This window comes from Melitaea cinxia, chromosome 3, assembly GCF_905220565.1.
Source record: "Melitaea cinxia chromosome 3, ilMelCinx1.1, whole genome shotgun sequence".
NCBI classification, from domain to species: Eukaryota; Metazoa; Arthropoda; class Insecta; order Lepidoptera; family Nymphalidae; genus Melitaea; species Melitaea cinxia.
The window spans coordinates 7,009,089-7,281,505 of record NC_059396.1 but is presented as its reverse complement, the minus strand read 5'-3'; the positions used below and the strand labels follow the sequence as shown (position 1 = coordinate 7,281,505).

Sequence of the window (272,417 nt, the reverse complement as noted above, 5' to 3'; positions counted from 1 at the left end):
TAAAATCGGTCGAGCCGTTTCGGAGGATTATTGTAACTAACATATGTGACACAAGAATTTTATATATAAGATATATAAGATTTCAATTAATTGACAAATTTTTCAATGGTAAAATGTATCTATAATAATTATGTTTGGTAGCAAGAGAAAAAAAACGACTTCAATTTACATCGGCAAGTAATATAACACAGATAGTCGAAAAATATAATCAATTACTTGATAACTAAAAAGTAGGTACTTGTCATATCTCGATCAAATATATATAGCACCGCGTGACAAACACCAGCTTTCGATTAAAAAGGAAATATCAAAATCTGTACCTTGAATAGGATTAAACACATACAGACATAAAAAATATAGTCGTTTGTATGTGTTTTTAAGGTAATATTTTTTTCATAAATTTAAATATACTCATTGAGTCATCGTAGTGGCGATTATTTTAAAATTTTTGGCATTAATAAATTTATTATAATTTATAAGAGGATAAAGATACAATCCGTCGATTTCTAAAAGGCAGATAGCCACATACTAATGGGTAAAGTACTTCCTGTACTAATTATTCATTATATTTATAACACTAGCTATGTTAAAAATATTAGCAATTTTTTTTTGCTTAAAACTAAATAAAAATGAAACCTAAGTCATTATAATTATGTACGACTTGTACATTTTTTTTTTTGTAACAAATGTTATAGTGTGTCGTACCCACGTGACGGATTTACTAGTAGGCTGAGTTGCTGGAGCCTAGAGTGGCAAATTTTGCCTAAATTTTTTTTTGAATCATTATGATACACATCCAGAGAATGAATAGACATGCCCACAACCTTTGAGTAATTAAAAAAGGACAGCCAAAATAATCGGAACTAGCACTTAGCCGTTTTTCGGGTGACTGTGACCACAACCATTTTGAGGGCTGGATGCGCCTCTTACTGTATCCCTACTAGGGAATAGTGTTTCAAGTTTCAGAGGCCACTGGAGGGGGGGGGGCAAAAATAGGATATTCTACTGGCAGTAAATTTGTTAATCGGCCACTGCGTACCACGTATATATGAACTTTTTATATTAGAACCAATATCAAACATCATTTTGATATATATATATATATATATATATATATATATATATTTGATAAATGTCAGAAATTTATATTTTATTAATTACAATTTATATTCTGCTACGTATATTCATTACGTTTATTACTTTTGGTTACTCTATCCTAAGATAAAAAATAGTGGATATTTCATTCACTGGTGACCCCGTGGCCAAACTCCAAGACAAAGATGCCTAGCTAGTAGAATCATACCTAGAGAGTGAGTCTTCTCTTCGGATAGTAAAGACTAGTAGTAGTAGAGTAGTAGAAGATACCTGGTAGTTTTTCTAATGTAAAATGCCACGTCACTACACTGACACCCAGGCCATTCGTCCTAACACCAAGATACTGGTGACAACGACGTGATTTTTGAACCCCGTTTTATAAAATGGGAACTTTTAAGGTTATTTTATAACAATAAGACCACAACAATACATTCCATTTCAACTAAAACAGAAAAAAAATGTTTAAAAAAATGTTTAAAAAAAATTGTTAAAAAGTCTTAAATGGCAAGGACAAGTAACAAGAACTTATCTTAAATACCTATTCAGGTTATTTATATGACTGAACATTGGTAAAAAATTGTTTTGAATGGCTAAATATTAAAAATTACACACAAGGTATGTTTACTCCCTAGAGTTATGGCTATTTACCTACCCGTGAATGGTCGTTGTCCATAAATACTTAACAACGTTGTGAATAATTGTAAATTTAAAAGAGAAAAATATTACCGAAAATTTTAGAAATATATCGTAAAAACTTCATGCCTTTACGTTATATAATTAAATAACGTTTTTCATTTTGCCAATCTCTAAAAAATCGACTGTAAACAAACGCAAGCCGTGGTCAAAAGTTTGATAGTGTATAACAAAATAATAACAATAATAATGAAATAATAACGAAAGAACTCGTAAAATAAAGTGTTGACAAATATTATTTATATTCACAATTAATAGAAGTAAAAAGGACTCCTTTCTTTTAATGGATTACAAAAAATTTCAAATAGAACCATAATTTCATAGGTTATGAGCGAGCTTTTTTTTCCACCACATTAATTGTAATGTAAATGGTGTGGCAATAATCTATACTTTTAATAAAAAGTGTAACATAACCAATTCAATGCATAGAAAATCTCTTATTATTATTTTATTGAGGAATATTAATTCGAACGAAGTTCCTTGCGGCAGGCTTGACATTTGGCTGGGCGACCGAACTGAGAAAAATGTGAGACTAAAACCGTAAGAAAAATATATAACGGAAGTGACGTAATATCAGTCACACGACTATATAATATGACGTTTGTAAAACTAAAATATTACTAGTAAACTTTTTTTTAAATTATTTGTGTACTTTTATACTGTTGACAAAAATAAATAGACACCTGTTTTTTTATTTCACTTAATAGTTTGAATTATTATTATTATTTTTTTTGATATTTATTTTACGGTATTTGTTATTTTTTAAAATACTAAATTTCCTAAATACTTTTACGTACTTAATAAAAACCAATCAACAAAATTTAAAAAAATCAAGAACTAGAAAATATATATAAAATTCAACATTTTTTTTTTTCAAATTGTGTTGCTTCTATACTATCCGAAGAAACTTCGTTCCTACCTGGTGTCCCTAGACACCACTAAATTTTTTTTTAGAATGAGGACGATTCTACTGTGGCTTTAAACTAAGAAAATCATTCAAAAATACTTAAATATATTAATTAGATGCTATATGCTTAAGTAAAAAATATTAATATATAAATAAAAAGGATACCATCTGATATCATCAATGATATTACAGGCAAAAAGAAACTAACACCAAATGCGAGTTAACGTAATTAACCTTCAAATGATGAAATTGAAAATATTTCTGAAAATTATTTTGTTAATATACCACCGAAATAAGATCTACAATTACCATTATATTCGGTAATCACGTTATTAGAGCAGAACCTTAAAATGTGTTTCTTGACCATTTCCACAGACATCGTCTTTCATATGGAACAATTTAAATGTAATATGTAGAAATTGCTTTTTAATCTCTACAAGATTGCTTTGCTCACTTATTTATAAGATATGTGTGTGGTTTTTGGGAGAAGGGCTAAAGAACGCTGAAGGTACTTATATTTTGTCACCTATCAAAACCTTTTGACTATGTCACAAAAATAAAAGGATGATTTAATATTTTATAAAAGATACATAGACATAGATTAATAAGGTACACAGTCAAAGAACTCAATTATCACAATCACTAATATGTCGTAGTTAACGAAGCGGAGTTGTTTAAAGTTTGACTCTACAGTTGATAACTCTTAGTCCTTTCATATTTCTGACTTTATAATTAATGATCTTTAAAATTGTGAACATTTTAGGTTAATTACAAAATTATGAAAAAAAAAAAATCAATATAAAATCAAAAGTAAAAATACGTAAAGCAGTTGAATAAAGCATATTTTGATTTTAAGATTAAATTTGTACTTTAATTTTTAGACATTGTTTAATTGATTTCTGTTTGTTTCTATAAATTATAGTATATAAATACTTTACTTCCTCTGAAAAAAATTCTAATTATAATTCATTTTTGATTATAAATATAAATCTAACGCCGACACGGTATGTCGGAGGCGCGGGTTCGAACCCCGCTGGAGCGGTCAATTTTTGATATTATATTCAAAAATGTTTAGAATTCCTAATGTGGGTAACACAAAAATAAAAAAATCTTAGATATTAAAAATAGCACGGTGTCGTCTCCTGTCAAAGATTTTCATTGTAATATGAAACTTTGAATAGTTACGGGTTTCTGTAAAGAGCTCACTATAGACGGCGCCACGGTTCGCTTAAACCGAAATTAAAAATTATCATATCGAAAATTTCGCTCGAGCGGGTGCATCGTTCCATAGCTTAATTGGCTAGAGCGCCGACACGGTATGTCGGAGGCGCGGGTTCGAACCCCGCTGGAGCGGTCAATTTTTGATATGATATTCAAAAATGTTTAGAATTCCTAATGTGGGTAACACAAAAATAAAAAAATCTTAGATAATAAATCTAATATATAATAGTTAAATAAAACTTTTGGTACAATGACCACCAAGAAAGTTAAAAATAAAATTAAAGAACTCACGCGACGTTTCCGACACAGCTTCGAAAAAGGAAAGTAAAAGTCAACGACCTTTATGAATAATTTCATATCAGCGTGAATCGTCGAGAGCGAAAGCAAAGTTATCGAATTTCTTAACCACCCTCCCTTTCACATTCAATACTACGTATGGATTTTATTCTCTAAAATAAACTCCTCATTATAACATAATTGTTAAACAAATTTTTTCTTGTGTAACTAACTGTTGGATATTTATCGCGGCATTAACTTTTATTTATCTGTGTCCACATTCTTAATTTCACGCTATTTAAATTGTTAAAATGTATTAATTTAGGATTATTTTAAAAAACAACAACGGCAAAACACCGACGGTCGCGGGTTTGAATCCCGCTTAGAGAAGATATTTGTGTTATACAAATATTTATTTCCGGTCTGGTTATTAGTCCTTGTGGGCCTCCCCACCATGTTTCGGAGAGCATATATATAGATAGCGTTACTCATAGTGTGGAATATATCCGCCAACCCGCATCGGAGCATCGTGGTGGATTAAGCTCTGATGCCTATTCCCCTATATGGGCATAGAAGCCTGTGCGCAGCAGTGGGATATGACAGGCTAAAGCGTAGGGTTAACAAGCAATGAAGCAAATATACTAACACAAAGACTAAAACAACGAAACATAATTATTATGAGAAATTGATAAACGTGATTTTTCATATAAAACAACAATAAAGTCGGTCAGTAAATTTGAAGGTTTTGCCCAACCAATTGTTTTATTTATACGTTTTCACTCACATTTTGACACAATCAACAGCTATTGTCACTTCTTTACTGAAGCGATATTATGTAAATCCTGTTCTGTCCTTCGATCATCAAATGAAATATGCACTGTATATGAAATTGGGTCCTATATTGGAAGAGCATTGTTATTAGTTTCGAGAAGCATTAGTTTTAGCTTAAGCTGCTCTATGTATGTGTCAATACATAATACACCGATTGTATCTCTGATAAAATACTCTTTTGAAATAGCCGCGTCTGTGCATGACGAAGCCGGTAAAATTCTTCACACTTCTAATAAATGGTACGGACACATTTCTCACAATGTATATCTTTGATCACAAAATAAAGTATCAAAATAAATTCAGTACTGGAAATCCAAACAAATTCCGGATTTGAGCTCTCGGCCACATTATATGGATCCCCATGTTTTAGTAGTTAATATAATAAATTCTGAATCATTATGCTTTTATTATTATTATTATTATTAATAATATACACACATTTCACGGTAATAGACACACTGAATTTAACCAACTTCCAAAAAAGGAGGAGGTTTTCAATTCGACTATATTTTCTTTGTAGGTTGCCTCAGAAGTTTTTACTGGGTGGAACGATTTCGATGTTTTTTTTTTAAATCGAATGGTCGTTCTTGTCATGTGGTTTCATTTAAATTTAATTGAGATCTGACAAGTACTTTTTGAGATATCACTAATATCGGGTATTCACTTGACTACTTTTCGTACGTGTCACTGAAGTCGGTTTTTTTTTTCGTTTGCAAGCAATCACAATTATCTAATTTTGCATAGATTTTACATACTTTGAAAAAAAACATGGTAACCGTACCAATAAATCATTGGCTAGAAGACAATCTCTTGAGAGACTCTATTAACGAAACTCATTATAGGTAAGGAAAGGTATATTGGTGATAAAAATGAAACATACGAATTATAAAAGTATTCAACGACAATCTAACAAATCACTTTCGTTTTATTACTTTACTTATTATTTGTATTATGTGTCTGTTAGAAAATACAGCATCGCTAATGAAGAAGCAGTGTGCAACTTACCCTATCTTTATAGATACTACCGTGTTTTTATGCCCTTGTCTATGCTTTGACAGTGTCTTTGGTCTCTAGTTGTCTATGAATTGTCACTGCTAGGCGGGAATCGCGCTGTTTCGTCATTGCGTGTGTTACTCCCTACCGGTAAAGTTCGAATTTAAGAATTTGTTAAGTATAAGTTGTGGGTAAAATATTTTAATAAAAAATGGACTATAACGCTGAGAACTCTCCGCACAAGGAGGAAAATACAAGAAATAGTGTTCAGAATACAAATGATGACGAAGCGAATTCATCTTCATCTAGTTCATCTCCTCAATCTGATAGTGAAAGACCATCATTTAAGAGACGAGGTGTAAAGGAAGACCCTCGAATAGAAGCCCTTATGAATCAGGTAAGCTTTTTATCAAACATATATATGCAGAGTCTCGGTAGTTCGCAAGTTAACAACGACGTTACTAATAATGCAATTATTAGTGATAATTTTCTTACTATACCAGAGAAAACACCTCAATTATTAGATTTAGGTGAAATAGGTATCAATATTGATGGAACTAAATTAATAAAACCAGCTCTCGCGGAGAGGGTAGATAAAATAAAATCATTACAACATTTTGGCTTACCCACATGGCAAAATGTTAGATATGCTAAGACCTTACAGTCCTATTTAGCTACTCCAGGTTTTATTGATCTTAAAATTAATGACGAGCTATGTCATTTAAGTAAATCAAAAGATTATTTAGCTGGTACTGAATCTATCATGGCAGCTTTGTCAAATGCTATTTTTGAGAGTAACGAGTTACTGAGAACGGGCTTACAAGCAGTGGTTGATTGGGCTGCGAAATCCCCAGAGGAATTAAATGTGACCACACTAGTAGAAAAACTTAGTTCTTCTATAGGAAAAGGCAGTTGTTTTAATAAAAACTCTGAAGACATATTACAGATTTTATGCCTTCATTCAAAATTTCGGTGGTCCTACACAGTGGATGAGATCACTTTCTTTGAAAGAAAATAAATCTCACAATTTTGCTGCAAAAAGAAAGGGAGCAGATCCCAGTGCCTTTCCTTCCACTAGTGCAGAACCTAAAAGATCGAGATTAGATGTTTCTCGGAGAAACTACAATCACAATAATAATCAGACTAATGATTCTCACTCTCGTTTTCAAAATTCTCAAACTAGGCCCAGCGGTAAAGGTAAAGGCACGGGTAAAAGATCTTCCTTTCGTGCCTTCGACAGACAAAAACAATGACTTACAAGGACAATTCAGGGGGGGGCAATTGAAGGACTTCAGAGGTCGATGGGAGAAGCTCGGAGCAACTCCCTTTCTACTGAAAGCTATATCAGGATCTCGGATACCCTTCATTCGAAAACCCACGTTAGTATACCCCTCAACGAGAGTAGCTCGGAGCTACGCAACAAAAGTGTCAAGATTAATGACCGAACAAATAGAGGAATTAAAACAAATTGGAGTATTAGAAAAACCTGCTACTTTGACCCCCGGTTTCTTCTCTCGGATGTTTTTGGTAAAAAAGAGCGATGGTGGCGTCAGATCAATATTCGACTTAAGAGAATTGAACAAGTTTGTAGGAACGAAACATTTTCACCTCATAAACCATACCAAGGTACCAGACTTCTTACAACCCGGAGATTGGCTGGTAAAAGTCGACATATCGCAGGCATATTTCCACCTGCCAATAGCACAGTCACACCGACCTTTCCTGCGAATGTTTTACAAGCAAGAAATGCTTCAAATGACCTCACTTCCGTTTGGCCTATCATCGGCTCCAAGGCTCTTTGCCTCTATAACTTGCTGGGTCGCGGAGATCCTACGCAAGAAAGGAATGCGGGTCCTAGTGTATCTAGACGATTTTCTGCTAGCACACCAGGACTGTTCCAAACTAGCAACACAGGTCTCGGAGGCTGTGAAGCTTTTGGAGTTTTTGGGGTGGCAAGTGAACCTCAAAAAATCGGTCTTGACACCAGTGAGATCACTCGAGTTTCTAGGCATACAGTGGAGTTCAGACAAGAACCTAATGAGTCTACCAATCAAGAAACAAAATTCAATTCTAAAATCACTAGAAAAAATTTTGATTCACGGAGTCTGTCGCCTCCGCCAACTTCAATGCCTTCTCGGACAATTAAATTTTGCGTGTTATGTCATCCCACGAGGTCGGCTTCGCTGCCGCCGATTACAGATTTTGCTCAGACAGTTCCCGAAAAATCTCTTGAGGATGACGGTCCCTCGGGGGGCATTACTGGACATACAGTGGTGGCACGGTGCCCTATCACTGACAACACCAATACATGCTGCAAAGGTGTCCCACTTTCTCACTACAGACGCCTCCGACATAGGATGGGGTGCAGTTTTAGACCAAGAGGTCATTTCCGGAGTCTGGACACCCCACCAAGAATTATGGCACTGCAACAAGAAAGAAATGTTTGCAGTACTGTCAGTAATGAGGAGAAACGCCGAGAGTCTCAGAGACTCCCATGTTCTCTTACAAACAGACAACAAGACTGTAATGGCATACATCCGCAAGGAGGGCGGGACACAGTCCATAGGTCTGTTATCATTGACATTCCACCTTCTAATGATCATAGACAGATGGAACATAACGCTATCAGCTCAGTATCTCCCCGGCAGGTACAATACTATAGCAGATCGGTTATCTCGGAGACGACCCATCCCGGAATGGCACTTAAAACCACTGGCTACCACGGAGGTATTCAAACGCTGGGGTGTACCGAACATAGACCTCTTTGCAACGAAAAGGTCTGCTGTCGTACCAATTTATGTCACGTTAGATCCACGGGACAAGTCAGCTCTCTTCGTAGACGCCTTCTCGAGGGAATGGAACTATCCACTGGCTTGGATATTTCCTCCTCCAAACTTAATACCGAGAGTTCTCACCCACCTCAACAAATCGAGGGGCACCTTCCTCTTAGTAGCTCAGCTCCAGACTGGGAACAGCCGTTTTGGAGAGCGGATCTCCAAGCACGAGCATTGGACAAACCAATGAAAGTGAACCGGTTACAGAAGGTATTAGTGGACCTCACGACCGGGCTCTCACCCCCACAAGTGGACAAGCTGACACTGAAGGTTTGGAGAATTGGGGGTGGGGCGACAAGCTAAGATCTTGGTCTCAAGCAGAAAGGGACCTGCTTAAGTCAAGCTGGCGCAAATCTACCTTAGAAACTTATAAGCCAGCATTAAAGAGATGGATTACTTGGTGCAGAATCAAAGGGATTAATTCAAGATCCCCTGGTCCAGAGCACGTGGCACAATTTTTAGCAGACACTTTTATAAAGGAAGGTCTAGCTTACAGTACAATGTTAGTCCAGAAATCTGCCATTGCTACCTTCTGTGGAATGGGTGATACAATCTCGTCAAATTTTTTAATTAGACAAGTACTAAAAGAAATACATAATTCTAAACCTCCAAGCTTTAAACCTGCAGTTTGGGACGTGAAAAAAGTCATAGATTGGTTAGAACAACATCCAGGAGGTAGTTCATTATTTGAAATTGCGAGGAAAACTGCTACAATTTTGCTTTTGGTCTCTGGTCGTAGGCTTCATGACCTTACACTCCTTAGAACAAAAGAACCCCATTTTCTCGACAACGGTCATGAAATTTGCCTATGGCCTGTATTCGGTGCTAAGACCGATACTGGTACCAGAAGGCAGTCTGGTTGGAGACTTCTCCCTAATGAAAATGAAAATATATGTCCTGTCAAATGGACAAGGCTCTTAATACAATCATTTAGAGACCGTCAAAATGATAAAACAGATGGCTATTTATTCATTACCATTAAAGGACCCCCAAGACCAGCAACTAGGACAATAATTGGTGGATGGATACGTTCAGTGTTAAAAGATGCTGGTATAGATGCTACACCTGGCTCTTGTAGAGCTGCAGTAGCATCACTTTCCTGGCTAGAAAACAGACCAATTGAAGAGATTTTATCAAGAGGTAATTGGGCATCTGTACAGACATGGAGAAACCACTATTGCCGAGAGATTAATACACAGGAACGCGACAATAGTAATACATTTTTGAGAGGTTTTGAACCTCTTTAAATGAATTTTATAATAACTAGAAATATATAAGAATAATTAGTAGATAACAGAATTCAGTGTTATTATGATTTAAATATTGATTGATTTAGAGTTATTAACATTAGAAGTTATTTCTTTAGAATTTAATTGAAGAGATTTCAATAAATTAATTTAATATTCCCCTTACTTATTACTTTGGTTTATTATTTAGAATAAAATCATAAAGGATTATAATTGAAATATTATACTAGTTTAACTAATGAGTCTTATTTAATTTACATTCCTTTCAACATTGCGTGTGTTCTTTATTTGTTCTTGTCACCAGCAGATATCAAACACGTCTTCATTAGCGATGCTGTGTTTTCTAACAGACACATAATATACACGTTTTACACAACAATAAAACGTTTATTATGTGCCGAAAGAAAACACAGCATCGCAGAAATTATCTTCCTGGTGAAGACAGCAATGACGAAACAGCGCGATTCCCGCCTAGCAGTGACAATTCATAGACAACTAGAGACCAAAGACACTGTCAAAGCATAGACAAGGGCATAAAAACACGGTAGTATCTATAAAGTTAGGGTAAGTTGCACACTGCTTCTTCATTAGCGATGCTGTGTTTTCTTTCGGCACATAATAAACGTTTTATTGTTGTGTAAAACGTGTATATTAACTATTTAGAAGACTTAACAAAAATATAATATTTTTTATAATAAATGACAAACGAACATACAAGTAATCTTAGGTAAGTTGGCGACACCGTCTGGTAGATTGGTGATAGTAGATAGGAAATTTGGTGATATTTTAGAAATTGTAAACATAGTCAGAAATTTAGGAACATTATTCAATACAACGATCACATCTATAATAGAGCTGTGCCTCGAGGTCAGTATCTTTGATACATGCGCAATTCTCGTGATATGGCGTCAAAAAATGTGAGCACTGGATCCACTTGACGCCATTTCTTTTACTAACATCAGTTGAGTATAACCACCCTTCCAATCATCTTCTATTTTACCTTTTTGTGCATTTTGAGCAGATTTACCCGAAGTTGAAGGCTGAGGCTGAAGGCTGTTTTGTACATTTTCATTTGTTGGTGTTAAGCATTTCGCGCTAGAATCTCTTTTTCTTGAGCTCTCTGGACGTTTTAATGCTTAAAATATCATTCACTGTGAGTTCCACTTTTGAAGTACAATTTTCAGATTCTGCATTCGTTGAAGTTGAAGCTAAAGAAGGAGGAGTATTGTCAGTTAAAAACGAAGGTCGTAATGCTTTTTTTGGAATAACATTTCTGTTTAAAGGACATACGCCTGTTTTTTTAAAGGCATTCTCAATGTTCTTTTTGGTAAAGGCGCTTATGAATGCTGAATTCATTATGGAATGGAAGTTGCTACGATTTGGAGTATCTCTAGGGTTATTGGTCATGTACTGATTCATGCTGTCACGCCAGTAACTTTTAAGTGGCTTAAATAGTCCTACGTCAAGTGACTGCAATAGATGCGTACAATGAGCTGGAAAAGTAAATAGATAAACTTGATTATCTTTCGCAACTTTAAGAACTTCTGCTCCAATATGTGCAGAATATGAGTCCATCAGCAGGACCACAGGACGTTCAAGCGGTATGGCAGTTATAAAAAAAATAAACCATTCCAAAAATAATTCAAAATTGATCTATCCCTTAGGAGATAGTTTAATTAATGTGTTGGGAAGAGCATCGTTTTTAAGTGTATCATTTCACCTAACAACTATAAAAATTATCATAGGAGGAATCCATGTTCCATCTGCACAAATGCATGCTAACATTGTTTGAGTTTGACCTCGTTCAGCGTAGGATCTTTTATAAACATATTTTTTACCAATGCCGGTAACAACTCTAGATGATTTCACCACATACATATGATAATCCAGTCTCATCGCAATTCCAAATTAAATTGGGTTTGTTTTTTATTTTAAGTTTAGTGAGAAGATCATCTAGTTTCAAAAACAAATCTTTAATCATCACTTCATTAGCCATAGAAGCTCTGTAGGCCGAAAGATTTTCTGGCACACGAAGGCACAAATTATACCTACTCTTGAAGCTATTCCACCACCATTTGCTTGCTACGCGATTTTCTGATGGCAAAAAGTTCTCCCGACCAGCCAATTCAGTAAGGTCATAAGCATATTTTCTAATTTGGTAAACAGTTATTCCATATCCCAATTCTTGCATTTCTGTAATATAATTGTAAAGCTTTAACCCTAAATCTGAAGATAGTGCATAAGGGCACCCCATTTTTCTTATAGAACCTCTTCGTTTCCCAGGTAACGCTTCAAAGTGCTCAATGGAACGTCTGTTTCCTTAGCAGCTTTATATATAGTCTTACCTTCATTCTTTACTAAATTAACAGCTTTTTGAAGTTGTCGCTGATTATACTTTCTGTACTTACTTTGTCTTTCCATTGCTAACCTACAGATATAAATAATATAGGTTACTTGGTGATATAAAAAATTTAATATAAGTAATTTGATAATAAAAAAAACCTTAATTAATTCCAAAATAAAATACACTCACAAATTCCTCAAAACAATATCTTTCAAGTAATATATTAAACATTGCAAGTTTATTTTAAGTACAAGAGCTAATTACGTCTAAAGATCACCTCTCAAAAAGGCATCGATTTTTTTTTTGCCAAAACACTAAAAAAACGGTCGCAAATTAAGGAATAAGAACTTACCTTGACTGAATCACGACTATACTATAACTTTATCTGAATGACTGTTAGTTCATTATTGGTTGTACAAAGTTTTAACACCAAAACTTCAATTATTATTATAAATAAATTTTAGCCAAATACGTAAACACAACCCGTAACCAGTAAACAATGGCACCACAGACGCGCAATTGTCAAAAAAGTTTGTTTACTAAAAGCTGCGACGACATAGCGGAGCGCGCGAAATGTATTTATCCCGCTCACACTTGTAACAACTCGCTAGCACTGTTTCGCGAACGTGCTTGCATAGGGAACAGTGTGGTATTCTGTTTAAAAAATATCACCAAATTACTTATATTACCAATATACCTCCTCTTACCCTATTACATTTTGTAAAACTGGTGCTACAAAACCTAGTAATAATCTTAAGCTGAAAATACATAACTGCCCTTGCAATAGAGATTTACTAAGCCCAAAGTTATGTTACTGTCCACGCCTGTTAAAAAGTGATAACATCAAATACCTTGGAATAATATTAGATTATAAGTTAACTTGGGAATTACAAATATCTAATCTTTCAAATAGAATAAGGAAATTAACATATGCGTTTAAGATCTTGAGAGACAATGTACACGAAAAACTATTGTATCAGTTCGTAAGGTGGAGCTTTTTTCTTTGTCTCAACGTACGCCACGTTTACGTAACAATATATTTGTCTATAAAATGTTTATTTCATTTATATTTTACAGAATACAATGCCTAGACGTAAAAGAGGAGGAGATCTTCCCAGTTCTGCAGCGGAAACAAAAAGAATATCGAAGAAATGAAACGGAAGAAGAGCACGAAGCACGTTTACAAAATCAATGAACCTGAAACTGAGAAGCAGAAAAGGCGAAGAAAAAAAAGAAAATAAAAGTCATAGACCAAGTAATGTAATGTAAAAGTATTGAAGAATCGAGAATTTTAAAAGATAATCTAACAAAGGAAGCATTCCACTACGATTGCAGTTTCCAATTAAATTAGCCTTTAGTTTTACAACTAACAAAGCGCAAGGGCAAACTTTAAAATATTGTAGCATCAACCTCAAAGAATTCTGCTTCTCTCACGGTCATATGTAGCTTGCTCAAGAGTAGGAAATTCGAAAAATTTGTATATATATAGCCCGGACAATAAAATGAAAAATGTTGTTTATAAACAAGTAGTGTAAATAATGGGAAAATGTTTTCAATATATTTTTTTTACTTTTACGTCATAGTTTATTTTTTTATTTCAACTACCACGTAATCTCATATCAACTACCGAGGGAAGCCGGGTATCATAGCTAGTATATTATAGTAAATACTTATATAAATAATATAGTAAACTTACGTATACTTACATATATAAATATAAGCGGGTGGAGGAATACTATTAATTATTATTATTATTATTATTTATAATCACTTAATGCAAATTACATATTATAGAATACTAGCTGACTCAGCAAACGTTGTCTTGCCGCTAAACGCTACTTATTTTGGTGGTAGAAGGGTGAAAATTTAGGGTTGTATGTATTTTTAATGTAGTATCATAAAAATAAAAATAAAATAACTAAAAATTTAAAAAAATTGGGGTGGACTACCCTTAACATTTAGAGGGATGAAAAAATAGATGTTGTTCGATTTTCAGACCTACCCGATATGCACACAAAATTTCATGAGAATCGGTCAAGCTGTTTCGGAAGTGTTTAACTACAAACACCGCGACACGAGAATTTTATATATTAGATTATGCTTGATCTTCCACGCTGTTTTACTGCCTACTGACAAATACCTGCAGGTAACAACGACCTTTGAAGAGTTAATAGAGTTCACGCGTACCTACCGTACCGTTTACGGCAAAAGCATGAGTAGAATTTATAAAATTATGCATTTTTTGCATGAGGATTATATCCATACGTCACCATTAGTTAAGAGCTGCTTGTTGTACCTATATACTGCGTCTGTCAATTTACTGTACGTGTTAATTTACTTAGCCAAAATACCTATTGCGTCAAAAAGATCAATATTTACATACACTAATATCATACAACACCGAAGAGCCAGATTCCTTTAAACACGATTTATGTACTTATCTAATAGATTAAATATTGAATAACACTTTTAAACATTGCTGGTATTTTTTGTCCTCAGTTACTTCAGCATTGACATTATAGTGTACATTCTTTAGATAAAACTACGATTTATCTATTAAATTACGTTTTAGTAAGTATGGGTATACTTGATAAACAGTCTTTAAAAGATATATTATATTTATAAGCATAACAGATAACGAATTTATTATTATACTAGCGGCCTGCGCCGGCTTCGCACGGATATAAAATATATGTCATTCACTGAAAAAATGATTAAAATCGATCCAGTAGTTTTGATTTATTCATTACTGCCCGTGGCCCGCACGCGTTAACTTTAGAGTAAAACAATTCTTCTTTTCCAAAACCATGAAAATTTCTTGTTATCTTTGGAATATCTAAATTACACTACATTTTTACTTATTTACTTTTTATACTATACTCATAGGCACGCTCCCGCCGCCCCGGCCGGCCGGAACCGGCGCAAACGCTACGTCCCGCAATTTTTAAATCTGTAATATCTTCGAAAATATTCATTTAAATTATATGCTGTAAAGGGCCTATAGATCTATATTAAATCAACAATGTATTTAGGGTTTTAATTAGATAAGGATTAATGCTGTATTGGTTAAAATCGCTTCGAAAATTAGCCATTATTTGTCGTAAAAAGTAAACGACAAAAAAATGTTATTGTGGGATATCCATAAGAGATAGACAGGTTTTCTGTAGACCTTTTCAATGTATACAATACTTAGTACATTATTTTGATAAATCTCGTAGGGTTCAGCCTGAGTTTGCAATGTAAGCGATAAAAATGTAATTATTTACGACATCACACTAGAAACCTCAAAAAGAACAGTATTTCTCCACTATTTAATGGATGTTTTTATACATATAAATCTTCCTCTTCGATCACTCTATCTATTTAAAAAAACCGCATCAAAATCCGGTGCGTAGTTTTAAAGATTTAAGCATACATAGGGACATAGGGATATAGGGACATAGGGATATAGGGACAGAGAAAGCGACTTTGTTTTATACTATGTAGTGACTAAGAGAGCGAATAGTGAGTCCATGACCGTAATATAGTTTTATTTAATAATCAACAAAAGCAATATTTTGCGGAGTAATTTTACTGTCACGTATTTAGCAATCACAACCCCACTATCGCATTCAGCTTGTAACACCCCACTGCTTGGTATAGGCCTCTTTCTCTATGTACGAGAAGGATTCTTAATCCACCAAGCTGCTCCACTGCGGGTTGGCAGATATGTTCCCTACAATGGCGTAGCAAGAGGGGGGCAAGGGCAATCATGCTCCGGGCGCTAGTCACAAAGAGACGCCAAATGGTCCACAAAACTAAAAATTGCTGTACATATTATATGGTTTTCAAATGGGGGGGGGGGGGGCGCTAAAAAGGTATTGTGCCCCGGGTGTGAGTTAAGCTCGCTACGCCATACTATATTCCTACTATGAGTGACGATCGCTATTAGGTATTTATAATAAAAACCAAGACCGACAGCTCAACGTACTCTCCGAGCCACGGTGAGGAGACCCAAAAAGACAGACATCCAAATCTGAAAAAAATATTTGTACAAAAAACAAATATCAAACCCGGGCGGGAATCGAACCCGCAAACCGTATGTGTTTTAGGCGACTTGCCATTACACCAGAGTGGTTGAGTGGTTAAGAACCCCATCATCCCGTCTTATATATCACCACGACCACCGGACTCAAAATTTTCTATAATTATTACAATTTTACCAGAGTTATAATAGTAAAAGTAGGTATAGAAGATGAACAGCCTGAATACCTTTACATTCAGAATTATTATAATATGGGAAAAAAAGAAATAAAGAATTTATTTTGTTATATTGCGAGTAAATGAGGATGGAGTAAATTTAGAAAGCTTCCAATGTGAGTTAGAGATATCATCGCATCAACACGCTTGCAAATCACTGTGAATATTGCAGATAGCATCGGAAAGCGCTAATCGATGGAAAGCTGCAAGTTTCAAATAGAAACGTAATTTGTATGTCTGAAATCACTGCTTTTAATGAAATTTAGTTTTTTGCATTAGAGTATTATTTTATTGAAATGTATAAGCTTTAAAAACTTACTTATAGCTTTAGTTATTTTATTTAATTACTAGCTGTGCTCGCGACTTCGTCCGCGTGGAATTTAACAAAAAAGTTATTGTCCAGTTCGCGGAGTTTTAAAATAAATAAATTTCTAAAATAAAAGTAGCCTAAGTTACTCCTTATTACATCAGATACCTGCCAGTGAAAGTCCCGTTAAAATTGGTCCAGCCGTTTCAGAGGTTAGCCGGAACAAACAGACAGACGGACAAAAATTGTAAAAAATGTTATTTTCGTATATGTAACGTATAAACATCCATGTGCATTTAGTAAAAAGCGGTTATTTTAATATTACAAACGGACACTCCAATTTTATTTATTTGTATATACCTACTATATCATACATGTAATGTAAGCATTATTTGATACTATACGACACTTGGTTTTTCTCCTACAGTACGTGATTGACTAGTACTAATACAAGTATTATATTCATTTCTTATTTGGGCAATTTTTTATTTCATTGTCAGTATGATTTTTATGCATGTCCTACCCAGTTCATAGGGTATTTCTTAAACATTTAATGTGTTTAGTTTAAACGTTTGATTTTGTCTTTGTAGTAGACTTTATTGGCTTTCGGAATTTATACAAATTATTAGTGTTACTCAATTTTTTAAATAAAATTGCTTTATTTATGATTACTAAATGGTTATTAAACCTATGTCCCACCACATACTGGCCATAATGTTTCACCTTATAGAATGTTTTTAAAAAAGCATGTGATGGAGTATTATATCTCCAAAGAAAGGAATATTTATCTTAAAATGATTTTAATAACACACGTTCGTTTATTTTAATATTAAACAAAATTAATTACAATTAATTTCTAGGGCACAAAATCTAACTTGGTGGAAATTCCTATTGAGTTACGTTATTTTCTTACCTCTCTTCAAAAACTACCAAATAATATCCTTTTCTTTTAAATGGAAATACTCTTAAACAGTCTGATTTGTCCGCAATATTGAAAGCAAAGCGTTAGATTACAAAAACTAACGGCTGGGCGAGAAGACGTGTTGCAGTGTAAAAATTTTGTTCCATTTAAAAACGTAGTTTTCTCGGGTGAATTGCATGATTTTATGTACTTGCTTGAAAGCAACTGATTTCTTATTGTGTTTATTCCTAAATTATCGCTAAACAAGTTTAATTGCAAGTTTAACATTGAATATTTAAGTAATAGTTTTGTATACTCACCCAAAACGTTACGTTCCATTGAGAAATTTTGTAACTCAGTGGAACGAATTGTAACTCAATGTAAGGGTAAAGGCGCGATACATGTACGTAAAATTAATATTTTTCACTAAGGTGTCATAAAGTATTATTACGACTTTTGTCCGCGTGTTTTATATAAAAATATTACTATATTACTTAATAATTTTGTTTTAGACAATAAAGTTTTACAAAAATTGCTTTGACACCAGCAGAACGTATGAAGAGGTATCGAGAACGACTAAAACTAAATCCAGAAAAATTGGAAAGTATTAAAAAGAAACACGCTGAATATGTAAAATCTAAAAGCAAAACAGTTAAAGATCTGACGGAGAAGGAAAAGGAAAAGCAACGAAAAATTTGGAGTAATCAGAAACGTAAGCAAAAACAAAAGAAAAAACAGCTTCCAGTTCAGGAAGAAAAAGGTACTAAGAAACCAAAAAATAGTAAACCAAAGTAAATTGATTAAGAATTATAAGACTGCTTTAAAAATAAACCAAAAATTGACAAAACTAGTAAATATCTATAAAAACTTTTAACAACATATCTTCCCTGGAAGTTGCTAATTCCGAGTCTGTAGTTATTGATATCTCTGATGATGCTGAAACTGACGGAAAAAACTGTCCCAAGTATTCACTAAACATTGAAAAGAAAGAAAAATCTTTTTCAAAAGTCTCCAAGAAATGTAATTCTGATTTTGAGGTGATTACATTTGCAGCTGATATTCATGTTGACAATTTAGACTGCTTACCAAAACCTAGAATTCCTGATGTACTGGCTTCTAACAAGGAAAATGTGGACATCAATCAAGCTGACTTACCAATTCCTGTGAATTCTGATATTATGAACATAGATACAAATTTGCAAAATGTTGACGACGTCATATATGCTCATGATAATAACTACCCGGCACACACCACACCAGAAGATTTAGATGGGATTGTAATAGACTTGATGCTGGATGAGGAGGAAAAAAAACTCATAAATGCTACTTACGACCTCCCCTATTTTGATCCAAACGACGATGCGACTACGACATCTAGCACGGACAATACTGCAGACCGTAAATTTCAACTATTGTTTGATAATTCTATAATCTCAAAGCCTTTTGAAACTGTCCATGTTGCAGACAAAACTTTTATCCAGATGAATGATAGAGGAAACTCCGAGACCAAGAAATAAGCGTGTTTCAACGGTAGCATGTTCCTCTGCTGAGCCTGTTCTAAAAAAAGTTAAAATTGAAATATTAAAGAATAGGATATTATTAACACCAAATAAAATGAAGATCGTCAAAAGTAAAACTGAACAAAATCTATTAAGTTCAAGAGCACTTAAAACGACGATTAAACGTACTGCGTCGTGCAACAAATGTAAAAATATTTATTTTTTTTATAATTGCATGACGAATTGTTCTAAATGTGAACTATTTTACTGTGGAAAGTGCACCACAAGTTCAAAATTAGAAGTTGATGATGTTTATGTCTGTGATACATGTGTGCAGAAGTGAGTAAAATATTTTTTATAATGCCTAGACGAGTTGGCACGAGTAGGTATGAGTAGGTATGGCCTAAAACCTAAGACTGATTAATTATAATTGTAATGATGCGAGGATTAGAGAATAAGTATTAGTTGATCTTAAAATAACTTTCTTATTTGAAGACTGATAGAATAAGTAGGTAACATCTTATCTAAGTCAACTGTCAGATTGTTTGTGCCATAGTAAATTAAAAGATTTTATTTGTTATTGTAAGTAACGGATTTTTTTTTAATATAATTTGATTACTTTTCAGAATTTAGTTAGACTAAGAACATTGATAAAAATGAGGCAAAACCTACGTTAATTTTGTTTGTTTAATTTTTTTCTACTCAATTTTCTTTATGAGAAGAATAAATTGTTTTTGTTAATTTTAAAGTTGACTTTTATTTTTATAACTCATAGTCATTTTGGTAGCCATAGTGAACATTGCCTTACAATTTTGTTACGTTCCACTGAGAAATTGTCCTCTACTTTAGTAACTAAATAATATTAATTTGTGTTATACCTACGTTTAGTACGACTTTTTTACGATTGTTATTTAATATTAGAAAATGTTGGTTTATAGATAATTATAATATTTGATATTGAGCTTTTTTAACTTAATAGCTATGCGAATTATAATAGTTAGGCCATATCAGTAATGTAACTCAAAGGAATTACTGATATCAATACTCAGCTATCTTTCTTTCTTTTCTTGGTTTTCTTTGATGATTATTGAAAAGTACTTTATTATTTCTAAAATAAAACCTTTCATTTAAGCATACTGAGTTATATTATAGGGTTTATAATATTTAACATTTCGTAACTCAATGGATTAATAACTCCCAATAAAGGAAAGGAAAATTCAGTTATTTCATAAAATATTGATTAATTTGTAGATTTTCTTGCCTTTTTACGTACTTTCCTTGTTAACACATCAAATTTAGTTATTTTATCATCACAAATACGAACTTTTTTTAAAATTAACCTTTTTGCAACATCGACAACAAAATAAAAAATTGCCCATTTATAGAATAAGAAAATTTTATCCACCAATCAAAAGGCTAAATATTTTAATATGTGACAATGCTATAACGATATACTTATTCAATTTTAATCATTGCTATATGAACCCACTTAAATAATTTTAGTTAAACTTTCATCATTAAAATTAATTAGTTACTTCTAGTAAACGTGCATAAATATAACACGTTCAGAGAGATTGTAGCGTTTCTAATAATTTTATAAGTTTTAACCGACTCAAGAAAGGAAGATGTTCTCAATTCGACTGTATTTTTTTAATGTGTGTTACCTCATAACTTTTTACTAGATGTACCGATTATTCTTTTTTTAACGAAATTTTGCGCTTTTTATATAGTTCCATTTAAATTTGATCAAGATCTGACGAATACTTTTTGAGTTATATCTACTAATTCGTTTTTACTGCACTATTTTTTCCTCTACCTACATTTATTATAATATAAAAACTAAATTATGCACAAATTAAGTTTTATATTACAAAATATATCATCATCATTACAGCCTATACAGTCCACTGCTGGACATAGGCCTCCACAAGTTTACGTCAAAAATAACGTGAACTCATGTGTTTTGCCCATAGTCACCACGCTGGGCAGGCGGGTTGGTGACCGACAAAATATATATATTATATAAAAGTATAATTAAATTGCCTGTGTTAAAGTCATCCGTCCGTTCAAATCTTTTACAAAAAGTAATGATATTATTTATTCTGATGTAACAATCCATCTCGGTCACTAAATGTTAGGAGTTTTTTTGGTTTCATGTTCATGGGCACTCATTACGATATAAACAATATTATACATTTATTCTAAAATGGTCTTTAACTCTTTTCGCTAGATTATAAGTTTAATTACTCATGGGTTTTTTTATAAAATAAATACGCTTCAGTCTGTAATATCCCACTGCTGGGCCTCTTTCCAAAATGTAGTAGAAGGATCCACCACGCTGCTCCAATGCGGTTTGACAATATATTCCCTACTATGAGTAACGAATGCTATCAGATATAAATGATAACAACCGGGACCGACGGCTTAACGTGCTCGTCGAGGCATGGTGGGGAGACCCACTTGATCATTACAGCTTACTTTATTTATTATTCTTTAGTCGAAATACTTTTTTTTATTTTATTTAAACCAGGTATTATCCCATAATGTCACAGATCAACAAGTCAGCATTAGCATTTGGTAATAATTTACTAAGTTACTTAATAATTTGAAATTCTAAGATTAGCGAATAAAAACAAAACATTTAGTCTTGTTTATTAGTGCAGACAACATTCTATTAATTAAGTTTTAACTGTTTTGATTTTTAACCGACTTCAAAAAAGGAGAAGGTTACTCAATTCGACCGTATATGTTTTTTTTAATGTATGTTTGAGGATAACTTCGTCGTTTATGAACCGATTTTGATAATCCTTTTTTTGTTGGAAAGTAGATATCCTAAGTGTGGTACCATGAGAAATAAACCAGGATCTGATGATGGGATCCTCGAGAAATCGAGAGAAACCCTCTAAAATCCGCATAAGTTTTTACTGGGTGTACCGATTTTGATGATTTTTAATTTAATCGAAAGCCGATGTTTATCATGTGGTCACATTTAAATTTCATCGAAACCTGATTACAACTTTTGGAGTAATCTTTGGTAATGCGTATTTACTTGACTATTTTTTCATCTACCTATGTTATATTACTTGTCGATGTAATTGAAGTCGGTTTTTTCGTTTGCCAGCAAACAAAATTTATATTGCCTAAGATGTGACCTCTATAAAAAACGTTATTTTTTAATATTATTTACTCAAATGATTAAGTTTGTCATCTATACCCTATACAAATAAATAAAAATGGAGTGTCTGTTTGTAATATTAAAATAACCGCTTTTTACTTAATACATAATATGTATTGGATACGAGATACATATACCAAAATAACATTTTTTACGACTTTCTGTCTGTCTGTTTTTTGTTTGTTCCGGCTAATCTCTGAAACGGCTGGACAGATTTTGACGAGACTTTCACTGGTAGATAGCTGATGTAATTAGGAGTAACTGAGACTACTTTTTTTTTTAATTTATTTATTTTATAATTCTGCGAGCCAGGGACGTAGCTACCGCCGTATCAGCCGTATCAATGATACGGGGCCCCCGGGCTACAGAGGCCCCTAGCGTCTGTAAGCAAAGATTAGTTAAATGTTATCCACGATGTCACTCTATCTCGTGCTTCCCGAGTAAAAACATGTTAAAAAACTGTCATACGTGCCTATAGAGTTTCCACTTCGGAAATGACAAAAGTTAAAAAAAGCAATCCCCCTTTTCTTTTGTGAGAAATCTTTACTTTTCATATATGGAGCCCCAACTAATTTTGATCCAAGGCACGCTACGCCACTGCTGCAAGCTAAACAATAACTTTTTTGTTAAAGTTTACGTCGACGAAGTCGCGGACACAGCTAGTAAACTATAAGCATGAATTACACTCATTATAGTTGTATCCGTGTTTATTGTAAATAAAATACCTGCACGGAATTATTAGAAGTTTTGAAATTGTTAAAAAGATGTAAAAAAATATGCAAATTAATACGAAAAAAATGAACTTCAAGAAAAAGAGAAAAACGAAAAAATTCAAAATTCAAAGAAAGAGAAATCCCACCAAAAACATTTTCATGTAAAATGTTGCCAAGACGAGATCATATGGCTCGCACTGTCAAAAAGTTATCAGATCTCATGAAGAGCCAAGCTTCTAACTCTACACGCCCTAAATCTACAAGCCCTAACTTCACAAACTCTACACCTTAGTCAAAACATGTGGCTTGGCTTGGGTGTATTTCTTGCACATCAGAGGTGCCTTTTTTCATAGATTACTCTCTATCTTTGCCTTTTTTCTATGTTGGTTTACTGTTTATAATAAGCGATATATCAGGGCGATACTTGGCTTTTAGGCGATTATATTCGACAATAGCTGCCTGTTGTGCTTTAATACTACTAAAGTCAATATTTATCTAATAACCGATTTTTATTTTTTATGTATTTTATTATTATTATTTATAACAAGGAAGTAACAAGGAGTCCCTATATCAATTTTCAGACCTCTAGCATCAAAATTTGCGGAAGTCTCATACAAACTTCCATCCCCTAGTTTAAGGGGTTGAGGGGGTAAAAGTTCCAAGTTTTAGAATTTTTTTGTTGTTTGTATACTAATACTAGCTAACATACTAAATTTCAGCTTTCTGAGACTTCAGGAAGTACTCTAAGAATTTTGATGATCATCAGTGAGTGACGAAAATCGGGGTTTTTTAGATATCAATAAAATCTAAAGTATAAGAGCTATGCAATTGAAACTTTATATGGTTAATAAGTCTACTATTGACATCATATCCCGAGAATGCTGTTTATCTAGTATAATCCGAACCCAAGTTATGAGGGTTCAAAAAAACGACGAAGCGCTTCGAGAAAAGATAGGTAGTGCTTTTCGTTTTTTTTTTTTTTTTTTGACTCGTCTTGGCGGGGCACTACCGTGCCACCAGATACCATACATGGAAAACGTACAAAATATAAAAAAACCTGTTAAATCAATCGAACTGACCAACAAAATTCGGCACACTATAAAATATCCGAAATCTATTGTCAGTTAATCATGCAATCATATCAATATCAAAACTATATACCACGCAGCCGTTTTTGGTAACTTTCTTATGAAATACTGACAAACCTATCCCTTTCATTTCAAACTTAAATATTTTAGGTTCAAATTCTTCAGTGTGGAAAGGTCTGCTTAATTATTTTATCATCTTACTTATTGTCTTAAATCTTTGACCAATTTTGGTATTCCAGTGTTATAGAATAGCTCGCGTGACCTGAGAATTCGTTTAAGATTTAAATTTATTCAAACAGCCCGATAACCTCGCTCTGCAATCGGTCAAGTTGCAATCCGTTGGCCATTTCGAACTAAATGCCTAAATAATACAACTAAATGTTGTTAAAATTGCGTACCTAATGAAAAAGTTTCAATTATTTGTTTGTTATGTTTATTATTTATATGGATATTAATATATTATTGTCCGTAATTTAAATAGATTACAAAAAAACCTTTTACGTTATGTAAGATTTTAGAACTAAATTTCGTATTAAATACATAAACAGCTACTGTAATGATTGTAATTTAAATATACACAAAATTTACTTTTGAAAGTTGATATCTAATAATTTTATAAATCATAAAATATTTATATTTCACAAGGTATACGATTATTTGTAAGGTTCAATAGCCGCATCATATGTGCAGATCGATAGATAAAACACCTTGAGAATAAAATGGAAACAAATAAAACAAATAGTTTTAACAAACAAAGGAATGTTGTATAGTTGCATGTATTTTTGTATGACTAGATAAATGATAAGCTGTTTATGACTTATGTTTAGATTTAGTTTTAAATTAAATGATTCTTAAAAAAAGGTGAAATAGACATATATAATTAATAAAGTAATTCCCTGACTAATGAATCATAAGGTTGGGCATTAAGGCTCGAAACGTTGACAGTTAAAAAAGAAACGTAAATGTAAAAAATATATAGATACCTGTGATTATTAAATTAATTTCATTTTGTAACTACCCAACCGCAAAATCATTAATTTCTTTTTAAATTTTCATTATTTTGTTAAGCTCAAAGCTTATTGTGTTGCTTCATATGACAATCAATAGCCTCAAAATGCTATGGATATGAATGAAGAATAAAGGTAACGGTGGCTGAGGTTGCATTCATAGCGGTCTTAACAAACATACAAACAGGCATTAAGTTAATGTTAAACTTGAAAAAATAAAGACAAAAAGTGTGAAAGAATATAATCACAGTTTTGAGCTTTTATACGCATTTCATAGAAGATTTTATTATTTTTATTTATTTTTCTTTATACTGGTAATAATATGTATATTTTATTCTTAGAAACTTTTATTAATATTCATTAAAACCGCAGTGAGTTGTAATCTCTACCGAAGTTGCGAGTAATTTTATGCAATGGAAAAAATAATTATACAATTTAGCTTGGCAAAAGTTGGTGGATTATTCACATACTATCGATTCTACCTTTTCGTATGCATGACAGGTATCTTTCTTTTGATTCAAACGCCTCTTTGTCAAGTACCAATAGTAATTTATGTGTCATGGGCGGCCTCGGGGTGTTTGAACTAAGAATTAATCGTTAATCGTAGGAAAACCTTTGTGAATTTGCTATGGTAATCATATTTTAACGGTAAGCCAACAATAATCGAGCCAGTTGATTTACAATTTCCAACATGTCACAATAATACTTGTTGCCGACCAGTAAAAATAAAATATTTAATAAAAAAGTAACTCGCATAGTGAGCAAGAATGCTTCAGACAGAAGAAGGTTAGAATATAATATTCCCCACCAAAAGCTTACACTAGTCGTTAAACCTACATAAATAAAAATAAAAAAAGTACAATAAAATACTACTTTTTACAAAACCTGTCACTTCGAAACCTTTTAAATTTCAATAGAACAAATACAGATAGCATAAAGTTTGAAAGACAAAATGAAAAAAAATTAGAGCTTGCTCGGTCAAATTAAGTCTGTATTTAAAAATGCAACATTTATTTCACAATGATTTCCCAAAATAAGTATTTTTAAACAAATAAAATGTAAGTACCATAAATTCAAATAGAGACGCAGTTTCGATATAAGTTATTTATTCCAGTCATAACTCTGCACCAATACGTCAGCGTCCGGATTCTCATAAGTATTTAAACCTAACTGTACTTGTAAGCTACCTACCTATTCTAGGTACCTACGGTAGATGTTAGCTTTCATTTACACCTTTTATAACAGCTTTTTAAATATTTTAGAATTAAATATTATTATTTATTTATTTACACTGCTTAAGTTTATGTATATATAGGGATTGTATGTATTATATAATTATACTAGCTGACCCGACAAACGTTGTTTTGCCAATGAACAATACTATAAGTGTGCGGGGATTTACTTAATAGAAAATAGGGGTTGATCGTAGAGAGGAGGAAAATTAAGAGTAATATATTTTTTTTTATTCTAAATCATGACAAAATAAAATCAAAATCTTGCCGGGATCTTGCAGGGATTGATCGCAGAGGGTTGAAAATTTAGGGTTGTATGTATTTTTTAATGTAGTATCATAAAAAAATAAAAAATTAATAATTTATCTAAAAATTAAAAAAAATTGGTGTGGGGGATGAAAAATATATGTTGTTCGATTCTCAGACTTACCCAATATGCACACAAAATTTCATGAGAAGCAGTCAAGCCGTTTCGGAGGAGTTTAATTACAAACACCGTGACACGAGAATTTTATATATTAGATATTATTATGTTACACAAGCCCGTTAAATTGCAAGCTCCTTTCTGGTGGGAAGTCTGAAAGAGATCACTATCTTGTGATAAGACCGCCCATTGCACGCTATGTAATTTATTTTTAATCTTTATATTTTATAATTGTTATATGTTACTGTATGCAATAAAGTTATTTATTATTTATTATTATTAATTAATGAAAAAGTAACTCTACAGAATATTTTTAAAATGTAGACCATTTGTTACAAATGAAATCATTAGACGTAAGTTTAAAAGTTTTAACATTAGTAAAAGTGAATCAAAAGCCTTATTATTTAACTCGAAATTCGAGTCAAAGTCTTACATAAACATTATGTATTTTAATTGCAACAATTTACATTTCTACTTTTACTATATTGTTATAAAAACTAAAAGGAAATATAAGAAATTATAATTTACTTTCTATTTCGTTCGAATGAAAGTGGAGGAAAAATGTACCAACAGGATGCTATAGTTATTACATCCTTATTTATGAGTTTTCGAAATATTATTAATCGATATTAGTGAATTGAAAATAACAAATAGGATATGTAGTCTTCACGAAGAAACACTACAATGCTGTAAAAACGTTAGGCTTAGAATATAATTAGTTAATATATAATATATCCCGCTGCTGGAAACCTTCTTATATTATCTGCCTAACAAGATTTATGAAGCTTTTGTTTAATTATTAGTTGAGAATTCGAGTCAGCCATGACAGTTTTGTTGATATATTGGCCATATACCACGGGTGCCATTGAGTGCTTAAAAAGGATTCTTTTTACGATATAATGAATAAATATTTTTAAAATAATAAATCATCTATTCTATGTATCATCATTTGTATTCAAATTCTTTGTATGTATATTTACCGAAAGGGTTTTGTTGAAAAAAAAACTGGTAAAGTGCGACTCGGAACCGAAATCAAATTATTCATACCTTTTAATACTACTTACAAATGTTAAAAATAAAGCTTCATTTTGGATTGTAGTCAAAAACAAGATAAAATCCTTAATGTACAGTAGAATTATTCAAGTTGGATTCAGGATATAATTTGTAACAGGTACACAAAGAAATATAGGTACTGTCCAAAGGATAGGGATTTGGTTATATTATTTAAAACCCATAGTTATGAATGTTTTTATTCGTCAATGTCACTACAACACTGTTCTATTCACGTGGTGACGTCAATCTTGTTTAATAGAATGGAAAAACTATTTTTTTTTGTTAAGTAAAACTAAATAGCATTTATAAAAAATCAAAGAACAAAGACAATTTTTAGTTTAAAATAGAAAACAATATAACAATGTTTATGTTTTGCTTACGACATGGGATGGTGTAAACAGTTAAAATGAGAAATGACGACATAAAGTTGCTTAACAAAGATTGTACCTACATAAGTAATTGCAACAGTACAAAACAAAGATTATTATTTCTTTCAGAGTGATTAAAACCACGCGAGTTTAAAGATCATATACCAACCCAGTCAATTAACATTCGTTTATATTTGAACTTAAATATATTATTTTATATTTAGTATATTTACTCAAAATTTTAGTTAATGTAAGGAATGTATATTTATAACATATATTGATGTTAATCATGTTAACCTCGTTTTGTTTCTTAAATAACTAGACTGCATTATAATAAGTTACAAATTAAAAACAAAATGTACATATTATCCTAAAAATGTGATGTATTTTGTTGAATACATCGTTGAATGCACCTATGTAATATTATAATTATGAATTAAAAATTTCACGTCGTTTCAATTGACACATAAATATGTTTTATTGTAACTCAAAGATTGATATCCTTCGGAAAAATTTACATTTTTTTTTTAAATTTTACGTGATATGACACACAATGAACACGCTGCCTGATTATATTTGCCAATTATTTAAACAATGTTCTATATGGAATACCCAATGATGCAAATTAAAGACTAACATATTTTATGTTCGTATTTAATCAACATAAAATTTATTCACTCAAAGGTTACTCTTTATATTTTATATTTTCTATTTATAATTCTACATATTATACTTTCGATTTGCTTTTTACTTCTTTTTAATATGACCCTTCTATTTTACATTTTTTTTTTCGTAACCATTCTCATACTTTTTTACTTTTCAGGAAATATTTAATTCAGATAAGTATTGTAAAGATTTATATAGCGCTATTTTTTGCATGTATTTTAATTTTCATGTAAGTATTCAATGATGTTATAATTAAATATATTTTATTTATTTAATATTTTATTGCTCATGCAGAATTAAAGACGATAATAATATTTTTTGTTACATTTTAGTGCCTGCAAATGTTATTAAGAACTAAGAAGCCATGTTATTAAAAAAAAACTGGTTTAATAATGACCCTTAATAAATGTGTAAATTAATACATGTTTAAATTTTCTAAAATTTAAAAAATTTATAATAATGAATCGCTGGATATTCGTCTTTTGCCACCATAAATTCGCCAAGCACTTTCGAACCGATTGGATTTGTTTGGAAAACGGCAAAGGATCTGAGAGCGTAGCTTATGTTGGCTTAGTAACTAGGAAGGTAGCTCATTATTTATCATAACCATGTCGCATACTAACTTCGCACAACCAGACATCAGCTTGAGAAGCGGGAGAAAATTTTATTTTTGCCTTTTTATGTAAAAATATTTGGACACTGAAAACATAAAATATGGTTCTTCTCATTGCGTAGCGTCAAATATACAAACTGTGTCTTCGGTAAACCTATTACGAGTATTTTTTTGACGGGAGGTGTTTAATGATGTATTTATGAGTTAGTTACATTTATGAGTTAGTTACATTTATAGTTATATTTTTGATACCATGGTGGGAATGCTGCAATAATTTTTATGACATAATGTTAGTGTGTAATTATATTTATAATTTTCTTTAATTTGTTTACGTAATCAGAATTGTATTTTTTGTATTTTGTACTGTACTTTGACTTATTTTATAGATTATATTTATATATAGATTATATTTTAGTAAGGGATTAAATAATTATTGATTATGATAATATAGATACTTTAATTTTGTTATCAACTTTCTGTAGGTAATTAGGTTTTAACATATTTTGCATTTAATATAAAGTATTTTGGTTATATCACAGTATTTTTAAAGAAATATATTGTCACTATTGAAATAATTATTTTTATCTACACAGTCCTTCATTTGTTCATTTATTAAAAAGATATCATTTCCAAATTACTTATTTATAAATTAAACTAGCTCTACCTTGCGCGCGTTGCTCTGCTTTTTTTGGTCGTACCAACTCAGAAACCTTTGTGGGCTAATGCAGTACACTTTGCTGAAGATCATGACATGATCAATGCATATTTATCGATTCTATAAAGGACATACAGACAAACAGTTATTTATTTGTAAACAAAGAGTGCGTGACACTTCATTTAAGTTATTAGTATAATTTGTAATTGTTCTTTGATGGATATTTGATCTGTGAATTGGTTGCTATGGAGCTTTTTTTTTCATATTAAATGATTGTGAGAATTATATTGTAATTGTAAATATTTAAATAATAGTTATTATTAAGAACTGGTGAAACAATAGCTTTAAATGTTATTTCTCTTTTCAGGTTAGTTTGTAAATAATTTGATATTAAATAATATTTTGTAAAATTAGTTTATATCTTATCTTATATTTAAAAATGAATCGTAAAATGTGTTCGTAAGCGTATAACTCAACAACGCCTGGACCAATTTTACCAATTCTTTTTTTAAATGTTCGTTGTAGTCCAAGGATGGTTTTAACAGTGAGAAAAATTCGAATAATTTCCGCGAAAACCCTTTAATTTATAATAATAAATATTAAAAACAGCCCTTTTCTTTTTCCCATACAAACGGTTTCTAACTAAAATGTAGAGTCAATTTGAACTTTATTGCTATTCAATAAAGTTTATGTTAAATAATATATAAGGGCGCATTTTACATAAGTTATTAACGATTAAATTGATCTTATACGTAGACCGCATTTTAATTTGATTTACATACATTAAAAACGGTATTAACTAGCTATATCACATTACCATTACGTTTTTAAACTATCGACTCCAAATTTGGTACGAATCTCCTATATGTGATGTAGAAATGATCGATGAGCGGATTTTAGGATAACTCATGCCCAATAAGGATTACGGGGGTGGGCGTTAACAATGAAAATTTTAAATGTATGTAACTCCGAAACTACTGAACCAATTTTTATCAAATTTTTTAAGCATTTGTAATTTGGTCCAACTTGGGAGTTAGGGTAGTTTTTATCTCAATTGGACCCGTTAGGTGGCGCTGCTGTCGGTATGTAAGCTATCAAATTTGGTAGCTGTTTTCCGGGCAGGACAACGTCTGCCGGGTCCGCTAGTTATAAAATAAAAATACCTCTCTTTTCAGAGTAACGCAATTATAGTTTTACTGTTCTGTTCTATATATATAATGATATAATGATATATAGACTATTGAACTCTTATAACAAAATGAGATACAAGTTTTGAAAAAAAAATCTTTCTTATCTTTCTTTTTCTTCTTTTGAATATGCTACTTTAAGCGACTCAGTAGACATAAAATATTGTAATGAAAAGGATTAAGTTTATTAAAATATGAGAAAGTTACAAGTTAGTTCACAATAAAATTAAGTCTCAAATAGTACTTTATAAACAATAATCGTATACCATTTCAATGTCAATACATTGCTTTACCGTTATGGCAAACGTAATGAGTGTCCCATCACTATTCCGTCAATAATACTATTGAATTCGTCATTGTCAGGAACCGTACCCTTGAGAGTACTATGCATTGATGAAACGTATTTGTTTACCTTAGAGTACACCGGCTCAGAGAAATTACTCTATAACATATTAATACTCAATCAAAAAGTAGATACTATTAAAACCTTCAAAGTATCTACATAAATATCAGCCATATAATCGACGGCTCTTAATAAAAAATCCCTAAGTCAAGGATCCGGAAATACGTACGAAATATATTAAATCGTAACCAAGTCGGGAGTCATAGTCACATAATTCGAGATAGAGTGGCAGCCACTTGTAATTACCTTTATGTCATATGATCGTTGACAGTTTCGATCCACAACTAAAAACATTCTCTACGCAGATCTACTTTATTTGTGTAGTGTAATAGGAAATTATAAACATGAAATCTTAAACTGCCAAACGACATGGAAATAAAAATAAGTTTCAATATAAACAGTGGCAAATATCGTATATACATACATATTTGTCATTTGCTGGGACCGAACTGGTGTTCGTTTGCGCATCAGTCAATTACTATGTGACCACTCCGCCAACACGTCCTCAATAAATATATACTTAATAAATATGTAAGCCATATATTGGCAGTGTTTTAATATTATTGATACTCCACATAATTGTGTGTTGCAGACAAACGAAAAAAAACCGACTTCAATTACATCGACAAGTAATACAACGTAGATCGACGAAAAAATAGTCAAGTAACTACGCGTTATCAAAGATTACTCAAAAATTAGTTATCAGATCTCGATAAAATTTAAATGTGACCACATGATGAACATCAGCTTTTCATTAAATTAAAAATTATCAAAATCGGTATACCCAGTAAAAAGTTTTGCGGATTTTCGAGAGTTTCCCTCGATTTCTCTGGGATCCCATCATCAGATCCTAGTTTCCTTATCATGGTATTAAACTAGAGATATCCCCTTTCTAACAAAAAAGAATTATCCAAATCGGTATATCTAGTAGAAAGTTATGCGGTATAATACAACGTAGGTCGACGAAAAAAGCGTCAAGTAAAAACGCATTATTAGATATAACTCAAAAAGTAGTTGTTAGATCTCAAATAAATTTAAATGGGACCAATTGACACACACCACTTTTTGATTAAATTTTTTTTTATCGAAATCGGTCCACCCGGTCAAAATTTCTGATGTAACATACATAAAAAAAAATACAGTCGATTTGAGAACCTCCTCCTTTTTTGGAAGTCGGTTAAAAATAACAAAAACAAATTGCGTTTTTATAGCCGAAAAGTCTTTTTAGCAAGATTTACCTTTTTATTGTAGTTTTAAGGAGCTGGTAATAAAAATTGAAATGTTTTTCCTCTTTAAATAAGTAAAAAATCAACAGTGCATGTGTGAATGTTCAACAGAGAAAATATATTCAATACAAAACAACGACAAAAAAAATCTAATGAAAATAATGAACTTGCCTCTTGACGTTCGCACTTCATCGAACTATACAAATATTTTCAAATCATTACCACGCAAAACATTATTAATGCTGTAATCTTATCCATTAATCACATGCACTGGACTCTTAACTCGCAATTTTGCAAATAACAGATAGAGTGTGTTGTTTTTATCAAATATAATGATTAATATAATATCTCTGATAACAAAAATATCATTAAGCACATAAGAAGAAGAAGAAATATACTTTATAGTGCATAAAAGTTAAAGTACATAGGTATCTTAAAGAAACAAATACTTACAAAATAATAATATGCACAAAGGCCGTCTTATCGCTAGGTAAGCGATATACATACTAAAGAATTAATTAATTAATGTATTAAAACTTAACACGTGATATTTTGTTTAAATATATACAAAAACCTCTGTATTTTTTACGTTCATTACTGTAGCACTAGGCTGTGAACGCAAATGGTTGAGAACAAATGTATTAAAAAATTGTAAAAATGAATAAAAAGTTTTAATGTTGTACGAAAATGAGTTATATGAATTAATTATGAGTATTATTTACTTATTATTATTTTATTATTATGACAAATAAAATTTAATGGTATATGTCAATTAGACTATGCACTTAAAATATAGTAACTGATTTAAAAGAATTAAGAAATTATTAGATAGGGTAAAATTATTAAATTAATTAGATGATTTATGATTATTTTATTTTCATTTATGATTATTTTATTACCATTTATCCTATACTTTTTTATCTTAATATTCGCACGTATTTTATAACATAATTGTGGACTTCAATGATTTCCTTGTCTATTATAATGAAAATGTCACATATAAAACACAATGGATGTATTTCTATTCCAATTAAAACATTACTGTCACGTGAGAATCAAGCTCAAAGCCTCAAACTAGTAGAAAGTAGATACAGAAATACCGGGGCAAATTAGCTTTACCTATCATAAACACCCGAGCTCACGATTTGTGTCATACATGTCCATAAATTACATATTATAATTAGTGTAAGTATACTAGTGATTTATTTTTAACACTTAAAGTGCACATTAAAATCGTACTTTTGCGTAATGTTCTGCCTTTAAAGAAATAAGATACATTACCATATTATATCTTATAATATTGTAATTATACATCACTACAAATACAAATAAATAAAATTGGAGTGTCTATCTGTATGTATGTCTGTCTGTTTGTCAATCGCTGAAATAGCTGGACCGGTTTCGATTGGACTTTCACTGGCAGATAGCTGATATAGTAAAGAATAACTTAGGCTACTTATATTTTAGAAATTTATATATTTTATAGCTCTGCGAACTGAACAATAACTTTTAGTTTAAAATATAATTTACGAAAAAATAAAATATAATAATAAGTAGTCATATACAACTATGTGTTGTGCTTACTATTCATAAATAATTTTATTCGTAGCTCTCTCAGGAATTACAACTTCCAAACAGTAAAACTTAACAATTAAAGCGGGTAAGATCATGTTCGTGAGAATGAATAACGTATACTTAATCAATTGAAATCTATAAAAACAAAACATATAAACATTTTAAGTGAAACCATAACATAGGTTTATATTGTCATTTCAAGGCTCTCTTAGTTATTAAATCTGAAAATTTTGCAATCTGCCTGCAATTGAGCATCACGGCTCGTCATATAATTTTCCGAATCATTATCTATGACGCGGTAAAAAACGCTGTATAATATATTATTACTGGCAATCCTACAAAAAGAAAATTAAGCTGTATGTTCTTAATGCAAAATAGCAGATTGTTAATAAATGCATGTGTGTTTATTTACATGTAACAAAAGTTCGTTATATTTTTTGCCAAAAGTTTTTATTCCGAATATTCGAAATCGATGCATTACTGCACGATACGTGAAGGGGCTTTTACTGCCAGATAAATGATATTGTAACGAGTAACATAAGCTTTTAGTTAAGAAAAATAAATAGGGTTACGCACAACTAATGAAAATCCTTGAAATAATTAACAATTTCCGATTTAATAAACAGTTTTTGTTATTTTGAGACATGCAAACAAAGTAGCGTTAACGATACGTTTATGTTAACACACTCGTATATTTTCGTTGAAACTAAGATGTTATTATGCCCATGAATAAACTTTTCCGCGAAATCTGTTTTCTGAAACTGCGCTACATTATGTGCCAAATTATATTGATGGTGATGAGGAATTTTTATTATAATTTTTAAGAATAACGTACATTCGACAGATAATTTTAACTAAACGTGTTAATTTTATTATATATTTTATAAATTTTATCATATTTTCTTATCTAGTCTTCAATTTTTTTTAATATTACTCAATTGATAACTTCCTAACGCAATAACTGTTATGTAATAAATTATTAATTATGTTACGTAAGAAATTAAATTAATAATATTTATAATTTTAGAAAGCATAACGAGATAGCTAAGAAATTGTATGAATATTCATTTAATTTTAAATCAAAATATTACAATTAAATAAAGAACTCACCTAATATATATTTATAATCTCAAATTTAAACTTGGATAAAAACAATCCGTTAAGTAGTTCTGTAAACGAGTGGATACGCGTGAAGTTACGTACTTATTTTTCGTGTATTTTTGCGTGCACTCACGGCGTCGACGCGTGAATCGAACTGTTTGGCTGCGATACTCGAGAACGGCCGGTGGAAGACGAAGCCCGGTGGGGACCAACGCCGCCGTGGTGATTGTGCGCTTGATAAGTCGTGGGATATAGAAACCACACATCTCACCATTCACGCAATCTATAGAAAACAGAAATGAACACTGAAAGACGTTCACTCGAAAGTTTTCGTTATTGTCTTGCGGATTACCAAGCAGTAAATACTCGCACATAAGTTTCATTTTACGTTTTATTACTATTTTCTAAACGGTCATCGTGATTGAAAATTAAATTAGTAATCATTGATTATTAAATTAATTTTTAACCGACTTCAAAAAAAGAGGAGCTTCTCAATTAGACTGTATTTGTGTGTGTTATCTTTGACTTTACTCACTACCTAGAACTTTGTACTAAAAAAAATGATTTTTTTTTTAATTGAAAGGTGGTGCTTGTCATTCAGTCGCATTTAAATTTAATCAAGATCTACCAAGTATTTTTTGACTTATCTCTAATAATGCGTATTTACTTGACTATTTGTTCGTCGATCTACGATGTAATAATGAATATGATTAAAGTTGGTTTTTTTTTTCGTTATCATCAATAACGTTAATGTTCCTTAAGGCCCACGGAAGGTTTTATTACTTTAAAAAAAATAATTTTTACTATTAACTTTTGACAGAACGAAGTCTGTAACAAAGTATCTTAAATAACTTTTATAACTAATTAATCATCTCATCTCATAAAAGTGCTATTTTGGTATATGTACCGTGTATACATGCATATGAATGTAGTTAAAAGTGGTCATTATAATATTACAAACAGACACTCCACATTTATTTATTTGTATAGATAGATAGATTCTTCATATATCTAGAGACGACCAATTTAACAATCAAAGAATAAGGAATAACAATAAGAATTGGAACGAATAACAATAATTTATGCGACTATATCAGACGGTTGTATCAACACTGCCTACATCATCAAACAAAACCATTCGAAGAAGTCATAGTTCTCGTTACACCCAGTGATGTGAAAACTTATCTTGTTTCATGGTTTGTATTCAGATTATGTTTATTAAGGTAAAACTTCTTTACGCACGCTTGACTTGAGGAGTAAGCTGGTGAAAGCGTGACGAGAGCGTTACGAAAAGTGTCATCGGACGATGCGAACGGAAATTGAGAGGGACATATATGTTAGTAAAGATAGAAAGAGAGAGTTACGTTTCGTATATTAAAAAAATAACTTCAGTCGTGTGGTCTAAAGCACAATCGTTTTTTTAAAAGTACCTATATCTAAAATTCTTCAATATGCTATAATATACATATAATAGGTACAATATCAGATAGAAAAATAACAGTGTACCTATGTAATTGCAATTACTTAATAAAAATGAAAAGGTTATTTCAGTAATTTTATAATAATTGATAACAAACTTTCTATAACTAAATTCTTAAGTTAATACTTAAGAATTTAGTTATGTTATATGTTATATGTTGTCTAGTTATATGTTGCATTAGCATTCGATGAGGAACACGACTATTTAAAATATCTATACATTAGACAACTATTAATAAATAAAAATTTCCTTGCGTAAATCTTTTTACCAATCCTCCGATAAAATCGGATTATTACAAAACGATCTAGGAATAAATAATTAACTATTATCAATCATATGGATTTATTAATTACAAAACATATCTCTTGTGTACCTAAAAAAGAAACATTTAAACAGGATCTAATTGTGTGTTCATACTCAAATAGTTTTTAAAAGAAACACCTGCAATCCAAGTAATTCCTGTAACATAACAATTAAAACTGAACCATTGAGCAAAATAATAGTCTATTTATTATCCACATCAAAATATTTAACAATCTCCACGTTAATTTATCTGCATTTTTAAAAAGCGCACATAATTTGAGCATCGTTTTTTATAGATGGAAAATGCATTTACGCACTAACCCCGCCACACGAGGGTGACGAGTTCCAGGAGCTGCTCCATCGCCTAAGTTCGTGCGACCGTGAGGTCCAGCCCTTCCTCGGGCCGGGCCGCACCTAGCAGCCTGGCAAAAACTGCAGGGCGCCCAGCGCTACCCTAAGGATATACGCTTCCGCGCGTTAGAGCGGGCGAGCGAATCCACCCATCCCGTCCTCCGCGTGGGGGAAGAATAACCCGCCCCCACATCTTCGCGCCGTCTTAGCGCCACACATACTGCCGCACCGCCGTGCCAACACACATGCGCTCACAAGTCCACTCTGAGAACCAGAGCAGTACCCGTAGCGCATCGTCTGGTTTTGGTCCGCGGGGGCCGGAGACCCCACCACCCGCAGGGGTTATACCGCGAGTGGCATCCCCTATCCGCCACCTGAGGACGCGCCCAATTCCAGCAACGTGCCCAAGTGCAACAACTCCTCATCTTAGGACCTAGGCCCCTTAGGGGTCTGGATTGGGCAGTACGCAACCAGACACAAAACTTGTCTGGTCGGAGGATCCTCCCTTTTCAATGGTGGATGAGGAACTCAACACCCTGTTCCTCACACACTCTCCCAAATTAATTGTAATGCACCTAAAACCGCTATCAAAATTCCTTTCTTAGGATACAGCAAAATAACACAGTACCTAAAATTACCTAATTATGTTATTAACGAATAAATAGCTAGGCCCCGCGGTTTCACCTGCGTTGATTTGAGGGAAAAAATAACCTTCCTCCTTCTTAAAGCATACCTAACCTTCCTTTTTAAATATTTTAAATGTTTTAGTTGTGGATGCCGGTGATATAATTTATGTGGAGTAATTGTGAGGTTTTCCTAAAAATATTTTTAAAATAATATATATGATAAAAAAATAAGCGCTTCACACTCAACGGCCCCTAGTAGGATTTTCTCCTGTGTTGGGGGTCCGGAAACACACAAAATACACAAGCACAACGCCCAGACCATGACAAACATCTATATGGCCGATACAAATGTCTGTTATGAGCTGAATCGAACCTGCGACCGCCCGTGCAACAGCCAGTGCTATGACCGCTGCGCCAACGCGTCGTCAAATAAATAAATCCACCGTAAAACCCAACAGACTAATTAACATATTATTTATTTTATTGCACCAGCATCCAGCAGGTAAAAATGAAAGGAATGTCAAATGTACATACATATACATATGACACATAATATTACAGTTTTGTTTTAAAAACCTTAGATACTAATTTTTAAAATGCTGCTTCCAATGACTAAGACGATTTGGGATAACTTACTCTCTACCTATGAATTATAATCGGTATTTTGAATAAAAGTGGTTAACATGTACAATAAAATGAAGATAAGTATAAAACTGATAGACAGTGAAGTGTTTTTTTTTTCTTTCCTTTTCTATGAGCTTGTCTTGTCTGATTAAGATGATGTCATGATACACAAAGTATTATATTATATTAGTTATTAAACTGGAGTCTTTCCGTTTAGGGCCATATAAAGATACATGGAAGCTAGGTTTTAGAACCGGGTAATACCGGTATCGAAATAGCCGGGATTTCCCGGTTCTATGGTAAGTCAAAAAGAACGGGGAAATCAAATTTCAGTCCCAGTTCTTTCATTACTTTCGGGAACTTTATTTTAACTATGCACTTCATATTAAGCGAACTAGATATGCAAACTGGGTATTCAAATGATGATATTAATAACTTATCCTGAAGAGATGGCAAGAAAGAATGAAGGTTATGGTAGAAATATGACGGTGGAACTATGACAACGAGCTCTTCAGAAATCTTCTTCTTATTCGTCTCTATGGGTAGATGTAAGGATACCTAAAGATCATAAACGACATTATTGCGTCATTGATAGAGTCTATGAGTTGAAGTTATATTGGAGGACACCTGCAAAAATACAAACAATATTCCACAAAGGACGAATCTGCGAAGGGGAAGCCAATGTCACAATGCCAAACACGTGAGCCTGTACCCTGAGCTTTTTAGCAACCAATTTGGCATTACTCTCCAAATGACCTCGCCATAGGACCTCATTCGTAATGTAAGTCTCAAGGATCATAATATTCATGGAGCTTCAAGCTTCAATGAAAGTGAGTTTGTAAACAATAAACGCTCAAACTTGTGTCTTCTATTCTACTTCCATCCAGAAGTCATATATGATATATGATACTTCTTAGAGATCATATTATGGTTTCTGCAGCAAAAGAGCTTTATGCCAGACCCGATGAAAGGCCTTTTACTATAAATATTAATGCCGAGTGACATAGCTGCTACGTTACCTTAAATAACGATTGCTCAAAGTTGTCAATCATCAATTAAACTCTATGGTTCGACATCAATGGTATTCGAAACTGAGAAAAGGTAGATTATCAAAGTCAATTCAGGAGCTTACGCTTTCAGTACCATAGCCGGTAAACCAAGTGACCATTTTTTTTACATCTAACTCAACATTCGTTCTTGTAAGTCTTAATATTGGCTAGTGGATAAGTCTGCATAGGCTTCAGCCTGCCATTGACTAAAATATTTTGCATTTGTGAAAAAAAGTAAACAAATAAATAATTTCACCAAATTTTAACGCAAAATATAATTATAATATATTGAACTCGCACAATTCTCTTATTTTAACCTTTTAAAAGTTTTGTATGTAAACATAACGAAAAATTCCTTTCATTTATTTTTTCCTCTAAATTTTCGGCACACGCAAACCGATCGACTGTTGTAGAATCTTACCACAGTTAAACCATAAAACAAACTGTCAGAGCCACGTGAAAGTTTAAGATAACCATCCAAGTTAGCTTTAAAATAAGCTAATAAATATCTTAGGTACCTACTTATCACACACACACACACAAGAAATATACATGAATACTATGAGAATCTATACATCTTAGTAAGTTATATACAGGCAATTAGACACTATTCGTCTCGGAATGCAAATTTGATTGAGAATAAAAAACTCAACTGTACCCTTGTTAAATGTCAATGTATAATTTCAATAAAATAAATTAATAAAAACATATTTTTATACTAATCATAAGTAGTTAGTTATTGGCGCAGTTTGTTGGGGCCATGCTTTCTGCTCCGCGGGTTGCGGGTTCGATTCTGGGTCTGGTCCGCCGGGTCTGGATGTAATATTTGCATTTTTTAATATATATTATCTATGTATACTTATCTAAAAAATAGCTATATCAGTCGGCTGTTACCTAAAACACTAGCATTTAATTGCTTACCGTAGAAACAGACGATCAAGTGTGTATGTTATAATTACGTGAAAATCAACCATACTTAAAGAAACGCTTGTTTTGATTATTAAGTTATCTTCTACTCAATCAGTCAGTCCGTCAGTTCAGCCTATTGCAATTCACTGCTCGACATAGGCCTCCCCAAGTTCACGCCAGACGTCCTGGTTTTCTGCAATACTCATCCAGGATACACAGGCAATCTTACGTATATCGTCGATCCAACGGCTCGGAGGACGTCCCACACTGCGTTTGCCAAGACGAGGTCTCCATCATAAATACATCGCCGTGAAAATAACGACATTAATATGGCTACAATACAGAGCTCCTCATTACTCTCTGGCTGGCTCTTCTCGGCAGAATCTAAATTCCGAGGTGAATTGCTGAATCGATATTTTTTGTGTGAGGCCTCCGAATCGCAGTGCCACCGGTGCTCAGTGTGACTGGTTTCTGCCATTTATCTTTGGCCAAGAACAGGAAGGTCAGTCCTTTTTTTCGTTTCGAAGTAGGCCCGAGGCTGCAGACTTTGCGGTTATGCATGGTATTAGCTTTTAACATACCTCGACCGCCACATTTCCGCGGGATGTACAGTCTCATAAGCGACGACTTAGGATGGTGCTCGTGATGGTGTGTCACAACTGTGCGAACTCTTCTGTTCAGGGCGTCAAGATCGTTATGAGTCTATCTGAGTACGCCAAACGTGTGAGGCATAACCTAGCAGATACAATCTCGTACCTTGTTGGCACTCGACAAATAACTCCGAAGAACTTCTGTCAGCTGTCCAAATAAAGAATCGTAAAATGCATGTTTCATGTCGACCTCCTTCGCCCCTATACATTTTGACATACCCAAATATCGGTAAGATTCAGCCTCGGAAAGGGTCTTGAAAAATGTTAATTCGAGACTAAGTTATGCCATTTGAGTCACCTGAACCCTATCTGTATGCACGACCGCACACTTATCCACTCCAAGCTACATCCTGACGGAAATACTGAACTCCGTGGTGATTTTTAGCAGTTCCTGCAGGCGTGCAGCGTTAGGTGCCAGCAATTTGAGGTCATCCATATAGTGAAGGTACCTGCTCTCCGAAACAGAAAGCCTGTCCCCAAACACTCCAGCAGAGTACTTAGAGGTTTCAATTATTAATATTATGCTAGATGCCACTCCAACCGTTTAATACGTAATAGATACATATAATATATTAAATATTTATATAAATTAGTCGTCGCCCAGAGGTTGAAATTCGACCATAATTAAAAATTTAAATTAAAGAAAACCAAAAAATAATGAAAATAAAGAACCTTTTTAAAAAATTATAATTTGACTACAGACTGAAAATCAACCAAAAAATTTTTTATTATTATTCGTTAAAAAAGTATAATATGCGTGTGTGTATGTGTGTGTGTGTGTGTGTGTGAAATGCATTGTAGTGTAATTTCGTAAAAAGGGGTAACAAGTTTTTGCTCCATGTATTAATATATAGATAAAATAATAAATTTACTATACGCTTCAGCCTGTAATATCCCACTACTAGGCATAGGCCTCTTTCCCCATATAAGAGAAGGGTCAGAGCTTAATCCACCACGCTGCTCCAATGCGGGTTGGCGGATATATTCCCTACTATGAGTAACGATCGCTATCAGTTGTAAATGATAACAACCGGGACCGACGGCTTAACGTGCTCTCCGAGGCACGGTGGGGAGACCCACAAGGACTGCACAAACACCCAGACCACGGCAAACACCTGTATGGCCAATACCAATGGCAAATTTACATATAGTTACATATAATTAAGCGGGTGGAGAATTACGCCCCAGCAGGGATAAGACAGCTGGGGGTTAGGCCAGTAGGCTGAGAAACCGGCAGACATTCCTAGCCGAGTCGATTAACACCGCCTTCTGCATCCTGGCTACGAGTGAAATTTCTCGGATCCCCAGTTGCCTCACATGGTGAACGAGGCTAACCGGGATCAAACCTTTGGCAGATATTACGATAAAAATGATTTCAGCGGACCTCACATTACACGAATCAACGATCTCGAGTGCCAGATCCAGATATTTACGTTTTTTTTTTCTGTTTCGGCTTTCATGGCAAGATGAGGGATGAGTTATCAACTAAAACGTGCCTTGTCCATAACCACGATATCAGCTTTGTTTGCCAGTATCGTCCTGTCTGTGGCGACAGGCACGTCTCAGTAGAGCCGGACTCCGACGCGTTCAATTACTGGCACCGGTGAGTACTGATAATATGGCATCTTCTGTTCCAGGAGACCCTTCACGAAAGCAAACTCTTGGTGGAGATTCTTGACCGCTTGATTTTGTCTGTGCAAGTACTCAGTGCTAGCAAGCGCGAAACAGTTCAAAATTACATGCCTGAGTGACTCACCGGGATGACGATATGCTCGACAGAGGTCAGAAGTATCACACCTTCAGAATGTCCTTTCGGTAGTTGTTCATCTTATTACTATTATTATAAACTTTTATCTATTGGATACCGTCGTCAGTTAAATAGCGTTATTCAAAACCGGTAAAACAGCCCCTAAAACTGTCAAATTGACATTTTGATCTTTTTGGATTTCATCACTATTCACTCGAGTATGACCTCAGAAGTCATAGTCAAAACTCAAAACCAAAATACAGTCATCTGTGGAGTGTGGACACAATTATATTAGTTATACCGGTAGCTGGGTTTTTGATAAATTTGTAAACTCTGCGATATCTTACCTCATTTTATTTTGCTAGTATTTTTCTCTAGTCGACATTAAAAAAAGTAATCATGTCTCATTTTAAACTGATTTCTTCAACTAAAGCTTCCGATGTTATACCTGTTAATAAATATGTTTCCGAGAAAACTGGATTAAAAGTAATAATAGCAGACGTCGAGGGTCCTTTGGTAAAAGGATTTTTTTCTCTTGGTACGTTCTTTACTGTCTTTTATTTCATTAATTAATCATTTTGTTATTTTTCATCTTGCTACAAATTGTAACTAACAAACAATATATTATTAGCAACCGAAGCTCATGATGATGACGGTCTGCCGCATACTTTGGAACATCTCATCTTCTTGGGTTCAGAGCGATACCCTTACAAGGGAATCCTCGACTTACTAGCTAACCGATGCATGGCACATGGCACCAATGCTTGGACCGACATTGACCACACTTGCTATACCATTCACACGGCGGGAAACGCTGGGATGTTGACTCTACTGCCTATCTACCTCGATCATATCCTTAGACCTACACTCACTGAACAGGGCTTCATTACTGAGGTCCATCACGTTGATGGAGAAGGTCAAGATGCAGGCGTTGTGTACTGTGAAATGCAAGGACGAGAAAACACAGCTGATTCTAGGTACATTGAATAACAATGAAAATAAAACATTTAAAATTTATATACCAGTTTAATGGGTTTTTGTTATATTTGTTTTTAGATGTGAATTAAGATTACAAAGAGCTATGTATCCCAATAGTGGATATTCATCTGAAACTGGAGGAATTATGGAGAATCTTAGAATATCTACCAACAACACTAAAGTAATTATAAATTTTTCATCAGTTCTAGAGGCTGTTTTTATCATTTGTAATCAATTAACATAATGTACTAGTAGTTTTGTAATATTAATGACAGGATTCACTGTCTATCATTAAGTTGTTTGTGTCCTATCTGTCTTCATTTTTATGTCTAAATAACACTACTCTTAACATATTGTATAAGTATCATGATATGATTACATTCTTATATGTATCTTTCTTCATTTTTAGGTTCGTGATTATCACAAGAAATTTTATAGAGCAGAAAATTTAACAATTATATTAACAGGTCAAATTGAAGCAAATGACGTGTTCAAAGCACTCGCTGTTGTAGAAGATGACATCATGGCAAAGGTTATTTCAATGATATTAATATTAAAAAATAGTATCCTTCAAGTAATATAAATTTTATGACTATTTTTAAGGTCACATGAACTACAATTAAAATACAATATAATAATTTAAATGTAGACTTGTAATTTTGGACATTGTTTTGTAGCATGAGAAATTCATATTAATTTTTGCTGTAGTTATTTATTTACTAATTCTAGGCAGTCACAAGGCTGACCATCTGTAATTGATAGTTAATAGTTTGTAGCAAAAGTATACATGATACCAAGAAGGCGCTCTTATTTACAAGCCTATGGGTGTAGTATTATTTCACAACAATATGTATAAGTATTCAGCACCTGAGTAACTGAGCTTAGCTCGGTATTTTTAGTAAATCGCGTATTTTGGAAATCATATTTAAATACGAATTACATATTTATAAAAAATGGATAGTATTTTTCGATTTTACCGACAATAAAAAAAAAATATGAACTGGTTATTTAAATAAAACACAAGTTTTCTATTTGAAAAAAAAAAATAGTCGACCTGGAGACATGGGGACTTTTGAACCGTGGTCTTTCTCAGTTGTTTCCAACCGGCTGATTTCCCACCTGAGCTATTACAACTTTATAGACAATTGCGAAATTTACCTTCGTATTCAAACGATATTGAAGCCATTTCATTGCCTAAAAACAGGGGTAAATTTTCTAAAAATGAATCATAGCTAAATAGATTTATCGTCCCCGAAACCTCCTATATACTAAATTTCATGAGAATGTTTGGATATATATACAAGAATTGCTCGTTTAAAGATAGTAGACACTTGTATACCTAAACAAATAAAATATGAACAACATCCACAGGTTTGCTTATACACATATAAGATATAATCTTGCAGGACTTGCAAACATGTTCATGCTTTGAATGCATTATAATTTTTTTTATAAACCATGTATATATTCATATTTATTAATCTTAATAAAATAAAATATAATAGTTATCACTGTCTCAATTTTGTTCTATTAGAGGGAAAAGGAGATTCAAGAAGAATGGGTTAGGCCATGGCAAACTATTCCTCCCCCACCAAACTACGGTGAATTGAGAGAACAGTGGCCTGCTGATACTGAAGATTGTGGACAGGTCTGTATTTATTAATCGTTTATAAATAAATTTAAAAAAATGGAACAAGTGATGTTTTCTGAATTTTCTGAATTATGCCAATTGGTATTACACCTGAAACATTTATTGGTTGACAAATAAATTTTTACATGCTGAGCTAGTTGCTTTTGAATTTTATTATTTATATATGTATGTTCCCTCGTGACAGGTGCTGTTTGGCTGGCGCGGGCCGCTGCTGACGAGCGAGACAGCGCTGCGCGAGCTGACGGGCTGCGCGCTGCTGCTGCGCTACCTGTGCGACACGGCCGCCGCGCCGCTGCAGCGCCGCCTCGTGGAGCGCGAGGACGCGCTGGCGGGAGACGTGAGTCCCTCTGTCTACACGACCTATAGCGCACGCTGGCGGGAGACGTGAGTCCCTCTGTCTACACCACCTATACCGCACGCTGGCGGGAGACGTGAGTCCCTCTGTCTACACCACCTATACCGCACGCTGGCGGGAGACGTGAGTCCCTCTGTCTACACCACCTATACCGCACGCTGGCGGGAGACGTGAGTCCCTCTGTCTACACCACCTATACCGCACGCTGGCGGGAGACGTGAGTCCCTCTGTCTACACCACCTATACCGCACGCTGGCGGGAGACGTGAGTCCCTCTGTCTACACCACCTATACCGCACGCTGGCGGGAGACGTGAGTCCCTCTGTCTACACCACCTATACCGCACGCTGGCGGGAGACGTGAGTCCCTCTGTCTACACCACCTATACCGCACGCTGGCGGGAGACGTGAGTCCCTCTGTCTACACCACCTATACCGCACGCTGGCGGGAGACGTGAGTCCCTCTGTCTACACCACCTATACCGCACGCTGGCGGGAGACGTGAGTCCCTCTGTCTACACCACCTATACCGCACGCTGGCGGGAGACGTGAGTCCCTCTGTCTACACGACCTATACCGCACGCTGGCGGGAGACGTGAGTCCCTCTGTCTACACCACCTATACCGCACGCTGGCGGGAGACGTGAGTCCCTCTGTCTACACCACCTATACCGCACGCTGGCGGGAGACGTGAGTCCCTCTGTCTACACCACCTATACCGCACGCTGGCGGGAGACGTGAGTCCCTCTGTCTACACCACCTATACCGCACGCTGGCGGGAGACGTGAGTCCCTCTGTCTACACCACCTATACCGCACGCTGGCGGGAGACGTGAGTCCCTCTGTCTACACCACCTATACCGCACGCTGGCGGGAGACGTGAGTCCCTCTGTCTACACCACCTATACCGCACGCTGGCGGGAGACGTGAGTCCCTCTGTCTACACCACCTATACCGCACGCTGGCGGGAGACGTGAGTCCCTCTGTCTACACCACCTATACCGCACGCTGGCGGGAGACGTGAGTCCCTCTGTCTACACCACCTATACCGCACGCTGGCGGGAGACGTGAGTCCCTCTGTCTACACCACCTATACCGCACGCTGGCGGGAGACGTGAGTCCCTCAGTCTACTCGACCTATACCGCACACTGGCGGGAGACGTGAGCCTCTCCGTGTACACGATTGTGCTATTAATAAAATAAAATTTTCAGATATCGTACAATCTAAATGAGAACATAGCACCAATGATCAAAATCGAGTTACAAAATGTACCAATTGATAAATTGGAAACTGCCCGAGATGAAGCTCGTGCGTGTTTGAAAAGTCTCGTCTCAGGAGAGGAAGCAATTGACATGGACCGTATGAAACGTCTGATAAAAAAGCAGTTGAGAGAAACTGTGGCCAGTCTTGAATCTGACCCACACCATGCCATTGCTTTCAGATGTATTGGCGATGCTCTGTATTCACAGAATGAACAAGATGTGAGTAGAACAAAGTAATTATTTTTTGTACTAACTATTCATTTTCATTTATCTAAAATCCAGTCAAAATTATCTGGACTCCTTATTATTTTAAGTTAGATTAATGTTACACAGTCAAGTAATATTTGTACCTTTTCATTCATTTTTAAAATAAAGTCAATTGTTCTTATTTCTCTATTAAAATCATCTTGTACCCATTCAAAGTTGATGTATTTTTTGCAGTTTGTATCTCGTATGAATCCTCAACAAACCCTCCAAGAATTACTTTCTGAAAATGGTGTCTTTTGGTTAGATCTTCTACAGAAATATTTCAACGATGACTTGGTTACAGTAATCGGCTCACCAAGCATCCAATTGCAGGCTAAGTTAGTAAAATTTTATTATTATAAGTACTTTATAGACTCGCATTACAAAGAAAAATATAATTGATACATGATTAAAGTGATATACGTTCAAACTAACTTTATCCATTTCGTTTCATCACGTTTGATTTTGAAGATAAGAATTGTCTTTTGACTATCAACATACCAAGATTAATCCCAAACACTAACGTAGTTTTTTCATTCATTCATTCATTCTTACAATATTTGTGTTTTTATTACGTGTAAGTATTCACACATTTGTAACTTATTTTCCTCTCGTACTCTCAAGAATGGCAGAAGAAGAAAACAAAAGAATACAAGCACAGAGGGCGCAATTGGGTGAAAGTGGATTAGCAGATAAAAAGAAACAACTCGAGGAAGCTGTGGAGTTCAATGAGGTTAGATTTTTATAATAATGACATAAAATTTACGACAGCTAGAAATATGTACATATGTAAAGTATGAATTGTGTCATCTTATAGCAAGGTACAGATAGCATAAGATATAATTGATTTTCGTATAGTTCTGACAAGCTTACCTTTTACTAACCTCTGTTTTAAAGAATTATTGTTCAATTAATATGGAAAAAAAAAATCTCACTGGCCTTAAAAAAATCACATGTAAACATGTTAAACTGAGCATATTTGCTCCCTTTTTTTTTAATTTTCACTGTCGAAAATAAAAAAAATCTGGTGTCACAATGTTTGATACAGAACTTCTTTGAAATAGCTTTTTATAGTTTTTTTTTTTGGTGCATCTTTGGTAAATATGATAATAGGTCATAGGTTATTTTTAATACTCATAGGTGGTAATGATGTCTCTATTTCTATATGGCAGAACAACTTTTGCCGAGTCAGCTAGTATTAATATAAAAGTGCCCGCTTTTAAGAATATTTGCCTTCATTCAATAGCCCATGAAAAATCAATAAATTGCCTCCAAAAATTTGAAAAATTATATAATAATAACAATTGTATATATATACACATGAGTTCTCGCATTTTGGCGCGAACTTGTGGAGGCTTATGTCCAACAGTGGACTGCAATAGGCTGGAATGATGATGATGATATATATATATATACTGAATTCCCAGCGCCCGCCGCCCCCCGGTACTCTGGCAGCAGTGCCAGTACCGCCGTGCGATTCGCTGCACTGCCACGCCATCTCCACTTGGAGCACCGACTCGGACTCCGGCTCGTGTCCACACTTCGACTTATCGCAACTGCCAATTTTCGCGCGCGTGCACAGCTTACACACCAACTTTGTCTACGTGAGTGCTCACCACAGGAATATACTACTTGAAAGCAGTTTTATTTAGCTGTGATCTTCTGTTAGGTTGAGGTACTTCCCCAGACTACTATTTCAGATTTTGAGCAGGATATTCTATATCAGGAGATCCTGATGTACCCTACCTTAATAAAACTACTACTATGACTAGCCCGTTGGCGCAGTTTGTAGTGACCCTGCTTTCTGCTTCAAGGGTTGTGGGTTCGATTCCCACCCCAAGTCTGGGTGTAATATAAATATTTATATATGTATTATTTATAAGTATGTTTATCGAAAAAAAAATTGTAATATTTAACTATAACAGTCGGCTGTTGCCCTATAACACAAGCATTAAGTTGCTTACTTTAGGAACAGACGACCGTGTGTGTATTGTGTAGATATTTATTTATTTACTTTTAAAAATGTATTTTTCAAATTTTACAGATTAATTTAATCCTTGATACATCAAAAGTGGACGAAACTACCCGCAAATGGCTACCCCTGCACTTGAACGGTCTCGCTGAGTGTCCAGTGAGACGCGGCGACGACCTCATATCTCACGAAGAAGTAATATCCGCCACAGAACAACTAACGGTCAGCTTCTCCAATGCCATAGGTTTTGGTAAATCGGGAAACTTCGCTGTTGGAAATTTTGGACATTTCGTTAATGTCGAAACGAGGGTAAGTAAAAGTTAAACATTCAATTAGTAGTTTAAATTATTTTTACTATAATCATCTACTATTTAAATATATTTATATAATTATTTTTATATTATCCTTATTTAATATAAATAATTGGGATTGATCGCAAATGAAAAAAACCGACTTCAATTACATCGACAAGTAATAAAACATAAGTAGACGAAAAAAATTAACAAACGCACTAGTCGTAACTACGATTTTTGAGGGTTTTCCTCCATGTCTCTGGGATTCCATCATCAGAACTTGGTTTCCTTATCATGGTACCACACTTGGGATATCTTCTTTCCAACAAAAAAAGAATTATCAAAATCGGTTCATAAAAGACGAGGCTATCCGCAAACATACAAAAAAAGAGATATACATATATACATATATATATATATATATATATATATATATACATACACGGTCGAATTAAGTAACCCCCTCTTTTTTTTGCAGTCGATTAATTATGAGTTGAAAACTGGAACTAACTAAAAATAATATTTCACCACTTTTAATTTAAATGAGACTAGTTGATGTACTCCAAGATTCAATCAGCATTAAAATTAATAGAAATTGGATATGTATTGAAATAATTATAAGACTTGTCTTGTTTCAGTGCGAACCATCTGATTACGAAGAAGTTGTTAATCTTTTATTCGAAGTTTTGTATACAGCTGAAATTACAAAGGAAAGACTTTTAGTTTTTATTCAAAGACTACTTAATGATGTGGCACAGGTATAAATATAGTCACAGAATTATTTTATCCTTTATATATATTTATTACCTCAATACTGTGTACTGTCTGCTATACTCCAATAATTTTAGGTGAGAAGAAATGGCCACAAAATGGTATACAGCATACTTCGTGACTCACTGTACTCCAAGGACAGCAATACTCATTGGAGTTCCGTACTCCGTCAGCAGAAGTTCCTCAAAGAACTAATGGAGCAGTTGAACGCGGGTGGAGATTCAGCCGAATCGGCGATAAAAGAGGCGAAACAGACATTCAGAAACCTAACTGAAAATGTTTGGTTACACCTCGCTACTGACTTTGAGCGGTACAAACTGAGCGTAGAACCTTGGAAGAAATTTGCGAGAGGCAAAGATACCGCTCCTGCCAAGTTAGTGTTTTCATATGTATAATTTCGGTATTAAGTACTGCTTAGTTTTATAACACAACCGTCTAGTGTCTAAATTTTTTTGACTTTGGGACACTAACTACCCAACAGTGTTGATTGTTTCTCATGCAATATGAGGGCCAAGGTGATTAGCCATAGGTGATTCTTAATCAAGGATTAAAAACCAATGCTGAGATAAAAATCATAAAGTACTTCTAAAACTTCTCTTTAATACAATGAAACTATTCTTATATATATCAGATTGTGAACCCTGAGAATTTTTTCAAATTTTTTTTAGTTTCAACTTATCCATATCATTGAGGTAGGGCCCAGCAGGATATCTCATGCTCAAAATCTGAAGCAGCCCGACAGAGGAAGTACAACAGATCACAGTTATATAATAGTGCTTTGAAGTAGTTTTGTGTTCCTGTGGTGAGTAAGGTGGCCAGAGCTCCTGGGAAAGGTAAGGAATAGGGTCGACGACGCGTTTGCGATACTTCTAGTCTTGCAAGCGTCTTTAGGCTATGGAAACTGCTTACCATCAGGTTGCCCGTACGCTTATTTGCCGACCTAGTCTTATTAAAAAAAAACACTATTGTGATTAATCAATAATGAAAATTAATCGTTCAGACCACATCTGTACTTGGATGCGGAGCTGATGAACAACAGCAGTGGGGGTATGGTTGTGGGAGTGGGAGGGTTGGAGTCTTCGTTCCTGGTGCAGATGAGCGCCGGCCCGGTGGGCTACACGGTCAGCGAGGCCGCGCCCCTTGCTGTCGCTCTCAACTACTTCACGCAACTTGAGGTGCTTACAATTTATATTACACTCTATCTGGTTTTTGGAGGACCAATATCAGATGGTGTTGAGGATACCAGTGGAGTAGCGTGGCGGATTATGTTCCGATTCTTCTCCTTCATGCATAGAGGCCTATACTTAGCAGTGGGTTGTAACAACTTGAATTAATCAATGAATATGCGATGGAGGCTAAAGGATATAAAGTATAAACCTTATTTATTTATTTTAGGTATACAATCCTATGCAATCGTTGAAGACTTTTTGTCTAAATATACTCATCTCGATATTGATTCCAAGTCCTGTCCAAATTACTTCTTTTTGTATTATTGTTGTAATCTCTGTTGGTAATTCTAATAAATAAATAAACGCCCAACATTCAACGGTACTCACTAAGATTTACTTCTGTTTCGGGGGTGGACTAAGCTCCAGTCCTTCTCCTACACGGAGAAGGAGGCCTATGCGCAACAATGTGATGTTACAGGCTGAATGCAGATAATAAATAACGAGACTCGTCCCGCCCCCAGGGCCCGATGTGGCGCCTGATCCGCGGCTGCGGCCTGTCGTACGGCTACGGCGTGGCGGCCAGCCCCAGCGAGGGCCGCGTCGTGTTCTCGCTCTACCGCGCCTCCAACGCCGTGGCGGCCTACTCGCGCGCCAAGGACATCGTGGTGACTACCCTCCCCACTGACCCTCGCTAGCCTCATATGTGCAGTACCTGGGTGACTGAGCTTAGCTCGGTATTTTTAGTAAATCGTGTTTTTTGGATATCATATTTAAATACGAATTACATATTGATAAAATATTAATATTTTCCGATTTCACCGCATAATAATAAAAATATGAACTGGCTATTTAAATAAAAAAATCATGAATGCAATTCGAAAAACAAAGGAAAAAAATCGATCTGGAGACATGGGGATTTGAACCGTGGTCTTCTCGGTCGATCCCGACCGGCCAATTTCCCACCTGAGCTATTACAACTTGATTGACAAGTGCGCTATTGACGTATTCTAACGATATTGTAACTATTTTTTCCTTGCCTAAAAACAGGGATAAAACGACATTCCTAGTTATATCAATTTATCGCTCCCGAAATCCTCTGCATACTAAATATCATGAAAATCATTGGAGCCGTTTCAGAGATTCATATTATATATATACTAGCTGACTCGGCAAACGTTGTCTTGCCGCTAAACGCTATTTAAAAATAAGGGTTGGTGGTAGAAGGGTGAAAATTTAGGGTTGTATGCATTTTTCAACACCAAATCATAATAAAATAAAAAATAAATAATTTATCTAAAAATTAAAAAAAATTGGGGTGGACTACCCTTAACATTTAGGGGGATGAAAAATAGATGTTCGATTCTCAGACCTACCCAATATGCACAGAAAATTTCATGAGAATCGGTCAAGCCGTTTCGGAGGAGTTTAACTACAAACACCGCGACACGAGAATTTTATATAAATATACAAGAATTGCTCGTTTAATAGTATTAGATTTATCAAGAAAAAGAAATTACCTATATCAGTCCACTATTACGCATAACAAACATTTAGTTACTTACCTTGGTAGTAGATAGATGATTGTATCTGTATGATAAAGGTATTTATTTATTTTATTTTTACTGCCATACTTGGGTAAAAGGCAGTAAAGTACAAATATCGACATATGAGAAAATTGAGTTCGAAGTTTTAGATTTGCTTGAACTAAATAAATGCCATTATAATATTAATACAGGCTTAGAACATGATGCTCCGGTATCCAAAAAAAAAGATACTTTATTCTTTTCCCCCATAGAATTCAACTATATTTATGAGGTATTTCTATTCGCATATACACTTGATAGTAATAGATTCTCATAGTAGGAAATATTCGCCAACCCGCAGTAGATCAGCGTGGTGGATAAAGGTCCGATCATTATCCTACGTGGACAAAGAGGCTTATGCCCAGCAGTGGGATATTACAGGCTGAATCGTATCGTCGAATCGTAAATCATGAATAAATTATATTTTAGGAAGAGTATTTAGCAGACGGCAAGTTCGATGAGGATTTATTCGCTTCGGCAAAGAGCACGGCTCTGTACGAAGTAGTGGCGAACGAGAAGTGCCCCGCTGACGTCGTGAGCCAGTCTCTCCTTAATTACATCAAACAAGCTGGGGACACTTATAACAGGTAATGTTATGCGTATATATAATTATCTAATTATAAAAATTGTGATTGTAATAAGCTAGCTTGAAATGAATACGGAAAACGTAAACCTGAAACGTACTCCTGTTCGAAAATAACGTGTGAAAGCTGCGGAATTCTTCTTCTAATCTTAAAACTTTAACCATGGGTATCTCCATAATATCTCCATAACCATTGGTTTCCGAAGGGTAGCAGTGTTACCTAGTGTAGCTCCCCCTCCACCTTCCGCCCCCCACCCCCCAAAACCCGCCAGTCGCAAACAATTATGATTGTTGTAGTGAAAAAAATTATTTTCCGTTTGTGACCTCTACACAATGTGCAAAGCGATCTTCAGTCCGTCCGCGCCGATAGCTAAGTCAGTGGTGTGCAGGGAGCTGGTGCGCGCCATCGCGGCGGTGTCGGCGGCGGCGGCGGCGGCGGCGGCGCGGCGCTGGCTGGCGGCGCTGTTCGGGCGCGGCGCGCGCCTGGCCGTCGCGTGCCACCCCGGCAAGGTGGCCGACGTGCAGGCCGCCTTCCGCAAGTACGTGCCTCGTCTTATTATATTACTAGCGTGGCAAATCTACGCTTACCGCGTTTCGGCTGTTTGGAATCATTTACGATTAGTACTTTATCGTTCCGACAAATCGATGGCTCCTAAGTATACTGAGTCAACTAACAACTTTTGATAATTTCATTTTTTAAGATATTAATAACATTTACTTCATTTCCTATCTACTTATGTAACAAAAAAATAAAGTTATTAAAAGTAGAGTTGACTCAGTATACTTAGGAGCCATCGAAATATTACTGAAAATTGTACCGAAAAAGTAAATAAGTAAAATGTCAGTAATAAGTACATTTTTAAAAGCGTAACCAATATGACCGTAACAAAATTTTAAAGCATATATGTCATGGTCAGCTATGTGATATCAGTCTAAATCCAACATGGCGGAACACAAAAGATGTGGAGTAATTTTACTTTTTTTTTTATAGTAGAAGATCCGAACCGATATTCACCGAGCTGATAATCGAATGAAACATACTTTATAATAAATTTAGTATATTAGATAATGTATTAAAAATGGGTTGCCTAAAAAATCCTAGACTGACTATCTTTATTTAATTAAAAATTGAAATTCAAAATTTATCTTTATTTAATTGAAAATTGCAACATCAAAATAATAAGAAAATTTCATGCGATTTGTTAGTATGAAACATATAGAATATGCAGACCCTTTTTAACCATGATCGTGGTCACTATCTACTGCTCCGACTTATCATGATAATTGCAAAAGCTTGTTTATTGAGTGAGGTTATAAGATCCACGTAGTAATAAACTAATAAAGAAAAAAATATGCGGCATTATGTACAAAAAAAATATTGTAATAACTTGAGTTAACTGTATTTTTTTTTTTCTTTTTTACAGAATTAACGTGGACATGGACGCATTCGATTCCATGGAAGCCTCTCATTTCAACAAATAAGCTATGGAAACTGTATTATTTTTGCATTTATTGTAAGTCTAACACTAGTATTTTTTTATCTCAATGTCAATGAAAAACAGTTATGTTATCATTATTATAAACTTTTATATAGAAACAACACTGCTTGGCTGTGCCTTATCATATTTACTTAAATTTAATAAATATAATAAAAATGAGAAATCTGTGCTATATGAATTTAAACATGTTGTAATAATATCCATAATTTTTATTTTCCCATGGTAATAAAATAAAACTAATATTATTATGATGATTTTATTTTAATCACCGTTAAAGCTTACAACTAGGTCTATACAAAAAATATAACTTAAATATAATCAGATATTTAGTGAACATCATTATAAATCTTCTCACAACCGCTGCAACATTCCAATATAAAATTCCAACCTTCCCACGGATAAATTCAACCCTTTAATATTACATCAATGAATGACCAACAGTTATATCCGTCAACAAAATATTAAGAATGTAGAGAAGGCTTCACTTATATTAAAATATTGTTTTAACCAACCTAACGAGCAATTCAGCTGTCTACTTGAGCTCTCCACTACATTCTGCATGATCTATTTTAAAATATCCATAGAATTAACAATAATGTATTGTTATGATAAAATTTTTGTTCTGTTTTGAACAACTATTAAAATGTTCTAATTTTTGCACCTTTATTTTTCTACATAGCAGATCTTTAGTAATCTGATTTAATAATACTGGCAAATTTTGTTTAACTGCCATCCGAAACGCTTTTCATTACTGAGGTAAAAATACTGGCCTAAAAAATAATTAACTCTTCAATATCAATAAAATAGGCCATTGACACCATTATCTAAACCACCCTCACATCACCACGAGTATAGGATAAAATACAGTTTATTTTTATAATTTAATTTTAATTAGGTATTAATTTTATTATTAATAAATTGTACATGCAAGGATATATTTACATTTTATATTATCAATAACATTAACACAAGTGATATCCCTACGCACATCAATATGGTATGCCTTTCACAATGCACATTAAAGCACCAACATAATCATAACCCAGAAATTAATGTGTAATTGTGTTATGCAAAGACGATCAAGATCAACCGACCATCAATGTTTTGATATTACGCCACGTTTATGTTAGGGTTTGATAACTACGCTAATAACTTTAGTAAATTAAACAATTTGGTAGAACTTTAAAATTACCTAACCTTAAAATATAATGTACTACAAACATCTAATAGACGATTACAGTTTCCTATAAATGACGATTAATTGCAATAATTAACTGTCGAAATTATTTTATAATAGAAGAGGCGGCCTCATTTACATTAAATAACATTTTTGACGACAATATATATTGCGTATACATATATATTTATATGTATACGCTTTTTTCTATTTCCGTCGTTTTCTATTATCGTCCAATGATCAAAATTCAACCATTATTAATTTAAATTATAAGTTTAAAATTCTGTTGTCAAAGACTATACTTCTATAATAATAAACAAAAGAGTATGTATGCGTGTGTTGTGTCAAATACATGGTAGTGTGTGTAATGTTTTTTATTGACGTAATGTACTTTTTATGCATAATTTAAAAAAAAATAGCATTCTGCACTCCTTCTCTATATAAACTATAAGTGTCCGCACAATTTTCGTAAAATGGGTACAAAGTTTTTGCTGCACGTATTAATGTATAGATTATTTCTCTTGTTCACATAAAATAAAATAACAAAAATGATGGCCCACATAAACAGGCAAATTGCTGAAAAATTTCGCTATCGAAAAAAAAACAACAATAACGTTAACATTTTGGTTTAGTGTGTGAAATATGCATAGATTGACAACTATACTTCACACAAGGAAGCTCTATTTGTTCAGCAATCATATGCATATTTTTTTTTTAGTTATAGCAATAGTTTTGAGCAATTTATACCCAAATTACAAACCTTCCTCGATCAGAGTTCGAGAGAATGAGATAGCACTACAGTCTGTTTCATTCGTTCAACGAGCGATAGAAGGAAATGGTGATATCATCGGCATACCGACTGAAGTTCTGAAAGAAACATAATTGTATTTGATTGTCGATTCGAATATTATATCGTAGTGATTGAACGAATGATTAAAAGAATCGCTATTATGCTGTCGTTAATTTCATTTATTTTCTTCGACTAATAATTAAATAATACTTTATATATTTAATTCCAATTGCTAATATTTTTCAAAATAGTTTTTCTCATAACTACCGACATTACGTAGCTTTCAAAAATTAAAATAAATGTCGATATAAATGAATCCTTCACTAGCTTATTGGTAGATTATATTTAAAAAAAGTGCGTGCGTACAAAGTACACATGTCAGAAGTGAAACTTCTTTGACAAACTAATTTTTAAGTCTCGTTTATATAAACAAATATAAAGCTAGATTTCCGTTCCAGCGCCATCGATAAAACGACGCCGTTTCATTCGTAAAAATTTTACCCTCGTGCGCCTAAAGAAGTTTCACTTTAAAAAAAAACATAGATTAACATTAAATAATGCAAATTAAAAATTACGCTTAAAATAACAAGTAATATTTCTTAATAATTAGCTTTTAAAATAAGAAATGAGATGTTTTCTACACAAGATGGAATGATAAAGCTGCGATTTTTACTAATTTGAGTAAAACCGTCTATCGTGTAATAATTGACAGAAAATCAGTAATATTATTACGGGTGAATTATTTGTTAATAAACATAAGCGTTTTCAATCATCTACTTTCGATCCAAATAAAACCTAACTTTGGTTTCTGACATTGCCTTACAATATGTACATTTTTTTATTGCTTATTTTCGCAAGCCAATTGCACTTTTTTAACATGATGCTAATTTCTTGTCTTATAATAATATATAAGAAATCAAAAAAGGCAATAAATAGATTAACAATGCATTGAATTTCTCACAAGTGCAAGACGAATTAAAATTACTCATACATTTAAATAATGTAGGCACGTTATCTTAATATTCATTACTTCAGGTCACGATTAACGAATAACTGTACACATTGAACTCTCGTCTTATATGTTATAGTCCGGCCGCTGAATACGAAGAATTTCGTACAGCGACCCCTCATCTTTTGTCTTTGTCGCTCGCGTATAAACATATTGCCGTTGCGCTCACACAGGTGCAGTGACCGCCGTATTCACAGATTGTCAACCTTTTGTTCATAGACATCACAAATTAAAAGTAAAAAAAAGGTTTTATTTGAATGCACTAAAAGGAAAAAATTAATTTTTAATTTGTACGATTTTATTTTTGTGTCACACACACACTAGGAAATTCTAAACATTTTTTAATATCATATCAAAAATCGACCGTTCCAGCGGGGATCGAACCTGCGTCTCCGACTGACCGTGTCGGCGCTCTAGCCAATTAAGCTATGGAACGATGTACCCCTTAGATCGAAATTTTTGATATGATGATTTTTATATTCGGTTTAAGCGAACCGTGGCTATAGACGTCACTATAGACGGCGCCATATTAAAAAATGTTTAGAATTAATTTTTACTTTAAAACTTTTATTACCTACTTATAAAGTCACTACATAAATTATATGATATAAAAAAATTGTCGCGAGATTTGAGTACTCGTATTACCTTAGTTCAAAAATTTTAATACTGTTGGGATGCGCTCGTCTAGTTTCTGTCGTCGACGAGATTCCGAGTCAAGTCGATGCATGTCTGAACGAGTAAAAGACATGTCAGGACAATTCAAGTCATGTGAGGAAACTGATTAGCCGCTTTAATAAGTTTTCTCTCTTTCATTTTGCAAACGAGTAAGAGACACAAAAACATTGCGAGATTCTTGTAAATAATTACGTAACTTGAAAATGTAAATTTTTGTTTATAAGGATATCATTTTGAAATTAGTCTTAAAAGAAAGGTCGACTCAAAACTATTTTACAAAAAGATTCAAGTCAATAGGGCTCTTAGTTTTTTTAGATATTTATGGAAATGTATTAAATCATTGGAATGAGTGTAACACCTATAATTAAGATAACGCTTAGCTATTAAGATCTTTTGTTTATGATTATAACTGTCTATTGTCAGTATACTATCTTGTTGATGCTAAATAAAAAAATATTAAATGCGAATGTGTGTTTAATGGTTTCTTTATATAAAAATTTTGAGAACCACTGGCAGTAGGCAAAAAGGTCATTGTACTAAGTTCTTTCTCTTCAGCGGCCGGACTATAGTAATTACTAACGTATAAAAGAAGACATTTAATAAAAACGAATGAATAATATTCTTTGATAATTATTAAACATTCCTTTCCAATTTGTACGACCCTGACGTACCATTTTTATAAAATGTTTGATATAACTTACTTTGTTCTACTAATATAAAGCCTCACTACGTTTTGAGAAGAGCGTGTGTTTTATCTCCGTGAGCTCTAAAATGTTAACGATTTAACCTGAACTGATTACAAAACGATAAAGAGAATAAAAATGAACTTACGCCATTTTTAACTCAACACAACACTAGTGTAGTGTAAAGATCTTTCAAAATGGTGAGTAAAACATTGATAAGTCGATTGAAACTGCATCAATTGTACTTCTATCGGAATTGTGGACATCATAGTAGTGGTCATATTTACAAAATTATACGGGAATAGTGATAAAGAGTATGCGTCTGATGTGTATTAATTATTTTACCTAATGGATGATTCCATGGGGTTTAAAAGTATTAAGTGGGTCACGAAGGAGCAGTGTGAAAATTACTGGGCCATGGCAGAACAATTTTTGGGAAACACTTTTATATAGCGTTAAGTTTAAAATAAGCTTTTGGGTTCATAGATTGAACAAAAAATATACGGTCATTTATTAGCTGTATTTAAAATTTTGTCGATAAGACAACTGTTCCACTGACCGCGTCACTGTTAATTACGTAGCAAAGCCGCAATTTTTTTCTGTATCTTTTCTTTAGTCCCAAAAGGGAATTACATATTTTTATTTTAACCGGTTCGGCGGCTGTCATAACCGTGACTAAAATAATCCCAAGACGCTCGACAGAGCAACACAGCAGCACCTCTCCTACAGTAGATGGCGGCGGTAGTCTCATTCCAAAAGGGTAGTTTAAGTTTCCCCGTATAGATGGCGGTCGGGAGCCATACGTGGCGCGAGTATAGTAAGGACGCGGAGCACGAAGAATTTCATACAATGACCCTTTTGCCTACTGCCAGTGGTTCTCAAAATTTTTATAAAGTACGAAGCTTTAAAAAATCGGTACTTTAGAATTTGGGAGGTCTTAGAACTCGTTTTTTGCACACTACACTAAATCTACGCTGTCTATCCGTGGATCGGTCTAGTCACAGAATAAAATATTTTTTTGTTTAATCATAGAAAAGAACTTATAAATATATATAGATACAATTTGAGGGCCATACTTTGTGTATGCAAAAAAAAATCTAAGATCTGTTGCTGTGTGAAAAAAGACACCAATAAACACACATTCGCATTTAATATAAGTAATGTTAACTTTTGAGTTAAATTAAAAATAAAAAACGATGAATCTTGTGACTTAAATTTGGTAAAAAAAATAAAAGTAAATATGGTTTTAAAAAGAAACATTTAATTCTTTATTCAGAAAAATCGGTTCCTGTTTCTGACGAACTGTCAGATGTTTCTCCAGTTACGTTAGTTTTGAAAGAATCAACAGTTCGATCTATTCGACTATTAAGCTTCAAATGTTTTAATACCCTTTTCAATGACGTCAAGCCCAAATTAGGTAAAGAATCGTCGGCATTCACAGCACGTAACACTTTTTTTGCTGATGGTAGCTCTCCTTTTTGGCAAAAACTATGCACAATTCGTCTTATGCAGTACTTGTTAAAATCGTCTAACTTATCTATTATTGATAACCGCTTCTTCGGTTTCGCCGCCGGCTTGACCGTGTCAGTTTCAGTATATTCTTTTAACACTCTGTATACAGCAGATTTTGATATACCTAAAATATTTGAAGTAACATCCTTCATTTCTTGTTTAGAAGTATATTTATCAGAAGTCGAAGTTTCCTTTACATACTTAAATACGTTAATTATCATCACTTTCTCATTCTCGCTAAAATGAGACATTTTACGTTTCATACGCGGAGACACAAACTTCTTGAGTGGACGAGAAGTAGACGGAGTTGGTTCCATTTTATTACTGTAATAACAGCAAACAAATTGAACAATCAAAAACCCAAACACCACTAACAACAATCTTAACCTCAAAAACGAAACTAAACGCGAGCGTATCCAAACACGGAATGTTGTTTCATTGTTAAGGTTAAAAAAAGCATTACTGTATCAAAACAAAACAAAGTCCACGTGCACAACCACAAGTCTTTATATGTATCACCAAAGGTGACAATCTGTGAATACGGCTGTCACTGCACCTGTGTGAGCGCAACGGCAATATGTTTACGCGAGCGACAAAGACAAAAGTTGAAGGGTCAATGTACGAAATTCTTCGTGGTCCGCGTCCGTAGTGGAGTCGCTTACATGATGGCGCTGGTGTCGACGGGCGGCGCGTGGCTGCGCAGCGCGTCGCGGATGTAGCCGGTGATGTGGCCCTCGGCGATGAGGTGGAAGAAGAACAGGTGCTCGAAGCTCTTGAGCGAGATGGAGCGCAGCGCCGGCAGCCGCAGCAGCAGCGACGCAAAGCGGCCCTCGTCCGAGCTGTGCGCGCGGCGGCAGTACTCGTCCAGGCAGGAGAACATCTGCGACGGACCAATCAAGTTAATAAGTCAATAAAGCCTGACGCTCACTACCCACCACAAGGATTTACTCCTGAATCGGAGATCCGAAAAAACAATAGACGAGCAAAAACGCCCAGACCACCGCAAATATCTGTATGGTCAATACAAATGTATGCTATTCCGCGAGCGTCAGCAAAACGGCCATAGGCTAATGCTGTGACCGTCCTGCTAAAACATTTGCGGTTTGATTATTGCACGAAATATTACAGCTTCTTCAAAATGAACAACTAACCAGATCTAACCGTATACAATTAAATGATTACTTACCTTTTCTCTTAGCACGTCAACATCTTGTCGATTCTTAAGCCCCTTTATATCTGTAAATTAAAAAAATTGTTTTAGTATAAAAATAGTATAAAATCATTTCAACTTTACAATAACATTATGTAGAAAATATTTCAAATATACAAATATAGGAGACGTCTGTAACACTCGGTTTACTTGAAAACAAATTATTCAATAGTTATGGTCTACGAACGCTTTGATTACATTTTAGGACTATAATTTGATACGAAAGCATCAAATATCAACGTAAATAGTTTTTTACATCCCACGTAGAATAATCCGTATAACACGCTTTTCACGTTTAGCAACCGTTTGTCTTCTGTCAATACTCAATATTTTTATACGTAAAATATGTTACTATAAGCTGTATTTTTTTTTTAACAAATAAGTACCGAAATTATTTCGTCCGTACACAAATGCTGTAGCACACATGCACACTAAGTTCGACTCAGCGACTACCTGCGCGTAGCAAGTGTTTTAGTGAGTGAATCAGACGATATTCTTTGTACATTGTTGTTGGCGGACATGTTTCCTGTAGTTAGCGTACTAAGCAGCCTTCGCAATCTACAGAAAAACAAATAATATCACATAATGAAATCGCCCAGACAATTTCAAGCTCAATATGAATTCACGTCTCTACGGTGTACAAAGTAAAAAACATTTTTACTAAATTGAAAATAATATTATATTATACATTGTTTATTATAAATAGATAAAATAATACATAATATGAGTAAATTACAAATTACGTCTAACTATATTATAAATAAATAAAAAAACAATATACCTATTATTAGATGTTTCGTTTTTTTTCTTTTTTTTTTTTTTTTGACGGTTCAGATTGACCACAAAAATCACCGATAAAGAAAAGAAATTGATTAGTTAGCAAATATTATATTTACAAAGAATTAAATAATAATTTAATATTATAATAATAATTAAATTTATAAGTTCTTGAGCATATATTTATACTATATCTAATATTGTTTTAGTGTTATGTATTATATAAATTATTTATATATAAAAATAATTTAATTTACTCTACTCTACAGTAAATTTTAGAGCAAGAACATAGGCGATAGGCCCTACCCGTAACACCACCCATCTCACTCTGTCAATATCGGATACGCGAGAGACATACTCAGTACACGTTTATTATAAAAAAAGCAGAATAGTGTTGTAGGTGATTATCTATAATATAAAAATGAGTCGCTGAATGTGTTGCTAAGCGCAAAACTCGAGAACGGTTGGACCGATTTCGCTAATTCTTTTTTTAAAATATTCCTTGAAGTACGAGAATGGTTCTTACGGAGAGAAAAATTCTAAAAAAAAAAAATTAAATTTCCTGAAAAAGTCTAAAAACAACACTTTTCTATACTCCCATACAAAAGATTTGTGATAATACTTAAAAGTCAATTTGAACTTTAATACCATACGATAAAGTTTGTGTTAGGCGATACGAAGTTCGCCGGGTCAGCTAGTATATAAATAAAGTAAGGTCGGTGATAAGGTTAACGAACAACATTGGTGTCACGCACCGGGGTTGAGCAGCACGATGGCCTTGAGCGCGACGTACTCGGCCTGGTCCATGCGCAGCGCGCGCATCTTCAGCGACAGCTCGGACAGCACGCGGTCGAAGATCTGCCCCACGCCCGCCTGCAGCGCGGAGTTGCGGTGCAGCGTCATGCCTGCGGGCCGGCGAGTGGGTCAGTCCTGGGCCGTATCGGTATCGGGACGTGCACGCCCCGGGTCTGGCCGCGCACGCTTCATTTTTTTTAACATATAGCGCTCGTACAAAATATGAGTAAGCTGTATACATCGGGCACCACATCGCGTATTTATAATCGTCACGAAACATAAATCTGACTTCCAGTCTCTCAGTGTTAACTGAAACTATAAATTTACCAGCTCTTAGTGGGAAAAGTAGAATAAAACCAGTAAGGTCCCGTTTTCCCATCTTAAAATGTCGTCAAAAAGCCATATTAAAAAATAAAAAAACAATAAGCAAACCTTTAAAGCCATTACAAAGGGCATGGCAGTAGGTAGATGATTCTGTTTTATTACAATTTTGAAATGAGTCTTAATCGTTCTTGGCAAAAGCAAGCAATTCCTACAGAAATATAACATCTCCCAAATTTTATTTGTGATATAATTACCAGGCATAAGGCACATGAGCTGCGGAGGCGCGGCGCTTCGCGTGCCGTCCACGTTCTCCCTCTCGTCCTCCAAGTACTAAAAAAACAAATAAAAAAATTAAATAATAAGAAAAAAGAAAGAAAAATTAAGTATTAAATAAGAAATATATATGAAGTGATGAAATAAATAAAAATATCTATTTAATCTTTCTTATTTATATTCTATTAGATTCGACGTCAAACACACGTAAAGTTTTCATTTTAAAAACTATTATGAATGCGAGTATTTCGACCAATTAGCCAACGTGTCAATCTAGATATCTTTATAAGTATTTTTTTCGTAACTTCAATTATTAAATATAATATTTGGCACCATTCATCACTAAGTTCCAAATTAACGTCGCGTGTGATGTTGCCAACTTTTTTTGCTTTTAATAGATTTATGTTCCATTAAAGATAGATTTAAATGCAATTTTATTTTCTGATATAAGAATATCCCATACACATTGTGAAAATTTATCTTTGCATATGTATGTATACTTTTATTGATAAATTATTTTATCATTAGGCATGAACATACTTTATAACTTTAACGTAAAATATCTATATAAAATTATGCTTTTAAAAACACATAAGCTGTTCAATTAAAGCTACCGCTGACTTGTAAAAGCAGAATTAAAAAAATAATAATAAAAACAAAATACATTACTAAATATATTAAAAATTGTGTGTGAAATTAAATATATTAATATATATCACACTCAACGAATATTTATTATTAATTAAAATAAATTTATTGCTAGACAAATTTTATTAGCGAAAGAGTTTGTCTTGTTTGTCTTTATTGAAGGCGCATTATTTTAATCTACTTTTTAAAATTCTCTCTTATGGCCACAAAATATAATGGCGTAGCCCCAAATAAAATACATTAAGAGTCAACGCCAGATATATCATCATCCAAGTTTATTAGTGTTTCCATAACAAGTTTAGATCAGTAACCATAAATGTGCATAAAATATTTAGTTGCTAGGTAAATGATTTAAGAGTAGGCGTGCCTCCATAGAGCGCCAGGCGATGGCGAAGAGCAGCAGCTCGTTCCACGAGGCCTTAATGAGCACCACCTGGTCCTCCAGCTCCAACTGGCTGAAGTGCGGGATGTCGCGCGCCCACACCACCAGCGCCGCGATCTGCTTGTTGCCTGTAATACACGACCGTTATATTCAACAATATGTACAGCTAAGTGTGGATAAACAAACGTGTACTATATATACATATAAAATTATTACCAAATTTTGTATTAATTTTTAATAAATGAACAAATTTCAGAATATTTTTCGAGACATTCAACTCTGGTTCATGTTTGTCTGCATAGTTGTTTATTCTTTTAACTAGTAAGATGTTTTTATCGTCATTACAAAAATAATTCTTCAATATACCGTTTAAAATCATAATAGATACCGTAATTGATCAAGTCGATGCCCATGGGGAATAAACTCGTAAAGTGCTATTACCACTGTTTGATTTTTATGTATCTTCGGCATCTATAAGTCGTTATACATCTTCTGATTTTTTTTTTTTATATTTTTGTTCTAAAAATCCATGAAGTTATAACAATTTATATTTTTATCCTCCGGAAATCATATCACAATTACTATAACCCATAATAATATCGTAGTCATATAATATGGAATGAAAACCTGTCTCAATAAGCTGGTAAGCCGTTATGCCATTTTCATTATTCACGTAAAAAAAATGGATAGCTAATTTCCGTAACACACGTTACCGCAGTGTTCGATAAGTGTTAGTCGATAAAAAGTACATTACGGCTTTATTATTAGCTTAATTTTTGATACGATTTAACGCAAACATGATTTCCATATTTCATTACGAATTTTAAGTTATGTATTCGTGTAATACTATTTTTTTTAGTGTCGTAATGCATACAAATAGTTTTCATTACATTACAACTTCACGGGAATAAAATGGTTATATGCCGTTACTTAGTATACATTTAATATAAAAATCAGTATTACACATTTTTGGCAATGGCTTTAAAAGTACACGCGATGTTTATTTTATTTTGATAGCTACATGTTACGTAAAAAATGCTGAAAATAATTATGTATAATACAATATTATAGGCCATTTAGGACAAGCGATATAACAGAAAAACTGTTTATTGCTTGGTCCTGTAAAATTTACTTTTCTCTATTACCACTTTATTCCCCGGGGGCGTCGAAGTATCAAAATCAGTATTTCGGATAATAGGTATATTGATCAAAGCGTTAGAAAGAATATAAAACTAAAAATATATAAACAAACAGATTTCTTGACATTTGAAAAACCAATAGTACTTACTAGATTTAAACTTCGTACTATTTATACTAGTAGATACCTTGCAGCTGTTTGCAATTATTTATTTACTGGATCTGTATAGTTATTATTGGGGCTATTTGTTACGAAATATTTGAAAGATTTACGTTATCACCTCTATTATGGACATAACAAGTTACCTCTTATACAATACTATCGTACAAAGAACAGGTTGTTTTTATTGTTAAAAGAAAAGAGGTAAGGAACGGTACAATGAGTTAAAAAAAGCAATGGCATGAAATTAACGTGTCATACGATACATTTGAAATAATAAAAATAAAATTACATGTCATAAATAAAAAGTGACTGTTGTACATCTTAATATATATAAATCTCGTGTCACAATGTTTGTCCTCAATGGACTCCTAAGCTACTTAACCGATTTTAGTCAAATTTGCACACCGTGTGCAGTTTGATCCAACTTAAAAGATAGGCTATATTTTATTTTGATATATTATGTTATTATTATATTTCAGAAAAAAATAAGGTGATACGAAGTTCGCCAGGTCAGCTAGTATACTATAAATACATATACTGCATACACCTACACCACATTTATATAAACTTTAACATACATACAAATACTACACATATATTGTACGGAGATGCTAGGCAAATTTATGACGTTTTTTTTTTATATCACTAGTTCGGCAAACAAGCGTACAGCTCACCTGATGGTAAGCGATTACCGTAGCTTATAGACAACACCAGAAGTATCGCAAGCGCGTTGGCGACCCAATCCCCAATCCCCCCAGGAGCTCTGGTCACCTTACCAACAGGAACACAATACTGCTTGAAAGCAGTATTATTTAGCTGTGATCTTCTGTAAGGTCGAGGTACTACCCCAGTCGGGCTGCTCCATATTTTGAGGAAGAAATTCCTGCTGTGCCCTACCTCAGTTAAGTTGAAGTATTTAGTGACGTACAATACGCCTTCAAATATTATTTGATACAGGTTGAGCTTGTTTTATTAGAAAGGGTGGGAAGAGAATTCCAGACTTATAATAGAATACAGCTGTAACAGAAAAGGAGTTTGAACAAAAGTGGGAGTAGTATGAGAAGGAGTTTCAAGTGTCAAGGTCGAAAATGATCTGAGGAAACGCTCATGAGTATCACAGAGAAACTCGAAGCGATTTTTGAGGTAAAAGGGAGTATCTGGATGGATAACTACACAATAAAGTGAAGAGAGGATGTATTTATTCGAAATCGGATAGGAAGCCACTTAGGTCGATTACGAACATCGGAGACGGTCATATTTGCAAAGACCAAATATAAATAAATAAATAAATAAATAAATAAATAAATAAATAAATAAATAAATAAATATTTACACAATACACACACGGTCGTCTGTTCCTAAAGTAAGCAACTTAATGCTTGTGTTATAGGTAACAGCCGATTGGTATATAGCTACATATATTTTTTTTTTTTTTTTTGATAAACATACTTATAAATAATACATATATAAACATATAAATAAATATTTATATTACACCCAGACTCGGGGTGGGAATCGAACCCACAACCCTCGGAGCAGAAAGCAGGGTCACTACAAACTGCGCCAACGGGCTAGTCAAAAAATATGAACCGTATGCAAAGATTCTAAAGGCACCTAAGCTAATTCAGCTGCTCCTCTTTAACATCTAGGAATGCAATATCAGCACAGTCGAGAATTGGTAGTAGGAAGGACTGTATTAACGCAATTTTAGTAGGCCTAAAAAGAAAGTATTGAAGCCGGCGGAGTAATATATATATATATATATATATATATACACCTATATATATACACCTATATTGCGATATAGTTGATATTGCGTGATAGTTGCGAATAATTTGCGACTTAACACACTTAGTTGAGGTATCCAAGAAAGGTGGCTGGGAAATAGGACAACAAGATTGTTTACTTTTTCGCTGTAATTAATTACAGTGTTATTAAAAAATAACGGGCCGTATAAGTGATCACTCGATTCGATATTTTGGGCTACAGATAATAATGACTAGATACTTAAAACAATTAACGTTAAGACCGTATGATTTACTCTAACTATGGATGTTGTTCAAGTCATTAGTTAACTTTTTTATGGAAGTCGGTAAGTCGATTAATTTTGCATGCGAGTAAATTTAGAGTATACATCTAAGTATACTTGAAATTTGAATTAAAACACTAAAATAAGCGTCTGTAGATAAACACATTTATTCAAATTGATATTACCTACCTACTAATTGCATTTAAACATCATAATAAATTTTAGCCGAATTGACGATGATTGAATAAATTTTAGATTGAAATACGCACACTAAAAACAAAGTAATAAAAACTTTTTAGACACATTAATTATACAAATTAAAAACCGAGAGAAGTTTCTGAAAAGCGGTTAAAAGTGTTTAAAACTCGTAAAAATTTTTTATTTTTATATTTCTAAGTATACTTAGTTATCATTCAATTTTGCATATACAATCATATCATATATTGTTTAAATTTACTAAACGCCTTATTACATTAAAATAAACAACAAAGGATGTACCACCGTGCGTATGCACACAATGCGTATTTAACACAAAAAATCTCATATCATATTTTCTCACAGAACTCGTTTGAATTATGGCTTTATTTGATTTTTTATGTTTGTCAAAATATAAACGTGTATTTACTACGATTTCAGAGAGATATGGTCAGACAATTAAATCATAACAATAAGATTTCGGTAAGTAAAATAGATTAAAGTAATTTTTTTTTTATTTTTTTAAAAATCAGTTAACTCTAATGTTGTTTATTACAAAGACACGTTTTTTTTTTTTTTTATTATGACTTCATGCATTCACTATGTATACAAACAGATTATGAACGATGACGGTAGAGCAATGTTTAACGTTTAACGTTTGCAACAAGATATCGGTATAAAACCGGTTATAATTATGAATATTATTTTACTTATATAAATGTTAATTAAATATATTCATATCGGTATTTCGTTATTGAATTTAAATCAAGACTTTCTTGTTTTATTTTTTTATACAAGTGAATTAATGCTAAACGTCGCATATCAACATTGTTGGAATATTTTTGGGGATACAAATTAAGCTTGTTTTGAAGGCTCACATGTTTTAACGTCGTCTTTTTTTTTTAATTTTTGTAATAAAGATTAAGTAAGATATTCTTGGTTTTTAACCTTTTATGCATAACGATACTTTTTCAATTATTACTTTATTACTTTTTATACTATTACTATGGACGTTTATGACTTATAGCTACTTTTTTTTTTATACAACTAGGTCCGCAAGCAAGCATACGGCACCAGCTGATGGTAAGCGATTACCGTAGCTAGCAACAACTCAAGCATCGCAGAGCGTTGGCGACCCCACGGTCGGAACCGATAGTACGGTGGGGGTAGCCTGAATGAGCCCCAGGAGCTCTGGTCATCTTACCACAGAAAAACAACACTGCTTGAAAGCAGTATTATTTAGCTGTTATCTTCTGTAAGATCGAGATGCTGCCCCAGTCGGTTTGCCCCGGATTTTAAGCAGGAAATTTTCTGCTGTGCCCTACCCCAGTTATATGTATTAACATATAAGTAGTAATTAGTAAGTAAATGTTGGTTACAATCATAGGAAATTATTTTAATGAGAGTCTAATGAAAGGTGTCTTGCACCTTGCTTTCTAATAAAAAAATAAAAATAAAAAACAAATTAGCGGGTTTTTATCGCGATCATGTCGCGTCGGTTGCAGCTAAAATCTTAAGACAATGTAAACCTTATTTTACGAACAATAATTTTTGTAACACGACATGACTCAACTTGAATTTGCTTCTTGTACTGCCAAACATTTTGTAGTTATACTTTTTTAATGATATTATACTAAATAATTGCTCATGACCTAACTTGATATGTCACCTACCTATGGTACGACACCTCCATATACGACAACTCAATTTATCGCAGCTAGAGATATGACATTTTTTTAAAAAAAAGGTCGTTAATTGCTACATTGCTTAAGTAATTTTCATTAAATTTACACCCCTATTAAGCTCCAGGACCACGTCTTACCTTTACTAATCAAGCAGTCAACATGATTGTCGATCTTCAGTGTTATGTAATAAATCTTTTGTACGATAAGTATAATACATGATTTTTGACAAAAGGTATATGGATGTTCATTTCAAATAAAAGGCTCATAAAAAATTTCATTTAAAAACAGAAAATGCCCCAAATTCATACGGCGTAGTACTAGGAGAGTAGGAGTACCTAGGAGGTGGTGATGTAATTGTAGCTTACCTATCTGACAGAGGCTGGAGACGGGCGCGCGGTACCGAGGAGGCACGTTGCTGTCAGGACCCACGCGAAGAAACTGAAACTCTTCGCTCGGATCGGCCACGAGGGACTCTATTTCTAGGAGTCTTTCGATCGATAGTTCCTGTAATATAAACCAAGTCGTGACTTTAATTTCTGTTTACATTTCTTTACATAAATAAGTAAAAAAAATAAAAGTAAAAATAAAATTTATTTTTTTATTTATTTATCTTAAACTTTGCCAGCAGGAGGTAAATTTGACCTTATCTTAGGATCTGATTCACCTTAACAAATAAACTACAACTTTTGGTCTATCAGATTGCTACTAGAAATATCTGAAAAATAAGGTGGAATTTGATTGTAACAAAAAAATGTATCAAAATGTTTTATATGTCGGTTACCGTTTAAGCCAGATTAAACTTCATCAGAATCATGTGAAATTGATTATAAAAATGCTATACCTATATCAAGCCACGGTTAGTATTTTTTTCACATCTTTAAATTACTTTTAAATGAGGATAAATAAAGGTTTCTTATAAATCAATGACCTTCGCAGTAAAAAAAAAAAAATTATAAACGCCAAGTTTATACTGTATTATAAATAAATTAATAAATACGCATTTAGTAGCGCAAAGTAATCTATCCTTTTATACTTTGAAGGACGTAGGACCTTGGCCGAGGCCACGGAATAAATTACACCTAAGGCCTTGTGACTAACGAACTAACAATGCCATACCTAACTATGATGTGGTGTTTATGTCTCCCACACCTACTTAGAGAAATTATCGTTTGTATCTTCAAAGACAAACATTTAGAAAATATAAATAACAAATACACCAATATTATATAAACTAAAAATGAGAATATTAAATAAATGAGATATAAAACCTATTTACAGGAACTCCTAATACTTTGTAGTAAAAATAAATAATTAATTATTTAAATTTACTGAAATATGCAAATATAAATGAAACTGAAAAATCGTTTAATTTTAAAAATTAACACTGAAATATAGTTTTTAAATGTATATGAAATATCAAGTACATAATTTTAGAATTGATTAACTACTGGTAAGTAAATTCAGCATTGAACCCCTTACGTGGTAATTGTTGTGGTATTTATTAAGTTTATCTCAATTCTAATTAGCCTTTAACCTTACAAAAACGATCAAAGATAAAAAAACGTCCAAAAACCGATTACTTTGACATTTTGACATTAACGGTAACATTCTTAGAAATAATTAATCTATACAAATAAATAAAATTGGAGTGTCTGTTTGTAATATTAAAATAACCCCTTTTTACTAAATTCATAATTATGTATGTATACACGGTACATATACCAAAATAATATTTTTTAGAATGTTTGTCAGTCTGTTTGTTCCGGCTAATCTCTGAAACGACTGGATCGATTTTGACGGGACTTTCACTGGCAGAAAGCTGATGTAATAAGGAGTAACTTAGGCTACTTTTATTTTAGATTTATTTTTGAACTGAACAATAACTATTTTATTAAATTTCACGGGAACGAAGTCGCGGGCACAGCTAGTTTTAAATAATGTATTACTGTTAAAATATTATGTCAAGACTCGAAATTAAGCTTGTATTATTTGATGAATAGGTCGTAATTTCGTAATATTAATATTTCAATATTCCCATCGTTATACCAATGTTATGTATTACTACAATAAGGCCTAAATTTCATAGGAACGAAAAGTTATCTAAGAATTACCCATTGAAGTTTTCACCGAAATAGATCATTCGACAGAATTTGCTATTATTTAATTCAAGATATGACAGTCAAAAAACATGCGAGGTATTTTTATAACAACTATTCATATTTTCCCACACACACTCGTAAAAACGTCAATAAAATATTTAACACATGTATGAAACGCTTTAATATCGACACGGTACATAATCGTGTGCCCGTTATTGATCCCTTCAACTTGACTGATCGTCTACTGAGTTTCAATAAAAAAGTTCTATAATTGGTTTTTTCGCTTACTTTATTTGTTCAATTACTTTGTTTGTTTTTACGCCTATCTACGTCGTCGATATTAATCATTACTGTTACGCTCCTTGCTAAATGCCCCAATGAGTCATAGCTTGATATTTTACGGCCACGGGTGTTATCAAAATCAAAAACAGCTTTATTCAAATAGGCTCCAAGAGCACTTTCGAATCGTCATTTTACAAATTAAAACTTTGAAAATCAATTATTATATTTGTACAGGTAAAGGTACCACCGATTCGGAATGTAGTTTTTGATATCAAGCAAACAAACGAAATGCTGTGTGGCTACGGCACTAAAGAATTTAGCCAACCCCTCTCTTCCCGTGGGTGTCGTAAGAGGCGACTAAGGGATAACAAGGTTCCACAACCATCTTGGAACTTAAGAAGCCGACCGATGGCGGGATAACCATCCAACTGCTGGCTTTGAAATACACAGGCCGAAGACGGGCAGCAGCGTCTTTGGTGCGACAAAGCCAGTACTGCGGTCACCAACCCGCCTGCCCAGCGTGATGACTATGGGCAAAACACACGAGTTCACGTTATTTTTGGCGTAAACTTGTGGAGGCCTATGTCCAGCAGTGGACTGCATAGGCTGTAATGTAAACAAACGAAATAACCATTCGTTTAATAATATTACCACAGCTGAAAGAACTATTTCACATAGTGTACATTTAGTTAGACGACGAAGCCCAATAAGCCGACATACATTAACGGCGACTAGAAACATGGCAACTAAAATTTAACTATTTTATTTTTCGCAATTTTAAATATTAAAATATAATTTACTTTACCTTTAAGCACATGTTGATTGTAAATATGTATATTTCAGTTTTTTTTTTTTTCATTTTAAATTGATTGATGTATATTCCATTTTTTTTCCATTTTGAAACGGAATATATATTAATTATTCTATTGTTTCGAGAACCCGATCGATAATAAATATATCCTTGATACCCTACACGCGTTCTATCAATGTAAATTTAGAACAGGGTAGGTAAATAATAATAAAGGTGATAGATAACCCTGCGGTGCGCGGTGATGACATAGAGCGGCAATTTATATGATTTATATCATCTCCATTCTAGGTGACACTGGCGAAATAATTTGTACTAGTTTGACACAGCTATAAACCGCACAATTAATAATTGAGATGATTTGAAGCAGCAATTCGCAAAACTTGTATGGAAGAACACTACGTTTTTACGCTAGAATAAATACGTCTAGACAATGTAAAAAAAACGCATATCTTAAATAATATTGTCGTATTTTATAATGTTACTTAGCAATTATAAATTAATGTTTTTCGTTGTAAAATTAAATAATAAAATTTAAATTAAAATAAAATCACAGATTAAAAAAAATGGGATCACAATAAATTATTCGATCTACCTATTAGTTTTATCTTACTTGATTATTTCTGAGTATTTCTCAAAAACATTCAAACATAATAAAACAGAAAAACTCTTAACGTCAATAAAAACATTCCTACTTGGAATATGCGACTTCATTATGCGAGGACGTAAAGATTTAATTTTTTCACTTTCTCGACGAATAAAAAACACGTTTGTGATGGAGAACAGAGGCTATTTAATTTTAATTATTCATTCGAATCTATTTAACGTAGACCCGGACATTTGTAAAACATAACTATTCTTAATGTACATATTGATAAAACTTCATGTAATGTCAAAAAATATTTTTACATTTAATCTAAATGTGGGAAATATTTTATATAGTATGATTATATAATAGTACACGTGATAGTAAAATCTGATAAATTCAGCAACAACACAGAAACACGGCTCCGGAAATGGCAGCTGTTCTAACAAAAGGTGTATTTGGTTATTTCGTGAATATACACGAAATATCATTTGATATGAGTTATAAATAACTAAAGTGCGAACGTGCGTAATAATCGGGTCAAGGAATTTTTTAAGCTGATCTTTATCGGGAAAAATATGTATTATCAGTTTAAAAACATTATATAACACGTTATACATATCTCATTTTTTTGTAAATATAAACAGATTTTTATATTTATATGGAAGTTGAAACATTGAAATCTCTGAAGAGAAATAGCCAACCTTTTTATTAAGCGTTTATTAAATAAAATATTCTTTGTAAGCTTATTTTCTATACAAAATATATTATATTCAGCCTTCGTGTACCGCAAGTCTACTTATAATAGGATATTTTTATACATATGAGTGTGTGTAGAAATAAATATTAAATAAAGTACGGATATGGCTCAAATATTTTTGTAAAATAAATACATGTCGCCGTCACCGTCAATTCAGGCTGTTGTAAAGAGCGAACTACTTTGATAGCCGAGTAATAAATCTGCGCGCGTCACTGCCCACGTTATTTTTAGTAGTCGTTGTAGTTAATTACCTGATACAATTTTATTGTCTGTTAAGCATTAGGCTAATATATATGTAAAAGGTATATCTTTATAAAGAAATCGTTCGTTTATAATAAGGATACGAACACGAGTCAGCCTGTAACATCCCATTGCTGGGGCCACTGGATAGGCCTTTCTCCATGTAAGAGAACATATTACAATTATTTTTCATATTGATGTACAAACGTGTAAAATAAGTTTTAATTTATGTATGTGTGTATTTTATTTATGTAAATGGACTATTTTAATTACAACAATAGTTTTAAGCAATATGAAATGACCAGCGACGAGTAAAAAGTTTATTTAATTTGATTGATGTATTTTTTTTTTATCTATCTTAACATTAATTCTTGTATGTATTAAGGTCGGCTGGTAGAAAAGGCTATAAAGCTTTAAGTCCGCCCTTTGCTTACAATATTTAAAATAGTTGTATAATGAGTAAATTACGTAATAAATGCGAAAATTTGTGAGGGTAACCTAACGGTAAGCGGTAACCGTAGCCTATACGCGTCTGCAATACCAGAAGCATCGCAAGCGCATTGCCGACCACTACCCCTGAACAGGAACACAACACTACTCAAAGCAGTATTATTTAGCTGTGATCTTATGTAAGGTTAAGGGACTTGTCCAGGCGGGCTGCTCCAGATTTTGTGCAAGATCCCTTACCTCAATAATGACGGAAGTTTGTTACTCTTTGGCGCTATACCTACCGAACTATTCGTTATTAATATCTAAGATTTTTATTTTTGTGTTACCCACATTAGGAATTCTAAACATTTTTGAATATCATATCAAAAATTGACCGCTCCAGCGGGGTTCGAACCCGCGTCTCCGACTTGCCGTGTCGGCGCTCTAGCCAATTAAGCTATGGAACGATGCACCCGCTCGAGCGAAATTTTCGATATGATAATTTTTTTTAATTTTCGGTTTAAGCTAACCGTGGCGCCGTCTATAGTGAGCTCTTTACAGAAACCCGTAACTATTCAAAGTTTCATATTACAATGAAAATCTTTGACAGGAGACGACACCGTGCTATTTTTAATATCTAAGATTTTTATTTTTGTGTTACCCACATTAGGAATTCTAAACATTTTTGAATATCATATCAAAAATTGACCGCTCCAGCGGGGTTCGAACCCGCGTCTCCGACTTGCCGTGTCGGCGCTCTAGCCAATTAACAGGTTCATTGCCGGAATTTAGCTTCATACAAAAAAAAAAAATCCGCGATGCCAGTGACTGTTTTTTTTTTAATGTGCACCTATATAAATAAAAAAAGTAAAAACAATGTTACAAAGCATATAATATACATATAAGTTATATATTATATACAAGTACCCACGCGGAGTCGTCGGCAGAGCGCAAACATTTTTCCACTGAGGCTTAGAAACGTAACGGCTAGACATCCCCGCGCGGAGTCGTTGCACTGTAAGGGATTTTCCGCCAACTCCGCGCGGGGATTCCGGCATTCAACCTGTTAAGCTATGGAACGATGCACCCGCTCGAGCGAAATTTTCGATATGATAATTTTTAATTTTCGGTTTAAGCTAACCGTGGCGCCGTCTATAGTGAGCTCTTTACAGAAACCCGTAACTATTCAAAGTTTCATATTACAATGAAAATCTTTGACAGGAGACGACACCGTGCTATTTTTAATATCTAAGATTTTTATTTTTGTGTTACCCACATTAGGAATTCTAAACATTTTTGAATATCATATCAAAAATTGACCGCTCCAGCGGGGTTCGAACCCGCGTCTCCGACTTGCCGTGTCGGCGCTCTAGCCAATTAAGCTATGGAACGATGCACCCGCTCGAGCGAAATTTTCGATATGATAATTTTTAATTTTCGGTTTAAGCTAACCGTGGCGCCGTCTATAGTGAGCTCTTTACAGAAACCCGTAACTATTCAAAGTTTCATATTACAATGAAAATCTTTGACAGGAGACGACACCGTGCTATTTTTAATATCTAAGATTTTTATTTTTGTGTTACCCACATTAGGAATTCTAAACATTTTTGAATATCATATCAAAAATTGACCGCTCCAGCGGGGTTCGAACCCGCGTCTCCGACTTGCCGTGTCGGCGCTCTAGCCAATTAAGAGGAAAGGGTACCGAAGAGACTTTTCAAAAATAGGTATTTGAATAAAATGTTTCTGTCGCGCTGCATGCCGCTACCGCGCCCCGCGCCATCTCCACTCCGTTTTTTCTATGTGTGACAGTCGTGTTGTTAGTGTGCGTGCGCCGGCTATTCAGCTATTAATTGTTGACGATATTTTAGTATTCGCATCTTTCGTTTGTGATTGACTACGAGTACATATAGCGCATAGTGCTATTTTTCTGAATTTGGCTTGTTTTATTGAATTTGTTCTGCATCGTATTGCTGTGACTCGGCTTACTATTATTGAATTTCGTAAACTACTTATTATTATGTTTTATTATTTTGACTTGGATACTCTTTGTGACTTGATACATGTCTATATTTTTGTGGGTAATTATCGAAATACTTAGGTACTTTATTTATGAATTAGGTATGTAATTACATGGTTGAGGTGTGTGTAAGAATGGGTAATGAAATACATACATAATTATAGTGTATACATGTAGTACATAGTATAAGTGTAAGTATAGTATATATATGTAATGTAGTACATACACAGTATAAAATGTTTATCTTAGTACCTATATAATTTGTAATGTCTCATGTTTGTCGCAGTTATTAATACATAGGTATAGGTTATATATATTAATTAACATATAATTGCGGCGATATAACAATGGTTAAAAATAATATTATAATTAAAAAAAAAAACAAGAAAAGCCGCCTGCGTGAAGAATAACTATTAGAAAGTCAATTGAAAAGGCTGGAACAAGATAAAAATTCAATAATTACACAAAGATAGCTAAATAAATCACACTAATTTCACACATTATGTACAGTACACTTACAAAAATCATGAAGGCGACTTTTTCAATTATTATTTTATTTATGTTTTTTTAGTTAGGCAAATTACGTAATCGATTGAATTTTTTTAAATAGTGGTTGATTAACATGACATAACATAACAATACACTTTATTGTACACCAACAGAAAATAATAATACGTATCAGATTGATTTTTAACCGACTTCCAAAAAAGGAGGAGGTTCTTAATTCGACTGTATTTTTCTTTCTTTTTTTTGTATATATGTTACTTCAGAACTTTTGACTGGGTGGACCGAGTTCGACTTGTACGCAAAGGAAAAAAAGCCGACTTCAATTACATCGACATGTAATACAACAAAGGTAGACGAAAATATAGTCAAGTAAATACGCGTTATTAAAGATTACTCAAAAATTTGTTATCAGATCTCGATGAAATTTAAATATGACTACACGATAAACATCAGCTTTCGATTAAATTAAAAATCATCAAAATCGGTACACCCAGTAAAAAGTTATGCGGTTATAATACAACGTAGGTCGACGAAAATAGTCAAGTAAAAACGTATTATTTATATTACTCGAAAAGTTGTTGTTAGATCTCAAATAAACTCAAGTGAGACCAAATGACACACACCACCTTTCGATTAAAAAAATTTTGTAGAAATCGGTCCACTCAGTCAAAAGTTCTGAAGTAACATACATAAAAAATACAGTTAAATTGAGAGCTTCCTCCCTTTTTGGAAGTCGGTTAAAAATAGAAACCGATTTTACACGTCTATAGAATTCCTAAGTCGACAAGCTTGAACAGTGAAAGATTTAGTATAAAAGAAAGAGGAGTGAGAGGGAAATTCAAGAAGTAAGCTTTCCTCAGAACGAAAACTGCGTTCATTGGAATCACTAAGAAACTTAAATCGTCGTTTTAGATAAGCAGGTACAACAGGATTAAAAAGAATAGAGTAAAGTAAGTTGAGAATATACGTATTCCCGAAGTAGGGAATTGGGTGCCACTCAGGGCGTAACTACTGCCGTATCAGCCGTATCAATGATACGGGGCCCCCTATTTACAGGGCCCCTAAGGTGTGTAAGCAAAAATTAGTAAAATGTTATCCACAATGTCACTTAATCTTGTGCTTCCTGGAAAAAAGAATAAAAAAACTGTCATACATACCTATAGAGTTTTAACTTCAGAAATGACTGAAGTCTGAAAAGCAGTCCCCTTTTATCCGAGTCAAGCGTGTGCCCAATTGTTGATAACATTCTGTATCGTTTATTTCGGGATTTAGTTAATCATTATGAACAATGAATTAATCTTTTTTATATAAGAATGGGGCACACAAGCAGACGAAGCCATCTGATTTATAACGGCTACCGTCCCCCATGGCCTTTAGAGAAAAGATGTAGACACTAGACGCTTTAAAACCCCCAAATTTTAGCAAGGTCATTCCACACTTTGAATGTACGCGGAAACATTGCGCACGAAGCTCGCACATTGGTTGCAAACCACTGGTGGATACAATTAGCACCACTAGACTTCTTGACATCGAAAGAATGCAGGACACGACAAACGACACTGCTCATAGTGCACATTACGCATCGCGTGTTCGCACCGTGGAATGCTCGGTGGTGCTTTTCCCTCATTGTCAAGAGTTGAATTCGACGCAAAAAGAGTGCAAAGAATTTCGCTTACTTTTTCGCATAATATGCCAGAGAGCCTTCAGGTTCGCGCAATGATGAAAGTGTAGACTAAAAAAAGTTACCTTCGACAGCTTTTGTAAGAAACAAAAGGCACGGGTTCCATTTGGAAAGCCCAATAGTCTCTCGCCAATTCTGTTGTGTTTGAACTTTGCCCTAGCGATTTACTACCTGTAAGACCTGGAGGCAGCGTTGAATCTCTTCTTCAGGTTATGCGCCTGTGAATCCCCCATATAGATGCGGAAGATTCATAGAATTTCGCTAATAGTATTGGCCTCACAGGCTGAAGCGAACGATCCCCCGCATCTATTGCTGCAGGTCAAGGCTAATAACTCTCCAGCTTTGAACTACAAGCTCTTTAAATTAGCTTAAAATCCGAAATTCAAAACATTCATTCCATTAAAGAACTCATGGAATTATTACTGATAAAATTCAATAGCCTTGCATCCAATTTTACGGAGGTATTAACTTGATGTTTTTCAAAACTAAAACTGATAAAAAATTACCTAAGGATTTCGATGGAACAGGAACAGCTACAGCAGACTACACTCACTATTGTCTATTCTAGGAGGAAGTTATAACTTATAATCAATAAATATTTATTTTAATTCAATGCAAGCATTTTTTGTGAGAAATCTTTACCCATCATTTGCCTGCCACTAATTTTGATACAGGGCCCCAAGGTTCTCGGGGTTCCAAGGAATGCTACGCCAGTGGTGCCACTTGAGTTTTATACGCAATTCAGAAATATGATTCTATTTTTTTTTTTTTTTTTTTTTAAATAAAGTTATGTCCACAGGCTTAAAGTGCCCATGCTTTTGTTATTCCGATTTTTAGTTTTATTACTGATCGTTTACTTGTTACACTACTGCAGCTTACACTAAGAGACCTAATTATTCTATCTTAGTATCCCTAATGCAGACGTGAGTCCACCGACCAAAATTATGCTAAACTTAATTGATATCTTACATGCAAAAAGACATAGAATTATATTGCGCCTTACTTTAATTATTGTTGTCACTATTATAATAATTATTATTATCTATGTTTATATATACACTTACTTGCTATCTATAATATATGTACACTTATTGTCTAGCTAACGTATATGTACACTTATGGCCTACTTGGCCTACTTACAATATACACTTAACCTATGTTATTATTAGTAATTTTTTTTTTTTTCTTACTCCTAAGTTTTTTCCTTATACAATTTATTCCTACAAGTAAGGTGTGCTACAATTTTAACATTTCGAGCACACCCTCAATGACGGCGGCATCCCTGTGGTGAATCGCCATCCTGAGGCTGTGCTCGAGGATGTCTTTTTCAGAAGTTTCCGCTGCCTTCGTCACAAAGCGACCAATTGCGTCGTCACGGTCGTCGGTGTAATAGACACAGGTGTTGGTATGCCTAGTCACCGCGACTACAGCGTGCGAGACGCTGTCGTGAATCTTGAAATATGATTCTATTTGCGAAGTCCAAATACGAATCGCATAGGTACATAGATTCGACCAAATTTAATAATCTGCTCCTCAGTAATCTCAAGAAAACAACTAAGCAATTTTTTACCGATGAAAAAAAAAAAAAAAACACAGGAGGTTCTAAAGTCACCACGTACCTATATTTATTTACCATGCATAGCTTTTTACAGAGTATTCCGAAATTGATAAAAAAATAATATATTGGAAAGAGTAAACCCCGACGTTGTTTTTCGCCTAGGAGGCGAGGAAGAAGCGCGGCTCGCAGCTTGCTTGGCATAGGCATGGGAAAGAGCAGTCCTATTTTTTTAAACTTTCTTATTGTATTACGGTAATAATAATCATAATATACTTTTTTTGAAATCCTTGTATTGAGCCCTTTAATTTGATACCAAAAACAAATAACACAGTTATTTACCATAATTATCATTGTTATTTGTTAGCGAAACCCTTCGTTAGCCCAGGTTTGCACAGTTTTACAATAAAAACCGCATATACAAATACGGTTTTATTGTAGTTATGAAAAGAGAAATTATTTAATTTTGTTAATACGAATTTTAGAAAATATCGACTAAAAATTACATCACTAGTGTATCGATATAATTGTCGACTATGAGGCATCACTTCGCTGGCGTATATACGTATTGCTTTGACCCTTCCCTCCCCCAGACCTATCCCCCAAAAAGCAAGAAAGGGACAACTGCAGCTCAGACCGTTTTAGGTATATAATTTTTGACCAAAACAGTGTTTCGTAGTCGACTGTTTTCTCCTCAAAACATGGCAATTTTTTTTTAATTTTTTTTTTAGAAAATAAAAGAAGACTTCGGCTATGCCCCTATGTTTTCATTTTTTTGAAAATATGCATGTATTTTTTTTAATGAGTGTCTGAAAATGTACAAAAAATTATGCAATATTTCGAGTTTTTGAAGTCTCCTAATTCCTATGATAATAAGAATATGAAAAAAATCAAAACATAGGGGCATGGTCATGGCAGCAAAGAGTTCTATGTCACAAAAATATTTGATCTAGTGTCATTATCCAGGGAGAAAACAGTCGACTACGTTTGTATGGAGAAAGACCCGGTACCCTTTCCTCTTAAGCTATGTCAAAAATGTTTAGAATTCCTAATGTGGGTAACACAAAAATAAAAATCTTAGATATTAAAAATAGCACGGTGTCGTCTCCTGTCAAAGATTTTCATTGTAATATGAAACTTTGAATAGTTACGGGTTTCTGTAAAGAGCTCACTATAGACGGCGCCACGGTTAGCTTAAACCGAAAATTAAAAATTATCATATCGAAAATTTCGCTCGAGCGGGTGCATCGTTCCATAGCTTAATTGGCTAGAGCGCCGACACGGCAAGTCGGAGACGCGGGTTCGAACCCCGCTGGAGCGGTCAATTTTTGATATGATATTCAAAAATATTCGTTATTACACTTGGTACGTAGATAGTCGAAGATTCAGAATAGTACATAGGCTCTTTATCCGAGATATGCTCGCGGAATCGTAAATCACGCGGGTGTTACCGCGAAGCGCAGCTAGTAATTAAATAAATAAAACGAAAAATAAAACAATTCCTGTAATTCATTAATTCATTCGTTCAGTTTATTAAAATGATAATATGTTTTTAATGATAATGTAAGTGTAGAACATCATACGAGTATGTGATCTTGTTTTTATAAATAGTGTTTTTTTTTTATTACTTGAAGTCACTTCAATATATAGTTATTTAACAGTACTCCGACCAGCATCGTCCTCATAAAATACTAGCTTTTGAGTCAGCCTTGTCGTTTCAATTAGTCTTTGTACGGGTCAACGCACATTGAGCAATATGATTGTTTTGCTAATTAGTAACCTCTTTAATTTAGCTGATTTATTACGAAATTGTTATTTTTCTTATGCAGATTTCTAATGAAATTGATATTTGTTTGCTACGATTGACGTCAAATGACGTCTGTACTTCTGCCTATATATACTCAAAATAATCTGAATAAATTTAGTGTTAGATCGACTTTCATTGGGTTTGGTTTCCCTCATAACCTTCCCTCACATGTCATCTCTCACTCAACCATAGACTGTACCATACAGTTTTTTGGTCCTTCGAGCATACAGTTTTGTGGTCCTTCGAGATTACTTTCTTCAAGACAACAGTCTTTCTTCGAGGATCATACAGACAGGACCATACAGTTTTTTGGTCCTTCGAGAATACAGCCTTGCTGCTGACAAGCTGCGCAGTCATTCTGAACCTGCAAGCTAGAAGACAACAGTCTTACTTCGAGGATACATACAGTCGTGTTGATCCTTCGAGAAAAAAAAAAAAACAAATATTTCTTCGAGAAATCACTCAAGAAAACAGTCAATCAAGACTATAAACTCTACGGATTTCCATCGACATTTGGAGAATCCACATACAGTGGCCACAACGCTCACGTGGAATTTGTGTGACTGCGAATCGGTTGACTGGCTTCCCAGAAGCGGGTTCCACCAGTTAAATTGAGAAGGCGCAAACAAGGTCGCACTATTCACTGAGGGATTGGCCTGGACCCCTGAAGACGGTCCTATCAATTTTACATCAACGTCAGCATTAAAAAATGATGAAAATGGAGGGATCACTTCAAAGTTCAAATGCCACTAAGATCTCAACGACGGATCGAGGTCAGGCAACAGAATTGATGTCACTGCAAAGAACAAACTTCCGAGCTTTTCATCGACAAATAAATCGCTTGAAAGTAGATGAAATCCAAGACAAATGGGAGCTGGAAGACGAGTTACGCAACATACAAACGCGCTGGAACGCAATAGACGCTTTGCACTTGCAAATAGATAATATCCTACAAGGATCGGATACCCAGTACGATAGTGAGTTTTACGCCTACGAAGATTCATACAAGTCAGTCAAAAGGGCGTTGAATCTTAAACTCACATCGACCATTCATCATGAAAAATCGACACCACAGATCGACTTGCCTACGTTTACAGGCAAATATACGCAATGGCCTACTTTTTATGACTTATACGTAGAAAGTATTCACAATAACAATTTGATTACAAAAACTCAGAAGATGCAACACCTAAAGAGCAAATTACGAGGAGATGCTGAACGAATCATCCAACATCTAACTATCTCAGCGGACAACTACGACACAGCGTGGGAATTGTTGACACACAGATATAACAATCCACAATTGTTATTTACTAAACAAATCGAAATCTTTATTAATCAGCCAGCCGCTCAAAAACAATCAGCCTACGAGATTAGACGTATTTACGACACGTCAATGGAATGTATCTACGCTATTAAAAACCTGGGTATCGATACAAGTACCTGGGACCCATTATTAGTTCATATTATTACAAAAAAGCTGGATACAGTCACCTATAACGACTACAAGGAAGCCCGGAAAATGCCACGAGAATTACCTTCACTCTCGGAGCTAATGGACTTCTTAGAGAGCAAATTCATCGCTTTAGAACCAAGCGGCATAAGAGATAGAGAAATGTTGTCATCATTCAAAAAATATAATCAACAAAAATCAGTTAATAACAAGACTTACAAGCCTCAATTTCAAAAGGAACATCGGTATGGAAAATTAATAAATAAAGAATATCAAAGCGTTGCGACATACATGTCTAATTGCCCGATTTGTGACAAGAAACATCCCTTATACAAATGCGAGAAGTTTATCAAATTAACACCGGGCGAACGTTATCGAATTATCGAAGATTTTAACCTTTGTCATAATTGCTTGTACACACATAACAAGAATTTATGTACGTCAATGAAAAAATGCAAACTATGTAAAAAGAGTCACAACACAATGTTACATGACGCCTATACTATAAACATTAATAAGCAGTCTACAAACTCGCTGACTGACATGTCTAGTGGGTCATCAACCCAACTGAATACTCCAACTCCGCAAAAATATCAAGTCTCGTTGCAACAAGATGCTAAGCAACATTGCGTCAATCACGTCGCTACGGATGAAGAAGAGATTTTACTGACTACCTTGTCTATCAGAGTTAAGGCCCTTGATGGCACATATATGACATTGAGATGTCTGCTCGACCAAGGCTCTCAGATTTCCCTAATATCGGAAAACGCCGCTCAGATGCTGGGCTTGCCGCGGCAACGGTACCATGCTTCGGTATCTGGTATTGGTAACGGATCGAAACATAGCAAAGGAGTCGTCAAGCTCGAGTGTCAGTCTATTTACCAAGACTACGAGTTTACGACGCAAGCATTAGTCATCAATCACGTCATTAACAATTTACCAAACATATCCTTCAAGAAAGAATCGTGGCCTCATATACAACACATACAACTAGCCGACCCGGAATACAACGTATCTAGGCCTATCGATCTATTACTAGACGCAAGCATATATTCAGAAATTATAATGAGCGGCCTGATCAAAGGTCCGAACATGGCTCCAATAGCCCAACAAACAAAGTTAGGCTGGATACTATCGGGTAGCGTGAAAACGTTTAAATGTCACGTGATTACTACAGACCTGTCAGCGATTTCTCAATATTGGGAGCTAGAAGAAGTCAATGATTCGTCTATCGAAATGACTCCAGACGAAGAGTATTGTGAACAATTCTATCAATCAACAACAAAACGTTTATCAAACGGACGATATGAAGTGGCCCTCCCCATGAAACCGGGATTTGAAAAGGACCTCGGTGAATCGAAAACAAAGGCAATTGCTCAGTTCTACAACTTAGAAAAGAAGATGAATAAAAACGATTGCTTCTCGGAAAGCTACAGAAATTTTATGCAAGAATACGAACAAAGTGGTCACATGTCTCCCGTTACAAAATGTAGTTCATTTGTACACTATCTTCCTCATCACGGTGTACAAAAAAACGACTCTACAACAACTAAACTACGAACGGTATTCAATGGATCATCAAAAACATCAAGTGGATTCAGCTTAAATGACTTGATGGAGCGTGGTCCGAATTTGCAAAAGGATTTACAGCATCTCATCTTAGTATGGCGACAACATAAGTATGTCGTTACTGCTGACTTAGAGAAAATGTTTCGTCAAATAATGGTTCGAGAAACCGATCAACATCTGCAACGTATTGTCTGGAGAAGCATACAAGAAGCCCCCTTAAGGGAGTACCAATTGACTACGGTCACGTATGGTACAAAGGCGGCCCCTTATCTCGCTATGCGTACTATAAAGCAGCTAGCTATGGATGACGCACACAAGTTTCCCCTGGCAGCTAAAGCGCTAATGACGTCATTATACATGGATGATCTGCTCGAAGGTTGTGATAATATCTCTCAAGCAAAACAGTTACAAAGAGAGATCATCGATATCCTGAAGGGAGCCGGCATGAATATTCGGAAGTGGTCCAGCAATGCAAAGGAACTGATTGAAGGGCTATCCGCTAATCAATTAGACACTCCGTTAGATTTTAAGGGCCTAGAAAACCGAAAAACCTTAGGCTTACGCTGGATTCCGTCGTCAGATATTTTCGTATTCAAAAATATATTCGAAGATGAAAACAGTGATGACGTCATAACTAAAAGACAACTCCTTTCGAACATTTCCAAGGTATATGATCCCATGGGATTTCTCAGCCCCCTTTCAGTTCGGGCAAAGCTTTTATTCCAACAAACTTGGTCTGAAGAAACCACGGATTGGGATACACAATTGTCGAATACCATAACGAATGAATGGATAAAGCTGAAACGTGACTATCAACAAATAGACCAGTTTAAAATTCCTAGATACATAGGCGATAAAAATCATTATACAATTCATGGATTTTGTGACGCATCCGAAAAAGCATATGCTTGCGCTATTTATGCCGTCACGATAAATTCTAAGGGCAAGTACACATCGACGCTTGTGACTGCTAAGACAAAATTAGCACCCTTGAAGAAAAAACTATCCTTGCCAAAACTTGAGCTATGTGGAGCACTGCTACTATCACGGCTTATAAAAAAAGTAATTCAAACCTTGCCTGATAATCTACAAGTATTTGCCTGGACCGACTCCATGGTGGTTCTTGGTTGGTTATATGGAGATGTCAATAGGTGGAAACAGTTCGTGGCTAACAGAGTTCGAACTATCCTCAATATAATTCCATCATCGTCATGGCATCATGTTAAATCTGAAGATAACCCTGCAGACTGCGCCTCGAGAGGACTGTCAACACAGCAGTTATTGGAGCATCATTTATGGTGGCACGGCCCGCAGTGGTTGTTAACATTTAATTCGAGTACAATGAAGGAAGAAAAATATCAACCACCACGCTTAGAAATAAAAGCATCCAGTGTGACCGCAGCCTTATCTTATAAAAATGCTTTAGTATTGCAATTATTAAATGAATGTAGCTCAATAGAGCGCTTAATCACTATAATCGGCTGGCTCACACGTTATACACAATGGTTGCGACGTAAACAAATACTTCAACAAAATTATCTTTCGTCATCAGAAAGAAAAAACGCGATGAACTTAATTATTAAGACAATACAAACAATTGAATTTGAGGAGGAAATTGAACGACTACAAAAACAACAAGGTTTAAGTAAATCTAGTAAACTGCTAAGTTTACTACCTTATCTAGACCCATGTGATGGGTTACTTAGAGTTGGGGGGAGATTAAACAATTCCTATCTTAGTCACTCAGCTAAGCACCCCGTAATACTACCCAGTCACGGCAAACTCACTGAACTTATTGTACGACACGCTCATTACACCACGCTTCACGGTGGACCAAGCCTGACTTTGTCTTATATACGAGAAAACTATTGGGTTATCAGTGGGCTTAGAACAGTAAAAAGAGAACTTCGAAAGTGTGTCAAATGTCGACGTTTCAAGGCAGAGAAGATAACGCAGATTATGGCTGATTTACCCGAGCCTCGAGTTACTCCTTCACGCGCATTCTATCATTGTGGCGTTGATTTCACTGGATCCTTCGATATCAAATCAAACAAAGGCCGTGGAATACGAACACAGAAGGCCTATGTTGCAGTCTTCGTTTGCCTCTCGACAAAGGCCGTTCACCTAGAGCTAGTGTCTGATATAAGCACACCAGGATTTTTGGCAGCATTCCGACGTTTTTGTGCCAGAAGATCCACCCCGAAACACATGTACAGCGATCAAGGAAGGAATTTTATTGGGGCATCCAAAGAACTGAAGAAGGAATATAACATTCTCGTTGCTATAAATACAGACGTGATGAATAAGATCAATGACTATGACATTCAATGGCATTTTAATGCACCAGCCTATCCCTCAGCCGGAGGGCTATGGGAAGCTGCCGTCAAGAGTTTTAAACACCACCTACGTCGTGTAATAGGTGAGCAAAAGTTAACTTATGAAGAATTCACAACGCTCTTGTACCAGATCGAGGCATGTCTTAACTCTAGACCTTTACTCGCCTTGACTGAAAATCCAGAAGATGAGTATCTAACACCTGGGCATTTCTTGGTTGGAGGATCCCTGATAGCAAGACCACAAACCGACTCTAACCACATGAACTTAAAAACAAGATGGCAGACTATTCAAGCAATGAATAAACAGTTCTGGAAAAGGTGGTCATCTGACTACTTACAACAGTTACAAGTTCGTACCAAGTGGAGAACACCCTCTAAAAACGTCGAGGTTAACGATATTGTCTTAATCAAAGACGAAAACCTGAGTCCCGGCAAATGGTCCATGGGTAGAGTGGTTAAAGTCCACCCTGGCAAAGATGGATACGTACGAGTTGTATCCGTCAAAACTAAGAATGGCGTTATACAAAGACCCGTTTTAAAACTGTCAGTTCTACCCGTAAGAGAAGAAGGTACCGGAACTCAAGCACAGAACCGTATCGATAACATTTCAACAACGACATGCGGCGACGACACAGGCGTCGACTCGCAACAGAGGCATCGAAGGGGTAGACAATTAAGAAGGCCTCTCGGAACATTCTTTACTATGATATTGATGCTAATTCTATTTCTATTTAAACCAACTGAATGTTCATACAACGTTACAGCTCTGAACAGTAATCAAAACATTTATTTCGATAAAATGTATGACGTACACATAATACGCGATGAATGGAAACTAATCGCTTACTACAATATGAGTACCTATTGGTCGGCATTACGTCATGTGAAAGATTATGTCGGTCATTTGGAAGAATCATACTTAAGACTCGATCTACTTCCAACACAATACAGGAGTATCATATATCAATTACAACACGAAATATCGGAAATCGAACATTATAACGCAATTTTCAAAAAACATATATATAAAAGACAAAAACGAGGACTGATTAACGGTGTAGGCTATGTAGCGAACTCACTATTTGGTGTCTTGGATGAGCGTTTCGCTAAAAAATATGAAAAGGATATAGAAAAAATTTCTGTAAATGAGAACCATCTACGATTCTTATTAAAAAATCAAACAAGTATCATAGAAGCGCAATATAACATTCTTCAGAGGAATGAAGTTATAATGAACAAGCAATTCGAAATAATACAGAAATGTCTAAAGAATCTTACCCTTATTACTAATCGAACTGAGAAGGTGACTAACAATGAATTACAAATTTTGTCATCTTCAGTCTCAGCTATGATTATTTTATCAAATCTACGACGCTTGCAAGAAAGCGTTATAAACACTTTAACAAGCCTCGCAAACGGTCATTTAGATGCACATTTGTTGCCGCCTGAACAATTGGAAGAACAATTAAATATCATATACCGACATATACCGAATGACCTGACTTTGCCTGCCGATAAAAACGATTTTAAAGAACTTTATAAGCTAATGAAGGTTAACGGCGACATTGGTTCTTCTTATTTGATAATCGAAATCAAGATCCCCTTGGTAATTAAGGAAAATTTTGAACTGGATAGAGTAATAACCCTTCCTCAGCAGCATTATAACGTAGAATTTATCGCACCATACATTGCATTCAATCTACAAAAGGACTTACTACTCATCTTGACAGAATCAGATGTAGAAAATTGTGTCCACATACAGACAAACAAATTATTATGCGCTCTCGATAAGCCGATATACGAATTACAAATAACCAGCGGAATGTGTAACTTGAGTATACACAATACAACAATATGTAAAACAAAGGAGGCACCATGTCGCGTGCGCTGGGTCAAGTTACATAACAATAACATGTGGCTTTATTCCTGCTGTGGGAAATGCACAGTGCGCATATTTTGCATTGACACTGGAGTTGTATTGACAACACTGACCGGGAATGGCCTTTTACAAATCGGTCAAGGTTGTACAATAAAAGGTGACACCTTCTCTATATTCACTCAAAATAGTTATATGAGCCAAGTTAAGGTCCAAGAAAACATACCGATCCCAGCCGATTATTCAATATTAAATTCCATAATAAATACTTCGGATTTCCAACTATTCACACCCGAGGATCATGAAGACTTGTGGCGCCGGATGAAGTCTCAGATCATTAACCTCAAGGAGCAGGAAAACGCATCACTCAGTATACACGATATACATCAGTACTCTGTCTTGTATATAATCTTAGGGTCTATCATTGTTGCGGGATGTCTCTACGGTACCATGCGATATCGCAGAAACAAAATTATACAGCGCAGTGCTGTGAAAGACGTCTCCACGACCGCAGTTCCAGTTGCAGCAGATAAGAACGAAGACCAGGAGGCCCCTGCTCCCCCGAGCGCGCGACCGCGATTCGTTCGACTGGACATACCAATTAAAGAGTAGTGCAGTGATGATTATTATATAAGTTATTTAAATCTAGGTACTTAAATTTTAATTGTATTGTTATTATTGTTATTGTAGATTTTAATATCAAAATTATCTTTCTTCTTTGAGTCGGCAGGATGTACGGGTCAACGCACATTGAGCAATATGATTGTTTTGCTAATTAGTAACCTCTTTAATTTAGCTGATTTATTACGAAATTGTTATTTTTCTTATGCAGATTTCTAATGAAATTGATATTTGTTTGCTACGATTGACGTCAAATGACGTCTGTACTTCTGCCTATATATACTCAAAATAATCTGAATAAATTTAGTGTTAGATCGACTTTCATTGGGTTTGGTTTCCCTCATAACCTTCCCTCACATGTCATCTCTCACTCAACCATATTTTGATATATCATATACAAGATCCACCCCGCCAATTATTTCGAACTATACACTGTTAGGACTGTAACTATCTGCTCTATCTAGTTAACGATTGACGCTTTGGATAAAAATATACAATATTTAAAAAAAAATGTCGTGTGCTGCAATGTAAATTTCCAGTTATTATCTATGGGTGTTTCATATGTATCAGGAGATAACTTTAAAAACTAGTTATGTAAGTACACTTTTCCACAATATGACCTTGTTAAAAATCTTATATTTAAATTATATTAGATAAATATAGGGAATTAAATTGACTCAGTAGACGTATTAAAAAATTTGAATGTCCTACGCGTATTTTTAAATAAAAAGTAAAAAAAAATTATAAATGTAGAAACAAACCTAACTCATTTAAACAAATAAGTTCTCAGATATTTTTCATGTTTAATAAAGCGAAGAAGATTTATTAAGGGTATTTTTAATAAGGTAAGGATAGAGTGAGAATATCATAAAGTAATTACTTGTACGGAGCTGCTCGGATGCGCGTCCTCGGCCCCCCTCGCCGCCCGCTGCCTTTCCTCCTGCACAGCCTCTCGCTTCATGCCGCACGCGAGGCATTTCTGATAGCGGCAGTACTGGCAGCGATTCCTCTGTCGCTTGTCGATGATACAATTCCTCTCTTCACGGCACGCGTACGTAAGGTCCTTCCGAACTGTACGTTTAAAGAAACCTTTGCATCCTTCGCAACTGTAAACGAAATGGAAACTAATGTACGAAACTGTTACGAAAATAATTGTGTTTGCTCGCAAACGAAAAAAAAACCGACTTCAATTACATCGACGAGTAATACAACGTAGATCGACGACAAAATAGTCAAGTAACTACGCGTTATCAAAGATTACTCAAAAAGTAGTTATCAGATCTCAATAAAATTTATATGTGACCACATGACAAACATCAGCTTTCGATTAAATTAAAAATTATTAAAATCGGTACACCCAGTAAAAAGTTATAGCGGATTTTCAAGAGTTTCCCTCGATTTCTCTGGGATCCCATCATCAGATCCTGGTTTCCTTATCATGGTATCAAACTACAGATATCCCCTTTCCAACAAAAAAAGAATTATCAAAATCGGTACATCCAGTAGAAAGTTATTGCGGATTTTCGAGAGTTTCTCTCGATTTCTCTGGGATCCCATCATCAGATCCTAGTTTCGTTATCATGGTACCAAACTAGGGATATCCTCTTTCCAACAAAAAAAGAATTATCAAAATCAGTACATCCAGTAGAAAGTTATGCGGTATAATACAACGTAGGTCGACGAAAAAAGCGTCAAGTAAAAACGCATTATTAGATATAACTCGAAAAGTAGTTGTTAGATCTCAAATAAATTTAAATGGGACCAATTGGCACACAAAACCTTTCGATTAAAACAAAATTTGTCGAAATCGGTCCACACGGGCAAAAGTTCTGATGTAACATACATAAAAAAAAAAAAAAAAAATACAGTCGAATTGAGAACCTCCTCCTTTTTTGGAAGTCGGTTAAAAAAGGAACAGTACGGGTAGTTTAGTTAATAAAATGTTATTGTCACATCTGTAGGTACACAATTTATTCCATTTCTATCAAGGCTGGATCGACAGGATACTAGCAAATATCTAAGGTTGTCTGAAAGAGATCCCTTCTTTAGCAATAAGGTCGCTTATTATCCATTTCTCTCGTAAACATTTTTTACACTGTACTTGTAACAATTTGTTATGCGCAATAAACAGTGATAGTTGTTGTTTGATTTCGTACCATATTACATCGTTTTCTTTCATATTTCATGTCTTTATATCCCTGTTTAAGCAGGCGACGCATCTGTGGCTCCCTAGGGCAGAAGCTGTTCATACATGCGACGATCACTTAACATTAGACGACCCACCTGCTCGTTTTTCATTTAAAAAAAAATGTAAAACATCTCAAAAACTCGACATAAATAATGCAATAAGTGGCAATAGATTTAGAAGTAAAATTTTTGTTCTTACGTGTCTTTAATACTGATTTTTTTTTTTGTTAGTTTTAGTTTTGCTTATATGTACATTAAAGGTCTTACCTATCTTAAAGATAATGTTTAAAAACAATTGCCTTAAAAGAGTCACACGTGTCTATTACATAGTTTTTGATTTTACAATGTAAAATTCCTGAATTTTTTTTTTTTCTAATATATCTGACTGTTCTCGTGCTGAAGCAGAAAAGAACACAGCTTACTTGGCCTGGGTCGACGCTCGTAACCGCAAGACAACAGACGTGGGTCAGAGGAAGAAAGCCTATAACAGAGCCGCTAAGTCCTGCAAGAAGGCTCTGCGGAAGGCTCGATTTGACCACATTGGCAGAATTGGGACTAGACTTGCGTCATACCCACCTGGTTGTAAAGCCTTTTGGTCCCTGGCCAAATCGGTCGAATCGAACTTCTGTCGCCCCTCACTACCTCCACTGATAAAACCCGATGGATCACTAGCCCACACCGCTGAGGAGAAGGCAAACTTGTTTGCAAATCTCTTTGCGGAATCCTCGCGTCTTGACTTAGGCAGCGCCACACCTCCAACTTCTTCGATTCGATGCGAGACGTCTATGACTGAAGTCCGAATCCGTCAAAAAGAGGTCCTTAAAACCTTGCGCAATCTGGACGTAAATAAAGCTAGTGGTCCTGACGGAATACCTGCCATAGTACTCAAAACTTGTGCGCCTGAGTTGTCTCCAATCCTGACACGTCTGTTTCGTCTCTCTCTAGCGACAGGACAAGTGCCGAAAGCCTGGAAGCAAGCTAACGTGCAGCCTGTGCCCAAAAAGGGCAGTCGAGCTGACCCTGTCAATTACAGACCTATTTCCATAACGTCCATACTCTGTAAGAGTATGGAACGTATACTGAATAACCGGCTCCTGGCACACCTTGAGAGGAACGATCTCCTTAGCGACCGACAGTTTGGTTTTCGCCGTAATCGGTCCATGGGTGATCTTCTGGCGTATGCCACTCATATTTGGAGTGAGGCTATCGAGAAACACGGGGAAGCCATTGCGGTCTCGCTCGATATTTCGAAAGTATTTGACAGGGTCTGGCATGACGGCCTTATCAGCAAACTTCCTCCATACGGCCTACCCGCTTCTCTCTGTGTTTGGATATCTGACTTCCTGAGGGATCGATCGATCCGCGTAGTTATAGACGGTTGTGATTCCGATCGTTTGGCCATCAATGCCGGGGTTCCTCAGGGGTCTGTACTCTCGGCAACGCTATTCTTGCTGCACATCAACGACCTGCTCAAACCCGGAATCTTTGGGTATGCAGATGACAGCACCGTTGTCGAGCGTTACGTGTCCAACGCACGAGCGAGTGGGTCTGAGATCCAATCGCTGAGGGAAGCTATGATTCAGCGTCTGAACTTGTCCCTTAAAGCTGTCTCCGATTGGGGTGACGCAAACCTGGTCAAGTTCAACGCCTCTAAGACCGAGGCGTGTCTTTTTTCGGCAAAGCGGAGTCCTTTCCATCTGACTCCCTCTTTCCGAGGTGTACCCGTGCCCATAACCGGCCGCCTAGAGCTTCTTGGCGTTACTTTGTCATCCACCCTCAATTTCGGCTCTTACATAGAGACAAAGGCTCAAACAGCTGCCAGAAAACTGGGCGTCCTCTCGAAGGTGAGACAGTACTTCACTCCGGAACAGCTTCTAAATTTATATCAAGCGCAAGTTCGATCATGCATGGAGTACTGCTCTCATCTTTGGGATGGCTCAGCCAAGTACCAGCTGGAGCTTCTCGAGTCGATCGAGAGACGAGCCAGGAGGCTCATCGGTGATGATGCACTGGTCGCTGCAAAGCTGCAAAGCTTGCATCATCGACGGAGGGTCGCCGGCCTGTTGGTATTTTATCGGATACACTTCGGAGAGTGTGCGCAGGAACTCCATAACCTGATTCCCCCTACCCCCTTCCATCATCGTACAACCAGACGCTCTGCGTTACGCCACCCTTATATGGTTGACATTCCCCTTATACGCACTAAGCGATTCGCTAGTACATTCTTGATCCGTACAGCCAAAGAATGGAACTCTCTACCAGCGTCTGTGTTTCCAGAAAATTATAACCTGGGGATCTTTAAGTCGCGAGTGAATAGGTTACTTCTAGGTAAGCGTGCTCCATCTTAGACCGCATTTTCACTTATCATCAGGTGAAATAGTGGTCAAACGCAAGCCTATCATTGTATAAAAAAAAAAAAAAAAAATCTCCGATGGAAAGTCCTCTTGACGTTGAGTATAATCGACATTGTGACATGATTACTAATTCTAACACTGAATAACCTTTTGGCTATGACATTGTGGATATTTCTATTTTATATAAACGTTTATTTACATACATTTTTTTAAAATTAGTTTTAAATAAAATGTATTTCTTTATGAGAAATAAATAAATATCAAATTTCTTAAATCCGAATTTGATCGAGACATCTAAATGAATACCTAAACTCTTATTTGTTTTATTCCTAATATTTAAACTGTGATCTGGCACGTAATATTATAAGATTCACAAACAAATTAAAGTATTCTATTACCAATGCATGTACGATATTCATTTTCAATACCTACATCGATTCAATTAAAATTCTATATCATTTATATCATAGTAACAACTTATATACATAAAGTAAAATAAAATAAAAAAAAACACGAAGAAATTAATACTGTAATTATAAAATTTTAATTGCTAGCAACTACCGAATGGGCAAACATAATTTATCTCAATTTATTTGCTAGTTAAAATTAAATTATGTTTGTAAAAAACTTATAGAAAATATAAATCGACACAAAGATAATACAGACAATTTCCAAAAAAAAACTATCATACTATACTTTTCTAGTAGGTCTGTAAATAGACCTATAGTCCCTCCAGTTCAATATAGGAATTGTTGCATTAATTTGTAATTTCATCTGTAATAGTTATTCTACTTTATCATTATCACCTTATATTTAAAAGTTGGTAAAAATTACGTCATTTCAAACAAAAATTTTGCAAACAGCTATTACTTATATTTAAAAGAGGTAAATGAATTACCAAGCGTCGAATGATACCGGGCAAAAAAACATTTTATGTCCTTATTCCACGAAATTTGTGAATAAAACTTTTAATTAATACACATTATAGATATCATGATTAGAAATATTAAATGTGTAAACATATGGACGGATTTAATGCCACTTGTACGTGTGTGTGTGTGTGTAAGTAAAGCATATTTTTTAAATTAAATATGGAATACATAAAACCTCAACCGAATCGTTTAAAAAAAATCGATAAAATTACAAACAGAACAAATTTGAAACGGGTCAGACAAAAACCGTAAGTTTTAAAGTCGTTTCAAAATGAAATTGATTGCCGAGTTAAGCAATTCGTGATTGATATTTGTCCTCCGGTCTGAGTAATCACAAGTGAGTCGCAACTCGCAAGAAAGTGCGCACTTAGGCAATTCCCTCTGCTCGAGTCATTAATCACGTCATTATTCCGAGAGGATGACACGAATCACCTTTAAGACATGCGTCCACCGCTGCGATTCTGTATCCGGCTACATTTAGCAAGTAAAATACTAAAATTGGAACAATACTCAAATGCGTAGATAAAAACATACAAAATACAAAGAAAACTCAATGTCATTAAGTGAAAGTCACAGTAATCATGCCTTTATCAATAGTGATAAAGATATCAAAGGCTATCGCCGTATGTTGCCAATTTTACTTTCGAACAGTGTTTTTATACTTTCAACAATTTATCGCTTCAACGTTATGAGGTGCTGTTTTAATAAATAAATACCTTATCGGGTTGATATGTATATTGAATTTTTGTCAGTAAAATAAGGTTTGTTGATAGTAAATATATTTAAAACTAAATATGTATTTGATGATAGACATAATTTTGTACATTTCGAAAGTGCATCGCGTTGTATTAAAAGAAAAATACCACTTTCACTTGACAACATTAAGAAATACAGCTGTGCCCTGAAATCAATGTGTTATTTTTGCAATAATTCAGATTTTCGGCTTACAATTTAAACGGATCTGATGTTATTAAACTACAAAGTCCGTTTATTTGCTCAAAAAAAAAGTTCATTTTTAAAATGAAAACTCTTTAGACCGAGAATCCAAAACGAAGGGACAAAACAATGCCGAAACCAGTTCCAGTCCAGATATTTAAGGAACACTTAAAAATGTTACATTTAAGGCCGGCTCTACCTATGTGTGTCCAGACCGCGGCGCTGCGAACGGGACGCTGGACACACAATTACGCTTAAAGATCGATAGTATATAACACCCTTTTTAGAATATACATAATAATCCAAAAAAAAGTAAAAAAATAATTATGTACAAATCTCCATTAAAGTCCGCCTTTGAATACATTTCGTTTGTTTTAAAAAAAATGTATTTTTAAGTTTCGCTGTTGAATATGTAAACGGCTCGACACGTGATCGTGTACGTGAACAACAAAGGCATAAAAAGTCAAAATAATGGTAATACCGCATTGCAAAATAAATATATGTCGGATACCCGTGATCCATTTACCTGACTCCGACTGAATGATTTTTCAGTTAAAGTTGCTCAAGGTGAAAATAAAATCTTGCATGACATTACAGACGGCCAGCGATCGATAGAATCGTAAATTGTTTCAATAATACATAAGTTCACATTGTACAAAGGTGGAATATAGAGTATATGGTGTACATAATTCGCCTCCCACGCATTCGCAGCTGTACTAAACTGTTTGAAGAATTGTTACACGCGAGAATTATTCAATTTTGCACGATAAAATTATTCGTTTACAACCCACCGACAGCGTGTACCCACTAGCAACCTGTCTACAGCACCTTATATACCTTCATTATATTTTCGTACATAGCTACTGTCTAGAAGTCTAGACAGGACTGTGTATATTTATACATATAAAAGTAATACTATTACTGCCCCGGTGCATGTAGAACTTTAATAAAATTTAATTTCCGAAAGGCGCCACTGGTTTTCCCTGTATTTTTAAAACATGTTTATTTAATAAACAACACTACCACGTTATTATTTTTCAATATTCTTTCAAAACATTATGCAATACTTTCATTAGAATTTTTATAACTAAATTGATATACTTGTAAATAGTAGACATACAAAAAACTACAATTTCACAGAAACAACAAGTATTATTAAAATGTAAAATTATTAAGAAATCGTTCTAAACGTCAATTAATTACTAGCTACTTTTACATGAAAATATTTTTGTATCTCATGTCTAAATTCTTCACGTACTTATACAACTCTGAAAAAAAATTACCTGTAGACTCCGTAATGTTTTCCCGACGCTCTGTCACCGCAAATTGAACACAGATGTTTGGAACCGCTGAGGGGATGGTTCGGAGGGTAGTTCCTCATGGCGGGCGGGGAGGTCGCGTCGTCCCGCATTCCGTCCAGCATCGCTGTGTCTGGCTTCATCTCCGGCGGAGACATTGGGGACATAAACCCCGCCTCTATGTTCAGCCCTGTAAAACAATTTAGGTTTAAACTACGAGCTAGAATACAATTACCTTTGTCACTTTTTTCTGTATAATAAATGTAATATTTAGCTATCTACCTAATTCCTTACAATTTATGTTCAAAACACTGTCCATATTAGTCGTAAGTTAACTAGGTAAGTATGTACAGTCGTGCATTGTGATATTATAAATTATTTATTTACATACAATAATAAAATTACATCATACAACATAAATTAACAAGTAAAGTCGATTATAAATTTACTTAATTTTGTTATTTTATTTTATTTGTTTTATTTTATTTGGATAGCTTACAGCTTATTATAACTATAACTCATACAGAATATGAATAAAAAAAAGCTAATAACAAGCTATCACATATAGATGCACAATATTATTTAGCTGTTATTATACAAACTGCAAACTGTATCATGGCGAGTAATGATATAGAAAAGAAATAAAAATGATGTCGGTGATTCAGAAAAACCGGATCAAACCGGTCCTTTACGCTGGGACTTTGTGGCAAGTTAAAAATAAGTAAACAGACACCCTCACGATAAAAATTCAATATAGTTTTATTTCACAGGTCGTATTATTAAAAGATGTCTATTTTAGAACTTAATATTACAATTTATTATATTTTACCCACTTGCATTAAATCGCGTGGGACTTTCAGGATTAAAGTACCTTAACCTGCGGTAGGGGTGTTCCGGGTTTTAGCTATCTACATACCTAGTTACTTAGAATGTAAAAGTAACTTGAAATAGTAACAATACGGATATCCTTAAATTAATATTTTTTTAATTTTAACAATTAGTTTTTTGTACAGAAACTAGCTTGGAAAACTTGCTTTTAAGCCGAAAATAAAAAATCAGTCAGCGAGAGATTTCAGCTACAAATACTTTTTCTTAACAGTAGACTAGACCTTGGCCTTTAATGAGATAGTAAAATAATAACAGAATTCATTCTCAATATAGACAAGCATGCTATAAACAAAATGAAACAAGTAGTTAGGTATTGAAATAACATTGTTATTTTATAGTAATTTTATAGTAAAAATATATCTAAGAAAAATGGTCGGAGGTTACTGAGTCGGAGAGGAGAGTCGGAGGTGTTACCTAAAGCAAAAACAACATAATACGTGACCTTCATAATTGCATAACGCGAGATCCTTGCTAAAATCTGGTAAAAGATTCATCTCGACAGAGATTCAGTTTTTGATATACTTGTCATAATTACTATACAAGTAGCTACTTTATTTCAATTAATACACACACACATTGTCACAAGCAAGAAGTAGGCAATGACTAATGAATATGACTTATTACGAACTGAACCGCACGTACTGTTACGTAGTGAAAATATCAAACAGAGTAAGGACGGCCTTAAACCAACACAACATTACTGAAAGAATAAAGAAATAACATAAATAAAATTTCTTCGAGCACCATTTAGGACTGCGAAGCTTCCAGATTATACGGAATTCACGAGGAAGCCGTTTATGTTAATAGTCCCTTAGTATTCAGTATTATAAATTACAATTGCCAAACGGAAAACACGATTCAGAGGCACCACGACAAAAGGAGACTTCAACATTACCATAAGAAGAGACCAAAAATACACTTACAATCCCGGACAGTTTCGCAACAAAAATGTATATATATTGTGTGGAAGATTATTTAAAAAGTACCAAAAACAATATAAATAAATTAATATTATATTGATCTCGAAATACTGTACTGTCTACAAATTTTATTGTAAAAAACAAGCAAGTAATACAAGAACAGACTAATTACGACGACTAAAAAAATTAAACTAAACAAGACTGGTTATTTATGTAGTGTTTTAATTATGTTTTCAAATAAAAATGTATCATAAGAATGTTTTCGACACTGAACCGTCGAGCATATAAGGAAAAAGAACAGACATAAGGGAAAGGAACGATATTACTTCAAAGTAAAACATACGTAATAATAAAAATAGAGAATATAACCATCAGGTAAATAGCTCGTTAATGCGTCGAAACTGTTATATAAAACGTAACATATGATAGAGAAGTGATATATAAATTATTATAGAAAACAAATTATCAACAGGAACAGTGTACTTAAAAACATGATAACAGAAAATTTTGATATGTGTACCTAATAAATAATACCTATAATTTTAAAACGATTACGACATTCGAAAGGCTTTTAAAATAATGAGTACTAAATTAAGAAAAATTATAAAATCCAATGATACCTTCTACAATGATAATATTTTAATAATATGTAATAAATATGTAATACATAAGAAGTATGTGTATAAAAAAGTAATAATTTCCCCTTAACAAGGATTACTTCGTCTTCTCGTGTAACGCGATCAATGCCGAACTGTCACGAAGAAATCAGTCACAACTTTAAACTGTTTTTGAGATAAGAAGTAAGTAAAAATTTTACTTACATACGCGCACCTCATGTCACTTCTAAAGATACTGAGAAAGTTAAAACAGTCAATTTTTTATAGTGGTATAAGAATAAATAATTATAAGGAAAATGGCAAAAATAACTTTTGCGTAACAATATTATTGTGTTTCGAATTATGTAGATCAAAGACGTGACAAAAAACAAAAAAAAAAAAACAATGATCAATATAAAACGTCTTACACTTGAATTATAACTAAGAGAAACTTTGAGTCTATTTACTAAAATAACAATAATTCAATATAATTTATAGGGTCTCAGTTGTAACAACAAAGTCCTTTTATAGTTACTATAAACGACCCAACATCGAATAAGTTAGTATACCTTCATTTGTATGAGTTCTTACATATTTATTAAATTTTAAATGAAAATCGAGCACACTTGTACATAAATACTTCAAGTCCGTCTTTCAAGATTTCGAAAACAGGTTCTGTAAGGGCATTCAAAAATTACTTTAACGTTGTCGACAAAAATGAATTAGTCATTATATTATAATGGCCAATATCTCATCTTCTGAATCATTCTTGTAATAAAGAAGACGATCGTTTATCAAAGTTATTATTGTCACAAGTCGCGTAAGACAGATAGATTGGACACGTGATCCTTTTAGTATTGTTAAATTAATAGTTTATTCTAATGAAGGAAGATTTATTTACCTATTACAGAGTTTATACATACTCTGGGATTCTGTTATTTTAATTCCAATATAATTTCATTTAGGTCCGCTGTCGTCGATAGTTTGGGTATCATTACGGCGATATAATTACACGATTGCATTAGCAAAATACCGAGCTCGTAAAAAAAAAATGTTTTGAATAATATATTGATCGACCACTGATCTGTCATCGTGAAACGATCGTGATAGCTAATCATGTCTTTCATGAAGACTTCTAGATGTTTATAAAATGTTGATAATGAGTTTATCTTTATATGTGTATACTTTCATAGAGAAAACTGGAAAAAGTAGCGAAAACATACAAAAGAGATAAATAAGATCTATGCAACATATCTATATAGATGAGCTGATATAGTATCTGGCGAGTAAGAATAGACCTCATAGAAAATTCTGATATACATATACAATAAATACTGTATCACCTAAAATGTCCGTCTTAGTGTTAAACCAGTTACTTATGTCTGTATAGAGACTATTCCTTCTATTTCTGCTATTATGGTGTAATCATTAAAAATATAAATATAAAAACAAACATCCTATATTACAAAAAATATTCTAAAACGGGACATTTACCATGTTTTTTTAGTTTCATTTTGCGGAGCTCGATATTTCGAAATTGTTTACGAATATCTTGTTCTCGCGATTGTTCACGACTTCGCAAAATGAAAAAAAAAAACATGGTAAATACCCCGTTCTTAAATAATTTTTATAATAAAAATAACCATGTTAATTTAAAATCTTATCATATACATTGTATTTTATTATTTTTATAAATAACAACTACTTACATATAAAATAATTATATTTAACTGTAATTATAGCACTTTATATGTAAATTAATTGAAAAGCTTTATATTATTTTACTCTACTGCTTAATCCAAGACTTAAAAATTTCTACCGAAATTGAACTTTTGATGTGTTTAATTTGGATTGGATTGGTGTTTACAAAATTGTGTTTTGTAATCTTCAAAGCAAGTTAAATTGGCGTTAACTGGTGTTTTTGAATTATAATGAAATACCAAATTAAGTTATTTACTATCTTTATGAAGGTATTAAGACTTTGAAAACTAATTAAACATTTTCAAAACAAACATTGTATTACGTAAGTGATTCTCGACGATATGAGTTTTCTAAAATAAGCTACTTTTTCTTAATGTCCATATTATTATTTGCTAAATTAAAAAAAAATGATATTCATAAAAAAATCGTCGTAATTTTTTGAAAAGTTGGACAGATTAATAATATCTTTTGAACTTTTCAAACATAATATAATATAATATAATAACTAATAATAAAAAATAATATTATTTACATTGCATGTCAATGGAACAGTCAACGGTGGGCATAATATTAGACGTCGTCCCGAAACCCTGCAGCATGTTGGGAGCGGGCGCAGGTGTCGCGGGCGGCGGCTGCTGCGGGCCCGGCGGCGCCGGTCGCGCCCAATTAATCAGTGCAGTCACTGACATCGTCGGCTTGTCTTTCTTCGCCACGCTCGACATGGCCACGCACTAGCATCCTCACATCACTGCACTACGATCGGCTCGATCGACACGTCTATCTAAGTTCGCACTTCGAAATCGACTAAGCGTTCCACCCTCGTGGCGTATCGAAAAAATCAAAGAGCGGTTTTATCTATTTTATCCTTGAAATAAAGAGATTCGAAACGTTACAATTAATTGCGCATACAAATGCACTTATGAATAAGTAAGTACGAAACGCCTTGAAATCGTCACAGCAATCGGGGACAAAGCAGACATCGTAGTGACATTGTGATAGCGACTGTTATTGCACCCGATGCGCCGACGCTGCAATGGCGATATCGCGTGCTCTACGTCAACAATGCGTCGCGAGCTTCAACACTGAAGGTTGGTTTGTGACTAATGCGCGCTAAAATTTAACGAGCTCGAAATTGACAAAAAATGTACCCGACAACTTCCGCGCGGTTACCAGCATGAAGGTCTCACTCAACTCAACAAGCCCGCTCAAGGTCCGCATACAATCATACGTAAATAAATCTTATATTATGTCGGAAAACTAGTTGTTATCGATTTTTTGCCATCGGCTGGTAAATGTAAGGAGCTACCATATACTATTTATGTTATTTATTGGTTGCGTTAGAATAGGAAACATATAAATAATAGGACTTGTTAGCATGTGGCCTTCGTGAACGTTGCTGCCGTTGCTGTAATTAAGTTTTACGTCACTCATAGAACGAACACCCTGCGCTAGCCTCTGTACATTTTTTCGCTATGTCACTCCGTTGAATTAGAGCTGTATAAATGATAACCGACCTACTTGTTAAAAATCAGCAAAATAAGTTGCAACTCTGTATGAAAACTCTACTTTTTATCAGAAAATATTTAATCAACAATAAGTATATCGTTATCGACAATCCGTTATTACCTTTTTTGTGCCCTTTTGTTGTTCTTTTTCGCTGACAATAATATCAGACCTAACACGCATGAGTTGAGCACTTGTTTACATTAGTAAAGTGTATTCTATATTTACCGCTTTCGAAATTTAGTACGATTTTGTTTATGGCACAGGAACAAACGGATATGAGAGACGAAACTTTCTTTTCGAGTTCATCAAAGAACACATTTTCGTGGAATTCGAGTAGAGTTGCGAGTAAAAGGTAATTTATATGGATATTCGCAAAAATATACAGTACTTCTCGAGACTACCTACGCGTTACTTTAATAACCATAATGTTAAGACACCTTTTAGAGTAGGTAAACAAGCAAATGTGTAAAAATTTATCTATATAATATTAATGGAAAATTTATGTATAAAATAAGCCTGGTGTTATTGTAGTTAGATCGTAATCATTATATATATATTTTTCATGTTTATCATAAATGTTACCTATCCTAAGAGAATTGGAATCATATTAGCTACCTTGTTTATCACTTTTAATTATAAGATGATGATTAATAATTTAAATATAAATAAAATGTATTTTAGTGAGTGATAAACATTCACAAAAGTTTCACAGTAATGTTTAAAGATATATTACAAATAATAGGTATCTTATTCGATACCGAGTTAACACGCGTCCCTAACATAAGCATGACCTTGGATGGAGTGCGTAAACGCCTCCACGTGTCTTAGTGTTTATCAAAAACATGTACATACCGTGCCCCAAATCTATTCAGTGCGTATTCAAATTTTTCAATTAAATAGAATTAAGGATTCATCCAAGTTATAGAGAGTAATTGATTTAGGTTTTTTATTCTTGTGATTTTTTTCTTGTAACAACAATAAAAAAATATACTACTTGTATGTTAAAAGTTCGGTAAGAAACGAAAAATGTTTTTAAAATAAATATTCAGGAAAATAATTATTTAGGTTTTTAAGCAACTTTATTAATTTATATGATACGTATGAACCTATATACCTATATTATTATGAACCTATATACCAAGATTTTTTTTATTTAATACATTTTTCACTTTCACACACACACATCATTTCACACATCCTTGCCATTAAGCTGACCTATAAATAATAAGCCCATAATACTAATGAATCTTTTCAAACGCTATGTACATTATACATGTTTATTTAATCAGTTTTGCCATTTGACCAAACTATTCCTATTATGTAATCATTTAACGCTACATATTATGAACAGTTAAACATATTATTCTACACATTATGGAGAGTTAAACGGCTAATAATAGGAATATGAACGTTAGTAGGCCAGTGGCACACGCAAAAAATCACTGTTTGACCATGTTTTAATTATTTCATAATTAAAAGCTGTGTAAAAGAATATAAAAGCAATAATAGAAATATTTGTCAACATTGAAAAATTATCTAATTATTATTTAAAATATCAGAATAATTCTAAATAGCCATACAATTTTAAAAGTTGTTTATAAAAGTCAATATATTCTTACGATTTTCTTTTAAAAACAAAATAATGTATTAGGTAACAGAACATGTTATTAGTGTGCTAGAAAAAACAATGAGATAATCGGCCTGTGGCATGTGACATCATAGAATATAAAAAAATATTTAAACATAATCGATAGAACAATTTAATTCCTACAAACGATAAGTTTATATTTAAAAAGCTGAGTTCACCTATCACGAAAAAAAATTAAGTTTTATGTACAACCGGATATTTACCACATTTGTGGTGTCATTTTGAATTGCCAATAATTCTATACCTACTAATTACAGGCGTCATTTTCTAGTGCACCCACGAAATGTCTGGATCTCAAAGTGACCATAAAATAAAGTGCTTAATATTTCGTTTTAAAATGACGTAGTTTATTAGCTTTTTATTCACCTCCCTTGCGGTTGAGGTTGGACACTCGTCAGATTTGCTGACATTTATGATTACACCTGCCCTCTTATGAGTTTTACAATGTTTTATAGAAACATAAATTATATGTTTCATAATAGTTATGTTGTATATCACAAGATTTTTTTTTTCAAATCGAACCGATTACTCCGATATTAACACATTCAAAAGCCCAAACCAAGTCCTAACCTCATTTTGGTTTAGATGTTATTATTCGCTTATTATACTTATGTTATTTTTAAGAAAATATACATTTAAATGTACTAGTTGGTCGCCCAAAGGTCGAGATTCGACCATAATTAAAAATTTAAATTAAAGAAAACAAAAAAATTATGAAATACAGGCCGAAGACGGGCTGCAGCGTTTTCGGTGCGAAAAAGCCAGCCCTGCGATCACCAACCCACCTGCCCAGCGTGGTGACTATAGGCAAAACATATATGAGTTCTATTTTTGGCGCGAACTTGTGAAGGCCTACGTCCAGTAGTGAACTGCAATTGGCTGAAGTGATGACGAAAATTATTTTTTAGGAAAAACATGTAACTAAGAAGTGTGTTTACTAAAAAAAATATACATATATTGTTAGCATTTAAATTTGTTATTCTAACAATTACTAAAATATTTATTCGTTTAATAGCGAAACAGTACAAAGATGGCGACATCATATTCCGAATGGTTAATATTCATTTACGATTAGTCAGTCACCATCTTCGTTACCTGTTTTGTAGGGTAGTTACACAGTAAACTGCTATCATTTAAATGTACGCTGTCCCATACATATGATAATTTGTAAGTGAAGAGTCAGTTATTGTTTAATAATTTGCGGCTAACATTGCTACTCGATACGTGGTGTATAAGTGATTAGTGTGATAACTTATTCAATGTAGTTAAAAGAGTGTATTGTGAATGAATAACTATACATTTGAAATGAGAAATAAGTGCTTTATTGATTGTTTTCAGTCGTGTTCAACAATATATACACTTATCGATTTTAAGTTTATTTTATCAATTTCTAATAAACGTGTTTTGTTTTTACTTTAATGAAAAAATTTTTTGTAATAAACAACATCAATACTATTATATATATATATATATATATATATATATATATATATATATATCACACAATATAGACATGAAAATCCATTCTGTGAAGACTACACCTATAGACGTTCATATTTTTAGACCCGCTTTAAAAAGTACAAACAGCCATTCTCAGAATTTTCCGCCGATGATCCCATTTTATTATAGAAGTTTATAATATTTATTATAGAATTATGGGTCGATAAAAAGGTGAAGTATACATAGATGTATCTTTCATCTTTTGGTACTATTATAATAATAATTTTAATTATTTTATTAACAAAACTTTAATTTTTTTTTCAGTAAACATCCCAAGCTGCCATTAACCATCATGGCTACGATTCACTAGTAAGCAAAAACAACTATAAATTCAACATAACGGGTATCCAAACTCAACCCAGGTCAAACAGTGAGGAACGTTTAGTTCGTATATGTTCGTATATGTACACGTGTTAGTCACGATCTTAGTTTATACGACGCCGATGTTCAAAAGGCTCATTAAGCAATAGCCCTTACAGCTACGTTAAATTTCATGGATAAATATGATCTAAAAGAGATGGACCAAAATAGCTCTCCCTAAGATACTGTCAATCGAGCGTATTTACTGGTAAGTATCTTTGACGTACTTCATTTATGAAAGCGATAGCTTCGTGAGAAGATTTTTTTTTCTATATGAAATTACGCAGGCGAGAAAAATGGTGTAGGTGTTAAGGTATACAGACCGGAGCGAGTAATCAATGTATGATCTTCAAAAATAAATTATTATTAGTATGAGGTTCTTTTCATTCTATTCAAAATTGAGTTAGCATTTAAATGTAAAAAAGATGTACGAGTACGATGAAAAGATGATTTATATTTTTATTACTTTGCTTAAAAAGAATATCTTTATTTTGTGTGCGTGTGTATGTCACTGAACTCCTCCTAGACGGCTGGACGGATTTTGATGAAATTTTTTGTGTGAGTTCAAGGGGATTCGAGGATGGTTTAGATTTACAATTTTGTCCACTGGAAAATGTTTATTTAACTAATTTTTCATTTATAAGTAGTTGTTAATTTTGGAATGTTTTACATTGGATCCGGTAGACTGCGCTACCATCGCAGCATCAAATATAAAATATTATTCTATTTTAATTTCAGTTTGTCCCGACAGTTGGTGCTGCGATCAAATTGAGAAAAATATTTGAAATTTTGTGTTATGGCACAACAACGTTTGCGGGGTCAGCTAGTATATATATAAATATTTTTCTTTTTCAGAAATTTCATATTTTTTTTACATATTACGAGTATATATTATCTTTATTATATGCGCTCTACCTACCAGCATTAATGACGTGTAATACGATAACGTTAATAATATGCCTAATAAATATAAAAATTATAATAGCGTATACCTATAAAGTTATAAGTATAATTTTTTTCTCTTTTAAAATATATTATTTATACACGTAGTATAATAATAATAATAACAAGTTTCGAGTAACAGTACATTACTCACTAATGGTTTTAAACGCAGAGATGATTCTAAACAAGAATGTTTCCACTTTCATTACTTTCCTCGTTACATACGATAAACATGAATGCATACGTGCAGCATTGCAAGTGAAACAGCTAGGTTGACACCCGGCGAATACTATCGATTCACGGCGACCTTGACTTGACGTGCCCGCGAGCCACAATAATTAACATTGACAATAGCATCGCGCGCGCACTTTATCACATTCGCTCGTGTGATGCTTTCACTTTCCATGGCAATTTCTTTACTACACAACTCGAACTCGACTTAAACTCGAATTTTTGCATTTAGACAGACACGACTAAACTTATGGGAAAACTGTTTATAATTTGTATAAAAATTCTTAAATAGTATGGTAAGCCAATGGAATCAGACGTCTGTCCTAGAGTTGACCCTGGCGCGCGGGTAGCGGGTGCGGTGAGTCAGGGCGCGGGGGCGGAGCGACGCGTGCACTTGCCGCGAGATATAGGTAAACGGAACGCAGAGAAGCGAGCCACGGGGGCCTGCGACCTTGACGGTTCTCTGACGACTACAGGTGGTTCTTGTTTGCACTCGGTTGATGCGAGATCGCCAAATCTCACTCTTGTCTTAAACCGCTCAAAAACGCGCGGGGGACTGCAACCGGAACTTGTCCGAAACAATGCTTCTTCATTTTCAATACAAGTCACGTGTTTATTAACATCATAAACCAAGTCCCTATTAATTTTAAATGAACTTCAGTCAGTCAGTTCAGTCTATTGCAGTCCACTGCTGGACATAGGAACAAAATAATAAACAGTTATATTATTATTATTTTAAAGGTTATATATACCTACTTCTTTTTTTAAAGGTTTAAAATTTTGCGTTTTACTAAAGGAACGTTCGAGGAATACCTACGATACCTACGGAATCATACAAAATCCAGTTCCGAAATTATCATATCTTACCATCTCGACTTATTGCTGACGCGGTTTTACTTGCACTGAAGTTAAAATTATAAGTAACAATAAGTGGCCATTTTGGGATATTTTTAAAATTAACGCGATATTTATTAAAAATACTACATAAAATCGTAATAATTAGTACAATAATACCTAAATTAATACAATATTAATAATCAGGTACAACACAATTAAGTATTGTTAGTTTACGAATGATGTAATCGACGCACTTTTTTAGAACAGATATACGTATTGCCATAACAAAACTTTTTGGATTAAAACTTCTTTACACACGCTTGACTCGCGGAGTAAACTGGTGAATGCGTGATGAGAGCGTTACGAAATTTATGATAGGATTAGGCGAACGAAACGAGAGAGAGGTGCGAGCACACATTTTTTTCCTTTCTCTCATATCCTGTTAAGTTACGTATATCTAAGTCACGAGCTGGCCTATTGTGCAGACCTATTGCTAAAGAAGTTTTACTTCAGTTGTGTCGTCTAAAAGCACACTCGTTTTTTAAAGTAAAACTTTTTTATGCACGCTTGACTTGGGGAGTAAGCTGGTGAATGCGTGACGAGAGCGTTACGAAAAGTGTAATCGGGCGAGGCGAATGGAATTTGAGAGGGAGATATAAGTTGGTGAAGATAGAAAGAGGAAGAGTTACGTTAAGTTTTACTTCAATCGTGCAAAAGTGTTAAAGCACGCTTTTTTATATAAAAAAAAAAAAAACAAAATTTGTCACCACATAATACCAAATAATAATCTATCACGATTTATTATTGTCTAATTTTACATATTAATTTTAATCACACTACGTTTATTCAAGAGATTGAATTAATGACAGAAACAGTATACAAACATAATATAGCAGAGTTACATAATTTCGACAGCGAAGACCTTGGCCGTGACCAAGCAACGCTTCCCAAGGCGTGACGCGGCTCACTCACGTCCGCGATTAGCCGTCTACGATAACGATTACGTTTTTAATAATATTCTATGCTAAAAAGCAAATTATTACCCTAACATATAACCTTTGAAATTCTTTTGTAAAAAAATTCTTTTAATAATGAAAATATAATCTCAAACAGTAATTCTCAGTGAATAGGTAGGTCTATACACAAACGAAAATTAATGTACATAAATACGGTAACTTTCTTTATCAAACAATATGTTTCTGTAGAATTTTCCACGAAAGATTTATCAGTAACGCTAGGTGCAGATACAAGTTGTTTGTGTAACAGAAATTAAAAAAAGCTATTTCAATATAGGAGTTGTTGGCGCAACGGTCACAGAACTGGTTTGTGGCTGTCGCGCTGGTGGTTGCGGGTTCGATTCCCGCACATGACAAACATTTATATTGGCCATACAAATGTTATCGTAGTCTGGGTGTCTGCTCACCGTGCCTCGGAGAGCCCGTTAAGCCGTCGGTCCCGGTTGTTATCATGTACAGCTAATCGATCGAGCGATCGTTACTCCTAGTAGGGAATATTCCGCATTGAAGCAGCGTGGTGGATTAAGCTCTGATCCTTCTCCTACATGGGGAAAGAGGCCACTGCCCAGCAGCGGGATATTATAACAGGCTGAAACAAAGCAAAAAAGTTTGGAAAATCCAAAATTGCACGCATCATAATCTCATTTTTTTTTAAAGTTTATTGCTGATTATAAATAAACTACATTGAAAGACTGTGATCTTCGAAAGGACTTAGTTTTAAACTATACTGAAGCGTATAAAAAATAAATGGACTTGATCGGTTAAGTTTTTCGGCAGTTATCGTGACCACGCCAGTTTTCATACATACATTTGATAGTCCGACGTCCACGGAATAATTTTTTATTTATTTAAAAAGCAAAATGTCTATGGTAGAAAGGTGAAAATTTAGGGTTGTATGCATTTTTCAACGCCAAACCATAATAAAATAAAGAATAAATAATTTATCTAAAAATTGAAAAAAAATTCAGAGGTGGACTACCCTTAACATTTAGGGGGATGAAAAATAGATGTTGTTCGATTCTCAACTCTCGACACACAAAATTTCATGAGAATCGGTCAAGCCGTTTCGAAGGAGTTTAACTACAAACACCGCGACACGAGAATTTTATATATTAGACTAGCTGACCTCGCAAACGTTGTTTTGCCTTATATGCATTCCCCCCCCTTAATCCCCCCCGTCCCTTATAACTTAGGGGTATGAAAAATAGATGTTGGCCGATTCTCAGACCTACCCGATATGCACACAAAATTTCATAAAATCTGTCCAGCTACACATAAGATATTGTTCTACAAGTGCGATAGAAAATAAATAGGGACAATTTTACTTAAAGAAATCGCTTGATTTTTGTAAAGCGAGTGTAGAGCACAGCCTCATCCACTTCACTTATGAAGTGTGCAAAAAAAAACTTCAATTGACGTGGATAAGAGTAATAAAATTAGAACATTATTAAAGTTGTCGTCAAAGTAAGTCAAGTAAATACCACCAGTTTTCCAATAAAAAAAGAATCATTAAAATTGGTACATCCAGTAAAACGTTACAAGTTTAAAAAACATCTCTGAAACGGCTGGACCGATTTTGACGGGACTTTCACTGGCAGATAGCTGATGTAGTAAAGAATAACTTAGGCTACTTTTATTCTTGAAATTTATTTAATTTATAACTCTGCGAACTAAACCATCATTTTTTTTTATTCCACGTAGACGATGTCGCGGTTACAGCTAGTGTATTCATATAAAGCAATTATTTAACCAAGAAAAAAAAATTATACTTACATATTAAAGCAGCATTTTGATTGGTAATTTTATAAGAATAAATTAACTACATTTAATAAGAAAGTACCGGTACCACTTGAAAACAACCAGACTTCATAAAATAATGTTTTCCCTGAACTTCGTTGCGATCGGAAAACATTGATTTTGTTGTTTAAATATTTTCGTAGGTTGGTTATTAGAATAGCCGTTTTTTATTCTTTATTTAAGGAGTTTTAGTCCATAAGGGCTACGCCATTCTATAGGAACATCACAAATGTGACATACAAGAAAATTAATGCGGTCGTCGTCGTATACCAATGTTTACAATCTTGTACAATAGTTTAGCCGGTTCTGAGAGAGGATTTAAAATTTTGGGTTATTTGCATATTACTTCTAATATCTTAATTTCGGACACATTCCACCATAATGTGAACGGCATTTACCAATTACGGCCATAAACCAATGTAATCCAATGGTGTGCGAAACTGAGAAAAGGTACATTATTATCAAAGTCAATTCAGGAGCTTACGCTCTCAGTTGTACCATTTGACCACTAGACAGACTTCTTGCCTTTTAAAAGAATAAGTTGCCGACTAGGTCTTTCCTTAAAACTTACCCCATCGAGTGTTCGCATCAGAGGATGATTGGCTGTGCATTTCCTCATTGTCAGTAGTTTAATTCAATGCAGTGATTGAAAAGTACCATTTTGCTTTGCTTTGTGTGCCTTCTGATTCATGTTATGATGTTAATGAAAACTGATAGAGGTTACTTTCTACTGCTTTAGCAAGACACCAAAAGCGCAGGTTCCACTTCGTAAGCATAATAGTCTTACGTCGATATATTTGCAGAATTATACATCTATTTAGAATTTATCCCAGCAATTTACTTCTAGCCAAACTTAGATGTAACATTACTTTCTCGTTTAAAATCTCTTCTTCAGACATGGCCAATTAGTGACGGTAGCAAACGATGCTTACTAATTTTTGGCTTATTTGTTACTACTAAACACAATAATAGAAAAATAAGAAAATGTCGATGAGAAGACCGAGTGATAAATTTCTGTTTAATTCTATTTACTTAAATGTTTAATTATACTACACTTTCGAAGAATAACACTTATTTTAATAATTAAAACTAAAAAGAGCCGAAAGTACCGAAAATTCCGGTTATACACATAACATATATATAGATATTAAACATTCTACAATTATATGATTATATTATGGACCTGAGCTTAAAACAATTCTATTAATGGCGTCAAAAAAACAATGTTTTTGATTTTCGGCCTAATCATGTATGCCGATTTTTGTCATTGATTCATTACTGGACATCTAGTAGACGTGGTTTCCAGCATTTTATTTCGCAAATAAAGATTAGAACTTTTTTTATAAATAGAAAAATCATTATAATTTAAAAAAATTATATTAACATGTTTAACCTTCAAACTTAATGAAATGTGATTTGATGTTGTTATAGTGTAAACTCAAAAAAGCACAGCCTCCTTGGAAGCATGCAATAGAAAAAAAAATGCCAAACGTGAGTCGAGATGTAAATGGCGCGAAGTCCTCTACAAACAAGTCTGACACGCATTTTGCTGTTTTTTTTTTTCAACTTCCACAAATTACCGAAACGCTGTGCGAAATGGGATTTAAAATAAAGGCTCTGTCTTTTAACTGGCTGATAGATAGCACAACCTAAACAAACCATGTAACTAAAAAATTATACTCTAATGAGAGATATACATATAACAGGACGAATCGATAAAATTTGTCATTTATTGTTATTTGTATAGGAATTGATATTATGGTTTTTTTTTTTTGTTTGTTGTTGTGTGTTTGTTATTCTTTCGTGTCAAAATAACTAACAGATTATATCTTATAATAAGAGATTAATTAAACTAGGTATATAAGTAATTCAAGATATAAAATACCAGAGGCTATCAAATCGCACTTAAAAACGGGAAATACAACTAACGAATATATATTTTAAGACAACTAAAGTAATACAATTTTTTTATAACTTATAGAATTAAAAATGTCTAATCACTAAATTTTTTTTTTAAATTGAGTTAAAATTAAATGTGAGTTCTAAGGGAAATTCTATACCTATGATAACAAAACGAAGTGTAGACGGGCGACAAAATAAAGTAGGTAGTTTGTGTATGTTCTTAATCCAAGAAAACGAAATTTCACTACTAGCTGTTTTTAAATATACAATACCTATCCACGTACATATATCGCAATAACAAAGTATAAATATTTATGTGAAACAAAAATTAAAACAGCGTGTTAGTATGCCAAAAATGAGTTAGCACGAGGGCGGCAACGAATTCTAATAAACTAGAAGGCCTTGACAATGATACAACACTAAAAAAACCACGTAATAAAATAAATTACAGTAGTCACAATTTCGTCAGTAGACAATTTTTATCCATCTAAGTCTAGTCTAAAATGTATCAGTCTGTATAAAATTTGTAATTATTTTATAATTATCGGTAAAATATTGAGATTAAATAGTAATTAATGATTTTAAATAATGAGAAACCCTAGGAAAACTTAATACAAAATAACTTTGTTTTAGTGCATCTGATAATATCATTAGATTATAGAAAACGTGAACATAAAAACATAAAATTTAATGCTGTAACAAAAGCACATCAGATAAACTAATAAGGGTCACAAAATAACGAAGGACGAAAAAATTACACTATTAAAAAATTATTACCACAGTATTAATATTTCTGTGCTGCATTGAATTATGTAGTTTTTAACCGACTTCCAAAAAAGGAGGAGGTTCTCAATTCGACTGTATTTTTTTTTCCTTTTTTTTTAATGTATGTTAGTTACATCAGAACTTTTGACCGTGTGGACCGATTTCGACAATTTTTTTTTTAAATTAGTTAGTTTTTTTTTAATTAATTTTTATCGTAAGGTGGTCAATTCTACGTCCACTTTTCGAGTTATATCTAATAATGCGTTTTTACTTGACGCTTTTTTCGTCGACCTACGTTGTATTATACCGCATAACATTCTACTGGATGTACTGATTTTGATAATTCTTTTTTTGTTGGAAAGAAGATATCCCTAGTTTAGTACCATGTTAAGGAAACCAGGATCTGATGATGGGATCTCTGAGAAATCGAGGGAAACTCTTGAAAATCCGCAATAACTTTTTACTGGGTGTACCGATTTTAATAATTTTTAATTTAATCAAAAGCTGATGTTTGTCATGTGGTCACATATAAATTTTATTGAGATCTGATAACTACTTTTTGGGTAATCTTTGATAACGCGTAGTTACTTGACTATTTTTTTCGTCGATCTACGTTGTATTACTCGTCGATATAATTGAAGTCGGTTTTTTTTTTCGTTTGCGAGCAAACACAATTATGTTGAAATTAAATTGGTTAAATTTTACTGAAAACAACGTAAAATAGGACAATAAAATTTATTTTAGAATTTTTGTTAGAAAGAGTAAATATTCAAGGTAATGGGAATATTATTAATAGAAGTTGTTTTTGTTGATACTCGAAGCATCATAACATAAAGTAACTTTTTTGCAGTTCTTATTATGAATTAGTTTTTTTTTTTTTTAACGAACGTTTTATTATGAAAAATGTGATTTTTCTAATATATTATTCAATAGAGATAAAAAATATATTTTAAAATGTTGCTAAAGAATATCTTCTTACGGGATAGAAAAAAAAAACTATATAATATTAATATTTAATTAAAACTTATTGGAATTAAATTAAAAATTCAAGTGCGGTAAGATCTGATAAGTAAGCCTGATTAGGAACCAGTCATCAGCGCTCTCTTTGGCACGCTTTCCACAGTCAGTTACATCACCTTGACGTCAACCTATCAAACGAGGAAATTGTATTATCTTTTTAGAAGTGACGAGTACAAATCAATGGAAATGCAGCGACTAGAGCGATAGAACAGATAAACGTGTTCACCTCCATTGGAGTCAATACACTGGCAACCTTGCAATGCTCTTTACGACTCACGTCAGATAAAGACATAGGGCGTAAAAACATTATAACTTTATATGCGCGTAGTGTTAAGAAAATAACTTTAAACACTTTCTTAACAATGTTATTCACAACATCTACACGATAGTCTCAATACTAATAAGAAGATTCAAGCCAGGCGATGCTATTAGTAATTTAAAAGGTACTTAATATAGTCACTTCACTGAAAGTATAATTAAGTAAGTATGCTAATTTACATACTTTTTTTTATATAATTTTAAGCATGCTTTATTTATCATGGGTTTAAATACAATTTTCCTTTTTTATAATAATGATAATGCTACAAAATAATGTTATATCGTCACATTTTAAAGAATTAGCATATTAAAATCTACTCCAGAAGAGACATTTTGATTGTCTCATACGCAATCAAGTGGCGAGGGCGCATGGGTGCAGCCGTTACGTATGTCATCAAGATTCGATCAAAATTACGATGTATGACTAGTGTTAAAAGCCGGTCACAGATCGTACATCGATTTTCAAGTGCGTCGCGAACGTCGCCAAACACACGGCGAATACGAACGGCGTCGCTGTTCTGACTGGCGCGCCGTGTCCCCGCTCCTACCCCGCTCCACCGTTTGTTTTGCTGTATTTTCGTTGTTAATCATTCTCCTTGACCTTGTGCGACGTCGAGTGGTCCACTGCACACGACTGCGCACCCCTCACCCTGCCATCCACCCGCGCTGCCTGTCGCGACGCATCACACGTGCTACTGCTTTCACAAAATGCAGCATGCAATTTCACCACACTACCACTATCTACTAAGCTACGTTTACCTCGAGCTCTAGCATATAATAACGACTAATATTTAAAAAAAAAAATCGGGTATATCGGGTAGGTCTAAAAATCGGCCAACATCTATTTTTCATACCCCTAAGTACCTACCTATAAGGAGCCCCCTTTATAGGTAGGGTTAAGGGGGTTAATAACAGCACAAGCATTAAGCAGCATTAAGGTCAGCTTGTATTTATATAAAAGTGATTATTAAAGTGAAACTTATTCTATCACCCCAAACTATCACATGTCGTTTTTCGTTCATCTATCGCATGTCGCACCGTGTCGCCTAGACAAATATGGCAGCGCCCATAGCTGGCATCAGCTGACCGTGTAGACCGTGTGGCAAGTGTTCCGTGGTATTGTGTGTTAGGGCGCATCCATTAACTACGTGAGCTATAAAGTGAAACTTATTCTATCACCCCAAACTATCACATGTCGTTTTTCGTTCATCTATCGCATGTCGCACCGTGTCGCCTAGACAAATATGGCAGCGCCCATAGCTGGCATCAGCTGACCGTGTAGACCGTGTGGCAAGTGTTCCGTGGTATTGTGTGTTAGGGCGCATCCATTAACTACGTGAGCTATTTTTCAATCAGTTTAGACTCCTACCCCCTCCCTTGGCGAGATTTGCCTGGACCCCCCCCCCCATCTATTAGGTGAGATAGACGCTAAAAATATTTTAAACTAAATCCATTTTTATTATTCAAGAAAATAATAAGCCGTTAATATATAGTATAGTTAATTTACTTAAATTAAATAAAATTCAAAGCAAAAACTAAATGATTTTAAGAGCCATGAGATGTATTTTAGCGGGCAAAATGAACACTCAAATATTACTGACCGTGTATATATGTGACCATGTATATAATTTTTTTTCAATTTTTTTTCTTTTTTTTATATCAATAAACGTATAATTTTATATCAATGTATAAAATTAGACTTAATTAATTAATTAATTAATTCTTGGGTTTAATGGCTTTCAGTTAGTGTTAATAAAGTAACTGACTGACGTATAACGCCATCTGTTTGTCATTCAGGTAAATACAAATAAGCGCCATCTCTGTAACATTATTATGACTAACACTCAACATTATTGTGAGATATTTGGGGCCTGTTTCACTGTTTGTTTATAAAGTTTATTTCACGAATAAGTTATTGATAGGTTTTATTATTAGCCATACAGGCCCATTTTAACGTCTCCTGGCCTGTAGGGAAATCGGAGTGTGTTTCACATTTAATAAATTACAACTTGAGTATTTACAGGATGCAAATTTAAATATATCACAAATAAATAGGAGTTTGATGATGAAAATAAAAATGTAGTATCCATAAACTTCTTTGAGCTACATCCATTACAGTTAAATTAAATAGCTATTCCCTATTAAATATTGGTATTAATAAAAATGCTACAGAATAATAGACTGATAGCAAGTAAGATTTTTAACTTAAAAAATATTAATATTTTAAAAATCTTATACAAAATTCTCATGTCACAATGTTACTTACAATAATACTCCTCCGAAACAGCTGGACCCATTTTTTTTTAATTTTGCTTGCATATCGGGTAGGTCTGAGAATGGGCCGTCTATTTTTCATAACCCTAAGTTTTATAAGGGGGGTAAATAACATATATGGCAAAACAACGTTTGCCAACAACAAGTATTATTAAATAATTATATAAGCCACTTACATACAATGCTATTGCTAGCTACTAATATTATCTTGTTTTATATTTCATAATTTTTCTAATTCTATTTTGCTAAGTAATTTTATTGAAATCATTATACCACTTTTGAAAATAGTTTATTTCAAGTACAAAAAATACTTAAATCCTCCATTTAAGTATATATATAAAGAAAATAAAAACTAAAGCTTAATATTTGGTGCAAGATCACATAAATGATAAAGATTAAATGATAAAGACTAAGTTGCACAGCATTTTATACAAGACATTACCAATTTTGTAATAAACACAGTTTATTGAATAAAAGAGTAACTGCGGAGTTTCTTGTCGGTTCTTCTCTGCAGAATCTACATTCCAAGACTGTGCCGAAGTTCACGTAAAAAAGAATTAAAACTTTTATTTGTCAAATGATGATTCAAAGGTGATTTTGAACCCTATTTGAATAAAATTATTTTAATTTGAATATTTATGAAAATATTTGTATTTCCAAATGAATATAATAAATGCAAATTTGTAAATATTTCATACTTAAACTACACAATTATTATACTTGTATGTAGATAGTTAAAAATTTTGGTTTAACGCATAGGCTAGTCGCAAAATAAAAAAGGTTCAGGACTCATACAGATTAATTTATGGGTTATTCTAGAAAGTACTATTAGAAGTAATTTGCTAGGTATAAATAGTATTTTTGTTTTTAAGTATGTTCTGTGTATAGCCAATACTATAAGATTGCATCAAACATTTGTATCTTAATAATGTCTTTAATATGTTAGTAAGCGATCTCTAGTTAAAAAAGTTTACAATTTGATATAATAGAAAAGTAACAGTAGTAGTACAGTTAGAATAATTTAATTAATAAGTGTTTTAATTCTTTTTAATTTTTACAACAGATTATTAAAAAAAACTATTTATTATCCTATTAGTTTTGTAGTTTAGAAAACAAAATTAAATTAAAACACTATCTGAAACTAGCTTAATTAATTGTATAGATATTATTTACATAAGATTAATTTAATTCTTAAGGTAATTTACTGCAATTAATAATACTAACGCAACACTGACTAGAACTATCACAATATTCAAAAATACTTTGTGAAACAAAAATATCTATAGCTATAAAAATAATATATATAGCATTAGTATTTTAAAACAGTTTAGCTAGAATATTATGAAGCATAAGATCACCACACTGTATTTATCATTAAAAAACTTGTTTTTTTTTGTAATTATTTCAGTTTAATGTAACACATGACTTAGTTGTTTATTCTTACTACTAGGTTTAAATATGTTATTACTCGCCTGGTTCTCTCGAGGGCTCCATCCTCTGCCGTAATTTGGTTATCTTCTATAACAGCACTTTCATATATCAGTTCAGTCACAACGATGAACCTGTCAGTAACAAGGTCGTTGAACTAAATATACCTACGATTTCAAATACTATACTACAAAAGTAAAGTCCTTATGATAAAAAACAAACACATTCAATAAAACTTGGTACTTGCAGATTTACATTAAAAGTATAATGCGGTCAAGTTATTATAAATAAAATTTCTTTCATAGTATCTAATCCCGCAAAGTGACAAAACCAAAAACATATAGCGTCACGTCACCCAAACGTCACTTGTAATATTGTTAGTAACTAATATTTTAAATATAACCATTTTATTTGTAATTTAATTATCCGTTAAATTATTAACGTCGGCCCTAACAAATGATTATTCTCAAAACATTTTTTTTTGTTTTAAAACCTTTAATTCATGTATAACTATGTTAAATAAAAGTATGGCGTGAAGAAGAAAGGAGAACCATCTTATATGAAGATACAGCTGAAAAAGTGTCCGCTACCAACGTTAAATTATAGTTCAAAATTCAACTGAAATGGCGTAAATATCACCAAAAGTATGATATAAAGTGAGCAATTACAGAGAACGTAAAGTATACCGAGTTCGAAATAAAAAAATTGGTATCTATAACCTAGTCTAGACAATTACTGTTATAACTTTGAAAGTCAATAAATTATTGTGAATCATAAAGAGCTTTTGCTGTGAACATAAAGTGACAATTATGATAAAAGTTGTAAAAGCGAAAGTATTTCTGTTCGTATGTATTTACCTCTCCTTATTGTTCTTTAATTTTTAAAATTACCCTCGTGCTACAATGACGTCCTCTATTTAATTACTTTGAACGGACACTTTCTGATATATAAAGATGATGCTCCTTTCTTCTACGCTCTTTGTAAATTTGTAGTGTGCGTTCCACTGAGTGACCGCAACGATCGTAACACCCTTTCTATCGTTCCACTTAAGGCCCGTGGCTATCGCGAGCGATCGCTCGACATCATAGGTGACGTCACTGTTCGCGACCATATCCCATCCACTTCGCCCACAAAATACTGGTGCGTCAGAGTTGGCTTTCATCAAAAAGTTGCGGGAATTAAAAAAAAAACAACTGAGCATATCAAATAATGTTATCTCTCATTCGATTCAGCAAAAAGGCACCGATAAATTCAGGAATCCACGTTGAGTTAAATTTTACTCCAATTCAGGCGAAATATTTATTCATAACCCCATAGATGCCTGTTTTCACCATACCGCCATATTTCGAGCACACAGCTGATACTTGACACTTGACAGCACCCAACGGGCCTTAGGTGGAACGATAGAATGGGATGGGCGGGCGTTGCGGACGCTTAGTGGAATGCGGCCAATGTGTTTCACTTCAGGTTTTAAAGAAATTAAATTATTTAAAAAATTGTTTCTTCACGGATATTTATGGACTTTAATAAAAAGGTTAAATAGTATATAAGGCCTTGATTTTATTTTTGATTTGAACACTAAAAAACAATTAACCTTAACTGAGGTAATGACTGAGGAAGGACTGTTGAAAATGTCCTGCTCAAAATATAGAGCAGCCCTACTGGGGTAGTACCTTACAGAAGATCACAGATAAACAACACTGATTTCAAGCAGTGTTGTGTTCCTGTTGGTGAGTAAGGTGACCAGAGCTCCTGGGGAGAACTGGGGATGGGGTTGCCGAGGCAACGCACTTGCGATGTTTCTGGTGTTGCAGTCGTCTATAATACTTCTGTTTGCCAACCGAGAAATATAGAAAAAACTCTGAGCAATCTATATGCTTGGCTTTTTCCGCTTCCCATAATTTCCTGAATGCTTAAATTGAATTATTTGAATCGTAGTTTTTCACTTTGTTTTGACAATTTTTTATGCTGTGTGGTTACGCAGTAAAGAATAAAGCCACCCCCACTCTTCCCGTGGGTGTCGTAAGAGGTGACTAAGGGATAACACAGTTCCACTACTACCCTGGGACTTAAAGAGCCGACCGATGGCGGGATAACCATCCAACTGCTGACTTTGAAATACACAGCGTCAACAATAGCAGCGTCTTCGGTGTGACTATGGGCAAAACACATGAGTTCACGCCATTTTTGGCCTGATCTTGTGGAGGCCTATGTCCAGAAGTGGACTGTGGTAGGCTGAAATGATTGATATTTTTTGATACTCCAAATTGCATACAAATAATTATTGGACACTTTAAGTGACAGTTATTGGGGTATACCTATAGTCCGTAATGTATGAGGTTCTAATTAAATTAAGACATTTGGCAAGCGGGCACCACGCTAAGCAAGCGTTGGTGACCGCAGGGCTGGCTTTGTCGCACCGAAGACGCTGCTGCCTGTCTTCGGCTTTTGTATTTCAAAGCCAGGCGGGATAACCAATCAACTGGATGGTTATTCCGCCATCGGTCAGCTTTATAAGTTACAAGGTGGTAGCGGAACTGTGTTATCCCTTAGTTGCCTCTTATAACACAAACGGGAAGAGAGGGGGTGGCTATATTCTTTACTGCCGTAGCCAAACTACGGCAGTAACGAATATAGCCACGGCGTACGGCAGTACGGCACGTTGAATTCTCCATTACAAACGTAACACCGCATTTTGTAAAAAAGTTCGTTTAAGACTGGAAAGGACTGCTTCGCGAACACGAACTAAAGTTCGCAAAAGTGATGAAGATCGGGTCTACTATCCCAAAAAAGGACTGCTGAATCACCGTATTCTGCGGACCCTAAGAAAATTATTTTTAGAATAGCAGTAATCTCTGTGAATAACTTTACAGTTGGTACATTCACGAGTTTTTACTCAATTTTAGGGTGGTTGGGGGTTTGTGTAGGGGGTCGGGGTTGATTTTAGGGGGGGGGGGGGGTCGATTGAGAATTTCGACCAGCATGTTGATATCCATCTCTTTTAAAAACTTAAGCTAATTCTTGCAAAGTGAATTAAGGAAGGGTGTGTGGGGGTTGGTGGGAGTCGGGGGGGTCGAGCTGTAGGTGGTCGGGGGTCTATTTTGAGGGGGTATAGTTTAGAATTATGTTAAGCATGTTGGTGCCTATCTCTTCGCTAAACTGCAGTCGATTATTGTAAAGTAAGTATTGCATTTTGGGGGGTTTGGGGGGTTGTAGAGGGTCGTGGGTTAAACTTGGGGGTTTGTGCATTGAGACTTTTGATCAACATGTTAAAAACTACCCCTATGCAAAATTTCAGCCAATTTAGCTGAGAGCCATTTTCCATACAAATTGTGCGGGGTCCTTTACTAGACAAATTGCATTTATTTCCCAATAATAAAAATACATATATCAATTTGTTAATATTTAGCAATAAGTATTAACATTAATTAAGTAGTTTGTTCCACCACGTAGCATTTAAGTGAAACAAAAATATAATAATCCAACAATAAATATCTGAAACACACGATTGCGGCTTATCGACACATTAATTCTATATACGACTTCTTTTTTAATATTGGAAGTACATTTTTTTTAACCTTAGCATACTCAAATTTCTAGAATCTAGTATTACCTATAAAGTAATTTAAATTCAAGTTATCGTCGATTGTTGTTTACAGTGATTTGCGGGTTCTATTCCCACTCGGGATGGAGGAGGGCGTTGCCTTTCCTATCCCTAATCATTAGAAGATATTTGCTGCTGAGTCCTGCCTCAATTAAAAACATCTTCAGAACTTATTTTATTTATTTATTTCATAATTTGATTTTAATAAGTTAGTGTTTGTACTTTATTTTTCTAAAACTAACAACCGCTAGTGTAGTGATGCGAGTAGTCACCTAAAAACCCGACGGTTTGCGGGTTCGATTCGCGCTCGGACTGGATATTTGTATATGAACAAATATTTCTTTCCGGTTTGAATGTCTGTCCTTGTAGGTCTCCCCACCGTCCCGTGATAATCGAAGGAATCACGCCTACCTTCTACAGATCTTTTAACAAAAAAAAAAAAAAAAAAAAATACTAACAACACTTCCCACGCCACTCGATTCTAATTGGTTGTCGCCAGTAAACAGGAAAGCGATACACCGCAGGAAATAAATTGAGCTACTAATAACTCAATTTTAGGGATTAGGGCATTTGCGCATGTTTAGGGACTATGATGCGTCTTGATGGTTTTAGGGTAATGACGTAAAGTGGTATTTTGAAGGTAAAGGCAACGGTAAAGTTATCGGTTAAAAGGTAATGGTATCAGGTAAGTGGTTGTAATATTGTGGTAGCCTATTGAGTTACTATTACTACTCTAGTAATAATAGTTCAAAGTGATAGGTGGCCACACATATCAAAATAAACAAACTAATCATACATTTGAATTGGAGTAATACAATATTTTTATCTTATTTAACAAAAATCACAATTGTAATGTAAACATTTTACTACACTGGATGTTTAAAAAAATTAAATACGAAATAATCGTATTATGACGTTTTTGTTTTGGGTCGTTATGTTATCTAAAATTATAAAGAAATGTCATCATTTACATAATATGCTTATTCAGGGCATGACAATTATATACCTCTACTTCAATGATATAATAAATCTATTCTCACCTCAATGCTCTACTTCTGTTATTTTAAAACTGTCACGTAATTGTTGTTTATCGTATATATTATATATATATTCTCGGTAATCTGTGAGTTATGTTGTATTACAGTCGACCAAAGCGGGAAAAACGACGCAGAAGAAAAACGACGAGTTGTAAAAGAAAATTATTTTTATGTGTAAAATAGTTAATTATAGTGATTGAATTAATTATTTCAGTAACAGATTATAAATAATGACGACAATTCTGGTGTAGTAGTGCAAGTCACGGTCACGGGTTCGATTCCCGCTCGGAGTGGATATTTGTGTTTATACAAATATTTATTTCTGGTCTGGTTATTAGTCCTTGTGGGTCTCCCCATCGTGGCTCGGAGAGCACAATAATCCGTCGGTCCCGGTTTTTATGATGTACACCTGAGAGCAAATCGTTACTCATAGTAGGGAATATATCCGCCAACCCTAATTGGAGCAGCGTGATAGATTAAGCTCTGATCCTTCTCCTAGATGGGAAAAGAAGCCTATACCCAGCACTTGGATATTACAGACTAAAGCGTTATAAATATACATAAATGACCATTGAGCACTTATAAATGAAAAGGATCCAACGAAAAATATCAAACATTGGATTATATTAAAATATTAAAAAGCAAACTTAATTTTTATTGAAGGGCTACTCAACATTTACAAGGATCAAGAACTTGTTCGGCACTCTATCTAGCAATTCCTAAAAAAAAATTGAAACTTATAATCCTATTAACGATCTATTAATATCTATGCAAATCTTCTATTGGTGACATAACAAACTCAGACTTCAAGGTTTAATTTAAATGGTATAGCTTAAATGTGAATAAAAAAGATCGATATTGTATGATTAAAAGACGAACATTAAGAAAAGACATGGCTAGATGGCCTTTTATATATTATTGAACAATTGGACAAAACACATTAGATAACGCTGTATGGCTTAGTACCCTTGCCTACCCTATGATGAGGACAAATGAAACAAAAAATATATATATTAATAAAATGTTATGTCATTGTCACAGTCAGAATCAAAGAGTAAAATAACTAGCTTGTCAGAATATTAAAGTCCCACCGCTAAGCTTGCGCTAAACTTAAACTAGTTATCAGTTTACTCTATATTCAGTTTAATATAAGCTACAGTTTGTTGCAGTCGTCTCTAACATTTCACTGTAACATAATACTTAAGAAATAAACACAATGGAAAATAAAACTGATTTCCAATATCCTCATACTTTTGTACTTCTTGGAGCGTCGGGTGATCTTGCTAAGAAAAAAATATATCCGACAATTTGGTATTTATATCGTGATAATTTATTACCGAAAAATACAAAATTCATTGGCTATGCTCGAACGAAACAGACTTTAGAAGATATCAAGGAACAATCAAAGAAGTATATAAAAGTGCGACCCGGTGATGAAAAGAAATTGGAAGAGTTTTGGGAAGCGAACGATTATGTTTCTGGTTCCTATGATAAAAGAGTTGACTATGAACTTTTAAATCAACATATTAGCAAGTTTGAAAAAGGACCAACTGCTAATAGAATATTTTACTTAGCAGTGCCACCCACAATATTTGAAGATGTTACGGTTAACATAAGAAATGCTTGTGTTGCTCTCAAGGGATATACTCGAGTCATTATAGAAAAACCATTTGGTAGAGATGATGAAAGTTCTGATAAATTAAGTAATCACTTGGCCAGTTTATTTAAAGAAGAACAGATTTATAGAATTGACCACTACCTAGGTAAAGAAATGGTCCAAAATTTGATGACACTGAGATTTGCCAATCAAATTTTTAGCCCTTCTTGGAACAGGGAAAATATTGCTTCGGTCTTAATATCTTTTAAAGAACCCTTTGGAACCGAAGGTAGGGGAGGTTATTTTGATAATTTTGGAATAGTGCGAGATGTCATGCAAAATCACCTTTTGCAAATACTTTCACTAGTTGCTATGGAGAAACCAGTAACTTTGAATCCTAATGACATTAGAGATGAAAAAGTTAAAGTTCTAAGGCATATAAAGCCTATACAACTCCAAAATGTATTGGTTGGCCAGTATGTTGGCAACCCTACTGGGCAAGGACAAGAAAAACTTGGTTACCTTGATGACCCAACTGTGCCTAATGATTCTGTGACTCCAACATATGCAATAGCTGTTTTATACATTGACAATTCACGATGGCAAGGTGTTCCATTCATTCTAAGATGTGGAAAAGCTCTGAATGAAAGAAAAGCTGAAGTAAGAGTGCAATATAAAGATGTACCTGGAGATATCTTTGGAGGTCATACAAAAAGAAATGAATTAGTGATACGTGTGCAACCTGGTGAAGCCTTATATTTGAAGTTGATGAGTAAATCTCCAGGAATGAAATTTGATTTAATGGAAACTGAATTAGATTTAACATATAGTATGCGCTACAAAGAAGCTGATGTACCTGATGCTTATGAAAGATTAATACTGGATGTTTTTACTGGAACTCAGATGCATTTTGTAAGAAATGATGAATTAAAGGAAGCATGGCGTATTTTCACACCAGTGTTGAAACAATTAGAGGAGCAACACATAAAACCACTCAGTTATGTGTATGGATCTCGAGGACCACCTGAAGCAGATGCTAAGTTAGCTGAATGTGACTTTAAGTATTCAGGATCTTACAAATGGCAAAAACCAACATTTTCTTAGTAGTGGCTACTACTTATATCTTAAATAAAGGTGGAGGTATTTTATTGCAGCCTTATGTTGGTTTTTTTTATTTTATTTGCTGCACAGGTATATTATTTAAGCTTAGAAGGTGTTTTCTCATTCTCATTCCAAATTTTTCCATTCTTAATTTTATATTTCTACTAAGGTCATTTAAAAGTCAAATAGCTTAAAGTGAGTTTAGAACATAAGTTACATGTTGTTTTTTATAATAGAACAATAAATTATATTAATTTATTATCATGCTTAAATCTTGATTTGTGATTTAAAAAATAATAAAGAAGACAGTATCTAATTGTTAACAAAATTGATTTTAAGAAAGTCCACTACATACAAGTTAGTTACACTGATTATGCAGAGGTCAAAGATTTCACCTTGAAATGCAGATTTACTGTTAATATTTCAGTTGCAATGGGATTGTACAAATGTTATAAAGACATATATTTCAATTTATAAATATAGTATATGTATCATTTATGTTATAACATTGTGTAATTTTTTATACTCTACAATTGATATTATTTGGCTCAAAACAATTACTAAGCAATTCCTGCTTCAATATTGATAAGTGTTTATCGTATATGAGATAAGTTTTCTGGAAAGTGTAATTGATTACTGTCACTGATAAATTTGCTTGATAAAAGATTATTGTTATTCTTATTATTATTGGTATAAAATACATTTCCTGTTAATGTTATTGTGAACAAAAATGTGCTTTTAATTTAGTTGAGAAGGTATTGGATATACAAGAATTTATATAAAACAAACAATAATGTGATATCATATAACGTACAGTTCTATATTTTTTTACAATAATGTTGTATACAAGTAAAAATATTTGGCATAATAATAGTTATAAGATTTGCATTTAAAATTGTAAAGCCATTTATTAGATGTTATTGAATATTTTTATTACCATTTCTTAACATTTCGTTTTATATAGTTTATAACTAAGTTAAAAATAATATCTTGATGACATTAATAATTAAATTAATGGATTTTTGAATGTTATACACGAATCACAATTAATAAAACAACTTTTAAAAAGCAAATATGTATTTATATTGATGATTATAAACCACCCTGTTGAAAGTAATAAAAACTCTCTTTTTTCTAAAAAAACTTATTTTGTTAAAATAATTTGTGAAATAAAACCAGATACACTGAAGTACAGCTAATGTCATACAAACATTTTTATAGATGCATTTAATTGATACCATTGATATAAAAGAAACTAGGATAAACAATCTTTTTTATTTTTAAACAAATAATTAGTAGAGTTCAAGTGATTTCTTCTTAACATTTAGGTTCTCCTAATTGATATCGGAATAAGAATATAAGTCACTAAACGTACATAGATATTAGATACACTTATGTACAAGTCAGAATATAATAATGGATCTCATGAAACTTTATGCTCCGCAAAAATACCATCAAAACTGAGTTTTAATGTAAGTACAAACACGTATGTGTTTGTACTTATTTAAGGATTTGCGGCTGATATACATAATTTTTATTTTTCCTTTGATTGTTTAAGCTCTGTAGACTCTGTACTTTGGGGAGTGTGCCCTGGAGCTGCATGAGCTCATACATCCATCTCCTTTCTTCCATCGGACTTACAGACGTACCAGTACCACAGGCTTTCATCCCTCCGTGATTGATATACCCCCTTCATACATACAAAGCCCTTCAAATCATCTTTTTTAATACGCACGGCCAAGGAGTGGAATTCCCTGCCGGCGCGGGCGTCTGTATTTCCGAGTTGATACAACCCGAATATGATTAAAGGGCTATTTTATTACTATTTAAGTACCTATATAAAAATCATTATTACAAAGAAAAATAATTATTATAACTATTTTAAAGATGGCGTTGAAACTTAAAATCAGTCTACTTAAAAAAAGGAATCTGGGCGGCGCGCAATGATTTAGCTCTTCTATGGGTCTGAAAAAAACAAAAAAAACAAAACGGATTTTTAATAATTATAAATACATATATCACAGGACGTAAAATGAAAAAAGAAATATTTTTTTTTTGAAGAAATAGCACGTTGTTGATATTTGCAGTCCGAAATTTTTCAATTTTTTAAATCACGTTGTGTATTTATAACAAAAATTTTATTTTTTGTCCTGCGATAGCTGTTAGTGTTATTATGTGCTAATAAATAGCACATTAAAATTTAAAACAAATCTACTGTGTAGTTTTTTTTTGCCTAGTGCCAGGCAGAAAAAAAGTTGTTTTGAGATAAACGTGCTTAAAATATTAGTCAAGAAAATTCTCAAAAAAATTAGATTTGAACCTCAGATTTGAACGTATACTTACGATTAATCAGTTATTACAGCACCATACAGTATACCCTCAATCCTTTCAAAGTCTTTATTTTTTTTACTTTTTTCAGCTCTTAACTCAGGTAAAGAAACCGAAGCAGACGTGTTCCGTCGAACAATAGAATATGAGCAATTCTCAAAATAATGCTGAATAATTTTTATTATGACTTTAAAAAACAAAATGACAGTATCCTACTTATTAATGTTTCCAATTAATAAAGAAATAATCAAATTTGACTATTTTTTATAAAACTACCTTATTTATTTAATATTTCTTGGAAAAAATATAAGTTTTTAAGACAATGGTCTAAAAATGTTCTTATTACGTTACCGAATAAAATTCGTTAAAAATGAAAACACGTAAAAGTTTGCAAACCTTTTTAATAAATTTTAAATATTTTAAATGAAAACACAGACAGAGAACGGAAAACTTTAATTATAAGATCAATACTTTAGAAGAAATAGACCACATTTTGTCCATTTCGTTACCTTTGGAACACGTGCTTGGAAAACATTTTAAATTATTAAGTTCACAGGCAGAATCTCAGTCATTTTTTAATTAAAATTACAAAATAAATCAACAATCTATGCTGTAACACTCTTAATTATTATAAAAAATTGTTAAATTTTAAATATTAATAGAAGAATCGGTCATCTCTATCAGGACAATAACAAAGTAGGAACATTGGTAACACAACAAGAACTTATAAGGCTGAGTATATACAATACACAATTCAAAACAATGTTTTTATTTAACATAATTCGAACTTAAGATTGAGAATGACGTTAATTAGCTATTTTAGAAATCACAAATTTTGTTCGAGCATAGTATTTTAAATATATGTATATGTTGAATACTGTACTATCAAACACATTTCACGTAAAAATTAATTATACTTATTCTAAAGTAAATAAATCAAAAATCCTTATAGGTTAGTATATCTAAATCACAAATGGGATATCAAATAAACTTAATTATTATTTACTTAGTAATAATTATGAAATTATTATCAGGAATCAGGATTTTATTATCAGGAATCAGGATTATTAGGGGAATTCAGGAAACCACACTCAGAACCACAACAAAAAATCGTAGAATTTAACCCTAGAACCCGATTGAAGTGCCACCTACTTACTGGGTCTAATTGTTAATCTAAGCCATCTACGACCCACTTAAACACAAAAAAATCATTGGAAATCGGACAAAAGCTTATACTTTGAATAAATGTGCTACTCAATGGTGAAAACCCCATCCATACACAACGTACATACATACAAACATACAGGTCAAACTGAGAACCTCGAACCCGAGAAAAGAACTAAATACTTATAGACATAAAGTCAAAAATAACCCTCCCTTATATTGTGCTATAGTTGGGTAACAATGCAATGTAGACTCTGCCTTACGTTTTCCTATTTTGTTACTTCATATTCTTCTTATACATAATCAAACAAAAGTAACCAAAGAGGAAGTAACGAACATAGACCAGAAGTTTTATTTCATCTATTTCTACAATAAAATCTGATAAAATCGACTGTAGGTGATAAGATATCAAAAATGTATTAAACAATTATCAATTCTTAACACTATAAACATTAAAAATTATAAACTTACCCTTGTTAATACAGTTACAAAACAAGAAGAAAATTTTGAATCCGGCGCGCACCACACAATGAAACGATATTTTCAAATAAATTCGAAAAGTGGAGGCAATGCTAATTTTAGATTTTCGTTCTTCGCAAATGTTGCCGGTGCACAGAAAATCATAATCTACTAACTTGTTTTTAAATATTTTCCATAAACCACGTAACAAAATAAGAAAATACAAAAGGAACTTTTTAAAGACGTGTTATAAAATATATTTATTTTTAAAATATGCAATGTTTTTCGCAAAAATGTATATTCGAGTGATAAATTGATAGTAACAGCGTAAAATAGCATCATAAAATTAAATGTTAGCCCATAATATTAAAAAAAAAACTAATAGAAAGTCATACACTGCTAAATGGGACACATCACTCTCCATACATTTGCACACACAATAGTTTATCTTTTTTTGTTTTTTTTTCATAAATTATCAATTTGTCATAAGAATGAAAGCAGGAATGTAAACAGTAATTCAGTGATTTTATTTATTTAATTATTATCTTGAACATAATATTATTCTACCATTTAAAAAAATTAAGTCAATTTATGGGACAGCAATACAACGATCATTCAGCATTATTTTGAGAATTGCTCATAAATCACTGGACCGACCAGCTCGACTACCTGCTTTGGCGCTGACCTTTTAAATAGGTTTTACAATATGAAATACCGAAAATATCGTCACCATTTTTTAACTGTATGTTTTTGAAATACTATACTTTCGAAATATTTAAAAAAAAAAAAATCGAAATTTCTAGACACCGGGGGTCCCCTTAAGAATAGATTTAACATCGGTAAATTGAGTAGGCCATTTGGGGTCTGTTTCACCTCCATTAATAAGCTACAATTTTATATTCACAGGTAGCGAATAGAAATATTCCATTTAAAGTGGAAATCGATAGTGAAAAAGGAAAATACACCCTAAACTTTTTATCTGTTGGATACCTTCGCACATGTCCGATAGATTTAACAGAAACCAGTGAAACAGGCCGGGGTTAGTACCTTTACTAGTAATTAATTACATAGATCATTGGTCAGAAATTATTGCATTTCAATAATCAATAAGTAAAAATAATTTAATACGTGATTATCTTATATATATAAAAAATGAATGTTGCTAAGCGCATAACTTGAGAATGGCTCGACCAATTCGGTTAATTTATTGTTTTGTATGTTCCATAAGACCCACGAAAGGTTTTAACTTCCTCTTATAATTTTTTTTTTTTTTTTTTTATTTTATTACCATACAAACATGTAACAAAAGTACAATTTACACATTCACAAAAAAACCAATTAGGTTTACATAGGAATATGTCGTTCAACAATCATTCGCAACACAAAAATCACAATACAGTTCTTAATCAAAACAAAACAACATAATTATGACGGTAGTATTAAAAGAAATCCGACTCAGTAAATACAAAAAAAAAAATTTACATATACAAACATGTTAAATATACAAAGACCATATTGATACAGGCTGTTATAGCTTTTTCAAGAAATGCATCTTAAGTATGTATTTTATATTTGTTGGAGTTATATTATTTCTTAATTCTAGATCAAGATCGTTGACTAAAACCGGAATGAGATAGGCGCTGGTGCGTTTGCCGTATATATTTTTGATTTTAGGTATATTTAATTTTTTGTTTGTGACTTGACGTGTGGCAATTTTGTGTTCCTTTAACTCTTGAATGTCCAAATTGAAGAATTGTTCTTTAAGTAAATTGTAATTTACAAGGTCGTGAACGGGAAGTGTTTTACAGATTTTGAATAATAGATTATCATTATTAGCGCAGTCCATTTTAATTTTAGGCGGTACAATGTTTTTAATTATTCTTATTTGCAATCGATGGATACTATTTAGTTATGTGCGATACGTACGTCCATAACTACTGAGCCCGTAGGACAAGACAGAGGTTATAAAGGCATTATAAATAAGCAAGCGTGTATGGAAAGAAATACGGTTTTTTATTATTACGATGTTGGCTAAAAATGCTCTTAATTTTTCACATATACGATTAATATGTGGTTGCCAGTTTAAGTTGCGATCTATTACAAGACCAAGATATGTGTGGTTGTCTACGACCTCAATGGGTTGGCAATCATTCGGACAAGTCATAGATAATTGATGGTTATGAAGGCAGGAGTGACAACGGGATATTAATTTTTTTTGAAGAATGTCTCTTTTATGAGGTGAGCTAATGTGGACTAATTTTGTTTTTTGCGCATTTAGATGTGATTCTACTGATGTGTCTGATGTCTGATGTCTGTGATGTGTGATGATTTCTATGTTTAAAACTTAAAAAAAAATTAAAAAAAAATAATCCAAGTAAAAATTTATTAACTTTTGACAGAACGAAGTCTGTGCGGGCAGCTAGTAAAATAATAACTTTTTCAAAAATAGATATAGAAGTAAAATATAATGTTCTAAAATTTTATATAGCTTTCCTCGGTAAACGGACTCCAACACGACGAAAATAATTTTTCAGTTAGAACCAGAAGTTCAAACAAAAACCAAATAAGCTTTATAGTATTAGTAAAATAATTAAGGATTTTGATTTGATTTGTTATTATTATGCGCTAAACATTTCTGTTTTTTAATTAATTTAAATTTTTAATATATATATATACTAGCTGACCCGGCGAACTTCGTATCGCCTAACACAAACTTTATCGTATGGTATTAAAGTTCAAATTGACTTTTAAGTATTATCACAAATCTTTTGTATGGGAGTATAGAAAAGTGTTGTTTTTAGACTTTTTCAGGAAATTTAATTTTTTTTTTTTTTAGAATTTTTCTCTCCGTAAGAACCATTCTCGTACTTCAAGGAATATTTTAAAAAAAGAATTAGCGATATCGGTCCAACCGTTCTCGAGTTTTGCGCTTAGCAACACATTCAGCGACTCATTTTTATATTATAGAGATACGGCCACATATAATATATAACGGGCCACAGGCGTTATAATGCGATTTAAGCTTTAAGCACGGGTTTTAAAGGCACATTAAGAAGAAACGAATGCTATCATTGAATAGATATTAAAATATTATATTATTGCGTAGCTATACACGCTACCAAGTTACCATAATATGTAGTTGCTTAATATGTAGTCTGTGGTCTGTCGCTTTCAGCTGAGTTTAGTTTACGTCGTTCAAGCTTGGTGCGTGCAATGGTGGTGTTATGATAAAAAAATCATTATTACTAAAAATCATTATTGTGATATGCGTTATGTCATTGCCAATACTATCAAAATAAGGAGTATAATAAAATGAAACCATTATTTTTTCCGATTTCTCTAATTATCAAATGGAGAAATGTAACGATTATCGCATAATATCAGCGTTGTTTGTAAGTATGTATTGTATCTTTGTTGTTTGAACGCAAAAAAAACAACGCGTTCCATTATGATAGTTAGCTTTAATACTATGGAATTTTAATTTAATTTTTATATTATTACGACATTCTGTGTGAAAATGTAATCAACTTGTTTTTAAATGCAATTAAAAGCGATTTCATTTGTTCACTAATTGTGACGTTTGTATTTATTTTTGGTTAGTTATGAGGCTTTTTTTATCTTGTTATATATATGCTTAGGCGTAAATGTTATAAAATGTACGAAACTATTTTGTAATTTACTTGTTGCTATTAACTTTTAAGAAGTAGCTATTTACATTTTTGTTTTCTCTTATCTATAAATTATAAATACATATAAAACGAAAATTGGTCTATTTCGTAATTATTTGAGGTCACAAAGATAAACATGATAATTAATGAGTCTGTTTGCACATATTTAACTTAATATTTATTATTGTTCAAAGTGTGAGAGAATATTTTAAAAGATTTTGATCTTTTTGTTTTGTTATAAATAATGTAAGTAATAACAAGGAAAGTCATTATGTCTTACCATGCTTTTAAAAATAATAATAAATTAACAGATTGAAGTATAAACTTATTAGTTCCTTATAATTCTCTGTTACAGCTTTAAAATTACTACGACCTTGATTTTAGATCAAAAATACTTATACACATAAATAGTCATAGTTGAAAAGAACACATTCAAGATGCTTTATGTTTTCCATGTTGATGCTGGTCAAATGACCACTTATGATATGAGCCTGACGCTGCAAAGGTAAGTTAATTAATTATTAAAATATTTAAAATCAAGTTTATGCCAAAAATAGCTGAAACTTTGAACTGTCTGAAACAGTGTTTCTAAACTTTTAAAATTGATGAAGTGGTACATTGTGTAACAGGGGGTTGGGAGAGGTCAAAAATTTTGTGATATCATATATCGAAATATAATATATGTAATTGTTTGTTAAATGGAAATGAAAATAATGTCTAAACTGACCTTTAAATTTAATAAATAAGAATTTGTAAGTGTAAAATTGCAAATAATGTGACGTTACACTAGGTTGGGCTTATCAATGCAATGTGAAATTCGTATGACGTAATTTTTGGATGGCCCCATGAATGTCATAAATATGAAGTTTTGGACGTGGATATGAATATGTAAATAATATTATATCAGTTTTGCATATTAAAATATTTCGAACTATGTCTAACACACAATACCACAATTTTGACTGACGAGTTAAGGGTACAAAGTTAAAATGACAACGTATCAAACGGCTTGAGTTATTGGTTTCTCTGGCAAACATAAATATATGATGTATCATCTTTTTATATTTAATCTTCTACCCTATGCAATAGTGACCAAAATTTATATCAGATTATTTTACAGATACAGATAGTATTTTCTATTCGGATATTTCATAGTTTTAGTTGCAGTTATGGTGCTTTATAAAATTTCTATTACATATCTACATAAACACGTAATAGTTTTCCGCAAGTGTAAAGGAATGCGTCGTCTTTATGTTGTCTCTGACTGACTCTGTCATCCAAAGTTTATTTTTTTTCCTTTTTTGCATACAGTCACAAATAATAGATCTTTAAAAGAATGTGAAGGGCAACAAAAGGGCGACGAATACCTTAATTACTGCGGAGGACTCAAAAAAAAAGCACATTTCCTACTAAATTATTTCCATCCAAATAGATGCAGTTGTTTAGAATTTACGCGCGCAAATAAATTTCGGCGATCCATTTTATTTACGTGATCATGTCAGTTATGAGTCAACCTGCCTTAAACACCGGCGGCTTGCGGGTTCGATTCCCGCTGGGGATGGATATTTGTATTTCTGAAAATATTTCTTGGATGTCTGTCTTTTTGATAGTTGTATTCCAAGGTTATATTAATTAGGAATTAATAAAAAATATATTTACCACCAAGTAAAAAATCGTTACCAAAAATAAACTAATAAGCTTTGCAGATGTTATAGCCGTTGTAATAGAGCAGCATAATTTTAATTTATAAGACAAAAAGGAGCTAGTGTAACTTTAGAACTATAGCAGGCTTAATCTCTAATATGCGAATAAACACAAAAAAAAAAACAAACAGTATTACGGGAAAGAAAGTCTGCCATTGTAAACTATGTAGCATGCTATGTTTAATAATTGTGTTTGCTGGTAAATGAAAAAAACCGACTTCAATTACATCGACAAGTAATACAACGTAGGTAGAGGAAAAAATAGTCGAGTAAATACGCATTATCAAAGATTACTTCAAACGTTGTAATCAGATCTCAATGAAATTTAAATGTGACCACATGTTAAACATCGGCTTTCGATTAAACTAAAAATTATCAAAATCGGTACACCCAGTAAAAAGTTATGCGGATTTTCGAAAATTTCCCTCGATTTATCTGGGATCGCATCGTCAGCTCCTGGTTTCCTTATCATGGTACCACACTTAGAATATCTCATTTCCAACAAAAAAAGAATTATCAAAATTGGTTCATAAATAACAGAGTTATCCCCGAACATACATAAAATATATCTTTATGCTTTGTGTGTATATATATATATATATATATATATATATATATATATATATATATACATATATATACATATATATATATAGGCCTCTTTTCCCATGTAGGAGAAGGATCAGCTTAATCCACCACGCTGCTCCAATGCGGGTTGGCAGATATATTCCCTACTATGAGTATCAGGATCAGGAGTATATCTATCGCTATCAGGTGTACATGATAACAACCGGGACCGACGGCTTAACGTGCTCTCCGACGCATGGTCACCATAAATAAAAGTTTGAAAATAGTAAAATAAATAAAAATCAGACTCATATAAATATTAAATCTACATTTCGTAAACTTTCCTGTCGTCTTTTGCTCACGTTATTATGTTATTTATGATTTTTACTGCCTCATGCTCCCTGGCTTAGCAACATGGGTAGGGAGGATGATAACCACAGATTTTATTATTAATTGTGGTATAAGATTATTATGTATTAAGATGTCAATTTTTTCTTACATATTGGGAATGTATTTCACACTAGGTCACTTTCCTCTTCTTACATTCATAAATAAGCAAATATTTTTGAGTAAAAAAAAACATGGAATCAATTTTGCAAGACGTTTACATACACTAATTTATCATACATTAGCATTTTAATGTCTTAATGGATGAGATTATTGGTATTCATTTGGTGTTATTTAATAGGCATTCAACCAATCTATATAAATAAAAATGAATGTTGCTAAGCGTATAACTCCAGAATGGCTCGATCAATTCGGCCAATTTATTTTTTTTGTATGTTCTGGAAGGTCTTAATAAAAGGTCTAAAAAAAAATCTACTATTAACTTTTGACAGAACAAAGTCTGTCTGGGCAGCTAAAAAATAAAATTTAACAATATTTAACTTTTCATTTATTCTAAATTTAATGATTACTTTTTAAAACTATTTATTTATGTATATTTACAGTGTCAGTAGCTTGAAGGCAGCTATTGAAAAAAAAACAAAAATTCCTGCATCATCTCTTGTACTTCTTGTAAGCGGAGGAGAAGTTTTACAGTCAGATCACATGGTATCATCATACAGTGCAGGAACAGATACCAATCCTATATACTTGTTTAGTAAGCCAGCAGTAAAGGATAGTTATATACATCAGTCAAGTAAGTGTAACATTAATATTCTTACTTATGCCATACTATATCAACACAATTTTTACATTTATTATTATTGCTTTAAATTATCTTTTAATTTTGGCAGTATTGCAAGCACTTCCAAATGATATGGTTAATGCATGAAATTATATTTTTAGTTTTGTATTTGTAATTTAATATTATTTTTTAGTGTGTGACCTCAGTCCAATAGTAGAATTAAGTTCTGGTGAATTTCGAAGTGATAGCCGAAGTGCATTTGATGGTAAATCATTAGCAGAGTTGAAGAGTGCTGTTGAACGATGTTGTGTGCTGCCAAGAACTTTGGACACTGTTATGTCTTGTGCTAATTTAGCAATACAGTTCAGTAATCTCGCTCATGATGTGTCTAGGAGTTGCGATCAACTTGTACACGAGCAGCATTTGCAGCATCAGGTAAAGTATGATTATATTGATGTATTTGCAATAGAACTGATAAGTGAATAATGTTACATAAGGTGACCTGGTTTTCTGATCAATTAATTCTACAATCAGGTTTTAAAGGAAACAAAACAATTGAGACTCAATGACTTAGTGCCATGTTAATAATAACTTTTTAGGTTAATGGGTGTACTTACAAGCATATTTAAAAAAAAAAATCTGATCTTATATAAGTTGCAGAATATTAAAGAAAGAAAAAAAAACTTATTGCCTTAAAAGTTTTCTAAATTTATAAGAATATTTAAAAGTTACATATTACACTATTAGAAAATGAGGTAATAACAATTTGGAAAGTAAATAGAATTTTCACACTCAACACCCACTACTGTTTATTTTGTAATTGGATTATTTCGCCTCTTTTATAAAATTAGTTCCATATAAATACTTTCAAAATAAATTAATTAGTTTTCCATTAAAATTAATTTTGTTTAACTTTAGTAAACTTAATTTCAGGGCTGGGCAGCAGTCGTGGCCAACTTAGAAGACATATATTCGGAATTTTGTGAGAGATCAAAAAGCTTCAAAGAAGCTTTCAAAAAGTATAGATTAAAAAAGGAAGAGTATCATGATTTATTAAATCGGTAAGGTTTATCATGTTAAATGTTTGGTAAAGGAGTATTCACAATACCCTCACTTGTTTTCTAAATTATCGATTTTTTTTTATACATCTTTATTATAATTGTACATTTATTGTAATCGTTTTTTAATGCATTACAGTGTGTTAATAATTTTTTTTTATTTCGTAACCTGGTTATCTAAAACAGCTTAGCCGTGAGAAGCATCAGCTGAGGCTTACTTGGCAACTTGTCAACTTGTCAATTTGAACATATCCTTCGAATTTAGTACAATTTAATTGGTCAAGGAGGGGTATCTAATTTAAGTGACAGCAATTAGTTACTTTGTTCTTAGTGCAAATGGTCTAATATAATTAATTAATAAGAACAAAAATATCATGCTCATACTTGACATTTGATTGAAGTTTAACTTTTGAGGACTGATATTATAACTTTTCAGAGTAATAAAACTAATATTTTGTTAATGATTGAAAACTGTTATAGTTTTAAAAGGGTCACGTTTTTACGCTTCAGCCTGTAATATTCCACTACTGGGCATAGGCCTCTTTCCTCATGTAGGAGAAGGATCAGAGCTCAATCCACCACGCTGCTCCAATGCGGGTTATTGCTAATTAATTAAATTGAATATATTTCCAATACATAGTTTTGTATTCACTTGGTTTTTATACTTTTGTTACAGTCTAAATGATGTCCTTGAAGCGTTAGGGAAGATACCTATGCTTCCAGCGCTTCAAATAAACGCCGAAGCATACAGATTTTCGGCATTTGACGTGTTCGAAGAAACTGACTTCGAGGGTCATCATTATGGTGTAAATCAACCATTGGGCAGCAGTTCAGAGGCTAGAACTGCAGATTTCGGTACGGGAGTATTCAAACTTTCTGAAGAAGATGGTAAGAAAAATGTATTTAACTGACTATTCTACTATAAAAAATAACGCTACTCCAGTACCACTGTCACGCTTCGAAACCCCATGGTTATGGAGATATCCACGGTTAAAGTTTTGAGGTTAGAAGAAGAATAATTTTGTAGCTTTCACACGTTATTTTCACATTTCACAAGCGTTTTTTCACATATTACACGCTATTTTCACATTTCACACGTTATTTTCACGTTGTATAAGTTATTTTCAAACAGGAGTACGTAAAAACGATCTCGACTCCAAGATCAACAAACGATACAACTTACGTTACTCATGCTCCGTTCCGTAATTTTCAGATGTTATTTTCACATTTCGCACATAATTTTAACATTTCACACGTTTTCACACGGTTATTTTATAACAGTAAATAAATAAAAATAAAATATATTTAAGTAAAAAACAACATGAAACAAGGCTGTATGGTCTTAGACCTTTGCCTTTATAGTTATTTAAACAAAAACAATGAATTTATGCTTACATTGCTTTGGAGCGAAACGATAAGTGGCTTGTCATTTTTTATTAAAACATCTGTCTCTCAGTCATTAAACATCAGTTGTATCGTTTGTTAAAAAACCGTGTGAAAACAATAACTAAACGTCTTAAATGTTGATATCAAGTGCGAAATATGAATATAACATGTGAAAGCTACGGAGCGGAGCATGGTTACCGCAAGTTGTATTGTTTGTTGATCTTGGAGTCGTGATCGTTTTTACGTACTCCTTTTCGAAAATAAATTATAAAGTTGCGAAACGGTGTATGGATTGCACTGCCCGCAGCGTCGGAGCTAAGGTGAAGTCAGACGCGGAGCTCAAAGGTATTATAATAGCTTTAAAATCTTCCTCTAATCTCAAAACTTTAACCATGGCTATCTTCATAACCATGGGGTTTCGAAGTGTGGCAGTGTTACCTTGTATAGCTTCCCCTCCACCCTCCACCCCCAAAAACCATATAATTCGGTTTTTCCTAGTCTAAAGCTTAGCCTTTTTAGAGCCTTTAGCTGTGGTCTTCTGTAAGGTCGAGGTACTAACTGTCCCAGTTGGGCTGCTCCATATTTTGAGTAGGAAAATTCCTGCTGTGCCCTACCTCAGTTAAATTTTGTTGTTAAATGTGTATGTTATAAGATAAAATAAAAATTAACTGATTAATCGTGTGTTGTTTTTGTACATTATCAATTATTTTACTTTTGATTAAAGTACTTTTTAATTAAAGTAATTTTCTAAAGTATAAATTTGTATAAATATTATTTTTAGGGTTTTATAAACAGAGGGTGCTAGTGAACCTATTATGTAACATCAACTGAAATACTTATGTATAAAAAAAAAAATCTGTAAGGGCTTGTTATTAGAAAAATGTTTTTTTTTTTTTTCAGTGATTTCAATTATATATTTTATGGAATACTTAAATTTTGATCCCAACGTGCAAAATTTTATAAAACTTGTCTGTTTTAGTGTTTGAGCTAAGGAACACGTCAAACAGCAATGAAGGTGCTAATTCTGAATCAGGTCAATTAATGGAAGAGCTCGATGAAGGTGTGATGTTCAAGGCGCCGTCCGTAGACAGCAAAGAGGAGCCAACTTTACTGCACTGGATTCTCGCGCAGGGTAACAAGGCCTCGCTTCAGGACATACTCGACTACTGTCAGAAGGGTTTGGCATTGGTATGAATATTTTTTTTCAAGTTATAACTTTTTTTAAGCAATATCTTTAGTAACATTACAAAGCTAAAGATTCTGTTTGTTTAAGCGTGCTAATCTCAGGAACTACCCCTAGAATTGAATTTTGTGTTGGATAGTTCATTTACCAAGACAGGCTATATAATATTTTGGTACGTTTTTCCTAATATTAACACGTTAACTGCCATAGTAAAATTTTGAATTGATTTTTGTTGTTTTTTTTTATTTTTGTTTTTTGATTGTATGTTCAAGTAAATCACATCATATGACTATTTTAATTGGTTTCCGGTGATTATAATGTAAAATAAAGCAAAAAAATAAAATGACTGGCATATGTGCCTGACGAGGCCCAAACGAAACAAAACATAGCCATTGGGCCATGTCAAGCATTTTGTCAAGCACCGTCCGCCGGCCGCCAATTTATTTGCGCGGGAAATCACTCGGTGCGGCGTTCGGCCGTTTGAACAAAAGTACCTACGCGTGTCGTAGTTCATTCCTTGCAGGTTGCAACCAGTCCGGCGCGAGCCATGCGATGTACCTACAGTGTTTATTTAGTAGTCGCTTCGAATTAGCTGCGGAAGTAAGTGCGCGCATCCATTGCTTTTTTTTGTGTTTTTGGAGATTTTGTGTGACGATAGCTATTATAATCATGTCCATTATTGATAATACGTGTGATTTTGAATTATCGTTGGTAGATCTGCAAGCAATTGACGAACTAGAAAAACAACTGACTCAAAGAGATTCCCCGCTGTTAGAAATTCCATGTTGTAGTGAAAATTGTGACGATACAGAAGTAATTTTTCATAGTCGAGGAAACAGGAAGAGGCGGTATGTGATAGAAAGTGGTGACGAAGAAGAAAACCCAGAACAGCAGGTTAGCACAAGGCTTGAGACCGATTTATGGTATGAACCAGCGGGTAAGCAAAGAAGAATTATACCTTTCACAGAGTGCCCTGGTTTGAAACCTTATAGTTTGAGAAATACGATGGCAAAATCCAAACCAGAGGATTTCTATTGTTTGTTAGTTCCGGATAGTGTGTTTCATGATATAGCTATGGAAACCAACCGATTTGCTGCTCAGACAATTACTAAACTTAGTTCAAAAAATCAACTAAAACGAGGATCGCGACTGCTTAGTTGGACTGATACAAACCAAGACGAGATCAAAAGGTTTTTGGTTTGATTTTATATATGGGCTTAGTTAGATTGCCTAAGCTAGCAGATTATTGGTCAACAGACCCCCTGATTTGCCAATCTTTCCCGCGTTCGGTTATGTCTCGTAACAGGTTTGAAATTTTGTTACGAATGGTACATTTTTCTAACAACGATAACCAAAGATACGGCGACCGTCTGTTCAAAATACGTGAATTGGTAAATACTTTGAATCTCAACTTTGAAACATATTACTATCCTCATGAAAATCTCTGTATTGATGAGTCTCTGGTACCATTTCGGGGTCGCATTATATTCCGACAATATATCAAATTGAAGAGGCACAAATATGGAATTAAAGTTTTTAAATTATGTACTAATCCAGGATACACTAACAGAATTCAAATATATGCGGGAAAGAGAGGTGAGACTGAAACTACAACCCCAACCAATGTTGTGATGTCACTTATGGAAGGATATCTTCAAAAATGTCATACATTATATACCGATAACTGGTATACCAGTACTGATCTTGGACGCAAATTGTTGGACAAAGAAACGCATCTTGTGGGCACTTTACGTAAAAATAGAAAATATTTGCCTAAAGATGTTATAAACGGAAAGATAAAAAAAGGAGAGTTTAGAGCTAAAGAAAATGAAGATGGCATTACCTGTATGAAATGGAAGGATAAAAGGGATGTTTATTTACTGTCTACGAAACATTCTATTGGATTTACAAGGACTTACAAAAGAGACAAAGAAATGATAAAACCAAAAATTGTAGTCGATTATAACAAAGCAAAATCTTCTGTAGACCTATCTGATCAGATGATCGCATACTCAACACCACTGAGAAAAACTGTAAAATGGTACAGAAAACTTGCTGTTGAACTGTTGTTGAACACTGCATTACTCAATTCTTACATAATTTATAAAGAAACCACAAAGTCAAAAATAGGGATAGTAGAATATAGGAAAAAGTTGTGCAAATATCTAACAGGATCGGGTAAAGAAAACAGTAATCCTGACATGCCATTGACAAGAAATAGGAGGCAAAAGCATGAGCTAAAAAAGAAAGAAGGACCTGTTAAAAAAACTAGAAAGTACTGTTCGCGGTGTTATAAAGTAAATGTTCAAACAATAGACAGAAATTATGCTAGAAAGAAGACTAAGCAAGTGAATACTTATTGCCCACAATGCCCTAATGAACCACATTTTTGCCTATCTTGTTTCAACGAGGAACATAAAACAATGTAACTTTTCCTTGGCCTCTGCGACTGATTATTGCATTTCATTACTCTAAATTGCATTTTTTTTTATAATTTTCTAAGCTGTGTAAGCCCAAAATATGATTATTTCTTACAATAAAAAGTTTTTATAGTTTCATTGTGTCGCATTTTATTTTTCCCAATTAAAACCTAAATAAATCCAGTTCTAAATATAAAAGCGTTAGGCCAAGTTGAACATACTTTTTCCAGGGCCTTGTCAGTCAATTCTAATAGAAAATAACACTGTTAACGTGCTAGACGGCACACTGCCGTCTTTTGAATTTGATGCTTCGACGTCAGTCACCGGTGGCTGACGTGGCCTGAACAAATAGTGACTCTGTCAGGCACCGGTGACTGACATGGCAGTTAACGTGTTAACGCGTTTTAAACTGCGAGGTACAGTTAGTAGAATATATTATTGCTTCCGTAATGTGAAATGCTTATCTACATTAGAGAAGTTAAAATTGAAAGATATTTCAATTCATAGTATTTAGAAATAAGTTTAAAAAAGATAATAATAAATGTAATTTTTTTTTAGATTGACGCAGAGCCCCTTAAGGAACGTGAAGCCGAGCTGTACAGCATAATTTCATATGCCAATATGCACGGTTTGAAGCAGATAAAGGGAATCGAAGATCGCTTGTACGGCCTCGATCAATTGTTGAGCGAGGTTAAGAAGATTGAGCGAGATCAACGCGACCAAGCGGCTTCTCTCATTCAGGTGAGATAAAAGATCATTCGTTTTTCGTTAATGGTAAAGTAATATATTTTTAAATTAAAAGTTATAATGATCTTCTTTTACTTTTTCCTTTTTACTTTATCGGTTTCAAGATCAAGAGTATTTTGGGTATTCTTTATTGTCTACACTTTGCTATTAATAACTATTATTAATTATCAATGACTACTCTTATTAAAAAAAATCCACATAATAAATTATGTCTTTGCAGTATCGTGATAGGCTCAATACAGTTTGCGATCCCTCTGTACTGCCTACGCTCGTAGAGTCGCACTGGCGTCAATTGGAGAAACTTCTGAAAGGCCACCAAGACTTGGTGGATATTAGGCGCCGCATAGCTAAATCGAAAGACGAACTATCGCACATCTTAAAAGCCAGATTAGAGTAAGTAATTTACTTATTTTCTGTGTTACACGGGTTAGGATCTGCAGGCTTAGCATGTGCACCACGACAAAATTTTGCCTACCCCTTTTCTCGTATTATATCTCTATGTCTATAGTAGCTAACATGCGTGCACGTGATACTCTTCTCGTCACGTCATTAGAAGAGTTATTATGATATTTTAGTTGTCTGTGGTGTTTACCTCTTCGGGAGCTAACATGACATCGTAATTTTGTCGAATTTTGACGTGATTTTGACGTTTGAAGAAGATAAACTTCTCGTTCTCAATATTATCGACGAGAAAGACGACGATAAAGTGACTTAAATATTTTAAAGTTATAAATAAAAAATAAATAAAATCGGGTGCCTATTTTTTGTATACCATGCCATTTTTTGCATACCTATTACAATTATATAATTTCGGTATACGAAGAGCGGGAAGCGCGAAAAGTCGAGCGCAGACGCATAAGGGACATTTGTGATCCGTTTAATTAATTTAAGCAATGGAGAATTTGAGTGAAATTGAGTGTCAATCAATACTCAATGTAGATTAAATTTTGAAACGTAGTGTAAATTTAGAAAGATACCACTGTGGCATTGTAAAAATGTTGTATGTTTTTTTGTAAGGGCAGCACGAGTTTTTCTATTCGACAAGGTGAAGTCTTCAGAAGAGAATTTTGTCTCTCGTAGTGCGCATGTTAGGGTAATCGAGAAAAAACTCGATGTAGACATTATCTTTCACTCTTTTGTCAAGAGATATCTCGTTGTACGCATGCTAGCCCGGCTGGACAAGGTTTATTTCTACATTGTAGAATCGGTATATAATGTAAAAAACCTCAGTCCATTCCGTATTAGGTTCTATTCTTACGTTACTAGGGCCGAACTATATTTTTTTCGATTCTCGTAATCGATGAGTCAACATATCGATCTGCGGCCAGTAGGCCAGTAGTAGTGGTCGTAACGCTGTCGCTGAGGGCCGTGCCTCCCGCTGTGTCGCAGGGCGGTGCTGACCATCGAGAACTCGATGTCGGTGCAGGACGCGCACGCCATGCTGTCGTACCAGTGCTTCCGGCGGCTGGCGCGCTACTTCGGCATCGTGGCGCAGCTGCACCGCGCGCCCGCCGTGTTCGTGCGCGCCGTGCACGAGGCGGCGCGCCGCCGCGCCTTCAGCCTCGCGCACCTCCGGGTCAGCGCGCTTCACTCTGTCTTCTTTCACTATCACGCTTCTCACTCACTCCTACTTCCCCATTCTCGCTCTTCTCACGCAAACTCCTCTCACTATCATTCCTCTCGCTCTCACTCCCTTTAACCCATTCTTACTCCACTCACTCACTCTCACTCCTCTCACTCTGTCATCTCATTCTAACTCCTCTCACTCTCAGTCCTCTCACTAAACTCACTCTTATTCCTCTCACTCTCACTCGTGCGTGACGCGTTCCGATTGTGATTTTAGTGGGCGGAGGAACTGGCGGAAAAATTGCGCGCGATTCACGACGAGGAAGTCGATCGTCGGCAAGAATTTAACTCGCTCTTCGAGGATCACTTCCTGCGGACCCTGTTCCCTGGCATGACGGACCTCCCTCCTCCCTTCGCGACTCAGGCGCCGCCCGCTTTCGACGAGCGCCTGCCGAAACTCACAGCCGAGGATGTCGAGTTCGTCGCTGACGCCTTCCCGGACTTGGATGCCGACGTGCCGAAGTACGATATGGATCGCGTGATTAAATTCTTCCAGCAGAGGTATGTTGTTTCTCGTTTCCTTTTTTAATATGTTTCTGTGTATGTGTATTGTGTAGAGTTAATTCTTGACTTGATATCTATTCGTATTGCAGATTGATCACTTCTGAACATGAGGAGAGAGATGTAGACGTTCAAGTCGATTTTGAAAAGTAAGTAATTTTTGTATAAGATACAAATTTAGTGTTTTTTACATAACGCTAGTGATATTAAAAAAAATATGGATTAAATATGTGAATTTTAATTATCGATAGATGAAACGTTAATTAATTATTTGTCATATGTACGATTTTATTTTTGTGTTACCTACACATTAGGAATTCTAAACCTTTTTGAATATCATATCAAAAATCGACCGTTCCAGCGGGGATCAAACCTACCTCTCCGACTGACCGTGTCGGTGCTCTAGCCAATTAAGCTATGGAACGATGTACCCGCTAGATCGAAATTTTTGATATGATGATTTTATCTTCGGTTTAAGCGAACCGTGGCGCCGTCTATAGTGAGTTCTTTACAGAAACCCGTAACTATTCAAAGTTTCATATTACAATGAAAATCTTTGACAGGAGACGACATCATGCTATTTTTAATATGTACGATTTTATTTTTGTGTTACCCACACATTAGGAATTCTAAACATTTTTGAATATCATATCAAAAATCGACCGTTCCAGCGAGAATCGAACCAGCGACAAAATCAGTATTTTTTATTTGATTTTTTATTGTGTCTTGTAACAGAGACGATACGCTAGATATTAAATCATTTTGAATCCTATTAGATAAACCAGTAAAAACATTACTTGACGTTTGTAAATGATTTTCCAAAACGCCATCATATTTTGATAAAAAATCTAGCATTTCTAAGTAATTACCTTTATTTAATGAAAAGTTCGCTATATTCTTTAATGCCGTAGCCACACAGCTTCCTATCTCCACTACCTTAATTAAAATAAATACGTTACTAAATAATAAATAAATACGTTAATAAATACTTTAATTATTCGGTAGAAGAGGGAACTTTAAACAACAGCAGTTATCCTTTTATTTAGATAAATTATGTAGACTTAACGTAAAAAAAGATTATTTTGTTTACATTCCTCTATATTAAGGGTAACTGCAATGAAAATAAAATAAGTTACAAATTAAATCTCTTGTTATATAACAACATTGGGAATAATGATGTGACATTTAACAATAATGAACGTAAGTGTGTTAATGAACTGATCACTGACAATCACTCTATTGAAGCGGATAATCAGGTGGCAACAGCTTTGGAAAAGCATTTTGCCGATATCCGATTTCTACAACTAAGGCGCTTATATCATCGTCCGAAGTCATTGCGTGCAAAGATGTAAATGCGTGCAAAGATGATTTCATTTTCAGACCCATAGATGCTAATGAAATTGTTAAAACTTTAGAAATTAAGCACACCGCTGACCTCTGGGGTATATCTGTTAAAATTATTGGTACAATTGTTGATATCATAGCATTCCACTAGCGATTATATTTGATAAATGTATTATGAGTGATGAATTCCCTGATCTTACGAAGCCTAGTAAAGTATACCTTTAAGTCCGGTTGTCATACAGATCCAACAAATTACAGGCCCATTTCTTTTCTGCCTGCCTGTAGTAAACTATTTGAAAAAATGATTCTCGGTCGGCTTTTAAATCATTTCACAAGAAATAAACTTTTACATAACAAGCAATTCGGTTTCACTACAGGGTGCTTTACAACTGATGGCGGTGTTGAGCTTGTTACTTCGATAGTCATTGCTTGAAAGGAGTCACGTAATGCTTTAGGTGTATTCTGTGTTTTGTGAAAAGCATTTGACTGTGTTCATCATGACACATTAATCAGGAAACTCAGTCACTATGGCATTAAAATATCCCACTAAAACTTCTGAGTTTTTATCTTAGTCATAGAACTCAAGAGGGTTGAAGTAAATGGTACTAAGTCGTCTGGGTCTCATATACAGATGGGGGTCCCGTCCCACAAGGCTCTATCCTTGATCCATTCTTATTTTAATATACATTAACGATCTATCAATTTAGTAGAGAAGAAGCATGAGATTGTATTGTTTGCTGATGATACTTCATTAATATTTAAATTACGTAGACAAGAAACAAAACTATGACGATGTAAACAATGCTCTCTCTGAACTGGTTTATATATCAAATATTCTGCTCCAAATGTAAAACAAATTGATATTGTACCAAAACTCAATGGTGACAAATTGAACTTAGTCAACTCAACCGTTTTCCTTGGAATCACCATTGATTCAAAGTTACAGTGGGGACCCCATATCTGTAAATTGATGGATAGGATGAGTTCTGCAGTACACGTGGTTAAAAGAATACGGTTATTAGCGGATGTCGATAACAGCTAGATTAGTTTATTTCAGCTCCTTCCAATGTCCTATGGCATTTTGTTATTTTCATTTCATTTCATTTCCGTAAAAAATATTTGTAGATATTGAGTTCAAATTAAAATAATATTAAACCTAGTTTTACTTCTCATTTCTTCGAACACCTATCTGTATGGATTGTCCATAAGCCTACTTTAGTTCACAATTAAATCTTATGGAATGTAGTTAAAATTAGATTAGAGATATTTTGTATTTTTTTTTATAGGAGTTTGGCCATTTGCAACGACCGCTTTAACTGCAAGTGTTGGTAATAAATTATACATAAATTATTAAAATTATATAAACTTTACAGAGATTTCGAATCGGAAACCGACACAGAATTCGAAAAACTCAGTCGGCAGAGTGGGCCAAAGCAAACGACGGACACATCGACAACTTGCGTCCCGGACACGATGGCTGTGTCCACCGTCACAGAGGTGCGAACACTACCTGTTATACCGGAAACGAGCCCTAGGGACGAGTTTGTGAACTCCGAGTTTTACATCGACGAGTCCCTACCCTCCAGCTTGGAATGGGGCCGCGATGGACAGGTGCACTTACATGTAACATATCACCACTCATATAAGACTAAATTTAATATTTATTTTATTAAGCTCATTTAGATCGGATGAAATTATTTCCTACTTGAACGCTATCGTATTGTTTTTAAATATATTAAAAGGTGTAATGAGCTTATCTGAGTGGTTGAATTTTTATTTTCTTTCGTTGCTCCTGTCTTCGCCGGCCCCATATAGCGTTAGTGTAGACGTTTTTGTTAAAGTATTATTTTAATTTATACTTTACTTTAATTATGCGCTTCGTTTAGTTTCTACTTTTTGTAATAGTATAACGATTTTCTTTAGTTTTTATTTTGACATGGACGTTTTTTTTAGGAAAACATGGATACACAAAAACTGAACATAGTAAAGTTGCAAGAGTTTTTAGCGAAACTGTTTAATTTGTGTAAAATAAACATTATGTTTATTAAGGACGAGCTTCTTAAACTCAAGAAGGATGTTGACGAGCAGACAAAGTTTGTTCAAAACATTTATAAATCGATCACTCGAGCTTGGGAGAGAAACCAGCAAGAAATAGATGTAAGATTTCGTGAGCATACTCAGAGGCTAACGGTGGATCATGAACTAGAACTGAGCGATATAAAAGCAGCTCTTAATGAAAAAGATAACATTATTAGTAACCTAAAGAAAGAAATTGACGATTTAAAAGGCGAACATAAGAATGAAATAATGAAAATAGAGAGTGAACATCAAAGTACTAAAGATATATTGGAAAAAACTCGCGAAGAAGTAAAAAAACTTACGAGTACATTAACTGAATTCGAAGCTCGAAAACAAAAAGATCTTAAGGAAATGCAGGAAAAAATGCATCTGGAATACAAAGCTGAAATCGAGTCTTTAAGATCTAGGTAAGGCTAAATATTTCTATTGTAACGAAATCCGCTGAATTTTGTGCTGTAAAATTTATCGATATTTATTTGGATAATGCAGAAAATAACAATTGGCAAACTTAATCAAGACCTTCAAGTGACGCGTTAACTGTAAAAAAGAAATTGGTTTTTAGTTTATCTATGTATAAACAAAATGTTTAACGAAATTAACGCTAAATTTAGTAAAGTTATCAAATGGCAATAATATAATAAAAGTTGTTCACTTAATTCTCAATCTTTCAGGTTCCGTCTTGTGGCTCTGACAAATAACATGGATCGATCACCCTCAGAGTCCAGTCTTGAGAAAATCGAGCGTACAGATGTGATCGAGATAAGCAATCACAACGCTATCATCATGCAAACAAAAGAAAATGCTGAAGTCGAGAAGGAGAGAGCTATACAAGAAACCATAGATAAGTGCAAAGCAGAGTTCGAACAAAAGCTAAATGCAGAAATCGCAGCATTGAAAGCGAAGTACGAAACCGATAAACAGGTTTGACATTCCTCATATTTTATTTCGGTTCCTATCCCACTGGTAGGCATAGGCCCCTTTCCACTGCAGGAGAAGGATCAGAGCTTAATCCACCACACTGCTCCAATGCGGATTGGCGGATATATTCCCTACTATGAATGACGATCGCTATCAGGTTTACACGATAACAACCGGGAACGACGGCTTAATATGTTCTTCGAGGCACGGTGGGAAGACCCACAAGGGCTGCACAAACACCCAGACCATGGCAAACATCTGCATGGGCAGTACAAATGTTTGTTATGTGCGGGGATCGAACCTGCAATACCAACGCCAACGTGTCGTTTTAAACATATATACTTGTTATTGTAAATATCAGTAGTACTTTAAGGCACTGCATTGATTTGTCCCTGTCAGGATTGTTGTTAATAGTACTCATTACTCATGACTAAGGAAAAAATTAAAAATTGATAGGGAGAACTTTATATGTCAAAGGAAATGGTATATAAATAAATAGAATAAAATTTTTGATGTCATAGAAAAGAGCAGAAATAATTTTTATGATGCCTATATTAATAACACTGACAAAAACATTACAACACAATAGATACACAATAACTCGATTCTATACGAAGTTGGTGCATAGCTAACAAAATGCCATTAAACACTAGTAAGTGCTACAATATCTCTTTTACGCGCAACCATAATATAATAAAAAATCAATACCATATTGACGGAACTTTATTGCAACAAAGGTCGGAGATCCGGGATTTAGGAGTCATTTTTGATTCAAAATTGTCGTTTTTACCTCACATGACTTACATAATTAGTAAAGCTTCTAAAATGTTGGGCTTTGTCATTCGTAATAGTAAACTATTTCGGAAACCAACCACAAAAATTGCTATCTATAACACTTATGTACGGAGTCAGATGGAATACTGTTCTGTAGTTTGGTCACCGCATTACAATGTACACCAACTCAGAATAGAGAGCATTCAGAAACGCTTTCTAAAGAACATTGCTTTTTCGTGTGGATTACATAAACGGCTTCTGTCATATGTCGATAGATTAAAACATTTCAAAATGAACGGCCTATTGACGCGCAGAAAGCTGCACGACATAATATTTCTTTACAAAATACTAAGAAATAAACTTAATTGTCCTACCCTCTTGAGTTCGTTTGAATTACGTGTTTCACGTCGTCTGCCTCGACTTGGGCTTATAAATTCGGGTTTGTTGCATCAGCCGCTTGCCAGAACTAACCTAAAAAAATTCTCTGCCATATCCCGTATATCGAAGATATAAAAGCGAAAGGTCACTCACTCATCACGAAATCTCCGAAACTAAAACACCTACAAACTTGAAATTTGGCAAGTAGGCTCGTAGACATCCGCTAAGAACGGATTTTACGAAACTCAACCCTTAAGGGGATAAAACGGGGGGTTGGAAGTTTGTATAAAAGTCCTATGTTTTTGAAGTAAGAGACTTGAAATTTAAAACATATGCTCTATAGATAGTGAGAAGGTGCTCAAATTATGTTTCTTTAGAAATCAACTCCCTTTTGGGGTTAAAACGGGGGATGGTGTGTTGACTCACTCATAACGAAATCTCCGAAACTATAACAGCTTCATACTTGAAATTTGGCAGGTAGGTTCCTTTGAGGGCGTAGATATCCGCTAAGAACGGATTTTACGAAACTCGACCCTTAAGGGGATAAAACGGGGGTTGGAAGTTTGTATGAAAGTCCTATGTTTTTGAAGTAAGAGACTTGAAACTAAAAACTAAAATGTATGCTCTATAGATAGTGAGGAGGTGTCCAAATAATGCATCGTAATCTTTCTATATATATATAAAAGAAAAAGGTCACTGACTCACTCATCACGAGAACTCAGAAACCGCTGGATGGTCCATCCATGGCAGATTATAGTTAATTGATGTTAATTGTAGATATAGTTAGTAGACGTCCGCTAAGAAAGGATTTTACGATATTCTATCGCTAAGGGGATTTAATTGGGGTTGATAGTTTGTATGAAACATATACAGCAGGGTTGGTTTAAAGGAAAATAACCGCGTTTGCAACCCAGTTCAAGAAACATTTAAAATATTGATCACTTATAAGCAGTACAACAAAATATATTTTTTACAATATCTAACTTTTACGTTACTAGAATACTTTTTTATTTACCCCTGTCGTCACGGAGTCACGGACGAGCATGCTTTACGCTATTCCGTGGCATATATTTACGTAGAACCCTATTAAAAACTAAATTACATGCAGTATATTTTAAACATATTTACACTACAATACTATATTATTACTACATTATTTCATACCACAATTCTGAAGAATTCAACGAACCATTTTGTTCGACGCGACGCGCGCTTCACGCGGACGTAGTCGCGGGCAACAGTTAGTCTTATATATAAAAATGAATCGTAAAATGTGTTCGCCTGGACCAATTTTACCAATTCTTTTTTTTAAATGTTCGATGAAGTCCAAGGATGGTTTTTACGGTGAGAAAAATTCGAATAATTTCCGTGAAAACCCTAAAAACAGCCCTTTTCTTTTTCCCATACAAACGTTTTCTAACTAAAATGTAGAGTCAATTTGAACTTTATTGCTATTCAATAAAGTTTATGTTCAATAATATATTGGGGCGCATTTTACGTAAGTTATTAATGATTAAATTGATCTTATTCGTAGACCGCATTTTAATTTGATTTACATACAGTAAAAACGGTATTAACTAGCTATTTCACATTGCCTATTATATTGTGGAACAATGGGAAATTCCCGTTTTTAAACTATCGACTCCAAATTTGGTACGAATCTCCTATATGTGATGTAGAAATGATCGATGAGCGGATTTTAGGATAACTCATGCCCAATAAGGATTACGGGGGTGGGCGTTAACAATGAAAATTTTAAATGTATGTAACTCCGAAACTACTGAACCGATTTTTATCAAATTTTTTAAGCATTTGTAATTTGGTCCAACTTGGGAGATGGGGTAGTTTTTATCTTAAATAGGCCCGATAGGTGGCGCTGCTATTGGTATGTAACTCCGAAACTACTGAACCAATTTTTATTACATTTTGTAAGCATCTGTAATTTTGTCTGACTTGGAAGATATGGTAGTATTTTTTATCTCAATTGGACTCGGTAGGTAGCGCTGCTATCTATCTGTATGTAGCTCTGAAACTACTGAATCAATTTTTATCAAATTTTGTAAGCATTTGTAAGTTTGTCTAACTTGGAAGATATGTTAGTTTTTATCTCAATTGGACCCGGCAGGCTGCTATCGGTATAAAATAAGCTATCAAATTTGGTAGCTGTTTTCCGGGCAGGACGTCTGCCGGGTCCGCTAGTAATATATATGTGAGAAGGTGGATGTTTTTGATGATAAATTACCTGCCTTCAAAAAAGTTGTTTTGGGATTGCTGAGGGATTAATTACTTATAAATGATTTTTGTGTTTGCTGTTTATGATTGTTTTTAACTTACTTATCTGTATTTCAATTTGTCGATATAATATTTTAATAATACTAGTGTTACATCTCTTTTTGTGCATGTTCTGACAACTTAAAATGTTGCGCATTTAAGCTTAACTGTAGTACCTATAGTTTTTATGTGAAAATTGTAATGTAGCAACTAATGTTTGTCCAAATTAAATAAATAAATAAATAACATCATTTTATCGATTTACTTTAATGAAGTATCTGGTATGATGTTTCTAAGTGATTTGTCGACAGCAAATCACTTACTTCGCTTTTCATAAAACCTAGTAAATTATTTGTTTATTGTAATTACATACAACCTCTACTTAACATACCTCAAATATGTTTATATTGTATGTTTACTTTGGGATTGACGTAATATCACCGGGCATTGTATTTAAATATTTTAAAAATTAGATGTTAATGAAGGTGGCGTGACATTCATTACATTGACTTATTTAACGTAAATTTTAATAAATTAAAGTCTGATGAATAATTTTAATTCTTAAGAATTTCTTTAGCTCTTTATTTGGTCATGAATTGTGTGTATGTATATCGCTATATATTAAGGTGTTTTTAAATGTATTAATTTGATCTCTCACCCCTCCTTATTGCAAACAAGTTTAGTGGTGTCAAATGAAATATCGAGCGCTATCATAGGTTTAAGTATAAGGTTTTGCTCAAATGGATTCCCCTGTATAGAAAATAATTACAAATTTACAATTAGTAGATATTTTTTTTTGTTTGTCACCAAAGCGAGCTTGAAACTAACATAAAATCTAACGTTTCCTTAAAATTCGCACATAAATAGCTTTTAACTAATAATACGTAAAATTCAAATTGTGTTTTGACGTGAAATACCAGATTATAAATATTAATAAAAATATAAATATTTCTGAAAAGTATTTATAAATATATTTACAGTGAAAAAATAATTAACGACGTCCTATTAGACCCGTATCGAAAATGTTTCTCGTCGCAAGGCGTCTTCGCTGATCGATATCCTATGAAAGGCGTACTCGTAGGGTTCAGGTCGAAGGGTGTCCCATGAGAGCCGTTTCAATAGTGTCTGTGGTGTGCAGGTGTCGGCGAACGAGGTGTCGCGCCGCCTGCTGTCGGAGAAGGACCGGCAGCTGGAGCTGCTGCGCGAGCGCGAGCAGCAGCTGGCGCGCGAGCTCGCCAAGTTCCGCGACTCGCTGCAGCAGCTCACCGACCCCGAGACCAACGACTACGACGCGCTGCTCAAGGCCCAGGTACTCGGGAACCGCCCCGACGGACGGGTGTAGATCATTGGCCCAGTTTGTAGTGGCCCTGCTGTCTGCTTCGTGGCTTGTGCGTTCGATAATGCGATTCGATCGCTTTGCGGTTCGGCCCCGTGTCTGGGTGTAATAAATATATTTATTTGTAGTTTTACTTATCGACAAAGAAATATGTAGCTTACGCCGAGTTGCACAAGAATATACATACAATTCTTGCGATTAAATTAGTTTAATCACTACTTAAATTTTAATTTCTTTACGTGCAACTCGGCGTTAATCAGTTAACTGTGTGTGTATGTTAAGATTTTTACTTATTTTTTATTTATCTTATACATATGTAGACAGACTTGTTTATTGATCATTTCAAATTAAATTTTTTAGTTTTAATATTTTATATATACTGCATCGCTTGCTCGCTGCTCCAATGACGGTTGGTGGATTTATTCCTTACTATAAGTAACAGTCGCTATCGGGTGTACACGATAACAACTCCGAGGCGCGTGGGGAGACCCACAAGGACTAACAAACACACTGGAAATAAATATTTGTATAAACACAAATATCCACTTTAGGCGGAAATCGAACCCCTTACACCATACACGGTCGTCATATACTGCATGTGCATAACAAATAGTGTGTACATGAAAACCAATATTACAGTGAAGAGTACTGCGAAAATGTACATTTTTAATGCTATTTTAAATATATAAAGCAAGAAGTAGTTACGGTTATAATTTTTCTGTTCATAAACTGTTACTGCCATGGAAGTAATAAAATTTATTGGTCAACAATGTATATTGCATATTTTGGATTTCTAGAATATAATATATAATTTCAGTTTGCGACGCTTGAAAATGAAAAGGCCTCGCTGCAGCAACAAGTGACTGAACTGAAGAGAGAGTTGGAAAAGAAGAATGAGGAATCTGAGAAGAGTAGAGAAGACGAAAGTAGCGACGGCAGGTAAGTGGTCACATGCTATTAAGACGACGTAATTAAATAGGAGTCCACAGACATAAGTCATGTGCATCTTCATTCTTCCACCACATGGATATTCATCATAAAAGGTCATAAAAGTCATAGAGATAATGAAAGTTTTCATTACACGATTATTCTCTTTCATTATTTTCGAAATTATTTTGTCAATTTATTATAACGTTTTTGAATTGAAACTTCTTTAGAACCTTTGTGATTTGAAACCGATATAGCCTTCCGGGTAAATGGACAATTCAACACACAAAAAATTTCAAATAAAAAAAAACTCGTCAGCTTTATGTATTGGTATATATCAATTCATTCACTAACAAAAGTAGAGGCTTTATTATTATAACAAATGAAAATTATGAAAGTCGACTTGCCGCTTTTTATATGGAGGTTATTCTTTTTTTTGTTCAAGTGTAGATCCGTAAGTATCTGTGGTCCTACCGACTACGTTTAAAAGTGTAGTGGCGAATTATTCTTTCTTACTATTTCTTAATAAAGATTGACGTTTCACGCCTCAAGGGCAAATTCCTCTTCTCCTACATGCAAGAAGGGTATTTGCAAAAAATATTTACGTTTCACTATTACATAGATTTATGTCTGTGGATGTCCTTATTGTTACGAAGTCTGATTTAGATAAAGTGTCTGTCTGACTAATTGGTTGTTCTCGCTTTAAAAAATTATTTCGAATCATTTTCATGTCCAGCGCTGCCAGAAACCATCGATTCCCTGTGTTAAGTTCATCGGTCTACTTCACGATGGGTCTGCCAGTACTGCGCTACACGTTTTGGGGTCAATATTTAAGACCCTTAGGATGTCCACGAACAACGACTCTTCGAACTATGAGTCCCCCCGTCCATTGCCAACTTCAGGCTAACAGGTTCGCGACGAGTTGAGATATATCTCAGGTTCAGGTTCCTCGACGGATCACATCTCTGATTTGATCACATAGAGACAAGCTGAGTAAATAATTTTTCCCGTCGGTCGTTGATTACGGTTAGCAACCGTGTCTGAAACATTTACTATCTGAAGACTTATATTCAAGCTCTGAGGTGGTTTTACTAAGAACGTTTCGCGTACTTGTGAGGCGATTCATATTGACTTAAAAAAAAGGTTTAGGATGGCTTGTCAATTACTATGGGTGTAAAATTCCTCAAAAAGTAATTGTTATTGATTGAAAAGAGAAACATTACAGCAATGTAAGATTTTTGCGTTGCTCTCCTATGAATAAATGACGGACCAACATAATCGCTTAAAGACTGTAAGAATTGTTTTATCACCCGTAATTTTTTTGTATTTTTTTTTGTATGGAGTTATTCGTCCACTAAATAACTTCTTATTGTGTTAGAATGTCTGGTCCAAGAATTATTTGGTTCTAAACTTCTAATTAAGTATCTGTTTTTAACGGATCTTGCTGTATGATCTTCTATCTTATGTAAATAAAAATCCTTGTAGCTAAGCGTATAACTCGAGAATGGCTCGACCAATTCGGCTAATTAATTTTTCTGTACGTTCCTTAAGACCCACGGAAGGTTTTAATAATTAAAAAAAAAAAGAAAATTAAAAAAAGTAATAAAAATTAAATTCTTACTATTAACTTTTGACAGAACGAAGTCTGTCCGGGTAGCTAGTTAAACATAAAAGCGATCGTTACAGTTCCGCTGCTCGAGATTAAATGCTTTCAGATTTTTGGATACGAGTGCGAGACTAAACGAAATATTTATGTTGCTATTCAATGAGCCTCGTACCATGCGATTATTATAATTCGGATTTTTGCCATTTTGATCATAGCTCATTTATCATAGCATTTTGATTTTAGCTATTTCCATAGTGTTATGTCTTACGGCCTGTTACTGGGGGGTAATGCTGCAGATATTGAGACTATTTATCTTGCAAAAAAGGGCTATTCGCGGCATTTACGATCTTGGAGCTCGAGTCTCCCTATGGGACGTTTTTCAAAAGGTGGACATATTAACGATCGCGTCGCAGTATATTTATAACAATATTATGTATATCCACCAAAATATTCATTGTTTTGAAATAAATAGTAATAATCGCATTGTAAACACGAGAAGGAATAACAAAATTGTAACTCCAAGTTTCCGACTGCGCAAAGTAAACGTTTCCTTTCTGGGTCATGGTATTCGCTTGTATAATAAAATACCACAAACGATTTTGGAATTGTCTCAACATAAATTTAAAGTTTTTAATAAAAAAAAAAATAGATAAAGCTTATTACTCGGTGCAGGATTACATAGTTGATAAAGATATGTGCACTTAGTGACGCTGTATTTCATGCAACATGTTTATAATTTTGTACTAAAACACAGTTTACATATTATTTTCAAAAGAGTAACTGCGGAGTTTCTTGCCGATTCTTCTCTGCAGAATCTACATTCCGAATCGGTGGTAGCTTCACTTTTACAAAAATAATAATTTATTTTTAAAGTTTTAATTTGTAAAATGACGATTCGAAAGTGCTCCTGGAGCCTATTTGAATAAAGCTATTTTTGATTTTTGATTTTGAGCTACATCTTCATATAATTGATGGATCTCCTCCAAAGACATTCCCGTTTCCACGCATTTTCTAGATAATCATTTTTAAAGAGTTCCCCTATTGTTCTATTCAGCCGTTTGGTTCCTTCGTCCATAGCCAAATTATCCACTGAAACTTGTACCCCTGGTACTGTTAACCCCCCCCCCCCCCCTCCTACAGCTTTATAGGTATTCGAAGAAAGTAAATGTTTTAAGGTATCCTCATACATTACACCTTTTCTTAGAAATCCGAATGTGCCGATATTGGTGCGTACACATGCATGACTAGCGAATATTGTTCAGAGTAATTCCGCGTGTAAAGTGACTCACCTTGCTCTCTATTTGACATTCGAAATTATTCGATATTTGAAACTCTATTCGACATAATATTCATTCTTATGATGTTTTTGACGGGCGAACTGTTTCGCCTTGGTACTGTTAGTCTCTTAATTAGAATGAAATCTGATTTGGAACGATGTTTAGTTCTTATTTATTTTCAACTTATCTTCAAACCTTTGATAAAGCTAAGATACCCAACTTAAGGATGTTCCTCAGTACTTTTTTCAACGCGACTATCTTCTCGTAGTTCCTTAAATTCTTTGGGACGTATTTGGGTAATGCACATAATACACATTGTCAAGTCTTCAGGGTCAGTTGTGGAATCTCTGCAATATTTTGCCCTACTTTATCAAGGAATAGCGTGGCCACCAGGGTCTTGAGACCAGAGTTTTTTAGGCTTTCTTTATTTCATAATCTGGCAGAAAGATCATCTTAGGCACACAACTTGGTCCCCCGCGGAGCCAAGCCTGTTTATCAACCAGTCTAGGTTTATCGGGATCGGGGTCATAGGTCATCGGGACTTGTTTATTCTTTTTTCTCGTACAGATGGTCTTGATTGTTGGGAAGTTAATATGGAGTTTTACCTTCATAGAACCATTAACATTTGAAATGTTTTAATCCTTGCACCATTACCTCTACCTCTTGTTCTTTTTCTTGTTCTGTAACAGACTCTTTAACAGACGTTATGGTTTGTAATTGTTTAGAACGTGTTTTTATAAGGATTGGTTTTCCCACAATTTAAAAGAATTGAATACAGGTGGTATTCTAGTGGAATGAACTTGGATTGTTGACTAGTGTGTTGACGCATTTGGCAGCGATTCTGCTTTTCGCACCAAGGGTTGTATGTTGTAGTTGTAGGGTATGATTTCTGCTTTAAGTCTGCATGTGATATTTATGTATATCGTTATATATAATAATAAAAAAAAAAAACAATATTTTACAGTCGGTCGTTACCTACTTCGCATGTGATACGAAACTAACACTAACATTGACCTTATCATTAGAATTTAATGTCGTGTAAAAGTACAGAAACCGAGTCGAGTAATTTGCATGGGCATATAAACAGGGGTCTCAGGGGTCTTCGGTCGTGGTCGGTACCGAGTGCGGTGTGTGCATGGGAGTGTAGGCGATAGTTTCGGTCGGTGTGAGCGTGCGTGTGCGCAGGTCGTCCCCGCGGCGGCGCGCGCGCTGCCACACGCCGCTGGGGCTGGCCGGCGGCTCGCTGTCGCTGTCCGCCTGCCTGCCCGGCCACACCGTGCTGCTGCTGTGGGACCCGCAGCACCTCAACTACACCGTGCTGCAGGTCGCCTCTCACACGCCCACCTACACCTTTTTACACAAACACGCGTACGGCTCACCCGATGGTGAGCGAATACCGTAGCGCCATAGACGTCTGTAACACCAAGAGCATCGTAAGCGCGTTGCCGCCCTCTTTTTTTTTTATGTCACTAGGTCGGCAAACAAGCGTACGGCTTACCTGATGGTAAGCGATTACTGTAGCTTATAGACACCTGCAACACCAGAAGCATCGCAAGCGCGTTGCCGACCCAATCCCCAATACCCCAGGAGCTCTGGTCACCTTACTCACCAACAGGAACACAATACTGCTTGAAAACAGTATTATTTTGCTGTGATCTTCTGTAAGGTCGAGGTACTACCCCAGTCGGGCTGCTCCATATTTTGAGCAGGAAATTCCTGCTGTGCCCTACCTCAGTTAAATCTGTCAAATCCTCTACCTCCAATCCTTCCCCAGGAGCTCTGCTTATCTTACTCACCACAAGACCACAACACTGCTTGAACGCAGTATTACTTATCTGTGATTTTCTGTAACCTCGAGCCTCGAGGTACTCCCCCAGTCAGATTGCTCCAGATTTTGAGCAGGTTATTTTCTGCTGTGCCCTATTTCAGTGAAAATTGGTTTACGTTGCTTTCTATTCCAGAATTGTGGGTTCGATTCCCGCCCGGAGTCTGTCTGTAATATAGTATTTATTTATGTACATTACGTTTAAATTTAAAGCCGACCGATGGCGGGATAACCATCCAACTGCTGGCTTGGAAATACACAGGCCGAAGACGGGCAGCAGCGTCTTCGGTGCGACAAAGCCAGTACTGCGGTCACCAACCCGCCTGCCCAGCGTGGTGACTATGGGCAAAACACATGAGTTCACGTTATTTTTGGCGTAAACTTGTGGAGGCCTATGTCCAGCAGTGGACTGTATAGGCTGTAATGATGATGATGACGTTTAAATTTATATTAGTCGACTATTACCTAAAACACAGGCATTAAGTTATATCAAAGAATTAAAGATAATTATTTACTATTTGTCAGTCTAATTTGTGCAATCCTCGTTAGAAGATTTTCAATAGTGTTACATTCACACCCTAAGTTTTACTCCATAAGTGCAGAAGTTATACTAAATATATATTTTATGTTGTAACAATTTTTTTACTGAAATATTATCGTTCAAGGAATCACCGATGATGTACTTCGTTCACGGCGACAGTCTACCCGCTCTCGATTTGAGCATTCATGTGAAAAATGAAAGTGAACGTCGTCTGTACGCCATCGGTATAGTGGAATCTAAAGATTATTGCTACGCGAAAAAGGTAAAAAATATGTTAAAGCATTATTTATTGTTGCTGTATGAAAAATACCTCCTATATGCTATCTACCATTATACCTAGGTTGCGATCGATCGGTGGAAATTGAACTGAATCAGACTTCCATATTCCACGGTCGGGCAAAGTTCTATTCACAATATAGAAGTCTCTAGTAGGCGGAGAATTTCCCTACCATGAGTAACTGTGCTATCAGGTAATTATGATAACAACTGGGATCAGCGGCTTTATGTTTCGTGACTGGATAAGGAGACCATCAAGGACATACGCCTAAACCCGAAATAAATATTTGTGCAAATACGAATATTCACTCTGAGCGGAAATCGAATCCAACGACAACTGGTGTTTAGCCGCGTACACGGTACACTCACCATTAGCCCAGAGCGGTGGTCATGTGTTATTTAATTAACAAAAGAGACAATTCAGGTGGTCATATATTTATCGATAATTGTGTTTGCAGGCAAACGAAAAATAACCGACTTCAATTTATCGACAAGTAATACAACGTCGGTAGATGAAAAAATAGTCAAGTAAATACACATTATCAAAGATTACTCCAAAAGTAGTTAACAGATCTCGATGAAATTTAAATATGACCACATGATAAATATCAGCTTTCGATTAAATTAAAAGTTATCAAAATCGGTACAAAAAGATATGTGGTATACAACGTAGGTCGACGAAAAAAGCGTCAAGTAAAAACGCATTATTAGAAATAACTTAAAAAGTATTTATTAGATCTCAAATAAATTTAAATGGGATCAAAGAACACACACCACCTTTCTATTAAAAAAAACTTTGTCGAAATCAGTCCACCCGGTCAAAAGTTCTGATGTCACATACATAAAAAAAAACAAAAACAAAATACAGTCGAATTGAGAACCCTCTCCTTTTTTGGAAGTCGGTTAAAAATAGATGTAGCTATATCGGCCGCCCGTTACCTATAACACAAACTACTTGGTAACGGATAACCGCGTGTAAAAATATTTATTATTATTTAATAAAATTTTGCAGAATGGGAATCGTTACCACATGGTTCGCGGCTCTCGGTTTTACCGCGTCCGAGTGAAGCCGCTGAAGCCGCACTTGCCGTACCCAGCCTGCTGCGACCCCAGACACAAGCAGGGTAATGTTTCCGGGCACAATACTTACAGGCTGATTTTAGTCGCGATGACCGTCGAAGTTGAGAAGTCAGTGCGAAGCTTTTCAGAATTTTTAGTGTCACGCTGATTGTCGCTGAGTACAGATGCAAATAAGACCAGAGTGTGTTTTGAGCTCTATTTACTTAGGTATTTAATAAAGTATTTAGTATTACGGGAGAGACAATTCGTGAGACGCCTATTAAAATTCCCGACGGTCAATTCCTCGATTCTGCGCGGTAAGATGTTTTAACAAATGTCAAGTCTGCCGTGTACTATCGGTATATGCTTGTGTAAATACACATATTAATAATACTATAATATTTTATAAATTAAACACTGATACTTTATATACACATACATATATATGATGTGTGAGTGTTAGTGTAATATAATATACATAAATAAATAAATTATCTTTTTCCGCTCGGCGCGATACTAAAAGCTACATGAAATATGTAAAAAGAACAACACGCTTCATGAAAACAGAGTCTAAAACATTAGTTCCGTCTGTGCTGCAGTTCAGCGAACGGTCAGCGCCACTCCAAAATCAGCTTTATACTTTCATATTTATTCATATATACCCATAACCATCCTATACATGATGCATGGATGGCACATGCCTCGTTTGCACTGTGTTGTCACTGTCATATCCGATGAGCAACTTTTACACAAAATGACATGATTGTGATATAGAAGAAAAAACTTGTGTTAGAAAATTGTAAGATAAGAAAAATATCAGTGAGGGGAACGAATCAAAAATAAATATCCACACAAGTATTATCTTCATAAATCAGCTATTTTAATACTAGTATAATATTCAACACTGCTTTTTTTAGCTACTACTAGTAACTTTTTACATATAAAGAAAAGAAAAACAACAAACTTATACGTAATAGAGGATTTTTTTCCCATTAGTCCGATCAACGTACTAGTTTACCCCGCTTGTAGCTAGAGCCCCGTAGCTAAGTCGCATGTAACGGTAGTGTCGCCGGCGCACAGATGCGGGCGGCGCGGCCGACGCGACGCGCGCGCTGCTGCCCGTGTTCAGCAACCGGCCGCTCAGGAAATGGTTGACCTACGTGCATGCCAAAGGTCTCGCTTTTATTCTTCGTCCTTTCATATCTATCATCTTTTTATTATTTTTGTTTTCTATATTAATTTTGCCATTGCATGTTGTCTTAATGTAATTGTTAACGACAAAAATATATGTAGTAGTGATCTGTAAATATCTCCTTTCCTTTGATATACCTACTCGTTATCCTGCATGAGCGAGGGATTACGATTGGTAATGACGTGACGTGATGTGACATGATACGACCAGTACTTGCTTAATAATAGTACTCGACGAGTGTTCTACTTATTATTTCGAACTTAGTTAAAAAAAATTATGTGTAAGAATATACGCTTATATCTCATAACTTATAATTACAGTGCAAAGAAGTCCTTGTATGGTGTTAATGCAAAATACAAAACCTTGTTCGCATTATCACTCAGCTAGTCAGTCAGTTCAGCCTATTGCAGTCTACTGCTGGACATAGGCCTCCCCAAGTTTGCACCAGATATCCCAGTTTTCCGCAATGCTCATCCAGCCTACACCGGCAATCTTACGTAGATCGTCGGTCCAACGGGCCGGAGGATGTCCCACACTGCGCTTGCCAAGACGCGGTCTTCACTCCAGGACACGTCTACTCCAATGGCCATCGGTCCTGCGACACAGATGACCAGCCCACTGTTACTTCAACTTGCTAATTCTGTGGACTATGTCAGTTACTTTCGTTCTCTTAGGGATAGTCTCATTTCTAATCCTATCTTTGAGAGAAACCCCAAGCCTAGCCCGTTCCATTGCACGTTGAGCGACTTTAAACTTGTGGACCAGTCCTTTTGTCACTGTCCACGTCTCGTATCCGTATGTTAACACGGGCAGGATGCAGTGCTCGAAGACTTGTCTTCAAGCATTGCAGAATTTTCCAAGAAAAGACTCGACGAAGTCTGCCAATGCCACCCAGCCCAACCGAATCCTTCTATCGGCCTCTTTCTCAAAGTTGTTGCGGCCCAGTTGGATGGTATGGCCTATGTAAATATAATCCTGAACAACTTCGAGAAGGATACCATCTACCGATACCGGTCTCGGTATGACTTGGTTGTTAAACATAACTTTCGTTTTGTCAAGTTCATACCGAGACCGACCCGTCGGGAGGACTCGTTTAGGCCGGCTAGTATTTGACCTAGCTCATCCAACGTAAAGATGACGATATCGTTGGTGAAACGAAGTCCCCCTAATCCAAGGTCTTAAAGACATCCTCCTGCGCAGTGGTAAACAGTTTCGGTGATATTACATCTTTCTGTCTTACCCCATGCCGGAGAAAAATGGGTCTTGTTCTCTGGTCTTGGATATGAAAGGTCTTCGTCGCCGCGTCGTAAATAGATCTCAGTACCTCCTGGCGATATATCGCCAGTCGCATTATGAAGCAGACAAATTGACGCATTAACGAAAATAAACACACAAACTTGATATTTAAGCGTCGCGTGTCGTTCCTCGTTTAATGCTCAAGTGGGACAATGAGTTAGGAAAAAAATGATGTTTGTTGATATTTATGTGCTGTACAATGAATGTTTGTCGAATGTTGTCCTCAGACACGCAGAAGTCGCTAGACACGAGTCAGTCGACGAGCTCGAACACGGATGAAGCGAGTCGCGTCGAAGTGGCGACGGGCACCCTCATCAACCTGGAGTCGCCGGTGTCCAGCGGTGACGCTCCCGCGCCGCCCGACGAGCTCGACTCTATCCAGCTGGAGTCCAGCGCGCACTGGCACGCCTCTAGGATGCAAGCCTCGACCTCGAGTATAATGTGAGTATGTTAGCGGTATTGTAACAATCTCGCGTATTATTATAGTTAAACATAACTATTAAAATTGTAACGTGGCGGCCACTACTGATATATTTTTGAATTTTATATAATACTAGCAGTCTCTGCGGCGGTCGTCGAAGTGATTGAATGTACTTCTATGCCAAATATTGTAATTTCCTAAATATTCGTTTTATATATAATACTAGCTTACTCGGCAAACGTTGTCTTGCCGCTAAACGCTATTTAAAAATATGGGTTGCTGGTAGAAGGGTGAAAATTTAGTGTTATATGTATTTTTCAGCGCCAAATCATAATAAAATAAAGAATAAATAATTTATCTAAAAATTAAAAAAGATTGAGGGGTGGATTACCCTTGACATTTAAGGGGATGAAAAATAGATGTTGTTCGATTCTCAGACCTACCCAATATGCATACAAAATTTCATGAGAATCGGTCAAACTGTTTCGGAGGAGTTTAACTACAAACACCGCGACACGAGAATTTTATATATTAGATATATAACTGTACGGTTCAGCCGCACATACCTATCGCCCGATCAGCAGTTTACGTTAGTTGCACGATTCATTAGCAAAATACATCAGTTCACGTTCACATATCATCATCGTACAGCGCGTTCGTGAGCTCATAATAGCAATTAAATATTAGCAAATATATTTATATTTTAACATTTATTTTTATATCCTTTATCTATCATAATCAGCAGCAGCAATTCAGGTGTAACATACATCTTTTTGGTCCTTCGAGCTTATCGTGAGCGGGACTTATATCGCGAGTGACTTTTTTACGAGCGCAGTAAGGGCCGCCACGTAAGTTAACCAGCAGCAGCTTTGGTGAGTCTACAGCTCTCTATTATCAGCAGTATCAGTATTTATATCATTTCATAAAAATGGAAGATCTTCTAGCTAGCCAAACCCAAATCATGGAGGCTATGAATCAATTTTTAATTAATTTTAAAAAAGACGGTGCCGAACGCAAGACACCGGCTCATATTAAAAAGCGTCTCAGCACTTTAGAGAGTTATTGGCAGGAGTTTCAAAACAATCATTTGAGGCTTTGCGATTCTAGCGACAAATCAAACGAATATTTCACTAGTAATTACTATAAGAAAACATCCGATTTTTACAATGACACACGCAGCTATTTACTCACATTTTTACCCAGTGAGTCTAAAGAAAAAAGCGTACTAAAGCCAGCCACCCCGTTGCAAATGCCAGGCTTTACAGCTATACCGTCGTCTGGCAGCGTGTCACGTCCGGTAACATCATCCGATAAAGAAACTTCGCGAACCCAAGGTAATAGCAGCAAATTAGAAGAAATGTTGAGAAGGCAAAGGAGCAATTTTAAAGCATTTCAGCGTACAGTTAGCAGCATCGATCTCGACATTGTCTCAGAAAAATGGGAATACGAAGATATTTTGAAGTCGGTACAATCACGCTGGACCATCATTGACGCGTTGCACTGGGAGATAGACAGCGAACTATACGAAGACGATCCAGAATACGAAGAAATGTTCAGCAGCTACGAGCGAAAATTTAACGAAATTAAAAAAAGTATCAACAGCAAGATGTGGTCTGATCTGTATCGGGAGAAAACCACCCCGAAAATGGATATCCCTGTATTTAGTGGGAGCTACCACCAGTGGTTATCCTTTAAAGACTTGTTTGTCGAAACCATCCACACAAATCGAGCCTTATCAAATAGTCAAAAAATGCAGTTTTTAAAAAGCAAATTAAAGGGCGAAGCAGAAAAGCTAGTGCAACATCTACACATAACCACAGATAACTATCAAGTATGTTGGGATTTGTTAAACAACCGATACAGTAACACAAAACTTATTTTTAATTCTCACATGAGTGTCCTACTCAACCAGCCTATTATGCAGCAACAGTCCGCAATTTCAATAAAAAGGATTCACGACACCACCAACGAATGCCTTAATGCTATCAAAAACTTGGGAGTCAGCATAGAGAACTGGGACCCTATCATCGTATATATAATCACGCAGAAATTAGATGCGGACACTCACAACGACTACATCGAGTCACTCAAGCATCCGAGAGATTTACCAGTTTTAAAAGATTTATTACAATTTTTAGAAGCCAAATTTACCGCTCTAGAGTCCTCTAAACGAAAACAAGATCCCTCAAAATCTATCCCGCATCCGCAACATATCTTTCAGCCCTCAAATTTTAAAAAACCATATACATTTAAATCATATGTAAGCAATGAAAATCAATTATTTAAATCAAATAATTTTAATAGCAAAAGTAGGTTAACGTCAACAGCGAAGACAAAATGCCCCGTTTGCAATAAAGATCACGCCATTCCATATTGCGAAACGTTTTTAGCGTATCAACCAAATATCAAGCGACAAACAATTCAAAAGCTATCGTTATGCCAAAATTGCCTTTATAATCATAACGGTAATGAATGTTTTTCAAGAAAAAGATGTCATAAGTGCCAATTAAATCATCATACTTTGGTTCATGAAGCCTTTGCTGCATCAGCAAACACTGCAACGTCGAATACAAAGTCCAACAGCACCGTTTCTAACTCAATTGCGTCACTAGATGACACTCAGGAGATTTTATTAGCAACCGCTCTGATCAACGTCCAAGCTGTTGATGGCTCTCTTCATACCATGCGAGCGCTTATCGACCAGGGATCTCAAACGTCGATTATCACCGAGAATGGCGCTCAACGGTTGAGACTACCTCGTAAGCACTGCAAGGGAGTTATCTTAGGAGTAGGAGCGAAAGAAAATAATTGCAAAGGTACTATGAACATCACCCTATCATCTTGTCATGACTCGTACCAGCTTAATCTAGACGTATTTATCATGCGCCACGCTGTAAAAAATCTCCCTAACAAATCATTTTCAAAACCATCATGGGAATATATTAAAAACATACAACTTGCAGACCCTGAATTTTATCGTAGCAGAACAATAGATTTATTACTAGGCGCTGATGTTTATTCTTCTATAATTATGGGAGGAATCATCAAAGAAAATGACAACATGCCTATTGCGCAACAGACGCGGCTAGGCTGGATTTTGTGCGGGAGTGTAAAATCCTACAACTGTAATGTCATCATGGTTGACTTAGACAGCATTCACAAATTTTGGTCCATTGAAGATATTAACGAAAATGAGGAAATGTCGTTCGAAGATTATCAATGTCTACAAAAATACAAGGAAACTACTTTTCGCCAATCCGATGGAAAATATGTGGTACGCCTTCCACTTCACTCTGACGCTGGTGAGAAGTTAGGATTATCTGAACCCACAGCCTGCGCACAATTTTATCAGCTTGAGCGTAAATTCGACAAAAATAAAAATTTAGCTTATAATTATAAGCAGTTTATTAATGAGTATATCAATTTAGGTCACATGCACTTAATAACAAAAGCGAATATGACACCATTATATTATATGCCGCACCACGCTATTGAAAGACCCGACTCTATTACTACTTCGCTTAGAGTTGTATTTAATGCATCGGGTAAAACGACATCGGGTGTAAGTCTGAACGACGTTTTATACAGAGGCCCAAATTTACAACAAGAACTTTTGATTTTGGTTTTGAAATGGAGACAATATAAATACGCCTTTACAGCTGACCTAGAAAAAATGTTCAGACAAATTATTTTGCATCCCGATGACCAACGTTATCAATGCATAGTTTGGCGAGATAATTCAAATCAACCTTTAAACAGATATCAGCTTAACACAGTGACATATGGCACTAAATCAGCCCCATTTTTAGCAATGATGACGCTTAAGCAGCTAGCTATTGATGAGCGCCATCGTTTTCCTACAGCAGCAAAAGCGTTAGAACAGAATTTCTACATGGATGACGCTTTATGTGGTAGTTATGACGTCATCTCAGCCAAAACATTACAGCATGACTTAATCGAATTGCTCAGAGAGGGAGGATTTAACCTTCGCAAATTTTCATCGAATGAGAAGTCGCTGCTCGAGGGTGTTGATGTAGCGCCCAGCTCCCCAAATGTCTATGACTTCAAACATCAGGAATCAACGAAAGCACTCGGACTTACCTGGATCGCTAAGGACGATAATTTTACGTTTCAGTGCAAGATGACAACACCAATTACAGTCAAGCCTTCTAAAAGGGTTCTACTAGCAGAAATATCAAAAATATTTGACCCTTGTGGATTCTTGGCGCCAGTCGTAGTCCAGCTTAAGCTATTGTTCCAGAGTGTTTGGTTAGAAAATCTGAAATGGGATGATGTCATATCCGATAACATTTATGCAAAATGGTTAATATTGAGAGCAGACATTGAAAAGATTAATGAAGTAAAAGTTCCTCGATGGATCGGTAGCGGTAAAGAAAGCATAGTTCAACTACACGGGTTTTGCGACTCTTCAACTAAAGCTTACGCATGCGTAATATACGCCTGTATAAAACATCAAAACGCAGCCACTGTAACAATATTAGCAGCAAAAACGAGACTTGTACCGGCCAATAAAACTTCAAAATCCAGTCATGTTTCGTTACCCAGGCTGGAGTTAAGCAGTGCACTTTTACTTTCCAAACTAATGAGTAAAATTAAACAGAGCCTATCAGCACTAACTCTAGAGGTTTACGGTTGGTGTGATTCCACAGCAGCACTAGGATGGATTCATGGAGATCCCAACCGGTGGAAGCCTTTCGTTGCCAACAGAGTTAAGAAAATCACTGACGTCATGCCCCCCGTATGCTGGCGTTATGTAAAAAGCACAGAGAACCCAGCTGACTGTGCTAGCCGTGGCATGAAAGTTGAGCAATTACAGCAGCACAATTTATGGTGGAACGGACCTACGTGGTTGTCATCATTTTCTGATTCCCATGAAAATAAAATAACTTATCAAACCGACTTAGAAACTAAAGTAAAATTAATTAATACTTTACAAACAAACAGCAGTAACAATAACGAAATTGATATTATTAATTTAATAATTCACAAGCAAAGCAGTTTTACGCGAGCGACGCGCGTACTTGCATGGATATTGCGAGCGTTTTCAAACAAAAGCATTAAATTACAATATTTAACATCGACCGAATTAAGCAACGCAAAACAGAAAATTATAATGTACGTTCAAAAATCTGAATTTGAGCAAGAAATGAATGATCTTTCTAAACAAGGAAAAATTAATTCTAAGAGTAAGCTTCTCTGCCTAAATCCGTATTTAGATCAAAACGGATTACTGCGCGTTGGAGGCAGACTCAAAAATAGCAACATCCCCTATGATATGAAGCATCCATACATCATTCCACACAGAAGTCATCTTACTAATCTCCTGATCGATCTAGCTCCCAAATCTACTTTTCACGGAGGTGCCCGCCTTACTCAGTCGTGGCTTAGACAGCAGTATTGGATCATAAGCGGAAACAAAGTAGTGAGGAATCGTTTACGTCTTTGTGTTATATGCAAGCGTCACAACCCAGATAAAAACGAACAGCTAATGGGTGACCTGCCTGAAGCAAGGACAAATTCGACGCGTCCATTTTTTCATACCGGGGTTGACTATACGGGATTCGTAGATATTAAAGCGAATAGGGGAAGAGGTATTAAAACCACTAAAGGATACGTTGCCGTGTTCATATGTATGGTCACAAAAGCTGTACACCTTGAATTGGTCTCCGATTTATCATCATCGGCGTTTTTAGCAGCTCTACGTCGATTAGCAGCAAGAAAAGGTACCCCGCGTCATTTATACAGCGATAATGGGACCAATTTCATCGGAGCTAATAAGGTCTTAGCCAAAGAACACTTCGACTTGAAATCGACCCTATCAAATGAGTTTTTCACAGAGATCAGCGAAATGAAAATCGACTGGCATTTTAATGCCCCCTCGTGGCCTAGTGCCGGCGGACTGTGGGAAGCGGCAGTGAAAAGCTTAAAGCATCACCTTCGTAGAGTGGTTGGTGACCAAAAGCTCACTTATGAGGAATTCTCTACGTTGTTAGCGCAGCTCGAAGCCTGTCTCAACTCTAGACCGCTGTGTGCGATGTCAGAAGACCCAGATGACATTGATTATTTAACACCAGCTCACTTCTTGTCCAGCGGACCCATCCTTTCAGTTATAGAGACTGAAACAGACGGCAGAACAAGATGGCAGCTTACGCAAAAAATATTCGGTGATATTTGGAAAAGGTGGCGTACTGAATATTTAGTTCAACTAGCAGCTCGAAGCAAATGGCGTGAGTCGCGAGAAAACATTAAAATCAACGACATAGTATTGATACATGACGCTAATTTACCGCCTGGTAAGTGGGCTCTAGGCCGAGTGATCCAATTACATCCTGGTACCGACAACTTGGTGCGAGTAGTCTCTGTCAAAACAAGAAATGGCTCGGTTATCAAAAGACCCGTCATAAAGCTGTCTATTCTACCCGTCAACATCGAACCGTCAAATAAAAGCAGCAAAATAATCGTAACTACAACTACAAACGAAATATCATCACGTAACAACAAACAAAAAACATCAAAGAAAACCTTCTACAGCCATTTTTTATCGATTCTGATGATCTTTATGTTATTTATGTCTTCAACAGTGCAAGCCAACTACAACATCACGAGATTGAGCGATAGCAAATATATTTATTTTGAAAAAATCGGAAATATGCACGTAATACAAGATCAATGGAAGTCAGTGGCATACTACGATATGGAACCTTATCTGTACGGCACAAGGATACTTAACAATTATATTAATCACTTGCAAAGTTTATGTAAAAACTCGACTAAAAGTATACATTGTAACATAATATTACAACAGCTGATCCACGAAATCAACGAGCTCGAGTATAACGACCGCATATTACTAAGTCAGCATTTTGATAATCGTAAGCGCAAGCGCCGAGGCCTTGTCAATGGTGTCGGTTACATCGCGAATACATTGTTCGGCGTCTTAGACGAGCGTTTTGCGGCTCAGTACGAAAAAGACATTAATTTAATTCGAGTCAATCAAAAACATTTAGCACAGCTCTGGAAAAATCAAACATCGATTATAGAAGCGGAAAATAACGTTTTAAAAAGGATAGAATCCACAATGGAAAGACAGTACAAGACTTTTAATCAACACGTTCACATCGGTCGGTAACGGCAACATCTTTGTTCAGTGCTCCTTAACAAAATTTTAAATTTTTACAAGTAATTCAGTTTAGTTTCTCTGTTATTACGTTTATTCTAATAATTAAACTCTTAGTGATCATTAATAAAGTGTAAAGTATTAAAACTGTGTTGTATTAAGTGATTTTCTAAAATTAATTCATACATATACTGTGAGCGGTGATCTTTGCATAACTTAGCTGATTTAACGCTGCGAAATATAAACCGTCTACACGTTATACATTGTGACAGCGCTTGACCGCTCGATAACAGCTGCCGATATACATTAAGTGAAGGTATTTTGTTTACAATATTTAATATCTATAAAAGATGACTTCGAATAAATGTTCTGGTTGTACGGAAAATTTAAAAGCAGACGATGGAATCCAATGTTCACGTTGTGTTGACAAATACCATTTTAGTTGTCTTAATATATCAGCTGACAAATTGAGAACGTTTTCGGATTCATATAAAGCTACCTGGATATGTCCGTCGTGTCGCTGCAAGGAACCTAAGAAAGACAACACTCACACACCAGTCCGTCCTACAGTGTCTCCTATTAACAATACTCAATTGTATGAAAATGTAACAGTGCGTGCTAAGTCAAAGTCCTCTGTCTCTAACTGCAGTTGTATATCCGCGGATAGTATTCGTGAAATCATACGAGACGAGTTACGTTCAGCTCTTAATAATCAGTTAATTGAAATAAAAAACCAAATTTCTGCATTCGACCAGTCGCTGAGTTTTTTGAGTACGGAATATGATTTAATTAAGAAGGAGCTCGAAGCACATAATAAATATATTATTGATTTGCAAAAAGAAAATGAAATTCTCCGAACCTCTACTCGTGAGCTAACACACCGATTCAGGCAAATAGATCAGCAGTCTCGCGCGTGTAATATAGAGATCCATTGCGTTCCTGAGCATCGCAGCGAAAAAATTCTTAACTTGGTTCAACAACTAGGTAAAACGATTAACTGCCCGCTTAGGGATGAAGATATATATTACTGTTCTCGCATAGCTAAAATGAATAGCAGTAACCCTAGGCCGCGCTCAATTCTTGTTCGTTTTAGTAATCCCCGTTTGAGAGACACTTTCTTAGGAGCAGCAATTACTTTTAACAAAAAGAACCCTAAGGATAAGTTAAATACTAGTCACTTAGGTATCGCTGATGAGAAAAGAGCCTCAATTTACATTGTGGAAAATCTTACTCCGGAAAACAAAGCCCTACATGCCGCTGCACGTCTTAGGGCTAAGGAACTTTCTTATAGATACGTTTGGGTGCGTAATGGCAGAATATTCATGCGCAAATCAGAAGGTACTAAATTTATACTAATCCAAGACATTATAACCTTAAAGAGCTTGAATTGAAATAATAACTATAATTGTATAACGATTTAGTTTTAAGCTTCTGAATTCGATTCTCTTAAAGTATATTATCAAAATGTTAGGGGCTTAAGAACTAAAACAAATGAGTTCTTTGGTAATTTGGTGTGTAATGACTTCGATGTTGTAATCTTGACGGAAACTTGGTTGAACAACAGCATTTTCGATTCGGAATTATTCGATAACCGTTATGTGGTGTACAGAAGGGATCGAGAAACTTCCGGGTTCCATTCTAATAAAAACGGTGGAGGCGTCCTTGTAGCTATATCTACCAATTTTAATAGTAAACGTCTCTCGGCATGCGAATCGAAGTGTGAAGATATTTGGATCTCGGTGGAAATATTAAATGGAAGCGGCGTTAAAAGTAATTTATTGATATGCGCGGTTTATCTTGCTCCTCCTGTCCAAAGACATGTTCTCGACGAATTCATCGACAATTCGAATCGTGTGCTGGTTGACTATCACTTAAACAGTGTATTGATTGCTGGAGATTTCAACCTAGGTAATATGACGTGGCCTCTAGATGTCAATGGCGGTTCTAACAACACTAGTGTAATGTATACTAAATTGATAGATTTTATGTCATTAAATTCACTTTCTCAATATAATAATGTTCTTAATAATAATAATAAATGTTTGGATTTAGTTATGTGTAATACTACTGTCATTGATTTAAAAGTTAATACTGCGCCACTATCGATAATTGATTCTCATCATCCTCCTTTACAGTTGTTTTTGCCCTTTAGTTCATCAAAGAATTTAACCCATAATACAGATGCTCGCTTTTGTTTTTTCAAAGCCGACTATGAAGGTATAATCACTGAACTTGATCACGTTCGTTGGAATGAAGCTTTGAGTGATTGTCCCTCGGTGGACGACATGACCTCCACTTTTTATGATATATTGCATGGCATTATTTTAAAATATGTACCTAAACGTAAACCTTCTAACAATAAATATCCAATTTGGTATTCTCGTGCCTTGAGGATCTCTCTGAGGGAAAAATATAAACTTCGGTTGAAACTGCGTAGATATAACAGTAATCCATTAGACCAACTGACATTCAACTTACTGAGGAAAAGATGTTTAAAGCTCCAATCGTCTTGTTATAAAGATTATAAAGAACGGCTTGAATCTCTATTACGATCAAACCCAAAGTTTTTCTGGTCTTTCTACAAAAGTAAAAAACAGAATAGCAGCATGTATCCAGCCCAAATGACCCTTAATGATAAAACAGCTAATAATGGTCCCGACATCTGTAACCTTTTTGCTGATCAATTTTCTTCAGTATTTTGTAATGATTGCAATGGCACTGAAAGTTCTTTTTCTTCTGAAGCGAGCTTTTCTAATAATTTTTTAAGCAGTGTACACGTAACCCCTGATACAGTGCACAATGTGATAAAAAGAATGGACCCTTACAAGGGTGCAGGTGCAGATGGTATACCCGCTATATTTGTTAAAAATTGCGCCTCTGCTCTTTCTTATCCGCTTTCTATTATTTATAATACATCTCTATCCACCGGAACTTTTCCGACAGTTTGGAAGAAGGCTAGAATTGTCCCACTATTAAAGAATGGAAGTACAGAGTTGGTTAGTAATTATAGACCCATCGCTATTCTTGCAGTTTTTGCAAAGATCTTCGAAAAGATTCTGTGTCCCTTGTTGCAATGGCATTTAAAACAGTCCATCTGTCCTTTTCAACATGGTTTTTGCACTAGTAGATCTACATCTACAAATTTAATATCTTTTATAGACAATGTCTCAAATGCAGTTGATTCTTGCCATTTTGTTGATGTAATTTATACGGACTTTAGTAAGGCGTTTGATAGAGTTTCCCACTCCATACTTCTCAAAAAGTTGTCATGTTATGGAATTCTGGGATCTTTGCTCAACTGGTTCAAATCTTATCTATGCAATAGGGAATGTGTTGTAGTAATTAATGGATATGAATCTCAACCATTCAAGGCATTTTCAGGGGTACCCCAAGGATCCCATCTGGGTCCTATATTGTTTAATGTCTTTATAAATGACATTTCCACTTGCTTCCAACATTCCAAATTTTATTTGTTCGCTGATGACCTGAAATTTTTCCGCACAATTTCCAACCCAAACGATATATCACTACTTCAGGGAGATCTAAATCGCTTGAGCTCTTGGTGCAATTGTAATAATATGAGTCTCAATATAAGCAAGTGCCATTTGGTCAGTTTCAATAGACTCAAGTCTGTTCCTCAGAGGTCTTATAAAATAAAAAATATTACCCTTCAGGAATGTAGTGAGATTCGTGATCTAGGCATTATCTTAGACAAAAAATTGCGCTTCCACTCACACATTGACTCCATCTGTAGAAAGGGATTCAAGAACCTGGGCTTCATTCTGCGTAATTGTAACGACTTTAAAAACCCTAACACTATAATTACCTTGTTTAACGCTCTGGTGCGTAGTGGGCTTGAATATACGAGTGTAGTCTGGAACCCACACTATAACATTTATGTCAAGAGACTGGAAAGCGTTCAGAAGCGATTTATGTGGCATCTCGTTTTTAAATACGGCCTAGCTAAAAAAATTCCGTCTTACACACAAAGATTAGCACATTTTAAAATGAATACTCTTGCCGATCGAAGATGCTTGTTGGACAACATGTTCCTGTTCAAATTAATTAATGGCATTCTGGATTGTCCAGAATTGTTATCAAAGATACTAATCACAGCACCATCCAAGTCTTTGCGAATGAGTAAACGTATGATTTTCTCAGTACATTCTTCTAAGACAAACCTGGGCCATAATTCCCCGCTAAACAGGATAATGAGGTCCTATGGTATTATAAGTAGGAGTAATGAAATTGACATATTTAATTCCAATGTATTTAAATTTAAGAGAGAAATCATGCGTATTTTGAGCAGTCATAAATGTTAATTATTGATAATTTTTATTAACCTAGATTTCGTCAATTTTTGCTTATATATTTTTTTTCTTTTTAAGTTTTTTGTTTCATTTTTTGTTTTATATCTTGCTTGATTATTGATTGGTTTTAGTTTTTGTTTAATTTTTCTTATTTTTTGTTATTTTGGGTAAACTTTATGTAATTTTTCTTAGAATTTAATTTTGTAATTTTGTGTTGTAATTGTTTTATTTTTATTTTTTATCTGGAACTCAACGTTATTCATTTTTTTTTGTTGTTTGTTACCAAATATTGTCAATGTTGTTATCACCTTTAATTAAGATACCACTTGCTTTTTTTTTATTGCACTATCTATGTAACTGCAATGTTTTTAGTGTGTATTTTGTTGGTGATCTAATAAATAAATAAATAAATAAACACCTTAACAACTTAGAAAAGGAGTCATATGATATTAAGATTAAAATGTCGGACATAGAAAATACTAATAACTTTATCATGTCCAGCATCATAGCTAACAATGTCCTGGCGAATTTGCGTGATATTCAAGATACTCTTCTGGATACCATTACTAACCTTCAACATTTTAATGTGCATCTTTTGTCACCTATTCAGATGGAAAACGAGCTAAGTATCATATCCAGCCAGATAACAAAGGATTTGTCATTACCGTTAGATAACCTCCGAAATAATTTATCCAACCTATACAGGATTCTAAAGGTCAAAGCTAAAATGACGAAACAATATTTCATTTTTGAGATCCAAATACCTCTTACAAGTAGAGACGACTACGAAATCTACAATGCCATACCTCTCTATCACCAAATCGCTAACTCATCACGTACTATGGTTAATCTTCTCCCAATATCTGATCACATAGCAATAAATTTAAAGAAAGATACCTTCATACCGGTAACTGAGAATGACTTTAAGAACTGTATAGAATACAACGATAATATTTTACCAAATTATCTTTGCCAAATTCAAACGCCCGTCTACGAGAGACAGACGGACGAGAACCTTTGTATAAAAAGTAAACAAACGAACAGCTGTGAAATCATAACTAGCGCGTGTCAAACTACTTGGAAAAAGCTTAATAAGTTAAACACATATCTAATTAATTGTTGCGGGCAATGTACCTTTCGTTTCATATGTCGAGATCGGGTTACCGTCGAACAGGTGACGGGAATTAATATTATAATTCTCGGTACCGACTGCATCATTCGGGGAAATACGCTAGTGATAACGCCTCATAAAATAATGACTAATGAGTTAAATATCGAGCCGGTAATCTTTGCACCAGAGATCGCACCCGTCAATAGCATCATCAATATATCCATCCCTATCCACACAATGAATATATTGGACAGTTTCGGACAAGATATTGATAACATCGACAATAATATAAAGCGGCTAAAGTCGGCTTCGGACATTCTAGAAAATGAATCCAATAGCCTGAGCTATCATGACGTCCATCACTACGTCGCCATCTATTGCCTGGCGGCCGCAGGGCTGGCGGTTGCGGGTGGCGCGTGGGTGCGCGCGACCTGCAGACGCGCACGAGCCGCGCGCCCGTCTCCGAGCAGTGGTCAGCAGGACACTACTGTACATTGTGTGTGTTCGGAAAATCTAAAGTGTACAAGTGTGAGTGAAAAAGCAGAGCAAAGTGATTACAGTGTCAGTGTTCTCGGTCAAGACATTTCAAATCAGACTAATCGATCGGTTCATAAAAACACTTCACCTGTTTTATTAAAATGTAATTTTAGACGTACTCGCTAACTAAAAATTGTCGGGTCCATTTGTAAATTAGCCGTTAAGATTTTATGTCGGTTTCATCCTTGTTTTAGTTTAGCTCACATCATCCATACCTCACTCATCTTCTCGCCCGGGAGCATGTACGGTTCAGCCGCACATACCTATCGCCCGATCAGCAGTTTACGTTAGTTGCACGATTCATTAGCAAAATACATCAGTTCACGTTCACATATCATCATCGTACAACGCGTTCGTGAGCTCATAATAGCAATTAAATATTAGCAAATATATTTATATTTTAACATTTATTTTTATATCCTTTATCTATCATAATCAGCAGCAGCAATTCAGGTGTAACATACAATAACTAAGCGGGAAGTAGAACATTCTTTCAGTGTTAGATAGCCCATTTATCAAGGAATGCTATAGGCTATATAATGTCATCACGCTAAGACCAATTGAAGCGGAGCACCAATGAAGAATGATTCAAAATCGTTTTTTTTTTCCTTTTGACAGCTTCCGCTCCGTGCGCTGCGCAAAAATCATGTATTGTTCAATCATGAATTGTTCTTATACCACGCGGACGAAGTCGCGGGCAGAAGCTAGTCACTGATATTTTCTTTCGGTGTGTTATAATACTATGTTATTATATGTTATAATAGACACGGTATGCCGTGACGTTCACAGGACGGACATGGAGTGCAGTGTAGGACGGTGCCCGGCGCCGGAGCTCGCGCCTCCGCCCGAGCTGGCGGAGGAGGCGGCGCCCTGACCCGCGACATCCGCGACACCCGCGCCGCTCGCGCCGCTCGCGCCCTCTGCGCCGCCCGAGCAATGAGCGAGTGGAGCCGAGTGCAGCCGAGTGGAGCCGAGAGAAGACAAGTTTGTGATATTTCTTCGGTTGTCCTACGATTTTTCGCTGCGTATGCGTATATCGTAAATCGTGATTCTTTATTTTTAGTTTTAAATGATGACCGCGCGAGCGAATTGAAATACGATGAATCGGTTTTAACATTATCTACGCGACTAGATTCGATTGGCAAACATTTATTGTAACATATGTAAGTCGAAAAGTGCGTATCCATTTTATCAATGTATCCACCTAATTAACGTCTTCCATGATTTTAAAATATTACATGGAATTCAAAATTGCAGAATGTATTCTCTTTTCGACGTTCGTATATTTTGTATAAATGTAATGAGAGTAAGTTATTATAAGTTTGTATAAATGTAATAAAACTTTTACGAATTTTAATATATTTTGGTAATAATTGGTATATTATATATTTTTTTTTTTAATATATCATGGACGTAACGAACCGTTGCGATATAAGTGAGAGAAATATTTCTCGGATTTGAATTACCTGAAGCAATATTTGCTTCAATGTAAATCACTGTTGTGTGGTTTCTTCTTAATAGTACAAATTGTGTTCTAATCATTTTGTAAAATGTATGTAATTTGTTTTACGGTTTGTTGAAAAATTAATCGCAACGTTGACAATAACGTCCAATTTCAATGATCTATTTATGTCTGACTTTACTTACTAGATCTAGACTTTTGGCGTGACATACAAATTGTGTTAGAAATCTGTTGATGGTAAGTAAAATCAGAAGTAGTCATAATTATTAATACGATTTTAAATACGTGTTTTAATGGTGACATAATGTTTTTATTTTAAATATAATAATTAATTTATATTATTTACTTTGTTTCTCGGATTCGAATTCCTTGTAGTTATTTCTTCTCGATGCATTCGTAATTGTGTGATTTTCTTTATGGTACAAATTTTAAATTTAGTCTTTCTGTAAAATTTATATAATATGATTTTTTCAATTTATATTTATTAAAAAAATTACAATATAACGTGTGTTGTGGTAAATTTAAGTTCCTTATGTTGTAAATGTTATTGTATGAAAATGGTAAAGATATAGCTATATTATATAAATCTCACATTATTATTTGGTGATATTTGTATTATAGCACAAAATATTATATAAATTAACACTATGCCCTTAGTTCGCTAATAGTTACGTTTATATGATTAGAATATGCAAAAAATACATTGTTCTTATAAAATTCGTGTCTAAATAGAGCTGTAGTTAGTGCATTGATCCTTAAGATTTGTCCTTATAAGTCTATACTATCTTGATACCTAAGTCATAGAGGTTATATAGAGAGCCCTGGCCCATTCGATAAGGAATTCTCTTTAAGAATGTGTAGGATTCAGAATGAAAACGCTTATACAACTGATCTCGCTTCAATTTTAACTCTTCGACTACTAAATAGCTTCGACACACCACTGACGTAGTATTTTCGAATAAAATTACGAATTTCGCTGTCTCATAGTATGATTAATTGTTACTATTGATCGAAGCACAGTCTCTTGCGTCCGATAATAATTGTTCTATATATAAATAATAATGTAAAGTTTGAGATTGAAGCGCAAATAGCAGTGTTATATTGTAAATGAACGGGCGCATGCTTCGCGTTAAAATTTGTTTGTGGCCTTAAAAAATGGCGCCCGACGTGGGGCTATAAGTGTCTCTAAGCTAATTTACGATAATACAAGGACGTAGCTTGTTTATTTTAAATGGGGTTAGAGGCAACGCTCGGCTATGCCGGCTGCTGTGATAGTGTGTGCTGTGCTCTCCTCAGTCCCTTTGTTAATGATTTTAATACGGCAACATTAATTTTAGTAATAATTAGGGCCTATTGTTAAGGACACGTAATTTACATCACAACTTTTTTTGGCTAGGTAAGCTTTTATGGGTAAAATTGTTCAATTTCTTTAGGGCCCAGATAAGCAATATAAACTCCGAAAAGTGATCGCAGCACTGTCGATAGGTCAAGTTAGTTCATTCTCGTACAGAGCATGACATAAATGTAAAGAAAAACGAGGCAAATTCGCTCTCCCGGTGTCATAACAACGATGTGGCAATAAGATTTATCTTTGTATACTCTGTTCCAAATAAATTTAATAAAAAGGTAGGCAACAAAATCGTTTTCAAGTTGGTCATAGATATTTGAAATCTCCAGTTTTTATTATTTATTGTATTAATTTAAACAATAAATAAATGAATTAATCTTCTAACCATTAATCTCGAAAGTATATTTGTATTGGTGTGCGAAAGTGTAAATAAAGTATTATATGTAATATGGGAATTTAGAAGTATCTCTATATGTTGTTACGTGTGTGGCATTTTTGAACAAACGGGCTTGCTACCTTTTTTTGTTAAATTCGTTTGGGACAAAGTAGTATTTGTTAATAAAATATCGCTGAAAGATATGAACGTTGTTGTTGTAAATTTAGTATTGTTGCTTACATTGTGACTCCGATTCGAATTTGCGCTGGACGCAAATTGAATTACAACATTGTATTTGAATTGTTAATATTCTGTTTAACAGTTTGAAAAATGGCTTGTAATTGCATATGCATGATTCTACAGTGTGATCGCTTTATGGATTATTTTGTAGTGACCAATTTTATCGTTAGGAAATAAAAATGTAAAATTAACAATTTTAATGTAATTTTTATATACAATAAATAGGCGATTTTATAAAAAAGTGTTTTTCTTTTTTCAGTGAAAACCTTGAGTGTTTATATATTTTCCACTGAACTTCAATTAATTATTATATTATCGACTTCTTAACTTAAATCACCTTTTTTATTTTGAAAGATTATTTAAATGATAATACAGAGTCTTTAAAACAAATTTATTTACAATTATTAATAACAACATGTACATTGTACAAATTTGGTATAAACATCATTACAGTAACGAATTAAACGTTTGCTCAGTTTGGGAAGAGTGCCCTTCATAATACTGTTTACATTCTGGTACTTCTTGCGTATTGAACGCACAATCCGCATAATTCCATTGCATGCCTAAATTATTTTGATCGGATTGACAAGACGCTCCATATCGGTAGTATCGTTGGTCCTGCGTAGAAGAATCTTTCACTTGCTCAATGTAGTATTGAGCTTCTTCAGGGTAGTACGGCTGTTGCACAGATGATAGCTGGTCACAGTACGATTCAGCAGTTTGATACTGATTACCGTACAGCTCCGGTGACGGCGTATGGCTTGATTCTGAGCAACTTGCGGCTCGTTGCCAATCTAACCAGTAGGCGTCTTCGGGTCTGGAGTTATCGTTATTAAGGTCCATGAAAGTGGGTGTAGATTCAAGCGTGTTCTCTTCGATTGGAAAATCCAATCTAATCGGTTGGTCAAGTTGGAAGATTTCTTCTGGATGGAAAATGTCTTCGGCGGCTAAGGTTGCTGGGTCGTATGCCTGCGGTTGATGTGATAGGACTGGTTGCGTGGGGGGTACGTATGCTGTGAAGGTTTGATGCTCTGTAGGTGTCCACGCAGCAGCTGCGTAGGGCTCTACTGCAGTTTCTGATCGCCATCGACAATTGCAACTGTATGACCCGCACGTACACGAGAAAGCTGTTAACAATAAGACAAGACATTTTTTATTCTGCTGGTTGTGAGTTCTATTTATTCTATAAGATTTACCGTGATTTTCTTTTTGAAACTTCTGATATTACAATCGCAGTAGGTTCCGTAGAATCGAAAGTTTGAGTTTGGTACTCACTCAATTTGTATAAATTATAGTTTTTTTTTAAATAAAAAAACAAAATTAATGTTCTTATTAATCGGTTGTTATCTTAAATAATAAGTTGCCTGCTTTCGTTAGTAAGTTGATTGTAATTAAAGTTGGAGTTAAATTAACAAGCACTGCTACTTAAAATATTGCAATGAAAAAGCACTTACCTTGATTATCCGGAATGAGTGGGGGAGGCTGTGGATGTACATTAAATTTATTTTCACTCGCCGCTTTGTCCGTTTTTACACAAACAATTTTGTCAGTAAGTGCTGCATCTCTAGCCAGTAGTAAGGCGAGGCCACGCACTCTCCTGCCAGCACCCAGTGATCTTCGAACTTCACTAGCACCTTTCGCTTCTGGTCTAGGATGATCATGGGAGCCCTTCGCTTGAAAAAATATAGCGTGCTCGGTGTGACGCCAAAAATGTGTGACGGGGTAGCCGCAGTGACCACGGCATGGCTGGACCTCCAATCTGCCTCCGTTGCATAGTCTGTTTGGACAGGGTTTACCTAAAATACAAACTAAGAATAAGTTTGAAAATAATAAAATAAAATCTTTAGATCTGAAATTGTTTTGAGGTACGTTCTTCTGTCTTTGGCCATGAACGAACAAATACAAAATATGAATGCGAATGAATAAAAAAACTAAATTAAATTATAAATTTATGAACGCATTCATCCTAACTGGATAGGTACCTACGTAAAAAAAAAATTAAGCAAAAGAAGAATAGAAGAGCTATTTATTTCACACAAAATTGTAGGTATAAATTAATAAAATACCTTGTTGCTTCTTTCGTGCTTTGTCACATATAGCCGGTCTCAAGTGAACTCTCGACCCATCTGGAAGCCGGCATCTGGTAGAACACACGAGTACGCCTAGGCAGCTCTTTTTCAAAATATGGACATTGTGGTTGTTCGTATTTCGCATAGCCCATCCTGAAGCGTGTCTTCTCGCTTCCTCGCAGCCAGGTGGGTATACGCGACGCACGTGGCCGTCGCACCATTCGCCGAATGTGTCGAAGCTGGTGACCCTTGGAACTACCGCGTCGTTGATGTCCCATTCGGGTGTCACTGGCGCTTCTGACATATCCGTTCGGCTTGTGCTAAAAATATAATTATTTTATTTATACAATAATGATTTCTTTCACCCTACCTTAGGGTTAGAAATAAGAGAAAAAAATAGTTAGGTGGTGTATAATAAACGCACATACAATAAAAAGGTATGGTTTACAATAAATTGATGTATACATATGATTTTAACTGTATTACGTAAATAATAAACTATATATCTAGTATACAGTATATCATTTCATTTTTCTTATGAAGTTTGCATGTTTATCTTAATTGCAGCTAATTGTTATTTAATTTGCTGTATTAAAATGGATAAAAGGAAAAGAATACATATATCAATTTAAATACGCAGCAAATGTTAAATAGTACCTAACACCAGAGAAAGCTCCCCTTCACAAGCTCGTTGAGCCAATTGGTTCTGAATTGCCTTCTGAAGGGCTGACGTTAATTGGATAAATCGCTTTTTAAAAGAAGTTCCACTAAAGAAAGACAGGGACTACCATTCATTCTTGCATGTTGCTGTTAAGCAAACTAATAAAATTAATCATATATATTTAACAAATATAGCTTTACAAATATAGCTTTAAAATTGACGTGCGAGAAAAAAGTTATTTAAATATTTAAAATTAACATTATACGGTTTTTTAATAAAACTTTTAATAAAATTAATTATTAAATTTTTTTTTTTAGAATTATTGTCCTTTTTATAAGTCATATTTTTAATATGGCGACGGCAGTTCCTGAAGTTTGCACCCTTAAATAACAACATATCAAACTGTTCAGTTTTTTAAATGGCAATAATATAAACATGTAGGTAGTTCAAATGCTTTGACTACTACACGTTTCAGCTATTACAATCAAGTACCAGGGACACCGTCATCGATAAATTACTTAAATTAATTATGGTTGCTATTGGTAGAGTTTTCCCTTCTATTTTAATGGTCTCGTAAAGAAGGATGACGTATCAATGATATTGGAATCGCAGTAATGATATAAATGTAAAACAAAAATTTGGAATGTTGCAATAACTCTCAGATCCGAGGACGACTGTTTAATATTTATTTTTATTCGTATATTTGGTAGCTATTTTACGAATAAATTTATTTTTGCAAAAAGTAAATAAATATATTACATATTTATTTATTCATAATGGAAAGTCGTAGAAAGTTCTTAATAACCTACGCTATTATTCAGAAGCAAAAGACGCGTCACGGTTTCAACTTTCAATCGCTTCCAATTAAATTCAATTGCCGCCCCTCCGACACCTACCACAAGTCACCCCCGCTTGTCCGTTGTAAGTGTTCCATTATACGTAAATTGATTGTAAACGTTTATTCGTGAAATGGACGGTTTTTTTTTATAATTATGACTTTATTATATAGCCGTTTTAGGTTTTTTTTTTCAACATTTACAATTCGGTACAGTTCCTTAAACTTTGTTTTGTCGTTGCAATATCTATACCTAAATAACATTATTATTAGATTGAGTAATAAAGAATGGTCAACAAAATCAAATTTTTTAAAGGATAGAAATAGCTAAGCTAATTTTTTATACATGCTCGTAACTTAACTGCGGTTTTACTGAAGTGCCTAATACAAATGAAAAGTTGAAATTTTCAGATGAGTAGGTAGGTTTAGGATTTATAGGAAAGCTTTAAATTTAAATTTTCTGTTTTTACACTGTCGGTAAAGTGCGTGTAAAACTTGAAAATCCTAAATATTTTTCGTAGTTCAATTAGTTATGATAAATAAATCTGAAAAAATCAATAACATCAAATGAAGTTTTACAACATTGTCTTAGTAACATTCATCGGTTTGTTAAAAATTTAGTACGATATTATTTGTTTGTTATCGATTTTAAAAATTAATCGAGTATCCATTAGAAGCATCTGAGTACAAATTGTGAAATGCTTTTGCTGGACTTGAGAATTAAAAAAAAAACTTAATTCGTAAATATATGATTTAAATGTAATTTGTATAAAAAAATATCTACGTACTTAATAGAGGGGCGAAAGTTTGCGAGGTCTTAATTACTTATATTTAGTTGTCATTTTAAATCGCGTTATAAAAGTTTCTATTGTTATTTTTTACTAAACCGTTCCACCTGAGAGTAGGTAGGTTCTCAACGAGGTTCTCTAGCTAAAAATCTAAATTTAAGGTTGTACCTAGATTGCAAATATTTAAAATACATTTCACATAGGATTCCGATGGAAGATGGACACAAAAAAGTCGATCCATCGTAAATACTTAGTAATTAATATCATGGTTTTAAATCCTGTGTCGGAGAACCAAAAACACACCTAGCATAGACACATTTAAGCCACAACTAACGTTTGTTTGGCCTACATTATTGTATTTTATTTGGAAATCGAAACCCAACTGGCATCGCTGTAGCGAATGAACCAATTCGTCGAAGTAAATAAATAAGAAACGATAAATAAATGAAACTTTTTAAAATAAAGGTCTACAACGTGCTTCTCTATCATTAAATTTTGAGAATAGATATCATCATCATCATTTCAGCCTACTGCAGTCCACTGCTGGACAAAGGCCTCCACAAGTTCGCACTAAAAATGGCGTGAACTCATGTGTGTACAGGTATAGTTTACTTATATAATACTAATAATATTTTTAACAGTAAGTAGGTAGGTACATTTAAAATTTTTGTATATCGTATTATAAGGAAGAAACAATTTTCATAAACGTATAGTTAAAATATTAATCTATATTAACATATCTATAACAAGAAAAACAACAGAACAGGTATGTAAAAGAATATAAAAATATAATCCAATATTACTAATTAATTAATATACCTATAGATATACATATATCTCTATTATAAGATAGTTACTATTTAAAAGTAATATAAAAATATGCATAAGTTGAAAAGTTAATAGTTAACAAAATAACGCTACTTAAATTCAAGTTACTTACAGGATAACCATTTCCGAAATGGTAATGGGAAATAACTACAATATCCGTTATCCGATATTGATTTCCCGATGTTAAAACTACACAGTCCACTAGACACTAAGTACACATTAATTGTTTTGAAGAAAATATTTAGTTCTTACTTATTTTTTATACACGTTTTGTCACAGTTCGTGTCATCCACACGCATCGAAAGCTCATAGCTCACTGACTTTAACAACAAAAATAAACATGGGGTTGATTTCTCCCACTTCAGACGCGAGGTGGGGTACGTGTACGCCAATGGAGTAGTCCCGTTCATCCGGCTCCTCCTTGTAGCGAATATTCTCCAATCAAAACGATTTTATAAACGACCAATAGCAGTTTTTCGATTAAATAAGTTAACATTTTCAGTAAAAACCGTAATGGGTAATTTCAGTGACACTTTACCTACTTTCGAATATCGATTTTTTTGTCAAACGTTACGTATATTAAGTATCTTTAATTTGCATTGTCGGTATCAGGCGAAACTCGATGAATTTACTGAAAATTAGAAATGTGTACCCAAATAGGTACTCGTATCTTTAATCAGCTCTACCAACTACTCAGTAGAGTCAATTTCAATAATTATATTTCTTAGTTACGACTATTTGATGATTAGTCAAGTAAAAGCACCGGTTAATTGGTTAGTAGAGAGACCCAAATTTTTAATATTTCTGTTTTGAAAGGTGTATTAATGTAATGAAATCACAATTTCTATACTTATACACCTATACATATAAAGTATTAGTTGTGACTGACTAACAAAATCATCATCAATCAATATATTTCATTCACTCTAAACAATTGGTAAGTCTACTTAAATGCTACTACATGAAATATATATGAAAATATTTAATAGCTATCCCGTGTTTGAAATATTTTTATTTCAATAAAAGCGACCCGATCCGGTCTTTCATCGGTGTGAGAGTTGCTTTTGTATTTATAACAATAATTTAACAAACTTCATTATTATTGCAACAATTTTAATTGTCATTTATCAGTTACCTACTTATAATTTTTTTTCCTTTTATTCGATACCTTAATATATCCCCAAACATTGCTAAGCAAATCTTTTACGAAAAATCTGGTTAAGCCATGAATTGGAGACATTACACCTATGGTAAGACATTTTTCCCTAAAATATAGAAGTAGGGAAAAGTATGCTATTTTTTTTAAATGTGTATCTTAATTTTCAGATGATTCAATTCTTTTGCTCAAAACTTTAGCAAAAGATTACTTGATTAATCGGACAAACTCATTGGTAATTAGAGTTGTCTCTACCAAAAATTACTTTTTATTTAAATTAACTTTTAATAAGTGCCTTCATTTTTATTAGCTTTACTAATGAACTATGGTTAAAAATAATTGAATATTAAACTCATTTGGTTTATTTCTGTCTATATAAATTTTGTCAAATTTTCGTTATACAAGTGTCTATACAGTAATTCAATGAAACCATCATTGAGTGTTGTTTGACGCACTTACTTTTAATTAATTTAATCATAGCGCTCCCCGCCCCTTGTGTTAATAGTTAGACAGAAGTGAGAAATAATTATCAAGCAAATCTACATCATGATCTACTGAATAAAATACATAGGTGTATTTTAATTTCTTTTACTTTGATTTTAAGCCTAATATGTCAAATAATAAAAGTGTATTTTTGGTTTCTTGAATCTAGTTATATACCTATTAATAAATATATGTAAAGCATTATAGTAATATAGGTATGTATACCTAGTGCCTATCTATTAAAGTGTGATTGTCACTACACGCGAAATACTTTATTAACTGGGGTTCAAAAAGAGACTATCTCTACAACCATTGCGACTGGTTGTAAATAGTGTTCCTTTCTTACTGTAACTAGTTCAGCTTTCTCTCTTATCTCCGTAACGTTATTATTATTTTATGAAACTCAGAAACCCTGAGTCGCTTCGGCTAATTTAAATGCCACAATAAGTGATCATTTTAATTTGTACTATTTTATTTTTGTGTTACCCACACATTAGGAAATTCTAAACATTTTTTAATATCATATCAAAAATCGACCGTTCCAGCGGGGATCTAACCTGCATCTCCGACTGACCGTCTCGGTGCTCTAGGCAATTAAGCTATGGAACGATGTACCCGCTATATCGAAATTTTTCATATGATGATTTTATATTCGGTCTAAGCGACCCCCGTCGACCCGCAGGTTCGATCCCCGCTGGAGCAGTCGATTTTTGATATGATATAAAAAAAATGTTTAGCGATCATTTTGTTAAGCTCCTGTTAGCTGGTATTGGTATTCTATTGCCGTTGTTGAATAAAATAAAATAAAATTCTTATTTGTAATTGATTGTAAAACGATTATTTTGTGATCAGCTTAGGTACATAACTTTATCGATCTAATCATCAAAATAATATGATCATAAATATGATATAAATATGTATATAATCATAATAATTTCTATGATAAGAGTTGGTGAAGCTTGAACGAAGATTTGAACAAAATATTTTTTGAGAAGTAGATATAGGTATATATTTTGTGTAGTATTTTAAGGCCTTATAGGCCGTAAGTTATTATAGCCTAACTGAGGCCTTAAAACGAAGATAAATTGCTATACAATTTAAAAAGTATTTAAATGACTTTTACGGGTAATTAAAACTTATTTGCGATAACAATTGAGTTGCAAATAACATTAATTGTGCGCACGTTAGTACTTCGGTCGGTAGATATGCATAGGTTGATTAAAAAAGGGTGAGAGATGCGGGTAAACGAACGGCGCTTGCGCATAGTTTCATTTCGTGAGTTGGTTTTTGAAAAACATATTTTCTTGATACCGTTTATATAAAACTATTTAGATTTGTATAGAATTGAAATAAATCAAATATTTAGTAAAATTCAAACTCATCTAAGAACTTTTGTTTGTAAAATGATAATTATTCTTTTCATAAATTTCATTGAGGTAAGTCATCAACAACTATCCCAATCAATATGTGTCAGTCTTAGACGATATCAAATGTATTATAGAAATTATTTTGTAAGTATTCTGAAATAGGTATTTACGATACCTACTCATATTAACATAGGCAGGTAATGTATTAACTTACCTACGTAAAGGGGATTTATATTTTCCATTGACGTAAAATACTCTATGAAAACCCAAGTAGATATTCCGATTCTACGAAAACAATGTTATTTTTATACTACTAGGGTTGCTACAAGTATACGGTCCACCTGATGGAAAGCGGTTATTAGCTTTTCTATCCCTAATCATCCCCAGGAGCTGACGTCATGTTACTCACCACAGGAACACAACACTAACTTAACACACTAGTAACACTTGAGAGCAATATTATTCGGCTGTGCTGTGTTATTATTTTCTATAAGGTTGAAACTCTTCCCCAGTCAGGCTGCTCTAAATTTTTAGTGGGATAATTGCTGCTATACCCTGCCTCGATGAAAACCATTTTCAGAATATTCCACGATTAGATTTTTTATAAGTTGATATTCATGGTTTTTTTTTCTAAAATTATATTCATATCATAACGGGGCTTGTTTCTTTAGTATCCTACACAATAAACAGTTGTTACAGTTGGTAACTCAGTACCTAACTATATAAAAATCTTTTTAACTTTAGCGTTCCTATTTGATACGTTTTTTCTAATTTTTCTTACATTATTGAATGTCAGTACTCACACTCATCTTATCTTATATCGGTCATTCTCCAATTCGGCGTTCTTTGCCTAATTACCGTGACTTTTTTTATTTTTCACTGATTTGACTTAAACACATTAAAATATGAAACAAATCAAAAATACGAATTCAATAATTATTTTGGCATGTAACAGTTAATTGTGGTTTTCTAGATAATGAGACTTAAAAAATTTATGGGTATGGTAATTAGAAAATTTTTATATTTAATGTAACGGTAATTAGAAAGTATGCTGTGTGGTTACGGCAGTAAGAATATAGCCACTCCCTCTCTTCCCGTGAGTATCGTAAGAGGCGACTAAGGGATTACACAGTTCCCCTACCACCCTGGAACTTGAAAGTGCCGACCGATGGTGGGATAATCATCCAACTACTGGTTTTGAAATATACAGGCCGAAGACGGGCAGCAGCGTCTTAGGTGCAACAAAGCCAGACCTGCGGTCTCCAATCCGCCTGCCCAGCGTGGTGACTATGGGCAAGACAAGACAAGACACATGAGTTCACGCCACGTTTTTCTTGAAATATATTCTCTCTTGCCAGGACAAATGCGACTGATCTCATCTTGCTCAACAAAAATTTGGACGTCTTGTTTGGTTTTCTCTACAGTAGTCCCTATATTATTACTATGTAAATACTTTGGTTCTATTTCTTTATCATGACTTTGTTTTGGTTTTGGATGTGGAGTGTTTTATATTTCAGTCTTAATGCTTGCTTCCTGTACTTTTCTTTTGCTCTTCTTAGCTCTACTGTTTGGTCTCAAATATGACATTTCTTTATGTGTTTTCTATACATGCCTTCTAAATAACAATAAGAGTGAGATTTTTTTACGTATCGGTTTCTCGACAGTTATCTTTGAAGATGGTGAAGTTGGTGAAGTTGGTGTTAAACACAAGGAAGACGCTCGTTCCGTAATATTCACACTTATATCTTTATTTTCGGTCAAATGCTCATTATTGATTAATAATAAAATAACATACTTTCAGTAGAAGATGATGACAGAGCAGTAGATGGACGCGGCGTTGATGTGGTTAAAGAAGGTTTAAAATTTGGTGCCTTTTTCAAGGGAACTAATTCTTTTTCAAAAGAAGTCGACTGCAGAAAAATTTCGTCTTGCTGATTATTTTCTTTTTTTGATTTGGGATTTTCGGGACAATTTTGTACTCTTTTAGTGCACTTTTTAGCGCAGCGAGTATGATAAATCATTGAGATGTGGTGTGACAAAGTTTCAAGAGGATCTGTTATATTGTTATCAAGCACCTCTATATCTAAGGTCACTTCTTCCTCGATTGTTTTCAATTTTCCCTTTTCCTTTTGTCTTTTATAGTAAGCTCTGAAATTTTCTCTACTTCTTTTTTGAGTTTTCTTCCGGCTTTTGGTGACATTTCGCAGATAGGCAGTATTTTTTTTTATTGTACCCTTCTTTCTCCTTTATTTTTTTTGATTGCTAATACAAAAAGGGGCATTTTTAATTCGTTCTCGGCATTGTCGCGCGGCAAGTCTTCTATTTTCTTTAACTTCCTCTTTGGTCTTTTTAGGTTTATCTTATAAATTAAATAATTTGATGAATGGTCAGCATATAATATAGACATATTTACGGACAATAATAATAATAATCTACGAAAACCGCGGTAAACAAGTATTACTTTTTCATACTACGGTAATTATAAACATATGGTAATTAGTATACGGTAATTAGAAAACGATAAATTTTCATAAAAATGTTTAAAACCGACACAGTATACAAATTCTAGCTTATTATAACGTACGGAGGCCAAAGTACTGTCTCCATTTACATGATCAACTTGGGTCTATCTTAAAAATCTAGTATTAAAATAAGAACAACGGTAATTAGAAAAGTTTTTAACCAAGGCTACGGTAATTATATACTTACGTGCTTCATTGGCGGTACACTAACATGAGAGTCATACAACTGCTGATGGACCTCGGTACATACTGAGGAGACGCGATGCGTACGGTAGTGATGTGCCAAATACTTTTATTTAGGGATGTGCACTCGAGAACAGCAGATGTTACGGTAATTAGAAGTTTCCATTGGACATACGATTACTTCATAATAATTATTTGTAGACTGGTTCTATTGACTTGATATTTTGTTATGCGATAGACGCTGCTTAATATCGTTTAAAACGTTTAATGGATCAAAGTAAATCTATACGCTATAAAAATTACAAGCAAGTTTTAAGATTAAGTTGGTGTGCGGACACGCCACGGTAATTAGAGAACAGAGGTTTTTTGAACATAAGTTAAATTAATTTAGTCTTAATTACTTAAAACAGAAGCCAATATTTTTTTTACAGCTAGGTACGGATGCTATCTTTAATATATAAAAAAGTGCATGATTGAATATGATGATATTACGGTTTAAACAAGCCCGGACACGAAAAATTTGCTAATCGGAGAATGGCCGATATATATATCTTATATAATATATTATACATTCAGGCTAAACTTTAATGAAGGTGTGGATGGCGTTAATTCCCTTTTTAGTAATAAACAATATATTATTAACAAAAAAAAAAAACTAGTTTTACTGTACCTACTGTCCTATCTATATGTAATATACGATGATAGATAGATGAGACATGTAACCATACTCGTGGATCGTAGAATCAGTAGGTTGAAGTGACCGAAAGCCGGTGGAGCAGACGTGTCTTGGAGTGGAGATCACGTCTCGGCAATCGCAGTTCTTATGGACCAACGAGTTTCGCAAGATCGCAGAGGGAAGCTGGATGAAAACTGTGGACAACCAGAGTATTTGGTGTGAATTTGGGGTGGCCTAAATACAGCAGTAAAGCGTTGTATTCCAGTATTGTTTTAGTAAAAACAGATTAGAAATGTGTCGTGTATACCTACCTACGCAATATGAACAAAAGAACGAATATTTTTAATATTGGTAATAGATACTAAGTCTAACGAGTAAATATTATTAGGTATTACGTTAATTTTTTAAACATAAATGTTCCCTCATAGTATTAAGACTAAAAGGGAACATTATATAACAGGGGGGGGGGTATCAATGGCGAAATGTCGGGACGGGAACGAGTAATCACAAACACGGTCTAAGTTCAGTTTAACATCTTAATAACAGGTAACTGGTAAGTCGTATTCATATCATAGTACAATGATACTGTACCTGAAATCTATAGGAGATTTCTAATGAATACAACATTTAGAATGTTTCTTTCTAAATTTCATACTTAGGTAGTCAAATATAAAAGTCCTATCATTGGCCAGTGGTCGGTAATCCCCTTCCGTTGTTACGTTCATTACCAATTGACGCCCGAATAAAAGTAGTCGTGTAGTACGAACAATTTGCGTCCCCTCACTACTGCGGAAGTCGTCAATTCGCGAAATTGACAACAATTCCGTTATAGAATAAGATGCTCGTCATGCGATTCGTATGAGAAATTCTTATGTCGATTGTTTCATTTCAAGCGCATCCACCCTTAATTATTTGGAAGTAGCTACTTTTTTTAGTAATTTAGAATTTTTTTTGGAAAAACATTTATATTTTAATTTATTTGTATTATTAATTTTGTAAATGACATTATTTTGACTTTTGTTCAGTGATTTCGAGAAATAAATGGTTTCATTTCATTTCATTTCAAAAATCGATCAAGTTTGCCTATAAAATATTTACAGAAAGCTAAAATTTTGGTGTTTTTATTTTTATTTTATTTTATATTGTCTTGTACTAAGTTATATTAGAATAAAAAACAAATATGATGGTTTTTAATGTATAAATTTCCTCCCTTTAATGTATAGGTACATTTACACCTCATCTTTAGATTAAGAGAGAAGATAGATGAAGAGCTTTTTCGTATCACTCCATATTTGTACATAAGTTATATATCCCTACATACACGTGCTAAGTTTAAATTTGTAAAGTATAGAATTATAAATATTGTTATTCGTTTTCAGTTAATAGGGATATTAGGGATATGAAACATGTAAGGAAGTTCTTAGTTTAACTGTCTGTGGCCACACACAAAAACCCTCGACGTTACCGTTTGAGTTGCAGCGCAGAACTATATGGCGATTTAGCTTTACGAGGGTGTCTTTGATAAACATTACAAACAGTTAAGTTACGTTTGCAGTAAGTAAAACAAAGACCACGTAAAGCTTAAGTTTATCCTGGTTGTTATCATAGATATCTTGTAGCAATACTTAGGTTGGTACAGCAGGAAATTTTCTACTTAAAATATGGAGCAGCCAGAAGGCCAGAGCTAAATAACACTGTTTTCAAGTAGTATTGTGTTCCTGTTGGTGAGTAAGGTGAATGGGAGCTTCTGGGGGATTGGAGATAGGGTCGGCAACGCGGTTGCGATAGTTCTGGTGTTGCAGGCGTCTTATAAGCTACGGTAATCGCTTATCATCTGGTGAACCGTAAGATTATCTGCCGACCTAGTTATATAAAACCGTAGGAGTGACTAAATTCTCAATCTTCAATCAGAGAAACACACTTTAAATAATTTGTTAAACACGTAACTTTTGACTACACTAACTACAAAAATATTAAATTATTTGCATGAGTTTTGATGACACCTTTCTCTTAGTTTTGTTTATAGATTTTAATGCAAGTTGTATAATTAAACGTTCACGGAACCAAGTTCACTCATTGTATAGTCTACACTCCAGTCTGTAAAGATACTGTTCTATCCAAAACTATATAAATAAATTCCTCGCAAATAAAACTGACTACGGTTCACTACTATTTGTATCTGAAACAAATTCTAGTATTTGTATTGTATCTGAAAACGTGTCCGTATAGGTAAAGGGGAACGAGAGCAAACAGTGGATTTCATCCTCACAATACGATCTATCAAAGAAACAAAGGCCATGTGACAGTGCTGTGATTTTCTCACACAGTATTAACAATGTAATAATAGGTTGTCTATATAACTTAATTACACTAAAATATTTTAAGCTTATAAGTGTGATCAAGAAAATAATTTTCAATAACATTATATTAAAAATTATATACCTACTTCTTCATGTATTCTATCATGATATGTCCAAGTCTTTAAATTTAATCGTATAGACAATAAAGATAAAATAATACTTGTCAAAGTTATTCATAAATCAAGTACAGGTTGCGATCTGTCCGTGACACAGGAGATAACCCTTCGCTACTGATACGAAATCTCCATATCTGTATTCATTGAGCCCACCCTAGTTCCATGAGCTTTTCCACACAAGCGACTCTCAAACAAAGGATCAAATTAAACAAATCTGCAGACAATCGCGTTCCGATGAACAGAGACATGAAAGAGAGTTAATCAAACAACTATTTCGAACTCTGAACAAATAGTACGCCCCCGCGTCGCAACTGTCAAGCTACAAATACGTTTATGATTGACCTACGATTCGAATACAATCGGCTAGCTCCCATAACTAATCCGATGCTACGAAATGCGCAATCGTTTTTGTGAAATTGAACTTCAGCTTTGCCGGGTGCAAAATTAATGGTTTTATAAAGCCATGACTTTCTTGTTAAAGATTTCGCCTATTGCGTAAACAATTTGTTTGTTGTATCTACATGGGTGTATTTTAAGAAAAAATTTATAATTTTTTTGTTCTTTATTTTTTACCTACGATAATAGTGTTTACTTGTGTTAAATTACTTAAATCAAGTAAGAATAGCAAATTTGTAGACGTAAGAATTAATTTTCTATATAGTTTTGTGCAGTCTTTGTGGGTCTCCCCACTGTGCCTCGGATAGCACGTTAAGCTGTCGGTCCCGGCTGTTATCATGTACACCTGATAGCGATCGTTACTCATAATAGGAAATGTCCGCCTACCCGCATTGGAGCAGTGTGGTGGATTAAGCTCTGATCCTTCTCCTACATGGGGAAAGAGGCCTATGCCCAGCAGTGGGATGTTACAGGCTGAAGCGTGTATCTTTTCGATAAAATTATTCAATTTTAGAATTATTAATTTTTCCAAGTTAGAAATTCTTAATTATTTGCAAACATTTAAATTTTGTGAGTTTTCATACTTAGGTACCTACTTACACATTAAAATTTTATGTATTTTAATTCGTACAAAGCATACCTTGAAATTGATAGCGAATAAAAAGACAAGGTGAAAACTGACATGGTAGTTTTGTTGTGAAAAGCCGTGTGTTCGCTGTTAATTTATTGTCGTCCGTTATCTACGCGATGCGGGTGCGCGTGCGCCGGCCGCTGCAGCCATGGCGACGGGACCTCCGCCATTTACATGCAGCACGTGACTTCTGGCAACTGTTCATGTTTTTTATTGTATTATTTATATACAAGTTTTTCATCTTATAACGTTTTTTACAATATTTAGATTTTAATTCCAAATTTTCTACCTGTATTTACGAAATTTTTTACATTTAGTTGTAAGCGGTAACGAAAATGTTAATAAGCATATTTGTACAATAATTTTCAGTTCTTATAAGTAATAAAATCATTAAATACATATACCATTGAAATGAAAATATAAAAGATTTCGCATTAGCTCATTAAGTATAACAATACTCGCGACACGCCCATGCTTACGGGCCGTTACGGGCGTGACGTGAGTGTCATCGTGTCACTCTTTTCGTTTTGGAGTAAGAATTTTGAATTTTTATGTTCACGCCATTTGTTTTTGATATATTAAAATTGTATGGCGTAATTTTTGTGTATGAAATTCTGAACACGGTACCAAACATGGTAACAAATGTATTTAACCGACTACAATTATATAGAAATACTTGTAACAGTAGTTTACCAATTATCATATAAGGTACAATAAAAAACTTAAAATGGTTATTTTTAACATTTAAAAATGGGTAGTCCATAAAGAGAATACCGTCATAGATTGTTCTGTTATTTCTCAAGGAATTGAAGAGAGTGTTCTATGTAATGTCGCAGTCGGTTTTCCTTCGGTTTTCAATCATCATCATATTTTAACAGTTTTACAAAAAACGTCAAATACATATAAATTTTCCCCTTAAATAACTTTGTTCATTGGTTAAAGTAAAAATGAAAATTGGCCGGTGTCTTTTGCATTTCTCGCGTTTACATGGACAAATAGGTACGTATTTTTTAAAATTAAATTTCACAATATCACAATATAGTTTTTTTTTAAAATCAAATTACTGTCTAATATTTAAAGCATAGTTTCACATATTAAGTTTAATTTTATTCATATAGACAAAATTGAACCCCTCTCACCCATCAATATGAACTCGCGAAAAATACTATTTTGCATATAAAAGGGACAGACGTGATACTTCCGTGTTAGTTCCATAGCGCATATGATTTACAGTGAATTTATACAAATTGCCTTTGTAAAGCGTTCGAGCTTTTATCGATGAAATGCCATGTAATTTATATTTATTTTTTATTTTAATAATATTATTTAATGCTTTTCAACACTGTTCTCTTTTCAAGCTGTTCTTCCTACCCATAATACAGATAACGTAAAGTTTAGTTAAAATTTTAGTAAGGGATCAAAGGCCTGAGTTATGTTTACAAGAACAGTTTATCTCTATGTCGTGTCCTAGATACCCATACGTAGCTAAAGATTATGTGGAAAAGATCGCGCTTCTAGCAATAAAACCGCATTTGTACCTACATATTTGTTTGATTGTTTGAATGTTGCAATTGTTTTTTCTCAGTGTACAACAAAAAATATTACGTATTTAGCTCTTTTTTATCTTGCTCAAGTTTGGTAAAGGTAATTAAAAGTAGACAATGGATCCTTTATTACATCTTCACAATTTCACTTAGGTTAACAGAAAAACTTTGCTTAACAAGTACAAAACGACTAAAGAGGGTGTGGGCGGTATAGTCTCAAGAATTTGGTGGCTAGCACATTCAAGGACGGAGTGTGTAATTTGAAGTTATTTTGCCTACGTGATATCGTTTATATTATCAATATTGCTGCTTGCTTTCATCAAACTTATACTATAACTTACATATATGTAAGTTATAGTATAAGTTTGATGAAAGTACATATAAGTTTTAAGCTTTCACGTTCACTTATCAACTCTTATCTTTTACGTCCGAGACCGTCGCCGAAATATTGAGAATTTCAAAATGACTATGACGGTAAGTTCCCTATAAGCAAAAGTGCCGCCAATGACACCTAGGCTGTTAGTCTAGAAAAATAAAAGTTTATATAATTAATAAAGTTTTCTGAATGTACAAAATGCTAAAAAATCTTTAAGGAAATAAAATGTTAAGAGTAGTCTTTAATTCTGAGCTGAAATAGGTTATGAAAATGTTAGACAAAAACTAATACAATCAAGCAATTAATAGAAAATCTTATAGAGTACTATCCTAACGATGACGTAAAATGTGTAGCGAGGGTAGAGAGTAGAGAGGGAGAGTAGAGAGGGTAGCCTACCTTAGCTTAAAAAAATGGTCGTATGAAAAGTAATATGGAACTAGAAGGCTGCTGAATGCTTAACTGGTAATTAAGTTTACTTACATACATTTTCTTGTTCAAACTTGAACACTGTCATCTCAGTTAAGTAGTGCTGTGTGTAGAGACTGTTTTAATTTTATACTATTACTAGAAACTCACGTGGTTTAAGCTTTGTTGTTTTAATTATATATCTAGATAGTTTCATTCGTTTGCATTTAAAAGAAAATGGAACATTTAACAAAACAAATCTGATAGTTTTATTTTTTACTATTTTGTTTTAAAATATTAAAGGATATTTATAAATTGATGAGTTGTAACACGATACAAAGTAATTATGGTCAGACCATTTCACGCTCACCCCCAAAACAATAGCACCTACTGTGAGGTTAGGGGAATAATCTAATAAAGGAATAAAGATGTTGCGTGATTATGAGATATCATGACGTGGGAACCACTTTGATTGGTGGTTTTTAATTAATTGACGCCTCTAATAGCGAGCGCATAACGCTTAGCGTGGGAAAGCAGATTTTCGATATCATTTAATCGATAAAAGAAAATGCCTTTTATAAATGATGAAAAATTGAAACTAAATTTATATACAGTTAGCTTATTTTTTTTTTTTTTTTTTGATAATTATATCTTCGACAATCATAGCTTGGTTTCAAGTCGAATATTGAAAAGTACATTCAATGCAGTAATAAATGCGTTCCTAAGTTTTTTTTTATTTTATTTTATTTATAGTCGATAAAAGAGAAAAAAGGATGATCTACTAATAGTTGGTTAGTACAATACACGGAAATCGGATATTTCACATCGCCTTCAATCATTGAATTCAAAACTCTCGGCCGACCATTAAATTTAATATCAACCCGCGAGTGGCAAAGGGTGGCGAAATTGGCAGGGCGTTCGCGAGGCATAAATAATACCAAAAAACATATTGCGTTGTTGGTGTACTCATTATGCGCAATTAGCTACGATTGTGACAGCATCATGTGAACGGATATTATTTTATTTCGAATGTTATACGACTGTCTAGTACGCGTGCCGTTGTATTGTTTATAAAATAAAATAAAAAATATCGAATACGTATTTTGTGTTAATAAAACTTATGACAAAAATATGCAAAATATACTTTAGACAGATTATAACGCACTTGACATATATTTTGAGCTATTTAATAAATATAATTAAGAGAAATAAGTATTAACCATTTTTATTTCATATTTTACTTTTCTAATGTACAAAGAATATAATCCATATTTTACTTTGTAATGGAAATTTTATTCAAAATTGATACAACGTTAATTTGTAATATTATACTAATATCCGTTAAAAATGTTTAAATAATTTGTAAAAGTTAAACAATAGTTCGACGGGTTTGATTAACCTAATACTTTATTGACCCTCTGTTAACCGAACGCATTAGTAAAATTAGAGCGGTGGGAAAGGGTTAAGCGGTACCACCGCGAATACTTAATGTTTATTGTTATTAGAACAATATTTGTACTTTCGAGATGTATGGTTATGGTTATTGTTGAAAACTAGCACGTATCGACGTTATTACTAATTTATACTAAAATTCAATTGAAGTGATAATCGTAACTTAAAATAGAAATAAATATTTTGAACGAGACTCGATAGGAGGGGACAGTTGAACCAATAAGTGGTAAACGAAACTTCTACACAAAAATAATTTTATTTTATCCTAGCTGTGCCCGCGACTTCGTAAGCGTGAAATTTAACAAAAAAGTTATTGTTCAGTTTGCAGAGTTAAAAAATAATAATTAAAAATAAACAAAAAACCCGCCTGCGTGAAGAATAACTGATAGAAAATCAACTGAAAAAGCTGGAACAAGATAAAAATTCAATATGCACACAAAGTCAGCAAAATAAATAGAAACAATATCAAACATTTTGTGCTGTACATTTAAAATATATTAAAACGGTAGTCCTTCGAAACTTTGTGCAACGTCGTAGATAACATGCTGTCGAAAAAGAAAATTTTCCTTACTTACGTTTAATTTTTTCAACGTTTGCCATTGTTTTATATTAAAGGATAGTTTAGGGAGTCTGAACACAAGACATTTTAGGCGGTTTGAGTTAGGTCAGATACGAGTGTTAAGTCTAAAGTCCGGTTCGTAGATTTAGAAAACGACTCGTTTTGTTCACGAAAAATGAGGCATAAATAATTTATTTTAACAAAAATATTTTTACATCATTATATATATTAGTTTTATTAATAATAAATTCTATTCATAAGTGAAATTAGAAAAGTATTCAAGTATATTATAATAAATCATACTCCCTGTGGTCAGTTTGAAATCGTAAACAAGTAAATATTATAAAGCGTTAATGTTTTTCGTTGACGATTCGATGTATTGTTATCAATTTGGCTAGTAGTGGACAAGCGTCACGGTTCTATTTCCTTTTGTTAGAGATGTTCAACTACCATTTTCCAATATTTATTTATAGATTACTCATAATGCTTAGTAGTAATTGTGTCTTAATGAAGTCAGAATAAATGATTCAAAACTACACAACGATGTTATTTTTTGATAATAGTGATCTATGGATAATAGTTAGTAATGGAAACATTTTTATTCTTATTTTATTAGTAGGTTTACCTGCATTTTGTCTAGTATTTTACTAGTTAAAAAATTTACTACTACGATGATAAAAAAATCAGTTATACATAGTTACAATTAGATAGAAAATTAATTATGATATGTTTAACCGACTTTCATAAAAGGAGGAGGTTCTCAAATCGTCTGTATTTTTTTATGTATGTTACCTCAGAACTTTTTACTGGGTGGACCGATTTCGATGATTCTTTTTTAAATCGGAAGGTGATGCATATCATGTGGCTCCATTTAAATTTAATTGAAATCTAATAAGTACTTTTCGAATTATATCTAATAATGCGTATTTGCTTAACTATTTTTTCGTCGACCTTCGTTATACTATACCGCATCACTTTTCACCGGGTATACCAATTTCGATGATTCTTTTCACCGGGTATACCAATTTCGATGATTCTTGTTTTTGCTCATGTTTGTCTTGTCGTTTCATTTAATTTTGATTGCGATCTGATGACGCGGATTTACTTGCCTATTTTGCGTCTATTTACGTTGAATTACTTGTCGATGTAATCGAAGTCGGTTTTTTTTTTCGTTTGCGAGCAAACATAATTCCGCAATAACTTTTTACTGGGTGTACCGATTTTAATAATTTTTAATTAAATCGAAAGCCGATGTTTGTCATGTGGTCACATATAAATTTTATTGAGATCTGATAACTACTTTTTGAGTAATCTTTGATAACGCGTAGTTACTTGACTATTTTTTCGTCCATCTACGTTGTATTACTCGTCGATGTAATTGAAGTCGGTTTTTTTTTCGTTTGTGAGCAAACACAATTATTATATAACTAAGTCGGCAAATAGCGTACGGCTCACCTGATGGTAAGAGGTTGCGCTAGATTATAGACGCCTGCATCACCAGAAGCATCGCAAGCGCGTTGCCGAAACCAAACCCCAATCCCCCCCCCCTCCCAGGAGCTCTGGTCACCTTACTCACCATCAGGAACACAATACTGCTTGAAAACAGTATTATTTAGCTGTGATCTTCTGTAAGGTCGAGGTATACCCCAGTCGGGCTGCTCCTTAATTTGAGCAGGAAATTCTTGCTGTGCCCTAACTCAGTTAAATAATTCTAAGTCTCCTCAGTTCTAATAGTTCCACGTTTTACCGAGACGAACTATAATCAGGATTGTATATTGTGGTTTAAAAATATTAAAAAGTCACTGTTATTACTATTGACAGTTCATTAATAACGACAAGATGCTGAGGGGAGCTGATTAGAGCCGGTGATAAAGTGCACGGCTGCCAATGCGATTATTTGTGCCACTACGGTATATATTGACGCACTCCATTATATTTACTTTATTTTGTTATGTCGAATATTGTTATGATCACTTGGTAGGTATATACTTTTTCTTTATACACAGAGTTATAACGATAATCTTTAGAACATCTGAACTGGTTATGGTTAGCTCTTTTACTCATTCATTCATATGTAATTATATTCATTTTAAGGATACATTAATTAGAACATTACGCTACAATTCAAGCCGATCGAAGAGTAGACACTGGCATAATCGCAATATTTGCATAACGATATTTAACAATAACTCAACACAATCTGGCGCGAACTTTGGGAGGCCTGTGTCCAGCAGTGAACTGCAATGGGCGGAACTGACTGACTGACTGACTTAACACAATCCGTGTCTGTGATTTCCCAATCACAGAAAATAGGTACACAATTAAACGGTACGCAATGGATATACTATAAACTTTATTTTCCGAAGTAAAGGCGTTTAAAATTGGTAAAAATGTTATTATAAAGCAGAAAGTCAATGTAAAATTGTTTCCTATTAATAACTTATTTCTTCTAAAACCTAATAAGTAAAAATTTAATGTTATGTCAATAGTTTGTTATTTCCTAAAAGTGATATAGAATACAACGCGTAATATTCCAGTTTTTAGGGACTTAATTTTTAAATGATTATGTATGATTGTTGTAGCAATAGTAACAAAGTTTCCTATAGTTTTTTTTTATTGCAGGTTCACCGCTCTTGTCACATTATCGACAGCGACACGCGCTGTGCATTACCGGAGGTGGAGGAACAGCCTACCTGTGCTCGTGCGCAGCGCACGTGGGCGCGACAGAGCGTGCACGCACGTGGATGCGTCCGCGCGCGTCTCCTGTCCACTAAAGTGCAAAAGCTCGTCGAGTCTAAAAACTTACAAGCTCTAGTAATGTAATACGTATGCATCAAACATTAATTGCCTCCTTGACTTTTTAATTATGAACTCTGTATTCCTTTACTCACATGTATTTGTTTTGTTTTTTGTCGAAAGATTTACACGTATTATTTGTGAGAAAGTTATATTGTTTGAGAGAAAGTTTTCAAATAGTAAACACAATTACGAAAACACTCGTCAACCATAAATATAGCGAATTAACGTTAGCTCTCTTTCTTTGTACGAGAAGAGGTCTTTGCCCAGTTAGTTGCCAGTTGTCAGGGACATTTATGGGTAGGTTTAGTATTCCGTACCTACACCATGAAAACTATAACGAGTTTGTACGTTTGTATGAAAACAACTAGAAGGCACTCGGCTTAGGGACGGTCATTTTTATTGTTAGTTAGTTATTGTTAAGACCTACTTGACGTATTCTACAATTTCATTGTAGTCTTTAAACGTTCATTCAGACTTCACTCACCCAGAAAGGAGTGAAAGGACGTAATCGGTGTCGGATGTACCGAATACAATGTTGAACATCAAATCGATGCGTTTACGTAAATATGGTTCGCCTTTTATTATCTGTGAAGTTCGATTGTGGTTTCAACTCACCCCTCTAACCATTCACGAAGGATGATTGATCTACGGCAGATTGACAGTTTTTTTTATAAAGCCACCCGAGGGTCGGCACCAGCAAGCGAATATTAAAGGCAATTGTTGTTTAATTTTTACATTTGAAGGGCGATGCATTTCGAGTGTTGTAATAATGTTTTGATAATAGTAGTATCCGTTCAGCTCATATTTCTTATTCAGAGTGCGTGGGACGCGACCGCGGCCGGTCGACCGGTGATTTCATTGCGAGGGCTCTGTTTGAATTTAAAACGGTAATCAGACCGTCTATTAACTTACACCTTGCAGGATTTTTTTTAATGTTATGCTAAAGATATTATTTAAAAAAAAACGTTATTTTTACCATGTACTCAATAGAAACAAAAATGAACTGTCACTTAGGTAGTTAAAATGCACTTATTATCATTTATAGTTTTCGCTAATGAGTTTACAATTATAAACCTTTAAATCTACGCTGTTTTTTATTTTTTTTTAAATGCGGCATTGACAGGCAACTTTTAATCGTTGACCCTTGACGGGCGCTTACTGGGCTTAACTTTTTTTTCTTTTTATCCACATCTGGACAAAAGCTGGAGCTATTCGATAGTTTAACACAATGTACCCACTGATCCTCATTGATCGCCAATTACTGGACATTAAGTACCTTAAACGCTTTTCATATCCGCTATTTGTAGCAACAAATCAAATAATATAATAATACAATAGTTCGTTGAAGATTTCTATGCAATATTGTTAGGGAGTTTTTATTCGTTTATAAGCTTGTTTTTTTTCAGTCGTTCAACAATAGATTGTGGGAGCTTACCTTTTTTTAGAGTAATATTTGCTTGACATTAATATTCACTATGTAGATCGAACTTATAAAAATGTCAATTTATAAGATAAAAGAAACATTTTTAAAAATTGTGTGAAAATTGTAGTTATAAAACTTTTTAATATTGTTATATTGCCTATATTATAATTCTTATTTTGAACACATTTATTTAATTTCCTACCTACATTTTATTAACTACAAAGATATTTGGTGTAATTACTTCTGAAATTACGTCTGTTGGTATATGTTCATATTCAACATTTTATGATTAAAATAATGTCACTTGAAACTACGTTGATTACTTAATACAAAATATTTTACGAACAAGAATAGTTTTACAAATAGGAGTACATGAGTTTACTATCGTAGCTCATTTGAGCCCGCAAGAGATAGAGTAGCGCTACGCGTGCCGCAGCCGCAACAAGGTGTGTTCGGTGCGCACGCGTCGCTGCTCCCATTGTCGCCGGTCACGCTCATTGCTCGCACCCTGAACACGACGTATTAATGCATTTTTATTGCGCATCTTCAAAGCTTTGTTACTTTTGTTTGATATTTTTTATTCGTTTTTTATAAATAGAAACGTCGGTATACGATGTATGTTTTCACGCTGTAATACGTCTATGATTCTTTTATAGGTGGTTCAATATTGTGTTCAAATAGTTTCGCTATGGACAAGTATTTTGCGGATAGAATGAAAAATGTATAAAATATCCACTTTAAGCGTAGACCGCTTTTGTATTTTAGTGAATTAGATGTCTATTTGAAACATGCGTTAGATGTTTTGCAATGTTACAATATTGGCTTACCTTATTCTTTTTTATTTGATAAAGCATTGTTGGATTGTAGTCAAAAGGTCTCACGTTGATACAGCCAATCACATATGAACGTCACTAATTCTATGACTAGTCATAAGATGTCATGAGTCACGTGCTCTTGAGACGGCACTCGGCTTGAGCATGGTCAGTGCCGTGAATCAGTCAATGAATCAAGCGGAGCCGCGCCGTCTGGCTCGCATGCGGGCTCCTCTCTGGGTCACGCCTTCTTCATAGAAATTTCAACAACGTCTTTAAGTGAAATTGAGACAGTTTAGCAGTTTGTATTGAGTATGTTACACATCCGGTAATAACCGGATGTCTGATGTTCTTGTTTAAAAAAATCATTTATAGCGGAATGATAATACCTATATTTTGTAATTGGTAAACGCTTACAAAAATTCATTGCTGTATTCAAAGTGTTCTTCACTTTGAATACAGCAATGAATGTTCACTTCTTGCATAAATATATTCAAACACTTTTACGTAGTAAAAAAGAAAAAAAAAAACATGCGGTCCAGAAATAAAATTAAACAAAAAGTAGTTACATTGACAGCATGCAAAGGCGGTCTTATTGCTTTAAGCAATCTCTTCCAGACAACCCCAGGTAAAAGGAGATTATTAGTAACAAAGTGCGGGATAGTGCAAAAGTAGATAACTATAAATAGAATTATAAATACATAAAAACATCTATACATACACATATAGAAGAATAAGATAATTTTCAATTAATTTTCAATACATGTTTTTTAAATTCCATCGTTAGCCCCACTATAGTAGTTAATATGTTAATGCCATGATTACACACATTTATCTCGTTTTAAGCCTCGTCCGCTATTTTGAAAGTTGACACACGACCGCAACCAAATATTGTGATAATCCGTCTCTTCACATTGTCACTGGATGACTTGATAAAAAATCATAAAACGATCTCCACCCGTCATCCCTCGGGGCCACTCCACTGAAAACAGTCTTCTTCCCTTCATTCCCATAATCTATTCCAATTAACTGACAGCGGCATATTGTGATATTAACACAATGCTTTCATTGCCCCCTCAATTTACGAAACTTAGCTATAAATGAGAGAATGTGTTTTTATTACAAGGGTGCATTAGTTCTATATTTGTTTGTTGCGCTATGTTCTGATTTTGGTAAAGAGATATTTTTGTGAGGGCGTTGCTTAAATATGTTTATGCTTATATGACTTACATTATTGCTTTCTGTCTCTAACTTTACTGGTTCATCCGCTAACTATTTATTAGATTATAGAAAATTATAATCTCATACATTAATTTAATAGTTAATAAGTTAAGATAGAGTTCTATCTCCTTTATTTTCTTAATAACTTTATAGTAGTGTCTTTGAATAATTAATTATGGACTTATTGACGGTTTATTTTTGTTGACGCTACAAATACAATTCAGATTTTTTTTACGATGATTATCCTGTTAAGAAATATATATTTAACAGAAATAGGCCCACACCGAAGCTGGAAGTTGCTTTATTTCCAAGTAGTAGTATGTAGTTTTTAATAAATTTTAATTCATGAATTCTTGTGCTCAGCAGTGAACAAAAACTTTTTACAGAATCCTGTTCAAAAAAAGTTTTGAGACATGTTTATCCGAAAGGTGAAGTGAACCAATACCCTGGTAGATTTAGGTCTAGCAATTCTTTTTTTATATAAAACCTTATGTCTAAAGATCATTATGAGAAATCGTGCTACTGTTAATATCAAATAAGCTAATTAAAGTAATTAATAGTTTCAACGTCATACTATTTACAATGAGGATTTATCGGATAACCGCTACGAGCTAATCAAGACAGATAAGCGACCAACCCTCTGCTACCCACCGTTACTTATGGCAGCTATTAAGGACGACGCTATCGCCATTGTTTTTGGCTTTTCCCACAATCACTCGATTTCAAGGATTAACAAAGTAACGATAGGGAGGGTGATTTTACTATAGTATTGAAAATTGACTATTTTTTTACCTTAATACGTAGTAGTTACTGCATTTTAGAATTAGTTACTACTTGAAGAATCAAATTTGTCCATTGAGCTGAAATGGTCCAGTGTGTCTTTTTAGAAAGGTCGTAGGCTTAAACTTGAGCTGTTTTCAATTAAAATTAACATAAATTGTGCTGGGTGGTAACGAATAATTTTACTGTTATGGTAAAGGCTAACAGTAGAAGGTAGCTCGTACAGTATTTTTTGTGGGTGGCCTAGATAAAGTTTCTTTTAGGTAGAAATAAAATTTCGTATCATCATTCATTTTGGCGTTTCGTAGAAACCTAAAGCTTTTACATTCCTATTCCATATAGTTCTCATAGTTTTACTAAATAGAAAAAAATATACTATTGAATCTATCAAAGTTACACATTTTTCACACAAACCGCAACGGGTGATTGATAACATCGATATACCAATTGCAATCGATAATTTTAACTTTCCTACACGTATCGATATAACCAATAATGAGTGACGTTCACAGTAGCCAGCGGGGAGTTCGGGGGAGACGATATCGCCGTGTGAGATCTCTCTCTTACGAACCGAACATTGTTACAACTAGTAAGTATCGCAGTTTGTGTTTATTCGGTTACCCATAAAATATTTTAATTACAGTGTAAGGAAGAAGTTAAAACCGCGTAACAATAATAAATTGTAGGTAAAGCAAGTACCTACTTATTATACTCGTAGTACCTTTCAAATTTTCTCTGATTTACGTCTGAGATTATTGAAGAAATGTTATTGATGAATTAAGACAAATACCCATAGTGTGTACAAAACTATTCAAGAATTTTGTTTAAAATAACTCTATTTTAATAAGTATGAAGTTACAACGAATACCGATTTTGTCGTGATTGAGTTGTCTTTTTTATATAAAACTAGGTCGGCAAACAAGCATATGGCTCACGTGATGGTAAGCGATTACCGTAGCTTATAGACGTCTACAACACCAGAAGCATCGCAAGCACGTTGCCGACCCTATCTCCAATTCCCCACAGGAGCTTTACTCACCTTACTCACCAACAGGAATACAACACTGCTTTAGAGTAGTGTTATTTAGCTGTAATCTTCTGTAACGTCGAGGTACTTATCCCAGTCGGGCTGCAGCATATTTCAGGAGGAAATTTCCTGCTGTGCCCTACCTCCTATTGTCTAACGAGTTTTTGAAACATTTTTATCTAAATGTAAATATTAAAAAAAACATTTATTTGTTAAAGATGTAGTTTCTCGGATGATATAAAACTGTAGCTCTAAGTCGGATCTTACGTACATTTCACCTATTATGTGCTGGCAAATACATAGTATAAAATATTAATACTTATCTACTAAGTGTTATTAAATTACTAACAATATTACGTAATATAATATTTTCACATTTTTTTTGGATTATTACCTTCTTATAATTGTAGGCTATGAAATATAATAAATTTTAATCAAATATTTCATCGTATTTAAAATCTCTTCGCTAAGTATCCGCAGCGCAGTGCAGCGTGTCGTTGAAAAAGCCGGCGGGCGGCGGCGGCGCGCAGGTGGCCCGACACACGATATCCCATTGATCGGAACGATGCTCGCTCGTAGCCTCTTTCATTTGTCTCCTCTCAAAAGAATTCCTCGCAGACAACGCTCACTGCGCTACTAATTACGCGCTACCAAAGATTATGATATGCAGAATATAAAATGATTTTAATTATTTTAAGTTTAGTTTCCACAAATAAAAATTTCTTTTTTTTGTACAGGTCCTTTTTTATTACAGTTTAAGATCGCTACCCTCATCATCATAGTATCAAGTATAAAATAATGCTAAAATTAAGAAGTAGCCGTAAAGTTGTCGTTAATAGTCTGAATAAAAAATGTGTTCAATATTCTACAGTAGTAGAGAACCAGTGTCTGAGTCTGACTCGAGTTTAATAGTAGTAGTTTGTAGAATCGTAAGTACTTATTGTAGATAGTTGTTTATGTACGAAAGTATTTTTTTGTCAATATAAACTTTCTACTTAAGTAGACATACAACTGTTCACTACCTTATTTTTCTTCTAACTGTAAAAAACTAAGTATGCGATAAGCATTATAAATTGGTTTACAAGAAAATATATTTCTAAATTTTTATTAGAATATAATTTCTATAATCTGCGTCAGTAGACTCTGATTCATCTTGCGTGTGCGCACAAAATGCGCGAACGATTCAAACGAAATGAAAAGCGTTTTGTCGAGCCCATTCCTTCAATATTGAGAGCGCATGTGCGCCGGTACAAAAGCTCTGCAATATTTTGATTTGCTGTATTAACTGCTGTGTTTTTATTAAAAATGGTTCAGTTACTTTTATTTTAATGTTTAGGTATTGTATTTAGGTTTTAGTCGATGATCTCCTGTCATTATAATATATATGAGTACTTTTAGAAGGTAAAAGATATCGTAGAAATAAGAAGACGCTGAATTACAAAATTTCTTTTATTCACGAGTAAAAATTAGTGCGTTATTTGAAACTTGTACTTAGTGTCGTATTTGAATGATTATTAAAACTTCATTCAAAATAATCTTTTGGTTATATACATCCCCACAGACAATATTTCTCACAATTATGTTGCCAGTGAAATAAAAAACGGAAAAGTACTCGTATCCTATTGAAGAAAGACGTGCAGTGCTTATTTAATGTAATTTATTCGAAAAAATATCTTTGTATTTTTTCGAATAAATATCATTTCGATTTATACATAATTTAAGTTTATATTTGATAGATATATTTATCATTTTATGCATGTAGGTACCTATATGTGAATTTACATCATTATTCATATGAATCTAGAAAAAAATTTAGCAATAAGTTAATGTTAATTAATTACACAGTTTTACGTTATAAGGTAAATACGTTTGGGTCAATATACTGCATATGACTTTTTTATCAACAAAGTTTTTTCTTTTTTTTTGTGCAACTAATTCGGCAAACAAGCGTACGGCTCACCTCAAAAGCTTCGCAAGCGCGTTGTCGACTCTACATCCGATACCTCATTAGGAGCTCTCGTCACCTTACTACAGGAACAACACTGCTTGAAAGCAACAATGTTTGGCTATGATCTTCTGTAAGGTCGAGGTACCCCAGTGGGGGTGCTCCAGATTTTGAGCAGGATATTTCCTGCTGTGCTCAGTTAAAATTTTATTAATGATAAAGATCGTACAACAAATACTGCTCTAACTTGCGTCTTTTGAGGAAACCCGTTTCTTAGAATTTTCTTCATCAACTTCGGAGCAAGAAATTATATTTATATATTTTATAATGTCATAAATAATCCACACCGGCCCGTGCCTAGGACACGTGTCTTCGCCCGTATATTGGATCGGATTCTAACGTACTACCGGTAATTACTTTGTCTTTGACCAAACGTTGCATTTCCATTTTGTCATTAGCAATCGGCTATTAATTCCTAGATTATTAGTGTTGGAAGGCATAGGGGCTGGCAATTTTCACGGCACAGCTGCTTTAGATATCTGTGCAAAAACTTTTCAACAAGGAAAGCCACCTGCGTTTGCCTGATTCAATTTATCTGTATCTAATCATGATTCGTGTTTGTGGTCGCGCCTTATACAGACGCGGCGATTACTTAATTAGGTAATGATTTTTTCTCGTCGCTTTTAAATAGTTCTTGATTATTCTGAGATGATATATGATATTATTGTTTTGTTTTATGAATTAGAACTGCTACTTCTATATCTGTATAGACATAAAAAATGAATGATGTTTGTCGATAGACGTTCATTGCAGTGATGACTTAGGAAGATATTTTTGGATTTTAAAGAAAATCTAGTAAGGCAATAATTAAGGAAATAAAATAGACATATTACCGGTCCAGCTCAATTGTAAAGTAAACTATAACTGAATGCGTGTCAGTGTTTTTTCCATAGAACAAACCAGTTTCTCCTAGCGCTTTTATGATTATACTTGCTTCTTTTCTGTTACTAGGAATGGAATAATAACTATATTGTTGCATGTAAAATCTAATACATAAATTATGATACAAACCGTAAGTTAGCTTTCCCTAAGTATCTGACTGGAGTAAAGCCAAGTTAGTTAAGTTTAGAGCTACTAAGATTTAAGCGTGTTTGTTCAGTGTCGATAGTCCCTTTACCTTGGCTTCAATCTTCTCAAGTATGTAGATCCGTACTACTTTTGAACTTGTTGAGTTTTTGAAGATTGACATCTTGAGACTTGTCCGATTTCATTCATAATTTTTTTTAATTAATCACGAGATTACGAATTAAAAAAATTACATTTTAGGAAATAAAGAAAAAAATTACTGCTTAAAAAATGTTTTTGAACTAACGACCTTCTAAAAGAGCAAAAATGGTGCTCTACATTCGAATAGCAGCTTAGATAATATCAGGCACTGTTTCCTAACAACATTGTACTTAATGCTATCTATAACCTTTGGAATAGTTTAGCAAACGCATTACATTTGATTTGAAAAGGAAAGAACTGAAATCGCTCAGCTTAGATCGGCAATGCAAATTTTAAGAATAAGATAAATATTGTGAAAACAATTTTTAGTGCCATTGATATACCTATTAATTTAATTTTCTAAGTAAATTTTGTTTGAATTTATTAATTTACTTTAATTTAAAAAAAAATAACCTAAACATGTTTATATATATTTTTGTCTTAAAAATATTGGAATTTAAATTTAAACAATAGTAGCAATTACTTTACTCTTATTTATATTTTCTGTACAAATCGTATCTACATTGAAGGGGGCTAAGAATGCCTATATTATGATTTTAAAAATAATATATGTATAATAATTGTGTTTACTCGCAAACGAAAAAAAAACCATCTTCAAATTTCATCGACAAGTAATACCTCGATAGATAGTCGAACTAGTCAGATCTCGATCTTTAACTAAGACCACATGATAAGTGCCAGCTTTCGTTTAAAAATATAATCATCAAATTCCATACACTCAGTAAAAATTATGAGGTAACACATAAAAATACAGTCAAATTGAGAACCTTTCCTTTTTTATGTCGGTTTAAAAGCACAATTTTACCACATTACAAATTTACCAATCATTACATTAGCAGCATTAACATTAGCGCGTCGGCGCAGTTTGTAGTGCTTTCTGCTCCAAGGCTTGTGGGTTCGATTCCCACCCCGAGTCTGGGCGTAATATAAATATTTATTTATATTTTCATATATTTATTATTTATAAGTATGTTTAACGAAAAACAAAATATATGTAGCTATACCAGTCGGCTGTTACCTATAACACAAGCATTAAGTTGCTTACTTAGGAACAGATGACCGTGTGTGTATTGTGTAGGTAGATATGTAGATATATTACATTGTATGGATTATTTGTGTTTGTTATTTTTATACTTCATTCTAATATGTATATTTCAAAAAAATCTCGAAAGAAAATCGTAAATTTGTTCTTTTTTTATATCGGTATTCGATAGCATTGTAAAAAATGTTACGTTAGTCATGAATTAACTACATTTTCAATTAAAAAAAATCTCATCATGAGTTCAAGTGCTCCATGTTTTGTTTATTTATTGTTACAAGTGAATATAGAATCGACATGTTTGTATTTATTACACTAATTTACATAAAATAAAATCGCAACAACTGGTTAATCTTGTTAAGGGAACACATTAAAATAGGGATGTCACTCAGTGAAAATAATATCTTTACCACGGATAAACAATACCTAGTCTACTTAAGATAAAGGCAGAACAGACAGATAGACAACAGAAAAAAAATTGCATACAATTTCATTGTAGGTATCTTTTCCATATTTTTTTAAATGCACGTTAGTGACTGGCTGTGTATATTAAAGGAATTTACATTAATATTATGACATTTAAGTCAGACATACTCTGATAAATAGGGATGTATTTATATTTTGTCAATGTAATAGGACAATAGCGCAATATGATATTTAAAAATGGATTCCACATCAAGGCGTAAAATTTGACAGGCAAAGCGTATATCTACCGTGTATCTGTTACATATAATTAGTTAATGTCTCGCAATCTTTTCTCGTCACATAAATAAGTGTCTTATAAAAATATTATGTATTTACCAAAGAGATTAGTCAAAGTCTCATATCCCTGTCCATCCACGTGGGTAGCACCTGTTAGCTAAATATATCCTAGTGCAATCATCCTTGCATCTGCCGGCTAGATTATTACGCAATAACTCTATGTTAATAGATTGTCCCCGTATCCAGATGTGCTCCGATCGAACGATGAACTGTGTTGATTTTTATATCGATTGCCTCATAAGCGGATAAGCAAATAATAAATATAGCATGTGAAGCGTTTAACTTCTCATGCATAATACAGTTTTTGTAGAAATAGCAACATTGGGAATAATTGTCATAACAAATCGGATACTTTTAGTGTTTGTATTCATTTATAAGATTCGTGATTTAAAAACAATGCTAACAGACTGATATTTGTTACGTTCGCGGCAAAACCTCTTGATGAGGAGAGTGAGAGATTAGGTAGAGAAGATTTTGGTAGATTCCTCTGTTATTAAGCCGTAAAGTCCAACTTTTTGGAATTTATCATAAAAATATAAATGTAATTTTAAGTTGTTTTGCTTTATTATTTAAAACGAATGCATTTTAAGGAAAAATGTTCGCTTGAAACCTCGGCCCCGTTAGGACGAATTTCACGCCATGGCCGTCACAGGTGTGGTAAACATAATGCTAGTTCTGTTTAATTAACGGTACCCCACATTATTTCCTAACCGAAAATAAATATATACAATTAATATAATATATTTCTATGAGTGAGACCGTATTCGATTATAATTTCTAAGTTTGTTATTTACTTGCACTGTACAAGATCCGAACTAGAGACTATCTTCATCCATTTGTTTTAGTATATCTAATCAGAAAGAAATCGTAAACGGAACTAAACATTTATGGCCATGCTAGAATTAATTCAATTTGAAAAATTACTTTTTAAAGTGAAACTTATTCTATCGCCCAAAAATTTTATGTTCATCTATTGCATTTCGCATGTCGCAAGTGCTTCGCAGTTAATGTGTGTTTTGATCTGTGTATTAATGTAAATTTTTTTTTCACATAAGTTTCACTTGCATCTTGTTTTCATAAAAACCACACAATTCGTTTTATTTAAAATTATACCGATGACTTTAAATAATGAATTTAATACCAACCAACAGTATGAAGCCTATAGAAAATCCAAACGTTGAGTGTCTTTTATTTTTCTAAAGTATGTACTGGGTTAGCAAATATAAACAATTATATTGACATAATATTCTAGTTATTTTCACCCAATTTTTAACAAATAAATCGTAAATCAAAATGAGCTCTGTTTGATTGTGAACACTTACGACGATATAGGGTTCTCTGCTAAAAATCTGGTTTGAATGGCGGTTTGCGAAAATAATATAGCCTAGCCAGGAGTTATCAGCTAACCCTTATATACTAAATTAGATATAAAATACTTATTACATATCCATAAACCAGATGGGTGAAAAGTTGTGTCTAGTTCGGATCTTAGACTATACGTAATGTATAATCTCATAGTTTTATTTTAAACATTACTACATTTATGTAAATACTTAGGACACAAATACTGGTTAGGGCATTTCAACTAACCAGATGTTTTCGTTTATTATTTTTTATTCTCGATACATAAAATCAAGTAAATCAAGCTTTAAAATCTGCTTACTTAACACGATGCCATTTTATGCATGTATGGTTAGACAGGTGTGATGCTTGAGTTAGCATTCATAGAAATATAATAGTAGATTTTCCTGTACAATTATTTATAAATCGGACACTTAGTGTTTACTAGTAGTTTTTAGATTGAATAAACTATATTTAAAAAGTAAAATAAATGAAAAATAGATTAATAATAGTTAAGGATAATGTATGAAAATTGCTCTAAAACGTGTTTAAATGACGGCTGTTTGAAAATAGTATTCACGAGAAAGCGGCTGTGGTTTATTTAAGACTATTGTATCATTACCGAAACAAAAACTGTTAAATATACATAAATATAAGTTCCGCGAAGAAAAAACAGTATATAAGTATAGGATAAGTTAACTACGACGGGTTTTAGTTTAGCAATTTGCCTGGTGTTGTAGGAATACCAGGTAATATACGCTAAACGCTAAAGTAACAATTTCGTAACAAATGTAATGAACATATTTTAAGTAAAAAAATACTTTGACAATTATACGGCATTCATTCTGGAAACGAGTTCGACCTGTCCGCAGTAAGACGTCTTTATCTCGTTTAATCAGTGTGTTATCTTAATTATAGCGAGTAGGAGAAGCCGCGTGACAATATGTTATTTTTCAACAACATTGTTATTTTTGCGTGTGGTCAAAACGGTAAAACTTTTTTTATAGCATTATATTCTAAATATAAAAAATAGAATTTGTTTTTTTATGCGATATTACTAATCTAAGAGTTGTAGAATTTGGTATTCAAAACATGCTTGAAATTGACCAAGTTGAGCTCATATTCTAAGAGTTATGTACCAGCATATAGTAGGTATCTCACTGCATATATTTCATGATTCACTTAAAAGTGCTAGAAAGTACCTTATTTAATTTGAATGTACTTCATATGTAGACGTTTGAAGCTATCCTTAAAAAAAAAGAGCAACCGACTCAGTATGAAGTATTAGTTATTCTATTAAATAAGTGGTAGTAAAAACTTCCGTGTCAATGTTAGGTTGTACGTAACAAATGTGTAACATAGAATAAGTCCTACCACTTTTAATAATATGGCGATAGAAATAAAAACTTTTATTTTATTTAAGTTATATACCTATTTTATATTTCATTGAGTTATTTAATTCACAACTTAATATAAAATTGTAGTCTATTCGAGTTAAGAAAATAGTCAGTTATCGCTATTGCTACCTTTGTCAATTAACTTTGACGTATAAAATCGTAGTAAATTAGAATGGCGTGTTAAAATTGATCCGGTAGTTTTAGACAGCTATATAGCGATGTATTTCTATTTTCTTAATACGAATAAACTATAATATATAAAGAACTAAATAAAATAATAGTAATTGTAATCGTCATGATATCCAATAAAGCTATAAATATTAATTGACAAATGCTATTACGATCCTTGAAATCATAAAATCTTATTATATTCCACATTATCTGTCCGTCGTAAATTGATTTTTAAATAAATCTATATGAAAATATATGATTCGCGTTTATTTCCCATCGCGGCACGTGTTACTAATTTCGGACCCGCATTCGTTAATTGACTAGACTTTTACATTTATACTCTTTCAAAATTTGCTTTTAGTTATAGTACTTTATATTAAACTTATTATATTTACTAATACATAATTGTGTTTGCTCGCAAACGAAAAAAAAAACCGACTTCAATTACATCGACAAGTAATACAACGTAGATAGACGAAAAAATAGTCAAGTAACTACGCGTTATCAAAGATTACTCAAAAAGTAGTTATCAAATCTCGATAAAATTTATATGTGACCACATGATAAACATCAGCTTTCGATTAAATTAAAAATTATCAAAATCGGTACACGCAGTAAAAAGTTATTACGGATTTTCGAGAGTTCCCCTCAATTTCTCTGGAATCCCATCATCAGATCCTGGTTTCCTTATCACGATACCAAACTAGGGATATCTCCTTTCCAACAAAAAAAGAATTATCAAAATCGGTACATCCAGTAGAAAGTTATGCGGTATAATACAACGTAGGTCGACGAAGAAAGCGTCAAGTAGAAACGCATTATTAGATATAACTCGAAAAGTAGTTGTTAAATCTCAAATAAATTTAAATGGAACCGATTGGCACACACCACCTTTCGATTAAAACAAAATTTGTCGAAATCGGTCTACCCGGTCAAAAGTTCTGATGTAACATACATAAAAAAAAAATACAGTCGAATTGAGAACCTCCTCCTTTTTTGGAAGTCGGTTAAAAAGATGAAAGATTTCGGTAATTTTGAACGTTTGTTATGATAAACTCAAAATTTTTCAAAATCCTTTCACTATGCTACGTTGTCACTGAGTGACACTGTCTATATTTTATTATTAAGGGGGGAAACGGGACACACAAAATCATTTCTTCTAAAGCTATTCTTTAAATTTTTATGTCAAATGTCTACAGTTTACAGTCAAGAGAAGGATTTGCCCTAAACAAGTCTTGCAGTTTCATTGCGGATTGGTGGGTATAAGGCTGCTTATTGGCCTCCACCCTCCGTGTTCATAGGGCAAGAGGTCAGCAAGAGGTCACTTGTCATTAAAGTGATGTTCCTAGACTGTTATTAAAAGTACACTACAGTTAAATGTTTAATACGTTATTGACACATTGTTAAAAATTGATAAATTAGGTCAATGGCCCTTAACAAGGACGTTTGATAATACAATTAATATTTGTCAATACTTTTTTTTTATTTGGTTCCAATAAGATCAAAATTACTTTCTACTTACATTATTATTATAGTAACTATATTGACTACTTCAAATTTCAAAACTACAATATCTCAATTTCAACATGCAACACCAATGCAGATAAAAAATAATTTTCTGCCTTTACTTTTTTTTTACATACTGTAATAGTTATTGATATATGATAAATTTATTATAATATAAAAACTAAGTGTAGTCTGATAAAAATTATTTACGTCTAGAAAAGATTGTGTATTTTTTGCAGTAATGTAATGACATGTTTGGTATTCGTAGTAAAAAGTGTATTATTGACAGCCCACCAGGTGGTCCGAAGCGACTCACAAGCGCAGCTTGTTTCCATTTATGAAGTTTGATTCCTTTGCTTTGATAATTAAATTATGTTCATTGCCGTGTCGATTAAAAAATATTTTATTAATTAATAAAATATACTTTTTTAAGAGCTAGGCATTCAGTACTGTGATCTTGTTGACGTTTCATTGTATACAGAAAGAAAAAAAAAGACCCGCCAACATACCGATTTAAAATTTTGCAATAATTTTAAAGTTATTTTTTCACCTAGTTTCACAACGTGCGCTATTTTTAAAATTACAAACATAGCTTTTACTGCGGTTTGATCGTAAAAATTTGCAGCTTTCACTCTTAGCGAAGCAATTGTCTATTTTAAAGGGTATGTAACTTTGTTATTAATTTATTTCCACGTATTGACTATCGGAATAAACGCAATTTTTTATAACTAGTGGTCACCCAGTGATCGAAATTCGACCATAATTAATTTAAATAAGTTATAAGTTTGAACGTTTGAACATTAAACAAAAGAGTATATATGCGTGTTGTGTCAAATACGTAGTAGTGTATGTAATTTTTTTTTAATTTTTTTGATGTATTTTTATGCATAATTTTCATAAAATATTAGCATTCTACACTCCTTCTCTATATAAACTATAAGTGTGCGAAATTTCATACTCCACTGTTCGCGCTTTTTTCGTAAAAATAGGTACAAAGGTTTTGCTTCACTTCTAGTTCTTCTCCTTCACGACTAGTGCGTTTGTTCACTTTTTTCGTCTACTTACATTGTATTACTTGTCGATGTAATTGAAATCGGTTTTTTTTTCGTTCGCTGCGTTTGCAAACACAATTATTATGTCTAGAAATTATAAATTTATAGTACTCGTATTTTTATGTGATGTCTAAAAAATTACCTATGCCTGAAAGATTCAGACAATAAAGTTTATTTAGAAATTATTTTAAAATTACTGGTTTAAAATACAGATGAATATTGTACAAAAATACTACTTTCTAAAAACAATAACACATATTTATATAAAACATATTTTTGTGCCTTTGCAAAACTTACTATACCTAAACTAAAACAATACCTTCAATTAAATCTTCATACAAACACCAAAAACACCGATATGTGAGTAAAAGTCACAGTGCTTACGCTATCTGGAAAAGGCTTTTCCTAATTACTTGGGGTGTTTTGTTTGGTGCTATCAGCGTGTAACGAGCCGCAAATGGGTCTACGGTGATCGCGATCATGCGGGCCGCCCTCCGCCCCGTCGCGTCAAAGGCCTTTGTGCTGACTCGGCTTGGTTCACGCTTACGAGCGTAGCGGAGCGGAAGCGGGCAGCGCATATATAATTATATTATACGTATATCCACTTTCGGTTTTAATTTTAAGAATTGTAGCAGTGCGATTTGTTATGGCAATGTCTATAAACAATCATGTTATACTTACAATTCGTAAACAAGGTAGTTAAGTTTAATACATACTAAGTACATATATTACGATGTCTAAATCTCTAGCTTATTTTTAGTGCATTCGCTTTTGAACAGCTTTTTGATTATACAATACAAGTGTCGTTTCTTGTATCCGTAATCCTTACTAAAAATTTGTCGTACGCTAGCAATGGGGATATGATTGTTTAGGTATTCACAAAATGGCGATTCCTATAAAATAAAATTACTTTTACTCCGAATGTTTTCATAAATTACTTTTTATTATTGTCAAGCTTTGTTCGTATAATTATTGATGTTAATATAAAACAGTCGGTATTAAAATAACCAAATTTAATAATTACGTAAAATTAAAATTATAAAATGAAACCTTGTTTTCTCATCCCGTGACCACACCCTTAATAGATAAGCTCGCAATACCCAGCAACGGAATCTCATGTCTATCCTTGTTAATTAGTTTATCTCATACGAGCAGTGCAATTAGTCCATAGAATCTGGTACAAGGATTATTTGAGGTGCGCGGTCAAAGCTCTTTGTGTCATTTTTCTCTCATATTTCATTTTATTTTAGAGAGACGCATGTTTGGCGTATTTACGTGTTTTTTTTTTTTGTTTTTCTACGTAACTAAATCTTTAGAAAAAGTAACAATACTTGTGTTTAAATTAGTAAATTATTTACTTATAATGAATAAATATTTACAATAAGGCTGTAATTTAAAATTTATAATAAAAACCGAATAATCAAATAGAAATAAAACTCAATAGGTGCATTTATAAAAAAAAAAGTATGACACTCTGTTACCTAATATAGTATGTCTACGTGATATATCGATCCTAAATTAAATATTTGCGTTTCAAGCATCGATAGCTAACTATGCTTACTGCATACAGACCTATATGTAAATTTGTCTGTGTTGTGAACTTCAAATTGATCAACTAAATTGTAAAGAAATGTAAAATTGTAAAATAATTTGTAGCTTACTAACCAAAGCGACAAATGTTCCCTTTTGTCAAACGAGTGGATTTTTAATAGTTACGTTTTACGTCTACGCAATTTTTGTAAACTTTCATTCTGCGGTAAACCTTCTACGATCCAAAGTGCTAGAAAATGTTAAAAAATAAGCGTAGTGGTCCTTCGACTTTGTTACCTTAATGAATATTTCTTATCCTACTTGACATAAATTCTTTTTCTTTTCACCGAGTGGTGTAAAATTATTAGTAATACAATAAAAATAAACGTTTTGCACAAACCAAAAACATTTTTAAGGGGTTACGAGCTATTAAACTCATTTAAATATCTGCCATCATTGAAGAGGACAATGCATTTTAACAATTATGTTAATGATATGAGTGCAATATGGTCTGTGAATTGCATTACTATCTGACATCAACACGCGATGTTTAATTTAACGTGCTCTATGATTATTTTTATATGCTCATTTAATATACTTTATAGGAAAAATACTGGCCTAGTAAATTAATAGTTGTTGTTGTTGAGTAAATTTCATATTTTTATAGTTAGGAAATCGTTTACTGAAAAACATTAGATATAAATAGGTTAGTTTCATTTATAGATTTGATGATGTTTTAAAAAAAGAAATAAAATAAGTAAAATATGTTTATATTGTTTTGTATTGAATATTTGATAGAAATAGAAAAAAGCGACGAACTAAAAAGTGCCTTAAAAACGTAATTTTGTTCTTATTTACGATTGAAGTAAGTTAGTTCGAATTGTTTGCACTCCTGAGGAGAGGTGCGGATGACCACAACGAGACCTTGACAGTTCAAGAAGCCTCTCGCCTAGTCGAAGGGTCCTTGCTCCTGATTTATAGCCTCCGAAAACCACAGGGATTCAATGTTCCTTTGTTGCAACACACTTTTATTGAACAATAAAATTTCTCCACGAAATGGAATGACTTTATAGGTCATAATTTCTTTTTACTTTTAAATCTTTAGCATTAACTATTACGGTTAGAGAACATTTAATGTTTATAACTTATTATAATATTTGAATATATTCTATGCTTTGATAATCGAGTGTATTAGGTGTAGTGTTTGCCTTGTAAATAAGTCAATGTACAAATGAACATTTACCAGGCATAATTTAAAACTTCTAAGTTCTAAATTTATCAGTAGCTAATTACAGAACAGAAGTAATTTTTTATATAAATATCAACAATGTAAATAGCGTGACGACAATAGGACAAAGCTAAAACACATTCGTGCTTAAGATAACATCGTTCGGTAAAACGAATACACGGAGATAATGAGTCGATGAATAATAATGAGGTTTGTAAGTGTGAATCATCAAATATATTTAAATTGTTATCAATTAAAAGCAATATAATAGCGATTTGAGTCGGGTAGGTCCCATATGGCGCAGTAGCGCACGGGCGCATGTAGAGCCATGAAAACCGCTACTCATCACATCGCTCTTACTTTTAAGATAAGTACAAAGGTTAATTTATAAAACGTGTTTTTTTGTATAAAGTATGAAATAAAATTACATTAAAACGCGTTTTATACGTTTTGTTCAACAGTATTTTTGTTCCTTCAATAGTATTCGTTGAATTAGTAGAGATAGAGTAACAGAAACTAGTTTTTTATTTCGTATTAACAGCACTATCAGGAAGATTTCCAAATGTTTCTTATAAACTGTCTCTTTTGGATTTAGGGGCCACAAGGATTCATGTAAATTTGTCGAGCTCAATTGAAGTTAATAGGTATGTTCGGAGGGTGAGGATCGCCAGCTGACGCTAGGTGTGAGGGAATGTGGCCCTCCCTTGGAACTCGTCGACGGCTAACAATTGATGGTCAAATAAAAATTTAGCATGTTTGATAGCATCACTGCAGTATATTGTATTTATATGTTTCAGTAACAGTAACATCGTTTAAATTATATTTTGTACTAAATAATGTTTACAGTTAAATTAACTCTGTGAATATTTATGTAATATTTATTTAAACGGTTTACAAAGCAAAGCAATAGAAGGAAAGACATACTAAAGGAAAATTGTTTAAATTTAAGCTGTGTATTTACTAACAAAATAATATTATTGTATTACATTATTATATTTTTACACCTATAAGTTTCTTCCATACACACTTAAAGTTTAGCTGAAAATGCAATAAGCATCTAGCTCGCCTTTTGAAAATCCTTGTGCAAATGCGTAGTAGATATTTTTAGTAAAATAAATAAACCTACCAAGTTTCAACGAGATAGCAATAGGTGTTTGTAATTTAGCTCGCATTGTCTATAGAAGACGAGTGGCAGTGACAGCTGTAAAGATAACAATCGTTTCGGGGACACGTGGAATAGTCTGTAGCACGCGCCGATAGTGGACGATTATTTGGGTGAACTTTGTGGTTTTTGTTTCGACGAACCATAGAGATCGTAATTTTTTTTTCTTTTTTTGTCCCTTTCATTTTGACATTATGTCGAACAATTAATTTTAGATGAGTTTGTTATAAAAGTGAACTGTATTGATTTGTGGATTGCTAATATTATTATGGATATTTTTTCTTAAAAAATTTTTAAAACATTATTGTTAATATTGTCACGGTCTAAAACGTACAAATACTAATTAAAATGAAAATTACAACAAATATTTTAATGCCTAATGTTTATGTTCTGCATCGTCCAATACTAACTGGTTAAGAACAAATTTTCGTTGATGAAATTGTAATTGGGTAGGTACCTGGAGAAAATGGTTCAACCCGTTAGGTCCAATTCCGAGAAAGAGCTAAACTGTCGATTTTAGCTTAGCTATGCAGCTTTTGGAAAACATCAAAATGCCAGTGCCTGAAGACTAGTCTTATTGGTTTTCGAACATGATTGTTAACTACGCATATTACTAGTAGGTACACATGATCATTCACGAGGTATCGACAAGAGATATCAATTAGCAATACAAAAAAAAATATATAATTTTCTTGCTAAGCTATTAAGCAAAGGGGTTGTAAATTTGAGTGTTAATTATAAATTATATAATTTACACAGTTTTGCAACTAAGATAAAAAAATAATGCATCTATAGTAATAAAAATAGTACATAGTATATACATGCGTTCTAACTTTGCGTAAATGTGAAAGTTTTCGTGAAACGTAATTTCCGAAAAAGAAGTACTAACCATTTCCGTACTTTAATACTTGAGATTTTTCTAGACAGATTTTGTTTGTTAGGCAGCTGCAATAACACCTGTCTGCAATACATACGAGTAAATATCTCATGCAGGTCACGGAAAATCTTGCATAGCTTAAAAAAATGTTTATGAATAGGTACCTAAACTTTTGAGTTACAGTATATTAAATACATCAGTTAAAAGTGAAGTTAATAAGTTAATTATGTTAAACAATTTAAGGAAGACAAAATAATTGGTAAGCTTTTAAAAGAAAGTTCTTTTAAGGCCTACTAATTTTATGTATTGAGAAAGGAACAAAAAAAAACGGTATTTTATTAATACCGGCCATGAAAAATACGTGATATTCCACATTTTATAATATTTACCAATGTAAAAAGTTTATATTAAACTAGAAATACTTACAAAACAGGAGTAAATTTATATGAGGATTAATCTAAGGCGGCGCCAGTTCGCACACCTGGCTTCCCAATCCCGTAATTGCAATCGTTTGCTTCTTGTATTAAATAAGATAAGGATTATACTTATAAACTTGTTTTGATAAAGAAATAATATTAAACGTATCAAAGCTTGATGCATGTTGATAGTTTATACTTAAGTTATAAATTGCTAATTGATAGTTGTGCCCTAGGATATTTTTAACACATCATAACATAAGGAAGATTACTTGTAGATAATTTATGGACATTAACATTCTCCATGTTATGCGAAGTTAAAGCGGTAGCTTATTTTTAATATATCGGTTCTTCTCGACAATGTTTTAAAAACCTGTCTACCTAAATTTAATTTGTCTTCATCTACAAGTGACTTAATTTGACTTTTAATTAGTACCGGACGAGTTAACGGAGTATCGGTCAGATATCACAGTCCTGTTACAGCGTGTCTACTAATATAATGCTATAAAGGTATAAGCACAAAGTCATGACTATGGTTTTTTGGTTGTCATACTATACCAAGTAGGTAGCACGAAGATCGCGCGGCTCGTGCGACTCGCGCGCTGCGACCACACACACACACGCATCAGCCTATCGCAGTCCACTGCTGGAATATGTAATTTATATCTTAGCTTGCAGAACAAAAAATTGTGAGATGGCTATTTAATACTTCATGTTGTCGAATATATTAGTATTATGAACTCTCCACAATGATGCTACAATAATGAACCTATTATGACATCATAATGTTGCTATTACGAAAACATAATGCCAATAAACTGTCATTTAAACAATATGATCTCTACTACTACAACTCTCAAAAGCGGAGACCACTAGTCCTTGTGACAGAATCCCAAAAGCAGACTCGTCCCAGTTTTGTTTATTTTTTTATCGATAATAGCAAACATTCGGTCATAAATTAAATCAACCAGCACAAATAAACAAAAGATTTTAACTTTTGTTCGTTTTTTATAAAGATAATTAAAATTTTCCTTTATCTCCCACTTCCATGAGAACATTTATATATTAATTATACTTTAAATGATCACAACGTCCGTCGCTCGCAATATTATAATAAACAAAAGGGTTGAACGTTCGAGTGCAATTGTTTTTCAGCTATAAATCTAATGGATTGCGTAATTATGACCTTTAATATGTGACAGTCGCTTTGTAACATGTAAATTTATCCGAGCATAATTATTACGGGGTGAAGTGGGGTGGGAAAGAACCAGCAACGATATTGGGGCGCAATGGGAGACCACTTCACTGCCATGTTTAGCACTGGGGTAGGTAATGAACACTAAAAATTTAATATTTATACTTAGGATTTTGAAAAACTACTTTAAAAGTATTTGTTTTATTTTCTAAGGTTGAAATTAATATTTTTTCAGTTTTTTTATTAAGGGTTTGATAATTATTGATGACTTACCTACTAATATTAAATGTTAATAAGTAAAGGTTTCTTTTTAGCGAATGGGAAACACTGTGCATACATTTGTGCCAAATTTCGCAAATCGTATTGTCCGAAAACATAAGAAGAAACAAGTAAGACTAGACAGAAGAAGATAAATAAAAAAGCGAAATTGAATTTGTAACTATAGATAATATATCCCAAGCGCAAATAAATTATTATTTTTAAACCAACACACTAAAATAGATTCCTTTACTTTTTACGTTGATGTAATGAATAAAGAAAATACAGTTTGATGTCATCATATCAGGTAGATTGCATGATATTATGAAGTCAAATTCAAAAACTTTACGGATCGTATAATAAAAACTCGTTCTAGCCAAGTTTTGATTCATGACAAACTCTATAACCTTTAACACTTGGGTCTGTTCTAAGAATCTTTTGATATTTTGTTTTATTAAAAATCTGTAGATTGTTTAGAAATAACTTTAACAGTAGAAAAAATATTCGAAAGATGTTTTTAACATTAAAAAAAAAAAACACGAAATATCAGGGAAGCAATATTCAGATAATTGTGCTTATATTAAAAGACCGATCGCTTACATAAGAAACAATGCGCATGAATGAAAGAACGGAACTATATGCCCCCAGCACTGCACTGGCCACTTGAGTGGTATACTGTAGAGGCATTTGTCGCATTCGTAGCCTTATTGCGATTGTTGTATTGTTTAGTACAAAGCCGTAAGTAGCCACTCGATGTGAGAAACTGTTGCGAATTTTACCGAATTCGCGTGTGGGAATGTGGGTCTAAATGCATAATAAGCAAATGTAATAAAGAAATTTTTCTTTATAATATGAAGGGTCATTTATGTGAATAATAAATGTAATTAATACGGTTGTTTGTTAGCTACGGTAAAAATATGTTTGGTTTTGTGTGTTTTCTATGAAAGTGAAAAAAATTTCTTTGTGAAAACTTTTAGAACCTACATAATTATTTCAGTGCATTAAAATTTAAACATGCTTGAAAGTAAAGCTATCTCGGATAATTTATTTACAAATGATTATTGGTCATTTGCACAATGGTGTTCTGAATTGATTTTTATTAATAAATTTGTATCTTATACAGAAATTCATCAACGAATTCCTTAAGAAAACTAAAGTTTTTGTTGCGATAATTACCATATAGTAATTATTTTTAGAATGACTATACTTCGTACTATATCAGGGGAATTCTAAACACATTAATTTATATATGAAATACTGTTTTGTTACATTTATTTATATATTTCTGTAACATAAATATGATACATAAATGATAAAAAATTGTAATATAAAATATCAATTTTAACAGTACCTACCCTAATCTGAATTCAATAACAAAGTATTAAAATAACGTTTGAGCAATCAATTGGGCGCGAACGTTTCGTCCATCGAGATAGCGCTATGGTGGTCCATTGTGGACCGACGCCCTGCGGTTCGCGACGCACTCGCTTTCCATTCATACAATGTGACGAATGTTTTATTCCTATTTTTATAATTGCTCCATTTACTTCCGCATAGATGACCACTTCAAAAGCCAGAACTTGTGGGAAGATTGTTACTTATGTTCAAATATTTGTAGCGTTATAACTTGTTACTATTAAGTCGGAATAAGCCATCATACTTCTTTTGAGTTTCAAAGACTTTTGTTTTCAATCTGTGAAGTTATAAATAAAAAGCATAAGTCTATTTATAACACTGATTAAGATCTTAGATCGCGACAAATATACAATATCTAAACAAGGAGCTACCCCGTAGCGACCTAACTACGTGTCGGAGCATTGTTAGCTCACACCGATGTCAAAGAGTTTAGTCGTTGCAATGAGATAGATCGAACAGATAAGTAAGTTCTCACCTCCCCGTGGTCGCGGTATCGCAAAAGGGTTCGCCGAATAATTGCAACAATCAATAAGAAGCCATCGAGCGATTTGTATGGTATTTGTGCGGGCTGTCTCCCGCTGATGCTATCGACGCTCCTCAGGGTGCCGGTCCACGGTAATGGGAATCCAGTGTAAGGGTTACTTTCTCACACTTCAAGGATTTGATTATGCAATTAAAATTTAGCAACAGTAATCTTAACATTTCAATAAATATTGTAAAACGTATATTTTTTAAAGTTATATTTTATTACATTTATAAAATCAGAACAAAAAATACGAATTAATTGGCTTCTAAGTTTCAATAGCCAAAGCAAGTCAATAAATTACATTTTACTAGGCTATAACAAAACAAAACCATAACTTAAATTGGGTTCCGTAATAAGACATAAACATCACCTCGTTGCAATATGTCACGTATAACAAAGCGCTGTGGTAACGGTCCTCATCATTTGTCTGCCGTAACCCTGTTATTTACGATCTCCTGCCGAAGAAGGAGGACAAAAACGGGGCTGCTGTTAAATATTTGCCTGAGACAAGAGGGAGCGATAATTCGAGGCTATTATGACGTCATTTCACGCCCTTTGTGCGATCGTCACGTCGTGTCATCTGCTCCTCGAGACGCCTGCCTCTACTATCTCTCGATTATATCTATTGTGTCATTTTTTTAGTGCACGCGAGTCGGATGCGCCACCGACGATGAATTTGTCTCTTTCACGTCTTCGCTCGACTTCGCCGTAAAAACTTTTGAGGAGCTGCTCCATTGTCTCGTGGCCCTTTTAGGAGCTCTGTTTTGTGACGCTGTTATTGTTTGCGGTCGATAAACATCTCGCCACAAGGTAGGTAGGGATCATTAATACTTTTGCCGGTGGTTCATTTTAATAGACCTTTATCGGATTTGTTTTGTCAATTATTTGTGTGATTGTTTTGAAAGTTCGTTTTAGAAAACGAACGGATTTTTTTCATAATGGACTTGATTAACAAAGACGCGTTGGAGCCTAACAAGGACTTAACTTTGAGTTCAGTTTTTTGTTACAAACAAGATCCTAAGCTTGTTATAGCAATAGATAAACTTTACGAAAATGAAAATTTACTAATTGGTCGCAAGCTACCAGAACGAAAATTAAATTTTAGCGAAGTACACTCGCTGTTAAAGGGTTCATCAAGTGATAAAGGTAAGGTTCAGATATTGTTATCTGGTCTTGTATATTATATAAATTAATACGGACAGATAGGTAAACAAATTAATAAACAACGTCTTCGAATTTAGTTTAAAACTATAATTGTAATATGTATATAATGTGTCTATCTTTTGATCTATATATTATACATTTGATTAGGTACATCATCACATTCATCAGAGAAAGGGATAGATAATAAAAGAAGAGATTTAATAAAAAAGATTGAAAATATTTTAGATGATATCAATAAAAATGCAAATAGCGGCACAAGTCCAAAATTAATACTACGAAATCAAAAGCTATGGAGCAATTGCATTTATGATTTAGATCGGTAAATAGAAGATACGGGATATTTTGTTTCATTAGCAAAGAAAAGAAAAGTAAAAAAAAAACAACTGTATAAACTAACAACAACTTTATAACAAAGATGTATAAAACTACATTTTTGTTTGTCATATAAGTACATATTTCATACTTGAGCCCTCTACTAATCTTCTTATATATAAAATCATTGTGTCTCAATGTTATTTACAATACTCCTCCGAAGCGGCTGGAATGATTTTTATGAAATTTTGTGTGCATATCGGGTAGGTTTGACAATCGGCCAACATCTATTTTTCATACCCCTAAGTCACAATGAGGGGGGGGATTAAGGGGGTTTATAATATATATGGCAAAACAACGTTTGTTGGGTTAGATATATATATATATATATATATAATATATATATATATAATATATATATATATATATATATATATATATATATATATATATATATATAGTGGGTTAAAGAAATTTATTAAAATAATATGATACGTTTAATATAACACGTTCTTTTTATAATCAAATAAAATTAACTATATCAAGGCTTGATTATAATTTTTAATTTCAGTGTTACTTTAAAGAGTTTACAAGATGCCAAAAGAACAACTTTAATTTATTCCACCGCTGATGACAAATCTCGTTTTAATACAATTGTGTTTGTTTTAACTAAAGCTCACGAATTACTTTCGAAAAATTTGTCTGTCACAAGAAGGTATCGATCATACACTCGAATACCATATTACATTTATATTGTAATCAGCAAAAAAAAAAACAATTTTATTACAGAGAACTTTTTTATCAAAATGTTTCAAGATTTAGAAATCAAACTAAATTAGACATAGGAGTCAGGGATGTGTGTTGTTTACTAGACTCGCCTCCGTGGAGTTTAGGTATTGTTGCGACAGCCAAAGGTCTTATAGCTGGTCCTTTGAAAATATTTAACGCTGATGGAACAGTTGTAGACTGTATGGCATCAGGAGGTAAGCAATAGAACACTATATTTATTTTATTACTGTGGAAGGGTACAGCAGGAAATATCTAGCTTAATTTTGGAGCAACCCGACTGGAGCAGTATCTCAACCTTGTAGAATTTCAGAGGTTTATAATAATGGTCTCAAATAATATTGTGTCTCTGTGGTGGGTAAGGTTACCAGAGAAATGCCAGGCAACGCATTTGCAATGCTCCTGGCACGGGTTGCGATACCTCTTACCATAAAGCGAACCGTACACTTGTTTATAATTTTAGTGGTATCAAAATTTAGGAAAAAAAGCAAATTAAATTCTTGTGAGTTTCGAAACGATCGTATGCGCATATTTTATACTTCATTTATTAAGATATTTTATATGTGTATAGATTTTAACTGAAGTAGAGCGTAGCAGGAAACATTATGCTCAATATCTGTAGCAGCATAAAGGGAGTACCTTGTCCTTACAGAAAATCACAGTCAAATAACACTGCTTTCAAGCTATGTTGTGTTCATGTGGTGAGTAAGGTGACCAGAGCTCCTGGGGAGGGCCAGGGGTAGGGTCGGCAACGAACTTGCGATGCTTCTGGTGTTACACGCGTCTACAGGCTACGGTAATCACTTACCATCAGGTGAGCGCTAAGCTTGTTTGCTGACCTAGTTGTATAAAAAATATTCTAGGATGTAGTAAATAATCGTAAAGATCCGGAACTATCTCAATTAACTGCCCTATTATATGAGTCTTCGTAAATCTTTTTAAGGCATCTTAATACCGCAAGACATTATCGGAATTAAGAAATTTCACTCAACAGCCAAGTACATCTTAGTGGTGGAAAAGGACGCGATATTGCAAAAGTTGCTCGATGAAGGGGCGCTGTTGCGTTTGGGACCTGTTATTATTTTGACGGTACAAAGTTTTTATACGACGCGTTGGCGCAGCGGTTAAGTTTGGTTGGATTCCCGCACAAGACAAACATTTGTATTGCCCATGACAAAAAGACGATTCGAAGTGCTTTTGAAGCTTATTCTTATAGTTTTTTTCGATTGTTCGATTGATTGATTAATCAATATAAGTCCTGGTCTGGGCATTTGTGCTGGTAGTAAGTAGTAGTCTGGGGTATTTATGTGTGGTATTGTGTGTATTCCGGATCCTGAAACAAGAGAAAATCAAGAGATACAAAAAATGTAATTGGTAAATTTTGAGCATTAGAATAGCGTGGTGAATTAAGCTCTGATTTTTCTCCTATACGGGGAAAGAAGCTTATGCCCAGCAGTGGAATATTATAGGTTGAAGCGTGAAATTTTGAGAATTCTAGAATTAAAAATGTTATAATTGCAATCTTATTAAAATACTGGCTGATAGTAGGAAAATCGTTTGCGTTCTGCGAATTATGTCCATTACAGGATATATTTTCCACGTGTTTCTATGTTTTGTGCGGCAACAGAACTGTAGACCTTTTTTATCATTCATCATTATTTATATGTATGATACTATTTTGTAAAGATCTCAGAAAAAAGATCAGTCAGAAACTCAATTTTCGCTTATGTATACGTATGTAGCACATTGTATTTAGTGTCAAATATTTTAAGGTAAATATGTTGATGGTATTACATACTTTTTAAATTTTGAGAACAGGGCAAAGGCTATCCCGACGTATGCACCCGCCAGTTACTCTGTCGATTAGTGACAGAACTGCGCCTAAAAGCTCTGGCACTTGTAGACTATGACCCTCACGGTTACGAAATTTTTCTTACATACAAGTACGGCTCCCTTGTAAGTTACTACTGTTACAACATTTTAATGTTACATAAACTTTATTGAACAAAATCTTCTGACTGATAAAAATATATTTCTAGTTTCAATACACAAAATACATTTGCTTGTAGAAAGTTAAAATATTTGCTTCGTAATTGAAATTCAATTTTCACTTTCTAAATCATATTGCTTTATGTTTCTGTATTGAACTGTAATGCGAAACTTAGATGAATGTTTAATTATAAATATCGGAAGAGCTACAGCTGATGTTTTAAGAACTTCCTGACCTTAGAGATTTTCGGTATCAGAAGTAGAATCTATGATAGTTGCTAAAAGTTGATTAAGTCTTGGTTCTTTAGATATTAACACACCAAGTTACATTTAGAACCGTTCTGATGTGATTTAGTAATAAGCACCTGTCCGAACTATCAGAATTATAATATAAGCAAGACTGTCCTATAAATTATGTCATAAATGAATATCAAATCTTTTGGGATAAAATTTACTAACTCTCTTGGGCCAAAAAAAAATCAAGCATAACAAACGTTTTGGTGTAGTGGTGAGAGTAGTGGCCTAAGACACCGTCGGTTTGCGGGCTCGATTCCCGCTCGGGATGGATATTTGTAATTGTACAAATATTTATTTCCAATTTGGATGTTTGTCCTTGTGAGTCTACCCACCGTGCCTCGGAGAGCACGTTAAGCCGTCGATTCCGGTTGTTATCATAATGCCAAAATGGAATATATCCGACAACCCATAATAGAGCAGCGTGGTGGATTAAGCTCTAATAATCCTTCTCCTACACGGAAAAAGAGACCTATGCCCAATAATGGGATATTACAGGCTGAATGCGACGAGTGGTAGCGCTAGAAAATTTCCAATTTAAAGCTCAGGATATTTCCAATATCGACAGAATAAATATATAATTTGTAACTATTAGATAAACGAATTTCAGGCCCAATCTCATTTATCTGACGCATTAGCATGCAGCAGTTTATTGCTGCTTGGAGTTCGTCACAGTGATGTAAAGACTCTAGCACCTAGAGCCGCTTGTATGTCTCTGACGTTACTCGATAGACGCAAACTTACTGCACTCATTAAAAGACCATATCTAGACACATCAATAGGTATCTATTAATGTTTACATATATTTGATATGGATATCTGCAAACTTCATTTGTATTAAACTAATGTACGTTTATATTTTTTGGTGCATAATAAGGTTCCCTTTACAACTTTTATTAAGGAATATAGGCTTAAGATAATGAGTAGAGTTGTGCGGTCTTCTAATGTCACATAAAAGAATATGAAAAGCCGATAAAATTAAATTTTCTTTGAGCTCAGAAAATGCAAATAAAATGTAGGCCTATGTTATAGCTTATCAAAATATGTATTAACTCATCTAAAAAATTACAGGTTTAAGAATTAAAGAAGATTTGACGTCTATGATGACTGGTGGTGTTAAAGCAGAAATCGAGGCGGTCGCTTCCACCGCCGCCGCTCTTTGTGACACTTACATCCCGTGTAAAATAATACAAGCCGATTATTTGGGCTGAATTAAATTAAATAAATTTGATGACTGAAAAAATAAATAAAAACCTCTAATAATTTGTTTGGTTATATCACTTGTCTTGTTACTTGTGTTCCATTCAATTAATTATCAAAAATTCTTCATGAAATGTGACTCAGTTCTTACGTTTCTAATTAAAAAAATTATTGTCTTTATAAGCTATTTTTATCAATTATAAGTTATTTATTTATATATAGCAACAAGGTAATGATAACTAAATATTAAATTAATTTTATTTTATACTGTATGTAATTGTACAAGTTGATTAGGTAATGTTCTGAAAAAAATATTTAATAAGGCGACAGATTTTTGATATCAAAGCATAGCATAAATCACTAATGCTCGTCATTTAAGAAGGTATTATTCGAAAATGATCTCCGAAAGGTACCAAAGAGGAAAAATGAAAGAGATTTTTTTTAAAGTGGCAAACCTTTTTAACTTTACTTGAATGTGTCGTCTTCTAAATATAAATTAGTAATGGTTTAAGGATTTTTTATTTAATTCCTGAAGGGTTGGAAATTCCTAAAGTAGCTTTACATAAAAAAAGTTTTCTTAAAATTATATTTTAGCATTGCTACATATTTTACCGACCCTAGTTTCTAATGTAATGTTTCTCACATTTTATCACTACTGACATCTAGTAGCTATTCTGATACAGTATTTACCAGCACCATCTAGCGTGTTTATATTAATTTAAAAGGTATTGTATTTAAACGATACGTAGTTTCTTCATTTTAGTATAGATGGCGTTACAGATAATACGTCAAAATATTGTGTACATTGTAAAAAAAACATAATCAGTCAATAAAATGTAATTTGTGTCTGTTTTTATTACGTAATTTTATTTATTTAATTTTTCATAAATAAATTTAATATCCATTAAGTTTCAAAATTAATTAGTCGAGATGCAAAATAGTAATGACACTTCAAATGACAATAAATCCATTAATAAAGCAAAATCTTATTCTAGTGGACCACCTAAAAAACTGAAAAACATACCAGTAAAACGTAAATCATTTAACACAAATGAAGCAATTAATTCGTTGGATCTAGTTGGAGGAAGGTTGAAGAAAAGTAAGCTTGTGATTGGAGAATCTACCACAAGTAGTGATCATACGAATCCAGTTCAAGGTTACAATACGCAAGACATGTTTATTGACAGTGTAGCAACTCCAAGTGTAAATTTCATTGATGTGGAAAATACATCGTCGATCTCTATAAATTTTTCTCATTACGAATTAATGAGAAATATTTCACTATCTAATTGTAGCTCCAACGAAGCGGTAGGTAGTACTTATGGCGCCTTTTCTAGCCTTACGGATATCGCCTCAAGGAACGAAAACTTAGAAAGATATTTTCGAAGCCTTGACATGTGGAGTAGAGGTCCAAAAACAAACGGAACCAAATAATCTAAGGTTTCGATTTCTTTACAATTTTTCTACACTTAACGTTGTTTGTGTAAATTTTAAAGAACCATGAAATGAAATGTACACATTAACGATTATGAAAATTTTATTTATTCAAAGAAACTTTACATTAATAACAGAATAATCTCAGAATTTACAAATGAACATACCGATCTATACAACACTGTAACTCTTAAACGAGACGATAAGATTTATAACACTGATTAACAACAACGTAGAATATAAATTTTCTCTAGGGCCACCAAACGGCGCGTTACTGAATACAATAATTTATAAGATTGCCCTGTATGTAATAAACATGACTCGCCAGCCTAAGACAAATTTAGGTCGAGAGGGTAACAGGCGTGTAATAGTTACGAGTAGATTAGGACAGAGGAAGAACATTCAAGTTTATTATTGTGTTCAACACCGCGCTTGCCATCGATCTATTTGCTAAAGAGCGATCCGCGACATTCTACTGTTACGAAGGCGGACACTACACTGCATCTTAACTACACTCAACACATCTTATTACAGTATTTTTTAAAGAAAAAAAAAATTAATATTAAAACAGTGACGATTTGTTTTAAATTTTCATTTGACTAAATTACTTTATATTTTTTAATCGACTGTGACACAAAACAAGATATTATTTGGAGACAAAATATCCAAGAGTAACGTAAGAGTAACGTAAGAACTTATTTGTAAAATAAATATATTTTTAAAAATAAGTTCTTAGAGTAAAGGGTTTTGAGTGTAGTCAAGTGATCTTGCAGAAGAATTCTAAAGACACTGTGTTACTGCTCGACATTTATACCACGTCTATTGAACCTGAAGAAACTAGGACAAGAGGTCTACAACTAATATAATAGACACATAATTATTATTAAACAAAAATGTAGCTGTCCTGAGTTGAGATAATGAAATAATTGACATAGTCATCACATAGTTCCTAAATTTTCCACAACAGTATATCTATGGTACTGGAAGCTTTCGCTACATTGGAAGACTAAGGGCTATTAATTATGAAATGAAAAGTGACCAGAAGAGAAGCAGCGTGCAAACAATTCAGTGAATCGATTATACATGTAGTACTGAATTGATATTTAATAACAACCTGTCTCATTATACGATATTATAACTACACGTATTGGTGTTTTATCGAAAATCCATTTAATATACGAGAATCTCGAGGACTTTCTCATCTTAATATTCAAATTTAACTATTTTGTATCGTATAGTTGATACTCAAACTCTCAAGATATTTTTTTTATATTAAATATTGTTCGTATTTAGATACCTAGTGTGCCTGTATGAATGCAGGTCATTATAATGTACCTATTTACTCTTGTATAACTATAGAATTTTCCCGCTAAAGAAATCAATACAACATGATGTAAAATTTAAAGCACCCGGTTTCCGAACTCTCTCATATTTGTAATAAATATAAAATTTCATATTTTTGATGTATATATAGCCCGTATTATATTGTCTAGGTTTGTTAAAATTTCATGGAAAGCAACATTATTTCATAATTTAATTATTTATGGATGAATTTCCAAAGTTTTAAACTAAATTTTACCTTAGGTTTATTTTCAATAAATACAAAGAATTCGATTTGACTAGGCCCTACGTATATTAGATGCAGATATAATATTTATTTAATGTATTTAATATAATACGACGAATTTGCAAAAGGAAATCACAGCATCCTTAAGACCATAATGGCAATTGCAATTAATGTTACCGACATATCGTAGGAATTTTAATTGTAAAATTTAGACCAAATTGGCAGTCTTCACAAACATGGAATGTGCGATATGCGTCTATGCAGGTATCCGATAACACTTAACAAATATCGGTTGACAATTATACCTAAACAACAACAACGAGTTATCTACTTATGTCTCAGTTATGGTGAAATTAACAACAATTTTTTCGTTTACACAACGCTAGTCCTTCTGTTATTTGTTTTTTACTCATTATATATTAAAATTGTATTTATTAGAGACATTACTTTTTAAATTGACCAACAATATTTTTTTCCTTTTAGTTCTCTCATTTACAACACAAATACTAACACCGTAGTCTAGACTCTAGACTAATATTTGAATACTAACATAGTAAACTCAGGGCCCGAGTTCCTCCCATCGCTGATAAAGTTTATCTTACACATAAGTTAGGATTGGTTATAATTGCAGGAGGTTAAGGTAACAGGCTCTTAAAGCCTGCTTCATGTCAACTAATAAACACAAACTTTTAGATTCACTGGTTATGTATTGGGTTATTTGAAGGATAACGTTAAAGTTTGATGTTGCAAAAGTAAGATATACCTTAATAAATTAACCTTTATAGTTGAATACCATTAATTGTAATTTAGATAGATTTATCAAAAATCGATGGAACAGGCTCTCAATGATCGAACCCACATTTTGACGATCTGCGACGTACAGTAAATTATTTATGACGAAGGCAATTCCTAGCTCGTGTACTCTACTCTGTACACGCTTCTTACTTAGAAATTTTAATTTTTTATATAATTTCAGAGGCTTACAGCGATACAGTAGCTACAACAACATTATTTAATTTCTGACATAGAATATACGATTAATTTTGATATTGGTGTGTGAAGACTTACTGGTCCGATTTATTACTTCAATTAAATTAATTATTTTATTTAAACTATATTTTATAAACAAATACACATTCATTAAAATTTCACATCGATAAAAGATCGGTTAAAGTAAGTTAATGTATATTTTAGTGTTGCGATTATGTAAATGTGATAGATGTGACAATATTTGACCGTCTTACTGACTAAAGGGCTAAATGGAATACCATGGTGCAAAAGCAGCTGAGGAATAGAGGATGATCAAGGTCACTTTTATTTCTAAATATTACAATTGATTACAAATATGGGTTATCTGTCGTATATAATTATTTCTAAAGTTATTTATACTCACGTCCGCGTGAGGTATTTTCAACAGCAATATAACATTATAAACCATAACTTTAAAAAATCCGTGACTAATTGTCGACAAAAAAATGTACATCGTAAAAGGCCTAGTAGATTCCCTAAAGGATAAGCTCCTCATTATTTTTTTAATGTAATTTATTTAATATTTTATGAGAGTTATAAAAAAAGATGTATAAATTTTTATCATAAATTATTATAACTTTTAAACAGGGTATGTAATAGCTATGTATTATATATAACATTAATATGGTAACAGTATATTATTTTAAAACAATGGAAGTAGAAAGGGTTACAGTAAAGCCTAAAGGGTAAAGCTCGAATTGCTATGAATTTATATAATCACAATATAGTAGTACGATTGACAAGAGTGGAATTTACGAAGAGTATAAGATGCATTGAATGTTTTCAGCGCTTAATCTCGTTACAGCACTAGAAAGGATACTTTTCAAGATTTAAAACACTAATAATAGGTAAGATTTATTTAGACAATAGAAAAGGCGAACATTGCTGAAGCGGTGTTGATGGAGCGTACTAGAAATATATGAAAATTAATTATTTTTTAGCCCAATTTATACTCTTTTCGTCTTAAAACTCGGTACGTTTTATTTTACTCGACCACAGTAAAATCGCAATAGTATTGGTTTGAACGTTATTGATAATTTACTTTAAGATGTTTTCATAATGAGTAATGAATCTATTATAATTTCACACACATAATTCACATACTTAGTATCCTTCTAGAAAGGCATACCTAATTTAAATTTATTTGACAACACAATTTAAAGCACTATCTCATTTACATATTTACAAAATATGATAATAACTATACATAATAATGATAATTCCAAAATGATAGAATGTTTTTTTGCAAAACCTATTAAGACTTATCGTGAACGATTAATTTTATCTATCTGGTGGAGGCAGCTTGGTGTCTTCTGGATCAAGAGAGAGGCACTCTCGGAGATAGTCTTCCATTGATCGGTATACGTGCTCGATGACGCCTTTCAAATCATGGCCTTCGTCGGCGTATGCCTGAAAATAAATTACGAAGAAACTGAGTAGACGTTGCTTGATAATTCAAAAAACGTATCTATCTTTGTAATTACCTGTTACAATGTGAATTAGTTTTTTTAGAAAATTAATCAATGTAATTTCAAAAACTACAGAATAGAAGTAAGTGGCATCTAGGTGTATTCTTATAACGATTTATCCAAAACAATTAATGAAAGCTTTATTTAATGAAAGTTTTATAGCGTGCACTTTCAAGTGCACGCAAGAGTAACAAAGATTTTAATTTACCTTCACAAACATTAAACTTTCGAAATAATTGTGTTTGCTCGCAAACGAAAAAAAACCGACTTCAATTACATCGACGAGTAATACAACGTAGATCGACGAAAAAATAGTCAAGTAACAACGCATTACCAAAGATTACTCAAAAAGTATCATCAGATCTCGATAAAATTTAAATGTGACCACATTATAAACATCGGCTTTCGATTAAATTAAAAATCATTAAAATCGGTACACCCAGTAAAAAGTTATTGCGGATTTTCAAGAAGTTCCCTCGATTTCTCTGGGATCCCATCATCAGATCCTGGTTTCCTTATCATGGTACTAAAATAGGGATATCTTCTTTCCAACAAAAAAAGAATTATCAAAATCGGTACACCTAGTAAAAAGTTATTGCGGATTTTCAAGAGTTTCCCTCGATTTCTCTAGGATCCCATCATCAGATCCTGGTTTCCTTATCATGGTACTAAACTTGGGATATCTCCTTTGGAACAAAAAAAGAATTATCAAAATCGATACATCCAGTAGAAAGTTATGCGGTATAATACAACGTAGGTCGACGAAAAAAGCGTCAAGTAAAAACGCATTATTAGATATAGCTCGAAAAGTAGTTGTTAGATCTCAAATAAATTTAAATGGGACCAATTAGCACACACCACCTTTCGATTAAAAGAAAATTTGTCGAAATCGCTCCACCCAGTCAAAAGTTCTGATGTAACATACATAAAAAAAAAAAAAATACAGTCGAATTGAGAACCTCCTCCTTTTTTGGAAGTCGGTTAAAAAGTAGTATTATAATGGCATGGCTTACAAACGGTATTGATGTGGTACCTGATATCGGAAGAGTACGCCGGCGTCGGTGAGCGCGCGCGCCAGTTGCAGTGCGTGCGGGTAGGGCGCGCTCATGTCGGCCATGCCGTGGATGAGGTACAGCGCGTGGCGCGGGACGTGGTGCGCGCGCTGCGACGCGTCCGCCTCCACGTAGCCCTTGTAGTTGACCGACGGCATGCCCAGGATGCGCTCCGTGAAGGCAGCATCTAATAGTTATTTATGCAACTGTTGTATAATAAGCGGTATTAAAACACGAATGTGAGATTGTGGTGGGTGGGTAATAGTACCACATGAGTGTTTTAATACCTAATTATCAACAGTTGCATGCAAGACTTTTCATAAACCCATAATATAAACAATCTGTAAAAGATTCTGAAACAATTAGCTTACTGCTAACATTAAAATAACCAATGTTTTTCCGGCACGCGGCGGGATCTGGTGGTGAAACGCGCATGAATGACCACGTTCTTTTCTTGAAATTCATTCAGATACCACAAAGGGATCGAAAAAACAAAAACAAAGGAGTGTTATTACGAAATTCAGCACGTTTGGATAAATATTATGGTTATTAAGACATGGGGTGTTTTAATTTTGGGAATGAGCTAACTGTTTCAGAATCTTTTATAAAGGATTTAAAGCATGGGAGTACACAAAAATTGTATAAAATATTTTAAAAATAAAGTATTTAAATAACTGTATTAAAACGTGTTTTAAGATAATTTTTAACATGTGTATCATTTATCAACCAACACGCATCAGATTTACTGCTTGTCCTAGTTGTAAATGGTTCAAATTTTTGATTATATATATATATATATATATATATATATATATATATATATATTTCTGTTTAAAATATTTATTAATAATTTAAATATATATGTTACACTTAAAAATTATTCTTGAATTAAATATATAACTCACTATAATATAACCAGTCTGTAATCGGCGATACAGCAATACCGCACTTCAAGGTGGATTGTTGGGAGCCCAAAAGCATCGATGTCACGTAGCCACCGTAACCCCAACCCCAAACTGCTACACGCGTTACATCCAAAAATTTGAAGGTTTCTAATAAATATCTGAAATATATTAATATGAGAATTTAATTTATATTTCTAGTCTTAATAAAATTAATGAATGAGTTTAAGATAAAAATCTTGCCTAATAACAGCCAACTGGTCAGCCACCTCAACTCCACCGAGGCGACCGCGCAGCAGCGCCCGAGGAAGACCTCGTGCTCCTGCCACGTCTAATTTTACATAAACTACGTCGTTACGTGAGGACATATACGTTCCCCAATCTACGAGAAACTGATCAGTTACTTGCTGGCTTCCAGGTCGCCCATCTCTACAAAGGATATGTTATGTGATTATTACATAGAAATACAGCATAATCAAAAATTATACGTAATGGAATTATTATAATTCTAAGCATACAATTCGGCTTAAAAGTTTGGAAGTGAATTAACGAATAAATCTATTAACATAATATTTAAGTTATGACTATTTACAATATCTCAATTATCTTACACATGAACGAGTACTGGAAAGGCAGCATCACGAAGTTCCTCGCGCCACGAAGGTGGCAAAAATAATTGAACACGTGCTTTCGACCCACTGCTCAATTGCACATCAAATGATCTTCTTGTAGGCAATGCTAATTCACGTAATCGTACTGATCTGAAATGTAGCAAAGAGCGGATAGTAAAGAATCTTTAAAGTCGATCGTTGCGAAGTGTTATTATTTTTCAATTAAGAGCCATTTCACGAAAATTGGTAACAATCCGCGGAATCGAAACATTTTGACGTCGTTAATCTCAGTATTGGATCAATAATATAATTTCTATAAATTAAAAAAAAAATCAAGTACATATGTTTCGGGATTTAGAAAGGGAATGGGATGTACGGATCAGGTCTTTTCTTTGCGGTGTATAGCCGAAAAGTGTTTGGCAAAAACAAAAAAGTCTATTGCGCGTTCGTGGATTATTGTTAGACAGGGATGTGTAGCGTCACCGTGGCTGTTTAATCTATTCATGGACAATTGTTTGACATATTTAAAAGAGAATGAAGATGTGTTGAGAATGAATGAGTTACTCGTCAAATGTCTTCTCTATGCTGATGATCAAGTATTACTTGCGTCTTCGCGCGAGGAGTTGCAGGAGATGGTAACTGATATAAGTGGAGCCTTTGTAAGAAAGAGAATGAAGATGAATGTAAAGAAGACGAAAGTGATGGTGTTTGAAAGAGATGAGGCAGTGACAGACTGCAATATCGTGATTGGAGATGAACAAATTGAACAGGTGAATGAGTTTGTGTATCTGGGTTCAAAGTTTACAAGAGATGGAAAGTGTGAGTGTGATATTGAAAGAAGAGTGAATGCAGGAAACAGGGTGAATGGCTTTGTACTCATTTATGAGCAGTCGGAAGGTGTCTAACAAGGCTCGTTTGGCTGTGCATGCGGGGGTGGTGGTTCCGACTCTCAGTACGGAAGTGAAAGTTGGGTATGGCAGAAGGAACATGAAAGCAGAATAAATGAAGTTGAGATGAGAGCGGTAAGAAGTATTATAAGAGTTAAACTGAGTGACAGGATAAGAAATAGTGAGATAAGGAAACGTTGTAGTTTGAAAGAAGATGTAAAAACAACAAACAAAAATTGAGAAAGGTATGCTCAGATGGTTTGGTCATGTCGAGAGAATGAGTGAAGAACGATTGACGAAGAAAGTGTATAAGGCAAGTGTGGATGGAAGGGTTGGAAGGGGTAGATCTAGGCGGGCGTTCCGAGACCAGTTAAGGGACATCTTGAAAAAAGGCCAGGTCAAGAGTACCCTAAGCCGAAGAGCATGTATGAAGGGAATAATGAAAGTGGACGAAGCGAAAGAAGTATGTAAGGATCGTAGCAAGTGGAAAGAAGTGGTCTCTGCCTACGGGAAAGAGGCGTGATTATATATTAAAAAATTAATTATGTAAAAAACATTTTATAACATAGTTATTAATTTTTATTATACATTAGATAATGATCAAGATGGTTTTTTGGTTGTCAAACTATACTAACTAGCACAAAGATCGAGCGGCTCGTACGACTTACTTGCGCATAGCGACCAAATTTACCTAAACTTGCATAGCGAAAAATTGTGAAATGGCTCTTAAAACTTAATTTCAGAACTATATAAGTAGCAATCTTTACCTATAAGGCCTCGTATCGTATAATATTCTTTCTAACTTATGTGTTCTAGCGTCATGAAGTCCAGCAAGCGGTGGACCAGGACCCATACATTCAAGAACATAGTGTGTTATTCCTAGCTTCGGCTTAGCGGGTGAGAACGTAGCACTCCAGAAGGTGCAGTTTGCATAATGTAAACGAGCAGGCCATACTGCAGGCTCGCATGTTAGGCAACGTGGCTCCTCACGTTCAGCACGAGCCCTCACGGAGTTACTTCCTCCCCCGTAGCTCGGATCTCGGACTACGTACACTTGTCTTTGACCCGGTCTATCTGCACTACCTATAGGAAAAAAAAATTGAGTTACATAACGCCTATGACGGAACAAATTTCCAACCAAAGTCCACAAACTTAACAGTTTACACAACTCCAACACATTTCTAAGACACAATAAAATAATATGCTTTTGGGAACTAAATAGACAATGAGCTAAGCAAATAAGGTCAACTAAATGATATTAGGTTAGTAACTGAGGCAATTGCACTATTCAACAAACACCACTCAGCTGCAATTAATCTTATACTTAATTTGATTAGCTTCGGTGGCCATATCAGGTTGCTTGCTTACATTATGTGAGTGAAACTTTTCGTTGTCAAAACCTTCAATAAAAAAAGAAAAAAACGAATATATGAATGTCCTAAAATAAAGAGTACTTAATGCATGAGGGCCATAATTTCTTACCTAAATAATAAACTAAGTGATTTTCCTGATCCCAAGCTAGGATTTTGGTGACTTCCACTTTACCATGTGATAAAACAGCTATGCGCTGGCGCAACACATCAACGTGTTTTATGTGTGTATAGTATTGACCACCGCCTTCTTGAACTGCCGCTAAAAGGAGAAATGCACTGCCATCTTCCGAATAAACTGGCTCTTGGTGTACTTCTAACCAAGGTTCATCAGTAGCTTTTTCGGAATGCGTCTAAAAGTAAGAAATAAATATAAATCTCTCATATAATCACTATAATTTATTATAATAAGAAAATGACTTAATGATACCTCTGTGCACGTCCAGTTTGGTGCATAACAACTGCTGTAAACGGTATAATTTTGAGCTCGATTCATCCACACTACTCCTATGTGAGAATTGTCTTTGCCCACCCACTGGGCTGATATGAGATAATATTCACTGAAAATTTTTGGGTTGTTAAAAGTTTTTAATATAGTCGTTTTTTTAAATAATCATAATAATTAAAGTATAAAAGAATTTATTTATCTTCGTGCATCTTGCACCAATTTTTCGTACATATTACGTACAATATTTAACAACAAATATTTTAAATACAGAATCAAATACCATGAATAATAATGTCGATATAATAATAATATTGTACACACGTATTTTAAAGAATTTTTAACAAAATTTGCAACTTCATTTTATTTTAACCTTTGTAGAAAAACTAGGATGTATTGTCTCTTATAGTATTCTATTCGTATTAGTCTAATAATAAAATTACTCTTACATTCCATCTAAAGTACTAGGAGGTTTTACTTCCCACCGTGGAGGGGAAGAAACATTTTGAACCGCTACTATCCATAAAGTCACTTGAGGTATTGAACTGCCAGGCTGAAAACAAAAAAAAAAAATAAACTTGAACCAACAAAACTTCCTACAGAAATACAGATAAATTGAATAAAGATTTACAATGTCAAACCAATTTAGGCAACGAATATTTACCGTAGGGTATCTCACTGTGATTTGATCAGGGAAGACTGATGGGATACTGTTGTTGAGGGTCGGGAGTAGAAAGCCTGATCTGGAAGCCCCCGAACCACCTATTCCTTCGGATATGTGAGGGAATTTCAGCTCCGACACCTTGCTGTCGTCGTATTGGACATACAGCACGAACGCGCCGTCTATCGATCCCCAAGTCGCCGACGATGTTTTCGTCACCTCCTCTGTGTTAGGAATACATTTTTTAAATAATAGTTAAATCATTTTGTTGTGCTTTGTAATTGATCGTTGATGTCTTTGTTTCTCCACATATTATACCACAACACGACAGTTTATTGTAGTGTTACTCTATTCTATGTACATTGTAATTTTTTGTGTGTCTTCTATTGATAACTCTTTCAAAAATAATATAAATTACAGGTAGCTTGTACAAGAAATCAAAAGTGGACGCAGGAAGATTATCAAAGCATTATTTTGAGACTATTTTAGGCGGTATTCTGACTAAGAATAACAATTCATGACAAGACACAAACCTTGGTACAACCAATCCGACACTCCATTGTACACTCGACCTGGAACGGCGTCTGTTGTGAGCCTAAGTAGTGGTGCTCTTCTTGCTGGAGGAGCTGGCCTGGCAAGGACTTCATTGTCTGCAACGAGCAGGAGTGCACCCTCCGTACCGAGCCACGCCGCGTGTTGCCATTCCCAGCTGCTTTGACCTTCACCAAATAAGTGGATGTGGTGGCTAAACAAAATAAGTCATTATTTAAAAATCGATTTTAAGGTAATAATACCAAAAGAAGGAAATCCTAAAAAAAGATGGATGAAAATTTAATAACTTTAGTAAATTAAGAAAAAAACATTAAAATAATTACAATTCACATAATACTGCTTAATTTGTTTACATAGTCAAAACAGTCAGATAAATCTCCAGTTGAAAAGATCTTGGACAAAAGTTCAAAAAACTAATTCGTTTGGAAGAAAGTAAATATGCTGTAGAAAAGGTCTTTGTTGAGTAACTTGAAAAACAATAAATCTTTATTGTAAGTTACGTTTGTGAGTTACGAAGACGTACAAACTTAGCTTAAACATAATTATTATGAATGCGCCTTGAGCTTCTTTGGCCTTTAACTCACGATTTGAAATAATATATGTATGAAAACGATGTTTATTTTTAGTTCATGCTGAAAGTAAATTTATTTATAACATGCTAAAATTGTTTGGGGAATGCATAGTATAAAGAAATGTCACCACCATCATTACTTTTTTTATTTTACACTCAAAAGTAAGAAATATGATTAATGAGTTATCATTTTTCATTAATTTAATAAAAAGTTCATAAGATTCTAAAACTTTAAGTTTCCGTATTAGTTAAAATACTTTCTTCACATAAATACACAAACTAAGTTCACACAATATTCTTATAAGATTAAGGAATAGAATGTAAGATAAGATGCACGAATTAATCCTAACGAATACTTCTCACGTAATAAAATATTTGCTCGTTTATAGAGCGGAAGAGCCTTCCGAGCGGCTATTGAAATAACAGCGCCCTTTCACTGTTTACTTCAGTGCTCCGACCGCACCCTATTCATTAACATTAATTTCGTAAACGTAACCAAATCCAATTAACTTTTTAAAACCTTTTCAATCAATAATTTTCTTTAAGAATATTCTATAAAAGCTTTTAACACACACTAACATCAATAAGCACTTTGAAAGCAGCTAGAAGCATTATTAAGGCACCTTAACAAAGTAATATTAAAATTCTACAAAGGAAAAATAGCACACACAGAGTCTTACTCATTTGTGACGTCATAAACTGTATAGTGTGCCGTGAAGGTTCGCCGATAAACCTATAAAAAAGGAAAATGAAAAGATCAGTGGCGGTTTAAATTTGCAGTAGTTTAACACAATTTTGTTGTAAAGGTTTTTTACGAGACGTTATTACCTCCTTGATGTTGTGCTGAAATAGCACGTATTGTAGGTTTGGGGAACACTGATAACCGCGTACATTGAGCTGCCTCTGAAATTAATATCAATTTATATATCACTCGCATTCTAAATATTTATATAATATATATATATATATATATATATATATATATATATATATATTGATATTACTTTTATTATATCTAATCTGCAAAACAGTACGTTTCCATAACCACTTTTTTAAAAGTTTTTTCGCTCATATAATGCGTTTGTTTGTAACAATCACTACGCTACTATTGATACTAACGAATATCCTAAAAGATGTCTGCGTATTATATCCAGTATTAATAAGGTACGAGTTTATATTACGAGTATAAATCTAAAAAAGTTAAAAAGTATTATTAGGTTATCTGTAAGTAGAATCATTGTCATCACCATCACTTCAGCTTATCACAGTCCACTGCTGGAATGAACTCATGTGTGTTGCCCATAGTCACCACGCTGGGCAGGCGGGTTGGTGACCGCAGGGCTGGCTTTGTCGCACCGAAGACGCTGCTGCCCGTTTTCGGCCTATGTATTTCAAAGCCAGCAGTTGTATGGTTATTACATCGGTCGGCTTTTTAAGTTCCAAGGTGTTATCCCTAAGTCGCCTCTTACGACACCCACGAAAAGATGGATGTATTCTTTACTGCCGTAACCATACAGCTAAAGTAGGATATTTCGAGTAAAGTGAGTAATTAAATTACTAGCTTTTTTATTTTTCTTTAATATAATTTTAAATATTAATGTATGCATTTTTTTTTATATTTAATTTCACAAAAGGCAACATTATATTTATTTCCCTTAATATTTTCATCAATGCATTTGATATACACGCATGATATTTTGAAACTGCATGTAACATTTACAGCTAAACTAAATTCGGTTCTGTCGTAGTATACGGTACAGGCAGCCAGCAGCCAGCTTAACAGCACAGTGCGCACCGCGCACGATGCTCTAACAGCCAATTCAGGTGAGGAAATTGAATTTGCATTGTTTCAAACTCGTAGAACTTTGACCGGACTCAGTTTCGAGGAAAATTTATGAGATAATTTTCAAGGGGCGCTTTAGCAATTCCCACGCTGCATAACATTTTAAACTTTGTTTTGCAACTATGAAGGTATATTGTAAACTTTTATAGTGTTTCTTTTCACGTTTTATTAAGGGCTGAGCTAGTACATATTAGGTATTAAATTTACACTCCAGCTGCTTGTAACGTAATTTTATTTTATTGCTCTTAATTTCATAAATATATAAATAACGCTTTCGTCGTCTCACATTTTTCAGATTAGGAGACATTCATAATTCATTTCTACTATAGTGGTGAATTGCACTATGGGTTAGTAATACGTTTAATATCACGCCTATAGGAAAATAAACAATAAATAAGTTAGAATGGTATTTTTTGAGGTTAGCGTCTAGTAGCCACTAATCTTAGTAGCTTTTATATATTATTTTAAATAATTCTAAATTTTAATACCTAATTAATTTTTGATATGAATTAAAAACAAAAGAAGTTAGCACTATAGGATTGACACACAGAGAGGAACAGTAACTTATTTTAATAAAAACAAAATTCCAAATGAAGAACTAATTCCATTATCCGCAACTTTTAAATGAAGCTGAAGCCAAGGTATATCTTGAAGTGTGATTACTTTCCACTTTGTTTCCTTCGATATTGCTTTTGTGGTCTGTTTTGTGGTGGTGTTTAGCTACTTTTATTTAAATAAAAATGATACGGGTTTCTCAACTAGAGAACTTCTGTGGTTTCATCTATATTAACAATTCCACTACTACAGTTAGATTATAGCCTGACGTATTGTGAAAGAATTGTTAAAATGGATACAAACACAACAATTAATTTTATACAAGCAAATTTATCTTTATATTATACGCCATTAAAAGAGATAACTAAAGTATCCGATATTATTATCAAAATATATGAAAATTAAAACTTTAGGCAGTTTGGTGTCACTTCTGTACCAATTATAATTAATGATAATAAAGTGAAAAAATGTTGTTTTCAAAATAAAATAATCGTTATTGTTAAGAAAAAAAGGCGTTAGAATAATTTAAAAACATTTCTTCTTTGAAGGGTCTTGAACCACTCGAGATAAAAGACCCTCGTTTTCTGGTGGCATAAGCATCAATGTACTCATAGGGCAATCATCCTGAGTATTGTTGTAAAAAAGTCGAGTAAGATATTTTAAATGCCTGTAAATACACCACTAACGGTTTGAGCTGCTCTTTATTAATAAACAGGAATTTTAATCTGAATAAAAAGAAACAAATGAAATTTAATCTACCATCACTCCATTGCGACTTTGTGGATATACATATGAGTCGGAATTTCAACTGAAATATTCTAGTTATATCAACGTTTTTCATAACGAAAGCGACTGCTAACACTTTCTATTAAAAGATAGAAACCCTTATCGAAAAATTACAATGCCGCGTTTAATCTTTATTTATAAGAAAAGGTTATTAGAAGACTATACTCACGAGAGTGTGATTGGTGACGAGCACCGTAAGGGAGTTGTTGAAGGTATCGAGCGCCAGCAGACCTCCGTCGTCCGCCTGGTACACCAGTTGGTGAGAGCTGACCCACGTAGTCGGCAGTCGCTCGCCAGTCAAGTCGCCTCTGAGGAACTCGTCGAGTCGCATACGACGACCTGACCAGTAGAGCAACTCGTCCACATATCTGAAAAATATCTTGTGTCAAGTGTCACTTGGAGCTGATTAATTGTTCTTTATAAAAAGTGCCGTTGTTTGGTAATTTGCAAAATTGAATAATTTGCAAAGTTTTAATACTAATGAATCAGCATCACTAGTTTAAGTCCCATCAAACGAATTTATTTAAGAAAGAATATAAATAAATCTAAAATGATGAAGTGATCGAAAACCTTGTTTATTTTCTTATGTAAGAGGATTGGTTTGAGATAGACATTATATAACAAATGTGAGATATTTATTTTGTTTCGGTGCCTCAGACCGTATTTATGGTGGGTGTTTCCCGCTTGTGAATTATGTCCGACGTGTAACCTTGTAAAGCGGTTTACACATGCGAGGTTGCATGCAATCACACTTGCTCCATCACTAACTCAGGGTAGAAGTTAGCTTGGATGCATCAAGAAGCAATAAATACGTACGTAGTAGAACTAGAACGTGTGTGACCGGAAATCAACAAAGAGTGAGATATAACAGAATTGAACTCAGTGGCCGTTATATATGCGCAATGCAGTTGTAACTTACAATGTACAGACTTTTTAACCGACTTCCAAAAAAGGAGGAGGTTGTCAATTCGATTGTATTTTTTTTAATGTATATTACGGAATTGTAATAATGCAACTAACATAGTATGTAAGAAATATTGTTTACTAACCAAAATGAGTCACTAGTTACTTTATAACTTTTGATAACGCGTATTTTCTTGACAATTTTTTTTTCTACCTACGTGGTATTGTCGATGTAATTGAAGCCGGTTTTTTTCGTTTGTGAGCAAATAAAATTATATGTAGTGTTATTTTTCTGTGGTGAGTCACCTCTGTAATATAATCTAGACTAAAATTTTACGTATTAACCTTAATAATAATAATAATAAAAACTCTTTATTGTATACCAAGAGTGAGCAAAATTACAAAAATAAAAACAGGAGATAAGTACAAAAGACCTTAACATAATAAATTAACTGTTACATGTAATAAATGACAGACAAAGGTTGTAGGGGATTTTGTTTTGGTATATGTGCCGTGTGTGCATCTATACGCATTTGGTGAAGGGCGGTTGTTTTGATGTCGCAAGCGGACACTCCAATTTAATTTTTTTGGAACGAAGTTCCTTACGGCCGGCTTGACATTTGGCTGGGCGAACGAACTGAAAAAAAGTGATACTAAAACCGTAAGAAAAATAATTAACGGAAGTAACGTAATATCAGTCACACGACTGTACAATATGACGTTTGTAAGACTAAAGTATTACTAGTAAACTTTTTTTTAAATTATTTATGTAATTTTATACTGTCGACAAAAATAAATAAAGACACAGGTTTTTTTTATTTCACTTAATAGTTTGAATTATTATTATTATTTTGTGTGATTTATTTTATTTTACGGTATTTGTTATTTTTTAAAATACTAAATTTTAAATACTTTTATGTACTTAATTAAAAACCAATCAACAAAATTAAAAAAAAAAGAAAACAAGAACTAGAAAATATATATAAAATTCAACATTTTTTTTTCAAATTGTGTTGCTTCTAAAAAAAATACAGTCGAATTGAGAACCTCCTCCTTTTTTGGAAGTCGGTTAAATACTATCCAACGGAACTTCGTTCCTACCTGGTGTCCCATGACACCACATAATTTTTTTTGGTAATTTTATTTTTTTGTATGAATAGGTTTAATTTGATAGCATCCTGAATTTCTTGGTTTATTATTTTGTTATTTCGTTTTAGAGTTGTAAGTTTGATTGTTTCAGTATTATTTAATAATCTAAGGGAAACCTGTTATTGGCTATACTATATAGCATATACCTAGCTGTAAGGTACATTGTTTGTAAAGCTGTTGGTTTTCTAAATAAAAAAATCAATAATAAATTACCATAAAATAAATTAGCTGTAGTATTTTGATAAAATAGCCCGATAATGAGCACCAGCAACAACATTACCAGAATTTACATTTGTAAGCACAAAAAGCACTGTTCAATTGTAACCATTGATATTGTAATTTTTTATAGCCTACAACATTTTCCACTACTAGTATTAACTCTGGTATACCTGGCCACCACTTAAGCTTAATCCGAGTGAACTTAAACATAAACTCTGGTAAGAAAAAACTATTTGGTTAGTATAAAATTGTATTTTTCGAGTTCTATGGCTTTTTAAAATCTAAAATCACTTTATTCAAATAGGCTTCAAATGCATATTTGAGTCGTTATTTTACAGATTAAAGTTATATTAGTCTTAATTAATTATTTATTACAAACGATTCGGAATGTAGATTCTGGGGAGAAAAATCGATAAGAAACTCCACAGTTACACTTTTTGATAAATATAAAAATAATTAAATAAATGTAATAGAAATTTTTTAATTAACACCAACTCACCCTAGTAAATAAATGGCAGTGACGATACCAGCGATCACAAAGCTGATGACCATCAACGAAAATACAATGCTTCTCCAGTTGTGCCCATCTCCCGGGTAAAGATCCTAAGACAAAGAGATATTTGCATAATTTCATTTACAATTGAAATACTTTTGTTGCGAGTCGCATAAAAAAAGGTTTGAAACAATGTGAAATTAAACGCACATTTTGAATTCATAAAATGTTTCTTTTTAGGATTCCGTTTCCAGAGGAAACCCGTTAATAGCAATCCTATGTCTGTGAGTAGGTCAGTCTGTTGGGCCGTTATCTTTATATAGGAATACATATATATTTTTTTTATTACATACTTATTAATTTTATTTTGGCCGTTATAAAAACAAATATGTAAATAAAATAAAGTTAAAAATGAAAAGGTTTCTCATTATAAAGGAACCTATTCAACTACACTTAAATTAAACTAAACTAAGCCCCATCGTGAAAAATATGAGCAAACGACTCAAATTTGGTCGTTTTTTTAATAGGGTTTCAGCAGTTTGTCTGCTCTTAGCCGTGGATAAACACTTACGGCGAGAGGCTCGCAACACAAGGACTTATTTTGCACGGGCGGATGGTAAAACCAACACTTTTCAACGTTTTATAATTGGCGCTGACGAACTCTTATTTACGTTATTACAGTATCTTTACAGTTATTTTGTACAATGAAATTTATCTGCGAATTTTTGAAAGATTAAATATAATGATGATTTCATTAGTTTTAGAGTAATCAATATTTCCGAAAATTTGTTATAGATTATTATAAAAATTAATTTCACGATAAATGAAAACAATACGGTTCTAATAAAAATGTGTGTAGAAATATGCATAACAAATAATAAATCGTGAAGTTGTGTATTTATCACCTATATTCTTTCTGGCGAGTCAAAGTGGAAACATATCGTATGAAAATAAAAATCAAATGCTATTAGTGTACGACCTGACCGATTTGTCAAATTTTTCCTCATAATATTTCGAAACGTTCCGTATAAGGCATTTTAGGAAGAGAAAATTGGAAAAAATACATCGAGCATTTGTGAACTAGGTGAAAATTGTGATTGCTTTTCTGTAGCATTTTAAATTTGAACGGGACAGCGTCTCTCGTGTACAAAATATCAGTTATATATATATATATATATATATATATATATATATATATATATATATATATATATATGTATATAGAGTTATGTTTCGAAATGTTTTGGAACTCATCAATTATAATGTGATACATAATAGACAAGCACCAACAGCTAGACAACAGAAGTACTCGTAGCAGCCTATACAAATGTTTGCCTACGGAACCCGTGACCTTCACTGACCAGTTAGTACTGACCGTGTTAGTCTGTACTGTAACCGCAGCGGATCGTCAGTTAATAAATAATGTAACACCTCTCTTTCTCACCTCTTCTTTCGCGGATTTCGGATCGGCGACCTGCAGCGTTTCGTCGGGCGGGAGGCGCCAGGAGCCGCCGCCGCCGCCGCCGCCCGAGCGGTCCGTGTGGCCGGTGGCGTGCATGCGCCGCCGCCCCCGCGCCGCGCGCACCCGCCACCGCGCCGCCCTACGCGCCCGCGACCACCCGCACCGCCCGAGCGCCCGCGCCACTCGCGCCACTAGAACGCGCCGCACGCACCTCCATCACTGCACAAAATAATATCTATTATTACTATTATGACTGGCATGTTGACGCACTTTGTAGTTGTTCTGCTTTCTTATCCGCGGGTTGCGGGTTCGATTCCCGCCTGAGTCTGGATGTAATATTTGTATTTATATAATATATATTTTTTCAATGTTTATTTATCAAAAATAACTATATAAATCGGCTGTTACCTATAATACAAGTATTAAGTTGCTTACCATACTAACAGACGACCGTGCCGATATTTACTTAAAGTAGATAGATAACATTGGGTACTTTACATAAGTTTGTAATCTACGTTATGTTAAAATGTAGCAATTCCTTTAGACAGGCAGTTAAATCTATTAGTGTTTAATAGACAGTATTTTTTTATTTATAAAGTTTAATACCAGATTTTTAATTATAAATTTGTTCTTGAATTGATTGATGTTTTTGTCTGTCACTATTTCTTCTAGTAGCTTATTCCAAATCTATACCACTATTACTGAATAAGTGCTTATGTGAGTTATTATTATAGACCTTTCTTTGATTGTTGCAAATATAAAAATTAAAAAAAAAATAATATACAAATACACACAAAAGTCGGTGTTCGTTTTAAAAAAAATAGTTAGAATAATTGTGTTTGCTCGCAAACGAAAAAAAAACCGACTTCAATTACATCGACAAGTACAACAACACAAACGTACACAACAACGTAGATCGACGAAAAAATAGTCAAGCAACTACACGTTATCAAAAATTACTCAAAAAGTAGTTATCAGATCTCGATAAAATTTATATGTGATCACATGATAAACATCAGCTTTAAATTAAAGATTATCAAAATCGGTACACCCAGTAAAAAGTTATTACGGATTTTCGAGATTTTCCCTCGATTTCTCTGGGATCCCATCATCAGATCCTGGTTTCCTTATCACGGTACCAAACTAGGGATATTCCCTTTCCAACAAAAAAAGAATTATCAAAATCGGTACATCCAGTAGAAAGTTATGCGGTATAATACAACGTAGGTCGACGAAAAAAGCGTCAAGTAAAAACGTATTATTAGATATAACTCGAAAAGTAGTTGTTACATCTCAAATAAATTTAAATGGGACCAATTGGCACACACCACCTTTCGATTAAAACAAAATTCGTCGAAATCGGTCTACCCGGTCAAAAGTTTAACATACATTAAAAAAAGAAAAAAATACAGTCGAATTGAGAACCTCCTCCTTTTTTGGAAGTCGGTTAAAAAATAAACTGGACTTTCGTTTGCCAAAGTTGACTTGTGTGGTATTCGTTTATCAGTAAATAGGGTTTAGCTTGTTTGTTAATGAAATATTACACACTATAAACACAAACAAGACGACTTACTAATTTCTAATTAAGACGATTTTGTGTTATTCAAATATTTTTTGGTACTAACACACATTTAAAAAAAAAACATTAAAAATGTAAAGTTACTTAACAACATTTAATGTCTATGTTTCCATAAGGCGGTCGTTATGTTATTTAGAGCATCTAAAGAGAATCAATTAACTCTAAAAGAGATTGTAAGCCTGAAAGACTAATTAGCCGGCTCGTCGTAGGGGAGTCGCTATCTAAACTAATACCCAATTAAAGGTATCGCTTAGCAAGACGGTTGCATAGAAAATCAACATTTTATGCACGAGAACAACTACTCAAGGTAATCTCTGTCTTTTGACGCGACAGACCCACGAAAATGATTTATTTTTAATATCATATTGTTTTTAACCGACTTCAAAAAAAGGAGGAGGTTACCCAATTCGACCGTATATATATATATACTAGCTGTGCCCGCGGCTTCGCCCGCGTTGAAATTAGTGTGTCACAAAGTTTTCCCGGCAAACTTCCAGTGAAGCTCTCATCAAAAACGGCTTAACCATTCCGTAAACCTTCCTCTTGCCAATGGTGGAGCCCTCTCTCCAATGGTAAAACCGTATGAAAATCCGTTCAGTAGATTTTGAGCGAATCGATCACGTACACTTTTGGGGACTTTGTTTTATAATACACTAACTGTTTCCCGCGACTACGTCCGCGTGGTTATGAAGATATGCATTACTATTAAGATGTTTAACGCAAATTATTTTTTTATTTCAGTCACTTGAAATGCTTGTCAAACTGAGTGACTTTTTAAAAGGCACAATTTAGTATAATTTAATAGTTATTATTATAAAACCTCTCTATACACCACATTTTTAGGTTTTTTTTTCAGGCTGTATATGTTTCATACAAACTATCAACCCCAAATAAAGCCCCTTAGCGGTAGAATATCGTAAAATCCGTTCTTAGCGGACGTCTGCTAACTATAATCTACCTCCCTGCCAAATTTTATCTTTGTCCAACCTGGATGGATAGACCTACCAGCGGTTTTTGAGTTCTCGTGATGAGTGAGTCAGTGACCTTTCTCTTTTATATATATAGATTACGATGCATTATTTGGACACCTCCTCACTATCTATAGAGCATATACTTTAAATTTCAAGTCTCTTATTTCAAAAACATAAGACTTTCATACAAACTTCCAATCCCCGTTTTATCCCCCCTTAAGGGTCGAGTTTCGTAAAATCAGTTCTTAGCGGATGTCTACGCCCTATAAGGAACCTATCTGCTAAATTTCAAGTTTGTAGCTGTTATAGTTCCGGAGATTTCGTGATGGGTGAATCAACCTACCATCCCCCGTTTTAACCCCAAAAGGGAGTTGTTTTTTAGAGATACATTATTTGGACTCCTTCTCACCATCTAAAGAGCGAACATTTTAAATTTCAAGTCTCTTACTTCAAAAACATAGGACTTTCATACAAACTATCAACCCCCGTTTTACCCCTTTAGGGGTCGAATTTCGTAAAACCCGTTCTTAGCGAATGTCTACGCCCTATAAGGAGTCTACTTGCCAAATTTTAAGTTTGTAGGTGTTATAGTTTCGGAGATTTCATGATGAATGAGTCAATCTACCATCCCCCGTTTTAACCCCAAAAGGGAGTTTATTTCTAAAGATACATCATTTGGATACCTCCTCACCATCTATAGAGTATACATTTTAAATTTCAAGTAGCTGACTTCAAAAACATAGGACTTTCATACGAACTTCCAACCCCCGTTTTACCCCCTTAGGGGTCGAGTTTCGTAAAATCCGTTCTAAGCGGATGCCTACGTCTTATAAGGAGCCTACCTGCCAAATTTCAAGTTTGTAGGTGTTATAGTTTCGGAGATTTTGTGATGAGTGAGTGACCTTTCGCTTTTATATATATTATTATAGAAGATGTATGTATGTTCGGGGATAACTCCATCGTTTATGAACCGATTTTGGTAATTCTTTTTTGTTGGAAAGAAGATATCCCTAGTTTATTACCATGATAAGGAAACCAGGATCTGATAATGGGATCCTAGAGACATCGAGAGAAACTCTCGAAGTCCGCATAACTTTTTACTGGGTGTACCGATTTTGATGATTTTTAATTTAATCGAAAGCCGATGTTTATCATGTGGTCACGTTTAAATTTCATCGAGATCTGATTATAACTTTTGGAGTAATCTTTGATAATGCGTATTTACTTGACTATTTTTTCGTCTACTTAAGTTGTATTACTTGTCGATATAATTGAAATCGGTTTTTCTTCGTTTGCCTGTAAACACAATTATTTTATAAATAGTCGCTTTCTTTTTCCTCGACGCCTTTGTGGCTTGTTGCCTTTATTATTATCGATTTGTAAAATCACATCTCTACCCCTTGTACCGCCGTTTACTCGACTAAAAACTATTATCGTCGACAAAGCAGATTCTACTACTACTACATGCGTGTAACAGAGGTTCACCAATATTTTCATGGTTTATTTTGATATTTTCGATTTATTAGTATTTCAAATGATTATCACTTACAATTACGATATTCTGTAAAAAAAGTCAAAGCAGTGTCTTCTTCATGTTGTTATTTTTTTACGTAGGTATTTCATTAGTTCATATTGAAAATAAAGTGCTGATGTTCGACGGTATTTTAAGAGAATTAATACAATTTTAATTTTGGGTAAAATCGGATTTTTTTATTTGTTTTTAAAATTTTGTTTAACATTGTAACGACGGGATTAGCCTATTTAATAAAAATATAATCATCATTAAAGAAGAATATCATAAATACACATAAACACACAGAATATCATAAATACACATAAACATATAAGAAAACCAAATTAGATTTCCGAATTTATTGAAGTTAATGAACGGATGAGACTCGTTATTAAATATTAAATATTAAAAATTAAAACCACATATATATATATAACTAAATCAAGCGTTGAGTCTGAGAAAATAAGTAACGACAATGTTTGTTTTGTTTACATTCCAAAATATGCAATAGAGTTTAGGCACTATGCCTTGTAGGCTGAGAGGCACGGGAAAATGGAAATGTGCGAATTTGGCAAGAATACTGCTGAAACAGATTACTTTTTTGTGGTGCCGCGCAGAGCAGAGTGTTAATTGTACCAAGCGGACAGAACTCGCTGCGCGAAAGCTTTAATGGTTTTACCTAGTCAAAAAATTGTCGGTACTCCTGTAATAAATTCACGAAGATTCACATTTGAGTCGGAATGTTAAAGTTAACGAGTTAAATATTTAAATGAAAAAGCGAGGTGAAAATTTAATTTACTTTGAGTAATTTTACTTGTAGATGATGGATTATCTTTAAATATTTTAAATAGTAACTCTATTTCTTGTTAAAACATAAAGTAAACCAATGTTGTGAAACTTGTGTGTGGAAGACAAGTTCTCGGAACGAGTAAGATTAATTGGATGCAACGGACGAACTCTCTGAAGCGAGGGGAACCTAACGTCCATCGGAGAGTTTCAAACAGTAGATCTTTCAACTTCCAACTTTCCATGTTTCATTTTTATGGTTACCTCAATTCTCTGAGGACTTTTCGAGATGGATAAAGCTGCATTGCAGATGTAGGAATTCCGGTAATAGGTAGTAGGTATTCTAGCAACGATTCTTAAAACTGAACTTATTGCTATTTTAAAATTAAACTCCAATTTAACTATTACATATTATATGTCCTCGCTGCCCAAACCAGCTTTGTAATTAGTCTAAATTCTTCAAGTGTCGTAAAATTTAAGCGTTTAAATCAATACAAATTGCATTAATCCTCCACAGAGCGCTTCTCCAGCTGTACTCGGCTATTATTCTAGATGAATAAATTCCACTATTGAACATTATTCACACTTTCTTAGTAAAGCTTTACACAAAAGGATCTGGACAAGCAGTTTTTCACATGGTTAAGTACATTTATTGAAACGTACTGAATACATATTATGATCAACTGAAGCAGCAGGTATATACATATTAGTTACAGTCTTGAATCTAGATTATTCACTTAACTACGTGATATACAAAAGAATATCGTTTATAGAAAAAAATGTGTGTCAGCTGTTTTTATTTGAATTAGATATATTTACTAGAATATATTTATTATGAGGTGAAAATGGGCAATACACATGAGTTCACGCCATTTTTGGCGCGAACTTGTGGATGCCTATGTCCAGCAGTGGACTGCGATAGGCTGAAGTAATGACTAGAATATCTTAACTTTTATGTATTACGGTACTCGTTTTTAAAGGAGTAAAGAGACTACTATTCTAGACACGTGTCGGAGCTGAAACATACCTTTTTTAATGGTATTTTTTAACTGTATAGTAGGTTCTTTCTAATTTTAAAGATTTTTTATTTGCGCCAAAAAGGCTTCTAGTCTAGTAGGCTTCCGTATAAGGTTAAGTTTTGTAAATGGCTGATAATTTAATCATAAAATTCCTGACAACCTTCGATAATAGGAAAAGGAACTGTAAGCGCGAGTGACACCGGGCCTAATCAACGTAATTTGTCGATATCAGTGCAATATTTCAATACTCTATAGAATTGAAAATATAAAAAAAAGTAAGTTAGTATCAAAATTATTATTCTTGATAAGGTAATGTAAAAATAATTTACATTGAATTCTATTTTTTATGAAATTGGTTTTATTGAACTTTATTGATGATAAGTTTTTTTTTATGTGCAAAGCGCCCAGTTTGGCAAACGGCCAGCCCAATTAATTGAGTCTAGTATCGACTCTGCTTGACTAGGAGGCCAAATGATAATTTAGTTAGCCTGTAGAGATATTTATTACAATACGAAAACAATCAACGATTACTGTATGATGTGTAACATAATTTGACGAATAATTATGGTATTTTACATACATTATTATGGTATTATGCTTTTAGAAATTAAAACTGAGCAATAAAATTAGTGATAGGTAACTTTTATATAAAACTAAACTTTTTAACATATTATGTAAAAACATATAAGTAATTTGCGTAAAAAATAGGGATTGGTGGTAGAAGGGTGAAAAATTAGGGTTGTATGTATTTTTCAATGAAAAATCATAATAAAATAAAAATGTAGTTTTATCAGAAAAATAAAAAATATATATATATATTTAGGGGTGGGTCACCCTTATCGTTTATGGGTGATAATATATAAAATAGATGTTGGCCGATTCTCAGACCTACCCAAGATGTACACAATATTTCATAAAAATTCGTCCAGCTGTTTCACACCGCGACACGAAAATTTCATATATTAGATGAACCATTAACCTCATTTCTTTTCATTGCATTTTTTTAAATAATATTTTATAATGTATTCGTTTCAGCCAACCACGTAAAAAAAGTGAAAACGCGAAAATTATGTACAAAAATACCGACGGCAAAATGTTTCCAGTAACTACAACTACGATTTTCGTATGACGGTTTTATTTTAAAAGTCACAGCTTTGAATAATAATATCATCGAAGATCCTTAAACAAATTGGACAGTGGTGTATTTTATATCCGTTTACTGCTGACCTGACAGTAATAATAATTAATGGAGGATATTTTTTATTAATCATTAAGGACTTTTTCTGCATGTCAGCTTCATTTTAAAAGCTTATAATTTTATTCATTAAGCTATTGCCATAACACAAAAATCTTTTTTTTACATTATTTTCAAATCACTTCGATACTTGTAAGATTTTTAAAGCTTATCCAACAAACAATTCACGTCAACATGACAATTTTCCAAATAAGTACATAGATACTAAGCTCAAAGTAAAAAAAAACTGCTTTATACAAAATTACCTGTTTTATTCAAATGTGTATAGATAGACAAATATTAAAATCTATATGTTTAAATTATTTTTGCTAAATTTTAATTAAAAAAGTTAATGTTTTATTCTTAAATTATGGAAGAATAACTTTTAGTAGCAATAATACTAAAGATTAAGAGTCTCAGAGGCGCGTGGTTATTAATGTCACGACAATCAAGAATACCCATAAAATAACGTCTTCTCTTATCTATTTGAAGTTTCAAATATCATATTAAAATTTCCTTATCTTGCGAAAATACCTTTGACATATTTTTAGTCATAAAGCTTTAAGGCCTTTAAATCGGAATCAGTTTTTTTAAATATGTGTTGCACTCTATACGTGTGCATCAGCATAATTAAATTTAGAAATTAACAATTATACCAATTATAACTTACCAGTATCATCAACGAATATATAATAATTATTAAATAAAAAAAAAAATGCATTGACAGTATCTACAAATCAGGTTTAAAGTTACTATAAAAATTAGTATTACATCGAAGAACATTTAGCATATTGAGTGATTTTAGATTTCAGTAGTCGAAAAGTGGATACTGAATTTTATTGCTAATATTTCGTTATCCAAGCTGTCCGTCTGTTATAGAGATATGATTTTATTACAGAACATTAAAATAAGAGTCAAACTCTAAAGAATATTTTTTAATGAAATAGACATGATGAGTAATTAATATTGCAAGGTTTTTATTCTTAAATATTTTTCGGTCAGTAAAGCAAAATTTTACCGAACAATTACAGTTGTCATTGTAACATTTCTGCATTTTTTTTGTAAAAAAGATTTATGTTCAAGGTGTCTTAACGGAAATTTTTGACAAAAAAAAAACAAAATAATATAAGATTTTTTTTTATTGCTTAACAAGTTTATTAACAAAGAAAGCAAATGTAAAATTTATTTTGATAAATGAAATATTTACTTACGTTTTTTTTTTATATAACGTTCAGAATTTAAACAATCACGTTCCCTTTATACTTTATAATTCATTTTGTTGATTACCAATTTGTTGTCAGAGAATAACATTAGTCTTTTGGTTTAAAAAATGTCAATTAATCCAAGAAATTTACAGTACAGTCTTTGTTTCGATGCGAAAAGCTTCTCAGTGCACTCAGAACCTTTTCTGTTCAATAAAACTTGCAGGATTAACACTAGCGCCGTGAAAAATTGTCTTACTGCGAGCTGTAACGAAGCTCTTTATTTTCTCGTTAAAGGATTCTAGAAGCTATAAGGAAATATTTATTTCTTTACTGGCTCCATATAGTTAATTTTAAAAGACTACACTGTCAACCTGGTTTAAGTTTTGTTAAATTTAGATATTTGTAAGATTTTGGATTAAGATTGTCTAATTCGATTTCAAAAAAGAACCAACGAAATCGGTCCACCCACTAAAAAGTTCTGAGTTAACATGCATAAAAAAATATAGTCGAGTTGAGAATTACTCTCCTTTTTTGAAGTCGGTTAAAAATACAGTCAAACAGTACTGATGATTACTATGAACGAAACCGCGAGGCGATATAAAAGTGTGTTCTTTTTTTTTCATTTTTAAACAAATTGAAATATTACATAATGTAATCTTCAAATTGATCGTTTATTGAAAAATAAATTGAAATAATAAGAAACATTGAGTGATACTGAAAAGAGTTGGCCACTGTCCAATCATGTAATGTAATATTAAAATGGTATTCCCTAGCTCTCAACTCGAAAATATGGCCGGATTTAAAGGTTGATTTTACAGGTTTTCTTTTTCAGTGCAGAGAAATATGTTCATGATTTAGTGATAGTGATGAGTTTGTACCGCGCGCTCATGGAGGGTTTTGTTAAGCTTTTTAATGCTCCCATATGCTTGTTTTTTCAAATTTTATTAATATGAAACAGTGCCTTTAAAATTGATGAACAATCATGATGCAGTAAAGTGTTTTAGCATTCTCAACAAAAGTGTCAAGTAAGCTAACAGTCAGTAAAATCACCAGCAACTATGCAAATTTCTCATCTTGTTCAAGATGTTCAAGTTGCACTAACCAATGGATAACTAATTGTCCATTAGTCCCTAATTTACTTGCCAGTACATTTGTCAATTAGTTAGTATAATTGTACTAAATTAAATGTGGATTGATGAATGTGCAGTAATTAATGACAGACTCGTCTCTTTTATATTATTATATATGGTAAAACCGGGAGAGATGCCGCAGTGGGATAGATGCCTCATGTTCTAAAAACCTAACATCCCGAACTCACAAATAAAAATTAATCGCATAAGTAGGAGTCGAAGTCACCCCGTACCTCAGATATCCACAGATATTCGTATGGCAAGGACGTGTTTGGATCGTGTGTGTAATTTTCTTCGTGGCGTAATTTACAAACACGTCAAAGTTTTAAAGGTTAGTATTTAAGGTTGTATAATTTTATAAATAGTAATAAATTCCGTTATATTTTTTATCACGTCTATATACTGGGTCATTGAGTCTGCATAAGTTGTAAATAGATGCTATTTTGTTTATAATTTATTTAAAAAATACGTGGGCATCTATCCCAATCACAAAGGATAGTTGCCCTGATTTTTTGAGGTATAGGTGCCCTTGCATCTATCCCTTCATTCACCATATACAGAGTAAGTTTATATGTATATTTTTTTTGTGTCTGTATTTTTTATGTATTTACGTATATTTATGTTTGGATGTTTTACTGATTCTAGCAGAACTATGCCACGAAAATATAAAAGAAAGGAAGAAATGCGGGCTCGAGTATGTTCTTGGACTATAGAAAACCTACAGTCAGCTTTCGATGAGAAAGTATGATTGTGCAATGTGCATGTTGACACTTAATATGAATATTTTAGACCAACAATTAAGAATTTATACTTTTGTTGAATAAATGCTTGTAAAATTTAATTAGATTTAGATAGTAATCTGTGTGATATAAAAATTATATTCTAATTATAACAATTAAAAGATATAAAAAAAAAACAAAATTTTTTTCATTGCTATGGCCCATGTTTCTTGTAGACAATCGATGTTTTAGGAGTAGCCTAACCTAACATTTGGTTTTTGGTTTTTCGTTTACACGGTTTAAAGGGCATCTATCCTACTCGCTATTTTCATGGTGAGGAAACTATCCATATAGGTAGGCATCTATCCTCAAAAAAAAGGGTTCACGAAACGCTAATTTCTGCTTAATCTGCATTGGCTAGGTTGAAAAAAAATAGTGATAATTCAACATAAAGGATTGAGCTAGCTACATTAATAAAAATTATTCGTATAAAAATCATATTTTTAAAATTAAGTGGCCCGGTTTTACCCTACTAGCGACCAACGCCGCTTCGCACGGTTGCAAAAACTATCAGTGTGCTTCTACTATATTATGCATGTATACCTTGCACTGGAATCACTCTATTTGCTAAAGAAAACCGCATCAAAATCCGTTGCGTAGTTTTAAAGATTGAAGCATACAAACAGCGAGAAGCGACTTTTTTATTTATTTATTTATTTCTTTTATACTATGTTTATTTTATACTTTGTTTTATACTATGTAATGATATCTATCGACTTCTTCTATATATTTTCCACAGTAGTAAAATAGTTGCAACAGTTATAAATCGTACGTACTACGTACGGTGATAGTGTTCCTATGGCTAACAATGCATTTGCGTCTCATCCGGTGCTACAAATGTTCATTAATGATAGTTTACCACATTTTTTAACTGTTCTTTTAAATTTCGATGGAGGCACAAAATATTTTCCTAAATGTATTACGACGCAACCATAAGTATAAGACAATTTAATTGTCGACATAAAGATTATACTATTTTTTACGTGTTAAACTGTTTTACATTAAACATGTTTAACTATTTAATAAATTTCTTATGATTGAAATTTTCCTGAGCCATTGCATTTTTTTGCGAAATATAAAAAGTTAATGCTTTACATTCAGGGTCTTCAGTAAGAATTTTGGAAAAGATGAGACATTTTCTATACGACATTACTAGAATATTAACTTACCATCCATTGAACAATGTTCAATAGTTCGTGTGTGACTAATTAAAGAGGTAGGAATACTGAGCCTTATCCCGATACACAAACACAATGAGTTGGCAACCGCTCTTGATTTACTCGCTTCGATAGACATTTCCAATATCCATGTACAGGGGTACATATTCTCATAAATGTCAACTAAATTAGTATAACATCTGTAACAGCATCAAAGATATCCAAGAAATTATTTGGTTTAAGTTCTATAAGCCATTGCTTTCGCATTCGAAGTTTGACGATTTCGATAAAAGGGTTTTCTTAAACTGATCAATCAAATTTCGTCAAATTGATGTCATGTGTTGGTTACTGGAGATTTTCTTTTAAATATTTTTACTGATTACAGAGCCAATTACTAGGTCGTATATGAGAGTTATTTATCGCGAGATCAACAGACATGTGAAAAATATTATTAAATTCAATCAAGTATTAAATTCACTCAGGTAAGTGACTTTTGTGTTATATAAATAAATGGAAAGTTAACTCTTTATTCTCGACACCTTACAGAGAGACGAAATTCCCTTGTCTGAGGTGCGGAGGATACGAACATTTATCATGTACCGGGGTTTAAACACATGAATCAGCACGATTGACCACTGCGCCAACGCGTCGTCAATAGGTAAAGTACATAGATATAGGTAGTTTAATCGAACTAGATTAAGCTTTATTTTAAGGAAAAAAAAATATGTATCCAAACTTCTATTAAAATAAGATATAGGTATCTCTCGAGACAAGTATATAAGCGGAATATTTAGTTATATATAATTCTGCTACAAATAAGTGTCTTGTAAATATTATTTAAACTGATGTATTTCAGGCATAAATATATAGCTTCATCATTTCAGCCTATCATAGTCCACTGCTGGACATAGGCCTCCACAAGTTCACATATAAACATATAGCTTAATATTTAAATAATATCCAAGATTTATAACAGACATAATTTTACAGCAGTAATTGACACTGAAACTCAGAGTCATAAAATATAAGACAAGTTAAATGTATTAGAGGAGAAACGAAGAGGAAAATTAAATTGAAATATAAAGGTACATTCCTATCTTAGAAGTACATTGGCTTTCCTGCTCGTAATAAAGCTTGTTACGGGTAGGGGCCGGACATTATGGGTCGAGGTACTGAACCGTCTCGAAAGAGCTCTTCGATTGTTACGCCATCACTTAATAGTGTCTAGATATGTTGGTGACTAATTTTATGAATGAGAAATTCTGAATTATAATCTAAATTATATTATAAGTTGTGCCCACAACTTCGTTCGCATAGAATAGTGACTTTGGACAGCATTTTTTGGATATATCTTTTGATTTATTAGCGTGCACAAACATTTACATACATTATATACATTACATTTTTATTATATGTATTGATAGATGATTATATATATATATATGTGTGTGTGTAGTACTGATCCACTAGTACTTCTATCAGTTAGTAGAGCTAGTAGTGAAGATGGTTCTGTCGATTGATATCCGGACTGCCAAATTTCAAGTGCTTAATTACTTTTGTTTTCTGTCGTGCTTCGACTGATGAGGAAAAGATAAGGAAATGTACATAACTCTGGAAATATTCGGAGACATGTACATTTCCTTATGTTTGCCAATCTACAGGGAAACAACATAACATAACAGATTTTTAGCTACCACTTCAAATGCGCTACGATTTTAAACAAAATAGTAAATATAATTGTGTTTGCTCGCAAACGAAAAAAAAAAAACCGACTTCAATTACATCGACGAGTAATACAACGTAGATCGACGAAAAAATAGTCAAGTAACTACGCGTTATCAAAGGTTACTCAAAAAGTAGTTATCAGATCTCGATAAAATTTATATGTGACCACACGATAAACATCAGCTTTCATCAGCATCAAAATCGGTACATCCAGTAAAAAGTTATTGCGGATATTCAAGAGTTTCCCTCGATTTCTCTGGGATCCCACCATCCTGTTTCAGATCCTGTTTCCGTATCATGGTGCCAAACTAGGGATATCCCCTTTCCAACAAAAAAAGAATTATCAAAATCGGTACATCCAGTAGAAAGTTATGCGGTATAATACAACGTAGGTCGACGAAAAAAGCATCAAGTAAAAACGTATTATTAGATATAACTCGAAAAGTAGTTGTTAGATCTCAAATAAATTTAAATAGGACCAAATGGCACACACCACCTTTCAATTAAAAGAAAATTTGTCGAAATCGCTCCACCCAGTCAAAAGTTCTGACATAACATACATTTAAAAAAAATACAGTCGAATTGAGAACCTGCTCCTTTTTGGAAGTCGGTTAAAAAGTAGAACCAATTAAAGTATACAAAAACGAATTTAGAGTTAAATAAAAATAAAAGTAGAATAGGTACATCAGTGTACAAATGCCTGTTCTTTAGTTGCAGATTTTATTCTACTAATTAAAAATTTAAATAAAAAAAAAAACAAAAAAAATAATGAAAATAAAGCCCCTTTTTTTAATTTTTTCAATTTGACTACAGACTGACAATCAACAAAAGAGTATAATATGCGTGATATGTGTAGCACACCTCAAATACATGGTTGTGTGTGTAATGTTTTTTTAGATGATTGAATATATTTTTATGCATTATTAAAAAAATATATTGGCATTCTACTCTCCTTCTCCATATAAACTATAAGTGTATGAATATTCATACTCCTCCGTCCGCGCAATTTTCGTAAAAAGAGGTACAAAGTATTTGCTTCGCGTATTATTTAGATAAGACTAAAAATAGCTGTAATTTATTAAGTAACGATTAACCCGTCCAAGTTAATCTCTTTTGCGTGCAGCGTATTGTTTACGAACATGCACAGAAGGGCAAGATTGATGTGATTCTTTTGCACAAGTAAGGTACGGATTGAAAAATAGCTTTAAGAAAAGCCACTTCATGGGTGGCGTTCACAAAAGTAGCAATTTTAGTTTATTTCTAAAGAATACGTCGTTTTATCTCAATTAAACATGCAAATAAACTTCCTTTTGTTCTCAATTTTTATTCGAAAGTTTGTTTAAAATTTTTATAATAACTTCAATGATATTTATTATATTTTCAAAAATTTAACTTCAATTCATCCAAACATCCGTATTCGCATATGTAACAAAATCTCAGAAACGATTTTGCAATTGTCTGAAAATAAATTAAAGTTTGTATTAAAAATAATATCTAAAGCTTATTATTCAGTACAGGATTACATAAATGAAAAAGGTGTGTGGACTTAACGACAGTGTATTTCATGCAAGATATTACCAAATTTGTATAAAAACATTTGATATATTTTTTAAAAGAATAACTGCTGAGTTTCTTGCCTATTCTTCTATACAGAACCTATATTCCGAACCGGTGGTAGTTTCACTTTCTAATATATATTCTTTATTGCACTTTAAAAAAAAATCACAATTACAAGTCATTTTTACAAAAAATGTTGGCAAGGGCGAACTTATCTCTGTAAGAGATCTCTACCAGTCTACCCATGGTGGTGAGAGAAGATGTTATCGCGGGACTCAAAAGTGCATTTGTGATAAAGTGAAAAAAAAAACTGAACAAAAAGTTAAAAATAATAATAAAATGCCATATACTTATTTTGCTATATATACATTCAAAATTAGTGAAATAAAAAAAAAATACATATATACTTAAATACATACATAGTTACATGCACATATACATGCATACATACCCACATACATACCTACATATACACACATATAAATACATACATACATACATACATACACATATACATACATAAATACATACATACACACATACATACATACACATACATACATACATATATTGAGAGTACAACAATTATGAGAGGTTCATAGCTTCGGAGAGAAGATGTTTCCTTAGCCTGTCCTTGAAAGCATAAATTGAAGTGCTGTCTTGGATCACTCTCGGTAAATGATTCCAAAGTTTTACAGCGCGTATTGTGAATGAATTGAGGAGGAAGTTGGTGTTATGTC

At 33.8% G+C, this 272,417-nt stretch overlaps 9 protein-coding genes and 2 long non-coding RNA genes across 11 annotated transcripts; 6 read left to right on the top strand and 5 right to left on the bottom strand.

Annotated features, from left to right (window-relative positions):
- Positions 1 to 43,883: 43,883 nt before the first annotated feature.
- On the top strand, positions 43,884 to 56,222 carry LOC123669363 (uncharacterized protein C05D11.1-like). The gene is made up of 18 exons (XM_045602968.1): positions 43,884 to 44,150; positions 44,244 to 44,589; positions 44,669 to 44,771; positions 45,000 to 45,122; positions 46,125 to 46,238; positions 46,426 to 46,578; positions 47,805 to 48,074; positions 48,297 to 48,439; positions 48,726 to 48,834; positions 49,529 to 49,705; positions 50,146 to 50,382; positions 51,005 to 51,124; positions 51,215 to 51,510; positions 52,138 to 52,312; positions 52,828 to 52,971; positions 54,319 to 54,476; positions 54,862 to 55,011; positions 55,897 to 56,222. Exons 1-18 carry the CDS (start codon positions 44,012 to 44,014, stop codon positions 55,952 to 55,954), a joined length of 3,015 nt encoding a protein of 1,004 aa, XP_045458924.1. The 5' UTR covers positions 43,884 to 44,011; the 3' UTR covers positions 55,955 to 56,222.
- A 5,324-nt stretch (positions 56,223 to 61,546) lies between these two features.
- On the bottom strand, positions 61,547 to 62,427 carry LOC123669360. The gene has a single exon (XM_045602966.1). It carries the CDS (start codon positions 62,132 to 62,134, stop codon positions 61,574 to 61,576), a length of 561 nt encoding a protein of 186 aa, XP_045458922.1. The 5' UTR covers positions 62,135 to 62,427; the 3' UTR covers positions 61,547 to 61,573.
- Positions 62,428 to 62,474: 47 nt separating this feature from the next.
- On the bottom strand, positions 62,475 to 104,676 carry LOC123669362 (protein ultraspiracle homolog). The gene is made up of 9 exons (XM_045602967.1): positions 104,409 to 104,676; positions 99,757 to 99,961; positions 92,945 to 93,170; positions 71,801 to 71,939; positions 66,212 to 66,354; positions 65,178 to 65,253; positions 64,560 to 64,709; positions 63,004 to 63,053; positions 62,475 to 62,697 (listed from the first exon to the last, which is right to left on the bottom strand). The coding sequence occupies exons 1-9, from the start codon at positions 104,596 to 104,598 to the stop codon at positions 62,476 to 62,478; spliced, it is 1,401 nt and encodes a 466-aa protein (XP_045458923.1). The 5' UTR covers positions 104,599 to 104,676; the 3' UTR covers position 62,475.
- A 157-nt stretch (positions 104,677 to 104,833) lies between these two features.
- LOC123669134 lies at positions 104,834 to 109,262 on the top strand. Its single transcript, XR_006745692.1, has 2 exons — positions 104,834 to 104,964; positions 108,795 to 109,262. It is a non-coding gene; the product is annotated as an uncharacterized LOC123669134 (long non-coding RNA).
- An 8,119-nt stretch (positions 109,263 to 117,381) lies between these two features.
- LOC123669359 lies at positions 117,382 to 117,864 on the bottom strand. Its single transcript, XR_006745742.1, has 2 exons — positions 117,627 to 117,864; positions 117,382 to 117,528 (listed from the first exon to the last, which is right to left on the bottom strand). It is a non-coding gene; the product is annotated as an uncharacterized LOC123669359 (long non-coding RNA).
- Positions 117,865 to 127,101: 9,237 nt separating this feature from the next.
- LOC123669358 (glucose-6-phosphate 1-dehydrogenase) lies at positions 127,102 to 129,490 on the top strand. The gene has a single exon (XM_045602965.1). The coding sequence runs from the start codon at positions 127,278 to 127,280 to the stop codon at positions 128,760 to 128,762; it is 1,485 nt and encodes a 494-aa protein (XP_045458921.1). The 5' UTR covers positions 127,102 to 127,277; the 3' UTR covers positions 128,763 to 129,490.
- A 6,363-nt stretch (positions 129,491 to 135,853) lies between these two features.
- LOC123669357 (RB1-inducible coiled-coil protein 1) lies at positions 135,854 to 168,468 on the top strand. The gene is made up of 22 exons (XM_045602964.1): positions 135,854 to 136,102; positions 136,734 to 136,883; positions 139,599 to 139,789; positions 139,971 to 140,212; positions 140,711 to 140,838; positions 141,512 to 141,723; positions 143,201 to 143,409; positions 146,383 to 146,565; positions 146,792 to 146,964; positions 147,961 to 148,147; positions 148,415 to 148,698; positions 148,791 to 148,847; positions 151,416 to 151,539; positions 151,996 to 152,528; positions 152,793 to 153,042; positions 157,601 to 157,771; positions 158,616 to 158,737; positions 162,794 to 162,932; positions 164,099 to 164,236; positions 165,263 to 165,374; positions 166,390 to 166,482; positions 168,025 to 168,468. Exons 2-22 carry the CDS (start codon positions 136,816 to 136,818, stop codon positions 168,240 to 168,242), a joined length of 3,834 nt encoding a protein of 1,277 aa, XP_045458920.1. The 5' UTR covers positions 135,854 to 136,102; positions 136,734 to 136,815; the 3' UTR covers positions 168,243 to 168,468.
- Positions 168,469 to 185,187: 16,719 nt separating this feature from the next.
- LOC123669744 lies at positions 185,188 to 190,044 on the bottom strand. Its single transcript, XM_045603335.1, has 4 exons — positions 190,034 to 190,044; positions 186,807 to 187,129; positions 186,189 to 186,536; positions 185,188 to 185,867 (listed from the first exon to the last, which is right to left on the bottom strand). Exons 1-4 carry the CDS (start codon positions 190,042 to 190,044, stop codon positions 185,188 to 185,190), a joined length of 1,362 nt encoding a protein of 453 aa, XP_045459291.1.
- Positions 190,045 to 232,255: 42,211 nt separating this feature from the next.
- On the top strand, positions 232,256 to 237,127 carry LOC123669132 (meiotic recombination protein SPO11). The gene is made up of 8 exons (XM_045602768.1): positions 232,256 to 232,487; positions 232,650 to 232,800; positions 233,365 to 233,508; positions 233,583 to 233,776; positions 234,523 to 234,668; positions 235,398 to 235,535; positions 236,473 to 236,644; positions 236,934 to 237,127. Exons 1-8 carry the CDS (start codon positions 232,256 to 232,258, stop codon positions 237,071 to 237,073), a joined length of 1,317 nt encoding a protein of 438 aa, XP_045458724.1. The 3' UTR covers positions 237,074 to 237,127.
- Positions 237,128 to 237,917: 790 nt separating this feature from the next.
- LOC123669356 lies at positions 237,918 to 239,076 on the top strand. Its single transcript, XM_045602963.1, has one exon. It carries the CDS (start codon positions 237,993 to 237,995, stop codon positions 238,494 to 238,496), a length of 504 nt encoding a protein of 167 aa, XP_045458919.1. The 5' UTR covers positions 237,918 to 237,992; the 3' UTR covers positions 238,497 to 239,076.
- Positions 239,077 to 241,711: 2,635 nt separating this feature from the next.
- LOC123669355 (inactive dipeptidyl peptidase 10) lies at positions 241,712 to 257,118 on the bottom strand. Its single transcript, XM_045602962.1, has 16 exons — positions 257,005 to 257,118; positions 255,567 to 255,670; positions 252,966 to 253,164; positions 250,441 to 250,515; positions 250,293 to 250,345; positions 249,023 to 249,234; positions 248,493 to 248,713; positions 248,278 to 248,381; positions 247,814 to 247,943; positions 247,496 to 247,736; positions 246,781 to 247,096; positions 245,127 to 245,276; positions 244,759 to 244,944; positions 244,519 to 244,676; positions 243,595 to 243,800; positions 241,712 to 242,502 (listed from the first exon to the last, which is right to left on the bottom strand). The coding sequence occupies exons 1-16, from the start codon at positions 257,116 to 257,118 to the stop codon at positions 242,374 to 242,376; spliced, it is 2,598 nt and encodes an 865-aa protein (XP_045458918.1). The 3' UTR covers positions 241,712 to 242,373.
- Between the last annotated feature and the right edge of the window lie 15,299 nt (positions 257,119 to 272,417).

Bases quoted from the DNA above. Each gene is read 5' to 3' on its own strand.
- LOC123669363 (XM_045602968.1), top strand. From the start codon at position 44,012: ATGTCTCATTTTAAACTGATTTCTTCAACTAAAGCTTCCGATGTTATA. The intron at 44,772-44,999 runs GTAATTATAAAT...CTTCATTTTTAG, and splicing joins TATCTACCAACAACACTAAA to GTTCGTGATTATCACAAGAA. The intron at 51,511-52,137 runs GTTAGTGTTTTC...TTAATCGTTCAG, and splicing joins AAAGATACCGCTCCTGCCAA to ACCACATCTGTACTTGGATG.
- LOC123669360 (XM_045602966.1), bottom strand. From the start codon at position 62,134: ATGGAACCAACTCCGTCTACTTCTCGTCCACTCAAGAAGTTTGTGTCT.
- LOC123669362 (XM_045602967.1), bottom strand. From the start codon at position 104,598: ATGTCGAGCGTGGCGAAGAAAGACAAGCCGACGATGTCAGTGACTGCA. The intron at 99,962-104,408 runs GTAAATAATATT...ATTGTTTTACAG, and splicing joins CTGTTCCATTGACATGCAAT to GGCTGAACATAGAGGCGGGG. The intron at 63,054-64,559 runs GTGCGTGACACC...TTTAATTTACAG, and splicing joins CATCGTGCTGCTCAACCCCG to ATATAAAGGGGCTTAAGAAT.
- LOC123669358 (XM_045602965.1), top strand. From the start codon at position 127,278: ATGGAAAATAAAACTGATTTCCAATATCCTCATACTTTTGTACTTCTT.
- LOC123669357 (XM_045602964.1), top strand. From the start codon at position 136,816: ATGCTTTATGTTTTCCATGTTGATGCTGGTCAAATGACCACTTATGAT. The intron at 153,043-157,600 runs GTTTGACATTCC...TGTGGTGTGCAG, and splicing joins AGTACGAAACCGATAAACAG to GTGTCGGCGAACGAGGTGTC. The intron at 157,772-158,615 runs GTACTCGGGAAC...ATATAATTTCAG, and splicing joins ACGCGCTGCTCAAGGCCCAG to TTTGCGACGCTTGAAAATGA.
- LOC123669744 (XM_045603335.1), bottom strand. The intron at 186,537-186,806 runs GTATTTTATTAA...TTTGTATTTTAG, and splicing joins AGCACGAAAGAAGCAACAAG to GTAAACCCTGTCCAAACAGA. The intron at 185,868-186,188 runs GCTTTTTCATTG...TATTGTTAACAG, and splicing joins TCCGGATAATCAAGGTAAGT to CTTTCTCGTGTACGTGCGGG.
- LOC123669132 (XM_045602768.1), top strand. From the start codon at position 232,256: ATGGACTTGATTAACAAAGACGCGTTGGAGCCTAACAAGGACTTAACT. The intron at 232,488-232,649 runs GTCTTGTATATT...CACATTCATCAG, and splicing joins GGTTCAGATATTGTTATCTG to AGAAAGGGATAGATAATAAA. The intron at 236,645-236,933 runs GTATCTATTAAT...AAAAAATTACAG, and splicing joins ATATCTAGACACATCAATAG to GTTTAAGAATTAAAGAAGAT.
- LOC123669356 (XM_045602963.1), top strand. From the start codon at position 237,993: ATGCAAAATAGTAATGACACTTCAAATGACAATAAATCCATTAATAAA.
- LOC123669355 (XM_045602962.1), bottom strand. From the start codon at position 257,118: ATGCACGCCACCGGCCACACGGACCGCTCGGGCGGCGGCGGCGGCGGC. The intron at 248,382-248,492 runs GTAAATATTCGT...TTTTGTTTTCAG, and splicing joins TCACAGTGAGATACCCTACG to CCTGGCAGTTCAATACCTCA. The intron at 247,944-248,277 runs GTAAGAGTAATT...AAAAATTTTCAG, and splicing joins CCTAGTACTTTAGATGGAAT to TGAATATTATCTCATATCAG.